General features: G+C 41.9%; 1 protein-coding gene across 2 annotated transcripts; it reads right to left on the reverse strand.

Moving 5' to 3' along the window:
* Positions 1-43,819: 43,819 nt before the first annotated feature.
* On the reverse strand, positions 43,820-230,383 carry LOC127415308 (chemokine-like protein TAFA-2). Of its 2 annotated transcripts, XM_051654016.1 has the most exons (6): positions 229,941-230,383; positions 189,329-189,404; positions 119,803-119,915; positions 63,495-63,644; positions 56,697-56,821; positions 43,820-44,656 (listed from the first exon to the last, which is right to left on the reverse strand). In XM_051654016.1, the coding sequence occupies exons 2-6, from the start codon at positions 189,373-189,375 to the stop codon at positions 44,645-44,647; spliced, it is 447 nt and encodes a 148-aa protein (XP_051509976.1). In that variant the 5' UTR covers positions 189,376-189,404; positions 229,941-230,383; the 3' UTR covers positions 43,820-44,644. The 2 variants fall into 2 exon arrangements, with proteins under 2 accessions (XP_051509976.1, XP_051509979.1); XM_051654019.1 differs by lacking the exon at positions 189,329-189,404.
* Positions 230,384-282,324: the final 51,941 nt, after the last annotated feature.

The raw sequence follows: 282,324 nt of genomic DNA on the forward strand, positions 1-282,324 counted from the left end.
GCGCGAGGCGATTGTATGGCAAAGAGAGTGGCTGTGTCCGAAATTGTTCACTCATTCACTATTTCCTATATGAATGAAATGAGTGAGTGAATTCTGACACTGACATAACTGCTGAGCATCGGCGCTCTGGGGCTGTCACAGAAACAATGTCACATATGAACTTTTAAAATACCTGGGCCTTACTTGTTATTCTTATTAAATAATGTATTAATACAATAAATCTTCATTCTATTTGTCATTTTTAATATATATGTTAATATAAAGAATAAACATATTTTATCAAATGTACATTATTGTATTTATTTGTTACTTTAGTATCTTTAAACTCCAATACAAGTTGGGTAGAGTTTTTGGGTGCATAGCGCCCGCATCCGACCAAATTATCATAACCTACATTTTATAACCAAATATTTAAATCATCCACAGAATTATCCTTTCCACTGTGTGCAGTCTCACACAGTAGTTAAAAATAATATCACCTCAGTGAATTATTTAGTAAATAAAGAATTCTTCATCTTAAATGGCAAAATTCTGTATAAATATAAATAAAGAGTACATTTTAAATGTATCTGTATGTTTTGCCTCTCTATATGTTATTATGTTCTTTTAATCAAGTAATGATTTGTCAAAAAGTAATTTAATACATTCAGCATGAAATAAAACATTGCAGGAGTGAAGGAAGCCATAAACTTCCAGCTCGCACATCTTCCCCATGGTGGATTATGGGCAATTAACTGTCGAAATTAGAGTGCACTGTGGGTAAGAATGAGTGAACAAAAGTAGGGAACAAGTGGCTTACTCAGAATTCAGACAATTCTACAAAATGGTGGACACCTGAAATAGTGCACTATATAGTGGATAGGGGACGGTTTCAGACACAGCATGTGTTCCGTGACCAGGGTTGGTGCCCTACGCAGAATACATACTCTGCGTTTAGATAGCGATGGTACTGCTGTACAGAACTAATGATCTAAATACTTTCGACACTGAAAACTGTAACTACACTGAAAAAAAGAATCCACACAGGACTTTAAAGGCTATGAAATAGCTAAAAGTAGGCATTAATAAAGCATGGACTTACTGTGGTTTATATTTCAGCATTATATATAATGTCCTTGTGGGACATTGTTACATTTTCACCGTAATAATTACTAGAAAGGTTTCCAAACCTCTTTTCTTATTGACAAATTTATCCAGATATGACAACAGCCCTTAAAGGAATAGTTCACCCAAAAATTAAAATTCTCTCATCATTTACTCACCCTCATGCCATCACAGATGTGTATGACTTTCTTTCATCTGCAGAACACAAATGAAGATTTGTAGAATAATTTCTCAGCTCTTTTGGTCCATAAAATGCAACTGAATAGGTGCCAATATTTTAGAGCTAAAAAAAACAAAAAAACAAAAAAAAACAAAGTCAGCATAAAAGTAATCCATAAGACTCCAGTGGTTAAATCAATATCTTCAGAAGCGATGTGATATGAGAATGTGTGGAAGAGAAACAGAGAAAAAGATCACTTTCACATTCTTCTTGTGTTTTTGGTGATTCACACCAAGAATGGGAGAAGAATGTCTAGCATAAAATGACAAATATTGATCTGATTCTCACCCACACCTATCATATCACTTCTGAAGATATGAATTTAACTACTGGAGTCATATGGATTACTTTTATGCTGGCTTTATATGCTTTTTGGAGCATCAAACTTTTGGCACCCATTCACTTGCATTGTACTGACCTACAGAGCTGAAATATTCTTAATTTGTGTTCTGCAGAAGAAAGGAAGTCATACACATCTGGGATGGCATGATGGTGAGTAAATGATCAGATAATTTTTATTTTTGGGTGAACTATCCCTTTAAAGTGATAGCTCAGCCATAATTTAATATTCTGTCATAATTTCCCTACACTCATTTGTTCCAAACCCATGTGACCTTCTATAATCTGTGGAACACAAAATACGTTAGACAGAATGTTAGAGACTGACAGTCTCGGTCACCATTCACTTTCAAAATATATAGAAAAACACATTCACTTAAAGTAAATAGTGACACATTCTGTCTAATATCTCCTTATTGTGTTGCATGGAAGAAAGAAAGTCATACAGGTTTGGAACAACATGATGGTGAATGATGACAAAATTTCCATTAATAATAATAATTCTGTAATACATGTTAAATGTGTATTATGTAATGGAATATATGGGAGTTAATGTCTATTATGTCATTTGTGAGAGTTACTCACTACTTGAGTACTCTTTTAATTGTATACTTTCTTACTCTTACTCAAGTAATTATTTATGTTAGTACTTTTAATTCTACTTGAGTAAATATTTTTTTTAAAGTAATTGTATTTTTACTTGAGTACAGTTTTTGGCTACTCTACCCACCTCTGCTCATGACATTTACCTACTGTAAGGAAGTCAGAAAAGCTCTGCAGACAATACCTGTTATAACTGATTTACTGGTTATTAAGACCTCATCAGAAACTATGACTCATCTCTTTGACCTAAAGGGCTCGTTATCTGTGCTTTTCTTATTATATTTTATATTAAAGTGCACGTTTAGATGTGGCAACAAGATTAGGTGATTTTAGATAGTAGAGTGGTTGCAGAGTGCATTTTTAAAAAGTCTCACCTCAGGTAATATGTGAAATATACAATACCTCTGTGCCCCAGGTCAGTAGAGCCATTTATGTCTGCACACACACACACACAGTCATTAAAACGTCATTATACTAAAACTTAATCTCACTAAGACATAAAAGTTTCCTTGTTACACACCTGAAAGCAAATACAATTTAAGCAACATTAAATTATTTGTGTGTGTTATATGAAAAAGCAACTCTTGCTTGGAAAATCCTTCTTATGTAGACTCAGTGCCGGTCAAAGCCTTTTGGAGGCCCTAAGAAAACTTTGTGTGTAGGCCAGTCAAATAAGATTTTTATATAGCACATTGAAAACAATCAAAAGTTCTGCCGAAGTTGAAAGTACAGTTGAAAAAAGAACTATATATATATATAGCTGAGTCCTCTCAAGACCTCAGAAAAAAGAATTGTGGACCTCCACAAGTCTGGTTCATCCTTGGGAGCAATTTCTAAATGACTGAAGGTACCACGTTCATCTGTACAAACTATAGTATGCAAGTATAAACACCATGGGACCAAGCAGCCATCATACCGCTAAGGAAGGAGATGCATTCTGTCTCCTAGAGATGCGAAAAGTGAAAATCAATCCCAGAACAACAGCACAGGACCTTGTGAAGATGCTGGAGGAAACAGGTAGACAAGTATCTATATCCACAGTAAAACGAGTCCTGTATCGACATAACCTGAAAGGCTGCTCAGCAAGGAAGAAGCCACTGCTCCAAAACCACCATAAAAAAGCCAGACTACAGTTTGCAAGTGCACATGGGGACAAAGATCTTACTTTTTGGAGAAATGTCCTCTGGTCTAATTAAACAAAAATTGAACTGTTTGGTCATAATGACCATTGTTATGTTTGGAAGAAAAGGGTGAGGCTTGCAAGCCGAAGAACACCATCCCAACCATGAAGCATGGGGGTGGCAGCATCATGTTGTGAGGATGCTTTGCTGCAGGAAGGACTGGTGCACTTCACAAAATAGATGGCATCATGAGGAAGGAAAATTTTGTGTATATATTGAAGCAACATTTCATGACATCAGCCAGGAAGTTAAATCTCGGTCACAAATGGGTCTTCCAAATGGACAATGACCCCAAGCATCCCTCCAAAATTGTGGCAAAATGGCTGAAGGACAACACAGTTAAGGTATTGGAGTGGCCATCACAAAGCCCTGACCTCAATCCGATAGAAAATTTGTGGGCAGAACTGAAAAAGCATGTGCGAGCAAGGAGGCCTACAAACCTGACTCAGTTAAACCAGTTGTTAACCAACTTATTGTGAGAAGCTTGTGGAAGGCTACCCAAAATGTTTGACCCAATTTAAAGGCAATGCTACCAAATACTAACAAAGTGTATGTAAACTTCTGACCCACTGGGAATGTGATAATAGAAAGAAAAGCTGAAATAAATCATTCTCTCTACTATTATTCTGACATTTCACATTTTTTTTTTTTGGATTTTCTCCCCTTTTTTCCCCAATTTGGAATGCCCAATTCCCAATGCACTCTAGGTCCTCATGGTGGCATAGTGACTCACCTCAATCCGAGTGGCGGAGGACAAATCTCAGTTGCCTCCGCGTCTGAGACAGTCAATCCACACATCTTATCACGTGGCTTGCTGAGCGCGTTACTGCGGAAACGGTAGAACAAAAACATAAAAACAGATCAAACATAATAAAACAATGAACAAGAGTAAATTAATGCAGACTGAAAGACAAATAAAAACATATTAACATGGAAGTAAGACAAATGAACAATAAAATAAATGAAATACATTTTTTATTGACATTGACGAAAATAATGCTCTATCACCATCTAGCTTTCTGAAAAAGATTTTCCAGACTCATAATTTACCGGAAAACATGACCCCCCAACTCCTCTATAGTTGACATTACACTTATAATTGCATGTTATGTAACCCTTTTTACCATTATGGTTGTGTTTGTATGAAAATAATTACTAGTAACTAAGCTACTTCTAACATCTTAGACTGCATGGGGGCCCCCTGGTGGATCGGGGGCCCTACTTCAACTTGCGTATTTCACGTACAGGGAGGAGCGGCACTGTGTAAGCTATGCTTCACTTTGAAACTTTAAGGACTCACTCTGCTCTCTGATGCCTCTGGTACTGCTCTCTTCTCCTCTGGCTGCTCTCTCACTTCTTTAACCTCCACCAACTGCTCTCTTCTGATCTCACTACTCTCTGCTCTTTTGACCACTCCTCAACTGCTCTATTCTCCTCTGTCTGCCCTCTGCTCCTTTGACTGCTCCCCAACTGCCCTTTGACCTCTCTATACTCCTCTGTCTGCCCTCTGCTCACTCCCCAACTGCACTTTGGACGCTCTGTACTCCTCTGCCTGTGCCTCAACTCCTCTGTGACTGCTCTATAGTGCTCCGCCTGCTCCTCAAATGCTCTTTGACCGCTCTACACTCCTCTGTCTGCTCCTCATCTGCTCAATACTCCTCTGCCTGCTCCTCAACTGCTCTATGTCTGCTCTATACTCCTGTCTGCCATCTGCTCTTCTGACTGCTCCTCAACAGCTCTTTGACTGCTATTTACTCCTTTCTGCTCTCTGCTCCTCGGACTGCTCCTCAACTTCTCTTTGACCGCTCTATACTCTTCTGTCTGCCCTCTACTCACTCTGCAACTGCTCTTTGACCACTCCATACTCCTCTGCCTGCTCCTCAACTGCTCATTGACCATTCAATACTCGTCTGCCTGCCCTCTGCTCACTTTCCAACTGCTCTTTGACTGCTCTATATTCCTCTGTCTGCCCTCTGCTCGCTACTCATCTGCTCTTTGACCATTATAATTCTCTGCCTGCTCCTCAACTGCTCTTTGATTGCTCTATACTCTCTGTCTGCCCTCTGCTCGCTCCCCAACTGTTCTTTGACTGCTCTGTACTCCTTTGTTTGCTCTCAACTGCTCTTTGACTGCTCTATACTCCTTTGTCTTCTCCTCAACTGCTCTTTGACCACTCTATACTCCTCTGTCTGCCCTCTGCTTGCTACTCAACTGCTCTATAACTACTATAATCCTCTTCCTGCTCCTCAACTTCTCTTTGACTGCTCTACACTCCGTTGTCTGCTCCTCAACTGCTCTTTGACCATTATAATCCTATGTCTGCTCCTCATCTGCACTTTGACTGCTCTATACTCCTCTTTCTGCCCTCTGCTCGCTCTCCAACTGCTTTTTGACCACTCTATACTCATCTATCTGCCCTCTGCTCACTCCCCAACTGCTCTTTGACCACTCCTCTGTCTGATCCTCAACTGCTATTTCACCGCTCTATACTATTCTGTCTGCTCCTCAACTGATCTTTGACCACTCAATACTCTTCTGTCTGCTCCTCAGCTGCTCTTTGACTGCTCGATACTCCTCTGTCAGCCCTCTGTTCAATCTTCAACTGCTCTATGACTGTTTTATGCTCCACTGTCTGCCCTCTGCTCACTCCCCAACTGCTTTTTGACCACTCTATACTCCTCTGTCAGCCCTCTGTTCACTCCTCAACTGGTCTTTGACTGTTCTACACTACAGTCTTGTCCTTTTTCCAGATCAATAACTTCATACAGAGCAATCATTTAATTATTTTTGTGAATTTTTAGTGAGAGTATTAGTATCTTCGTGAGTTGATTTTTCCACTTTTCTGTTACCAATTCTTTTTTGATCAATTTGTTACTGTCCCTCTATCAGTATTTCAAGAAATTTCATTTGTAGTTATTAAATCAATTTTCTGAAAGATCGTAATATATAGGGTGCAAACTATGCATCCTAAGAGACGTTCACACTGACAGTAATTTGCAGCGACAAAGCGACCTGAAGACATTTATTTTCAATGAGAATTGGAGGTTTCTGGTGACATGAGTGGCAGTGGCCATTGGCAATGGGACAAAATTAAGCTGAGCTCAACTTTATGCAAATGAACAGCAGCAATGCAACGTGACAACTACCAATAGGAGTGCAGATAGTGATCCACTGCCTGATATAGTTGGATACAGCAGTCAAGTAGGAACACCTGCTAGCTACCAGCAGCAGAGCGACATCCAGTGATTTATTTACTGTCAGTCTTAACACCCCTCAATATGCAAGATTCCAATTAGTGCATGCCAAAGCATAGTGGTGCATTAACAATAGTATGCCAAAAGTGCACAATGACATATTTTTTCCGATGGATATTCAAAGTGTGCATCCATATATTTTTTCAGTTAATATTTCCCACAACCCCTTTGCAAAGAAGAGGAGTTTGTGACACTTCTCTTTCAACATTTTCAGTTATAGGAAAATGAATCACTCCCCTCTGACCTCAAGATCCACATGGTATACAACATCATTAGAGAGTCAACCAACCTACAAAACATATAAAGACACAGGCCATTAATAGTTTATAAAGCAGATAACCCACAATGTATGTGTATGTATATATAAGTGGTAGTTGAGTGCATGGTGTTTATCGATTGGTTGTCGAGTCCTACAGTGAGGAATAATGGCTCTGAAAGAGAGGTCAAACTCTGTTGCTCATTTCTGAGTTTAATCAGCCTCAGCACTGCTCACAGTCCCATTCAAACACTGCTGCTATTGATCCACACACACACACAAAGAGAGAGAGAGAGAGAGAGAGAGAGAGAGAGAAAAGCAATATGTTGGTTTATATTTGTTTACAACTACAGTGTTATCATCTCTGTGACAGCAACAGAGGTGGGTAGAATAGCCAAAAACTGTACTCAAGTAAAAGTACAATTACTTAAAAATAAAAAAAAAAATTACTCAAGTAGAAGTAAAAGTGATAACATAAATAATTACTTGAGTAAGAGTAAGAAAGTATCCAATTAAACAAGTACTCAAGTAGTGAGTAACTTGTTACTTTCACAAATTACATAATGGATGTTAACTCCCTACATTCCATTACATAATCCACATTTAAAATATATTACAGAATTATTATTATTATTAATGGAAATTCTGTCATTCACCATAATTTTGTTCCAAACCCGTATGACTTTCTTTCTTCCATGCAACACAATAAGGAGACTTTAGACAGAATGTTTGCCTGAGTTACCATTTACTTTCAGTTAATGTTTATATATATATATATATATATATATATATATATATATTGAAAGTGAATGATGACCAAGACTGTCAGTCCCTAACATTCTAACATACAGTATATTGTGTTCCACAGAATACAGAAGGTCACATGGGTTTGGAACAACATGAGGCTAGGGAAATGATGACGGAATATTAAATTTTGGCTGAGCTATCACTTTAAAGGGGTAGTTCACCCAAAAATAAAAATTCTCATAATTTACTCACCCTTATGCCATCCCAGATATGTATGACTTCCTTTCTTCTGCAGAACACAAATTATGATTTTTAGAAGAATATTCAGCTCTGTAGTTCAGCACAATGCACGTGTATGTGTGCCAAGTAGGGACTCCAGTAGTTAAATTCATATCTTTAGAAGTGATAAGATAGGTGTGGGTGAGAAACGGATCAATATTTAAGTCATTTTTTGCTAGAAGTTCTTCTCCCAGCCCAGCAGGGGGGCGATATGCAGAGAAGAATGTGAATCACAAAAAAACACAAGAAGAAGAATGTGAAAGTGATCTGTTTCTCACCCACACCTATCGTATCGCCTCTGAAGATATTGATTTAATCACTGGAGTCTTATGGATCACTTTTATGCTGACTTATGTGATTTTCTTTTTTTATTTTAATTTTTTTATGTTGGCACCCATTCACTTGCGTTGTATGGACCAAAAGAGCTGAGAAATTATTTTCAAAATCTTCATTTCAGTTCAGTTCAGCAGATGAAATAAAGTCATACACATCTGGCACGAGGGTGAGTAAATGATGAGAGAATTTTCATTTTTGGGTGAACTATCCCTTTAAGGGCTCTTGTCAGATCTGGATGAATTTGTCAACAAGAAGAGAGGTTTGGCAACCTTTCTAGTAATTATTATGGTGAAAATGTGAACAATGTCCCACAGGGACATTATATATAATGCTGAAATATAAACCAAAGCAAGATAATGTTTTATTAATGCCTACTTTCGCTATTTCATAGCTTTTAGTTGTTCATCTTTTAGTAGTTCATTGTAGTTACAGTTTTCAGTGTTGAAAGAATTTAGATCATTAGTCCTGTACAGCACTACCACCGCTCCCTAAACGCAGAGTACGCAGCCTGCAAAGGGCACCACGTGCAGAAATGTTGTCTGTTCGCACTCCAGTTGTCAATTACATGTTCTGCAGAGCAAAAGGCTTTGACACTTAAATTGGATGTTTACATGGATTTATACAATTAATCAGCCCGAAGTTGCTGCAATAGTTTCCAGTATCCCCACGAGGGCGCGGGTCAATGCGTAAATACTGTTTATGATATGCAGGACGCGGGACAAAGGGCACTGATATATTGCTGCAGATTGAAAAATGTACAATTAAAAACTGATGTCACAAGAGACCATATTTACAGAATCACCCTGAAAATGACCATCACCATGTCACAGAAAAACTTGTGTTATCATTAGAGCCAAAACTTACCTCAGAGTGCTGCCATAAGTTGGAGCTGCAATTTTAATCTTGAAATATCTGCTTGACTTGGTTTAAAATGGTGTTGCATGATTAAACTGTTCTTTTTTCACTGTGTGGAGTGAAGAAAATGTTTCACTTTGAAGAGCATGATGCAGCAGCAGTGATGGACTCGACTTGAGTGACAGTCTGTGACTGCACACACAGCTGTGTGAACTTCCGCTGTCGTAAAAGTCCCATTCAATAATCTCTCAATAAATTACACATTAATTAAAATAAAACCCAGTAATGTAACGACAGGAACACTGCCCATTGTAACAAAGTAAATGTAATAAAATTGTATTCGAAATTTACTTGAGTAAGAGTAAAAAGTACCCACTTTTAAACCTACTCTAAAAATATTTTTCCCCCCCAAAAAGTTACTCAAGTAAATGTAACGGAGTAAATGTAGCACGTTACTACCCACCTCCGGACAGCAGTATTATAATATGGACAGAATGTTTCACTGATATGTCACACTACTATGTACTATAAAGAACAGAGAATCAACAACACACATTCAAACAGTCTTCCAAACAAACAGGTTGTTTATGTTTGTTAACAAACTGTGGGTTTTTATCAAGTTATCTGGGTATATTTGTGTGCCCTGTAGGACAGTAAAATCTGAAATCACCTACATTGTGGTGACCAGCCACACCTAACATACTAAATAATAACTTCACATTAAAATGTAAATATGCAAAAAGGTTTGTGTGGGGGTTAGGTTTAAGGAATAAACTATTTCATACAATTATTATAAAAACAATAGATGTCAATGGAAAGTCTCTATACCTTAATTGGAAGACATGCATCCAAAAATAAAAATAAAAAACAATAAACATAAAAAACATATTGGGGTAAATTAGGCATAGACTGATACACACATACACACTTGTTTCTGCTCTTTTCATTCCACAGGTAAGTAATACAAAGAAACATTGTTTTGCACAGCACCACTAATTAATGATGAATGAACTGCTGCACCATGAACAAATGATGTCTGATCTCTGAGGAGAGAGCTCACACTGACTAAAAAACACTCCATTCATATTCCCTCACTCTCTCTCTCTCTCTCTCTCTCTCTCTCTCTCTCTCTCTCTCTCTCTCTCTCTCTCTCTCTCTCTCTCTCTCTCTCTGCCTGGGGCCAACATTTGACTCTGAACTTCGCAAAACACAATTTAAAAGACAAGGCAAAACATCATAAAATAAACACTCCACTGCTTGGCCCATGCTCATCTAAATACACTGCTGAAAAGATTAGTTTAGACCATCATCAATTCCCATTCAAGTCCAGGCTGGTTTATGCTGGTTATTGCTGATTTAATGCTGGTCAACATGCTAGTGACCAGCAATGCAGTTTTAAGCCCCGTTCACACATGCAGCAACTTCAAGAGGCAAAGAGACTTGATCTCTTCTTTTTTCAATGAGAACTGGTGACTTTCGGCGACATGAGCATCAGTGTCCAGTGACTTCATAAAGTTGAGAAAAGTTGAACTTTATGCAAATGAGGAGTGATTTTCAGCAGCAAGTACCAGTATGAGAGAAGACTGTAACCAAATACTGTATATGGATATGATAAAAATGATACGTGAGAAAAGAAACTGTTGGCAGTCTGAGTGAGTTTAATTAATACATTAATAGATTGCAATGAACACTGCTGCAGGTTATATAAAACACTCTCCCCTGCAGAATGTTCATTATTAGCGACAAGAAAACTAATTCCTTGTCATACTAGAATTTTATCATTGTTTTACCGGCAATATGTCTCATCTGTGATCAGATTTTCTAAAGATATAGCTTGACATGCAGTCCACCAATAATGCCCAATAGCGACGTCACAGTACAGAGATCGATAAATTCATTGCATGTGTGACCAAAGCTTTATTCGGTAGTATATAAAGAGGGTTTCTCTCACAAATGCAGCAGCCATCTCTCTAGTACATTTGAAGCATCATTAGTCATTACTGGGCTTTTTATATCCTCTTGTACTTTGGCAGCATTACTTAATAATTTGAGTTTACAACATGTTACTGACTTAATGAGTATGGCTGGATTTTAACTGCCACTGTGGATAGAGAACATATTAAGACTCCATTAGTGTAAGATCTGTTGTGCAGATTATCAGTAGATCTCAAGCGCTTATCGGGCAATCTGCACTAAGCTCAATATTACAGTATCTGAATTTCTGATGAACATATGCCAAGCCAGGCTGCCAAGAACCATTAGTTATGAGAGTAGAATGTGTAAAGCTATAAACCTCTAACCGCTATACCTCTAGTGCTCTCATGCAGAGAAACAGAGAGAGAGAGAGGAATATCTGCTTGGGTAAATATCTGTAATAAATAAATATGGCTACGTTACTTTCACACAGTAAGGAAGCTACAATTTGTTCTGTTTACATAAAAGCTTGCATAAGCAGCTCAAATACTGTTTGTATGAATGAATAACCAAAGTAAAACCCCTTTTTTTATTCTAGCAATAGCCGTGAATAATGCCTGGAAATGCCTGGAAATAACACAGCCCTCGCAGAGAGAGCTCTCGCGGCCGAACCTACAGAGGTTAGTTCACTCTCCATCTCTGTAGCGGATATAACCCGATCCTTCTGACGGGTGAATATCCGTAAAGCCGCAGGTCCAGACAGCATTCCAGGCCACGTCCTCAGAGCATGCGCAAACCAACTGGCTGGTGATTTTACAGACATTTTCAACCTTTCCCTCTCTTTGTCTGTAGTTCCCACATGCTTTAAAATGTCCACCATTGTGCCTGTACCAAAGCAATCCATAATCACTTGCTTAAATGACTGGTGTCCTGTTGCTCTGACCCCCATCACCAGCAAATGCTTTGAGAGACTAATCAGAGATTACATCTGCTCTGTGCTGCCTCCATCACTGGACCCATTGCAGTTTGCTTACCGCAACAACCGCTCCACTGATGATGCCATTGCATCTACAATACACACTGCTCTCTCCCACCTGTAAAAAAGGAACACTTATGTGAGAATGCTGTTTGTAGACTGCAGCTCAGCATTCAACACCATAGTGCCCTCCAAGCTTAATGAGAAACTTCGGGTTCTGGGCTTAAACAGCACGCTGTGCAGCTGGATCCTGGACTGGTGGTTAGAATGGGCAGTAACATCTCCTCATCACTAACCCTCAACACTGGAGCCCTGCAGGGCTGTGTTCTTAGGCCACTCTTGTATTCCCTGTACACACATGACTGTGTGGCAACACATAGCTCCAATGCCATCATTAAGTTTGCTGATGATACGACGGTGGTAGGTCTGATCACTGACAATGATGAAACAGCCTACAGAGAGGAGGTGCACACTCTGACACACTGGTGTCAGGAGCACAACCTCTCCCTCAACGTCAGTAAGACAAAGGAGCTTGTGGTGGACTTCAGGAGAAAAGAAAGAGAACACAGCCCCATCACCATCAATGGAGCACCAGTGGAGAGAGTCAGCAGCTTCAAGTTCCTAGGTGTCCACATCACTGAGGAACTCACATGGTCCATCCACACTGAGGCCGTTGTGAAGAAGGCTCATCAGCGCCTTTTCTTCCTGAGACGGCTGAGGAAGTTTGGAATGAACCGCCACATCCTCACATGGTTCTACACCAGCACTGTAGAGAGCATCCTGACTGGCTGCATCTACGCCTGGTACGGCAATAGCACCGCCCACAAGCGCAAAGCCCTGCAAAGGGTGGTGCGAACTGCCAGACACATCATCGGAGGTGAGCTTCCCTCCCTCCAGGACATATACACTGGCTGGTGTGTGAAAAAAGCTCGGAGGATCATCAGAGACTCCAGCCACCCGAGCCATGGGCTGCTCTCACTGCTATGATCAGGCAGGCGGTATCGCAGCATCAGGACCCACACCAGCCGATTTCATGACAGCTTCTTCCCCCAAGCAATCAGACTTTTGAACTCTTGATCTCTCACGTTCAATATACATCAGCACTGCACTTTATTAATCTTATTATCTCACACTGGACTGTCATAAATTATATTCTCTTAACAACACACTGGCAACTGACTATCTACTGACAGCCTGAATGTCAATACAGTACAATACAACCTGCTGTACATTTTATATATACTATATATACTATTTTTTATTGTATAATATGTATTCTATATTGTGTGTACTGTATAATGTACATTGTATGTTATTATTGTATATTGTGTTGTGTGTAATTATGTGCATATTAGATTTTAAATTGTGTTGGGTAAATTTGATGTTTATTGTAGATTGGTATATGTCTCATCACTGTCACGACTCCTATGTTGCTCGGAACTGCACCCAAGAATTTCACACACTATTGCACTTGTGTATATGGTTGTGTGACAATAAAAGTGATTTGATTTGATTTTTTGTTTTGTAACCACTGTGACATTGACTAAAGGAAATATAAAAGATGGCGACTTCCGTAAAACCAGAAAGTCTTATCACAGTTGACAATGTTATTTAATAATGAGTCCAGCTGAGCTTCGGGTTTAACCGTCAAATCATAATAAACCGGTAGTGGCTTCTAACGCTCTGTGTGTTTGAACATATACAGACTGGTCTCACTGTGAATTTGGCGACAGTAGGTCGAAAGTTCCACTGCTGAAATCGGTCTGTGCCTACAGAAATTTGAATCACTGCCCACAGTGGTCAAAGCTGGAAGTGTTGTTGAACATCTGGGCACATATGAGCTCCAGTTTCTGGGTGAAATTTCCACAAGGAGGTGCCAATAGCTAGTTGTATTTTTAGTTGTAAATGATGTAATACAGTCAAAAGAAATGCATATTTTATTACCGTATTTTCTGAAATATACTGTAAGTCGTGTTTTTTTCCATCAACTGAGGTCTTGTGACTTACAGTCCAAAGCGACATATTTAAATAATTTATTCGTAACTGATGTCAGCCGGTTAAACATACTGCACACTAAAACACATATGCTTAAACACAAACAGATGAAAACATCAATCATAGAGACGGTAGAAGCGTTTTTATATAGCCAGTTTAAATATTCTGTTCATCACTAACATGCCCAAGATTCTCAATAATTATTGTTCTAACAAATTCTAGACCTCCTTCAAAGGCAACTCCTCACATGCCCACAAAATGACGTTTCATCACACTTGTAAAAACATTCAGTGAAGATAATCAGTGCAGACCAAAGAAGGTTGCAAGTATCAGAAATAACAACAGATAGAAAGTTGCTAACGTTAATGAATGAATAGAATACAACAGGCATATTGTTTTAATCACAGACTAAAAGCTGTTTATTTGCATTCAGCATAGAGTTGCATATATAATAAACAGATGTGGCTTATTAGTCGCGTTATTTTCATGAAACGTACACATGATTACTTAAAGCAAATGCTCGATTAGAACAAGGCCAAATACTGCTTGATACAACGCGTAGATTCTGAAGTAATCTTCACGAGTGCATTTTGACATGTTGAGCGGCTGAAGGGAAGTTGGGCGGCTGCTCCCAGGTCTTAGTGAAACCATATGAAGCCGAATTCTACCAGGTGCGACTTTATTTACGAAGAATGGGGTTGATTTCAGGGTACATTAATTTTCTGAAGCATTTACCATGTGATCATGTTGGAATATGTATTTAGCACTCTAAAACAGGACTGACAACATTTTATGCTGCTGTGTGAAGGTAGCCGAAGTGCATGTTATCTACACATTTGGTTTGAGTGTTGTTTTGGTAGAAAGTGAGAAGTCAAATTTGGCCAGTGACAGGAACACACATGATCATATCAATTTTTATGGTAAGACTACAATAGAACATCCAGAAAACAAGACACTTGGTTGAAAGATGCAAAAGTAAGAGATTGAGATACATCCCTATTGGCCAACTACAATAACACGTCAGCCATGGCTTTTCAGTCTGATCTGTATGAATTGTGCTTCCTCTCTGTATATTAGCCAGACAGGGGGCTTCTGTGCTTTCACTGTAAATTATCAGACAGCAGGAAATCAGTGGTGCACAGTGGAAAATCAGAGGTGCTCCAGTGTCGATGAGTTAACCCTCCAGTTACAGTCATCTTTTTTCCATTTCCATGGTGCTTTAATTTGCATGCACCAGCATTTGTAATAAGCCTGACCTTTGCCCAAGATTCTCAGCTGTCTCCACCCTTACAGAGCAAGCGTATCTGCCTGCAACTTCTGTGGTGAAACTCTCATTACGCATTCATGCACCATAGCAACATGAACTCCAGCTTTCATGGATCAACTTAACCAGCATGCTAATTAGCAGGTACAATAACCTGGCTGTCTCCAATGGCCAAAAGGCTAAGAAAACTTTTAAACGCATCCCAGAAAACATACCATTGAATAAAGTCAGATGGTCAGAGCTGCCCCATTCATCTTTGTCTCAGTTAGAAACAGGTGTTTCAGTGTTCTAAAATGAACATAGCCTGCCTGGGTCCAATTCTTGCTAAAATCTGCGCTTTCCTATCCTTGATTTTGATATGTTTAAATTTAATCTTCTTAGATGAAGTGAGCGCATAATGAATGTTAAGCTATTTTACAGTTGTCGTCATTTAATAATTGATGTTACACACAGTCTTGCTGAGAAATAAATAATATGTAGACATATTAAAATAACTTTCCAGAGATAAAATAAAATTTATTAAAAAAAGGGTATGACTGAAATTAAAGAGCGAGCAAGAGAGGGGCCCTTAGGGTTTAGCTTCGTATTTAAATGAGAAGATAAAGGCGAGAGAATTCTGTGAAGTTAGGAGATCATTTATACAATACTAAGGTCTACACTTCTCCTGTAGTATTTATGAAGTCTGTTAATTATTCAGCCCATTCACTTTTATTTGATTAAAACCTGTGACTCTCTGACCCTCCAGTTAAACAACCTTGAGATTAATACTCACTGATTTCATCATAATTGCCCTAATAAAATAATAGTTATGGCTATTACTGCCACCCTGGGTGTCCCAGATGAACAATAGAAAGAAAAGACAGAAATGACTCCTCTGTCACAGGGTTTAAAACTATTAAAACAGCCATATGAAATAGTGCATCATCACAGCTGTGTCCATAACTAAAGTATGGCTATGTGTTGCTGATAGAAGTTATTACAAGAAACACACCTGAATAGGGGATTGTGGTGTAAGCTGTCCCACTCATTATCTACGTTTTCCACTTGTCAAGGTTTCCATTAGGTAAAACTAATTTGCAGCACATTGTTCACATTTTCATAAACCAGTCAGGAAATGGTTTAGTATTCTGAATACATGTATTTGAATGTAAAACAATTTTCACTATTTCACTATTTGTAATAGTTAAAGTATTTTTAATAGTATTTCCTGCATAGTAAAGCATACTATCTCATCTAGTTGAGCCAATGGCACAACTTACCCCAAAGCATTTGGCACACTTTACCCCAAAGTTCCCTATCTGTCACTCACTCGACGTTGATGTCGATGTAGTGACACTAGGGGTCACTCTTGGGAGCCTGAGACACCTCTGGTCTTTGATAAAAGGCCAATGAAAATTGGCGAGTGGTATTTGCATGCCACTCCCCCGAACATACGGGTATAAAAGGAGCTGGTATGCCACCACTCATTCAGATTTTCTCTTCGGAGCCGAACGGTCATGCTCATTGAGCTGAATAGCACTGTTCATTCACCTCTGCTGGATCTGACGGCGCATTTCAGCGGCTTCTCCCTCCTCTGCACTGGTGCACTGCAGAGAACACCCCTGGGCGCTTCGGCAGAAAAACTAGAGAGTATATTTTCTGAAAGAGCATTTTTCCCCTCTAAAAGAGTATATTTCTCTAAAAGAGCGCACACACGGAACGTCTTTTTAAAGACGCGTCTTTTTAAAGATGCCTTTCCGTTCGTGTGTTATTCCTGGTTGCGGTCGTTTTCTCTCAACTTCGGATGGTCATGATCGCTGTCTCTCGTGTCTGGGCGCGACCCACACGGAGGCAGCATTTATGAATGGCTCATGTTCTCACTGCGAGAACATGACCATGGCAACGTTGCGGTCGCACCCCAGCGGCTCCCCGCCTTGGTCCTCCTACCTACGGGTTTGAGGTCAGCGCGGATGGCGCTGGGGGCGATTTGGGGACCTCAATGGGATTGCCTCCTCCGGGTATCCCCCCGCGGACCTCCCATTCCCCAGCACGCTCGTCTGCCCCAATCGGGCTGCCCTTCGGCCCGGCCCAGGCGTGGAGCCCACCGCAGGAAGCCGACGCCACCCGTCTTACAGCCGGCACCGAAGAACCCACGGAGGTCTTCGAGGCGCCCCTGAGACGGGCAACCCAGGGACGAGGGAACCCACTCACCTGGAGCTGGTAGAAAGACCACTCCATCCCCCGGTGGAGGGCCGGGTGGAAAATCTTTTGTTGCCTTTTCGTTTGATTTCACCGCACGCCCAAGTGGCTGCGGTACCCAACAGTTCAACAAAAGAGCAGCTTCCTTCCTCCCTGGGTCACATACCCGGTGTGTACGGTCGTCACCACGACTACCGTCCACGGGTTTTATCTTGCAGGATTGGCGCTCCAGCGGTGCCCTTTTCACCCCTGAGCGCCCAGCTGTGGCACAAATCCACCCCCGATGTGACAGCCTCCACGGGTCGCAAGGACAGGCCTCTTCCTCCCCCATCCCAGGCTGTTCCGGGGGTGGTCACAAGGAGCCAGGTAAGTGCTTCGATGTCCCTAGACTCAGCACGGCCACGACATGCTGTGGCACCTCGCGCTCCGCCCCGCTCCGCCGCGAGGCCCCACCTGCCGGTATGTCCGATGACGTTGTCCCCTTGGTCCCCCTCGCACGGAATTTGGACGCATGGCTTGCGCTTCCCAATCCGTTGCGGTGGTTGATCCGGACCGTCCGACTCAGCTACGCGATTCAGTTCGCCAGGCGCCCGCCCAGGTTCAGCGGTATTCAATTCACCTTCGTCAAGGGCGAAAACGCTGTTACCCTGCATGCGGAAATCGCTACCCTCCTATGGAAGGGCGCGATAGAACCTGTCCCTCCAGCCGAGGTGAAGAAAGGGTTTTACAGCCCCTACTTCATCGTACCAAAGAAAGGCGGTGGGTTGCGGCCAATCTTGGACCTGCGAGTACTGAACTGGGCTTTACACAGACTCCCGTTCAAGATGCTGACGCAAAGACGCATTTTAGCGAGTGTCCGGCATCAGGATTGGTTCGCGGCGGTAGACCTGAAGGACGCGTACTTTCACGTCTCGATCCTTCCTCGACACAGACCCTTCCTGCGGTTCGCGTTCGAGGGTCGGACGTATCAGTACAAAGTCCTCCCTTTTGGCCTGTCCCTGTCTCCTCGCGTCTTTATGAAGATCGCAGAGGCTGCCCTTGCCCCGTTAAGGGAGGTAGGCATTCGCATTCTCAACTATCTCGATGACTGGCTAATCTTAGCTCACTCTCGAGACGTGTTATGCGCACACAGGGACCTGGTGCTCTCGCACCTCAGCCGACTAGGGCTTCGGGTCAACTGGGAAAAGAGCAAGCTCCTCCCGGTTCAGAGCATCTCTTTTCTCGGTTTGGAGTTGGACTCAGTCTCCCTGACGGTGCGCCTTACGAACGAGCGCGCCCAGTCGGTGCTGGCCTGTTTGAAGGCGTTCAAACAGAAAACAGCAGTTCCACTGAAACTTTTTCAGAGGCTCCTGGGGCATATGGCATCCTCGGCGGTGGCCACCCCGCTCGGGTTGATGCATATGAGGCCGCTTCAGCACTGGCTCCAGACTCGAGTCCCGAGACGGGCATGGCGCCACGGGACACACCGCGTGGCCATTACACCGGTCTGTCACCGTCTTTTCAGCCCTTGGACCGACCTCTCGTTTCTACGAGCAGGTGTTCCTCTAGAACTGGTCTCCAGGCGCATTGTGGTCACGACAGACGCCTCCAAGACGGGCTGGGGCGCTGTTTGCAACGGGCACGCAGCCACCGGCCTCTGGACGGGTCCGCGGCTGCGTTGGCACATCAACTGACTCGAGTTACTGGCAATTCTGCTCGCCCTGTGGAGGTTCCGGCCGTTGATCCAGGGCAAGCACGTGCTAGTTCGGACAGACAGCACGGCAGCGGTAGCATATGTCAACCGCCAAGGCGGTCTGCGCTCCCGCTGTATGTCACAACTCGCCCGCCGTCTCCTCCTCCGGAGTCAGCAGCACCTCAAGTCGCTGCGAGCCACTCATATCCCGGGCAACCTCAACGCTACAGCGGACACGCTGTCACGGCAGGTTCCCCGCAGGGGAGAGTGGAGACTCCACCCCCAGGTGGTCCAGCTGATTTGGAGTCGATTCGGTCAGGCTCAGGTGGACCTGTTCACCTCCCAAGAATCCTCCCACTGCCCACTCTGGTACGCCCTCACCGAGGCTCCTCTCGGCATAGACGCACTGGCACACAGCTGGCCCCCTGGTATTCGCAAATACGCGTTTCCCCCAGTGAGCCTACTTGCACAGACACTGTGCAAAGTCAGGGAGGACGAGGAGCAGGTCGTCCTGGTAGCACCCTACTGGCCCACCCAGACATGGTTCTCGGACCTCACGCTCCTCGCGACAGCTCCCCCCTGGCAAATTCCCCTGAGGAAGGACCTTCTTTCTCAGGGACGGGGCACCCTCTGGCACCCGCGCCCAGACCTCTGGAATCTCCATGTTTGGCTCCTGGACGGGACGCGGAAGAACTAGGTGGCCTACCACCCACGGTGGTAGACACGATCACTCAGGCTAGGGCCCCCTCTACGAGGCGACTGTATGCCTTGAAGTGGTCTCTGTTCGCTAAGTGGTGTTCTTCTCAACACGAAGACCCCCAGAGATGCGCAGTCGGATCAGTGCTTTCCTTCCTGCAGGAGAGGATGGAAGGGAGGCTGTCCCCTTCCACCTTGAAGGTGTATGTTGCTGCCATAGCAGCACACCACGACGCAGTTGACGGTAAGTCCTTATGGAAGCACAACCTGATCATCAGGTTCCTAAGAGGCGCTAGGAGGCTGAATCCCTCCAGACCGCTCTTTGTTCCCTCATGGGACTTCTCCATAGTTCTTCAGGGCCTACAGAGAGCCCCCTTTGAGCCTTTGCAGTCAGTCGAGCTTAAGGCACACTCCCTGAAGACTGCCCTCTTGACTGCGCTCACTTCCATCAAGAGGGTAGGTGACCTACAAGCGTTCTCTGTCAGCGAAACGTGCCTAGAGTTCGGTCCGGACTATTCTCACGTGATCCTGAGACCCCGACCGGGCTATGTGCCCAAGGTTCCCACCACTCCTTTTAGGGACCAGGTGGTGAACCTGCAAGTGCTGCCCCAGGAGGAGGCAGACACAGCCCTGGCGTTGCTGTGTCCGGTGCGCACTTTGCGCATCTATTTGGATCGCACGCAGAGCTTTAGACTCTCTGAGCAGCTCTTTGTCTGCTTCGGTGCACAGAGGAAAGGAAGCGCTGTCTCCAAGCAGAGGATCGCCCACTGGCTCGTTGATGCCATATCTATGGCATATCTCGCCCAAGACATGCCGCCCCCGGTAGGGCTACAAGCCCATTCTATCTGTGGTGTAGCGGCTTCTTGGGCCCTGGCCAGAGGTTCCTCTCTAACAGACATTTGTAGAGCAGCGGGCTGGGCAACACCCAACACCTTTGCAAGGTTCTACAACCTCCGGGTGGAACCAGTTTCGTCCCAGGTAGTGGCACGCAACACAAGCGGATAAGCCCGGGATAGCCGGCCGGGTGTATCGCTTGCACTTAGCGCCTTCCACCTCCTTCTGAGCTGAAGATGTGCGCTGTTAATTCCCAGTAGTGTTCACAAAAGGTTGATTTCCTCCGAGCCCTGTGGCAGTCGAGTCTTCGGAGAAACTCACTGCCGGCCCAGTACACGCGCTATCTAAGAGCCCGGTGCTGGGGTAGGTGCTCCGCATATGGCATTTCCCTGTAAGGCTAACCCCATGCGATCTATATCTTCCGCTAACTCGTTTCCCTGCTGGCAAACTGCGTCTTCCTTGGGCAGAGCCCCTCTGCCCCAGTCTCCATGTTGTAGTACCTCCTCCCCCATTGGGCAGGATCTACCTTGAAGGCTCTCCACATGGTTGGAAAGACCATGTGACGTATTTTTCCACTTAAATATCCCCCCCCTCTGGGGTTGGGTGTGGTCTCCGCGGTGTCCTCCCCTTGGGAGGGACACCCCCCGACTAGACCTGGCGGCCCAGTCAGATAATCCCCCTTCTTTTTTTAGGGAGTGGAAAAAGAGAAGGGGAAAAGAGGCCACGACTGGGTTAAGCCCGTCTCTATCTTTGGGTAGTCGACTTGTCCCCAAAAAGGGCCGTTCGACACTCATAACTATGTTGGGGGAGGTTACGTGTCGACCTTGTGCGCTGGCTATGAGGCACACAGCAAGTCTGCCCACCACACACCGCCAGTTCACGTAACACAGTTCAGCCTTGTGGCGTTTTGTATAGGGACCCCTAGTGTCACTACATCGACACCAACGTCGAGTGAGTAACAGATAGGGAACGTCATGGTTACTGGTGTAACCTCCGTTCCCTGATGGAGGGAATGAGACGTTGGTCCCTCCTGCCACAACGCTGAACTACCCGCTGAAATGGCCGGACCTTATATCGGCTCCTCAGCATAAAACCTGAATGAGTGGTTGCATACCAGCTCCTTTTATACCCGTATGTTTGGGGGAGTGGCATGCAAATACCACTCGCCAATTTTCATTGGCCTTTTATCAAAGACCAGAGGTGTCTCGGGCTCCCAAGAGTGACCCCTAGTGTCACTACATCGACACCAACGTCTCGTTCCCTCCATCAGGGAACGGAGGTTACACCAGTAACCATGACGTTACCATTTTGGGGAAAATGCTTAATTTAATAATTCATGGCTCATCTTTAGCCAAAAATGTACATAGTTTTGTACATTGGCAATTCACAAACAATAATGCTTTATATTTTTAGACCTGGAAATATTTGACTTAAAAAAATTAAATAAATAAAAACATGAACATGCAAAAACTGTCAGGGTTCTGCCCTTAGTTTTGGGGTTTTCCCCCTTTGTGGCAGAGCCCTGACATGTACGTGTTCTTTGTTTGTTTTGTGTATTGTGTCTAGATTCAGCCACTTCGCTTGGTTCAGATTATTCACTCTGTGGCTGAGTCTATGCATTTGTGTTTTGTCTTGTGCTGTGTGAATGCACTTGGGTTTGTGTTTTCTCATTCCCTTGTGCATTCGTGTCTGTCTTCAGTGATAACCTCACCCTCTCATTTGTCTTGTTATCTGTCTGATTATTAGTTCATTTGTTTCACCTGCCCTCCTCATTATCTCCTTGATTTCTCCTCTATTTAATCTCCTCTCGTGTTCTGTCCTATGCCAAATTGTTTTGTAAGTTTATCAGCGTGTGATTTTTTAGTATTGAAGTCTTGTCTCCAGTCAATTCCTGAACTTTGGTCGGTCTTGTCTTTGTTTATCTTTTAGTTTGTTTTTGCCCTATTTTGTTGTTCCTCTCCCTCATGAGAGTTTTGGTTTATATTTTTTTCTTTTTAATAAAAGCCCTTATAAATGCCTTCCTGCATTTGGGTCCTATACTTCAATCCGTGACAGAACAATCTGGCCTATTTTGGACCCAGCAGAGGCAGTGGGCATTTTTATCCTGCTCCAGCCCGAAAGGAACCGGACTCTCAAAGTACCGCCCAGCTCCCTGAATGGTCGTGGTTTTGGCATCTACGCTATGAAACTGGTCAGTGAGACTCACAGGTGGTGCTTTGATGAGACCTGGTTGAAACAGCTCTTCCTTTCGGGCTTGGACAATCCGAGATGTTTTTTTTTACACTTTTGGGATCTGGTGGACCATGTCTGCCACCTTGTGGAAGTTGAAAACCTGCTGCCGAGATAGAATGCGACAACCCCTCTCAGCCCGTACCCTGTTCATCCCTGGGCACTTCTTGGGCTTCACGGTGCCATAGGAGGAGTAAGTTCGCTGCCGACTACCTGGAGGCGGCGGCCGTTCCTGTTGCCGACTGCCTGGAGGCGGCAGTCGTTCCCACTGCCAACCACTAGGAGGTGGCGGCCGTTCCCACTGCAGTGCTTACAGCCATCTGGAGAAGGAGAAGGGCCCCTGTTCCCCCTGCAGCTGCCAGCGCTCCCGGCCACGGAGACCGTTCCCCTGCCGCTGCTAGCACTCCTGGCCACGGAGGCCGCCGCCTAGTCTGACCCTCACTTGAAGCCTCTGCCACTGCCAGCGCTCCTGGCCATGGAGGCCGTTCCAGTGCCGCAGCCAGCGCTCCCGGCCATGGAGGCCGTTCCCCTGTCGGTGCTAGTGCTCCCGGCCACGGAGGCCATTCCCCTGCCGTTTCTAGCGCTCCCGGCCACAGAGGCCGTTCCCCTGCCGGTGCTAGCTCTCCCGGCCACGGAGGCCGTTCCCCTGCCGGTGCTAGCGCTCCCGGCCACGGAGGCCGTTCCCGTGCCGGTGCTAGCGCTCCCGGCCACGGAGGCCATTCCCCTGTCGGTGCTAGCACTCCCGGCCACGGAGGCTGTTCCCCTGTGGAGCCTTCCTCTCTGACTGCCTGACCCTTTCCTAAGACCTCTCTCTTGGTCTGTCCTGTCGGCTCCACCCTGGACTGTCTAAATTGTTTGATGCTATGTGTTTGTATTGTTTTGTTTTGTTTCACTTCAGGATGAATGGTATCCGTCCCCTTGAGAGGGGATACTGTCACTGCCCCCTATGCGGCAGAGCCCTGACATGTATGTGTCCAGGCACTTGTGTTTTGTCTCGTGCTGTGTGAAGAACTATTCGTAGCTTTGATGGATTATTGTGATTGGACTGCTAATAATTAACGTCAGAGAAATGCAGCCTCTTATGGTTGTTTACGTAAACCTGGAGATATTACACAATTCGACAATAGAGATCACTGTTGCCCCAAACATTGCTAATGTACAGTTCTATCCTTCTAATTGGTAATTTGAACTCATGACAGAAAAGATCTCGCGAACCAGCAGACAATGATCCACGACCCACTTTTGGGTCGTGACACAGTGGTTGAGAAACCCTGTTTTAGAGGATATACATTGTGTAACTTCAAGTGCAATTTGAAACTATGCAGATTTTGGGACATTATTTGAGTTTCTAATGAGAATGTATTACAAAGTGTTTGGTATATGTCAAAATGGTGGAGAAGGGGAACAAAGAATTGCCTTTGAAAGCTGTAACACACAATAGCGAGTGAACAAAACTAGATAGCTTACTTACACAGAGCCTGGCCTGCATACAAATCCCTTGTTCTAGTTCATGCCATTAACTGCAGTTTGGTGCTGATCAGCCTCAATTTGCAAGCAACTGTAAAATGACCTGAGCGTCTAATGCTTAAAACAGGCATGAGGGGTGGCAGCACTAATTCAGAAAAGCTCTGAAATCAGCAGGGTTATGCTGGATGAATCTTTGCACAGTTCACCGACTTCAACCACAACCATCAGCAGAACCTTGTGTGTGAATGTGTGTGAGTGCGTCATTAAGTGAGATGGATGGCTTCAACCCTGAAAGAGGACACCTGCCCTGCTCGCAAAATTCATGACAAGTTACAGCATCCTGAACAGGTTTTGGTGCTTTCTGGACACATAGAGGACAGACATCAGAAACTTGTGCCAGCATGTCTGCCAGCTTCCCTGTGACACCTGACACACATCCTCACAAACATTCCCCTCACATCCAGAGAAAGAGAGAGAAAGAGAGAGAGAGAGAGAGAGAAAGAGAGGAGAGAATAAATACCTTTTATTCAGGTTTCACTGGGGTCAAACACCTGCACAGCTATCCCCAGAGGAGCAGAGAGATGAAGAATGAAGGGAAGGAGGGATGAAAAGCAAGAAAAAACAGGGTTAAGGTGATGAATAGGCCTGACCGTGGCTGCGCGATCGAAGCGATTGATCGGCATGGTTGCTGACTGATAGTTTCACCTTCCATCAAACACACAAGGAGGGATAGAGTCTGATGGAAGGGTGGATTAATGTTGGGTGGGGTTGGGGGGGGGGGGGTACCTATAAATTAATCTAATCTTTCAAAGCATCACGGGAAACTCAGCACTTGAATTATTTTCCACAGTTGTCACACAGATGTTTTAGGCCTTTATATTTTTAAACTGTCATACAGTATACAAAATTCTAAAATGTGGCCTTAAAGGTTAGTACACCCAAAAATGAAATTCTGTCATCATTTACACACCCTCATTTTGTTCCAAAGCCAGATAAACTTCTATCTACTTTGGAACACACAAATAACTTTGGTCTGTTCCAAAACCTAGTGAGCTGCCCGGGTAGGCGATACTATAATGCACAGTGATGAACTTGTTGAAAAAATAAATTCAAGATGGCGGACGAAGCGAGACAAATCTTGTATATAAATATACTTGTAATTCATTCAATTCTGAAAAGTATGTGGTCTGGTTAAACATGCTTAACATGCATTCTTGTGTTACCGTGGAGGGTTATATTCAGGTAAGTAGCTTTAAATATATTGACTTTAACTTACTTGTTCAGCAATATTCTCTTCAAACTGTTACTCCGCCATGACAGTAGTTGAGTTTCTCAGTAGTAGAGAAAACACCGTAGAAGCAGACAGTTCACACTAATCTTGCTCTAGCGCCCCTTGCAGCAATGTTGAGAATACAACGCATAGTTGTGTTAATTTATGAACTGCGTGCATCTGCATTCATGTACTTGCATCATCGCATCATTCCTCTAGCGTCACCTGTATTGAAATCAGTTGAGAGTGGAGTCTCCCGAGCCCTGCACAATTTGAAAGACATGTGAAGCTGCCGCCTTTGTAGAGCGTTCCAAGTCACTCTCTTATGAGGCTCCATTTTAGTAGGATGCTGCCATAGAAGATAGCGAGGCAGCTCGCTATGTTTTGGAACAGACCCAAGGAGTCACCACTGACCTTCAGTGTATGCAAAAATGAGGTTCACATTCTGCCTAAAATCTCCTTGCATTCCAATGTACACTGGCGGCCAAAGGTTTGGAGTAATGTACAGATTTTGCTCTTATGGAAAGAAATTGGTACTTTTATTCACCAAAGTGGCATTCAACTGATCACAATGTATAGTCAGGACATTAATAACATGAAAAATTACAATTACAATAAAAAAAAAATTTCTGAACTTTTTTCAGTCAATAGCGAGTATTGACGCTGACTACCACCCCTGGAGTCATGGGTTCGAATCCAAGGCGTGCTGAGTGACTCCAGCCAGTTCTCCTAAGCAACCAAATTGGCTCGTTTGCTAGGGAGGGTAGAGTCACATGGGGTAACCTCCTCGTGGTAGCTATAATGTGTAGTTCTCGCTCTCGGTGGGGCGCGTGGTGAGTTGTGCGTGGATGCCATGGAGAATAGCATGGGCCTTCACATGAGCTACGTTATGCGCTACAACTTCTTAAACTACTTCAAAGAGTTCTCATAAAAAAATCCTCCACATGTAGCAATGACAGCTTTGCAGATCCTTGGCATTCTAGCTGTCAGTTTGTCCAGATACTCAGGTGACATTTCCCCCAAAAAATTTTATAGCACTTGCCATAGATATGGCAAGTCTTGTCGGGTGCTTCTCACACACCTTACAGTCTAGCTGATCCCACAAAAGCTCAATGGGGTTAAGATCCATAACACTATTTTCCAATTATCTGTTGTCCAAAGTCTGTGTTTCGTTGCCCACTCTAACCTTTTTAGTTTTCTGTTTCAAAAGTGGCTTTTTCTTTGCAATTCTTCCCATGAAACCTATACCCCTGAGTCTTCTCTTTACTGTTGTACATGAAATTGGTGTCGAGCAGGTAGAAATCAATGAAGCTGTCGGCTGAGGACATGTGAGGCATCTATTTCTCAAATTAGAGATTCTGGTGTACTTCTCATTTAATTGTACATCTGGCCTTCCACATCTCTTTTTATCCTTGTTAGAGCCAGTTGTCCTTTGTCTTTGAAGACTGTAGTGTACACCTTTGTATGAAACTTCAGTTTTTTGTCAATTTCAAGCATTGTATAGCCTTCATTCCTCAAACCTATGATTGACTGATAAGTGTCTAGAGAAAACTGTTTCTTTTTTGCCATTTTTGACCTAATATTGTCCTTAAGACATGCCAGTCTATTGCATACTATTGCATACTTTAACGAACCAAATAGCTTTCAGCTGTGTTTGAAAGCTATTTGGTACTAGAAAAAGCTATTTTAAATGAGCAATTTAGCATGATTACTCAAGGCTAAAGTGTTGGAGTGATGGCTGCTGGAAATGGGGCCTGTCTAGATTTGATCAAAAATTACTTTTTTTCAAATAGTGATGGTGATTTTTTTTTGCATCAGTAATGTCCTGACTATACTTTGTGATCAGTTGAATGCCACTTTGGTGAATTAAAGTACCAATTTCCTTCAGAAACAGCTAAATCTATACATTATTCCAAACTTTTGGCTGCCAGTGTATATAGAAAGTTAAACAGAACAACATGAGGCTAAGTAAAGTGATTACAGAATTTTCATTTTTGGGTGAAGTATTCCTTTAAATGTTCTGGTGACATAAAACAATAGAGCCTTCTAAACATCATAACTTTATTGCACCAAGAGAGTCTAGATAATATGGCACTATTTAAAGTCCTGCCCATTAAAAAACTGGAACATGCACATTATTGTAGAACTTATTGTAGAACTTAATCACTATGCCAGTTTCAATTCATTGAATCATGTTAAAAAAGATGTTTCAAAAATGAGCAATTTTTGGTTTTATTGAGAAGACTGAAGGGTAATGTTCATCACTCATGATACATTTACTGCAGCTGTTAGTGATGGTTTTGCCCCAAATCCTTCAGTGAATGCAGCTTTATTAATTTGATGGGCTATAAGCCAGAGTCTACATAATTTCATTCTGCTAAAAAAAAAATAGAAATGAAATTACTGTGCTGCAGTGTTTTCTTCTTACTGGAGTGAATTTCGTCACTCTGTGGGGTATTTCAGTTTAAAGAAGAGGATAGACGGGTCTTTTACCTACATTGCTTGAACAACGCTTTAACAGCTCTCAGTGGGTTTCCTTATTAAAATATTTTTAATAAATATGCATACTGGGAATGAGTTAATTTGAACTGAGACTCTTAGGGGTGAATTCACTAAAGAGTTACTCCAGTTTTGCACACAATATATCAGAAAAAAACGTACTATAGATTGCACCTTATTCACAAAAGTCAGCGCTATTTGCCTGGTGTAATAAACACTGCGCATCTACTGCAACTACTGCAGACAGCACATGCAAATAAACAAGACTATAAGTTGGTGCAATTCATTCTTAGTTCCCCCTAAGAACTTCTTAAGAACTGAGTTCCCCCTTTATGACAAGGTCATACTAGGCTTTTAAAGTGTAGTGTGACTACGGCTTAAGTCTTGATGTTGAATCTGTCTGTCTCACTTTCTCTGTGATAATAGGCATATTCAGTGTTGTAGTACTTTATTGTCAGGCCAGTAATGGAATAGTCCCTAGTGCCTCTGTATTTACACAAAAATCCAGAACTGGAATATAAATGGGTTTAGAGGATCCCTACAGTCAGTGAACACTGATATAATTGCTGCCATTTTATCATTCTGTTCACTACCCATTTGTCTTACTGTCTACATCCTCTGTTCTCCTGTGTGTGTGTTATTTATTAGCGGTCCAAGCACCGAAGGTGCAGGAACCCTATTGTATTTGTTCTGATTGTTAGGGGTTCAAGCAGCGAAGGTGCAGGAAACCTATTGTATTTTTTTTTTTTTTTTTTCTTATTAGGGGTCCAAGCACCGAAGGTTTATTATTATTATTATTATTATTATTAGGGGTCTCTTCAAAAAAGAAAAGAAAAAATATATTGTACACAAACACTTAAAGACAAAATTTACCAAAAAACTGTGTATTCTGTCATCATTTAGCTAATCACCCTCATGTTTTTCCAAACCTGTATGACTCTTTATTCGGTGGAGCATAAAAGGAAGTGTTAGCACAATGTTAGACAGTCACCATTCGCATTCATTGTATGAAAAAAAATATGCGATGAAACTGAATGGTGACTGAGGCAATAAGCCCTAACATTCTGTCTAACATCTCCTTTGTGTTCAACGAAAGAATGTCATGTGGGTTTGGAAGAACTTTAGAGTGAGTAAATGATGACAAAATCTTCATTTTGGAGTGAACCATCCCTTTCATGCGAAATATTTCCAAGACCCCTCTAGCCACCAGTTACTTCTCTTCCAAAGTTTGGTTAGTCTTTGTCAGACAAGTGTGGTCCATTAAATTGAATCAGAAACGAATGGCTGTGAGTGATGAGTGTTCAGGGACAAGTGCTGCTTAATGCTGTACCACACACAGCCATTTGTTAAAATCCTTCTACCCCATATGTCCTCTGTCAACATGGTCAGTGTGTGAAATGATTGCATCTCATGTGTCTCCTTGTGCATTATTTATTTGTGCATAGGCCTTAGGTCCTGTAACTGGTCAAAATTGCTTTCGAGTTTTTCACCATTTCTAATCATCTTTTGCCTGTATTGGTTCTTTTAAATGGCCCTCTACGCAGTGTGATAAATGCATTTTTTGAGTACAAATATTCAATGTAGTCTCAATAAATATGAGGTCATAAAACTGCTCTGTATAGTATTTATAGAGGAATATAATTATATATATATATTTGAATTATAGCATGTGGCAACACAAGACACTACTTAAATTGCTTAAAAATCTCATGTCAACTGCCCGTTTTGTTACACCTGCAGTGCCTGCTACCTCTCCTGAACGCCGCCAGAGGTCGCCATCTCCAGAGTTCTAACTGCTACTCACGAACTACATTTACCATAGGCCTCCGCTCAGACTGATTACTCACTCACCTATTTCATATCATCTCTGTGTATTTAAGTTCCCTATTTACATGACTTCATTGCGAAGTCTTGTTCTGCCTAGTCCGCAATTCTGAGCGTAATGACCATTCCTGTATTTCCTGTGTTTCTGACTCCTGCCTGTTGATCGTATTTCCCTGCCTGCTTGTGAGTTTTTGGACCTATTGCCTGTTTACTGGATTACCCCTCTGTCTCTTGGATTTACTTGGTTTGCATTTCTTGGACTGTCTCCTGTTTACCGAACTCTTGCCTGTTTTGAAGTTTATCCTTTTATTTGCTACTTTGTTGTACTGTTCATACTTTTATTAAAAGTTTCTAAGCCTAAAAACATGATACACATGAAACTATATCTCTCACCCTCGCTATAGTTCTCATTATTATTATTTTTTTTTCCTAATTTTTTCCCCTTTTTTAGTCATTCTATTCATCTGATGTTGCTCTGTACTCATCCTCTACAGTGCTAATAGGCTCTATGACAGAACCATCTGTTCACACACACACACACACTGGACTACAGTATGTGATGCTAAATGTCACTAGTGTTCTGGTATCAGATAAACACAACTGATTTAAATTTGGTATGTAAATGTGTTAGCATAGGGGAAATGGGATTATTCTATAACATTACATTGAATGATTAAATTATAGAGCAATGGACTGCAAGAATAAGCTGGAACAGGGGTTTTCAAATTCAAGACATGAACCAACCTCTGTTTGTTTAATATGAGTCCACCTCAACCCCAAAACAAATAGTACTTGACATTCTATTTACATAAGTAATACTATGCACGCTATATGCATAGCGATCCATACAACATATAGACCTTAGCTTACAGTGCATTCAGAAAGTATTCAGACCCCTTCATTTTTTTTCACATTTTGTTATGTTGCAGCCTTATGCTAAAATGCTTTATTTTTTTCCCCACATCAATTAACACTCCATACCACATAACGACAAAGCAAAAATCAGATTTTTGATAACTTTGCAAATTTATAAAAAAATAAAAAAAATGAAATATCACATTGACATAAGTATTCAGACCCATTGCTATGACACTTGGAATTTAGCTCAGGTGCATCCCATTTCTCTGGAACATCTCTGAGATGTTTCTACACTTTGATTGGAGTCCACATGTGGCAAATTCAATTGATTGGACATGATTTGGAAAGGAACACACCTGTCTATATCTCATGGCTGAAAATGCTTATCAAAGCAAAAACACAGCCATGAGGTTAAAGGAACTGCACGCAGAGCTCAGAGACAGGGCTGTGTTGAGGCACAGATCTGGGGAAGGTTACAAAAAACATCTGCTTCATCGAAGGTTCCCAAAAGCACAGTGGCCTCCATAATTCTTAAATGGAAGAAGTTTGGAACAACCAGGACTCTTCCTAGAGCTGGCCACCCAGCCATACTGAGCAATCGGGGGAGAAGGGCCTTGGTAAGAGAGGTGACCACGAACCCAGTGGTCACTCTGGTTGAGCTCCAGAGATCATGTGTGGAGATGGGAGAAACTTGCAGAAGACAACCATCACAGCAACACTCCACCAATCTGGGCTTTATGGCAGAGTGGCCAGGACGGACATCTCTCCTCAGTGCAAGACACATGAAAGCCTGCTTGGAATTTGCAAAAAAGCACAAAAAGGACTCTCAGACTGTGAAAAACAAGATTCTCTGGTCTGATGAAAGGAAGATTGAACTGTTTGGCCTCAGTTTTTCTTTGTCATTATGGGGTATGGAATGTAGATTGATGTGAAAAAAATAATAATTAAAGCATTTTAGTATAAGGCTGCAACATAAAATGTGAAAAAAATGAAGGGGTCTGAATACTTTCTGAATGCACTGTACCTCTCTGTGTCTGCATACTCAGGGTGACGGTCATGCCAAATTGTGGTGGTTCAATATTTGACATAGTTGTAAATCATCCTCCACTGTCAACAAACGCCAGTGGTACTTCCTTTTGATGCGAATGAGAATGGGAAAACATGGATTCGCTCTCTGGGTTGGCTCTTCATTGTTAGTTTTTGGGTTTACGGCGGAAGTCAACTGGATTTGAATGTCGGGTATTTGGTCTTGTTAGTTTCACAGGTTTTAAACTTATGTTTCTGTAAGCACTTCTGAACATACATCACAGATATGTGCTGTGTTTGTGAATGATTCAGGGTTTTGAATTAATCTTTTAAGTAAACAAATTGTTCTCGTTCACTTCTATTGTTGTGGTTATTAACAACAACTCTGTGTTTAAGAGAATCAGTTGAATCAATGATTCAATGACTTACTCATAACACATGAAAGCTTTGCTTAAATGCTCATTTGTCACAACTTAGTGGTGTAATCTGCAGAATTGGTGACTGAACTAATCTTTATGGTGAACTGATTCAAAAGACTCGACTCAATGGGATGAATCACCAGTCAACACCAGTTTTAATTAAGCAATTTGACTTCAAAATATACATATCTGTTATCTCCAGCTCCACTGAATCATGGCACTGGAGTTTGTTGGCAGCACTTGAAGGAATGTGACCAAGGGAATCATATTAGCTCAGTGGGTCCTACAGGGCCAGATCAGATCAGAACATCAGCATTTACCGCAAACTGCCATTTAAACCCTCGCACACTGAAATATTTTCTGAATGCCAGTGGCACATTTTTGGTAAACGTCAATAAGGGTAGACTGAGGTCCTTAAAAATGAGTGAAGGGTAGCTTCATCTGTGCCAACATCAGTCTGGCCTATACAATTGTAGATGTGACTCAGATATGGGCTGTTTATTTGAGCCATTTTAAGCCTCTTGCTCTGTTAATATTTTATATTTGTCACAGAATCAACAACATTCTGAGCATACAGTAGATGTTCCTCACAAAAAAAAAAAAAAAAAAAAGAAAGAGAGAGAGAGAGAGAGAGAGAGAGAGAGAGAGGCATTTTTCAAATTAAATCACTCTCTCTATCTCACACACACACACACACACACATGTTGGTGCGGCTATCCTTATGAGGACTCTCCATAGACAAAATGATTGTTATACTATATGAACTATAGATTCTATCCCCTAAACCTAACCCTCACAAAAAACTTTCTGCATTTTTACACTTTCCAAAAAACATTGTTTAGTATGTTTTTTTAAGTGATTTGAATTATGGGGAGACTAGACATTTTTTTATAAACCACATTTATAGCATAATACCCTTGCAATTACCAGTTTGTAACCTAAACAAATGTCCTTGTAAACCACATAAACCTGTCCACACACACACACACACACACACACACACATTTGTTTTTCTATAATTATAGATATATAACTACAGTTAAGGTACACAAACACACACACACACACATTATTATTTTATTTATTTTTTTTACCATATTTGACCCCAAAGTTAAAGAAAACATCATGGTTACTTGTGTAACCTCCATTCCCTGATGGAGGGAATGAGACGTTGTATCGATGTAGTGACACTAGGGGTCACTCTTGGGATCCCGAGACACCTCTGGTCTTTGATAAAAGTCCAATGAAAATTGGCGAGTGGTATTTGCATGCCACTCCCCCGGACATACAGGTATAAAAGGAGCTGGTATGCAACCACTCATTCAGGTTTTATGCTGAGGAGCCGATATAAGGTCCGGCCATTTCAGCGGGTAGTTCAGTGTTGTGGCAGGAGGGACACAACGTCTCGTTCCCTCCATCAGGGAACGGAGGTTACACAAGTAACCATGACATTCCCTATCTGTCACTCATTCGACGTTGTGTCGATGTAGTGACACTAGGGGTCCCTATACGAAACGCCACAATTGGCTGAACTGTGTTAGGTGAACTGGCAGTGTGTGGTGGGCAGACTACTGTGTACCTCATAGCCAGCACACCAGGTCGACACGTAACCTCCCCCAACATAGTTATGAGTGTCGAACGGCCCTTTTTGGGGACAAGTCGACTACCCAAGAGATAGAGACAGGCTTAACCCAGTCGTGGTCTCTTTTCCCCTTCTCATTTTTCCACTCCCTAAAAAAGAAGGGGGATTATCCGACTGGGCCGCCAGGTCTAGTCAGGGGGTGTCCCTCCCAAGGGGAAGACACAGCGGAGACCACACCTCGCCCAAAAAGAGGGGGGGATATTTAAGTGGAAGGATACGTCACATGGTCTTTCCAACCATGTGGAGTGTCTTCAAGGTAGATACTGCCCAATGGGGAGGAGTTACTACAAACATGGAGACTAGGGCAGAGGGGCTCTGCCCAAGGAAGATGCAGTTTGCCAACAGGGAAACGAATTAGCGGAAGATATATATCGCATGGGGTTAGCCTTACAGGGAACCGCCACATGCGGAGCACCTACCCCAGAACAGGACTCTTAGTTAGCACGTGTACTGGGCCGGCAACGAATCTCTCCGAAAACTCGACTTCCACAGGACTCGGAGGAAGTCAACCAGGGAACAAACTTGTGAACACTACTGGGAATTAATGGCGCACGTCTTCAGCTCAAAAGGAGGTGGAAGGCGCTATGTGCAAGTGATACACCCGGCCGGCTATCCCGGGCTTATCCGCCTGTGTTGCGTGCCACTACCTGGGATGAAACCAGTTCAACCCGGAGGTTGTTGAACCTTGCAAAGGTGTTGGGTGTTGCCCAGCCCTCTGCTCTGCAAATGTCTGTTAGAGAGGCACCCCTGGCCAGGGCCCAGGAAGCCGCTACACCCCTGGTAGAATGGGCTTGTAGCCCTACCGGGGGCAGCATGTCCTGGGCGTGATATGCCATAGTTATGGCGTCAATGAGCCAGTGGGCGATCCTCTGCTTGGAGACAGCACTTCCTTTCCGCTGTGCACAAAGCAGGCAAAGAGCTGCTCAGAGATTCTAAAGCTCTGCGTGCGATCCAAATAGATGCGTAAAGTGTGCACCGGACACAGCAATGACAGGGCTGGGTCTTCCTCCTCCTGGGGCAGCGCTTGCAGGTTCACCACCTGGTCCCTAAAAGGGGTGGTGGGAACCTTGGGCAAATAGCCCGGTCGGGGTCTCAGGATCACATGAGAGTAACCCGGACCAAACTCCAGGCACGTTTCGCTGACAGAGAACGCTTGACTGCCTTCCTACCCGCAGTCAGGAGGGCAGTCTTCAAGAAGAATGCCTTAAGCTCGGCTGACTGCAAAGGCTCAAAGGGGGCTCTCTGTAGACCCTGAAGAAGTACAGAGAGGTCCCATGAGGGAACGAGGTGCAGTCTAGAGGGATTCAGCCTCCTGGCGCCTCTTAGGAACCTGATGATCAGGTCATGCTTCCCTAAGGACTTACCATCGACTGCGTCGTGGTGTGCTGCTATGGCGGCAACGTACACCTTCAAGGTGGAAGGGGACAGCCTCCCTTCCAACCTCTCCTGCAGGAAGGAAAGCACTGATCCGACTGTGCATCTTTGGGGGTCTTCCCGTTGGGAAGAACACCACTTAGCGAACAGACGCCACTTAAAGGCATACAGGCGCCTCGTAGAGGGGGCCCTAGCCTGAGTGATTGTGTCTACCACCACTTAAGTCTTCCACGTCCCGTCCAGGGGCCAGACATGGAGATTCTAGAGGTCTGGTCGCGGGTGCCAGAGGGTGCCCCGTCCCTGAGAAAGAAGGTCCTTCCTCAGGGGAATTCGCCAGGGGGGAGCTGTCGCGAGGAGCGTGAGGTCCGAGAACCACATCTGGGTGGGCCAGTAGGGTGCTACCAGGACGACCTGCTCCTCCTCCTCCCTCCCAGGGTCTGTGCAAGTTGGCTCACTGGGGGAAACGCATATTTGCGTAGGCCAGGGGGCCAGCTATGTGCCAGCGCGTCTATGCCGAGGGGAGCCTCGGTGAGGGCGTACCAGAATGGGCAGTGAGAGGATTCTTGGGAGGCGAACAGGTCCACCTGTGCCCATCCGAATTGACTCCAAATCAGCTGGACCACCTGAGGGTGGAGTCTCCACTCTCCCCTGTGGGTAACCTGCCGTGACAGCACGTCTGCTGTAGTGTTGAGGTTGCCCGGGATGTGAGTGGCTCACAGCGACTTGAAGTGCTGCTGACTCCAGAGGAGGAGACGGTGGGCGAGTTGTGACATACAATGAGAGCACAGACCGCCTTGGCGGTTGACATATGCTGCCGTTGCCGTGTTGTCTGTCCGAACTAACACGTGCTTGCCCTGGATCAACGGCCAGAACCTCTGCAGGGCGAGCAGAATTGCCAACAACTCGAGGCAGTTGATGTGCCAATACAGTCGTGGACCCATCCAGAGGCCAGCGGCTGCGTGCCCGTTGCAAACAGCACCCCAGCCCGTTTTGGAGGCGTCTGTCGTGACCACGGCATGCCTGGAGACCAGTTCTAGAGGAACACCTGCCCGTAGAAACGAGAGGTCGGTCCAAGGGCTGAAAAGATGGTGACAGACCGGCGTGATGACCACGCGATGTGTCCCGTGGCGCCATGCCCATCTCGGGACTCGAGTCTGGGCCAGTGCTGAAGCGGCCTCATATGCATCAACCCAAGCAGGGTGGCCACTGCCGAGGATGCCATATGCCCCAGGAGCCTTTGAAAAAGTTTTAGTGGAACCGCTGTTTTCTGTTTGAACGCCTTCAAATAGGCCAGCAGAGACTGAGCACACTCATTCGTAAGGTGCGCCGTCAAGGAGACTGAGTCCAACTCCAAACTGAGAAAAGAGATACTCTGAACCGGGAGGAGCTTGCTCTTTTCCCAGTTGACCCGAAGCCTAGTCGGCTGAGGTGTGAGAGCACCAGGTCCCTGTGTGCGCACAACATGTCTCGAGAGTGAGCTAGGATTAGCCAGTCATCGAGATAGTTGAGAATGCGAATGCCCACCTCCCTTAAAGGGGCAAGGGCAGCCTCTGCGACCTTCGTGAAGACACGAGGAGACAGGGACAGGCCGAAAGGGAGGACTTTGTACTGATATGCCTGACCCTCGAATGCAAACCGCAGGAAGGGTCTGTGTCAAGGAAGGATCGAGGCGTGGAAGTACACATCCTTCAGGTCTACCGTCACGAACCAATCTTGATGCCGGACGCTCACCAGAATGCGTTTTTGCGTCAGCATCTTGAACGGGAGTCTGTGTAAGGTCCGGTTCAGTACTCGCAGGTCCAAGATTGGCCACAACCCACTGCCTTTTTTCAGTATGATGAAGTAGGGGCTGTAAAACCCCTTCTTCATCTCGGCTGGAGGGACAGGTTCTATCGCGCCCTTCCGTAGGAGGGTAGCGATCTCCTCACACAAGGTAGCAGCGTTTTTGCTCTTGACCAAGGTGAAATGAATACCGCTGAACCTGGGAGGGCGCCTGGCGAACTGAATCGCTTAGCCGAGTCGGACGGTCTGGATCAGCCATCACGACGGATTGTAAAGCGCTAGCCATGCGTCCAAGTTCCGCGCAAGGGGGACCAAGGGGACAACGTCGTCGGACGTACCGGCAGGTAGGGCCTTGCGGTGGGGCGGAGCTCGAGGTGCTGAGTCTAGGGACATCGAAGCACTTACCTGGCTCCTTGTGACCACCCCCGGAACAGCCTGGGACGGTGAGTGGGTTCCCTCGTCTCTGGGTCGCCCATCTCAGGGGCGCTTTGACGACCTCCATGGGTTCTTAGGCGCCGGCTGTGAGACGAGCGTGCTGGGGAATGGGAGGTCCACGGGGGGATACCCGGTGGAGACGATCCCATTGGGGTCCCCAAATCGCCCCCAGTGCTAGCCACGCTGGCCTCATACCCGTAGGAAGAAGGACCGAGGCGGGGAGCCGTTGGGGTGGCTTGCTTTCTTCTTGCAATGAGAACATGAACCATCCACAAACGCTGCCTCCATGTGGGTCGCACCCAGACACGAAAGACAGCGATCATGACCATCCGAAGTTGAGAGATAACAACCGCAACCAGGAATAACACACAATCAGAAAGGCATCTTTAAAATGACGCATCTTTAAAAAGACGTTCCGTGCGTGCCGCTCTTTTAGAGAAATATATACTCTTTTAGAGGAAAAAAGCTCTTTCAGAAAATATACTCTCTTGTTTTTTGCCGAAGCGCCCAGGGGCGTTCTCTGCAGTGCACCAGTGCAGAGAAGGGAGAAGCCACTAAAATGCGCTGTCAGATCTTTCAGAGGTGAATGAACAGTAGAATTCAGCTCAATGAGCATGACCGTTCGGCTCCGAAGAGAAAATTTGAATGAGTGGTTGCATACCAGCTCCTTTTATACCCGTATGCCCAGGGGAGTGGCATGCAAATTCCACTTGCCAATTTTCACTGGCCTTTTATCAAAGACCAGAGGTGTCTCGGGCTCCCAAGAGTGACCCCTAGTTGCACTACATCGACACAACGTCGAGTGAGTGACAGATAGGGAACTACATTTTCTCAGTCCAAAGCCAGTACAAGATTTAGTACTCACTATTAAATAATCACAACAAACATGTTCCTTTGATGGGAGATGTTTGTGTCTTCTGAAATCTAGAACAGTAGAATGACAGAGGGGTCAGTTAAATGTTGCCATGCTGTCAAGTGAATTATTGAGTTCTGCTTGATTTAGCTGTGAAGTGTTTCCTTCCTGAAGTATCTCAATGTCCTCTCACATTATGATGCTACAGGGATTCCACCAACGAGCAGACAGAATGATTTCTTCTCAATATTACTTTTGTTTATTTTATTTTAGTTGTCACTGGCATATACCCTATTCACCTATTGGCTTGTCCCTGTTCTGAACAACACAGTCCTCTTGGGTCTCTGGTGGGAACAATTCTTCTGTGAACAAGTTAAGAGCCAACTGCAGGTCACAAACGTTTATAGTCACTTTGCAATTTGGGGCTGAAACCTTCCATTTCTGCTACACTTGAAAAATGAATGCCCTTTCAGACATTCCTATAGGCTACTGCTGTAGGTTACATAAGTGACATTTCCACACACACACACACACACACACACACACACACACACACACACACACACACACACACACACACAACACACACACACACACACACATGTTGGTGCAGCTATCATTATGAGGACTCTCCATAGACATAATGATTTTTATACTGTACAAACTATAGATTCTATCCCCTAACCCTAACCCTACCCCTAAACCTAACCCTCACAAAAAACGTTCTGCATTTTTACATTTTCAATAAAACATCGTTTAGTATGTTTTTTAAGCGATTTAATTATGGGGACCTAGAAATGTCCTCATAAACCACATTTATAGCATAATACCCTTGTAATTACCAGTTTGTAACCTAAAAAAAAGTCCTTGTAAACCACATAAACCCGTCCACAAACACACACACACACACACACACACACACACACACTTTGCTGTACCATACACATCTCTTGTATTTACATTCAGTAAAGCTAATTGTAATGACTAAAGACTAACCCTTCCCTAAAGTAAAGTTTCTTGCATTTGTAGGAAAAATAAATCAACAACAACAACAAAAAACATTAATCATTTTTACAAATGATGAAGCCCCGAATAAAGATTTTGTCAGATTTAGCTCACTTCTGGGGATAAATTCGCCCCCAAACTATAGCTTAGTATGTACAACAATTTTCAGTGTGTGTGCTGTGTTTGTGTCCTAAAAGATAGCATTAATGCATCATAATTTAGCTAAACTGCATTAAACATGCAACCATTGTTTTGACAGAAACTTCCATTTGAAAAACTATGAAGACAACATTTCCAATCTCGATCCAATCTTTCCTCTGTTACTGCTCTTTTTACGGCTGATATCAAAATGATGTTTGAATGCAAATTTTATTTGAGTGCAGTTATGTAGGTCATCAATGCCAAATATCAGAATACTCTTAAGACCTAATTACACACAATACATCTAAATAAAGTATGATTAATATGCATTCATGTGCCTCTGTTATGAATCTGTTTTAGTGACTGTGTATTTGTGAATGCTATGGATAATGTTTTTGATAAAGTTGCTTACCACTATCTGTTCGTAATTATATGCTGATTTATTCCGTAACATATGCATTTAAAAAAATAAAAACATTTATAATTCATAAAAGTAACCATATCTAGAGTAAACATCTAGCGTGTTGTCAGAGTTCCACAGTAAAACACTATGCAAATTCATACACTGAAAATGGTTGCAGGACAACATATATCTCACTGTAATCTACAGCATTACAACATAAACATGCAATGCACATGTGTGCACCTCTTAAACTCTGAGCATTCATGTGTTATACACACACACACACACACACACACACACACACACACAATACATGCTTTGCTACTGTACCTACAGTCATGCAAAAACTCTGTTGTGATTCTTTTCTGTCTTTCTCATTTATTCATCTAGCTTAGATTTTAATTTTGTCTGCATTGTCAGAGTGTGTATGGTATATCTCTGGCCTTTTCCCTCTGCCTTCAGACTTCATTAAATCTGCATGTTGTATTTCCATAAGCAGCACAACGTCTCAACACCTACATCCCAGTGTGATATGTCATTTCCCGGTGTATGTGAGAAGCACAAAGACAGCATTTGGCAGTATATGTGTGCTTTGTTCACCTGTTTGTAGTTTACTAGATTTTTACTGATTTAAGGAAAGGCAAGATTCAAGACAATATGACAAGATATATGACACAATGCTTAGTGAAAATATACTGATGCTTATGCTTAAAACAAGAATAAACTATTTGCCTATGGGGTTAGAAAAATAATCTTAATTCAAAGGGAAAACCAATTTGTTTTTCTTACACTATTGGCAAATATTTATTTATTTATTTATTTATTTATTTATTTATTTTTTTGTGCTTTTTGAAGCTTTTTCTTTTAAGTGCATAAACCTTATTACATTTCCTTAGATTTCTCTGAAAACCAGGCATAATATCTTGCCATCTTGTTTCTCAAACAATTGTATTTCGTGCAACCTGGTCTCATAGTGAAAACGTGACTCTATATAAATTTTTGCAAAACATGTTGTAGGTGTCTCCAGCTACAATTCCCTGCAGTTTCCAGGAGAAATGAACACTAGAGGCGCTACAACAACTGTGTGTTTTATTCACTTTCACTCAAATCATGACTTAAATGGCTGATTCTGACTTTATAAATACTTATTTTTCTCTCTATTAAACACACCCTGCTATTTTTTGTGAAACTTCTATGTGCTGCTGTCTTGACCAGGACTCCCTGGAAGAAGAGATTGTATTATCTCAATGGGAACTTCCTGGTTAAATAAAGGATATATATAAATAAATAATTTTTTTTTTAGATATCCACACACTTTTACTCAAGCACATCTTTTGAAAAACAATAAAATGTAATGCTTGTATTACAGACTTGCCTACAAACATACACTTATTCCAATATAAATAATTTGTGCAGTAGCACACCTGAAAGGGTGTTGAACTTAAAGTCGGAGGACCGCGTTTCAAGTCCAGCCATGAACTCACGCTAAAACATCAGTGACATTACAGAGTCATAGAAATGGCATGAAATGAGATGGTTGCTTCAGAAAATTTGTTTTTTCATTTCACTTCTGCATTTTAAAACACTGGTTAGATTTATGCATTGATAAGGTAAGGATGTCTTTTTTTAACTTCTCATATAGCCTATATTTTAAAACATTAATGGTTAAATAGGCGTTGATTTGGTAAGGATGTTTTTTTTAAACGTCTCATTTATATTTTAAAACACAATTGGTTAGGTTCAGGAAAATGTTTAAGGTCAGGGAGGTATGTTAAAAATAAAAATAAAAATAATCTAAAAATTACATTAAAACCACGTCTGAATATGATGCCATTTTAATTGCTTTTGGCGCCTGCAGCTGGACATTTCACTAGAAACCTGCAGCCAAACATGTTATACAGCACATAAATTATGAATCGCAAAAATGTTGTCATGTTCACGTAAATTTCATGAGACCAGGCTGATTGTGTTTTAAAGCAGTTTAGATATTTTTACTGATTAGTTTTTTGTGCAGTGAAAACACAGTAACTTCACAGAAAATTGAGAAAAATGGCTTCAAAGCTTTTTGTGTTTAGTGTGGCCTATGTAGTTACTGCAATTTTCATACTCGGTTTTCTCTAAAACTGAGCATCAACCTATTTCAGTCAACTATATATATATATATATATATATATATATATACAGGAAATGTGTAGTTACTGCATTTTGCCTTTGCAGGATGGTGCATATATTACAGGATATTTCCAGAATGTTCTGTTGAATTATAAAACTCAAGGTCTCACTGGAAAAGCTGCATAAAGCGGTGCTGTTGTGTGGGAGGAATTTCTGCTGTGGTGAGCTTCAGTATACACCAATCAACACAACTTTGGTGAGAAGAATAGCATTCTGAGCATTCTGAGATGCTATTCTTCTCACCACAATTGTACGGAGCGGTTATCTGAGTTACTACGGTTATCTAGACTTTGTCAGTTCGAATCAGTCTGGCCATTCTCTGTTGACCTCTCTCATCAACAAGGCGTTTCCGTTCACAGAACTGCCCCTCACTGGATGTTTTTTTGTTTTTGTTTTTGGCACCATTCAGAGTAAATTTTAGAGTCTGTTGTGTGTGAAATGGTCAAAATCACTGAGATCACATTTTTCCCCATTCTGATGGTTGATGTGAACATTAACTGAATCTCCTGACCCATATGTGCATGATTTTATGCACTGCACTGCTTCCACACGATTGGCTGATTAGATAATGGCATGGATGATTGTTGGTGCCAGACGGGCTGGTTTGAGTATTTCTGTATCTGCTGATCTCCTGGGATTTTCACACACAACAGTCTCTAAAATTTACTCTGAATGGTGCCAAAAAACAAACAAAAAAACATCCAGTGAGTGGCAGTTCTGCAGATAGAAATGCCTTGTTGATGAGAGAGGTCAACAGAGAATGGCCAAACTGGTTTGAACTGGCAAAGTCTACGGTAACTCAGTTAACCACTCTGTACAATTGTGGTGAGAAGAATATCATCTCAGAATGCTATTCTGAGATGCAGGTTGGTGCTGTTTTGACAGCACGAGGGAGACCTACACAATATTAGGCAGGTGGTTTTAATGTTGTGGCTGATCTGTGAATGTTTGTGCACCTGTGGGTGTGTGTTTCATATCATGTATTGTGATATCATCATGCATCTCCACACACGACCTATGCATCATTTCACTTTTAAATATCTCTCTTTGTGCTTCTCTCCTTGCTGTCTCTCTCTCTCTCTCTCTCTCTTGTTGTGTTTAGTACTCATGAATTTTATTTTGGGATAATTTCTCTAATCTCTTAATGACATGCACAAACGTTTTTTAGGATATCCTGAAAGCTAAATGGCATGTGCGTTGAACAGATTTTATCATTCAATTAGACAAATACTAAAAGCATTTTGCAGACAGTGAGAGAGAGTGTGGATAACATAATGTTTAAAATTGCAAAGAGTTCTTATTTTAGCAATGTTCCTTTTGAAAAATTAGGGTATACAATTGGAGTGACAGCAGTTTTGTCTGAAGGCGAAAAGGTCAGATAACATGTGATACATATATAATTGCTGATTATGTTATTTTCCCTTATTTCCTAAAAAAAAAAAAAAACACTGAAACCAGTTTGAGATGGTTTGCTGGTCTTAGCTGGTCTCCCAGCCTGGTCATGCCAGTTTTAAAAGGGTAAGGTCACCTGTCAACTGGTAAGGCTGAGAAACCAGCTGGATGATCTTAAACCACCCTTTTTTCAGAAGTATATCTGTGGAGGAAAAATAAATGTTCCTTACTAGTGTCACAAAAAGCTGTTTTCTTTTTTGTTTTTGTTTTTTGGAACCTCTGAAATCAGAGTACAGAGAAGATTTCTTTTTGACATCTTTAATTATTGAATATAATACTGACACATGTACTCAATAGCAGTTACCAGGCTGGATAAAAACATTGATAATAAAAGTGATAACCTTTAAACTTTATTCTGCTTCTTTTGAGAATAAGATTTTGACCTTTTACACTTTTACATGTTCTAGAATATACTGGTACATCTAATCTCTGTTACTTCAGACTGTGGGGATGAAAAGCTTTAGTTTAGAAACAAACAATATACAGAAGATGAGTCAGTAAGGTCCAGATTGAGTTGTCATGTTTAAATGCAGTTTAAAGTAAAAGATTCCACAAAGCAAAGAAATTATTGGACCTTCTGTTCAGGTAGAGCAGGAATGATTATGGAATTGTGAAAAGAAGAATTGAGGAAAGAGTCAGAGACCAAAAGAAGCATTGATGTCGCTGTAGAGAAGGTGACTCCACAGTTTAAACTACATTAGGGTTGTCCTGGGTTGTATGATCCAAACTTCAGTAAAAAACAAACAAAACAAAACAACTGCATACACTGAAGACCCCCCAGCCAACACACTCCAGTGTCTATAGATCCACTCCAAGAAGACTGATGTCCAGGAGGCCAGGGGGTCCATTGAGGAGGACGCATGAACTTTAGGATGTTCCTAATGTTTATGGTGGATACAGGTCTAGAGACATCAGTCTGATCCTCAGTCGTTTTACGGTGTATAATCTCTGTATGTGTGATGCTGATTAATCCTTAGCTGAAGTTCAATGTAGTCTCTCAGTCTGCTTCTAGTTAGTCCAATTTTCTTCATTTTAAGTTCTTTTGTCCCAGTAATTTGTGTCCTATGCTGCAGCAGAAGTGAGGACAGAACTATCGGGTCACCTGAAATAGAAAAAGAGAAAGAGTTTAGGTCTGACAGTTTGGTATTTCCCATTAGGTACACACCTGTTTGCCAGCACTGGTCTGAATGCAATAACACAAAAATATCAATCATTATAAACTATATAACCCCATTACATACAGAGGAAGAAGTCATATGGTGCATGGTTTTCCTTAGTCTCTGTTAGTAAAGATTTCATTAATGGTTGACATTTATGTGTGCACACTTGTTGTCCTGGGCACTAGTGGGCATGCTCCGTTGGAGCTGTGGGTGAGGCAGTTGGCACCCAAGCAAACTCATTCATTTAGAGCCTGGCACCTTGCCTTCCAAGATGGCACAGAAGGCAGACTGAGGAGAGTGGCATGGCACAATGCCCAATACTTGATCCACCCTATCTTTCTTTCCTCTTTTCGGTGTCTCTTTCAGTTTTGGCTGAAGCTTAATGTTGGCAGAGCAAGAGTAGTTACTGTGCAGATCAATCATTAAATGTCAATAACTTGTCAAAGCAGCTGTCCTTTACTCCTCTATTATCTTTTACTAACCTCCACTGAATGTTCCTTGAAATATAGAAGGTCTCCTACCCCTTTCCCTTGATCTGTCTTTACCAGTTTATTTTATTTTATTTTTTTATAAAAAAAAGACTATCTTATTGTAGGATGGTCAAAAGTTTTTTTTAGGAGGTGGTCCAATACTGACTACAAACATTTCAGAGAGTGTTAGTCTCAGCCTCAAACGGCAAGCCCACAAACCATGCACTAAACAGTCTCATGCACAAAGCACACAAAATTGGAAAACACTTTCTCAAACCATTTAGTGGCAATCTGATTGGCTGGTTTGATGGAACTTCCACGAGAAGAAGCACACAGGACGCTTTATCAGTCTGCCTGGAAACACAATCGTGTTCACAAGGTTCCACGTTAATGCAATTAGCACTTTGAGGGCAAAATATTCACCGGATTTGTCCAAGTTTGCCAGGTTAGTGATATTAAATCTTTTAAAGATATTCAGAGTTTCGTTTGAGGCAAGTAGCAGAAAATAAAGCAGAAATCCATGAGCAGAGCTGCATATTCTGCTTTGTTTACTTAGTTATGTATGTGAAATAATCTGTGATGCGGTTTTCTGTGTTCCCTATCTGTCACTCACTCGACGTTGTGTCGATGTAGTGACACTAGGGGTCACTCTTGGGAGCCCGAGACACCTCTGGTCTTTGATAAAAGGCCAATGAAAATTGGCGAGTGGTATTTGCATACCACTCCCCCGGACATACGGGTATAAAAGGAGCTGGTATGCAACCACTCATTCAGATTTTCTCTTCGGAGCCGAACGTTCAGTGCTCACTGAGCTGAATTCCCACGGCTGTTCATTCACCTCTGCTGGATCTGACAGCGCATTTCAGCGGCTTCTCCCCCCTCTGCACTGCAGAGAACGCCCCTGGGTGCTTCGACAGAAATAAAAGAGTATATTTCTCTAAAAGAGTATATTTCTCTAAAAGAGCGGCACACACGGAACGTCTTTTTAAAGACGCCTTTCCGTTTGTGTGTTATTCCTGGTTGCGCTCGTTATCTCTCGCCCTCTGATGGCCACGATCACTGTCTTTTGTGTCTGGGCGCTGCTCACACGGAGACAGCATTCGTGGATGGGTCATGTACTCATTGCAAGAACATGTCCATGGCAACGATGCGGTCGCAGCTTACCTTCGTAAGAAAGCAAGCCACCCCAGAAGCTCCCCGCCTCGGTCCTTCTACCCACGGGTTTGAGGCCAGCGCGGCTAGCACTGGGGGCGATCTGGGGACCCCAATGGGACCACCTCCACCGGGTATCCCCCCACAGACCTCCCATTCCCCAGCACGCTCATCTGCCCTGATCGGGCTTCCGGATGAGTCCGCCGGCTCGTCTCACAGCGAGTTCGACCTCTTATTCAGAGCCTGCGAAGGTGATGAGCTCTCGAGCGCAACATCGGAGAGCGGGCTCGTCCAGTCGGACGTGGAAGCCTCAGCTTGGCTCCTCCCTTCGGGTGCGGTCGCCCAGTCACAGGCTGATGCAGAGATGACGGACATGCTTTCCCAGGCAGCCACGAGCGTCAGGCTAGAGTGGAACCCTCTGCTCTCCCCTGAACCCTCGTGGCTCGATGATTGGTTCCTGGGCTCGCGGCACCACTCACAGCCATGCCCCGCCCCCGTTCCTTTCTTCCCGGAAAAGCATGAGGAGCTGACAAGGTCATGGGAGGCACCTTTTACTGCCCGGTCCCGATCTTTCAGCTCCCCTGCCCTCACTACCCTTGATGGTGGGGTGGCCAAGGGCTATTCGGCAATCCCCCCTGTGGATAAGGCGTTCACGGTGCACCTATGACCGCAGAGCGCCGCCACCTGGCGCGGGCGCCCAAAGCTCCCGTCCAAGGCCTTTAGGTTTACGTCATCCCTGATGGCCAAAGCCTATGGTGCCGCTGGACAAGCAGCCTCCGCCCTGAACGCCATGGCTCTCCTGCAAGTCCACCAAGCCAAGGCGCTAAAGGAACTGCACGAAGGTAGTTCCACCCCGGGATTGATGCAGGAGCTGCACTCGGCGACCGACCTTGCTCTCCGGCGATGAAGGTCACGTCGCGGTCTCTCGGGCGGGTGATGTCCACCTTGGTGGTCCAGGAGCGCCACCTTTGGCTCAACCTGGTCGAGATGGTAGAGGCCGACAAGGCACGGTTCCTTGGCGCCCCCATTTCCCAGGTTGGCCAGTCCGGCGATGAAGCAGCAGACGGAGGTTATCTGGCACGTCCTGTCCCGGCGTGGCTCAAGATCCTGCACCCCGTCTGCTCGCCACCAAGGGCGTCCCCCTATCTTGGACCTACGGGTACTGAACCGGGCTTTACACAGATTCCCATTCAAGATGCTGATGCAAAGACGCATTCTAGCGAGCGTCCGGCATCAAGATTGGTTCGGGGCGGTAGACCTGAAGGACGCGTACTTCCACGTCTCGATTCTACCTCGACACAGACCCTTCCTGCGGTTTGCATTTGAGGGTTGGACGTATCAGTTCAAGGTCCTCCCTTTCAGCCTGTCCTTGTCCCCTCGCATCTTCACGAAGGTTGCAGAGGCAGCCCTTGCACCGCTAAGGGAAGTGGGCATTCGCATCCTCAACTATCTCAATGATTGTCTAATCCTAGCTCACTCCCGAGATGTGTTTTGTGCACACAGGGACCTGGTACTCTCGCATCTCAGCCGACTAGGGCTTCGGGTCAACTGGGAAAAGAGCAAGCTCCTCCCGGTTCAGAGCATCTCTTTTCTCGGCTTGGAGTTGGACTCAGTTTCATTAACAGCACATCTCACGTGCGAGCGCACATAGTCGATGCTGACCTGTTTGAAGGCGTTCAGACAGAAGACAGCGGTTCCACTGAAACTGTTTCAGAGGCTCCTGGGGCATATGGCATCCTCAGCGGTGGCCACTCCAGTCGGGTTGATGCATATGAGACCGCTTCAGCACTGGCTTCAGACTCGAGTCCCGAGATGGGCAGGGCACCGCGGGACACATCGCGTGGTCATCACGCCGATCTGTCACCGCCTCTACAGCCCTTGGACCGACCTAACATTTCTATGGGCAGGCGTTCCCCTAGAGCAGGTCTCCAGGCACATCGTGGTTACGACAGACACCTCCAAAATGGGCTGAGGTGCTGTATGCAACAGGCACACAGCCGCCAGCTCATGGAGGGGCCCGTGGCTGCGTTGGCACATCAACTGGCAAGTTGAGTTGCTGGCAATTCTCTCACCCTGCGGAGGTTTCGGCCGTTGATCCAGGGCAAGCATGTGTTAGTTCGGACAGACAACACAGCAATGGTAGCATATGTCAACCGTCAAGGCGGTCTGCGCTCATAACTCGCCCACTGTCACAACTCGCCCGCCGTCTCCTCCTCTGGAGTCAGCAGCACCTCAAGTCGCTGCGAGCTACTCACATCCCTGGTGACCTCAACACTGCAGCGGACACGCTGTCACGGCAGGTTACCCTCAGTGGAGAGTGGAGACTCCACCCTCAGGTGGTCCAGCTGATTTGGAGTTGATTCAGGCAGGCACAGGTAGACCTGTTCACCTCCCAAGAATCCTCCCACTGCCCGCTCTGGTACGCCCTGACCAAGGCACCTCTCGGTATAGACATGCTGGCACACAGCTGGCCCCCTGGATTTCGCAAATATGTGTTTCCCCCAGTGAGCCTACTTGCACAGACCCTGTGCAAGTCAGGGAGGAGGAGGAGCAGGTCGTCCTGGTAGCACCCTACTGGCCCACCCAGACGTGGTTCTCGGATCTCACGCTCTTTGCGACAACCCCCCCCCCGGCGAATTCCATGGTGGTAGACACCCATGGTGGTAGACACGATCACTCAGGCTAGGGCCCCCTCTACGAGGTACCTGTATGCCTTTAAGTGCCGTCTGTTCGCTAAGTGGTGTTCTTCCCGACGCCAAGACCCCCAGAGATGCGCAGTCAGATCGGTGCTTTCCTTCCTGCAGGAGAGGTTGGAAGGGCAGCTGTCCCCCTCCACCTTGAAGGTGTATGTAGCTGCTATAGCAGCACACCACGACACAGTGGACGGTAAGTCCTTAGGGAAGCACGACCTGATCATCAGGTTCCTGAGAGGCGCCAGGAGGTTGAATCCCTTCAGACCACACCTCGTTCCCTCATGGGAACTCTCTGTAGTCCTTCAGGGTCTATGGAGAGCCCCCTTTGAGCCCTTGCATTCAGCTGAGCTTAAGGCACTCTCCTTGAAGACTGCCCTCCTGACTGCGCTCACTTCCATCAAGAGGGTAGGAGACCTGCAAGCGTTCTCTGTCAGAGAAACTTGCCTGGAGTTCGGTCCAGTCTACTCTCATGTGATCCTGAGACCCCGACCGGCTATGTGCCCAAGGTTCCCACCACCCCTTTTAGGGACCAGGTGGTGAACCTGCAAGCACTGCCCCAGGAGGAGGCAGACCCAGCCCTGACGTTGCAATGTCCGGTGCGCGCTTTACGCATCTATTTGGATCGCACGCAGAGCTTTAGAGTCTTTGAGCAGCTCTTTGTCTGCTTTGGTGGACAGCAGAAAGGAAGCGGTGTCTCCAAGCAGAGGGTCGCCCACTGGCTCATTGACGCCATAACAATGGCATATCACGCCCAGGACGTGCTGTCCCCAGCAGGGCTACGAGCCCATTCTACCAGGGGTGTAGCGGCCTCCTGGGCCTTGACCAGTGGCACCTCTCAAACAGAAATTTGCAGAGCAGCGGGCTGGGCAACACCCAACACTTTTGCGAGGTTCTACAATCTCCAGGTGGAACCGGTTTCGTCCCGTGTAGTGGCACGCACAATCGGGTAAGTCCGGGACAGCCGGCCGGGTGTATCACTTGCGCATAGCGCCTTTCACCTCCCCTGAGCTGAAGACGTGTGCTGTTGACTCCCAGTAGTGTTCACAAACTGTGTTCCCTGGATGACTTCCTCTGAGCCCTGTGGCAGATGAGTTTGTGGGCGGGGTGTGGTCTCCGCGGTGTCTTCCCCTTGGGATGGACACCCCCTCCCCCTTCCCCCCCCGACGTAGACCTGGTGGCCCCAGTCAGTTAATTCCTTTTTTTGGGGGAGAGGAAAAAAAGAGGATAAGAGGCCACGACTGGGCTAGCCTGTCTCTATCTTTTGGGCAGTCAACTTGTCCCCGAAGGGCCGTTCGATTTAGCCTGGTGCGCTGGCTACGAGGCACACAGTGATCTGCCTGTCACACACCGCCAGTTCACGTAACACAGTTCAGCCAGTTGCGGCTTTTTGTATAGGGACCCCTAGTGTCACTACATCGACACAACATCGAGTCCTGGTTACTTGCGTAACCTCCATTCCCTGATGGAGGGAACGAGACGTTGTGTCCCTCCTGCCACAACGCTGAACTACCCGCTGAAATGGCCGGGACCTTGTCTCGGCTCCTCAGCACAAAACCTGAATGAGTGGTTGCATACCAGCGCCTTTTATACCCATATGTCCGGGGGAGTGGTATGTAAATACCACTCGCCAATTTTCATTGGCCTTTTATCAAAGACCAGAGGTTTCTCGGGCTCCCAAGAGTGACCCCAAGTGTCACTACATTGACACAATGTCTCGTTCCCTCCATCAGGGAACAGAGGTTACGCAAGTAACCAGGACGTTTTACTTTTACTCTATACCAGGGTTTCCGTTAGCTTGTAATTACCGGTTTTTGACCATTAAAATGTCCTAATGTCTGACTAATTCAAACATTGTCGGACACAATGTCCTGTGAAATTATTAACACGAAGCGTCAGCAACCCATTTAGTTGATGCCATAAGTCTACAGCATGCCACCATCCCAATGATAACAGCGCTTCACTGCCATGAAGGTTAAAACTTTCCTGAAGTTTGCAAAATCCTAATCCATGACTACAGCGTGTTTTATCCCTCACACTGGCAAAAACAGCCTGCGTTATTTCCGTCGAGTGCCCGCAGTGAGAAAATTCTCACTTCAGAATCACATTAAAACAGCCTTGTGTTGCTGTCATCTGGAAGAGATTTTGTGCTATGAATAATGAGGAAAACAGTCATAAAAATAAAAAGCCAAGGAAATTAGCCAAGGTGAAAAATTATATGACATAAGGGGTGGGCGATATGACCATAATCTTTCATCACGATATGATTAATTTGATATCATGATAACAATAGGCTATCACAATATAGTCATTATTTTAAATCAATAAAAATGTGTTAATATATTAGATAACCATATTGTAATGCCTATTTTTGGATAATTCAGACAGTGAATTAAACATACTTCCTCGTATATAATTTTCTCTTTATTTGGAACTAAATTTCACATTTCACATCTGATGCTGTTGACCAATATTATTATTATTATTATTATTATTATTATTATTATTACTATTATTATTATTATTATTATAACTTTTCTAAATCTCCCCAAAGCAATGCAACAAAGAAAATAATACATGAGTACAAAAAACAAAATAAAAATAACAAAAATGAACACTTCTTGCAGAAAATAAATATCAAATAATCATGAAAAATTTAGCAAAAAAATACATGACCGAAATAATGCAGAACACATCTTTTGGCTTTCATAATATTATTTTGCATGCCTCATTTTGAGGAGTTAAAACAGATTGAACCCACACCAGATATCGCACCTGTTTTAATAACAAGCCCCTCTCCATTTTCTTGACATGTTTGGGAGTCGTTCCGTTCTGTGGAGATGTTTTTCTCTCAGGGTTTTCCCAGGGTCAAAAGCGATTGAGCAGTGCGAGTGATCCTGCTCTGCACTTTCCTGTAAAAATTTCTTACCAAAAACTCTAATTTCCAGTGTGTTTTCTGTGCAATCGCTCGCGGAGACTCGCACCATTATATAAATTATATCTTTCCCCATGGTGGTCTTTTATATGGAATGGTAAACCAGCCCCTTAACAGCATGTGATGACTAAACCAACTGTGATTGATTGCTTTACATGACAGTTAGATGGCTTTTCCTGTCTAACTAAGTGGTTCTTGGTCAGATGAAGCTTCTATAGATACCACACCTTTGCCGTTTTAGTCAAAGGTCTGGCTATGCGAGACTAAGAGAGTGTTAGCTGAAAGTTCAGTGCTGTGGGTCTGTCTAAGCATCTGTAATGAGAATCAGTGTGCATGTGTGTGTGTGGTTTTACTAAATGATAAAACATCCCTTGAGGATGTTCATTGATGTCTTTACATGTATGTGTGTGTGTGTGTGTGTGTGTGTATATATATATATATATATATATATATATATATATATATATATATATATATATATACACTGGGGGCCAAAAGTTTGGAATAATGTACAGATTTTGCTCTTATGGAAAGAAACTGGTACTTTTATTCACCAAAGTGGCATTCAACTGATCACAAAGTATTGTCAGGATATTACTGATGTAAAAAAACAGCACCATCACTATTTGAAAAAAGTCATTTTTGATCAAATCTAGACAGGCCCCATTTCCAGCAGCCATTACTCCAACACCTTATCCTTGAGTAATCATGCTAAATTGCTCATTTGGTACTAGAAAATCACTTACCATTATATCAAACACTGCTGAAAGCTATTTGGTTCGTTAACTGAAGCTTAACCTTGTCTTTGTGTTTGTTTTTGAGTTGCCGCAGTATGCCCCCCATTACTTCAGTCTTATGAGTCAAGTCAAGTCAAATTTATTTGTATAGCGCTTTTCACAACAGCCGTTGTTTCAAGCAGCTGTACATGAAATTATGCTATAACAGAAAATGAATTAATATAATGCTAATATTAGTTATGTTTAGAACTATTAGTGGTTAAAATGAGTAAACTAAGTGTGTATGATTATATACAATGGTTATCAGTTTACTTATTTCAATAATTTTTTTAAAATGGGGAAAAAATGTAAAATATAGTTTTATTGGGTCTTATAATCTTGACAATTACGCCATGTTACGCCAGTTAAAGACATTAAATTAGTAGTCTGAGTAACCCCTCCCCCATCTCAAATGCCCACATATGACATCCCCCAGCCCACCCTAGCATAGCTGTCAGAAGCCGGGCCTGGTCATAAGCCAGTAATAACGCTGGTAAAGTTTACATACAAAGTGAAACGGGGGAAGAGGGCAAAACAAATTACGTGTGCCGATCGGTTTTTGCTTTAAGCCATTAAATAATATTGGATTATGTGCATATATCGTAAAACCAGAGGTCAGGTTACTCTCGAGTTTTTTTTTTTTTTTTTTCCACTAAACATTAAAAGGAGTTTTTCCTTGTTACAGTTACTTCAGCTTGTTCACAGAGGGGCTTTCAGACAAGGCATGATTTTTTATAAAGCTGCTTAAAAACTATGTGTATTGTGGAAAGTGCTATACAAATATAAATAGTGTAGACAAACTTATTTTCTCAAGAAAAACATTAAACATTTTAAGTTTATATTAGTTTTTCTCAACAATAAAACAAAATAAATGCAGTGCTGTTGTTTAAGTTACTTAGAGCTCTGCTTTTTGTTGCCAATGTCAGACACTTTTGTGGCATTTATTATTTAAAAGGCATTTATGTTGAATCCTTGAATAAGTTTGAGCAAATCATTTGTGGGTGCTCGTATCGTATTGTATTGTATCATATCGTGAGGCTATGCATCATATCGTATTGTGAAATTTGTGTATCGTTACATGCCTGATGTATATACAAAAAACCCTCTTAAATTAGAATAATTTTTTAATTCTACTATGCAAACTAAATTTTCACTATCATCATATCTTTGTTATAGCTCTTTGTTAAACAAGTGAAATATATATATATACACACACACACTACCGTCTAAACCTTTGAAACACTTGACTGAAATGTTTCTCATGATCTTTTAAATTTTTTGATCTGAAGGCGTATGCTTAAATGTTTGAAATTAGTTTTGTAGACAAAAATATAATTGTGCCACCATATTAATTTATTTCATTATAAAACTAAAATGTAATTAAATTTAATTATTGAAATTGATGACTTGGATCAAATAATAAAGAAAAGCAGCCAATAATTGCCCAACATAGATGGGAACTCCTTCAATACTGTTTAAAAAGCATCCCTGGGTGATACCTCAAGAAGTTGGTTGAGAAAATGTCAAGAGTACATGTCTGCAAATTCTAGGCAAAGGGTGATTATTTGTAATATTAATTTGATAATAATAATAGCCAAATAATAATAATAATAATAATAATAATAATAATAATAATATTTTAATACATTAATGGGAAAACGAGCCAAATATCTTCTTGACATGGTCAAAGGCATCAGCTATTGGCGATCACTCTGACCATCGTCGATCCCTGCGATCATCGTCTGTCGGCACAACCCTAATGTGCATTTCTCTCTATAAATTAACAAAATGTTGAGACAGTCTTCTTGCTGGTTTTTCCGACACATTCAGAATCATTACCGCTTTTGCCAGTGTCACTGCAGCTCGCTACGTGCGTGTGCTTGTAAAATGTATTATGGTTTAGTATTTCTCTGTAATGTAGAACAGTGTTAGCAATGTTGCTTATAACATTCCTTCTCAGCCCTGGAACTCAAACCATTTTCTGATGCCCCCCAAAATATATATAGTTAAGTAATTAAATTAATGTCACAAACGTGCGACAACTAGTCGACTAATGGCTTAAACTAACGACTATTAGTCGACTAGGAAAATCTTTGGTTGGGGGTAGCCCTACACAGAAGAGCAGTCAGATCATCATTATCCCCATCAATGATCAAACCAGACCCTCTTCGTCTCTCCCCTCCTTGAATCCTCACCTCCTTTCTTTCCTCTTCATTTCTTTATAGTTCGTGAAACTCCTCTGGAAGGTCTTTAAAATACAAGATCACCCTGAATCTTATTTCCACAGTAATGTATTCTAATTCTCCAGACACGTCCCTATGCATTGTTCTCTACGATGAATCAGAATATTCTGAACATTGCTATACCTATCATAGCTTTTTAATTGGAAATGTTTTCAATATTTATAATGGCTGGGCACTGGTGTGCAGGGCCCCCCTCATTATCAAATATATAATGGTTAAATTTGCCTATCTAGAATGATAGGCATCACTGTAGACTAGATTTGATGTATCCCACCAGATTTACACTTGCTAAATGATAGAAATATAGAAACATGAGCAGAAAATATTCAGCACAGAATAGGCAAAAAAAGAGAAAGTATTAAATAGAGCTAAATTGTACCAAATAACACCTCTGTATGTCTCCATTAGTATTATACTTGTACTTGTATGTTAAATATTTTGTAGAAGTTTGTGTGTGTGTGTGTGTGTGTGTGTGGGCGGGTTTGGGTGGTTTATGGTTTATGAGGACATTTCTAGTGTCCCTATAATTCAAATTGCTTAAAAAACATACTAAACAATGTTTTTTTTTGAAAATGTAAAAATGCAGAAAGTTTTTTGTGAGGGTTAGGTGTAGGGGTAGGGTTAGGGGATAGAATCTATAGTTCATACAGTATAAAAATCATTATGTCTGTGAAGAGTTCTCATATGGATAGCCGCACCAACATGTGTGTGTGTGTGTGTGTGTGTGTGTGTGTGTGTGTGTGTGTGTTTGTGATTTGATTGATGGCTCTGGATACTGCCTCTCTATTGAGTAGTGATCAGAACAAAGGTTTACAACAAGTCATCTGGTCACTTAATTTTTTTTTCCCTCCTTTTATCTGCCTTTGACTTCTTCCAGGGAAAACAGTCTCAGTCAGCTGCTTCATATCTGTTACTCATAACATAAGTGTGTGTGTTTGTGTTTTTGTGGTTGTCTGTCTCTTTTTCTGTCTCTGTCTCTCTTTGTCAAGATTCAAGAAGCTTTATTGGCATGATTAAAATGGATTGTCTCTGTTCTCTTTTGTTCTTCTTTTATTTCTAAATCAGGCTGTTTTGTGTTTGATGTCAGTTCCAAAAAACTTCAGACTCTCCTCACATGAACTCCTAACCCACCTAACAGGGAACGTTCCAACAACTTTGGTTAACATTATTTAAAGGTTTGGAACAAATGTTGTAAATAAAACATTAATAGAATTTTTTTTGAAACAAACAGGCTTTTTCCCGCCTCTCTAGAGCTGGGGAGGGGGACTAGGAGAGGGGGAAAAAAAAAGAGGAGAGGGAAAGGGCAAGCGGAGCAACAATGAGAGAGAGAGAGAAAAATAAATTGCTCGCCGGTTCCCAGACATGCTGTCGCCTGGTCCTCGACCACTCACTTTAATAAGAACTTAAACAAAAAGACACAAACATAAACACACACACGGCAGCTGTGTGTGGCTCTCTCTCTCCTGAACTGCCGCATCCGGCTGCATTTATCCCTCTCCTCGGCTGATTAGCCCGATTGGGGGCCGGGCGTGCATAGTCACGGCCCGGCCCAGCCCTCCTTCTCGTCACAACACCACTGGCTAATGCTTACTTCCTCTCATACAGTCATTTAGAAATAAGAGTTTGAATGACCCTGTAGGCTTTCAAAGCCAAGGTATCAGCTGACCAAGAGGACGGTCCTCTTGTTTTGAGGTGTGTGTGGATGTGTATACTGACCTTGGTGGTCTTCACTTTGTTGCCTGTGCTGCAACTCCAGCCTGTGAGGTCGGGCAGAACTTTACACTCTTCACCATCCAAACATGGATGCATCTGACACCACCACTTCTGAGCTACTATAGACGCTACAAAAACAATCACAGGAAACAAGGAAAAGAAGACTTAGTTAATTACATAAACACACAAAGATATTCAGAGTTTTGTTTGAGGTGCTAAGTAGCAAGTAAACTAGATATCCATGAGCAGAACTCTATGTTTCACTCTTTTTAAGTTATATCTGTGAAATAATTATTTTTGGATAGTTAGTCTATTATTATGGTAATTTTATGGCTATTTATTATGGTATCATCTATTTCAGATAAACCTGCTCCTAAATAAACTGTGTTTTTCACTTTTCATGTCAGTCAGACAGACCCATACTGTCTAAGTGGGTGGTTCATGGCCAGAATAGGCTGCAAACTGGACCAGACTTTGTGACAATAATCTGACTAAACGTGACTATATTGGACTATGATAAAACAAGTGGACTTCATGGAAAAAATAAAATGATAAAAAAAAATATAATGTAGGATATGACCCCTAAATATAGATAGGATGATGGAGTTCAGCTCAGCAGCAGGAAAATGGCAAACAGATGAGAAGATATTTGAGATGATACAGAGAGAGAATGAAGTGCAAGATGGGATGAAACATGGCTTATTTGACATTTCCTCTCACGCTGAGCGCTCTCTGTAGAGACACTTGAGCTATTTTTTTCCTGAGCTTACACTCAGGCAAAATAAGATAGATCGATTTCTCTGTCAAGTGGACAGTGTTGACACAATATTAATTGAACCAGTCAGTCAGCCAAGAAAGTCACACAATGAGGAAAAATAGAGAGAAAGAGAGAAAGAGTGAAAGATACAGGACACAATTTCTCTTGTTTCAGCAGTTCATGAGATCATATAACGTATGAGAGGAAGGCAGAAAAAGCTGCTGTTATACCCTTTAATCCACAAACCAGGTGTATTCTTTGTCAGGGGCCCGTTTTTTTATTTTATTTTTTATTACAGTTATACAGTATGATGCATGGAAACACATATGAACCCCTTTTACCTAGCATACTGCTCTCCAAGTTTAGTAGACTGATGCCTGAGATTGTATTTCTTGAGAACTACAATTTCTACCCAATTTCAAATGTATCAGAACAACAGTTTCTGCTAAATGTGTAAATGTAAAATTTACTTGAATCAATAAAAAAAAATAATCACACAGTTTTGCCATAAGTCATAAATGCAAAGTCAATGGGCATGGCCAGGAAAGTTTTGATATTTTCGTGCAAGCAAGTGGGTTTGGCGAAATTGTGCGCAAAGCGCTAATGGGCAGGGTCAAGTGCAATTTAATTCTGAGGTTCTTCTCCGGCACTGCCTGTGTCATATTATTTGGTCCAATCCCTGACAAGCACCAGCACAAACAAACATAAACCAACATAAACAAAGACAGCACATTCATAAGAAGTTGGTAGTGTTAAAGGACTGTATGCAATGAATTAGAAGAACAGAAATATGGACATATGTTCTTTTGTGAATTAATTACATCCCTCTTGAATGTCAGGCATATTGTCAGTGACACGCTCCTTTTATAAGCATGCAAAATGTGGTTCTCATCATGATTTGGATTCATGCTCCATTAAATGATAGAGAATGTAACTATTATTAATCATTTTCATCTTCTGACACACAAATCATGGCCAGTATTAACATGATTGTGCTGGAACGCACTTCACTTCTACAAGTCGATTTTGAAAAATGTATTTATTGAAACACTAAATAATTAAACCAAAAAAATTCAAAATTCAAATTACACTTTAAGCAAAAAGAAAATGTTATAAAAATAATGCAGTGGTAAAAAAACAAACAACAAATCATACCAAATTCAAACATATTACTCTCTCCAACTTTTTCCACCTGCCTATTTGCAGACTTAAAAATCACTTTACAACAACAGATGGAAAAATACCAAAACAAAGTTGTAAATTTATACATAATAATAATAATAATAATAATAATAAATAAAAAATGAAAAAACATGACCTAAAAATAGTTTTACACAATGAATATTTGTTTCATAATATGGCTACAACAGTGATCGTTATGTACTGTACATAATTTGATGTTCCACTTTATTTTCTATTTGGATGTGGACTTTATTACCACCTGCTGAACTGCAAACACAGGAACAGAGTTTGGACTTTCCACTGCAAACAGACCGTCTTTTGAAACATCTTAGCGCAATGACCAATTTCTCAGGAAAATAGCAAATTGTGCTTTGTGTCCCTTCATATACACCCACAGTTTCACACATACACCCACAGATAGCACACCCCCTCCCCCACCCATGGCCACTTGCACTTTGCGCTGGCACGAAAATTGCGCTTAAAATTAGTGCTCTCATGAAAAAAGATAAGACGTTGCGCATGTTCATAGCGCGTAGCAAAAATAGAGCCCTGGGTCTCTCTCGCACAGTTCCGTTTTTGACACTGGTTTAGATGACAGCGAGTGAGCATTTTCAGGTGAAGCAAAGAGATACGGCAGCTTGCCCGCAACTATCCCACACCTGGCTCCACACTTGCGGGTGAAGTATCCATTTTCCGTACAGTAAATTTGCTCCCGTGATAATTATGCATGGGACATGCGTCACACGTAATGAATAAGCATGCACTTCTCCACACAATCAGTTTCTGTGCTAGGATATGCGGTTGAGTCGAGCGTGTACATCCTGAAAATTTATATATGCCAATTTTAGCCACAGGAAGTGGGGGATAACATTAATCAAGTTTCAGAAAGTGAAAGAGGATACTCCATAAATTGCATAAAATGTTTTTTACTAATCGTAGAAATTAACTCATTAAATTTCCAAGCCCTAATATATACAGTACATATAATACATATACAGTATATACATATATACCCACCCATATATATACAGGTGCATCTCAATAAATTAGAATGTCGTGGAAAAGTTCATTTATTTCAGTAATTCAACTCAAATTGTGAAACTCGTGTATTAAATAAATTCAGCGCACACAGACTGAAGTAGTTTAAGTCTTTGGTTCTTTTAATTGTGATGATTTTGGCTCACATTTAACAAAAACCCACCAATTCACTATCTCAAAAAATTAGAATACATCATAAGACCAATAAAAAAAACATTTTTAGTGAATTGTTGGCCTTCTGGAAAGTATGTTCATTTACTGTATATGTACTCAATACTTGGTAGGGGCTCCTTTTGCTTTAATTACTGCCTCAATTCGGCATGGCATGGATGTGATCAGTTTGTGGCACTGCTGAGGTGGTATGGAAGCCCAGGTTTCTTTGACAGTGGCCTTCAGCTCATCTGCATTTTTTGGTCTCTTGTTTCTCATTTTCCTCTTGACAATACCCCATAGATTCTCTATGGAGTTCAGGTCTGGTGAGTTTGCTGGCCAGTCAAGCACACCAACACCATGGTCATTTAACCAACTTTTGGTGCTTTTGGCAGTGTGGGCAGGTGCCAAATCCTGCTGGAAAATGAAATCAGCATCTTTAAAAAGCTGGTCAGCAGAAGGAAGCATGAAGTGCTCCAAAATTTCTTGGTAAACGGGTGCAGTGACTTTGGTTTTCAAAAAACACAATGGACCAACACCAGCAGATGACATTGCACCCCAAATCATCACAGACTGTGGAAACTTAACACTGGACTTCAAGCAATTTGGGCTATGAGCTTCTCCACCCTTCCTCCAGACTCTAGGACCTTGGTTTCCAAATGAAATACAAAACTTGCTCTCATCTGAAAAGAGGACTTTGGAACACTGGGCAACAGTCCAGTTCTTCTTCTCCTTAGCCCAGGTAAGACGCCTCTGACGTTGTCTGTGGTTCAGGAGTGGCTTAACAAGAGGAATACGACAACTGTAGCCAAATTCCTTGACATGTCTGTGTGTGGTGGCTCTTGATGCCTTGACCCCAGCCTCAGTCCATTCCTTGTGAAGTTCACCCAAATTCTTGAATCGATTTTGCTTGACAATCATAAGGCTGCGGTTCTCTCGGTTGGTTGTGCATCTTTTTCTTCCACACTTTTTCTTTCCACTCAACTTTCTGTTAACATGCTTGGATACAGCACTCTGTGAACAGCCAGCTTCTTTGGCAATGAATGTTTGTGGCTTACCCTCCTTGTGAAGGGTGTCAATGATTGTCTTCTGGACAACTGTCAGATCAGCAGTCTTCCCCATGATTGTGTAGCCTAGTGAACCAAACTGAGAGACCATTTTGAAGGCTCAGGAAATCTTTGCAGGTGTTTTGAGTTGATTAGCTGATTGGCATGTCACCATATTCTAATTTTTTGAGATAGTGAATTGGTGGGTTTTTGTTAAATGTGAGCCAAAATCATTACAATTAAAAGAACCAAAGACTTAAACTACTTCAGTCTGTGTGCATTGAATTTATTTAATACACGAGTTTCACAATTTGAGTTTAATTACTGAAATAAATGAACTTTTCCAGGACATTCTAATTTATTGAGATGCACCTGTATATACAGTGCATTCAGAAATTTTCAGACCACTTCTGAAATTAGTTTCCCATTTTGTTATGTTGCAGCCTTTTGCTAAAATGCTTAAAATTATTATTTTTTCCACATCAATCTACACTCCATACCCCATAATGACAAAGCAAAAACCAGATTTTTTATACATTTGCTAATTTATTAAAAAGAAAAAACTGAAATATTACATTGACATTAGTATTCAGACCCTTTGCTATGACACTTGAAATTTAGCTCAGGTGCATCCCATTTCTCTGGATCATCTTTGACATGTTTCTACACTTTGATTGGAGTCCACATGTGGCAAATTCAATTGATTGGCAGGGTTGGGAGTGTTACTTTTGAAATGTATTCCACTATAGATTACAGAATACATGCTGTAAAATGTAATTTGTAACATATTCCATTAGATTACTCAAGTTCTGTAACGTATTCTAAATACTTTGGATTACTTCTTCAGCACTGGTAGATTTGTTTTCACTTGTTTTGACTATAAAAACTCTGCCAGTACAGTAAGACAGAATACACATGTTAAAAATACATTATGCAGTGTTGTTTCTAAAACAAGATCAATCAAGTTGATCTTGTTTTAAGGATTTTTAGATATTTTTACAGAAAAACAATACAAAAATTATTATCAAGAATACGATTTTTGCCCTAATATCAAAGGTCTTACTTGAAAAAAAAAAAAGAAATTATGATCTAACGTGAATTTTCTTGATAAAAAATATGATCGTGCCTGGTAACATGTGCATGTAAAATGGCTAGAAATAGCATTTTAGCTTAGCGTAAAGCTGACAATTTACACAAGGTTTGTAGTGGAATACAGTTACTTATATTTTGTATTTGAAATACATAATCCCGTTACATGTATTCTGTTACTCCCCGACCCTGTTGATTGGACATGATTTGGAAAGGAACACGCCTGTCTATATAAGGTCTCACAGCTGAAATTGCATATCAGGAACTGCCTGCAGAACTCAGAACTGTGTCGAGGCACAGATCTGGGGAAGGCTACAAAAAAATTTCGGCTGCATTGAAGTTTCCCAAGAGCACAGTGGCCTCCATAATTCTTAAATGGAAGAAGATTGGAACAACCAGGACTCTTCCTAGAGCTGGCCACCAGGCCAAACTGAACAATTGGGGGAGAAGGGACATGGTAAGAGAGGTGACCAAGAACCTGATGGTCACTCTGTTTGAGCTCCAGAGATAATGTGTGGAGATGGGAGAAACTTGCTGAAGGACAACCAGCACTGCAACACTCCACCGATCTGGGCTTTATGGCAGAGTAGCCAGATGGAAGCCTCTCCTCAGTGCAAGACACATAAAAAAGCACCTAAAGGCAGGCACTGCAAACCAGGCACCACTCATTACCTGTGCATTACCATCCCATCAGTGAAGCATGGTGGTGGTAGCATCATGCTATGGGGGTGTTTTTCAGCGGCAGGGACTGAGGGACTGGTCATGGTTGAAGGAAAGCTGAATACAGCAATATACAGAGATATCCTTAATGAAAACCTGGTCCAGAGTGCTCAGGACCACAGACTGGGCCAAAGGTTCACCTTCCAACAGGACAATGACCCTAAGCACACAGCCAAGACAAAACAACAGTGGCTTAGTGCAACTCTGTGACTCAACGCAACTCTGTGAATGTCCTTGAGTGGCCCAACCAGAGCCTGGACTTGAACCCAATCAAACATCTTTGGAGAGACCTGAAAATGGCTGTACACTGATGGTCCCCATCCAACCTGACAGAGCTTGAGAGGATCTGCAGAGAAGAATGGCAGAAAATCCCCAAATCCATGTGTGCAAAGACTGTCGCATCATACCCAAAAAGACTTGATGCTGTAATCGCTGCCCAAGGTACTTCAACTAAATTCTGAGATAAGGGTCTGAATACTTATGTCAATGTGATCTTTCAGTGTTTTCTTTTTAATAAATTTGCAAAGTTATCAAAAAATCTGGTAATTTGTCATTATGACAAAAAAATAATTTAAAGCATTTTAGCAAAAGGCTGCAACATAACAAAATGTGAAAAAATGAAGGGGTCTGAATACTTTCTGAATGCACTGTATATGCATATATATATATATATATATATATATATATATATATATATATATATATATATATATATATTACACAGAACAACATTAAAGGCCAAAACAAAATATAGATAGTGGAATTTAATTTGCGAAAGGAACAAAAGGAAATAAAATTGAACTGTAGTGAATTTTTTACCATCCACGCAGGAAGGTGCAGCCCTTGTCGTCCCAGCAACCTGTCCAGGGAAGCAGGAGCACTTCACTGTCTGTGATCTCTCCTCAATCTTATTTTTGTTACAGCAGCGATGGGCTGCAATCACTTCACATGTGCCAGCCTTCACGTGCACTTTAAGAAAAACACACATATTTTACATGAACATTTGTATCAAGAGGCAATGCAGTCGGCATTTAATTTACATATGCACACCTGTAGTAGTGTAGTCATATCAACCACAATCTGTCATCACATGCATGTATTGCCACACTTGCTATGTATAACTGTCTATGTCATATTTGTGGTTATATTTTTTATAGCAACACTTATTTAGATTGCATCCGAATTCCAGTACTTTTATACTATGCACTGCATTCAAAGAACTTTCTTCTCGATCATTCTAGTACATTCTTTTGGTATTAAGATGTGCAGTATAAATACATTCCCGACCATACATCTGCCATGCTGGCATTGTCCATTGACCCAATTTTTTCTTTGACCTATAATGTTCTTACAACAATTGCAAAAAATAAATAAAAATAAATTCAAATTCTTGGTACCTATAGCTCTAACACTTAAAAAGAGCTGCCTGGCTCACAGTTTCAGACATTTTTTATTTGTAACTTTTCAAAATAGAGGGCTCCTCATCTGCTATTACATTACACAGTACTGTGCAAAAGTACTTCTAGGCACTTGTGAAAATGTTTTCCTAGTGAGGATTTCTTCAACAATAATGACAGAAATAGTTTTCATTTATAAATTAACATCAAACAAAGACCAGTAAACAAAAACAAAAAAAAAACTAAATCAAAATTTCGTGTGACCACTTTTGCCTTCAAAACTGCACCATTTCTCCTAGGTACACCTGGACACAGTTTTTCTTGGTTGTTGGCAGATAGGATATTCCAAGCTCCTTGGAAAATTCACTGCAGTTCTTCTATCTATTTACAGGGCTGCCAGCTTTTGAGTTCAGCTCAACGTGAGAGTTGGTGGGGGGTGGCTGGAGAGAGGGAGAGATGCTGTGCTGCTGCTTTCCCCCTGATTGGTCTGAATAACTCGCTGCTGCACGGTGCTGCCTGCTCTTTCTTGTTTGCCCATGCGCTGTCAGTGCCCTCTTTGCTCCGATCAATGCATTAGAGTTGGCAGCCCTGTATTTAGGCTGTCTCAGTTGCTTCTGTCTCTTCATGTAATCCCAGACTCGATGTTCAGTGGAGGGCTCTGTGGGGGTCATGCAATCTGTTGCAGGGCTCCCTGTTCTTCTATTCTATTCTATTCTATTTGCAAAAGGAAAGTTTTGATAGTCTAAAATGTATATTTCATTTTGACTCAATAAAGCTGAAGATATTAATAACCGCCTTAAGACAAATGTTTTTGTGAAATATCTTATGTGCTTTTGCACAGTACTGTATGTCCACGGGTTGTACACTTCAGGATCTCAGCAGATGCAGTTGGTCATCTACAGTAGGTATTGTTCACCTACTGTATCATGAATACTGATTTTTCGGACATCCCGTTCATTTGACATGTTTGTTGCATGCTGTGTGTAGCAGGAAAGTACGCACATTTGGACGTGGGGTTAGTCAACCCAAAAAATTTATTTAGAGTCCATGTTTTTCTTATGCAGGAAAAACAAGAGCTTTACCCAGTATTTTTTTGAATGAGAACTTTAATTAAAGCTCAGAAGATCACAAAGAGGCAAAGGAGACATAACCAAACAAATTTATAACAGAACTACTCTGGGTGCCCGATGACATCAAAATGATTGAATTTCTAGCAGAGATCTTCACCCTATCTCACAATCTCAATATCAAATCAATGAGTGTTACTCTCTTTCTAAAGGTTTGAAATTCGCAGACATGCCTTTGAAACAGATCTATTAGAGAGAGAGAATACAATATTAACTGCAATAATGAGTAAAAAACACAAACGCAAAAAAAGTTTGAATTTATTTCTTCCAATATTTCTCTTGATCTTTCACAATTCACCCACATTGTCTAAAGCATTCAAAACAGTTTATTTTGGATCAGTACAGCTTAGCGGGTTTCACCCTACAAAGCACCATAGGCTTCAGCTGAAATTTAGCCTGAGCTATTGAACATGACCGTTAATGGTTGGAGCAAGTCTTAGAATCAGCCATCGTGTTTACAGAGGGCATCATTTCTAAATCTGAGGTGGTATAAAGTTTCTGATCCCTGTTTGTGGAGGGAGTTTTAGTACAGGGACAGTTATGTGGATTTGCACACAGATCGATACTGCAGCTTTGGGGTGCTGTTTTCATATCACCTGAAATAAAAACTCTAAATCTGAGCTGTGCCCTGTCTTCAAAATCTCACAGGCTAGTTCCAGTTTTGTTGGTCATGAGAGCTATAGTTAAGCATAAGTGCATCAGACTTGGTGTGAGTAGTTTTGGTGTAAAATGTACACAATTATTTTATAATTTTGTCATTTCATTGCATAAGACTAAGTAGAGGCCTTAACAGGCAGTAGAACATGAGAAGCAGGCAAAGAATTGGAACCATTACAGCATGTTATAAAGACGATTCTGAGGTATATTTGAATGTATCTCTCCAACCAACATGATCCAATGTTACAGCATCCCATAGAATGTTAGAATGGAATGACCTTTAGCAAGTTGGACTGGGAATGCTTAAAATGCTTAATGTTGCATTACAGAATGGACTTATCCTTCAGTGGCAGTACAGGGTGCAACAGCCAATCAATTCTTCTCTGCACAAACCTCACATCAAATTAATCTATCCTGACTAGGTCAAAATGGGGCTGACGCTGCTGGTCAACTGCCTGTGTGAAACGTGAAAATGTCAACCATCCCAAGAGATCGACTTCTCAGCCGAGAAACGATTCTTGCCACCATATTCTTTCTCATGCATCTCACTAACTGCAGTGACAGGGCATTTAATTTCTGTGTACACAACATGATGGGATTCCACAATATGGCCCTTCAAGATTTGATCAGGGTTGTTCTCAAATACAAACATACAATGACATACAGTGACTGGGGGGGGGGTTGGGTCTGTGTGTGTGTGTGAGCTGCAACATGGGTGGATGTCTGTGAGTGTGTGTTTGGCCTTGGGGAGATAGTGTATGTTTATTTTTTCTTTTCTTACCATTTCTCACTTTCTCGCTGCCCACTATCTCCTGCTCTTCCCTATGCATGTTTTCTCATCTCTGTTTCTATGCCTTATTTGACATACAGTATCTCAAATTTTTCTCTCAAACAATTTTTTTGCTAGCCTCCTATTCAAAATGTTTTTCTTCACAATGACCAAGTTTTCATGCACTTAAGAAAGCAGGTTATTCCAGGGTTTTTGCAGTAAGTGGCATTCTGAAACGTCAAGTAATCGAGAACGCCGATTTCCTTACGCCGTTTAAGGGATTAAGAGAAAGCGGTTTAACACACCTAGGTTTCTCCCAGTGAAATCTGCTTATGTGGCAATGTAAACATATACGTGGCATTCTAACAGGTTTTTGAAGAGTGCGTATGTGCGTGGAACAGACCGAATAACAAACGTCATAGGATGGAGCCTAACAACAAATCATCAAAAAATTTCTGGGAATACAATGGGAAAAGCACATACACTATAAACTATACCCATTTATAAACACAACTGTAAAATATTGACGGTCCCTCACGTTTGCGTATATGCACTTGTACATTGAGGGTATCCAGGAGTTTTATGTAAAGAGAAACCCCAATAATGAAGCACAATTCCGCTGCAGTTTGCGATAGAAAGTTAAGGAAACAAACACAGCAGCAACTCTGGAATATCTGGAAATAAAAGCGAAGCAATGGATAATTAAATAGTGAAGTCTTCCTCAGATACCATGTTATTTACACAAGCGTAGCAGGGTAATTACCTTGCTCTGGAAAAAGCTGCTTACTGACCGAGCCGCATGTATACAGGAGTAAAGAGCATGCCGCTTATAAAGTGCATGTCATTAAGAATGCTGCTTTCTCGCAATATGCCGCTTTCTGGTGTCCATGTAAACGTAGTCAATGAAATGTCAGTGAATAGAGAATATTATATTCATTTATGCAATATAAATGACTGATTAATGTCTTTAACCTGAAACCACTACCCATCTCTCGTTCCAAATCCATATGTTTTTTCTTTCATCGCACACAAAAATTATTTTCCTATTAAAATCATGGTAAGGTTTGGGTTTTGAGTAAGCGACTTTCTGGTTTATGTTTGGGTTAGGGGTTCAACTTAGGAAAAAGCATAATAACATTGCTCGTTGGTTGAAATATTTTTCTCTTTGTGAGTAAAATTTTTTAGATCTTACGATTTCGCCATCGCAGACTAATTATTTCAACTTGTCATGAAACTGGTATGTTTTTTCAGATCAGATAGCTATCCAATAGGCATGTAACGACACACAAATTGCACGATACGTTACGATACGATACAATATGATATGAGCACTCACAAATGTTTCACTCAAACTTATTCAAGAATTCAACATAAATGTCTTTATACAATAAATGCCACAAAAGGGTCTGACATTGGCAACAAAAAGCAGAGCTCTAAGTAACTTAAACAACAGCACTGCATTTATTATGTTTGATTGTTGAGAAAAACTAATATAAACTCAAAATTGTAATGTTTTTCTTGAGAAAATCCATTTGTCTACACTCTAGTCATTTATATCTGTATAGCACTTTTTACAGTACAAATAGTTTCAAAGCAGCTTTATAGAAAATCATGCATTGTTGTCTGAAATCCCTCTATGAACAAGCTGAAGTGACTTTAGCAAGGGAGAAAAATTCTTTCAACAAAAGCTGACCTCTGGTTTTACAATATACTGTATCTACATAATCCAATATTATTTAGCAGCTTGAGCAAAAACTGATCGGCACATGTAATTTTTTTGCCCCCTTTCCCCTTGTTTCACTTTGCATGTAAACTTTACCAGCGTTATTTCTGGCTTATAAAATGTGCGCAAGTGTTCTTCCAAAGCTTTTTACATTTTGAAGTTAAAAGTAGATAATTAAATGTAATCGCAGGTTTCTTGCATTGTCGGTTTTTTGAATAAGCTGATTTTTGATAGTTATGACTCATAACTTATGAACGTCTTGCTGTGCATGACATGCTCAGTGTTGACTGGGAGAGGCAGCTGTTAAACTTACTGCTGCTGTTTCTGCCTCACAAATCCACTGATTTGTGCGTGATGTCGGCGTAAATAAAACAACATGTTCGATGTACTGTAGCACCAGGACATGAAACCCTTGTTTCATCAATCTTCTTGCCTATGTACTGCAAGTATGTTGCTCTGTTTTCCTGTGAGCTCTCAGTGCCACCTCTCGCGGTAGGAGACTGTTCCACATCTCTGAATATTGTGCTGCTTGGTTTTAATTACACTATAATCTGTTTGTTTATGTATCGTACGATACATATGATATTGTACAGTGAGCGTCGTATCGTATGATACAATACAAAACAATATTTTTTTACAACCCTACTATCTAATCATAAGAGACCAATTATAAGTTGCCCTCCAAGATGCATTCGAGTCAGATAGCAATCCATTCACTCAAACCACCACATGCATACGAGACGCAACCCGGCCAAATGTAAATCTGGTTGTTCAGGCCACATATGTAAACTTCACTCATCCTAAATGGAACTACGTCAGCATACAGTGGTTTGGGAGCCCTGCAATCCACACGTAGTGAGCCATCATGGATGAGACACATTGGTAGAGCAACCACAAAATTCAAACTTATATTTCCAGATGGACCGAATAGAGCCGTCAACAGAAATTCTTATATAACTAACAGAAACAAAATGATTTGAGGAATACTCGTTGCCTGGCATTAGCATTATCACAGAAGTGAATTCTGTTATATACGCATATACAGTAGTGCTGGAATAGTAAACCAGATTTACATTCGCTTTACAGAGACACATTTATGTGGCCAAGAGTAAATGGAATGTGGATAATCAATCGGATTGCAATCTGATCAATAAGGACATACAGTATAAGGTCACTAAGTGTAAATGATGAAACTGAGAAGTTCAGTTCAGTGGCAGGCTCGGTGAGGTCTCCCCTCTGCCTGTATTTAATGGATACTTATCAAACCGTGCTGACTTAAATGTCAAGATGTAAATATTGTGAGCGTTGGATCCTCTCAGTGGGGTGAATTATATTATCCACTCATTACAGCCAGAAAACCTGCAATTTGGAAAGGAAACATTGTGTAGCTTAGAGGGAGTGCCGCCCATATCAGCTGCAAATGCAAATATTAGTGTAAGCGGAATGAAAGGGCGATGACTTTCCTGTATCGTGGGAGCACAAGACAGCGGGGAGACAGGCTTGATTTGTCAGAAATCATCAGGATGGATGAGAAAAAACTTGCATTCTACACCTTACTAGTCACAAGAGATGCTGTTAATTGCTCAGTGTTTAAATTATCTGTTCACATTTGCCTGCTTTAAAAATTCAGCTCATTTAGTCTCCAGAAACATAGCCTGCCTTGGGCTTGCACACGTAATTTCTCTGGTTAGAGATCTTCTAGTTCACATCTGGCCATATGCTGAATACTGTAGGTCAAATAAACAAAAGCAGCACAGTGTAATCTTCGAATAGCACAGAGTGACATTATCTAAAGTCCCCATAGAATCAAAATATGAGTTTTGTGGTTTGTAGTCCATGTATTTTCACTTTTAAGCCATCTTAGTGTACTGCTTCAAGTTGAAAAACACACTTTTAGCAGACATTTAAAATCTGCAGTCTCGTGAAGGTGGTTATGATGATGATGATGATGATGGTAATAAATGAAAGATTCTGATATGCAAACTCAGCACAACCTTCAATATCAAGAATCAGTTTATTCATATAATTATAGAATTCCACACTGATATATCAAAGAATTTCATCTTTAAAGAGCTCAAGAGACTGTGGGAAAACCGACAGTCATTACATCTCTGAAGGCACATCCTCTGTGGCGAATCTTTCTTTATTTAATCAGATTAAACAAAAAATAAAAAATAAATGTGTCTGCATAAGCATCTTTATATTCACAATTACAAAGATTGTCAAAATCATTTTACAAATGAGTGCACAGGTGCTTTAACCCTTGTGTTGTGTTCGTTTGCAGGGCCTGACATTAACACCTGCCCACCTGCCAAATGCGGGTACAAATCGGCAGTGGCGGGTAACTCTGTCAATCTTACAATCTTACTTTGGCGGGTAGCCGCAGCCGAAGAAAATGTAATTGTATTCATCTGTCATACAGCGTTTTATAAGCGGTAAATATGGTTCTCACATGAATTAATTGTGCTTTCTTATGAACTGACGCAGTGCACATCAGCGTGCTGCTGTGATCAGATACAGAGGCGCCAAGTATGGCTGCTGCGTTGCGAGCTCCGACACAACATGGTAGTGTTTTGTTTGTTTTGTTTACAGTTCTTATGTTTTTTGTCTAGGATGTTGTCTGCCTTATTGTCTACGACAGACAAACACTTTTGGACATTGGTTCAGCAATTACACACCGTAAACCGGACTTCAAATTCCTCAATGCCGACCCGCTGTTTACAAACACGCAAGCAGACCCCTTTGTCTGTGCTGCACGGCCGCGGAAATGCAGGAGGAAAAGGGGAAACAGAGCCAGCGTTCTCATCAGAGTAAGACGCCGCGCAAATCGACCCCCGCTACCCAGTATTCTACTGGCAAATGTTCAGTCTCTGGATAACAAGCTCTGCGATCTGAAAGCGCGGATCTCTTTCCAACGAGAGACGAGGGACTGCTGCATTATCTGCCTTACGGAAACTTGGATGTCTGCGGAGATTCCAGACTCAGCCATTGAACCCACGGGGTTCTCCGTGCACTGAGCGGACAGAGTGAAAGACCTCTCAGGTAAAAGCAGAGGTGGTGGTGTATGTTTTATGATCTACAAATCCTGGTGTGATCAGAGGAATGTACATTCTATCAAGTCTTTCTGCTCTCCTGATCTGGAATTTCTCATGCCTCTGTGTCGACCATTCTGGCTACCGAGGGAATTTACAGTGGTCATTATCACTGCTATGTACATCCCGCCACAAGCCGACACAGACCGGGCACTCAAGGAACTGTATGGGATTATAAGCAAGCAGGAAACCGTGCACCCCGAGGCCACGTTCATTGTGACCGGGGACTTTAATAAAGCCAGTTTCAAATCAGTCGCATCAAAATACCACCAGCACATTAGTTTCAACACAATGTGCTGGTGGTACATTTGTAGCAATGGACCATTGCTACTCTCCCTTCCGGGATGGCTACAAATCCCTCCCCCGTCCACCATTTGGCTTACCGGACCACTCTTCCATTCTGCTTCTGCCCGCTTACAGGCAGAAACTGAAACAGGAAGCACCCACTCTCAGAACGATCCAGTGCTGGTCGGACCAATCAGACTCTACGCTACAGGACTGTTTTGATCACACGGACTGGGAGATGTTCCGGTCCGCCTCTGATGACAACATTGAGCTTTACGCTGATAGCGTAATGTGTTTCATCAGAAAGTGCGTAGAGGACGTCGTTCCAACCAGAACAACACGGATCTATCCGAACCAGAAGCCATGGATTAACAGCGATGTTCGCGCGGCACTTAATGTGCGGACCTCCGCTTTTAATTCCGGGAATGTGGAGGAACATAAACAAGCCAGTTATGCCCTCCGAAAACTATCAGAACAGCAAAACGCCAGTACAGGAACAAGATTGAAGGACGGTTTAACACCAAAACTCTAGAAGCATGTGGCAGGGAATTAACATCATCACGGACTTTAAAGGGAATAAAAACTCATGAACACCGCTGCCTCTCTCCCGGATGAGCTAAATACTTTTTATGCTCGTTTTGAGGGAAATAACACCGCCCTCGCGGAGAGAGCTCTCGCAGCCGAAGCTACAGAGGTTAGTTCACTCTCCGTCTCTGTAGCGGATGTAACCCGATCCTTCCGACGGCTGAATATCCGCAAAGCTACAGGCCCAGACGGCATTCTGGGCCGCATCATCAGAGCATGCGCGAACCAGCTGGCTGGTGTTTTTACGGACATTTTCAACCTTTCCCTCTCTTTGTCTGTAGTCCCCACATGCTTTAAAACATCCACCATTGTGCCTGTTCCAAAGCAATCAAAAATCACTTGCTTAAATGACTGGCGCCCTGTTGCTCTGACCCCCATCATCAGCAAATGCTTTGAGAGACTAATCAGAGATTACATCTGCTCTGTGCTGCCTCTCTCTCTAGACCCATTGCAGTTTGCTTACCGCAACAACCGCTCCACGGATGATGCCATTGCATCTACAATACACACTGCTCTCTCCCACCTGGAAAAAAAGAAAACTTATGTGAGAATGTTGTTTGTAGACTACAGCTCAGCATTCAACACCATAGTGCCCTCCAAGCTTGATGAGAAACTCCAGGCTCTGGGCTTAAACAGCTCGCTGTGCAGCTGGATCCTGGACTTCCTGTCAAGCAGACGCCAGGTGGTTAGAATAGGCAGCTCTCAGCCCACATGACTGTGTGGCAACGCATAGGTCCATTGCCATCATTAAGTTTGCTGATGACACGACGGTGGTAGGTCTGATCACTGACAATGATGAAACAGCCTACAGAGAGGAGGTGCACACTCTGACACATTGGTGTCAGGAGCACAACCTCTCCCTCAACGTCAGTAAGACAAAGGAGCTTGTGGTGGACTTCAGAAGAAAAGACAGAGAACACAGTCCCATCACCATCAATGGAGCACCAGTGGAGAGAGTCAGCAGCTTCAAGTTCCTGGGTGTCCACATCACTGAGGAACTCACATGGTCCATCCACACTGAAGTCATTGTGAAGAAGGTTCATCAGCTCCTCTTCTTCCTGAGAAGAAGCTTCCAGTAGCACTAACTGGTAGGCTATATGGTATAGATGCATATTAAATTGATTAGGACGAGTCTATAAGACTTAATTTTTATTATTAATAAGTATTTTGTCATCATTCACTTACCTTTATTTTGATCCAAACCCTTAGGACTTTCTTTCTTCCACGAATGAAAAAAAATATTAATGTACTGTATTTTTCCACTTGTGGAAAAAGATGCAATGAAAGTAAATGCTGCCTGTTTATTTTACCCAATATCTCCTTTTGTAGGCCTACTCCATGGAATTATTTACTGTGAATGTAGTTAAAGGTTTCTAAACATTTTAGGCCATTCGTTTTTCATACCAAATACTAGCTTATAGTTTATTTTTTAGAAGGACTATCTACATTAGCCTAACCACAGTATTGTGGAGCCATTTGTGGTCTGACCTGTGGATATGGCCTTTATCATTACAAATGCCACTGTTAATATACAGTGTTGGGCAAGTTACTTAAAAAATGTAGCTAGCTAAGCTACCAACTACTCAACAGAAAAGTCAAGTTACAGTATATTACAGTTTAGTGTAATACAGTATACAAGTATACAGTATGGTGCAATACGTATGTGCATGTAAAAAACAACAACATGTGAATTCATATTTAGACATGCTACCTATACAAACTCATGTGTTCTATATGAAAAATCAATATTTTTACATTTTATTTTTCATATTTACACTACTACCACCTCGACAAACCCATACCCATTTAAGCATAATTTCATTTGCACATTGCTGTATAAAAACTCTGCATACATACAGTATACTATTCATCTTATCCTGTAATTCTCTGTCTTGCTGTTGTATTTCTGTATGTACTGGAAGCTTACGATCAGAGGCCAAATTACTTGTGTGTGTGTGTGTGTGTGTGTGTGTGTAAGCACATCTGGGCAATAACAATGAGATATCTGATGGTATCAGATGGTAATACCATGGTACTTTGAAATAAACCTACCATATTTATGTACCATTCTGTATTTGCATGGTGTTTCAAAGTACTTCAAAGAATACCATGTTACTACCATGGCAATTTGATATATGATTACCATATTCATATACTATTGTATTTACATGGTGCTTCAAGGTGATAAAAAAAAATACTATGGTACTTCGCTATGATTACCACATTCATATACCATTGTATTAACATGGTGCTCCCAGGTAATGGTACATGTCCAAAAAACATGGTAATGCCATGGTACTTTTTTATGTGTTTTCATATAGGCTATTAAGTGTTTTGATTCTCTTTTGTTGTAAAATGTATTTACCTGCAGAAGTCGTTTTCAAGCTGCACATGTGTTGAACTTTATAAAGACCTTCTTCATTACTGGCAAAGGATAGAATGCATTTGCAGGTTTGGTTTCCATTGATTGTAGATCCACTGCAATCAGCGTTATCTTTGTTTTCCGTGTTTTAAAATATTCCATTAGCGTGTTGGCAAGCACACAAATGATTCAGCACCGCACGCACAAGCTTTCTGAGTCATTCAGATTGAATCGTGAACCGATTCAGACAGCTTTCCTATCATGTGTGACCAATTCATTGTAAAGAACCAACTCAAATGAGCGATTTATTTGTGATCGGACATCTTTAGTTCTGATTCAAAACTGGAGATAGCAAACACCAGGTACAATGCATGATGTAGCTTTTCTCAATGCTACGCCACTACCTAATCAAAAATATAGCTTCGCTACTGAAAAGCTACTTGATTTAAAAACTAGCGAAGCTACCACCTCGCTACTCAGAATTGTAGTTAAGCTAATAGCTTCACTATTTGTAGCGAAGCTACTGCCCACCACTGTTAAAAAATGGAAGAACAATGGTAAACTTTCATGAAGGCAAGTACAATTTAGAATGGTTAAAAGGGGTTAAAATCTGTACTTCCATGGACAAATGGACACATTATTGACAAAGTGTCCCCCTTGTTCTATCCTACTACTGTTCTAACCGGCCATGTTTGCCTTCAGTTATTCTAAAGACGACCTAAATCATTAGGCTTGTGTCCTGCTGAACTCATATTATTCTTGTTCAAATAAAATGTCCAAACAAAACCATGCAGTTACAGTCTCCAGTTACCTTTATCACTTTTCGTGTGGCAGGGGATTTTGGCTAGTGAAAATGCTGAGTGGATAGTGCCTTTGGAATACCACTAGCCACAGTGGCCAGTGAGCAAAAAGTTCATGTCAAGCCCTGTTCATTTGTGCTGACATATTTTGTGTTCCTGGTAAAAAAATGACTGGCCCACTAAGACTGTTAGTAAATCTCACATATTGCATATTTCATCTGAAGATAAAATTTGATCTTTTTGTCAACTTTTTTTTTAGTAATTAAGACATTCTGTTTTTCTATTTTTTAACATATTTTAAAAGGATATCTTGTTTATTGATAGAAGGATTCATTGAACTGAGCTTATACAGGGCTAGTGGGGGGCACTCCCTGCAGCTTAGACTTTATAATGCACAGAGCTAATCCTACCAGTTCTTAAATAATGCATTTTAATTGGCTGATCAATTAGAATTGTTTTTTTTTTTTTTTTTTTTTTTTTCATAATTTGCTAATTTGATATCACAGCATTTATATTCAGAGTTGGTAAAAACATAAAAAAGATGAGATAGCCATTTATTAAATATTGTTGGAAAGTTCTCAGTTAGTAAAATATAAATTTGTTTCACTCAGAGGCCAAACTGCAGTGAGTATTAGTGTATGAAATTCCCACTGACAGACATAAAAACTGTATAATAAACAGGAGTGTTTTTGTCACGTTTTACCTTAATACTTCCTGTTAACACAGACAATGACATATTGTAACTTACAACATACTATCACAATTCAAATGAGCCCAAACACAACATAATAGATCTGATAAATAGATCTTGAAATATTCCTCAAAGTGTGTACATGGAAACACGAAGCACAAAAGGGCACTTTGTGTGTGTGTGTGTGTGTGTGTGTGTGTGTGTATGTGTGTGTGCGTGCACATGTCTGAGGACTTTGTGTGTGCAAACGCACATACACACATGTACTCATCTAAATGACTGAGATTTAGATGACTCTTAATATTTCTGTATTTTGTAGCCTAATCCATTTATTTCCAATGGCCGGTTATTTTAGACAGCGAACACCACAGGTGTAACAAAGTGAAATAAATCCAAAAAATGTTTATGAAAATTAACACAAAAAAAAAAAAACACAAAAAAAATGTGTGTTAAGATGCCCTGTGTGAACAAAGTCATGGAATTTTATTACAACTGAATGGAATAAACTACAGTTTTCTGAAATAAAAAGAACAAAAGAGTTAATCTGTCAGTTTTGACTGGAGCACAATATAAGGGTTAAGGAGATTCACACAAAACCAAACAGTGTGAAACATTCATCAGTTATTGAAAAAGACTAAAAATGGACACACTATTTTTCAGTAAATGTCAACTTTATAAATTAATTATAAAATGTGCCAGGTTCAGAATTGACACTTTTGTTGCCATTATAGTCGCCCATTAGTTTTAATGCTATTATAGATGAGTGTTTCTGCAGCTACATGCACTTTTATGTCCCAAGGATTTGTTTTTTTATGAAGGTAACAATAAAACTGTCTTGGAAACTTTTACCCATGCCGTCCAGTTTTCATCTCATAAATAAATATGGTTGTTTTTGTAATTAAATTTTGTATAAACATTTCTTCATTCTTGGCAGTCCCATCAAATAATGAAAAGAAAAAGTTAAAAATCACAGCTGATATTACCTCCAATTCATTGTTCACACAGGAAAAGAAAGGTTTAACCGCATTGCAGGTTAAAGTATGCAATCTGTAAATTTAGCAAAACTTTTTATATTTTAAATTTTTAAGATACATGTACATAAAGTATATCATTATACTTTAAATTACCCTGGCATTAATAAAAAAAAATATATATATATATATAAAAAAAAATCAATATCTGTGATGGGTTCAAATACAGCTGCTGAAGGAATGAAAGTAAATTTGCCATCTTTCTTTCGTCTGACAGCTGTATTTCACTGCTCTTTATTTTTTCCACTTTTGTAAAGTTGTGGAAAAGTAATAGTGGATCTTTCGCTGTTGGACCAAATAGGAATGCAAAAATACGATTTGCTATGGTTTCTCATTCACCACTATAGAAATTTACCCCACTATAGTATACTTCTGCATTCCAAACTCAGAAATGTGAAAATAGTCCATTCTGGACAGAGCCAAAAGGTGCTTCTAAATACCCTAATTGACGCCTCCTCGCTTTCTCGCTCCTCCGTCTTTGATCCCGTGACCCAGAAACTGATCAAAGTCTGCCATCATTCATATCAATTCTCTAAATGCAGTTATCCCATCACCGTGCGCTACCCGGATGGCTTTCGTGGTTGCACTCTGTTTTCCGTGTTTATATCTTTGTTTACCGCTGAATGCATTTAGATGCACACTACAATATGGAATAGGCTTTCTGTGGACCCCACATACAAAATTCCATTCCAAAAATAACCCTGGAGATATACATTACCTTGCTGCAGAGTTTAGTATCATCTCTAAATTAAACACACCTGAATCAATAATCAAGGTCTTTGGGGTCACGTGAATATGACAGGCAGGTGTGACAGAGCCAAGCTAGAGCTGCAAGTTCTGTAGGAATGCAGATCTCCAGGAGACTGAGCACCTCTGCATAATGCCACTATTCTAAGCTGAATTCTTGGCTCTGACTCCTAAAAGTATATAGATTTAGTTGATGGACAAATTGGATTGTTCATTGTTCAACTGCATGCTGAAGTTTCAAGAATATTTTCTAAAGTTAGAACCCATCTCAGAAAGTGTGCGGAAATGCTAAGCTGTATGTCTTTTAGAAGTACATTACCAACAGAGAGAGGGAGAGAAAAATACATAAAAATAGATATCCTACCAATAGAGAGATGTAGCAAGGAAAAGCACAAATCCATTGCTGAAGTAACAAAGTTATACTACTAGGACCTAAGCTTTCATTTTGCTATCGATCTGTTGAATGGCTTTAATATATCAAAGAATTCTCCATGTTTGCTCGTGTGTAGTAGTTGTGGTATGTGTGTGTGTGTGTGTGTGTGTGTGTGTGTGTGTGTGCATTTCAAACCCACGCGAGCGTGCACACCTGTCTTAGCTGCATTCGTAAATGCAGGGATGAGTAACATGTCTTGGAAGTTTTTGCTCTAAGCAGATTGCTGACTGGTATAGTAAAATGATGCACTGAATACAGACGCATGTTTTCATATACAATACCTTTAACATGATTGACTTCATAAGAGCAGATGCATAAAGAGATGTGTTTTATAAAGGTAGTGGGTGTTTGTGAAATGAATGTTAATGTGAATCTGACTCTGTCTGTGAGTTAGAACACATTCAAATGGAAAATGTTACTCAGAAATACTGGCTAATCTGTCACTAACTAACCAGAGTGAGAGAGAGAGAGAGAGAGAGAGAGAGAGAGAGAGAGAGAGAGAGCATGCTGAAAAGCAGAGGTGGGTAGTAACGCACTACATTTACTCCATTACATTCACTTGAGTAACTTTTTGAAAAAGTGTTTACTTTTAGAGTAGGTTTAAAAGTGGGTACTTTTTACTCCCACTCAGGTAAATTTCTAATGAAATTGTTTTACTTTTACTTCTTTACAATGGGTGGCGTTCCTGTCGTTACATTACTGGGTTTAATTTTAATTCATGTGTAATTTATTGAGAGATTACAGAATGAGACTTTTATGAGAGCGGAAGTTCACACAGCTGTGCGCGCTGAGCCGCTGTCACAGACTGTCACTCAATCACTGCTGATGCATCAACCTCTCCAAAGTGAAACACTTTCTTCGCTCCGCACAGTGAAAAAAAAAAAAAGAATAGTTTCTTCATGTAATGCCTTCATTTAACACCAAGACAAGCAGATATTTCAAGATTAAAATCACAGCTCCAAATTAAGGCAGCACGCTGAGGTAAGTTTTAACTCTAATCCTCACGCGGGCTTTTCTGTGTAATGAGATGGTCATTTTCAGGGTGATAATGTAACTGGGCTCTTATGACACCAGTTTTTAAGTTTACATTTTTAAATCAGTGCAGCAATATATCAGTGCGTTTTGTCCCACGTCCCGCATGTCATAAGCAGTATTTACGCATTTACCCCGCACCCTCCCAGGTGTACTGGAAACTATTGCAGCTACTTCAGATGGATTAATTGTATAAATCCATGTAAACATCCAAGTTAAGTGTAAATAAATGCCTTTTGCTCTGCCATTCACGTGATTGACAACTGGAGCGTGAACAGACAGCATTTCTGCATGTGCACAGCGGGGTGCGCGGGGCGCGCTTGTGAGAGATGTGCAGGTGCGAGGTTATCGCCTGGTGAAGAGAGTGGCTGTGTCTGATATCGTTCACTCAATCACTATTTCCTATATAGTGAATGGCAGTTAGTGCACTATATCTCAGCAGTAAGTGAACGAAATGAGTGAGTAAATTTGGACGCTGACGTATACACCGAGTGTTGTAGCTCTGGGGCTGTTGAAGAAACACATATGAAATTTTAAAATACTTGGGCCTTACTTGTTATTCTTTTTAAATCATTTATTAATACAATAAATCTTCATCAAATGTACACTCGAAATTAGAGTGCATTGTGGGTAATAATGAGTGAACAAAAGTAGGGAATGAGTGGCTCACTCAGAATTCAGACACTCCTACAAAATGACAGACCCCCGAAATAGTGCACTATATAGTGGATAGGGAGTGGTTTCAGACACAGCGAGTGTTGCACGGGGTTTGGTGCCCTACGCACTAGGCTGCGTATATGCATTTAGAGAGCGGCGGTACTGCTGTACAGAACTAATGATCTAAATACTTACAACACTGAAAACTGTAACTACACTGAAATAAGAATCCACACAGGACATTAAAAGCTATGAAATAGCTAAAGTAGGCATTAATAAAGCATGATCTTGCTTTGGTTTATATATCAGCATTATATATAATGTCCTTGTGGGACATTTTCAAGTTTTCACTGTAATAATTATTAGAAATGTTTCCAAACCTCTCTTATTGACAAATTCATTCAGATCTGACAAGAGCCTTTAAAGGGATAGTTCACCCAAAAATTACAATTCTCATTATGTACTCACCCTCATGCCACCCCAGATGTGTATGACTTAAGATTTTTAGAAGAATTTCTCAACTCTGTAGGTCCATACAATGCAAGTGAATGGGTGGCAACATTTTAAAGCTAAACAAAATCACATAAGTCAGCATAAAAGTAATCCACAAGACTCCAGTGGTTAAATCAGTATCTTCAGAAGCGATATGATAGGTGTGGATGAGAAATAGAGAACCAGATCACCTTCACATTCTTCTTCTTGTGTTTTTGGTGATTCGCATTCTTCTCTGCACATCACCCCCTGCTGTCTAGTAAAAAATGACAAATATTGATCTGTTTCTCACCCACACCTATCATATCACTTCTGAATATATGGATTTAACCACTGGAGTCTTATGTATTACTTTTATGCTGCCTTCATGTGCTGCCCTACCCTCACGTTGTTCCAAACCAGTGTGACGCTTTGTATTATGTGCAACACAAAATATGTTAGACAGAATGTTAGGAACTGACAGTTTCAAAATATGAAAAAAAAAAAAAAAAAACATTCACTGAAAGTAAATAGTGACTCAGGCAAACAATCTGTCTACTATCTCCTGGCAATTATTGTGTTGCATGGAAGAAAGAAAGTCATACGCTTTGGAACAACATGATGGTGAATGATGACAGAATTTCCATTAATAATAATAATAATTCTGTAGTACATGTTCAATGTGTATTATGTAATGGAATATAGGGGAGTTAACATCTATTATGTCATTTGTGGAAGTAACGAGTTACTCACTACTTCAGTACTCTTTTAATTGGATACTTTATTACTCTTACTCAATTATTTATGTTAGTACTTTTACTTCTACTTGAGTAATTATTTTTTTTACAGTTTTTGGCTACTCTACCCACCTCTGCTGGAAAGGCAATGTGTAATGACTGAGCACTTTATTAGGAACACATGTGCACCTACTTATTCATACGATTATCTAATCAGCCAATTGTGTGGCAGCAGTGCAATGCATAAAATCGTGCAGATACGAGTCAGAAGCTTCAGATAATGTTCATATCAACCATCAGAATGGGGAAAAATTGTGATCTCAGTTATTTCAACCGTGGCATGATTGCTGGTGCCAGATGGGCTGGTTTGAGTATTCCTGTAACTGCTGATCTCCTGGGATTTTCATGCACAGTCTCTAGAGTTTACTCAGAATGGTGCCAAAAACAAAAAACATCCAGTGAACAGCAGTTCTGCGGATGGCAATGCCTTGTTGATGAGAGGGGTCAATGGAGAATGGCCATGTTCTACTTGGCTAAATCACAATGTGTCTCATTCACTAATAACTGTATACAAATTGCATACTTATTTGCGGAGAAAACGTTCTCGCACCAAATTTCCGCTGGATTCATATCTGGTGTGTGCCCCATAAATCTGTTCTTTCCTCATTCTAAATTTGATAAATCCAGATTATTCTAAATAAGGGATTACATTCTCGCAGTTAGTAATTTGCATAAAACATGAGCCAATAATTTCCATTAAAAGGCTTTCAACACAACCTCTCCTTTACTGTCATTCGCCACACTCTGCAAACGTACTCGCAGCAAGATCTTCAGCAATTCGGCTTTACACATTCCATGTTTCTAAATCCACCCGGAGTCTGTAAGTTTTGCATTGCCTGCTGTACATGTGGTTTAAGTTGGATCTACATTTGATTCTAAAATTAGAATAAATTTAAGTGCAAACTTATTGATGAATCATGATTTCTGCACAAACAGGTTTTACGCACAAATATGTGCATATGCAGAGTTAGTGAATGTGACCCATTGTGCTGTGTGCACCTTCAGACAAATGTAGTGTGCTGTGCATTGACATATTTCAAAGCTGCAGCCGTGGCCATAAACTTCATTTCAGGGATGTGGAAATGTGTAGACAGGAGGGCTATGCTGAGTGTAATGAAGGACCTCAGGGCTCAACTCAAGCTCAAAGTTCTCCTTCTGGATGTAACTATGGAGAGAAAAGGGGAGTTGGGGCAGAGGAGGAATGCCTGAAGAGTTGTCAGAATGGTTGTGCATATACTGTACGTTTGGAACTGTGACTGGCAGGATAACATGAACATGCTCCTCCAACAAACTCTAAAAGGGAAATGTCAGTCTACTTGTGTTTATCCGTGCACCAAAAAAAAAAAAAAAGAAAAAAAAAACTTTTTTTTTTAATTTTATTTATTTTAAAATTTATTTATTTTATTCATGTCTCTTTGACAACTTTGGCTTTCCACTGTAAATGTATCTACTGTTCACTTTTATATATGACTGTCGTGGGCATTTAAAGGAATTATCCGGGTTCAATACAAGTTAAGCTGAATCAACAGCATTTGTGGCATAATTTTGATTACCACAAAAATAATTTTGACTCATCCCTCCTTTTCTTTTAAAAAAAAAGCAAAAATCAAGGATAAGTGAGACACTTACAATGGAAGTGAATGGGGCCAATCTTTGGAGGGTTTAAAAGCAGAAATGTGAAACTTATAATTTTATAAAATAAATTCTTCTGTTCAAACTCATGTATTATTTGAACTGTAAAGTTGTTTAAATCGTAATTTTTACAGTCGTTTTAGTGTTTTAGGAATTGTTGACATTATATCGTCATGGCAAGAAGCAGAAAATTGGCTTTAACTTTACACAGAAAAGGTTAGTAAGCGATTTTATCACACTAAAATCATGTTCACATGCTTATTTTGTCTTGTGGCTATACATTTGTAACAGTGTATATACTAACGTTTACAGATTGACCCCATTCACTTACATTGTAAGTGCCTCACTGGAACACAGATTTATGCAATGAAGGGCAAGTCAAAATATTTTTTTGTGATAATCACTATCACGCCGGGTTCACACATCCTTCGTGAGCGGGTGTGAGCAGCGCGCTTTCGTTTCGGCGCCCATATTAACAGATGACACTATTTACACGGCAAGCGTGAGTCGCGATGTTTTTTTAAGTTTGGCTTACGTCCAAATACTTTTGGACTTCTGTATGTAAGTGTACGGCTTACATCTCCGTTGCATTATATATGCTGTGTACAGAGATTACAACTAAAAACTAAAAATATCTCCACATATTACAGTCACAGCTATGTCTGTAACACTCTAACATGTAATAACAATGGCAGATAACCGCTGTGTGTATTTAGTGTGTGGTTTCTTGTGTAGTCTTATGTGTTTTGTTGTGATGTATTGCATGGTATATGTTGTGCCGTGTTGTCTGATATCTGTGCTGATTGGTTGAGTCAGACTGAATGGTGGGTCTGATGGCATCTGATCTTTCTGGAGATCCAACCATATAAACATCCCCAAAGACATATTTCACTTTTACAAGCAGATTTTTCCTCTCGCTTTGTGAGGGGGGAGTTTCATGACATGGCTATTAAAGCCTGTGTCATTTTATGGGCATTTCAATCATGCTGTATTTCAGAGGACATGGTCAGCTCCACCCCACAGATTCACAAGCGTCCTACGCAGAGCACAACACATACTGTAGATTACAGATAATTCACCATCACGTATTCAGTTTATGAGCAAAGAGAAAGAGGGCATACAGTCAAGACAGATAGAAAATCAGACATCCGTTAATCTTAACAAGAGATACTGTAATAAAAATTAACAGAAGAGAAAGTACTGCAATCATCATCATCGTCATTTACCAGAAAATTTCAATTTGCGCGAGAACTTGTTCTCTGTCTGTCACTCACTCGACGTTGTGTTGATGTAGTGACACTAGGGGTTCTTGAGAGCTCCAATCACCTTTGCTTAAAATAGAAAAGGCCAACGAAAATTGGCAAGTGGAATTTGCATCCCACTCTCCACCCCGGACATACGGGTATAAAAGGAGATGGTGTGCATCACTCATTCAGATTTTTTCTTCGGAGCCAAATGCTTGTGTGTTTGTCCTATCACCTCTTGCTACGCTGCTGGATTTTGTACACCGCATATCAGCAGTCACCCTCGCACGGTCGAGTGTGGTGCTTCCCCTGGGTGCTTTGACAGCCTGAGTCTGCGGGTGCTAAAAGAGTATATTCGAAAGAGTATATTTTCTCTAAAAGAGCTCACGCAAACGCTTGGCGTCTTTTTAAAGATGTCCTTCTGCGTTTGCGCTACTGGATGTGGCCATTATCTCTCCCCTCCGGATACCCATGAAATCTGCCTCGAGTGTCTGGGGTGCCACCATGCCGAGGCGGCTTTCGTGGAAGGGTTGTGTTCTCATTGCGAGAACATGCCCATGAGAATGTTGCGGTCACAGCTCAATTCCTTCTTCATGAAGCAAGGAGCCACCGCGGCTGCTCCACAGCCCGGTCCGTCCTGGGCTGATGCTCAGCCGGCCAGTTTGGCAAGCACCGCAGGCGATCTGAATGTGGACATGGGAGCGTTTCCGCCGGCTCAACCCCCGCGGACCTCCCATCCCCCAGCACGCTCGTTCTGTCCGAGCGAGCTGTTGAGCGATGCAGGCGGTCAGCCTCAGGGCGGGTTTAATGTGTCATTCGTGGCTTACGACGAGGATGAGCTTTCGGTCGCGGCATCGAAGGGGGGCTTCGGTTATTGGAAGTGGACGAATCTTCTGCGCTCCCGCACACGGGTGGTAGAGCGCAGGATGAGGCGGACGCTGAGATGGCAACCGTGCTTACCCGGGCGGCTGCGAACATTGGGCTGAAGTGGAACCCTCCACCCTGCCCTGAACATTCACGGCTGGATGATTGGTTTCTGGGCCCCGGTGCCTTTCTTCCCAGAAGTGCACGAGGAGCTAACGAAGTTGTGGAAGGCACCTTTTACTGCCCATACATGCTTCGCGGGCTCGTCCACTCTGACTACTCTCGACAGCGGAGCGGCTAAGGGATTTGTCGGGCTTCCCCAGGTAGAGCACGCTGTAGCGGTGCATTTATGCCCGCAGGGTGCAGCTACCTGGTGCGACCGACCAAGGCTCCCTTCCAAGGCCTGTAAATTCTCTTCCTCTTTAATGAAAAAGGCTTACAAAGCCACGGGTCAGGCCGCTTCCACCCTGCATGCCATAGCCATCCTGCAGGTCCACCAGGCCAAGGTGCTGAAAGATCTGCACGAGGGTAGGACTGACCCAGGGCTGATGCAGGAACTGTGCACTGCAACCGACCTCGCCTTACATGCGACGAAGGTCACGGCACGCGCCCTGGGCCGGAAGATGTCCACTCTTTTGGTCCAAGAGCAGGCACCTGTGGCTCAACCTTGCGGAGATGCGTGACGCCGAGAAAGTCCGCTTTCTTTATGTGCCCATCTCCCAAGGGGGGCTTTTTGGTGACACTGATTTTGCCCATCAGTTCTCGATGGTGAAGAAACAGACAGAAGCAATTAAACACATCCTGCCACCGAGGTCCCGCACCCCATCTGCTTCTCGCCAGAGCCATTCCCCTGCGGTGCCGGCCCCGGCTCCTGTACCATCGGAGGCCGCACGCCTCCCGTTCCCTCGTTCTCCGTCGAGAGACAGCCAGCAAACAGGTAAGTGTGCTGGTCTCTGGGGCCACTCGCCCACCCCAGTCACCGGCCACCGTTGCGGGTTTATGGAGCAGCACGTCCCCCCTGGGCTGTCTTCCAGGTGGGGCGCCTGCTCTGCCTTGCCGCGAACCACCCGGCCCGGGCACGGCAATTCCAGTCATCCCCCTGTTGCCGCTGTCGTGGAGGCTGGAGGCCTGGTTAGCGTTCTCCAGCCCTTCGCGGTCACTCATCAGAACGATTAGCCTCAGCTATACGATCCAGTTTGCCAGACGCCCGCCCCAGTTCAGTGGCATCCTCTCCACTACGGTGCAGGGCGAGGGTGCCTCCGTCCTCCGGGGGGGTCGCGCCCAATCTTGGACCTGCGTGCCCTGAACAAGGCCTTACACAGGCTTCTGTTCAGGATGTTAACGCAGAAGCACATCTTGGTGTCAGTACGACATCAGGATTGGTTTGTGACCATTGACCTGAAGGATGCGTACTTTCACGTATCGATCCTTCCTCGACACAGACCCTTTCTTCTGTTTGCCTTCGAGGGACGAGCATACAAGTACAAGGTCCTCCCCTTCGGTCTTTCCCTGTCTCCTCGCATCTTTACCAAGGTCGCAGAGGCTGCCCTGGCCACGCTGAGGGAAAAGGGCATACGCATTCTCAATTATCTCGATGACTGGCTAATCCTAGCTCACTCGCAAGATCAATTATGTGCACACAGGGAACTTGTGCTTCAGCACCTCGACCGACTCGGGCTTCAGGTCAACTGGGAGAAGAGCAAGCTCTTCCCTGTGCAGAGCATCTCTTTTCTCGGTATGGAGAAGACCTTAGTAGGCAGAAGGTAGTAGAACCAGTGAAACATTTTCAGAGGCTCCTGGGGCATATGGTATCCTTGGCAGCAGTTCTCCCCCTCAGGTTGATGCATATGAGACTGCTTCAGCACTGGCTACAGACTCGAGTCCCGAGGTGGGCATGGCACCACAGCACTTGGTGTGTGACCATCACGCCACAGTGCCGTCAGACTTTCAGCCCTTGGTCAGACCTTGCATTTCTACGGGCAAGTGTTCCCCTAGAGCAGGTCTTAAGGCGCGTCGTGGTCTTGATGGACACCTCGAACTCGGGCTGGGGCACCGTGTGCAATGGGCAGGCAGTGTCGGGGTCCTGGATGGGGCCCTGACTCCAATGGCACATCAACTGCTTGGAGTTTCTGGCGGTATTGCTTGCCCTGAAGAGGCTCTCGCCGTTGATTCAGCGTAAGCATGTGTTGGTCCGAACCGACAACACAGCGACCTTGGCATACATACACCGCCAAGGCAGTGTACTCTCACTTCGCATGTCGCAACTCACCCGCCGCCTCCTCCTTTGGAGTCGGCAGACCTTGAAGTCTCTGCGAGCCACTCACCTTCCAGGCATACTCAACCATGCAGCGGACGTGCTCTCACAGCAGGTAACGCTTTGCAGGGAGTGGAGTCTCCACCCCATGTAGTCCAGCTGATTTGGGAGAGATTCGGGGAGGCACAGGTAGACCTGTTCACCTCCAAAGACTCCTCTCACTGCCCCCTGTGGTACTCCCTGTCCGAGGCCCCCCTCGGCATGGATGTCTTGGCGCACAGCTGGCCTCGGGGACTACACAAGTATGCGTTTCCTCCTGTGAGCCTCATTGCACAGACTCTGTGCCAAGTCAGGGAGGACAAGCAGAAAGTCCTGTTCGATGCGCCATACTGGCCCAACCGGACTTAATTCTCGGATCTGATGCTCCTGACAGTAGCACCCCCCTGGCGCATTCCCCTGAGGCAGGACCTTCTCACTCAGGGGCAAGGCATGCTCCAGCACCCGCGGCCGGACCTCTGGAATCTCCACGTCTGGCTCCTGGATGGGACACGGAAGACCTAGCAGGACACGATCACTCAGGCCAGGGCCCCCTCTACAAGATGGATGTATGCCTTGAAGTGGCATCTTTTCGCTAACTGGTGTTCTTCCCATGGGAAAGACCCACAGAGATGCGCCGTCGGGTCTGTGCTGTCGTTCCTTCAGGAAAGGCTGGAGAGACAGCTGTCTAACTCTACCCTGAAAGTGTACGTGGCTGCCATAGCAGCTCACCGCGATACACTGGACAGGAGACCCTCACGACAGCGTGACCTGATCAACAGGTTCCTCAAAGGCGCGAGGAGGTTGAATCCTCCTAGACCGTGCCTGATCCCCTCTTGGGATCTCTCTGTGGTCCTACCTGCCCTACAGAGAGCCTGCTTTGAGCCCCTGGAGCAGACCAAGCTCAGCACTCTGTCCCTGAAGACGGCCCACCTGGTGGCGCTCACTACCATCAAGAGGGTGGGGGACCTGCAGGCGCTCTCTGTTACCAGCGAATGCCTGGAGTTCGAGCCGGCACACTCTCATGTGATCTTGAGACCCTGGCCCAGTTACGTGCCCAAGTTTCCCACCACTCCTTTTCGTGACCAGGTGGTGAACCTGCAAGCACTCCCTTCAGAGGAGGAAGACCCGGCCTTGTTGTTGCTGTGTCCAGTTCATGCCCTGCGCATCTATCTGGACCGCACGCAGAGCTTTAGATGCTCGAAGCAGCTCTTTGTCTGTTTTGGAGGACAGCAGAAGGGGAAAGCTGTCTCCAAGCAGAGATTAGCCCATCGGAGTGCAGATGCCATTTTCATCGCACACCAATCTCAGGACTTGCCATGCTCCTTGGGAGTCCAGGCACACTCCATTAGAGGTGTTGCGTCCTCCTGGGCACTGGCAAGGGGGGCCTTTCTAGCAGACATAAGCAGAGCTGCGGGTTGGGCTACACTCAATACCTTTGCGAGGTTTTATAACCTATGCATAGACCCGGTTTCGACCCGAGTGTTACGCGGTAACAGCAGGTGTGGCCGGTTGGGTGTACCGCTTGCATTGCACCTTTCCCTTTTTTTCAAAGGTGATAATGTGCGCATTTTTGTCCACAACAGTTCCCCGTACCGGTGAACTCCGGACGCCTCTTTAATTCCTTAGCACTGTTCGGTGACGAACTTGGCGGATGAGTAACGCCACCAGGCCCGGTACTTGTGGTATTCCCCTTTTCAGGTGAGCATGTGTGCTCGGGCTCAGTGCTCCATGCGTGGTGATTCCCCCTTGGTAATCCCATATGATGAGTTTCCACTGTTCGGTTTCCCCCTTAGGTGAAACCTGTGTTTCCCCTCGTTAGAGCTTTCTCTGTCTCGGCCACTGTGCTGCGTACTCTCTCTGTAGATAGGGTCCTCCTGTGGTATCATTCCATATGTGTACTTCCCCGTTGGTAAGTCCATGTGAGGTATGCTCCACATGTTAACCTCCCTCCGGTAGGATGTGGTCTCCATAGTGTTCTCCTTCCTGGAGAGGGAAGAGCACTTCCGAGCGCTATTCTAGAAAGTGCTCGGCGGGAGATTGCTTAACAGAAAATTAAGAAAGGCACCGCCAGTAGCCTACTTGGGTAAGTGCCTCCTCCCCCTTAACGGGACTAGGGAGACGCCTTACCTAACTCGCTGGAAGATCACAACGTGGTTGAGCGCTCACAGCGAGGCACGCAGCAGCTTGCCCGTGTCCACTCTTCCATGCCTCATGACACGGTTCATCGCCTGCAGCGTTTCCTATAGGAACCCTTAGTGTCACTACATTGACACAATGTAGTGTGTCCCTCCTGCCACGGTGCTGAACTGGCCGCTGACATGTCAATATATCCCTATAATCCCATTTTAATGGAGTAGTTTTGGTTCAGTTTGTGCAGCAGTGATGCGTGTATGCTAGCACAAGTTTCATTTGCCCAGCCTTGTGTGTGCATTATTGCAGTCTGTCCCGGTGGAGGCAGTGTTTAAAACAGAGGCCAGATGGGCTGGGAATATGGGTGTCCCATTAAAACCTTTTTAACCTGCTGTCTAGTGGCATCCACTACAGTACATATACAATACCTGTAACAACTAGCTCTCTCCACATAGGCCATCAAATGAGAGGAGAAAGAGAGATCCAGAGAAAGACAACGGGTTGAGGGAGTGGTTTTTCTCTCATTCTTGATGTTAGAAATTTTTCTGATGTTGGCCAGTACAGGGAGACAGTAAATGTGTAAATAAGTGCATGATAAACATGCATCCTGGCTGTCAAGACACCCACTTCTTGATGGCCCATTAACCAAGAAAGGATGATTCACTTTAAAAGCTCTTTAATTGGAGGGAGGGGCTGATCTCTGGCTGTCGTCCAATCACAGTCAGCTCTTGAGCAGTTATTATTTACATTAGCACAGATGATTATGAAGCTTTGATGAGAGAAACGCCCTGCTGCTCTCAAGCACTGCAGACACCCGGAGCTGTTACACTACACTACAGCGAGCAATAATGGAATTACACCTGCAAGTGTTCTCTCTCTCTCTCTCTCTCTCTCTCTCTCTCTCTTTCTCTTTCTCTCCCCCTCTCTTTTTCTCTCTCACTCTCTTTGGTCGTTAAGAGATTTCTTCTCTATTAAAGTATATGTCTATTGCTCTCCGATTATAAGTGTCTATTAAAGCATGTATAAACCCCGGATTATAGTTGTGTGGTTCTTGTGAATCGTGGTTTTTAATAGCTCTGTTACAAAATGTAGTGAGCTGACAGACTAGACAGTATTTTAAGCCTAGACAGTCTATTCAAGGTGCACCTGAGCAAAGCTGTTCCAAAAGGTAGCCAGTGTCATTATGCTGACTTTCTAATTATAAGGCAACACTGTATGTATTCCTCAGGTAATTCCTGAATGCATTGTGGCAAGCTCAGTGAAAAAAATCAACCAAACTTGTCGATGTTGATTATGAATATATTTCATTTATTAACGAAGTAGCTGTAAAAATTATATGTGACTGTGGTGATATTTATGCAAAATGATATTATGTGGCAGTTCTGAGGTGAAATGTCCATTGTGCGGTACAGAAAGTGAATAAAAATTTTTCCCAAACAGAGAAGGTTTTTAAATTTAATACTCTATCAAGTTTTTAAAAACAAAACCTACTTCCTTACCCTAAATCTAAAGCTTACTGATAGTAACATAAAGAGCAAATGTCAGATGAAAAACGTAATAGCTGAAGCACGTCATTTTGTGGTGCTTTTATGACACTTTCGGTTTTGTGTTGTCTCGCGTGGTCTTCACGACTGTAGGGCTTTACTGGTTGTTTAGATCAGTGTTACTATCAGAAATAATTAATAATTATTTCTGTAGTTATGAATTAATATTTAAATTAATCAGTTGAATCTAACTCATTAAAACCTCATATGGGGCTCCAGTAAATGTAGTGTGCTACGTTTAGGAGCAAGTTTGGTTATTAGCAATAATTAATTATCAAAGACAATTATTAATTATTAAAATCAATAGAACATTGATGAGAATCAATGTTAGCTTTATTTAATCCTTTAAAATCAACAATTATCAAAGATGATCGTTAATTGTTAACATCGATGAAACATTAATTAAAATTAACACTAGCTTATTGATCATTCAAATTCAACAACCATCAAAGATAATTATCAATTATCAAAAATCAATAGAGTATTAATAAGGATTAACATTGATGGGGCACCACCCTGAAATCAGGGACTAATAACCAAATAGTAAAACAGTCTCAATATTAGATTGTTTCCTAAGGAAAATCGACATCCGAAGAATATCGATTTTCCGGAAAAAAAACAATGAATGAAGGTTTGAATCCGAGCACTGACATCCCGTCAGCATGACACAGTCGTATGCAAAACAAACCAAAACACTTCTCTTTGTAATATAAACAAAGTTTATTTATGCAGTAATATCAATTAATGATTAATACAATGCAGTCAATAAACTTCCGACTTACAACTACAAACTAAAGAGTGATATGATTAGATATGGAAATAAAATAATCCTATAACACATAAGGTGTGCGTGTAACAGTGTGTGTGTGACAGTGTGTGTGTGTGTGTGTGTGTAAGGAGGGATGCGCACAAAATGGCGGACGTGACTCTCATGGAGAGTATGTCACGTGAGACTTCTGGCCAGGGAATATGACCGCGAATGGGGGCGGAGATGGCGTCTACCAGTTACCGCGTGTATCCACTTGTACGATAGCTTAGGGATAAAGCTGGGCTTTAGCATTTAAGCTATCTACGAGCCAAAAATGTGTGCCAGAACGTTTGTGAGGGGTCGTGTGCGTGTATGTGTGCGTTTGTGGTTAGTACGAGAGAGAGAAGTGAAGGCCATAAAGCTGATTTCGCGATCGTGGGAGAGAAAGCAGCTGTTAGCTCATCGCTCAGAGACGCGGTGGACGGCTCGTAAACAGTCCCACATTATTTGACTCTTTAATGGATGAACTCAGTTGCTGTCTCACCCGCGATGGCGAAATTGCACAACAGTCCAATTTGGTTGGACCACAATACAGCAAAACAAATTAGTGATAATTAATACCCTGAGTATTAATAATGAGCGGACATGGCGGTCCGTAAACTGTACAAGCAAAAACCTTGAAACACAAAAATAACACACTATAATATTCTATCTCTGCCCAGACATAAACCTCATACTTGAATCACATGAGGACAAAGGTAGAAAGTGTTTTCCTCCGTCCTTTAACTCTGACCGGATTCCTTGAGGCACGGGTGATGACGGGAGGCTGTTTCCTCGCTCTGTCGGCAGGCGGTACGGCTGTTGATTCTCGGCGGGCTGGTGGAGAACTCAGAAATGTCGACTTGATTGAAGATGGAAGAGAAATCTTTAATCTCTTCACTTCTGTAGGCAAACGGATGAAGATGCGAATTGCTCAGCGGTCTCCTTCGGATCCGTTAGAGTGTTCGGTTGAACACAGAGTAATCTCAACTCGTCCAGCGAGATGGAGATTGTATGGCTACAGTTTCAAGTCGGACGTTACTTCCTTGTGCCACGAGGTTGCACATGAGAGCAGCGTTAAACTGCGTCCACACACTGCAAGCAAAGTCGCTGGAAGCCAATCCTGGAAGCATTTCAGAGGTATTTCAACTCCTGATGATGTCATGTTTGAGGGACGTTCTGTTGTGTGCCTCATCCAATAGGAGTTGAGAGTTCGATCCTTTAGTGAGCAAGGCTTCATGGATTTGTAGTCTGTTTTGGACTCCCTTTGTTTGATTTTGGCGCGATGTTTATCAGTAAGATTTACGACTTGGAAGGTGGGGGCTTGAGTTAGGTTTTTACGACTGTATTAGGCCTGCCTTTGTCTTCTATCTGAATACATGAGGCCCAACACGACTCTTATCCTGGTTCTTTGCATCACAGTTGTGCTACCATGCAATTTGATTGCACCCAAACAAGCTTGTAAATGTAGCTGGTTATGTAATGTAAGCAGTAAAATGTATCACTTTACAAGCCATGTACTATTGTAAAAGCAGACTTATCTCATATAATTTTTATGACAATGCCACTATTGTTGCAAACCAAAATTATGTTCTTCATTACACGTTTGTCTGCAGTTTCCCAGTGAAATGTCCAGCGGGGGGTGCCAAAAGCGAGTGAAATGATGTTGTAATCAGACATGGTTTTTAAGGTGAATATTAAGTGGGTGTTTTAATGAGTAAAACGTACCTCCGTTACCTAAAACTTTAACCTAAACCTAACCAATAGTTTCTTAAAGGATACATGACAAGTGAACAAAACAGACATCCTTACCCTAAACCAACACCTAAAACTAACAGATTTGTGTTTTAAAAGCAAATTCAACATTAACTGCATATTTACTTAAGTAACCACATCATTTCGTGTCACATCTGTGGCATTTTGGCTACACTTTCACTTTCATTTCAAGCATCCTTGGCTGGGTTGAAACTCGGTCTCCAAGTCCAAAGTCCAACACTCTATCAGGTGAGCTACAGCGGAAGTTAATCACATTGGAATAAATGTGTAAATGTGGGTGGGTCTGTAATGCAAATGTTAAAATGTATCGTTTTTCAAATGATGCGTTAGAGCAAAAGTGTTTTGGTATAATAACATAGTAGGGTGTGAGTTACAGAAAATACGTGTTTATAAAGTCATGAACAGCCATAGTACCCGTGATCTGTGAACAAAGCGCACAGTTGTTGTAGCGCCTCTAGTGTTAATTTAACCAGGAAATTGCAGCAAATCCCAGAAAGCGGAACATTAAACTTGGTTTGCAAAATGTCACGGTTACTTGCGTAACCTCCGTTCCCTGATGGAGGGAACGAGACGTTGTGTCGATGTAGTGACACTAGGGGTCACTCTTGGGAGCCCGAGACACCTCTGGTCTTTGATAAAAGGCCAATGAAAATTGGCGAGTGGTATTTGCATGCCACTCCCCCGGACATACGGGTATAAAAGGAGCTGGCATGCAACCACTCATTCAGGTTTTATGCTGAGGAGCCGAGACAAGGTCCGGCCATTTCAGCGGGTAGTTCAGCATTGTGACAGGAGGACACAACGTCTCGTTCCCTCCATCAGGGAACGGAGGTTACACAAGTAACCATGACGTTCCCTATCTGTCACTCACTCGACATTGTGTCGATGTAGTGACACTAAGGGTCCCTATACGAAACGCTAAAACTGGCTGAACTGTGTTTCGTGAACTGGCAGTGTATGGTGGGCAGACCACTGTGTGCCTTGTAGCCAGCACACAAGGTCGACACGTAACCTCCCCCAACATAGCGGACAAGTTGACTACCCAAAAGATAGAGACAGGCTAACCCAGTCGTGGCCTCTTTTCCCCCTCTCTTTTTTCCACTCCCTAAAAAAGAAGGGGGATTATCCGACTAGGCCACCAGGTCTAATCGGGGGGTGTCCCACCCAAGGGGAGGACACCGTGGAGACCACACCTCACCCAAAGAGAGGGGGGGATATTTAAGTGGAAAAATACGTCACGTGGTCTTTCCGACCATGTGGAAAGTCTTCAAGGTAGATCCTACCCAACGGGGGAGGAGTTACTACAAACATGGAGACTGGGGCAGAGGGGCTCTGCCCAAGGAAGACGCAGTTTGCCAACAGGGAAACAAATTAGCGGAAGATATAGATCGCACGGGGTTAGCCTTACAGGGAACCGCCACATGCGAAGCACCTACCCCAGAACAGGACTCTTAGTTAGTACATGTACTGGGCCAGCAGTGAGCCTCTCCGAAAACTCGACTGCCACAGGGCTCGGAGAAGTCAACCAGGGAACAAAGTTTGTGAACACTACTGGGAATTAATGGCACACGTCTTCAGCTCAAAAGGAGGTGGAAGGCGCTATGTGCAAGCGATACACCCGGTCGGCTACCCCGGGCTTATCCGCTTGTATTGCATGCCACTACCTGGGACGAAACCGGTTCCACCCAGAGGTTGTAGAACCTTGCAAAGGTGTTGGGTGTTGCCCAGCCTGCTGGTCTGCAAATGTCTGTTAGAGAGGCACCCCTCATTCAGGTTTTATGCTGAGGAGCCGAGACAAGGTCCGGCCATTTCAGCGGGTAGTTCAGGAGGCCGCTACACCCCTGGTAGAATGGGCTTGTAGCCCTACCAGGGGTGACATGTCCTGGGAGTGATATGCCATAGTTATGGCATCAATGAGCCAGTGGGCGATCCTCTGCTTAGAGACATCGCTTCCTTTCCGCTGTGCACCAAAGCAGACAAAGAGCTGCTCAGAGATCCTAAAGCTCTGCGTGCGATCCAAATAGATGCGTAAAGCGCGCACCGGACACAGCATCGACAGGGCTGGGTCTGCCTCCTCCTGGGGCAGTGCTTGCAGGTTCACCACCTGGTCCCTAAAAGGGGTCGTGGGAACCTTGGGCATATAGCCCGGTTGGGGTCTCAGGATCACATGAGAGTAGCCCGGACCGAACTCCAGGCACATTTCGCTGACAGAGAACGCTTGCAGGTCTCCTACCCTCTTGATGGAAGTGAGCGCAGTCAGGAGGGCAGTCTTCAAGGAGAGTGCCTTAAGCTCAGCTGACTGCAAAGGCTCAAAGGGGGCTCTCTGTAGACCCTGAAGAACTACAGAGAGGTCCCATGAGGGAACGAGGCGCAGTCTGGAGGGATTCAGCCTCCTGGCACCTCTTAGGAATCTGATGATCAGGTCATGCTTCCCTAAGGACTTACCGTCGACTGCATCGTGGTGTGCTGCTATGGCGGCAATGTACATCTTCAAGGTGGAAGGGGACAGCCTCCCTTCCAACCTCTCCTGCAGGAAGGAAAGCACTGATCCGAGTGTGCATCTCTGGGGGTCTTCCCATCGGGAAGAACACCACTTAGTGAACAGAGGCCACTTAAAAGTCATACAGGCGCCTCGTAGAGGGGGCCCTAGCCTGAGTGATCGTGTTTACCACCGCTTAGGTCTTCCGTGTCCCATCCAGGGGCCAGACATGGAGATTCCAGAGGTCTGGTCGCGGGTGCCAGATGGTGCCCCGTTCCTGAGAAAGAAGGTCCTTCCTCAGGGGAATTCACCGTGCTGGGGAATGGGAGGTCCGCGGGGGATTCCCGGCGGAGGCGGTCCCATTGGGTCCCTAAATCGCCCCCAATGCTAGCTAGTGGGGCTCCCAAGAGTGACCCCTAGTGTCGCTACATCGACACAACGTCGAGTGAGTGACAGATAGGGAAATGTAGTTATAGTAATGTTCATTCAAGACTAGGTTGTTTAAAAGTGTTTAGATGTCATAAGATAGCATTGTATGAGGAACAGGGTAAAAGCAGTTTATGAACTGATTATTTGCTGTTTTACTTTGTGAAACAACAATGATTTGTGTGAAAGGGAAAAAAAAAGTCGTTGTTGTTGCGCCTTTAGTTATCACTTTAGTTATCACTTCACTAGAAAATACAGCGATACATACAACAAGCCAAGTAAAAATAATTTGTAGGTATATTAACGTGATTCTAGAGACCAGGTTGAATTAAAAAAAAATAAAAATGTAATTCAATATTTGTGTGTGCTTTGTATTTTTATGATTAGCATTAGCATGTCCAAACAAAATCTGTGCACGAAAACCAACACAGAAAGCTCCACAGAATTGAAACTCCTTTAAGTTGCAGATTTCAACACATCCCCCACTCATTGCATGTTTGTTTATTAAATATTTATATTAATTTGATTTGAACAGTGAAGTAAACTCAGGTCTGTTTAACAAATATTATTATTATTTTTAAAAGAATTCTGCAGAATTCCCCCCAAAATTAGTGCCAGAAATGTGAAAAATTCTGAAAATTCCATTAACAACAACAACCTGAACAACATGCAAGCATCAAACTCTGCTGGAATCAATTGTCAGTTAAGTCTCCTGTGAGCTTTACGCAAGGAGTGCTATCAATTTGGAAAGCAGAATGTGGCATTCCTATGTACAGCATTCCAAACTAGTCCAGGTTCTTTCTCTGTTAGTATGCACCTACCTATGTATCAGCTCACTAGGTTTAAGAACATAGCTAATGTGTCATTTGTGTGCTGTGGTGTGCATGAGATATCTGAAAACACAGGGGTGAATAAGAGAGTATTTTTGTGGTAAAGGCAACAATCCCATAAGACTAAAGTAAAATATGTCAGAACAGGCAATATTAGGCCATCGAAACAGCCTGAACAGTTGTTGTTGTTTACTGTTTTCCCTAAGCAGATTTCTCTCATATGTAATTATGTGTCAGTTTTGAAAATCTGTACTGTTGGGATAAAAAAAAATTACTTCTCTTGCACAGAAAGTGTTCCCAGAATGTGTCATAAATATAACTGTGACAGATGGCGAGATTGTGCTATTAATGACATCACTTCCTGTGCCGATGCACCTAAGCAACATTAAATATCAAAATAATGCAAAAAGGAGATGAACTGTGGATTCTGCTTCTCTATGGCTCTCTCGCTCTCTCTCTCGCTCTCTCTCTCACACTGCCTCTCTCTCTCTGCCCAGCAAGAGTATTATGTAATATTAAAGTCGGATTAGGGATTAGTATTTTAGTAGCATTTGTGTTTTATTTAAAGTTCTAATATTAAAGGACTATCAAAAATAAACCCCATCTTAAGCATATTACTCTCAAACATTTCAGATCACTGCCATGTTGGGGATATTTATTCTCACTTTCTGTCTGGTTTGTGTTTTGTGTCTTTCCTGTAGTGATAGACCGTTGAGCAGCTGCCACACACTGGCAGCGAGAGGCCTACGTATACAGTGCTGCAGGTGAAGCAATCTGCTCCGCCGCCCTCTAATCTGCTAATCTGTTCAAACGTGCTGTCCTCTAGCATATGCTCTCTTTGGAAGAGTGTGGTGTTAGATCAATTAAGCCCTGTAGCAGGAGACAGGAGATCATCCCTGCCTGATAACTGTGAAATGGAGAGGTAAAATGACCACTGACCAGAAAATCTACCAGCACATTGCCCTAGCCTTTTTTTCAGACTCTCTCCCTCTCCCTCTCTCTCTCTCTCTCTCTCTCTCTATCTCCCTCTCTGTCTACATCACAGCATCATCAGCACTGACATTAATTATAGACCATCGAACAGTGAGAAAAAAAAGCCCTATCCATCCATCAAAGACAGATATACTAAGGATATGAGACATATTGTGAGTGTGAGACATGCTAAGGATGTTAAATATATACACATGCTTCATCTCTTTAATCCCACACTAAAATTATTACTGACAGAGAAAGAAAGGAGACACAGAAGACAAGGTTAGAGGTAGGGTTTGATTGATACTAAAATCTTGGCTTTGGAATGATAAGAGCCTCTGGTACCTCTGTCTCGATACTAAATCAATACCTTTGTAAACAAATGAACAGCCTCACATGACTGATGCAATTAAACTAGGATTGTCAATAGATTCAATAATTCAATGTCAATGGGGGCCTGGGTAGCTCAGCGAGTAAAGACGCTGAGCTACCCACTACCACCCCTGGAGTCACGAGTTCGAATCCAGGGCATGCTGAGTGACTCAGTCAGGTATCCTAAGCAACCAAATTGGCCTGGTTGCTAGGGAGGGTAGAGTCACATGGGGTAACCTCCTCATGGTCACTGTAATGTGTGGTTCTCACTCTAGGTGGGGTGTGTTGTGAGTTGTGCGTGGATGCCGCATAGAATTGCGTGAAGCCTCCACACGTGCTATGTCTCCGTGGTAACGCACTCAACAAGCCATGTGATAAAATGCACGGATTGACGGTCTCAGATGTGGAGGCAACTGAGATTCATCCTCTGCCACCTGGATTGAGGCAAGTCACTACGTCACCACAAGGACTTAGAGCGCACTGGGAATTGGGCATACCAAATTGGTGAGAAATGGGGAGAAAAATAAATAAATATAATACAAAATAAATAAAATAATAAAAAACAATAAAAACAATAATTAATCACCTACTTTTCTTGAAGTGACACATGCAGTAGGATATACAGTATGTGCATATAGGCCAATAATGTAAAAACTGGTAACCTGCAATTGTTCCATTAAGGAGATGTTTCTGCCTAACCCTAATTTAGTTTTGTTGGTGTAACCTATTGTATTCAGGTTGATTCAATGATGTTAATTCATATTTTTGGCTTGAATCAAACAAGTTAATTTAGATGTTACCACGTGAAGCCCATTTTTAGGTTAACATTTTTTTTCAGTGAATATAAAAAATGCTGTTCTATATAAAGACACTGAACAGAGGAAGATTTCTGCAACAATGTTCACACAGACTCTATATTTCTCAAACCCTATTACAACACAGGAAATGCAAACACTGAATGCAAATCTGCAATAGTTAAATAATATAACAACTTTGCCCTCACTTACATATGCAGTAAAGATGCTTTTGACACTGTCTTGATGTTTTTGATGGTCTGCTCATTATTGTTGTAAAAAAGTAGTGTATTTTTTACTTGTTGAGCTGTGATGATAATTAAATATCAGCTTTCAAATAGTGCAAATTATATATATATATATAAATCTCATCAGATTTTTATTAAACATCCCATCTCGATTTTATTTATACAGTTGATAAATTACAGAATGAATATAATGTTAAATTCTGTAAATGCTTTAAAAAAACATAATAATTTAATCTCATGCATCAATGCATTAACTTTTAAGTGTCACTTCACCCTGCTTGAAATCCCAAACTGTGCTGAATAGCAGCACATTGTTTTCTGGTCAGGTACCGAAATGAGGATATTGTGCTGCATTACATTTTTGATACAGTGGTACTTTTTTTTTTACTAATGGTATATTATGCAACCATAAAAAAAATACAAATAAAAAAACAGGAAATTGTTGTTTTTGAGAGCATCTTTCCAGTCAACAAATTGCAGACAGGTTGTAGCTTTCGGGAATATTCTGAAATGTCAGACACACTGATAAAATGGATAAACCCAGGTTGTCTGATTTAATAAATAATATTATTTGTGATCTACACAACAAATTGTATTCTCTTCTAAACAGGTTTTTTTTTTTTTTTTTCATGTAATTCCCAAAAATGTGCACTCTACAAGATTCAACTGTATAGGGTGACTGTGAACCAATCAAGTACGTTCAACAACAGTGCAAAAAATATTTTTGCAGCTTGTTTAATTTACTTAAAATAAGATAATGCAACAAAATTCTTGAAAACATTTTCACAACTCAATTTTATTACATTCAATCTACTCACATTTTAAATGGAATTTTACTTAAAGGGATAGTTCACCCACAAATGAAACTTCAGTCATTGTTTACTCACCACTGTGTTGTTATAACCCCCTATTAATTTCTTTATTTTTTTCTTAACACAAATGAAGGCATTTTTTTAATAAATATGTTGCTCAGTGATGTCATACAGTGGTAGTTTATGGTGACCACCTCTTCAAGCTTCAACAAGGATGCAAAAGTATAATTCAGAAGTGCAACAGAATACTCAGTCCCCACTCGCGAGATACGCCATTCAAGCTGAAACCTGTTTTGCTTATCTAAAAAAGGTCCACTACAGTGATAGTAACAACTGAACACAACACAGCTGCACACAAACCAGAGAACTGAACTTACAAAACATGTCGGAAGAGTTTGCTGAAGAGGAGATGCATTTCTATGCCCAGCCTTATTTGTTTGAACTGGAGTACTCAATTGAACAGAGAGATATGGAGGAGGCTGAGGCAGCCACAGTCACATGTCCTAACCAGATGGCAATCGACATGCGATAAAAGGTATCTTTTTTATGTTAATCAGAGTTTTTGTCCTAACCAGCCACGATGAGCGATGGGACATTCTGTCGATTGCTTGGTTTCTATTTGCAGCCTCACACTGTGCAACCTCGTCCACTGTGAACTGGCACCAGTCCAAAATCTTTCTTATAACAGTATATTGAAGCTCACTAGTCAGTTAAAAACAACTTCATTTTTGTCAAGGGTGTCACACCTACCGACTGTTCTGCTGAAGTCTTGCTCTCTTCAGTCAGAGTTTTGTCACACACACACACACACACTCACACCTGTTAAGAATGGAGAAGATGTGACTGACATTCCCACTCCCTCCGCTTTTCTCTCTGGTTCTTCCAGTTCATTTTCAGTAAGTGAAACATCCAAAACCTCCACTGTGGTCAAAGAACACTGCGGTCTCCTGTAGTCTCTGTCTGTAGCTTCTGAATGTGTATGTGTGGCTGCCTCAGCCTCCTCCATCTCTCTGTTTGATTTCCGAGTACTCCGGTTCGAACAAATAATATACTGTAAAAAAACAAATCCTGTTAAATTTATGGTAAATATGGTAACCACATTACAGGGTTTACAGGGTGTAATTTTGATGCCTGTATATTTTATGGTGCATTACCATTGTTTATATTATTAAATAATAAACTTGATATATTAACCTTCTGGAACTATAAAAATCTGCTTTTCACTTTATAATGTATTGTTAATTATAAAAGGGCACATGATGACATGAAGTTCATCAGTAGAGGCCCTTCCTGGAACATTGACCAATAAACATGTAGAGACAGTGCTCAGTGTCACTCACACAAACACTAAACACCATCAGGGTAATACATGTGAAATTAAAATAATGTAATAAACATTAAATAAACTACATCAATTATAAGACAGAACACCCCAATGTACATAACTGATATTAAAAATAAGAAGAAACATAACTATTCCCATAAAATATAATTAAATGAACTGGGACATGCAGGGAATTCTGGGAACTCCCGATTATTGTTTTTTACCATAATTTTAAAAATTGATTGTATATTGTAAGGTAACTACCCGTTAACCAATTAACGTTTTTTTACTGTAGCATTTTTACGGTCTTTTACCGTTAAAATTCTGAAAAAAATTTTACAGTGTAGAAATGCATCTCCTCTTCAACTTTAAACTCTTCAGACATGTTTTGTGAGGTCTCTTCAGACATGTTTTGTGAGTTCTCTTCTCTGGTTTGTTACTTAAGTCTCTTCAGACATGTTTTGTCAGTTCTCTTCTCTGGTGTCACGTGTTGTATGGATGAGGCGAGAGAGCGGGATCAAAATGCAGCTATACTTTAATTGACAATGACAAGAAGGTGAGGATACACAGAAGACGATGACTTACATTACAAAACAAGACAGTCGTTGGGGTTAACATAAATAGGATAGGCAGGCGATCCTGTGGCCAAGGAGGAGTCTGGGAGTGATCAGGAGGCCAGGGAGGTAACCATAGGACAGGGATAGAGTCAGGAGGCCTGGGAGGCAGCCGCAGAGCAGGGACTGGGTCAGGAGGCCTGGGAGGCGGCCACAGGGCAGGGACTGGGTCAGGAGGTCTGGGAGGCGACCACAGGGCAGGGACTGGGTCAGGAGGCCTGGGAGGCAACCACAGGGCAGGGACTGGGTCAGGAGGCCTGGGAGGTGGCCACAGCACAAGGACCGGGTCAGGAGGCCTGGGAGGCGGCCACAGGGCAAGAACCGGGTCAGGAGGTGGAGTTTCTGTGGTAGATGGTGAAGTCATGGAAGACTCTGAGGGCGGAGCCGTGGAAGACTCTGAGGGCGGAGCCGTGGAAGACTCTGAGGGCGGAGCCGTGGAAGACTCTGAGGGCGGAGCCGTGGGAGGCTCGACGAAGGCAGGCGGGGCCGAGGGAGGCTCAACAAAGGCAGGTGAAGCCATGAGGGGCTCGAGGGGTGAAGCCATGGAAGGCGGAGCCATGGAAGGCTCCAGGGGTGAAGCCATGGAAGGCAGAGCCATGAGGGACTCAAGGGGTGAATCCATGGAAGGCGGAGCCATGGGATGCTCAAGGGGCGAAGTCATGGAAGGCGGAGCCATGGGAGGCTTGAGGGGCGAAGCCATGGAAGGCAGAGTCATGAGAGGCTCGAGGGACGGAGTCATGGAAGGTGGAGCCGTGGGAGGCTTGGGACTAAGAGCCATGGATGACTGGGAAATAACTCCTGTGGTCGTGAGCATGGGCAGAGACTGGGGAACGACCTCTATGGTCGTGAGCACTGAAAGAGACTGGGGAGCAACCTCCGTGGTTGTGAGCATGGGCAGAGACTGGGGAACGACCTCCGTGGTCATGAGCATGGGCAGAGACTGGGGAACGACCTCCATGGTCATGAGTACAGGCAGAGACTGGGGAAAAGGTGTCCTTTTCCTTCTCCTCCTTTTCCGGACAGCTGGGAGCATAGTTATGGGAACGGTCGAGGCTACAGGCATTGGCTCTGGGATGGTCGAGGCTACAGGCATTGGTGCTGGCTCGTTAATCGTGGCAGGCATGGGCACTAGCTCGTTAACCATGGCAGGCATGGGCACTGACTCGTTAACTGTGGCAGGCATGGGCGTTGGTTGTGGCCCGGGGTTCCCACCATAAATACCAGTGTACGGGGGAAATATCACCTCCGTGGTCGCTACCGCAGACTGCATCGGGGAATCAACCACCGGAGCTTGGAGACGGTGAGCCCCCCCCCAAAAAAAATTATTTATGTGGAATGTATGGAGAGGAGTTACCTTGGAGACAGGGGTCATGGAAGGCTTGGAGCAAGGAGCCGTGGAAGGCTTGGAGAAAGGTGCCGTGAATGGCTTGGAGCAAGGAGCCGTGAATGGCTTGGAGCAATCGGCCTCATCTTCCCTTACCACAGTGAAGGGTGAGCCACAGAGTTGCAGAGCCACCTCCACATAGTCAGCCAGTGTCCAGTGAGGATCCGCCGGAGGCATCAGTTCCTTCAGTGCACTATTCAGACCAGCTCTAAAGTAAATCACCAGAGAGCGGTCTTCATAGTGCACTAAATTCGCCAGGTGGAGAAACTCACGGACATGATCCTCAACTGGACGGTCCCCTTGCTCAAGGAGCAGGATGCTAACTGCAGGCGGTAGATCCATTTAGTTTGGGTCAGTTCTTCTGTCACGTGTTGTATGGATGAGGTGAGAGAGCGGGATCAAAGTGCAGCTATACTTTAATTGACAATGACAAGAAGGCGAGGATACACAGAAGATGATGACTTATGTTACAAAACAAGACAGTCGTTGGTGTTAACATAAACTATGCTATAACTAACAATGAACAAGAACTGACAAGGATGGAACTGAACTAGAAGGTATATAAACACATTGTGCTGATGAGGGAATGGAGAACAGGTGGCTGTGATGAGGACCAGATGGCAGTGATGAGGGCAGTGTATTCTGGGAAATGTAGTCCGGGGAAAAAAGAAGACAGAGGATGAAAACCACTTCAAAATAAGAGTCCTAGGAAACACGGTGACTGTGGCATCTGGTTTGTTACTATCACTGTGGCAGACTTTTAATAAAAACAAAATTATTTTCTGCTTGAACACCTCATCTCATGAACAGGGGCTGTGTATTCTGTTGCTCTCATGCACTCTCATTAACGTGCACAGGAATCAATTGTCGGTGAAGAGTTTCACTAAATAATACATTTGATTTTGGTTTGTTTCTCACCAAACCTTATCATATGCCTTCAGAACAAGGCATGGGTCACATTCAATTATTTATTAGACTTCTAAATTATATTTGTGTGTCATTTTTGAAGCTTGAAGAGGTGGTCACCATAAACTGCCATTGTATGACATCACTGAGCACAAAATGTTTTCAAAATGTCTCCCTTTGTTTTGAGAAAAAAGAAAGCAAGCCATATGAGGTTATAACAACACAGGAGTGAGTAAACAACAACTGAATTTTCATTTTTGGGCAAATTTGTCTCCATCTGTGTTGAGACTTCATGAATAATTTTTGTTGACATAACTGAAACTGGGCAGGGGATTTGTAGTTCCCAGCATGCTTTGCGTGGAACTTGAAAGGGAGAGTAAACATTTTGAAATTGAGTGTTATTTTTTGTGTTTTTGAGCAAGATGAGGAAATGGGGAGACTTGATAGTGTTTAATGTACAGTTATTTGGGATTTTGAAAGGTGGAGCTTTTGCTATAGGTTGAGGACGGGTTCACAAAGAACATGCTTTACTCAAGGAGCAATTATCACTTAACATTTAGCATGCTAATGTATGCTATTGCTACATAAAGTTTTGCTAACTAGCATAACCTGATTATAAAAATCAGTGGTGTGACAACAAGATTATGTTAAATGAAAGAAATTAATCATGTCAGGAACACATGTAAAATCACTGAGGCAACTTATGCAGAGTTTACACTACACGATTTTAGGCCCGATTTTCACTCGCTGACAGTTTTGTGGAGATCGCCAACAAAAGCCCAAATCATAGGCAAATCAGAGCTCGCTCCTGTGAGCGACAAACACAATGTATGAATTATCAAAGATGCGATCTGAGAGAAGCGCCGACGCGTCGCCGATGTCAGTGAGATATCTCACAGCTACGCCTGAGTCAGCTCCATCCCATGTCACAGCCACCTCTGTACTTCATCGTCTTCGTCTGCCTGTCATTGCCAGCATCGTTACATGTGTTCACCTCTGTTGCCGAATCCTCGTGTAATTTGAAAACCCTACGACTTCCATGACAAGACAGACAGTTGTGTAATATGAACGATACCACAATCCGACGTCTTTGAAAGTCGTCTAGTGTGTAGGAGGCATTAATTTAAAAATAGCTTTATTCCATTATGTTGAAATTATGTGTTCAAATTAAGTTTTCTGACAAAGAATTAATTAACTAAACCAAGAAGAAACAATTATTTTGATGTAACTTGATTCATGTGGAACCGATTTACACGATTAAATCATGTAAATTCAAAGCATCTTTGTTGTGTACTGTAAAGGTCTGTGGGAATAGAAAGGAGGTTTTCAAACTTTCTAGCTGTCAAAGTTTAGTGGAACATATCCATAGTTAATGTGATGAACTATACTGGTTATTCTGCTAGGACCCCTTTATGACTATCAAGTGGTAAGTGGCACCAAACATCCACAAATAATGAATATCATATTTCTGTAAATTTTGGTCCTGCACAACCCTAGAGCAAATGGTTGTCTTTTTGAGAGTATCTTTAGCTGTTTTAGTAGCTAACTGAATGCAGATAGGTTAAAGCTTTCTGGAATATTCTGAAATGTCAGACAGAGGCTTGTGGGAATAGACGCAAGAAGAACATGCTCAGACCTGAGTATCACGTGACCTTGCTGCTGTGGTCAGACCTCTACCAATAATCCAGGGGTCAGTGTTCCCTCCTTCTCTGCCTGACCCACATTTCCACACCTCAGTCAAAATCCCACTACAAACAGCCAACTCTCAAACAAATATTCTCCAATACACTTCAAACCCTTGAGAGAACTGTCGCAGACAAACAGTAAAGAAAAAAAAATGACATTGTGATGGCTGTTCAATCCTGCTGAAGCTGAAGATGTTATTCTTTGTCTCCAATTTGAGAGGAATGGAACCTTTCCCCTTTCCTGTCATCCTGCGCTTCAGTGTTTCTTCCTCCTCTACGCTCTCATCTCTTCCTCATTTCTGTCTTGTCATCCCAAGTCTCATCAAATGTCTATGAGTGCTGCCTCCATCTGCATCTTGAAATACATATCTGTGGTGTGACCGATCTCCCTCAGGTCCTGTGACAGGGTCAGCACTTTTATACAGAACCCTGATGAGACCACTCTGTGAGAATGTGACGGGAAATGTCTCAGTAGACGCTGCTCTCTGTCTCTCTCTCTTTCTCTTTCTCTCTCTCTCAATTGTATGTTTCACCACTCTCCTAAGTTTACCAAAGGTCTTTAGAAATATTTGGAAACTTTAGTCACACTTAAAAATGTCTTTGCATTACATAAAATATCAACCCAAGTGGAATTTATTGTGAAGAAAGAGAGCAAACGCTCAGTTTTAAAGCAAAACATTTAAAAAAGTTTCATATAAACAAACAATAAAATGAAATGAAAAATATTTCAACACTTTCTGGTTGTCAATAATTTGTGAAACATGTCCTTAGTTAATGTGATGAACAACACCTGTGGTTGTGGCTGCTATAAAACCTGTGTGAACTTGAGGGGAACTGACTTCATAAATTCACTAATAACCACCTTGGTTAAAATAATTTGGTTAAAAGTAATTGCCTAAATGGCTCAGAAAAGTTAAGTTAGTTCTGAGAAAAGGTATAGCATTATTTGATTGCAGATGCCACTTTCCTTGATATTTTCTTTTCTAATGTATTGAAGTTCATACATTTAAGTATGGCTTAAAGGGACCAGATGTGTATGATTTTCTTTCTTCTCCAGAACATAAAAAAGAAGAATATTTCAGTTCTGTAGGTCTATACAATTGAAGTGACTGGGTACCAAAATGTTTAAGCTCCAAAATCAGAATCAGCTTTATTGCCAAGTATGCTTACACATACAAGGAATTTGTCTTGGTGACAGGAGCTTCCATTGCACAACAATACAAAACAGCAACAAGACATAGATAATAATAAAAAAGAATTAAAAATTGAATAAATAATAAAATAATAATAATAATAATAATAATAAATAAAAATTGAATAGAAAATAAAGTATATATAGAATACACAATAATATATATATATATATATATATATATATATATATATATATATATATATATATACACACACACACATACATACACATATATGCATATATATATATATATATATATATATATATATATATATATATATATATATATATATATATATACACATACATACATACATACACATACACACATACACATACATAGATACATACACACATACATACAAACATACACATAAGTAGTGCAAATCTAATACAAATCTGTTATATACAGTGCAAGGGAATGTCATGGCAGAAGAGGTTGGATGTGCTGGATAAATATAAAAAGACTAAACTGTGTATTGCACATAATTATTGCTCAATGGGGCAATTTAACTGTTCATGAGATGGATAGCCTGAGGGAAAAAACTGTTCCTGTGCCTGATGGTTCTGGTGCTCAGAGCTCTAAAGCGTCGGCCAGAAGGCAACAGTTCAAAAAGGTAGTGGGCAGGGTGAGTGGGGTCCAGAGTGATTTTTACAGCCTTTTTCCTCACTCTGGAAGTTTATAGTTTTTGAAGGGAGGGCAGGGAGCAACCAATAATCCTCTCAGCAGTCCGAACTGTCCTTTGTAATCTTCTGATATCTAATTTCGTAGCTGAACCAAACCGGACAGTTACTGAAGTGCAGAGGACAGACTCAATGACTGCTGAGTAGAACTGTATCAGCAGTGCCTGTGGCAGGTTGAACTTTCTCAATTGGCGAAGGAAGTACAACCTCTGCTGGGCCTTTTTCACAATGGAGTCAATGTGTCCCACTTCAGGTCCTGTGAGATGGTAGTGCCCAGGAACCTGAATGACTCCACTGCTGCCACAGTGCTGTTTAGAATGGTGAGGGGGTCAGTGTTGGTGTGTTCCTCCTAAAGTCCACAATCATCTCCACCGTTTTGAGCATGTTCAGCTCAAGGTTGTTTTGACTGCACCAGACAGCCAGCTGTTTATCCACCCTTCTGTATGTGGACTCACTGTCATCTCGGATGAGGCCGATGACAGTGGTGTCATCTGCAAACTTCAGGAGCTTGACAGAGGGGTCCTTGGCGATGCAGTCATTGGTGTAGAGGGAGAAGAGTAGTGGGGAGAGCACACATCCTTGGGGGGCACCAGTGCTGATTGTACAGGTGCTGGAAGTGAATTTCCCGTTTCACAAGCTGCTGCCTGTCCGTCAGAAAGCTGGTAATCCACTGACAGATAATCCTCCACAAAGGGTCCAGTGATGTCCTTCAGGTGGGCCAACACCAGTCTCTCAAATGATTTCATGACCACAGACGTCAGGGCGACAGGTCTGTACTGCCATGCAAAGGCAAAAGGCCGTAACTTCGTTTTTGGTCGAAAATGAGTTATTGATATTTTTGAGACTTTCAAGACCTCCTTTATCATGGGGATAAGTATCTTGAGTCAATTCCATTGTTTTTTCGAGAAAATAATGGGTTGTCTTAACAGTAACTTCCAAAAGCCCAAGAGAAACCAAGGCAGAACTCCGTAACTCCAATTACCGCTCTTTGACTTTGTTTTGGAACGCTCAAATTGAGTTAGGGTACTCTGCCTTTGCTTAGCCGTGCGTCAAAAAAAGTTACTGTGCCGGCATGGAGTTACTGTACTCTGCCTTTGTTTTTACATTAAAGTTTACCACGTTTAAATTACGGTGTAGCCTGTGTACTGTCATACATCTGTCATTGAAGCAATCTGACACACACGATACCTGAATAAAAATGTAGTATACAAATATTGTTGGGTGTTTTTCTATAGCGTTTAAGGGAAAATGATGGTTGAGATGGCTTTGAAATGCCGACATAAAGGTCAAGGTAAGAAAGTGTGTAACACAAAAGATGCATTACACAAACTAATTAGACAGATAGATCGCAATCTACTTCATTTAGCTAGCTAGCAGCCTATAGCATAAATAGGCTACTCGGCTATCCAATAAATAGGCTACCAAACTGCTCCATATAACAAAGCACTGTAAACAAGCAAAGACTGGATAACTTGCCAGCAATAAGTAATCGTAAATATTCTCAATTTTTTATTTTTTTTTCATAATGCAGATTATTCAGTCAGTGCCAGCCTATCAGTGACTGCTGTCAACATCAGTGTCAGTGAGTCTGGGGCTGCCCACTAGTTGCACGAGTGTGGACTCGAATGCCATGACAGCGTAGCATGATCACACATAAAATCAGTAGTAACAGTTCGCAATTAAATCTGTCCTACCTTTTCTAGTAACCCGATAAAATCCATGGCAATGAACGTCATCGCAGATGTTTAATGCACAACAATCCACAAGCATTCTGATTTCTGAGCATTATTCTTACTTGCTGGCGTTCACATCAATCCACAAGTCGATCTTTTAGGCTAGACTACTTTCATTCAATTCAATGTAAAAGCACTTAGGCTAACTTATGTCTTGTATCCTTTTATGTTAGTGAACACTAAAATAAATAAATTCGTTTCAAAACGGTATCCAACCACATGTATAACTTTTTGTCTGGATGTCAGTTACGGTCAGATTCAGAAAAACAATAAATATAGTCACATACTCTATATTATAGTCTTTGAGACTGGCTAGTCCAGTCCACCAGTCAGAGAGCTGTGCACTGGAGCATGGTAGCTAAATTTAACCCTTGATTAACCAGCTGTGGCACTAACTTGTAGGCCTGTGGCTGTATTTATTATCTCTTAGTCCAATCCATGCATTTTAAATTTGTACATGATTTGTTATATCTTTGCATTCCATTATTAATTAAATTATTATGTTTACTCATTAGAAATATGCTTATCTTGTATTTATTCATATAATTAAGTGTCACCTATCTGCAGTCAACCTGTTAGTTTTGCTGCACACCAATTGAAGATATTCTTTACCGCTATGGAGGTATGTGTCATGTCTAATGTATTAAAAATGCCATCAGAATACAACCAAAGCACAGGATAGCAATAAGTACATGGCTATAAGTAATTGTAAATCATCCAAAATAAATGCCATGATCACTAGATTTTATACAGGTGTTACTATAATGATTTTGTAAATGGTGATCAGCAACAAAATATTGATAATGTGGAAGTTACTGCCTTTTACCTTGGCGTGAATTCTCACTTTTTGCAAACAATACAAAGGCAGAGTAGAGTTACTTCAAAATAGGGGTCAAAAGTAAAGTTTGAGCTCAAGATTTTTTTATGTAGATAAATTTCATTACTAAAACATCTAATTGCCAGATTTTCAGTGTCCTACCTATAATACATTTGGCTGGACAACTCAAAAACTTTAAAGTCATTTTTCTCAGTTCCACACTCTAGCGAGTTAAGGTCTTTTGCCTTTGTAGGGCAGTGTAGTCATTAAGTCCAGTGATTTTTGGTTTCTTTGGGACAGGAATAATGTTGAGCGTTTGAAGCAGCATGGGACTTTACACTGCTCCAGTGATCTATTGAAGATCTGTGTGAAGATGGGGGCCAGCTGGTTAGCACAGGATCTAAGACACATGGGTGAAATGTCATCTGGACCTGAAGCTTTCCTAGTCTTTTGTTTCCGAAAGACATGGCACACCTCTTCTTCACAGATCTTAAGTGCAGGTTGAGTATCAGGAGGGGGGAGGAGGGGAGGGGTTGCAGGAGGTGTTGGTGTGAATTGATGGTCAGAGCGGGTGTGGGGTGTGAGAAAGGGCCTTTCAAATCTACAGTAGAACACATTCAGGTTGTCAGCCAGTTGTTGGTCCACCACAGGGTTGGGGGTAGGAGTCCTGTAATTCGTAAATTGTTTCATGCCACTCCACACTGATGCAGGGTCGTTAGCTGAAAACTTGTTTTTCAGCTTCTCAGAGTATCTTCTTTTAGCCACTCTGATTTCCTTATTCAGTGTGTTCATAAAGGCACATAAAGGCAGCATAAAAGTACTCCAGTGGTTTAATCCATATCATCAGAAGAAATATGATAGGTTTGGGTAAGAAACAGATCAATATTTAAGTCCTTTTTTACTATAAATTGTAGTGCCCAGACATCTGCCCAGTAGGTGGTGATATGCATGAAGAATGTGAATCACCAAAAACATGAGAAGAAGAATGTGAAATATAGTAAAGATAGTAGAGATATATAGTAAAAAATGAATATTGATCTATTTCTCACCCAAACATATCATATTGCTTCTCAAGATATGGATTTAACCACTGGAATCATATTGATTACTTTTATGTGACCTTTATATGCTTTTTGGAGCTTTGACATTTTTGGTACCCATTCACTTGCATTTTATGGACCTACGGAGCTGAAATATTCTTCAAAAAACTTTGTTTGTGTTCAACAGAAGAGAGAAAGTCATACACATATAAGAATGGCATGAAAGTGAGTAAATGATGAGATACTTTAAATTTTTGGGTGAACTATCCCTTAAGTGTCCAAAAATTTTTTAGGGCCACTGTAAATGATCAAAATGCTTTTTTTTTCTTTTTTTTTTTTCTTCTTCTTCTTATTTTTAAAATAATATCTTTTTTAACTTTTGGCTTTTTAGCTACTTTTAAATGACTGGGAAAAGAGGGTAAAATAGGATTGGGAAATGACACAAGCCAGACTGAAATCACAGCATCATGTCATAGCATGTGTGCTAACTGCTAGGCCCCAGCACTAAAATCACAGCTTTTAAAATCCAATCCTTTCATTCTGTCTTAATCCACATTTAGTCTGTTCTCATGCCAGGATCTCCTTTACCAAAGACAGCTGGCCTAACAAGTGTAATTATATACTTATTACATTTGTATGTAGCTGTAATAGCTTTGTATATGCACTGCAACAAACACCATGTAAAAAAATAAAAAAATAAAAAAATAAAAAACTTAAGTTCTGCAGATTTAGTTCAACCATTTTCTTCATTATGCATCAGTCTCTTGTTACTGGTGATTGATGTATGTTAATTAATCTGATTGAGGACATCAAGGAGAGAATAATTACAGCAATGCGTTTCTCCATATTTCAAAAATAGAAATAGAAAGCAGCTATTCAGTACGTTGTCTCTGCAGAGAACCTAACATAAAAAAATAAAATAATCTATTAACAGCTTCGCAGGTTTGGTATGATAATGTTTAACACAGTTATATTAAAGTTCCTTTTCCCGAGCTCTCTCAAAATAGCACCTTAACACTGTGAGCACTGGAATCACATTTATCAGCATGTTTTATTACTTTATTCAAAAGGACAATGTGTCAGCACCTTTTCTCATGCTGAATTCTGCCTGAACACATGTTTGATTCTGCGGTAATCGGGACGCCTGATGGATAGGAAGCTGTTTTTGTTTATGGAGAGTGTGAGCTTTCTGCCATCTGCTTCGAGATTAAACATCACGCTCTGATGGAATAAATAAACAGCTATCAAGCTCAAAGCAACCTGCTTATGACACTCATAAATGCCCATTTTAAATCACTTACTCTAGTGAATTCATTAACACATACACTCATGAAATTCTCATTTGATCAATCCAAGGCAAGAGCGGTAAATATGTCCAGAACTGCTACAGGGTCTTGTTCTGTTCATTGACTTTGTACCAATTGGGTTATTTTCAGCAAATTATGAATTAAACTGCAAGTTGTTTTTAGCACCAAACAAATAATACTGTTGTTTTGAATAATCAAATACTACAGTCAAAAGTCCCTTGAAATCTCATGTCATTACAAGCCTATATTCTGTTATTTTTTTCTGTGAAACACAAAGGTGAAATTCTGAAGAAACTTAAAGAAGCTCTTGTCCATTCTACAACATTTAATAGTGACCATGTTTGTCAAGTTCCAAAAAGGAAAACTGTGTGCTGTATCCCAACTCGTATGTAGCCATATTATAGCATTATGTAAGGAACAGACCAAAATTTAATCTGTTATTCAATGTAAATCTTCCTCTTCATCAAATCTCTGAAATCTCATTTGCGTGCGTGATTAGATTCAAACATGGCACTTGAATCAAATAATTGATCAAAAAGCACTGGTTTTCGAGTGTGTCTTAACCGAACACGACATGCCAGTTCGAATAGGCAAGATGGTTAATGAGACTTGAGTGTTGCTGCAGAAGAGAACATTATTAATGAATAATGACTAAATTAACCACATTTTGGTCTGTTCCTCATACAAAGCTATTGTATGGCTTGAGAAGATGGAATATAGCACACAAATCAAATGGACTACTTTTATGGCGTTTTCTGGTCTCTTTTGAAGCTTTATAGCCATAGCTACTTTGAACTCGTCATTTCAAAAGAGCTGTGTAAAGATTCTTCAAACATTCTCCTTAATTAAGAGTATATGCGTCTGGAAAAAACATGGGGTTGAGGAAATAACAGAATTTTCATTTTTTGGGTGAACTATCCCTATAAGGGTCATCACAACATAAATGTTGACCTAATTGAAAATGAATGCTAATAATTAATCAAACAAGAGATATATTTAAATACTTTAAATACTGTGTATGCCTGTGTGCATTTGTGTAAAGGATATGTGAATGAACTGAGTCTTGGGAGCTCTGGGAGGGTATGATGCTGGTGTGACTTACATGTTTTATCCCACAGATGGAACAGAGCAGTGGGCATGAAAGTTTCAGATTTAAATCTGTGTCTCTCACACAGGCCATATGGGCACCTTGGATAGGCTGTGAACAGTCACAGGAGGAGCTAACACATAACAACAGAGAATCTTGCACTGAATTCACTCTAAAGTAAAGAGGAGTTAAGGGATTGTGAACAATTTTTTTTTATTATTATTATTATTTTATCTTTTGTCAGACAGTCTGAAATGGCCTGTCTCCTGAGTTATTATAAAGCACAAAGACCTCACAGACATAAAACAGAAAAAACTCATATACTGGTGCAGCTAACCACTGATGCAGAGAACTGAGATCTGATAAATCAGTGGCAATACAACAGCTACACACAACAGACACATATTACTATCTCATCTTTGTGTGAGTGTAAGTGTGTATGTGTGTGAACAACACTATAGAAATGTGTACTGAAAAATGTGATAACATCTATATTAACTGGTTTTAGTCAAGTATAAAATATCCAAAATTTAGTAACTGAAGTTAATTTGAACTGAATCAACCTGACATGTCAGGTTACACTAAATGAAAGTCATTTTTAATGATTAGATCAGGTAGAAATTGTACAAGGGAACAACTGCGCACATTAACTTTTTTACAGTGTTCTGTAGTTTTGTTTTGTTTTTGTTTTGTTGTGTATATATATATATATATATATATATATATATATATATATATATATATATATATATATATATATATATACAGTATATATATACTTATAAATACTGAGTGCAGAAGCTAATTTTCTTTGTGTTATGAAAGCTGAGTGTTAAATGACAGCCAAAACACAATAACTACTGCAGCGGGAAGACAATTAACAGCTTTTCCTAAAACTTTTTATATTGTTTTCAAATAGATTTTTGTTTTTTGTTTTGTTTTTTATATGCCATCCATACTTGCTAAAACATCCACAGTGACATCTTAAAGATCTGTGTGTGAACTTTATATAGATAGATAGATAGATAGATAGATAGATAGATAGATAGATAGATAGATTAAACAACCAAGTGGTTCAGTTTTGTGACACGACAGCAACATCAGTCAGCGAGGCGTGTGTGACAATGTGACCCTCACACACACTAAAACACAACCTATATCTCTTCATAGTTTCGATGTCACTGGTCCTACTTTGTGTCTTGTTTTAAGTGGGTAAGTTTAGGACATGTCAAAGAGACAGAGAGACTCATGTTTTACAGGGCAGAAGGGCACAGGACACCAGCAAACACAGTCTCTCTCAGAGGGCGGGAGTGCTCAGGACTGCAGTCATTTGCAAGAGCCGTATCGCTTCCTACGTTTCTTCTTTGACACCTTTCTCTGTTTCTCTTTCCACACCTCTGTCTCACTTGTTCTCTCTCTTTCTTTCTCTTCCTCTTTTTTATGTCCTTCACTGGCTCTCTGCAACCCTTCTCCCTGCTTTTTTTTTATGGAGAGGATGAGCCTCATAAAGAATGACCTACAGTAACAGTAAACTTCCTGGCTATATTCCCTGTGTAAGTATTTATGTGTGCAGGTGTGTGTGAGACAAATACTTCACTCTCATTTAGCTCATTGTCCCTGAAGCTTTTGCTGCTCATAGAGAAGAGTTTTGAGTTATTAGTTTTTCCCTCCCATTGGTTTAGTGTGTGTGTGTGTTCAGTCACCTTGCTCTGACCTGTTAAGCAGTAGTTTGTAATTAACTGATTATCTCTACACTTTTTCTTACCTCTCCTCCGCTCTGATTGGCTCACACTTTAAACTCCTGGAGTTCTTATCCAATCAATGAAATTTACAGCAATTCATTTAGCATGCACCTTTATCCAAAGTGCTTACAAATGAGAATAATACAAGCAAAAGCAATGAATCCAAGGGAGGACACAATACAAATACACTGTGAAAATGGTTTTAGTAACCTGAACAATTTATTAAGTACAAATATTAAGTAATATCAAAATTAATTGACAAATCATGCTCTATAGGATAACAAATGTGCTCTATGTGCTGCACGTTCTGAAACTGAACAGAAACTGAACTTCACACGATGAGTCATGTTGAGATTTTGATTCAAGCGGAATTCAAACATTACAAAAAAGGTTAGAGACCTAGAGCAAAATACAGTCAGGGGGCCCATAATTCCTAGCTGGGGACCTGCACAGTGGTCAGGACAGAAAAATATATACTGTAACTTGCCGGAAAAACAGCTTATCAGAATCAGTGCCATCTTCAGTGAATTAGAAACAAATGCTTAAGAAAAAAAGACTCATCTCATTTCACAAGAACTTTCTGCTAGACTTCTACATGACCCCAGAAACATCTGTGTCCTGTATTTCTTCAGCAGGGTATGAAATTAGCACCCACGACACACCAAATGTGCATACTTTTTGTGCAGTGGCGGTTGATTTTGGTCAACTGCCCACCACTGTGGGTGACGATCTTGGAGTAAAATGCCTTTAGACACAAAGACTTGTGCTTGAACAAAGATTTATTTTTACGTAGCAGTTCGTGTTTTGCATGCATTGTGAAAGCAACTCTGCTAGGGCTGCTTGCATCACCGTGACAAATGCCCCATTATCCATGTGACATAAATATATCAATTTGCGACCTTGCAAAAACTTGAAATCAATTCCTGAATTCTTTAATAAGTTTAGTAAATTTTAAGATTATTAGTAACTGTTTTGTGGATTCTTCATCCTAGGGATGTATATGTTTTCCATTTTTAAAAGACTTCTTGATATTGCGCTACACAACACATTGTTATGGCAATGGTATACACACAAGCACACACCAAAGACTCAGCGTAATGTTTTGTATTTGGTTGTGTTAATTCGCACACTACACAGGAGAGTTTATTAATGACAACATGGCAACAAACAAAATGAAAGAAAGGGCTGGCGCCTGTTTATGGGCTTTTTAAACATCAAGTTCCATTGCGCATTTGCTTATTTGCAGATTTAAGAACTAATTTTATATTATGTTGTTGATATAGCTAATTAATCTCATATATATGATTTGAAAATAGCGTTTCAAAATAGCGTTTGAAAAAGCATGTCAGTTCACCATGGATAAGCGCTTTCATTTCATGACATGCAGCTTAGGTGGGAAAAATCCTCACAATACTATATGACTGGATCATTTGAATGATCACTTGAACATCATTTGTTTTATTCAACAATGTTTTGCTTCTTCTAAAATATTGTCAGTGCATTGGTAATATCTTGCAGTGTTGTTTATTTCTCAGCATATTTTTTTTAACAATGTTTGAAATAAATTTTTTTCATTATCCTCATGGTCCCGTCTTTGTTAATGGAATCAAACAACACCTCAAACATTTATGTCAGTAATTTTGTTGACAAGATTCCACGTTTGGAAACATCATAACTCAAGTGAGATCCTCTCAAAAAAACGGACAATGTTGCTTTTTCCTGTCGAGAAAAAATCAAATGCATCTGATAATGGAAAAGCTTTAAGATCAAAATTGCGTGCAACACCTCCCTTGCCCCCCCAGTCACCATACAATACTGTTCACCGGCGGTGATTGGCCCTTAACAACAACGATGGTAAAAAAAAATTGCCATTGCAACAGCCCTAAACTCTGCAGTTCATTGTATTTTGACATTATAATTCTAGATATTTGTTACTGTATATGTTCCCGTAAAAAAGCAAAGGGCATGCAGAAACATTGGGACTTCAGGTGAATTGTCATGTGTAGTCATAATAATTCAGTTCAGCCTCAGAAATGGTGCTTGAACAAGAACCTCTTCCTACTGTTTGAACTGTGCATTGAAATGACCAATGAAAAGATGTTTAACAAGTATCTTGTAAGGTTGTTTATGAGAAACTCTCATTCTCTTGAAAAATAAGTTTTTTTTTTTTTTTAAGATCCGTGTTTTTCATCAGACAGCAACGATATGTTAATTTCTAGTATACATAGTACATACACTCACTGAGCACTTTATTATGAACACCTGTACACCTACATATTATTGCGATTATCTAATCAGCCAATCGTGTGGCGGCAGTGCAGTGCATAAAATCATGTAGACACAGGTCTGGCGCTTCAGTTAATGTTCGCATCAACCATCAGAATGGGGGGGAAATGTGATCTCAGTGATTTCAACAGTGGCATGATTTTTGGTGCCAGACGGTCTGGTTTGAGTATTTCTGGAACTGCTGATCTCCTGGGATTTTCACGCACAACAGTCTCTAGAGTTTACTCAGAATGGTGCCAAAAACAAAAAATATGCAGTGAGCGGCAGTTCTGCAGATGGAAATGCCTTGTTGATGAGAGAGGTCAATGGAAAATGGCCAGACTGGTTCCAGCTGACAGAAAGGTTATGGTAACTCAGATAACCACTCTGTACAATTGTGGTGAGCAGAATAGCATTTCAAAATGCACAACACGTCGAACCTTGAGGTGGATGGGCTACAACAGCAGAAGACCATGTCGGGTTCCAATTCTGTCAGCCAAGAACAGAAAGCTGGGGCTGCAGTGTGGACAGGCTCACCAAAACTGGACAGTTAAAGACTGGAAACATGTAGCCTTGTCTGTTTAATCTCGATTTCTGCTGAGGCACACAGATGGTAGGGGCAGATTTTGGTGCCAACAAGATGAATCCATGGACCCAACCTTTCTTGTGTCAACAGTCCAGACTGGTGGCGTAATGGTGTGGGGAATGTTTTCTTGGCACACTTTGGGCCTGTTAATATCAATCAATCATCGCTTGAATGCCACAGCCTATTTGAGTATTGTTGCTGACCATGTGCATCCCTTCATGGTCACAATTTACTCATCTTCTAATGGCTACATCCAGCATGATAATGCACCATGTCACAAAGCAAAAGTCATCTCAAACTGGTTTCACTGGCTACTGGTTACACTTTTATCTAAATGGGGACATAGCATAGACATCTAATGTTTTATATGAAGCTAATTAGACTTACTTTAGACTAATCCAAACCCCAACCCTACCCCTTTTGCATTTTTTTAAATAAAAAATGAAGATTATTTTATGTATGAATAGTTTCTCCATTTGATGACATTCCAAAAGGTCCCAAAAGGGAGGATTTGTCAGATTTACCTCACTTCTGGGTACAATTTTGACTAAACTATTTCCAAGTATGTACACACACAAACACACTCATGCACAAACACCCACATACAGTATATTCATGCCTACAAATAAACATTGTCTGTCTGTTTTTAGGTCGTTTTAAGTATCAGTTCAAATTTCTGGTACATATAAATACAAGAACCAAACAAAAATTGTTCTGATTTTGTTCAAAAATCTAATGAAAAACTGTATGGTAATATTGACCCAAATCTGACTGTATTCAATCCACATCGATGGGCTTTTAATGAGAAGGCTCATTAAAATGATCAACACTGTAGTTTAAAATGGAAATAAAGTAATAACAACAGGCTTAAGACCAAATGAACCTTGTCCTTGACTTACCGATGTGACTGCGGTGTGAGGAGGCATCAGACAGATGACCCCAGAGAGACAGAAGGGTCAAAAACACCAGCAAAAGCCACGCACACGCCCTCTGTACTGCCCGCTCCTGCATACTGAAACACAACAGACAAAGCATATCAGCATATGAGCCTTACACTGATCAGATACTGTAAGCTATTACAAGACCGCATGTTTCTAGTGGGGTTCACATTCTCTTCTCAAGCTCTATCTAAATGTGAATCTAATATCTGAATGTTTTTGAATGTGCTCTAAAATCATTAAACACAGTTCACCCAAAAATGAAAATTCTGTCATTATTTACTCAACCTCATGTTGTTCCAAACCTACTACAGTATGACTTTCTTTTTTCTTTCTTTTTCCTGCTTCTTTTTAAAGCAGAATGTTAGCCTCAGTCACCATTCACATTCATAGCATCCTTTTTTTTTTCTATAGTAAATGATGATAGAAGTTTCATCTTTGGGTGAACTATCACTTTAAACTCTACAGAGAAATGTTGCTGTTGGACCTCAGGGCAGATTCTGTCTTAACACTATATAGAGGAGAATCAGTCTAGATGAAAACTCTGTGCAAATTAAAAGCACTCTTCAGCTTTCTTCTTCTTCCTTCCTATTTCACTCCTGTTTCATCTCCTGATACTCTTTCATATCCTCGGGAATAAAGAGATGCAAACAGATTCAAGATTCAATTTCCCCCAAGAACGTGAATAACATTTATTTTTTATTTTATTTTTTTGTTTGTTTTACATTGCTTTTATAATGCGTGGAATAAAGGCTTAAAAAAAGTATTCGTCTAGTCTCTATATGAAACTGCTGAGAGAAAGTTGATATTGTGCATGCTATTTAATTTGATACTTCTGTTTCTTTAGTATTGTCAGCCATCCAATGAGAGCACATTTGTTATCTTTAATAAAAGTCTGTTATTTCTTTAACTCTGAGTTTTGTGATGAATAGACAGAGCGAGAAGTGTGTACATAAAAAGGTAATTTGGAGGTTTAGAAGGCAAATTGTTTTCCAGGCTCAGAAAAGTCTATGAGTCGCTGTGGGAATGTGTCAAATTAAGCAGATTTAGTGTACTAATTATCTATGAACCGGCAGAGCTCTCTCCTGCTTAAAGCTGAGGGGTGAGTAGGAAAGCCCTTGTGTACGAAAACAATGTCTGGAGGGAGTTTTACAGTGTGCAGGTGGACAAACAGGAACACCCATAAAGATGCTGTCATTTAGATTTACGTTCTGCACATTCTCACATCATAACCAGAAATAAAAAATTGTACCCACATTTAGAGTTTACAGCTGTAGTGCGTAATGTTTGTCCCACTAACAGCATCAAACTGAATTGCAAAAATAGTAAATTTTTCCCAAAACACGATTCTCAAACAATCCCTTTGAAAAAAACCGGTAGTCCCGCCCCCAAACTCACACCATTGGTTGAGCTAATGTTGGGCCAGTGTTAAAGATGAATAATTTCAAAATGTTCAAAATGTAATTTCAATCATTTCCTTTTTAGGAAAGAAAACAAAACAATATGTAACAATAATGTTTTATAAACATTTTCCAAACAAAGCCTTCCACAATAAAAAGATAGAGAACTAAAATATCACTTCAAGTAACATTAAACATTTCACTAAGTCTAAGTGGGAGTTTGACAAATTGAAAGAACTAGTCTCCCATAGGTTGCATATTCATTGCAATGGGCATTAAATCTCTTAAACTCTCATCGTCCACAATGTTAATCAGCTAGCAGACTGTGGCTATACGCTTTGCAGCAGCAATCATGAGCCATGTTCATTATTCGCGTTAGGGCGTCAATGCCAGCGCTGAGCATTGCTTTAAACTCTACATGAAAAATGTTTTCAAATGCCTCATTCTGCATTTTTGTGATATAAGACTTGACATGCTTCTGTGGTAATTAAATTGTGCTTTACAGAGGCTGTAAAGTATTTGATATATCTCATCTGGTCATTTCTGAATCATTTTATCACTGACACGGCTGTTGTGTGTGTGTTTCTGGTGTGCGTCTGTGTAACTGAGACACATTCCAAAGGTTCCGCCCTGCTCCGACCAGTGTTTATGCTGGTTCATGCTTTATTAATGGTAAATGCGTTAATCGTGATTTAAAAAAATAAAATAATATACACATTAAACTTAAAATTAATTGCATGCATTAACGCATTAATTTTGATAGCTCTAATTATAACACAAAAAAGTTACAAACTTCAGTTTTTAAAGCACCACAGAGCAACAGTATTTTCACTTTAACAAAGTCAACCTATGCATGCCTGCCTCATACTGTATATGCCTTACTTAAATACAAAATATATAGAAACCGAAATGTGATTTATGTGATTGTGATTTTATGATGCCGAAAACCAGTGGGACGCTCCAAAAGTGTCCATCTAACGCATATACATAGACCAAAAATGTATTTAAAAATAGCACAGATGGCATGTAAGAACACATCCTCTAAGAACTCAGTTGCAAAATGGGTTGGTGTCTAATGTAGGCTTGTGTTCAATGATATGGGGTTAAAAAATGACTTCTAAAGCCACATTTTGTATTGTCTAAACAATGTTTCACTTATCTGCCACAATATTGCAATATAATATAGTCAACAGTAATAATAATTAGCTTTATATAAAGACAGTACAAGTCTATGGTGTCCAAATTTAGATAACTAATTAAATGTGCATTTGTATGTTGAGCATGACTGTGTTTGCCCTAGCTGCTCTACTTTGAGGGCTAAACTTCAACTGTGTGTTCATTAGTTCTTTAGGAGTTGTCAGTAAACACTGCCAAACACCCACCAGCAAGCATCATCAACACGTCTCTGCATTAATACCAGTCAAGGTTAATTACTATCAAATCTCCAGCAAGACTTTAATTGCTAGTTATTTGGCCAGGACACCAGGGTACACCCCTACTCTTTACAAGAAGTGTCCTAGGATTTTTAATGCCCAGAGAGAGTCAGGACCTCAGTTTAACATCTCATCCAAAGGACAGTGCCTTTTTACAGTAAAGTGTCCCCATCACTATACTGGGGCATTAGGACCCACACAGACCACATGATGAACACCCCCTACTGGCCTCCCTAACACCTCTTCCAGCAACAACCTTAGTTTTCCCCAGGAGGTCTCCCATCCAGATACTAACCAGGCTCAACCCTGCTTAGCTTTAGTGGGCAACCAGGCAAGAGCTGCAGGGTGATATGGCTGCCTGTACTTATTTAACTTATTTACTGGTATTTACTGGTGTTTAATTTTCTTTCTATAATTTGTTTATTTTCTTCTCCATTTCAATTATTGACTTTGTTCTGTTCCCTGCTAACAATGTCCTGCAGCTCAGCTGCTACAGTTTTGGCAATACAAATGTACTGTTATTTGTCATGCCAAAAAAGTACACTGAAACTGGTATTGACTGCAAGTGAAAAATACAGATAGGAGAGAGAGAGAGATATATAGAGAGTAGTTATATAGGATGGTTAGATTTGGATTTGTAAAATTTGCATCAACTGAATAAGCAAAAACATTTCACTTACTGTACTCAATCACAAGGTTGCATTGTGAGATAGACAGGAAGTATGTCACAGGTAGATGGGTAATCTTTGAGTGTTAAAGATTGTATTGTGAGATGGACAGTATATAAAAGATAGAGGCACTCTTTGAGAGGCTGAGTATTTGTGTATGCTGTATTGTCAGATACAGAGTGGTATTTAAGAGATAGAATGGCAGTATTTGAGTTTTATACTGTTCTATTGTGGGATAGAGTTATATTTCAGAGGTAAGAGGGCACGCATTTAAAGGTACAATACCGATATTTGAAGTGTGAGAGAGGAGTGCTTCTACTGTTACTACGAAACCTATGCTCACAGCTAAGTTTTTTTTTTTTAACCCAGTTAGTGTTACACAGTACAGCAGCTGCATCTTAAACATTGAGAGAGAAAGAGAGAGAGAGAGAGAGAGAGAGAGAGAGAGAGAGAGAGAGGCAGTCATCTCTGTTCCATTCATTTAATTAGTCCCACTGGAATCTTTGCAGATGGTGACATCATAACACACAGACAAGTACTGTACATGTCCACATCAAACCTCTCTCTCCCTCCCTCTCTCTCTCTCTCTTACTTTTCATGTGTCTCTCTCTCGTTCAGTATTTTAAACCATGCCCTAATGGCTCTGTCCTTACTCAGTTGGCCAAGACTGAATCGATCATGCCATGCTAGAGAGATGGAGAGCTCACAAATGATACATTTCATGTAACATTTCAAGTTCAAAGACAGGAATTTAGCTACAAAATGACACCAAAAATAACAAAAATAAACATACACACTCACACACATCTCCATACAAGTTTTACCTTATAGACCTCATTATGACCAACAGACCAAAAAGCATCAAAGAATATTCACCCATCACCTAAAGCCCCTTTCATCTTCCCTTCCTGCTTCTATTCAGACAGGTTTTCCAGTCCTGTAACAAAAGCTTCAGGCTAGTAACTTTGTGCTCTATAAAATTAATGTGTTTGTAGTTCTACTGTTCTCTCTTTCTCCACTCCTCACTCTCCCCTCTCAAGGAACAATCTGCATATCTCCACAAAAAGCTGCATAAGAATGTCAAAAGATATTAATGCATCAGCACTCATAAGAATATTTTCAGCAGTCTTTAAAGTCAGTGAACAATGTGCAGATGTTGAGAAACTCAGGGGCCTAATATACAGTAATCAATATAAGAAATTTGTTTAGAAGTGACCTGCCTGGTTAAAAATCAGGGCTCAACAATTTTTTTTTTTTTTGCTAGGCCAGTAGTTCCGACTTTTACTTGCCTTGCCAACATTTCCACTATGACAAATATGATAAGTAGCTTCATTTTATATCTGTCAGAAAAACATAATACTTTTCATTAAACAAAGTTTGTTAAAACATTTTTTATTTCAACCCATTCAGATGCTTTTAAGAATATCACAAATCACTATCACAGTTTCGACGAAGCCTCTTTTATGTTTTCCATCTATAGACGTGTAACGAATGAGGCTGGTATCTCTTCAGCCGACCACCAGAGGGAGCCCTCTCCCGAATACTGACATTATACCGTTTCTTCTATGGTGACTTTCTGTTTGTACTAATTAAATAGCCATGCTTCTCCATTTTGACATTGCGAACTATTGCCAGTTTCACTGCCTTACAAGCGTTATTCTCATTGCCTGTTTATTGCCTTCTTGTTATGACCATTGTGCCTGCTTTACGGATTTACCGATATTGGATTACTGTTTTGCTCTGTTTGCCTGGTTGGACTGATTACCTGTTTAATGACAACTTTGCCTGCTTTAACGATTACGTCTCTGCCTTGTGTCTTGGATTTGTTTGCTGATAATAATAAAGTTCTTGCATATGGATTCTACCTTCGCCTCCATGTCGAGTCCCTTACAAGATGTTACCTTGATGACATATTTCAATCAGCAGTATTCAACAAACATTTTCAATACATCATAAAAAATCCACGTGGTTATGTTCACAAGATATGTTAGCGTAAAGCCCAAAGTATACTCCGGCTGTCCGCGTTGCTGATCGCTCCACGCACAATATGCGTGATACAAATTTCATTATTTGCACAGTTTGTGATAACTGTCAATTCACGGCCCAGATTTTGTCGACACGCCTGTGCGCACCGTCAGTGCATGTGGCAGCCGTTGACTGTACTAAAGTATCACAAAACAGTAGTTGTGCACATGCGTTGAATGCGTTTGTATTTGCTCGTGGTCAAAAGAGTATACTTTGAAAGACAATGTGGTCGACCAGCGCAATCTGATCCGGAACGCAGAAAAACTAAGTATACCTGGGCTTTAAATCGCTATTCAATTTCCTTGTATAGAAAAAGAGGCAATGACAGTAAATGGTGACTGAGACTAACATAGTGCCTAACATCTCCTTTTGTGTTCCACAGAACACAAGACATACAGGTTTCAAACAACATGAAGGCGAGGCTGACAAATTATCCAAAATATTAGTCAAATAAAAATGCACATTTGAATGCTTAAATGTGCATTTGAATTTGAATGTGTGCCAAACACTGACAATGACTTACAGGGGTTCAGGGGTGCATTTCCCATACAACTACGTAACTCACTGCTTAACCACCATAGTACGATGCATCGTTGAGAAATTAACTAAAAATATTTAACTCAATTTCACAGTTATGCGAGTAACTATGTCACACATCCAGGGTTCGAACCACGTTGGTTCAGCAATATAGAGCTGTTGTTATTGATGTTATGCAAGGGTATATCAAATTATAATAGCTCATTTACATGTACTCCAGAAAGCTGTATAATGCATGAAAATCTGCTGAAGACACGAAAGCTGTGTGCACTAAGTAAATGCAGATACATTGCTCTGCAATACTGGTTTCCCTTGCAGATCGCTATACGCATTTGTCGATTTTTAAACAAATCTAGCATCAGGATGTGCACACAAATCCACAAATTGGTGGACTCCACTCATCATCTACTCAAGCCAATCAGATAACGGCCACATTGCTCTGACAAATCGTAGCATGTTCTATCTTCAACCAATCACGATTTTTTCCCTATCTGTCACTCACTCGACGTTGTGTCGATGTAGTGACACTAGGGGTCACTATTGGGAGCCTGAGACACCTCTGGTCTTGGATAAAAGGCCAATGAAAATTGGCGAGTGGTATTTGCATGCCACTCCCCCAGACATACGGGTATAACAGGAGCTGGTATGCAACCACTCATTCAGATTTTCTCTTCGGAGCCAAACGGTCATGCTCACTGAGCTGAATTCTCACGACTGTTCATTCACCTCTGCTGGATCTGATGGCGCATTTCAGTGGCTTCTCCCTCCTCTGCACTGGTGCACTGCAGAGAATGCCCCTGGGCGCTTTGGCAGAAATAAGAGTACATTTCTCTAAAAGAGTATATTTCTCTAAAAGAGCGGCACACACGGAACGTCTTTTTAAAGAAGCATCTTTTTAAAGATGCCTTTCCTTTGTGTGTTATTCCTGGTTGCGCTCGTTATCTCTCGCCTTCTGACGGTCACAATCACTGTCTTTTGTGTCTGGGCGCTGCTCACACGGAGACAGCGTTCGTGGATGGGTCATGTACTCATTGAGAGAACCTGTCCATGACGACGATGCGGTCGCGGCTTACCTTCATAAGAAAGCAAGCCACCCCAGAGGCTCCCCACCTTGGTCCTTCTACCCACGGTATGAGGCCAGCGCGGCTAGCACAGGGGGCGATTTGGGGACCCCAATGGGACCGCCTCCGCCGGGTATCCCCCTACGGACCTCCCATTCCCCAGCACACTCGTCTGCTCCGATCGGGCTAACAGATGAGTCCGCCGGCTCATCTAACAGTGAGTTCGACCTCTTATTTGGAGCCCGCGAAAGTGATGAGCTCTCGAGCGCAGCATCGGAGAGTGGGCTCATCCAGTCGGACGCGGAAGCCTCAGCTGGGCTCCTCCCTTCGGGTGCGGTCGCCCAATCACAGGCTGACGCGGAGATGATGACATGCTTTCCCGGGCAGCCGCGAGCATCGGGCTAGAGTGGAACCCTCCGCTCTCCCCTAAACCCTCGTGGCTCGATGATTGGTTCCTGGGCTTGTGGCACCGCTCAAAGCCACTCCCCGCCCCATTCCTTTCTTCCCGGAAGTGCATAAATAGCTGACAAGGTCGTGGGAGGCAATTTTTACTGCCCAGTCCCAATCTTTCAGCTTCCCCGCCCTCACTACCCTCGATGGTGGGGCGGCCAAGGGCTATTCGGCAATCGCCCCGGTGGATATATGCGCTCGCGGTGCTCCTATGCCCACAGAGCGCTGACACCTGGCGCGGGTGCCCAAAGCTCCCTTCCAAGGCCTGTAGGTTTACGTCGTCTCTGACGGCCAAGGCTTACGCTGCCGCTGGACAACCCGCCTCCGCCCTGCATGCCATGGCTCTCCTGCAAGTCCGCCAAGGCGCTAAAGGAACTGCACAAGTGTAGTTCTGCCCCGGGATTGATGATGGAGCTGCGCTCGGCGACCAACCTCGCTCTCCGGGCAATGAAGGTCATGCCGTGGTCTCTCAGGTGGGCGATGTCCACCTTGGTGGCCCAGAAGCGCCACCTTTGGCTCAACCTGGTTGAGATGGGAGAGGCTGACAAGGCACAGTTCCTTGCTGCCCCCATTTTCTAAGTTGGCCAGTCCAGCGACACCGAGGACTTTGCCCAGCAGTTCTCAGCAGTGAAGCAGCAGACGGAAGGTATCCGGCACATCCTGCAACGGCACGGATCAAGATCTGCTTGTCACCAAGGGCGTCCCCCTGCGGTGACTGCATCGGCTATGCCGCAGCCCGCCCCTGCAGCCCGGCCCCGGCGTGGAGCCCACCGCAGGAAACAGACGCCACCCGTCTCATGGCCGCCAAGAACCCACGAAAGGCTTCGAAGCGCCACTGAGACGGGCGACCCAGGGATGACGAAACCCGCTGTTCTGGAGCTGGTAAGCAGACCACTCCATCCCCCGGTCGAGGGCCGGGAGGAGAATCTTTTGTTACCTTTGCATTTAAATGCGCTGCATGCCCAAGTGGCTGCAGTAACCAAGAGTTCAGCAAGAGCGGTTTCCTTGTTCTGCTGCTACCTTGCGCGCGGTGACCTCCTATGGAAGGGTGCGATAGAACCTGTCCCTCCGGCCGAGATGAAGAAGGGGTTTTACAGCCCCTACTTCATCATACCAAAAAAAGGCGGTGGGTTGCGGCCAATCTTGGACCTACGAGTACTGAGCCGGGCTTTACACAGACTCCCGTTCAAGATGCTGTCGTAAAAACGCATTTTGGCGAGCGTCCGGCATCAAGATTGGTTTGTGGCGGTAGACCTGAAGGACACGTACTTTCACGTCTCGATTCTACCTCGACACAGACCCTTCCTGCGGTTTGAATTCGAAGGTCAGGCGTATCAGTACAAGGTCCTCCCTTTCAGCCTGTCCTTGTCTCCTCGCGTCTTCATGAAGGTCGCAGAGGCAGCCCTTGCCCCGTTAAGGGAAGTGTGCATTCTCATTCTCAACTATCTCGACTATTGGCTAATCCTAGCTCACTCTCGGGACATGTTGTGTACGCTCAGCCAATTAGAGCTTCGGGTCAACTGGGAAAAGCGCAAGCTCCTCCCGGTTCAGAGCATCTCTTTTCTTGGTTTGGAGTTGGACTCAGTATCATTGACAGCACCCTCAAGAATGAGCACGCACAGTCGGTGCTGACCTGTTTGAAGGCGTTCAAACGGAAAACAGCGATTCCACTGAAATTCTTGCAGAGGCTCCTGGGGCATATGGCATCCTCAGTGGTGGCCACCCCGCTCGGGTTGATGCATATGAGACTGCTTCAGCACTGGCTTCAGACTCGAGTCCCGAGATGAGCATGGCACTGCGGGACACATCGTGTGGCTATCACGCCGGTCTGTCACCGACTCTTCAGCCCTTGGACCGACCTCTCATTTCTAAGGGCTGGTGTTCCCCTAGAGCAGGTCTCCAGGTGCATCGTGGTCACAACAGACGCCTCCAAAATGGGCTGGGGCGCTGTTTGCAATGGGCATGCAGCCGCTGGCTAATGGACAGGCCCACAGCTGCATTGGCACATCAACTGCCTCGAGTTGTTGGCAATTCTACTCGCCCTGCGGAGGTTCCGGCCATTGATCCAGGGCAAGCACGTGTTAGTCGGGCAGACAACACGGCAACGGTAGCATATGTCAACCGCTCTCGTTGTATGTCACAACTCGCCCACCGTCTCCTCCTCTGGAGTCAGCAGCACTTCAAGTCGCTGCGAGCCACTCACATCCCAGGCGACCTCAACACTGCAGCGGAAGCACTATCACGGCAGGTTACCCTCAGTGGAGAGTGGAGACTCCACCCTCAGGTGGTCCAGCTGATTTGGAGTTGATTCGGACAGGCACAGGTAGACCTGTTTGCCTCCCAAGAATCCTCCCACTGCCTGCTCTGGTACGCCCTGACCGAGGCACCCCTCAGCATAGATGCGCTGGCACACAGCTGGCCCCCTGGCCTGCGCAAATATGCGTTTCCCCCAGTGAGCCTAGGTCAGGTAGGACGAGGAGCAGGTCGTCCTGGTAGCACCCTACTGGCCCACCCAGACGTGGTTCTCGGACCTCACGCTCCTCGCGACAGTCCCCCCCCCCCACGAATTCCCCTGAGGAAGGACCTTCTTTCTCAGGGACGGGGCACCATCTGGCACCCGCGACCAGACCTCTGGAATCTCCATGTCTGGCCCCTGGACGGGATGCGGAAGACCTAAGCAGTCTACCACCCACAGTGGTACACACGATCACTCAGGCTAGGGCCCCCTCTACAAGGCGCCTGTATGCCTTTAAGTGGCATCTGTTTGCTAAGTGGTGTTCTTCCCGACGGGATGACCCCCAGAGATGCGCAGTCGGATCAGTGCTTTCCTTCCTGCAGGAGAGATTGGAAGGGCGGCTGTCCCCTTCCACCTTGAAGGTGTACGTTGCTGCTATAGCAGCACACCACAACACAGTGGACAGTAAGTCCTTAGGGAAGCACGACCTGATCATCAGGTTCCTGAGAGGTGCCAGGAGGCTGAACTCCTCCAGACCGCACCTCGTTCCCTCATGGGACCTCTCTGTAGTTCTTCAGGGTCTACAGAGAGCCCCCTTTGAGCCTTTGCACTCAGCTGAGCTTAAGGCAGTCTCTTTGAAGACTGCCCTCCTGACTGCGCTCACTTCCATCAAGAGGGTAGGAGACCTGCAAGCGTTCTCTGTCAGCAAAACATGCCTGGAGTTCGGTTCAGGCTACTCTCACGTGATCTTGAGACCCCGACCGGGCTATGTGCCCAAGGTTCCCACGACCCCTTTTAGGGACCAGGTGGTGAACCTGCGAGCACTGCCCCAGGAGGAGACAGACCCAGCCCTGTCGTTGCTGTGTCCAGTGCGTGCTTTATGCATCTATTTGGATTGCACGCTGAGCTTTAGGATCTCTGAGCAGCTCTTTGTTTGCTTTGGTGCACAGCGGAAAGGAAGCGCTGTCTCCAAGAAGAGGATCGCCCACTGGCTCATTGACACCATAGCTATGGCATATCACGCCAAGGACATGCCGCCCCCGGTAGGGCTACGAGCCCATTCTACCAGGGGTGTAGCGGCCTCCTGGGCCCTAGCCATGGGTGCCTCTCTAACAGACATTTGCAGAGCAGCGGGCTGGGCAACAACCAACACCTTTGCAATGTTCTACAACCTCCGGGTGGAACCAGTTTCATCCCAGGTAGTGGCACACAATACAAGCAGATAAGCCCAGGATAGCCAGCCGGGTGTATCGCTTGCACATAGCACCTTTCACCTCTCTGAGCTGAAGACGTGTGCCATTAATTCCCAGTAGTGTTCACAAACTATGTTCCCTGGTTGACTTCCTCCGAGCCCTGTGGCAGTCGAGTTTTCGGAGAGACTCGCTGCCAGCCCAGTACACGTGCTAACTAAGAGCCCTGTTCTGGGGTAGGTGCTCCGCATGTGGCGGTTCCCTGTAAAGTAACCCCAAGCGATATATATCTTCCGCTAATTCGTTTCCCTGTTGCATCTTCCTTGGGCAGAGCCCCCTCTGCCACAGTCTCCATGTTTGTAGTAACTCCTCTCCCATTGGGTAGGATCTACCATGAGACTTCTCCACATGGTCGGTAAGACCATGTGACATATTTTCCACTTAAATACCCCCCCCCCCCTTTGGGCGAGGTGTGGTCTCCGCGGTGTCTTCCCCTTGGGATGGACACCCCCTGACTAGACCTGGTGGCCCAGTCGGATAATCCCCCTTGTTTTTTAGGGAGTGGAAAAAAAGAAGGGGAAAAGAGGCCACAACTGGGTTAGACTGTCTCTATCTTTTGGGTAGTCGACTTGTCCCCAAAGGGCCGTTCGAAACTGATAACTATGTTGTGGGAGGTTACGTGTCGGCCTGGTGCGCTGGCTACGAGGCACACAGTTGTTTGCCCATCACACACCGCCAGTTCACGTAACACAGTTCAGCCAGTTGCTGCGTTTTGTATAGGGACCCATAGTGTCCCTCCTGCCACAACGCTGAACTACCCGCTGAAATGGCCGGACCTTGTCTTGGCTCCTCAACATAAAACCTGAATGAGTGGTTGCATACCAGCTCCTTTTATACCCGTATGTCTGGGGGAGTGGCATGCAAATACCACTCACCAATTTTCTTCACTACATCGACACAACGTCTCGTTCCCTCCATCAGGGAATGGAGGTTACGCAAGTAACCATAACGTTTTACTATCAGAGTGGGACCAGAGTCACAGCTCTCATGATCATGGAATCAAGCACATACAGATAAGCTCTAAGGCCACAAACTTTTAAAGAAACAGATGCCATCAGAGGAATACTGTGATTTAAGGTTTGTATAATTTTCTCTTGTTTATAAACATGTGTAGTGTCTTGTTAAATGTCAACAGCTGAAAATTGCCCATTTGTAGAGTGTCCTGATCATTAGCTTTATAGTTAACCTGGCTGACTGTATGAGTCTGCTATTTTAATTTGAAGTTTCTTGACTGAAATGTGACATCAAAACCTTTACTCTTAATGTTACATGGCAGATCCAAACAGACACACTACTAGACACTTGTTAGGTGTATTCTGTTGATTCATGTCTTTTATTTTGAAATTCTAGTTCCTGTTTCATGTCATGTGTTCCTGTTTCCCTAGTCATGTGATTTCTGTTTTCCCTCCATGTTCATGTGTCATGTTTTCATTGGTTTATTGTTCAATTATCTTGTTATCATTTCTGTTTGTTCATTGGTTTATGTTCTCCCATGTCTTGTATTTAAGCCCTCATGTTTGCATTGTCTATTGGTGGAGTATTGAATGTTATGGGATGTGTTTGTCAAGTCAAGTCAAGTCAAGTCAAGTCAAGTCAAGTCAAGTCAAGTCAAGTCAAGTCAAGTCAAGTCAAGTCAAGTCCATGTTTTGTAGTCAGGGTTATTGGTGTTCACGTTTGAAAATAAACTGCACTTGCGTTCTTCATCTTCACGTCATCGTCATCAATGTCAGCAGCCAGCATACGTTACAACACTACAAAAGATCAGTAGTTCAGATAGTGTCTTTATAAAACATGAGTCACATTAGATGATCTTAGGAGCACAAACCATATATAAATACCGTATATAACACAGTGGATAAGATCAGCTATGCCAATAATTTGGTTTCACATTATGTTAATGTATTTAATAAAAGCAGTTGTAAGGTAATATTTATTTGAATTTTGCATTTTAGCACATTTGTGTGCATGTTTTAGGGGGTACTATTATGGGGTCCCTTTCTAAAATACAGCATCATGTTCTGACAGTGATAATTGACTCATTAGTTATTGCCATCTTTTTCAGATGTTTCCCCTGTGTACTGCCCATCAACTTACTCCAAAACTCAGTGGTTCCAGCTCCAATAGAGGACACTTTTTAAAATGTGTAATATGAGATTGTTTATTTTTCGGTTATGTCACATTTCTTTTAAGTTACAATGTCATGTCTTGAAATTAAAGTGCAATTTAAATAAACCGTAACATTGCCTTTGGGTTGACTTACTTAAAAACGAAAATTCTGTCATTAAGGGTGTGTTCACACTTGTAGTTCGGTTCTCTTGGTCTGGACCAAAAAAGAAAATTATAAATTTAGTCCTGGTTCGCTTAGCATTCACACTGGCATTTTTAACACTGAACCTAACGATACAAAACAAAAGGCATCAGGAAAAAGTCACAACCTGATTGGACAGCTTTTATGACGTATATTTTGTGACGAAACTTGCCGAACATCCAAAACAATGCTGGCTGCTGGGCGAAATGCGCTCGTTAGATTTATATGTGTATATATGGTGGTATTTTTACCAGCTGAGAACAAACGAAGTGCTAATAAAATGAGTAAAGGAGTCAAAACAGCACCAGGAATTCCTCCGTTGCACACACAAATGAAGATATGCTGTAAGGACGGCTGACGGCGGTTCCGACGCCTGTACCGAACTGTAATGGGCAACATAGCTCCTATGATGAGAAGAACCAGGTATGCTTGAGGTCAGTATTAGGCAAATTACTTCCTGTTTTTGGTCCATTTAGATGTCTTTGGTCCATTCATATATCAATCGAACCTCACTAGAGTTCGTTTGGAAGCAGACCAAGACTCACTATTCAGGCGGTCTCGGTCCGCATGTTTGGTGCACACCAAGGTTTGGGTGGCAGCATTCATACTTGTTCAAATGAACCGCACTAACAGAGCAATCGCACCAGAGTTCGTTTTAATCGAACCAAACCTGCCAAGTGTGAACACACCCTTACTCACCTTCCTTTTTAAACCTGTACTATTTAGTTTCTTCTGTGGAATATGAGAATACTTTGTAAAATGTAGATGCTGCTAATGAAGCTGAAATGAAAGTGAGGCTGTCAATCCCTATCATAATTCCTGACATCTCCTTTTGAGTCCCTCCCACAGAAGAAAGTCAGTCATTTTGGTTTGGAACAACATGAATATGAATATAAATGATGACTCATCATATTTGAAAAAATATTTTTTTGTCATTTAGTTGACAAATCTTTTATTGAGTTCTATCAAGGCATTTTGAGGTAAATAGTTTTAAAGAGTGTCTGTTTTTTTGTTTTTTTTGTTTTGTTTTTTACACTTTAAAGCAAGTCTGTTGGCTATAAGGTATGATTCTTTGATTACAATTTACAAGTTGTCATGCATGTAACTACAAAAGACAATAAATTTGAGTACATGTATTTACACACACAAACACTTGAATTGAACATTACAACTTGAGTGCTTGCATTTTGCTCGAGCTTGTTGTACATGAACACCCTCATTACCACGTCATGGTGTTATATCAGTTGTCTGGGACAGATACTCCTAGTCAGGGTATGCAGGGGCGTGTTTACGATTTCTGAGGCCACAAGCAACTGACCAGTCTGGGGCCCCAATTTCGAAAAGTTTTGCTTAAAAAATTACATAAAAATTATTTTAAATAATAATTTTAAATTCATCCTATCAGCCATTGTAGCCAAGTACATTCAAAGTGTTTAATGAAATATAAATCTAGTTAATGATAATTATTACATGTTTTCCAATTTTTCCACAATACAGTGATAAAAAAGCAATACATATATTTTTACAAAACACTGTTTATTTTTTTAATGAACAGGGTGTGCAAAACCTACTACTTTACTCACTAACATTTTGGAATTCAGTTGTCATTTATTATTATAACCCAACAATTATTTATTGTTGTCCAGTTAGTAATTATAATATGATACAGTATTATTTTTATAACTTTGAGGATTTGTTGTATACCATAGTAATACATTTCTGGCTGCAGTGTATTGTTCAACATGTTGCAAAAGGCAGTATTTTATGTAAGCATCATAGGCAACATTCATAACTGTATTGTAACAGTAAACATACAAGGCACAACAGAAGGGGGGAAAAAACACCATTGCTGTTTATCAAGTGCTGAAACTTTGCTTGGTGCAGAACAATCTTGTTAAACATTGTAGCAGTCAACTTTTTGCGACCTGAACTTGTTCAGAATGTTAAATCTTTGTGACACCTGTGCTAAAAACAACCAAGATGCAGCACAACAAATGAAAGAGAACGCAGGTGTCTCGACATGCGACCTGATGTTTTTTAACTTGACACAGAGTCTAAAAATGTGCCGGTCCTGCGTGAGACACTGAAGAAATAGCGAGACGTGATGCAGCAGGTATGGATGTTTGTCCAGTGTGTGTTTACACAGGAAAACAATGGAAAAACAGAGCAGACGCACGCAAAAACACTAACACATTTGTTTGCGTGTATGTGAGTGAGAGCGTGTGGGTGAAACAAGTTCGGAAGGACTGTATAGTTTTTCATAAATTACAAACCCGAACTCAAAGTCCTACTTGAAAAACTGACTTAAAAACCCGGTGGACCTCTAATGTGAACCGCTCTAAGAGCGCTGACAACATGTGTACCCAGAACAACATGTGGCCGTTATCTGATTGGCTTGAGCAGACGATAAGTGGAGTCCACCTATTTGTAGATTTGTGTGCACGTCTTGATGCTAGATTTGTTTCAAAATTGACAAATGCGTATAGCAATCTGCAAATGCACAGGAAGCAATTCACAAATAAATGTGCACGATTCACAAATGAATGCTGGACAGAGTTGTGTTTGTGAGTTAAAAAAGATATTTGTTCATTATTATATACTGTATTTATAAATCTCATTCTTTTTATTTGTGAATTCATTAAATTTTTGTGAAACTCCTTACAGTTATTAGTGGATCTCATTCAATTTATATGTGAACCAACTTTCTATTTGTGAATCTCTTTCCATTTGTATATTAATATGCAACAATTCCATATCCATATTCGGGCCTCCCCGATGCACTTAAGCACATACGCACTCTTCAAAAACCTATAAAAACGCCACTTATGCGTTAACATGGACACATAAGCTGTGTTCTCAGACAGAAGCAGTGTGTGTGTGCTTTCCACACAGCAAACTAACAAGTAACTATGCTTCTAACCACAGGTGGAGTGCTGTAGTTCCAACCACACAACTTTGCTATGCTGTTTGTGAATGTTTGTTGGAATTACACTTTCAGGAAACACCAAATCGTTGAACTGTTGGTAACAATGGAACTTGCGAGCATAGTTGGCTACCGATGCTTTTGGGAAATGCACCCCAGACTGATTGCATTCTTGGGCTAAAACAGATGCAGTGCAACAAATAAAACAGAATGGGGGTGTCTTGAGATGCATGTAAAAGGTTGAATTTCATTTTAAATTGACACAGCATCTAATAAAATGCAGCGCTCCTGCACGAAACACTGACAAAACAGCTCAAAGGTCAAGGGCATCCGTTTAGCGTACACATTTGGAGTGAACGGTTCCTTGGGTGAAGGTCTTTGGCCATTTTGTCTTGCTCTCTTATCAGCGTCTCGCTGTATAAGCATTAGGTATGTACATACAACTTTATTTAATCTTTATAACCCTGCACTAAAACGTAGTGTCTCAGTAGTGGGATGATAAGATCAGTTAGAGTGTATCATTTTACTCAAATGGCCACAAATCATGTCCAACACACTAACTGATATCAGCTTCCAAATGAACCAGTTCAGTAGAATGAGAATGCCAGACATGGTGATAGAGGGGGTGGAGGGTGTATTTTTACACAGGGATATTTTTTTGCTCTTCTGATAGGTGTTCCTGGCCAGTGTGGTGTGGGCTGACAGGACTAGCATAGACAGTGCTGGTGAAAATAATGACCATGAGTTGGCCTCCATTCACAGTCATATGGCAGATTCTATCAGGTAGCAGGCATCTGATGAAGATCTGATCTTGAAAGGATGCCTCAGTGTCCGTGCCAGTGGACCAAACAGGTGGTCAAACCTGGCCAGCAATAAATATGACAGTTTACATCAGCCATTTAATCACGCCCACACACACCTGATCTCAATCAAACACTGGCACTAGAAATGACAACCAATTAAAAATTACAAATAATCTGCCAGGATATCAACACCAGACAAGAGGGCAGAACTGGAGAAAGAGAGCAGCTTCTAGAAAACCACCAGAATGGAAGACTTCCTAATGAAGTCACACTTCAAGAGACACTCATTAAGACTTCATAATGTGAAGCATTATTGTTAAAATAAACACTGAAGCTTTAAAAATAAGATGGAATGATTGTAAGAACATTACTGCAAAAAGTTATCCTGATGGTTGAAAAAAAGGGAGGAGCTCAGGTAGGTTTATGCTTATAAGTGCTGGTACAGTTCTTATCTAGCTAGTCGAAGAGTATAGCCATACTATTCTCCAAGAAATCTGATGCAAAACTCCAACAGCATGGTTGTTCTTCTGATTAAGCTGGTTGACTTAGGAAATTTTCAGTTCAGTTAAGTTCACCCAAAAATGAAAATCTGCTGATAATTTACTCACCCTCAGGCCATCCAAGAGTTTCTTTCTTCATCAAAACAGAATTTAAGATTTTTAGGATTTAATTTCAGGCCTCCTCCTTTAAACAATGCAAGTGAATGTACTGCATTTTTTTTGATGGTACAAAATGCATATTTAGGGCGCATCAAAATAATCCACACGAAACCCAAATGATTGATTATTTTTAGAAACAATACTTATATACTTTTTAACTACAAATGTTTGCTTCTGTACATCTCTGTGACGCGCGCTCATAAGGGAGATGACGTAAGCTCGTTGGTAAAGTCACGTGTCACGTGGAGGAGGAGGCAGGAAGCACGTCATTGTTTACAAGAGGTGCAGCACTGTACAAAAGTTTAATTGACTTTGCTGTAGATTTGTATTTGTATAAGTGTATTGTTCATAATGGTCGTTTGGTGTGTGTATCCTGGATGCTTCAACCTTCAGAAACCCTAAAGAAAATGCACGCCGGGAAAAATATTAACTTTTCATCGATTGCCTATACATGATCATGAGCGATTGAAGCTCTGGCTTATCGCGCTGAACCTGGATATCAGTACACCCCTACATTCTCTCAAATATTGGAGGGTGTGCAGTGAACATTTTACCCCTGATGATTTCAGACCATCGAAAGAAACAAAGGGTCAATATCTGAATTCATCTGCTGTGCCCATGCTGTTTTTCCAGCGAACTCAGGTATGTGTGAAAACTTTGTCATTGTCACGCCTCCCTCGGGCTCTGCACCTCCCTCAGCGCTCCGCTCCTCATCACCCGATTTCTAATTCACCGCACCTGCACTCAATTCACTCGCTCATCACTGCCTGCATAATTAAGTTTGTGATGCTTCTCTTCTGTGTGATATCGCCTGTACCATTGATCTCACTGTGTAAACCCTGTAAATCCTGTGAATCTCAGTAAACGCTCTCGCACTTGGTTTCACTAACTATAACTTGTGTGGCTTGAATTCCTGACAGTCATATAGCCTATATATTTCTGCTAAAGAAAAAGCACAAGTAAAAAATGCAACGGCATTGCTCTGAAATAAAGGATGGTTATTTACTGCAGTAATGTTTTTTCTATTATTATTTGAAATTATTTTTTATTTTATATTGTTTTGAAATTGTTTTGGATTGTTTTGGTTTGTGAATGGCGCTTGGTCTTTGGTCTGTGCAAGTTTCTCTTGTAAACATCGCACGCTTCCTGCCTCCTCCTCCACGTGACGCGTGACCTTACCAACGAGCTTACGTCATCCCTCTCATGACCGCGCGTCACAGAGATGTACGGAAGCGAACATTTGTGTTAAAAAGTATATAAGTATTGTTTTGTTTCTAAAAATAATCAATTGTTTCGGTTCAGAAGAACTTTATTTGTCGACTGGAGTCATGTGGATTATTTTAATGCACCCTAAATATGCATTTTGGACCATCAAAAAATGGAGTACATTCAATCAATCAAATCAATCAAATCACTTTATTGTCACACAGCCATACACACAAGTGCAATGGTGTGTGAAATTCTTGGGTGCAGTTCCGATCAACATAGCAGTCATGACAGTGATGAGACATATACCAATTTACAATAACATCAAATTAACACAACACAATTTAAACATCTGTTATACATAATTAAACTCACTTGCATTGTTTAAAGGAGGAGGCCTGAAATGAAATCCTAACAATCTTAAATTCTGTTTTGATGAAGAAAGAAAGAAAGATACATCTTGGATTGCCTGAGGGTGAGTAAATTATCAGCAAATTTTTATTTTTGGGTGAACTATTCCTTTAAGAGCAAAATTGGAGTCAAGATCAAACCCTCCAAGTCCAATACCCCTTTGAGACCTAGACCCAGGACAATACCAGACCCTTTCAGACCCAGACCAAGACTAGCCTCCCTAAGGCCCAAATCCAGACCAAGACCTAGCCCAGATCTGCACTAAGGTGGCTTTCATAATGGGTATGTTTTATGGCTGGGCGATATGTAAAAAATATTTTTAGCGATAATTGCCTTAAAAAATATCACGATATCTCATTACATTGTCAACCCACCTGCCGAGGGTCGGTGAATTTTTAGCTTTATTAATTTTGCTTTAAAAATGTAATTCATTTATTGAAACACAAAAATTTAAACAAAAGACATTTCTAAATTCAAATTGCACTTTAAACTAAATGAAAAAAATAGCATTAAAATAACGAAGTACTCAAAAAATCTTATTTAACCACCTCCCCAAATCCAAACATTTACTGTCTCCAAAGGTCCCATTTGCCAACACACAAGTATCCGTCAATGACACCAGATGGAAAATTACTAATAGCCTACAGATCAAGAACTAAAGACATTTATAAATGTAAAGACAATGATAATCAAAATAAATAAGCCTAATAAATTCCCCTGTTTTCCCAAAATAATGCTGCCAAAAGTGTGTTCTTATCGAATTTGTGTTTGTATTGTGTTTTGGTAATACAGTTAATGCTGCCAAAAGAAAAGAAAATAATACTCAATTTTAGGTTCAAGGTGAACGTGTCTTGTATTACTTTATGTTTTATTCACTTTCATCTTTGTTTCTTTAATACAAAGATACATATTACTGAACCTGCAGAGTTGCATTCACAATGCATGCTAACTTTGTAGAAATAAAAAAGTGAACTAAAGTCACAGCACTTCCTGAGATGATCAGAGATCATTTGCAGCATTCTCATAGATGACAGTATTCTTGCGAACAGTTTCAGATGAATGAAACAGAGAAAAAACATGTGCTTGTTCCACAAGACCTGTTCCAGCTCACGCTGCACACCTCTGAACACACAGTGAATCAGACACAAGCAGTAGCTATGTTGCCATCCAAGCTGTGAATCTAATTTATGCAAAAAATCCAAATATCGCTAAAACAATGTGCAGATAAAGCCACATTTCCATCCCTTGCATTCAAAAGTACAAAATCATCACTTCTGGGGAAATTGTAGCAACTGTGTGACTCTTTTATTAATAAAATACTTGCGATTTAGGACGCACAGACAAATCACTTTAATAACTCATTTCATGACTGGAAATGACTGCGCATATAAGTTTTCCATGCGAATTTTGGAGATTTTATTCACATCTTGGTGTTTCCATCCAGCAGATTTTATGTGATATCCTAAAATGCGCATAAAAAAGCATTGATGGAAACATTAGCTATTGACAGCTTTTCTTTTGTCTGTTCTTACAAATATAATAAAGTGTATTTCTTCAAGCACATGTCTTTGTGACTAACAGCATTTCTTGTCATGTGTCACTCCGATACGTCTTGCAACAGGTCGCCCGCCTGTTGCGGGTAGATGATCAAAATTTCCTGTGCATGAAATTCATTTGGACGAGGAGCTTGCAAACTGGATTCAACCTTGTTGCATTTGGCGGGTGGCGGGTGCTAGTTTCACACTCTGGATAATATATTTGGCGACTTCCCAGATCCATGGTTTTGCCATTTCCCGATATTGTCGATCATGTCTGTTCAGAATCGGCATCAGGATCTTTGTAAGACATCGTCAATATCCGATTACATTGTGCTATCGCCCAATCCTAGAACGTTTCCTGCAGTCTGAATTGGAGTGTGATTGTTCCCGGCACCACCCGCAGCATTGGTCTGGTTTCAGACGCATTTATGTTCTGTCGAACACCACTGCATTTCTGTATAACTTACATCTGTGCATCTGTGTGTAGGCAGTACAAAACACACATATTGTGACATTCATGACATATCCACAGCACTGCCCACTCACCCTGAACAATGAGATTCCTGTTAACTGTCATGCCACAGCCTTGAAGGGTGTAGACACAGTATGCAATTATCATAGTTCACCTAGCAGAACACAGGTGACCTCAAATGTGTGTACATACACAGTAGTTTACCAATTTCTGTTAGTTTGTAACTAACTCAAAACCCTCACTGTGCGAGGTTGTATGCACGTATGTGCAAGAAGGTGTGTTTGTGTATTAGCCAGTGAACAGCATCACTGATGCAACGCAGCTCAGCGCTGATATTCTCAGACCCAGTGTAAGGAGTTTTACACAAATGAAAACTCTGTACAGCATAAAAAAGTAACAAACCAGATAAAAGTGAAGCAGCACAGTGCATCTGCAGCCTTTACATTCATCTTTCAGAATTTACATGGGGAGAAAAGTCCCTCCAACACTTTGAACCAAAGCAGCTCGAGAAGGATTGGTTCCGGGACATGTTTGCTAATTTAAGAAATATATCTGAAATGCAAATAGCACAGCTTGGTAGTGTTTGAAAAACAATCAGTGTGAGCAGACTGAGGGGAGAGGTGGGGAGAGACCAACGATATCAGGTTTACTCAGAAACCCCCTCAGCCTGCCCCCAAACAGGCTCTAATCTACTTTAAATCCACACTCTGTCCATGGATTCAAATAGGATTGACCAAGCGCTACTTTGAACTCTGTCTGTGTCTTGGCCAAAGTCAAAAAGCCTCCTAAAGGAATTCTCTGGCAGTAATGATGAAATTACTTAAGAGTAACTCACTCTCTCTTTACATCTTCATCTTTCTCTTGCTCTTTCTTCTTATGTTCCATTTCTGAGTGTCACTCTTTACCATTAGAGCTTTCTAATGGGACATTCAGTCTCTTAATATTATTTTTGTTTGGAGCCTTAGACAATACACTCAGTGAGCACTTTATTAGGAACACTATGATCCTAATAGGCGAGAACATAGATGGCAAACGGCAAGTAGATTGTAGCGTTACAGCTTGTCCAATTTGTCCTGGTGGTACAGTACATCAAACATGTAATTTTATATACGCCAACATCACCGCGCAAATCAGAAACACAGCAGCAACAAAGTTGCAACTCTCTCAGATGACACGGAGCATGACACTGAGCTAGAAGCTTGTAAGTAACAAAAACAAGCTTATTAAAAAATCTGACAACATAAGAACCCCGTGATTACATAAGATGTATTATTCTCTGGTTTTGACGTCGAAATTTAAGCAGGTATGAATACAACAATTGCGCACATGTTATAAGCCAGTTATAATGGCGGAAAATATAACATGCAACATGAAACCGGGGGAAGAGGCCAAAAAATCACAAAAATAAGTTTGTTTTTGCTCAAGCCGATAAATAATATTGGATTATTTACATAGGCTATATCATAAAATCAGAGGTCAGGTTTCTCTTGGTTTTTTTTTTTTTTTTGTAAATTTATTTTATTTTTTACCACTAAATAACAGTGAAAGATATTTTTTCCTCGCTACAGTCACTTTAGCTTTCTCTCTGGAGGCTTTAAGACATTAAGGCATGATTTTCTATTAAGCTGCTTTGAAACTATGTGTATTGTGTATTGAAAAGTGCTATACAAATACAAATGACTTGAGTGTAGACAAACTAATTTTTCTGAAGAAAAACATGACAATTTTGAGTTCATGTGAGTTTTTCTCATTACAATCAAAATAAATGCAGTGCTGTTGTTTAAGTTACTTTATTATGAGCTCTACTGTTTTTTGCCAATGCCCAGCCTGATCTCATTAATATACAAAGCCATTTTTATGCTAGTATTTGTAACATTTAAACATACATGTTTTATATTTGCATAGACACTAAAACGTTCAATATGGACGTTTGAAAGCATCTAAAACATAATCATTTTTACATATTTACAGCTTTAGAAATGAAAAATATTGACAAATCCATGACAAATGAAAATTTGAATACACAAGTTTATTATAAATATATTTGGTCATTTTTACTGTTTTATAGATATTTTAGATCCCTTAGCCCTACCCCAGCCTCTAAACATAACCACATTTCAACAATATAAAAACATGTAACAAGTAGATTAATGTACAGTAGCAGTCTTTTTTTACACTATAAATAATTTATATATATATTCAGTACAAAAGTAGTCCAAAGGGCAATGAGCTTCATCAGATATGCTCCCTGATGACATACAACAGCTTTATGTGAGGTAGAGGGAGAAATTTAAGTTATTAATGTCTTAAAAATCTTCTCCTGATGCACTCCGTAACGGCGCTGTCAGTCTGTCATATCTCATTCAAACATATACCTCATGGAATACGGCAGTCGCAAACGGTCACGAGACATTTGAGAGCCAATGAGCATTTAACACCATTGTTATAAAACCTGTGTATGTGCTTCTTGAGGCAGCAATTTTTCAATTATGAAAACAAAAGCAACGCAGGTTGACGGCAGGGGTGCTACGGCGAATGGAGATAGAGATCGTTGAATAAAAGGCTTGAATTTGAGTCTATTCCTCAAACAATTCTACATGAAAATTTGGATTACAGTGAACAAATTAAATGAATGACTTTTATCATTGTTTTATATTGCTTTTGTGTGTGTGTGTTTTTTGGGGAGTTTTTTTGTTTGTTTTTTTGGCATATTCTGAAAACTCCTTCTGTGTCCCCTAGCCAACTAAATTAAAATTAAATGCTTAATGAATGATTAAACGAGTACAATTTAACATTTTAAGGTTTAGTCTTGGTTAAAGTGATATAATCCTTTAAAATGTTGTATAGGGCAGCAGAAATCACACAGAACTGAATTAAACTGTTAAAATGTCAACTGCATTAAATAAATGTTAACTACTCTGATTATAAATGCAATGGAATTAACTGATTAATTCCATTAATTCAATATTAATTGATTCAAACATAAACATTTGTACATTTGTAAGGGTGTCAATATGTAAAATTATAACATCTAGATGCTGACAATATGTCAGTATTGTACCTTTCGGTGTCTGTGCAAATGTAGGAGAATGTATGTTTGCTAGTACCAACTTTACGTAAAAATGCATACACATTCTCATGAGATCATGTTGCAATGTCAGACACTGTAGTCATTTTTTATTTAAAAAGTATTTATGTTGAATCCTTGAATAAGTTTGAGTGAAACATTTGTGGACGCTGTCTTTTTACATCATTAGAAAAATTTCTCAGATTACTAATTACATAAGTTACTTTCTAATTCCCCAAAAATACAAATATGACACTAAACAAGTACTTTAATATTGACTGAAAAAAAGTTACAGCAACATGACAAAGTCAGCAAATTGACTAAAGAAAGATCCAATGCATTTATAAAAATGTAACTTAACTTTCTTATCTCAAGCATGCCTTACAATGAAAACTGTAGTATTTACCTTACTAATAACTTTCAAATGTGTTTTGGTCCAGCAGAGGCACACATCTGCCTGTCACAGGTATTTTCGTGACTATGTCTCTAAAAGACTGCAACTCCACAGTTGACAATGTAGGTATATGGTATGCTGCTACAACTTCTCTGGAGTTACCTTCACTCCCGATCCAGTCTGGCTTGTTCAGGTGAGGTTGGACCGCTCACTTCTTGGGCATGGGAATCTTCCTGAGCAATGATTTTTGCCATAGAATGCTTTCTATTTGGGTGCTTCGACAAATTGCTGGTCGAGTTAAGAGCGTTAGAAAGTTCTTTGGAAATTGGGCGCAGTTCGCATTTAACAGTAAGTTTTTTTGTTTTTGGGTCAATAACATGACGCCTTGTTATTCTGTCCTTCTGTATTTTTTCTAATGCTGTCAGTCAATTAAAATTTGTAATTGTGAGAAATCACATAATGTTTCATTGTTAATTTTGAAAGTACTGAAAATTTACTCAATATATATTTATTTTCTGTCAAAATGCACTTATTTCCTTATTAGGAAAGAAAACAAAACATTATGAACAAAACAGTAATGCTTTACTAACATTTTCCAAACAAAGACTTCTACAATATAAAGATAGAAATGCACTAAAATAGCACCAATTCAAGTAATATTAAACGTTTCCTAAAGTGGGAGGTTGACTAATTGAAAAAACTAGTCCCCACATAGGTTGCATATTTATTGCAATTCACATTAAATCTCTTAAACTCTCATCCTCCACAATTTTAATCAGCTGGCAGACTGTGGCTTTTAGCTTTGTTACAGCAATTGTGAAGCTGTGCACTTGATTTGCGTCAGGGTGTCAACGCCAGCGTCAAGCGGCGCTTGTTCTGCATTTTCGTGAAAGTTAAGACTTGAAAGGCTTCTGTGGTAATAAATTACACCCTACAAAGGATCAGAGTACTTGATTTATCCCATCTGGGCTATATACTATATATTAATTTTAGTCAATTCATTCATTAATTAGTTTTCTTTTTTATATACATTTTAGTTAGTGTTCCTCTCTTTATTATTTATCTTGCCGGGAGTCTATGGCAGCCCCTAGAACTGTTTGGAGGAAAGTTAAGAAATTCTGCAGACTGATAGGAGAGGCTATGAAATGTCCCTAGATCAAGTATGGATAGTGCCACGAACAGTTCAAATTTCCACTTTTCTTTTGCCTAGAACTTTTTGACCATATGGCTTAGAAATTTATTGACATATCCTCTGATTTTACTACTAATTACCTATTCAACAGGCCCACTCAATCCAAGCCCTGTTATCTGAGAGCCCAAACCAACAGGTATCTGCTTCTCAGGTGAGGTTCTCTATTGCCTCACTCTTATTTTTATCTTTGTGACGCATCACTTCCAACACTGTTTGTCACAATAGTCAGTCAGTTTCAAAAGCCAAAATCTCAAAACAGACTCTAAACCTTATCACACTACTCAATGCACACACTAAAAATCAAATAGCCCAAAAAGCAACATTGCTAACTTTAATTTAAATATGCATTACAAGTTTGTGACTACTACTGAGGCATCACCAAATAAAATAAAATCCATAAAAACTGGTGCCACTTAACTGAAGGAACTGAAATAAATGCTGCAGATCAAGAACAAAATCTAAAATTGAGGTTTTTTTAAAGAACCACAAAGCAACAACACGGGACTCCCTGTAGTTTTAAAAGTTAATGAGAGACTTTGTGGGGCTAGGTGCACACATTCTGAATCATTTATGCAAGAGCAGCTCAGTGTCTGTTTCTGGTGAGGAAAAAAAAAATACTCTGCATGCAGTTATGAATTATTGACAACAGAAATGAGCATCCCAATGGGAGAGCATTTCAACTCTCACTGAGAAGAGAAGAGAAGAGAAGAGAAGAGAAGAGAAGAGCAAATACATATGAACATTGTTAAACATTATTAAAGCAATAGTTTTCTTCCAAATCTTGGTTCTGTTTAATAAATATACTGCAGTCTAACTCTAATTAGGCATTATTAGGTAATTTTTCAATATTGTTTTACTGATGAAGAAAGGCATAGCTAATAACAACAATAAATCTCACCTCCACTGGATTTCACATGCTGAATGTTAAAACATGAAAGTTCAAGACAGTGATGTAAAACAGGTTTTAACCATTTCTGTATCTGAGGAATTTCTCTCTCTCTCTCTCTAACCCAGAGACAATAATGCTCTCTGCAATCAACCTCAAGAGGATTTCATGCACCATTTTCCTTGACAAGCACAAGTTTAGATGTATGCGGTTCTGTTTCCTCCTAAATAAGCTCTGCATTAGCACTAAAACACTGATGGTGCCAAAAGTACAAAGTAAGACTGAAGCTGAATGAGTTTTTAATTCTGTGACACAGTAAATAGAAGCAACAAAGAAAAACCTATGTAACACCAGGGTCCCAGCACCTTTTAACCTCTGATTTTCCATGACATTTCGAGTCATTGATTACTTGATAAGGAATATTTATAGAGATTTCCGGGTGCAGATTTCCATTTTTGTGTCAGGGACAAATCTTGTGCTACTTCAATATTGGCATTTAGAGATAAATCAAAATTCTGCCATCATTTAATCACCCTCATAATATCCCAGATGTGTATTACTTCCTTTCCACAGCAGAACACAAACAAATATTTTTAGAAGAATATCTCTGCTCTGTTGGTACTTACAATGCAAGTGAATGGTGACCAAAAGCTCCAAAAATCACATAAAGGCCACATAAATGTAACCCATAAAACTCCAGTGGTTACATCTATATATTCAGAAGCAGTATTATAAGTGTGGGTGAGAAACGTCATGGTTACTTTCGTAACCTCCGTTCCCTGATGGAGGGAACGAGATGTTGTGTCGATGTAGTGACACTAGGGGTCACTCTTGGGAGCCCCAAACACCTCTGCTTTTTTTAAAAAAGGCCAATGAGAAAGTGGAATTTGCATGCCACTCCCCCAGACATACGGGTATAAAAGGAGCTGGTATGCAACCACTCATTCAGGTTTTGTGCTGAGGTGCCGAGACCAGGTCCCAGCCATTTCACCGGGTAGTTCAGCGTTGTGGAAAGAGGGACACAACGTCTCGTTCCCTCCATCAGGGAATGGAGGTTACAAAAGTAACCATGATGTTCCCTATCTGTCACGCACTTGACGTTGTGTCGATGTAGTGACACTAGGGGTCCCTATACAAAACGCCACAACTATCTGAACTGTGTTACGTGAACTGGCGGTGTGTGACGGGCAGACTACCGTTTGCCTCGTAGCCAGCGCACCAGGCCCTCACGTAACATCCCCCAACGCTCTTATGAGCGTCAAACAGTCCTTCAGGAACAAGTCTAACTATAGGGACAGGCTAGCCCAGCCGAGGCCTCTTTCCCTCGCTTTTCTCCCCAAAAAGAGTGGAATTTGTTAACTGACTGGGAGCCATAAGTGTCTGCGTTGGGGGGTGTCCTTCCCAAGGGGAAGACACCGCGGAGACCACACCCCGCCCAAAAAGAGGGGAGGTATTTTGAGTGGAATAAGTCACATGGTCTTACCGAGTCTTGTTGGAAGTATGTCATGTGGAGAGGTCCCATGGTAGGTCCTACCTGAAGGGGGAGGACTTTCTACAGGGCATGGCGACAGGAGGCAGAGGGGCCTCTGCCCAAGGAAGATGCAGTTTGCCGACAGGGAAACGATTCTGCGGAAGATATCACATGGGGTCGCCTTCGGGAAACCAGTACATGTGGAGCACCTACCTCAGTACAGGGGCTCATTAGCGCACGTACTGGGCCGGTCAGCAAGTTTCTCTGCAAACTCAACTGCCAGAGGGCTAAGGAGGAAAGTCATCGAGGGATCACAGTCTGTGAACATGACTGGGAGTCAAGAGCGCACGTCTTCACCTCAAGGGAGGGGAAAAGCGCTATGCACAAGTGGTACACCTGGCCAGCTGTCCCGGAACTTACCTGCTTGTGCCTGCCAATCCACGGGATGAGACTGGCTCAACCCGGAGATTGTAGAACCTCACAAAGGTGTTGGGTGTTGTCCAGCCCGCTGCTCTGCAGATGTCTGCCAAAGAGGCACCACTGGCCAGGGAGCCTCTACGAAGCCTCTGCGTCAGACTGGACGAGCCCGCTCTCCGATGCTGCGCTCGATAACTCATCGTCTTCCTGAGCTCCGAATGAGAAGTCGAACTCGCGCTGAGACGAGCCGGCAGTCCGATCGGGGCAAGCGAGCGTGCTGGGGAATGGGAGGTCCGTGGGGGGATACCCAGCAGAGGTGGTCCCATTGATGTCCCCAAATCACCCCCAGTGCTAACCAACGCGGCCTCAAACCCGTAGGTGGAAGGACCACTTTCTTACGAAAGCAAGCCGCGGCCACAACGTTGCCATGGTCATATTCTCGCAATGAGGACATGACTCATCCACGAACGATGTCTCCATGTGGGCAGTGCCCAGACACGTAAGACAGCGATCGTGGCCATCAGAAGCGGACAGATAACAACTGCAACCAGGAATAACACACAAATACTCTTTTAGAATATAATCTCTTATTTTCGCTCTGCCGAAGCGCCCAGGGGCGTTCTCTGCACTCCATGGGTGCAGAGTAGGAGAAGCCGTAATGCGCCGTAAATCCAGCAGTATTGAGGTGCATCTTTGGAGGGAATTGAATTCAGTGCACTGAATAGAACCGCTCGGCTCTGAAGAGAAAATCTGAATGAGTGGTTGCATACCAGCTCCTTTTATACTCATATGTCCGGGGAAGTGGCATGCAAATTCCACTCACCAATTCTCATTGGCCTTTTTTCAAAAAAGCAGAGGTGTTTGGGGCTCCCAAGAGTGACCCCTAGTATCACTACATCGACACAACGTCGAGTGAGTGACAGATAGGGAACAGATAAATATTTAATTCCTTTTTTATATAAATCTCCACGAAAGTAAAAGTGGAGCTATTCTTCTAAAAATCCTCGTTTGTGTTCAGCAGAAAAAAGAATGTCGTACACATCTGGGATGGCATATGGTTGAGTAAATGATGAAAGAAATTTCATTTTTGGGTGAACTATCCCTTTAACATACCTAAACAGTTATAAATGGAAAAGTTCATATTCTGACACAAAACCATCTCAGTCTAGGGCTGCACAATTAATCGTATTTTAATCGCGATCAAGATTTCTGCCTCTTGCGGTTAATTAAGCTAGCAAACAGAAATGATCAGCCAGGTAAAGTTGCAAGTTGTTGCTCATTTTTACTATAGGCTATGTCTACAGATGATAGACCAAATCACAAGCTCTTCTGAAGTCTATTTTTAACTCAACTGGCCCTTCATGTTCTCTTCAGAATTTCACCACTGACCAATCACTGTTTGCACGAGCACACGCTGAAACACGGAGCCGCGGATGTTAATGAGTCTCGTATGTGTTCCGCTTTGATTGATTACACAAGGCTCGCATCATAAAGCTAGAACATGCTGCCTTCGGAGACTGTATTCACCTTATTTTTCAGCGAAACTAGGGCGCCGCCATTATCATGGTATGATAAGGAATAATTGACTAGTTTATAGTTTTAACACCTTGTTCAACATGAGAGCTGCTGTTTATTGCAATTTTGTTTTATTTTATTTTAGAATTGATTTCAAAGCAGTGGCAACTGTATTTTTTTTTTGTATTTTTTTTTTTTATCGTGTAGCCTTGAAATAATTTGTTTTATAAAAATACAAATAAAAAAAACACAAAAGGGCAAAATAATCATGATTAATAACCGTGATTAATATTTGTATTGAAGCCGAAGAGCCAAGCAAACAGACGCTCGGATATTTGGATATTTGAGAAGCACTCTTCATGTGTGGAATCATCTGAACAAGTTTTAATCAAATCAAATCAAATCAAATCACTTTTATTGTCACACAGCCATATACACAAGTGCAATGGTGTGTGAAGTTCTTGGGTGCAGTTCCGATCAACATAGCAGTCGTGACAGTGATGAGACATATACCAATTTACAAAAATATCAAATTAACACAACACAATTTAAAGTCTAATATACACATAATTACACACAACAATATACAAATAATAACATACACTGTACAGTATACAATACACACAATATAGATACACATTATTCAATAAAAATTAAAAATTAAAAAAGTATATATAGTAGTATATAGAGAATGTACAGTAGGTTGTATTGTACTGTATTGACATTCAGGCTGTCGGTTGATAGTAAGTTGTTAAGAGAGAATATAATATAATAATAATATAATTTATGATAGTCCGGTGTGAGATATAAGAGTAAGAGTAATAAAGTGCAGTGCTGATGTATTTTGATCGTGGGAGATCAAGAGTTCAAAAGTCTGATTGCTTGGGGGAAGAAGCTATCATGAGTCGGCTGGTGCGGGTCCTGATGCTGCAATACCGCCTGCCTGGTGGTAGCAGTGAGAACAGCCCATGGCTCAGGTGGCTGGAGTCTCTGATGATCCTCCGAGCTTTTTTCACACACCGCCTGGTATATATTTCCTGGAGGGATGGAAGCTCACCTCCAATGATATGTCTGGCAGTTCGCACCACCCTTTGCAGTGCTTTGCGGTTGTGGGCGGTGCTATTGCCGTACCAGGCGGAGATGCAGCCAGTCAGGATGCTCTCTACAGTGCAGTTGTAGAACCGTGTGAGGATGTGGCAGTTCATTCCAAACTTCCTCAGCCGTCTCAGGAAGAAGAGGCACTGATGAGCCTTCTTCACAACGACTTCAGTGTGGATGGACCATGTGAGTTCCTCAGTGATGTGGACACCCAGGAACTTGAAGCTGCTGACTCTCTCCACTGGTGCTCCATTGATGGTGATGGGACTGTGTTCTCTTTCTCTTCTCCTGAAGTCCACCACAAGCTCCTTTTGTCTTACTGACGTTGAGGGAGAGGTTGTGCTCCTGACACCAGTGTGTCAGAGTGTGCACCTCCTCTCTGTAGGCTGTTTCATCATTGTCAGTGATCAGACCTACCACCGTCATGTCATCAGCAAACTTAATGATGGCATTGGAGCTATGTGTTGCCACACAGTCATGTGTGTACAAGGAATACAAGAGTGGGCTGAGAACACAGCCCTGTGGGGCTCCAGTGTTGAGGGTCAGTGATGAGGAGATGTTGCTGCCTATTCTAACCACCTGGCGTCTGCTTGACAGGAAGTCCAGGATCCAGCTGCACAGCGAGCTGTTTAAGCCCAGAGCCCGGAGTTTCTCATCTAGCTTGGAGGGCACTATGGTTCTGAATGCTGAGCTGTAGTCTACAAACAGCATTCTCACATAAGTGTTCTTTTTTTCCAGGTGGGAGAGAGCAGTGTGTATTGTAGATGCAATGGCATCATCAGTGGAGCAGTTGTTGCGGTAAGCAAACTGCAATGGGTCAAGAGAGAGAGGCAGCACAGAGCAGATGTAATCTCTGATTAGTCTCTCAAAGCATTTGCTGATGATGGGGGTCAGAGCAACAGGACGCCAGTCATTTAAGCAAGTGATTTTTGATTGCTTTGGAACAGGCACAATGGTGGATGTTTTAAAGCATGTGGGGACTACAGACAAAGAGAGGGAAATGTTGAAAATGTCTGTAAAAACACCAGCCAGCTGATTCGAGCACGCTCTGATGACGTGGCCCGGAATGCTGTCTGGGCCCGCGGCTTTGTGGATATTCACCCGTCGGAAGGATCGGGTTACATCTGCTACAGAGACGGAGAGTGAACTAACCTCTGTAGCTTCGGCCGCGAGAGCTCTCTCTGCGAGGGCGGTGTTATTTCCCTCAAAACGAGCATAAAAAGTATTTAGCTCATCCGGGAGAGAGGCAGTGGTGTTCCAACTTTGTAAAGTTGTAACAACTTTAATGTCGTTAAGTCAAACATACCACATCAACATTACCAGAAAGTATACATATTTTGTAATCTGTGTTTGTGCATGTGTAATTTTTATAAGGCCAAGCAGAATGAGTTTTTTTTTTAAAGTCCTGCCATCTGGTTTGGTAGCTGGAGAATGTAGGGAGAGCAGAATGATTCTAACTGGTCTGCAGAAGGGCTTGAAGTTTTTTGATTGGCTGGCTCTTTTTAGAATGCATGTAAAATGAGTTTGATTCATTTTTCACTGTTAGAAGGTTGGGAAAAATATGGCTCTGTAAATATTTGTGTTGTCTAAATATCCAGGTCACATTTTGGCTTTACTCAATCAATAAATATGTTTTTTGAATTTCTGGGCCAGTGATTATATAGTAATGAGAAAAACTCTAATGACATCTTCAGAGAAACAGCGTGCAAAAAGGTCAGAATCAACAAATGAGAATACTCACACACATACAACATGAATGCAAACATACCCAGTTCTCCTTCCCTCTCTTTCTTTCACTCATTCAAATTAAAGATGAAAATTATCTCATTATTTACTCACCCTCATGCATCCCAGATGTGTATGACTTTATTTCTTCTGCAGAACATAAACGAAGATTTTTAGAAATATATCTCAGCTCTCTACTGTAGGTCCATACAATGCAAGTGAATGGTATTCAGAACTTTGAAGGTCTAAAAAGCATATAAAGGCTGCATAAAAGTAATCCAATGGTCAAATCCACATCTTTAGATGCAATGTGATAGGTATGGGAGAGAAACAGGTCAACATTTAAATCCTTTTTTTGCAAAAAAAAACTCCACTTTTACTTTCACATTCTTTTTATTTTTTTAGAAATTCACATTCTTTGTGAATGTCGCCACCTACTGGGCAGGGAGGAGAATTTATAGTTAAAAAAGGACTTAAATATTGATCTGTTTTTCACCCACAGCTATCATATCTCTTCTGAAGATATGGATTAAACCACTGTCGTGCTGGCTTTATTTGCTTTTTGCACCTTCAAAGTTTTGGCCTCCATTCACTTGAATTGTAAGGACCTACAGAGCTGAAATGTTTGTGTTCAGCAGATGAAAGAAAGTCATACACATCTGGGATGGCATGAGGGTGAAATGATGAGAGAATTTGAATTTTTGGGTGAACTCTGACTATAGATCAAATCTGCCTGACTTTAAGTATACAGTACAATTATACATAAATCTGTCTCCAGTTATCCGTCTTATCATCAGCTTCAGAGTATATTACAGAGAGCTTCACAGCCTGCTCCAAATTCCTTTCTGCCTCATTTTACACTCCGTACCTTGGTGTTACCGAAGCAGGATGTCCATGTGTATAGATGTGAGAAAAGCCAAACCTCAGCAACCTCTCACCTCACTGAGCACAGTTCAATTAAACCTGCTCTTAAGACTGCACAGACTCAATAAATCCAACCAGCTCCACATGCACCGCATATCACTCCCTAGCTTTTAATTAGCATGCTGTGTGAACCAGGTGTGATTCCAGCCCTCTATCTTTTTATGCCTCTCTTTCTCTCTCTCTCCTCCTGTGTATTGCAATGAACCCTTGACACTGGGTTTTGCATAATTACCTGTGTTATGGCCTGCTCCGTCTGCCCTCCTGCCTGGTTCAGACTGCAGAGTGCTTATGAGATTACCCACCCTGCAGAACCAGGCCAAACTCTACTGTTTTCTAATACTGGCTGGATGTTTTGAGTGATGCTGCACTAATAATGGCTCTGCTATAATACTTAATGAAACGGTGAGAACAAGACAAAATCTCCTTTCATGCTAATTTTACAGGCGTGGCAGTTTTAAAAGATGGGTAACACACACATACACACACACTTATCCGAGATCCTCTCATAAGTCTCTTAAATAATTCCTGCCACACTTCTGATATGCATAATAAATCAGAGACAAGGCTTTTTTTTAAAGATACACACTCTGCCACACATGCAAACATCCAATCATATGGGAGTCAGTTAATAAGGGAGGGAAACTAAGATCAAGGAAGATGTGGCTCTGTGGTTCCAGACTCCAGAGTCTCATTAGACCAGAAGAGAGTCACAGCAACATCAGAAACATTCCACATTTCTCTAAAATAATTTGGGCTCTTGTAATTACTGTGACTTTTGTGCAATCAGTTCAACCCCTGCAGCTGCCAGTTTGAATAACAGGAATTGGCATTAGATTGTCTGGTGCTGAATTCATTTTGTAATGTTTTTGTCAGAGTCTTAACCAGATAATTTATTCATGCTAATCCAACCTGATCTCATAGAATCAAGCTACTAAACCTACATTTTTGCTAAATGAATTTTACCAATGGCAGCCCATCAGAGGAGGCCAGGGAGGCTGAGCCTCCTCAAAAATGTATTCAAAACGAAACAACAAAAGTGATCAAATTATCAGTTGTTTTAATCAATTTACCTACTAATGTGCATAACTCAGATGCCTTTAATGAATAAATATGTACTTTAAAAAACAATTATTCATGCAAATTTACCCAGGTGAGTTTTAATCACTGTACGAATTGGTATGAATGCCAGAATGGTATGAAGTTTGAATGGTATGAATGGTATGAAACCTCCTTTCATTAGTAAACTGACCATCAAAATGGATATTCAAATGATTTAGATGATTTATAATTACTTTTAATGAATAAAATACACACATAATACATTGTAAACTGTTAAGCATTGTAAAGCTAATATAAAGTGTAGTATTATTCACTTTAACAAGTTATCTTATATTACCATATTCATAATAATTACAGTATGTATATGGTTTTCCAACATAGAAATATAAATTGACATATCATAAAAAAAAAGAAAAAAAAAAAAGACACCACTGACAGCCGTAAAAGGCAGAAAAAATGACATGTGATATCCAGTTGAAGTCAGAAGTTTACATACACCTTAGCCAAATACATTTAAACTCAGTTTTTCACAATTCCTGACATTTAATTGTAGAAAACATTCCCTGTCTTAGGTCAGTTAGGATCACTACTTTATTTTAAGAATGTGAAATGTCAGAATAATAGTAGAGATAATGATTTATTTCAGCTTTTATTTCTTTCATCACATTCCCAGTGGGTCAGAATTATACATACACTTTGTTAGTATTTGGTAGCACTGCCTTTAAATTGTTTAACTTGGGTCAAACATTTTGGGTAGTCTTCCACAAGCTTCTCACAGTAAGTTGCTGGAGTTTTGGCCCATTTCTCCAGACAGAACTGGTGTAACTGAGTCAGGTTTGTAGGCCTCCTTGCTCGCACATGCTTTTTGAGTTCTGCCCACAAATTTTCTATCGGATTGAGGTCAGGGCTTTGTGATGGCCACTCCAATACCTTGACTTTGTTGTCTTTGTTTTGCCACAACTTTGGAGGTATGCTTGGGGTCATTGTCCATTTGGAAGACCCATTTGCGACAGAGCTTTAACTTCCTGGCTGATGTCTTGAGATGTTGCTTCAATATATCCACATAATTTTCCTTCTTCATGATGCCATTTATTTTGTGAAGTGCACCAGTCCCTCCTGCAGGAAAGCACCCCCACAACATGATGCTGCCACCCCCATGCTTCACGGCTGGGATGGTGTTCCTTGGCTTGCAAGCCTTACCCTTTTTCCTCCAAGCATAACAATGGTCATTAAGGCCAAACAGTTAAATTTTTGTTTGATTAGACCAGAGGACATTTCTCCAAAAAGTAACATCTTTGTCCCCATGTGCACATGCACACTGTAGTCTGGCTTTTTTATGGCGGTTTTGGAGCAATGGCTTCTTCCTTGCTGAGCAGCCCTTCAGGTTATGTCGATATAGGACTCTGAGGATATAGATACTTGCCTACCTGTTTCTTCCAGCATCTTCACAAGGTCCTTTGCTGTTGTTCTTGGATTGATTTGCACTTTTCGCTTCAAACTACGTTCATCTCTAGTAGATAGAATGCATCTCCTTCCTGAGTGGTATAATAGCTGTGTGGTCCCATGGTGTTTATACTTGCGTACTATTGTTTGTACAGATGAACGAGGTAACTTCAAGTGTTTGGAAATTGCTCACAAGGATGAACCAGACTTGTGGAGGTCCACAATTTGTTTTCTGAGGTCTTGGCTGATTTCTTTTGATTTTCTCATGATGTCAAGCAAAGAGGCACTGAGTTTGAAGGTAGGCCTTAAAACACATCCACAGGTACACCTCCAATTCAATACACCTCCTATCAGAAGCTAATTGGCTAATTGTCTAATGGCTTGACATCATTTTGTGGAATTTTCCAAGCTGCTTAAAGGCACAGCTAACTTAGTGTATGTAAACTTCTGACCCACTGGAATTGTGATATAGTCAATAAAAAGTGAAGCAATCTGTCTGTAAACAATTGTTGGAAAAATTACATGTGTTATGCACAATGTAGATGTCCTAAACGACTTGCTAAAACTATAGTTTCCTGTCTGTCACTCACTCGATGTTGTGTCGATGTAGTGACACTAGGGGTTCGATGTTGAGAGCCCCAATCAACTTTGCTTAAAATAGAAAAGGCCAATGAAAATTGGTGAGTGGAATTTGCATGCCACTCTCCGCCCCAGACATACGGGTATAAAAGGAGATGGCGTGCATCATTCATTCAGAATTTTTCTTCGGAGCCGAATGCATGTGTGTTCATCCTCTCACTCTTTGGTATGCTGCTGGATTCTTACAGCACATATCAGCGGTCACCCTCACATAGTTGAGTGCTGTGCTTCCCCTGGGCACTTCGGCAGCCTGAGTCTGCAGGTGCTTAAAGAGTATATTAGAAAGAGTATATTTCCTTCTATAAGAGTTAGCGCAAACGCTTGGAGTCTTTTTAAAGATGTCCTTCCGCGTTTGCGCTATTGGATGTGGCCGTTATCTCTCCCCTCCGGATACCCATGAAATCTGCCTCGAGTGTCTGGGGTGCCAGCATGCCGAGGCGGCTTTCGTGGAAGGGTTATGTTCTCATTGTGAGAACATGCCCATGAGAACGTCGGTCACGGCTCACTTCCTTCTTCATGAAGCAAGGAGCCACCGTGGCTGCTCCCCAACCTGGTCTGTCCTGGGCTGATGCTCAGCCGGCTGGGTCGGCAAGCACCGCAGGTGATCTGGATGTGGACATGGGAGCGTTTCCGCCGGCTCAACCCCCGTGGACCTCCCATCCCCCAGTACACTCGTTCTGTCCGGACGAGATGTTGAGCGATCCAGGCGGTCTGCTTCAGGGCGGGTTTAATGTGTCATTCGTGGCTCGCAACGAGGATGAGATTTCGGTCGCGGCATCGGAGGGTGGGCTTCTGCTATCGGAAGCAGACGAATCTTTTGAGCTCCCGCCCACGGGTGGTAGAGCACAGGATGAGGCGGACGCTGAGATGGCAGCCGTGCTTGGCCGCGCACCTGCGAACATCGGGCTGAAGTGGAACCCTCCACGCTGCCCTGAGCGTTCGCGGCTGGATGATTGGTTTCTGGGCTCGCAGTGCCTTTCTTCCCAGAAGTGCACGAGGAGCTAACAAAGTCATGGAAGGCACCTTTTACTGTCCGTACACGCTACGCGGGCTCGTCCACTCTGAGTACCCTCGATGCCGGAGCGGCTAAGGGATATGTCGATCTTCCCCAAGTAGAGCGCACCATAGCGGTGCATTTATGCCCGCAGGGTGCAGCCACCTGGCGCAACCGACCAAGGCTCCCTTCCAAGGCTCCCTTCCAAGGCTCCCTTCCAAGGCCTGTAAGTTCTCTTCCTCTTCAGCATGTCCCCCCTGGGCTGTCTTCCAGGTGGGGCGCCTGCTCTGCCTTGCCGCGAACCACCCTGCCCGGGCACGGTAAGTCCAGTCGTCCCCCTGGTGCCACTGTCACGGAGACTGGAGGCCAGGTTAGAGCTCTCCAGCCCCTCACCGTGGCTCATCAGGACGATTTGCCTCGGCTACACGATCCAGTTCGCCAGACGCCAGCACCGGTTCAGTGGCGTCCTCTCCACTACGGTGCAGGGCGAGGGTGCCTCCGTCCTTCGGGCGGAAGTTGCCACCCTTCTGGGGAAGGGAGCAATAGAGCCCATCCCCGTAGCCGAGTTGTGCAAGGGCTTCTACAGCCCTTATTTTATTGTGCCCAAGAGAGGGGGAAGGTCGCGCCCAATCTTGGACTTGCATGCCCTGAACGAGGCCTTACACAGGCTTCTGTTCAGGATGTTAACGCAGAAGCGCATCCTGGCATCAGAACGACATCAGAATTGGTTTGCGGCCATCGTCCTGAAGGATGCGTACTTTCACGTATTGATCCTTCCTCGACACAGACCCTTTCTTTGGTTTGCTTTCGAGGGACAATCATACCAGTACAAGGTCCTCCCCTTCAGTCTGTCCCTGTCCCTTCGCATCTTTAACAAGGTCACAGAGGCTGCCCTGACCCCGCTAAGGGAGAAGGGCATACGCATTCTCAATTATCTTGACGACTGGCTAATCCTAGCTCACTCGTGAGCTCTATTGTGTGCACACAGGGATCTTGTGCTTCAGCACCTCGACCGACTCGGGCTTCAGGTCAACTGGGAGAAGAGCAAGCTCTCCCCTGTGCAGAGCATCCCTTTTCTCGGTATGGAGTTGGACTCGGTTGCTCTCAGGGCAGGTCTTATGACCGAACATGCCCAGTCAGTGCTGACCTGCCTGAAGACCTTCAGGCAGAAGGTAGCGGTGCCAGTGAAACAATTTCAGAGGCTCCTGGGGCATATGGCATCCTCGGTTGCGGTTCTCCCCCTCGGGTTGATGCATAAGAGAGCACTTCAGCACTGGCTACAGACTCGAGTCCCGAGGTGGGCATGGTGCCATGGCACCCGGTGTGTGACCATCACGCCATAGTGCCGTCAGACTTTCAGCCCTTGGTCGGACCTGGCGTTTCTACGGGCAGGTGTTCCCCTAGAGCAGGTCTCAAGGCGTGTCGTGGTCACAACGGATGCCTCGAACTCGGGCTGGGGCACTGTGTGCATCGGGCAGGCAGTGTCGGGGCTCTGGATGGGGCCCTGACTCCATTGGCACATCAACTGCTTGGAGTTGCTGGCAGTGTCGCTGGCCCTGAGGAGGCTCCGGCCATTGATTCAGGGGAAGCATGTGTTGGTCCGAACCGACAACACAGGGACCGTAGCTTTCATAAACCGCCAAGGCGGCATACACTCGCGTCACATGGTGCAACTCGCCCGCCGCCTCCTACTTTGGAGTCAGCAGACCTTGAAGTCTCTGCGAGCCACTCACCTTCTGGGCACCCTCAACCGTGCAGCGGACGCGCTCTCACGGCAGGTAACACTCTGCAGGGAGTGGAGACTCCACCCCCACGTAGTCCAGCTGATTTGGGAGAGATTCGGGGAGGCAAATGTAGACCTGTTTGCCTCCCTCCATCAGGGAACAGAGGTTACATCAGTAACCAAGACGTTTGCTAATATTAAATCTGTGGAGTGGTTAAAAAATGAGTTTTAATGACTTCAACCTAAGTGTATGTAAACTTCTGACCTAAACTGTAAATACGGGACAAACCAGTTAACTGGTCCAGCACCTGGGAACAGCATTTACAACTAGCAGGGGTACAGTGACACAGTATTTTCACAAGTTTAATAGCATAATTTGTATTTAAATGCATAAATATTTTTACATTTAGTAGGCAAACAGCAAAGTAAATATACAGCACAAATAATGGTGACTCCAGCGCTGCTGGCATACTCAGCATTTCACTGTACAAGCTAGAAATGTCCTGCCTCTTACTGAAACGAAAAATATGATTGGTTAGCAAATATCCAATCATGTCTGAAACAAATGTTCTGATTGGTTGGTCAGCTGAGTCGAACTGTCTATCTTGCCCGTGCCTTCATTTGCGCTCCTGTTTCCTGCATATGCATAATCCATAGAAAGTTAGATGGGTATACGGCATATGCCTGCGTATGCCCTAGACTACACTACTGGTTAATGTACATGGAATGGGTCCCACCTTTCATTTATAATTGTTTGCATTAGTCATAGTCTGTAGATGGCAGTGCATTATTTGTTCCATTCGTTTACTGTATTTACAAGTGTTGGGTTGGTGATCAGAAAGATTATAACACAAGTAGTTATCAAGACTATTTTAAGATATCATGGGGAGGAGATAATTTGTACTGTATGCGGGAGCATTACCAGCAAAAAAAAAGATGATATGGTGAGATAAACTCAGGAGGTGCTACAACTTTTATTCACTTTCAAACAAATCATGAGTAAACGGCAGATTGTCAGTTCAAAAACACTTTCTTTTCACCCTGTTCCTCACAAAATGCTATCTTATGACATCTAAAAAAATGTATCATAGTGCATGACTTGTATAACCAACTACATTTACAAGCTTATTCTAGTGCAATCAAGTTATACAGTAACTCAAATGATAAGAGTATTGAACTGGCCGAAAGTGTCATAGAAGCACCACAAAATAACGTGGTTGCTTCGGCAATTTTGTTTTTAATATCACATTTTCTTTTAGGACACTATCGTTTAGGTTTAAGGTAGGAAAGTAGGTTTTGTGGATTTAAAACTCTACAGAGCATTAAAGGTGCTGTAAGCGATTTTAGCAGTTCTGGAATTTCCACAAGCTGACCTGTTGGATTAGTCCCCCCCCCCCCCCCCCCGTTGTCAAAAACAACAGCAGCAAAACAGTGCCCTCAACTGGCAACTGTTATGAACAAAATGGCATAAAAATTGCATTAAGCCTCAATAATTCGCTTCAACTACAATACTATGAGAACATGCAAAATGCTTTACAGGCAGAAAGCATCAGAGACCGTGGCCCGTGGACACAATTTTGTTGCTCATTACAGAGTCTAGTGCTGTCACAGAGACCACTGAGAAATCTCATGACACTTATTTCAGTGATATCTTTCAGGGAGTAGGAAAATTTTTTGCATACCTTTCCATGAAAACAAATTGCTTAAAGCACCTTAAACATTCAAAAGCCCCCGTTTGCTTTTTAGGACACAATCGGTTAGGTTTAGGTTTTAGTTTTAGGGTAGGGAGGTCAGCTTTGCTGATTTAAAACTCGATAGATCTGTTTAAGAGAAACTCTAACTCGCTTTTAGCCCCACACAGTGTACATTTCACCTCGGAACTGCCGCAATATTTGTAATGAATCACGTAATGTCATTTTGGAGAAATGTTGCCACAGTCACATAATTTTAATGAGATCAGGTTGTACAAATCAGTCAAACCCTGACTCATTCCAGAGACCAATAATTCTGGGCAGACAGATCATTAGATTACAATGTATTTCAAATATGTGCAGTGTAAGGAGTGTATTGGGTTCATGAAATATACAGGTGAATGAAGATGAAGGTGAAACTGGGAGAAATGTGAGTTTGCAGTAATGTGACAGCCCAGCTCTGGTGAGTCTTCACTATAGAGGTGATGCTGATTTTCACAGCCAAACCTCCGCCTGCACACCACAGCAAACTTTAGCAGAACATGCAGCTGACTCACAACGTGTGAGAGGCTAACAGCTGTGTACCCTAACTAACAAGAGTTAGAGTCCATCCAGAAATAACAGAACCAAACTATGAAGATGCCTGTCAGATCTGTGAAGAGACGGGAGGGTGGTTTGGAGAGAATAGTGTGTGTGTGTGTGTGTTTGTTTGTAGACATGAGGGACAAATGCTGTATATAGACAGAGAGAGAGAGAGAGAGAGAAGTGGATGGTTTCTGATTCTTCAAACAACACATATCTCCACCAGGGGCCACTTATATGAAACCTTGGTCTGTCTCTCTATTTCTCTCTTTCTGTTTGTCTCTCTGGCTAATGGAGCTTCCTCATCTGTCATCTGCCTGTTTTACCCTGTTATGTGCAACACCTAAAACAAGAGAATGCTTTTAGACACAGTTAAGCTCTGACATCACACTGTCTAATAGACCAAGCCATCAGATAGAGAGAGAGACAGGAGTGCTAGGGAACTGGCAGTGTTTCAGGCCATTCCAGGTGCCACGAACAATCAATATTTTCAAAGAATGTGTCAAAACTGTAATCTTATAGAAACTTGATCTATAAAAAAGTCAGTCCATTCAACCTGAGCGTACTCCATTAATGCCAAGATTCTAAATGCACACACAAATGGAAGTCAGATTATTATAAACTGTAGAGGTTTATAACTATGCCAATCACACACACACAAACACTTTAGGGCTTCAACTAATGATTATTTTGATAATCGATTAATCGAAGGATTATTAGAACGATTATTCGACTATTCAGTGATTATTGCAACGATTAATCATTAGCTCTTAACCGATTATTCAGCTTGTGCCTGACTTAAAAGGTTGTATTAAACGTGCTTACTAACAATAAAGAGGACAAAATCATCTTTTAAAAATACCTCTAAATGACATTCACTGAATTAAAGGGACAAAAATACTTTTTATTAAGTTTAATTCAATAAAGAAATTCACTGCAAAAAAAAAATCATATAGTTATCAAGTGTTTTTGTCTTGTTTTCCACTTAAAATAGTCTAAAGATACATTTACTTGAGAAGCAACATATAAGATATTTAGACTTATCTATTTAGAGAACATATCTTAAATATAAGTGTATTTTGTATATAAGTGTATTTCCCTGTCTGTCACTCACTCGACGTTGTGTCGATGTAGTGACACTTGGGGTCGCCCTTGGGAGCCCCAAACACCTCTGATCTTTGAGAAAAGGCCAATGGAAATTGGCGAGTGGAATTTTCATGCCACTCCCCCGTACATACGGGTATAAAAGAAGCTGTCTCGCAACCACTCATTCAGATTTTTTCTTTGGAGGCGAGCGGTTGTGTTCAGCGAGCTGAATCCCTCTGCCGTTCCATTCACCTCTAAGAAAGCTGTTGGATTTACGGTGCATTACAGCGGTTTCTCCCCCTCGTGCACCGGTTGAGTGCAGAGAACGCCCCTGGGCGCTTCAACAGTCTAAAAGAGTATATATTCTTGCAATAAAAGAGTATATTTTCTACTAAAAGAGTGGTACTGATGGAGAGTGTCTTTTTAAAGATGTCTTTCCGTCTGTGTTTAATTCCTGGTAACGGAAGTTACCTCTCCGCTTCCGATGGCCCCGATTGCTGTCTTATTTGCTTGCATGCTGCCCACGCAGAGGCAGTGTTCGTGGATGGGTCATGTCCTCACTGTGAGAACATGACCATGGCAACGTTGCGATCATGGCTTTCCTTCGTCAGAGGGAAAGCCACCCCAGTGGCGCCCCACCTTGGTCCTTCTACCTACGGGAATCTCACCCTCCGGGCGACGAAGGTCATGGCATGGACTTTCGTGCAGGCGATGTTCACCCTGGTGGTCCCGGAGTGCCACTAATGGCTCAACTTGGTTGATATGAGGAAGGCTGACAAGGTACGGTTCCTTGACGCCCCCGTCTCCCAGGTAGGCCTATTCAGCAACACCATTGAGGACTTTGCGCAGCAGTTCTCAGAGGTTAAGAAGGAGACGGAGGCCATCCAGCATATCCTGCTTGGATCATATCCTGCTCATATCCCGGCATAGAGCCCCCCGCTGGAAGCAGACGCCCCCCGTCTCACGGCCCGCCACCTGAGATGGGCAACCCAGGGACGTGGAGACCCGCTACAGGCTTGGAGGTGGTAAGCAGACCACTCCATCCCCCGGTGGAGGGCCAGGAGGAGAATCTTTTGTTGCCTTATCTTTTCTTCTGTGGTACCCACATTTTCAGAAAAAGAGCAGTTTCCTCATTCCCTGGGTCACACACCCAGTGGTTACGGCCATCATTATCATGATTGCCAGAAACGCACATTTACGGCAGGCACGGCGCTGCGGAGGCGGGCCCCCCGCCCCTGCACGCCCAGCTGCGGCACAAACACACCCACTCCCGGGAGGTTGTGACGGATTACAAGGATGGTTCCCCTCCTCCCCCATCACTGACCAGAACTATGGTGGGTATTCGGAGCCAGGTAAGTGCTTCAATGTTCCCAGACTCAGCACGGCCACGAGCTCGGGGTTCAAGACCCCTCAACGTGGTGCCTCCGGCTCCGCCCCACCGTGAGGCCTCACCCGCTGGTACGTCTGACGCGATTGTCCCCTTGGTCCCCCTCACCCGGAGCTTGGAGGTGTGGCTTGCACTCCCCAACCCGTTGCGATGGCTGACCAGGACCGTCCGACTCGGCTATGCAATTCAGTCGCCCAGGCGCCCGCCCGGGTTCAGCGGCATCTGTTTTACCTCAGTGAAGGGCGAGAATGGTGCTGCCCTGCATGCAGAGTTCGCGACCCTTCTGCGGAAGGACGCGATAGAGCCTGTCCCTCCAGCCCCTACTTCATCGTGCCCAAGAAAGGCGGTGGGTTGCGGCCAATCTTGGACCTGCGAGTACTGAAACAGGCCTTGCACAGACTCCCGTTCAAGATGCTGATGCAGAAAGCATTTTAGCCAGCATTCGGCATCAAGATTGGTTTGCGGCGGTAGATATGAAGGACGCGTACTTCCACATCTTGGTTTTACCTCAGCACAGGCCCTTTCTGCGGTTCACCTTTGAGGGCCAGGTGTACTGTCCCTGTCACCTCGCGTCTTCACAAAAGTCACTGAGGCAGCCCTTACCCCGCTAAAGGAAGTGGGCATCCGCATCCTCAACTATCTCGATGACTGGCTGATTCTAGCTCACAGGGACCTGGTGCTCAGGCACCTCAGCCGGTTGGGGCTTCGGATCAACTGGGAAAAGAGCAAGCTCTCCCCGGTACAGAGCATCTCTTTTCTCGGTTGGAGTTAGACTGAGTCTCTATGATGGTGCGCCTCACAAGCGAGTGTGCACAGTCGGTGCTAAACTGCCTGAAGTCGTTCAGGCAGAGAACGGCGGTCCCATTGAAGCAATTTCAGAGGCTCCTGGGGCATATGGTGTCCTCAGCGGCGGTCACGCCGCTCGGGTTGATGCATATGAGACTGCTTCAGCACTGGCTTCAGATTTTAGTCCCGAGATGGGCATGGCACCTCGGCACACATCACGTGGTCATCATACCGATCTGCCGCCGCTTGTTCAGCCCTTGGATGGACCTTGCATTTCTGCAGGCAGGGGTCCCCTTAGTGTTCTCCTCAGTCAGGCATGAGCTGCAAACAAAATGTTGTTTGAGATCAAACGTTTCAGCCCTAACTTACTTATAAAGTAACTTGCATACACACCTAGTGTCCTAAACAGGCATGACGTGACAAACGATAAGCGATAAAAGCTCATCTATGTACATAAATCTCATGAGTTTTTGTCCTAACTAGCCACGACCTTGTCAAGCAACAAGTGACAGGACATTTTGTTGGTTGCTTGGCTTCCATAAAGCGTAACAGTGCCTGCCCACTGATTCAGCCGTCTTGGTTCCAAATGTATTTTTCCCATTCATTTTTTTTCCATAGGGATTTTATAAAGTACTTCATAAAAGAGTTCTAAGCAATGAACCAAAGCAAATAGCTTTGAGGTGAACTGACAACATTAAAAACTTTGATGTGAAGCAAACAAGTATTGAAAATCAGACAAAAAGTCAAAGGTACAAGACTATGTACTAAACGTCTTTAATGTACGAATAAACAGCAATCCCATGGAGCATAGTGAATAATGTCATAGTTGAATTAAAAACGATAAAAAATATAAAACTAATTTAAATTAGTTGATTATAAGTATAGAATCAATATATTCAAAGGTGCACTCAGTAATTTTTTTCTCATTAAAACGTTTAACTCCTAAAGACATGAACTGTAATTTTGCAATAGATGTAGGAAATCATGACTACTCATATTAAAATGAAGACTCCAGTTATAGCAGTAACCTTATAAAAGCTGTTTTATTCTACATGGAAAGGGTCCGCACATGGGGGCTGCCATGTTACAATCACATGACCATCCCTTTATTTGACACTTTAACTCACTGATTAAAGTAATCATGGCTGACTGTGAATACTACATTTCTACAATGGCATCTGAAACTGAAAACTATTGATTTTAAATTATGCTGCATCCAAGCCGCTAGTGTCAGTGTAAGTCCAAGATGACACAAAGACAAAAGTTACTGAGTGCACCTTTAAAGTATATTGCAAAATATTTACATATATAAAAATCCAGTAGTAGCTTGAGAGTGTAGGAATTCCGACTTGATTGCATCATTCGCAGTGTGTCATGGGAGGGAGCTGTCTACTATTGTCTACTATACTATTGTTAGAAGTCATAAAGGAAATATGAGAATGCAAACAATTCAGTTACTAAACTCAAAGAAGAATCTTATATTACGTCTTGGTGTTAATATTTTTTGCTGATGTAACAGGTTTAAATAAAATACAGAGTACAGCATATACAATAAATGTGTGTAAATGTGTGTGTCACTGTCTCTACCTGCCAATTGACTGCCATAATGGCTTTTAGGATTTTGAGTATTGCTTTTTTGAATGAATCTGTACAGCTGTTCTGCTTGCAGAACCCGGCTCCAGGTTGATGGCTCTACAGCTTAAACTGTAATCATGGATTTGAGAGCACAGAAACATTTATCCACGAACAGAGCAGCGAAGTGGCTCGACATGTCTTCTGCACTTCTTATTATCCTTTCAAAAACACAAGTTGTTCTGGATCATGGCCAATCCGTTCATAGCACTGGCTTATTTGCATGTATTTACATAAGTGGAAGCTTATGTCCAGAACTGCTCTAATCCTCTTTATTCATAGAGCGAGACAGATAGAGAACGAGAGCTTTGACCACTGTTTTGTGTTCCAAGGTCACTGATGCAGATTTGTGACAGAACTCACAGTAAGTGACACATGGTGATGACCAGATGGGCCTGACAAACACACGTATTCTGACATGTCGTATAGGATAAGTCAGAAGATTGGATTTAAGGATATTTTAAAGCACTAGTGACTGCAGAAAAAGAGAATCTAAAAGTAAATCTATCTCTGAACATATTTGGACCTAATCAAACTCTGGTTTGTATTTGTGGTGATGTGGGTGTGGCCAAGCGATGTCTGTGGATGTAACGGTGGCTGGCAACAGGTAGACGAAGATGACAATGAAGTGTAGAACCCAAGTGCAAATTTATTCCAACAGTGTATCCAAAACCCTAACTACAATCATAAATAAACATAAACATGAACTTGACATAACATAAACTTGGCTTGGCATAACTAGACTTGACATAAACTTGAATACACAACCAAAGTTACAAACAATCAATACCTCACAATGGACCATGGAAAACATGAGGGTTAAATACATGACATGGGAGAACACATGACAAAGATAACCAATAAACACAAAGAACTCTAAACAAGATAACAAGACAATCAACCAATGAAAACAAGACACATGAACATGGAGGGAAAGATGAAATCACATGACAAGGGAACAACATGACATGAAACAGGAACTAGAAATGTCAAAATAAGACATGAAAAACATGAACCAACAAAATACACGACATATCCCCCCCACTAAGGGGCGGCTCCCGATGCCCCAACACATGAAAAAACACATAAAACATGGCATAAACTCAAAGTTCTATAGGGAGCTGGGGGGGGTCTTGAAGTGTGGCTTGGCAAGACAAGGCGTGGAGCATGGGATCAGGGCAACGTCTGTGGAAGGTGGAGCCATAAGAGACTTGAGGGGCGGGGCCTTGAGAGACATGAGGGGCAGAGCCATGGAAGGCGGAGCTGTGAGTGACTTGAAGGGCGACACCATGGAACTTGGTGCCCGGAGAGTAGCCGACAACTCGAAGGACCATGGTGGATCGGGAGGTTTGGAGAACCGAGGTAGTGCCCAAGGCTCGGAGGACCAAGGTGGAGCTGGGGGATTGGAGGACAGAGGTTGAGCCGGTGGGAATGAGGACCAAGGCGGAGCCGTAGGGAAGGAGGTCCCTGGTGGAGCCGCAGGCTCGGATTGGCAAAGCGTAGCTGTGGGATTGGAGAGCTCAGGTGGAGCCAGGTGTCTGACTGACCAAGGCAGAGCTAGAGGGACGAGGGACCCCGGTGAAGCCGATTGGCCAAAGGACCACAATGGGGCCGAAGGGACATAGAGCCAAGATGAGACTGAGGGCTCGGAGAACCAGGGCGGAGTCCAGGGCTCGGAGGGTCTAGGCAAATTCGGAGGGTCGGAAGTTCCCCTTGTCTGATCCTGAGGAAACATCCATAGGGTGGGTACAAGGGCGGGAACCATCTCCAGGTCCAATAGCTCAGATGTGGCTATGACATGGCGTGGAACAGACTCAGGCGTGTCTGTGACGTGGCATGGAGCAGGCTCAGGCGTGGCTGTGACGTGACATGGAGCAGGCTGAGGTGTTGCTGTGACATGGCATGGAGCAGGCTGGGGTGTTGCTGTGACATGGCATGGAGCAGGCTGAGGCGTTGCTGTGACATGGTATGGAGCAGGCTGAAGTGTTGCTGTAACATGGCATGAAGCAGGCTGAGGATCCGGGGCAAAAGATGGGGCTCAGCGACCATGACGTGGAACTCTGGCTTGGCGGGCATGATGTGAAACTCTGGCTTGGAGGCCATGACGTGAAACTCTGGCTCGGCGGCCATGACGTGAAACTCTGGCTCAGCGGCCATGATGTGAAACTCTGGCTCGCGGCCAGGACGTGAAAATCTGGCTCGGCGGCCGCGTCATGGAACTCTGGCTTGGCGGCCACGTCATGGAACTCTGGCTTGGCGGCCATGACATGGAACTCTGGCTCGGCATCCGCCTCCCCCACAGTGAACATGGAACCAATAATCTGCAGGGCGAGGTCGATATATTGAGCCAGGCTGTGGGTACTCTGACCGCCTGGCATCAGAGAAGAGATGGGCTCATTCAGTCCAAATCGGAAACAGTCTTTGAGGGCCACCTCATTAAAATCCACCCTGCAAGCCAGAGCGCAGAATTCCTCCACATAATTTTCCAGGGATCGTCTCCCCTGGTGAAGTCGAAGAAGCTGGATTGCTGGGTTCATATTGTGGTCAGGTATTCTGTAATGTTGTTGCTGGCACTGGCAATGACGAAGACGACAATGAAGTGTAGAACCCAAGTGCAAATTTATTCCAACAGTGTATCCAAATCCCTAACTACAATCATAAATAAACATAAACATGAACTTGACATAACATAAACTTGGCTTGGCATAACTTGACTTGACATAAACTTGAATACACAACCAAAATTACAAACAATCAATACCTCACAATGGACCATGGAAAACATGAGGGCTAAATACATGACATGGGAGAACACATGACAAAGATAACCAGTAAACACAAAGAACTCTTAAGTAAAATAAGAATATTGCAAATAGGGCTCGATATAAAACTATATAGATATTTATCGGAAAAAAATAAAGTTTCGATATCGATGATAAAGTTTTGTGTAATTTTCGATATATAGCCTTTGTTCTACATCTAGACGATCGGATCAGGTACATCTCGCTAAAAATGCAAGCAGTTTGGCAAAGTTATACAAACAAATAACTAACTAAATCACAGTCATGAAATCAGCCTGTTAGGAAGTATTAGCAGGCTAGCAGCTACATAAGCCCTGCTGTCATGGAAACCGGTAATGTGGCTCGGTAGTTAGTTATCCGGATAATATGATATCGTTGTGTACTGAACAAGACAGCACTGACAATGCAATACAGCTAGCAACTCCGACAGCAACACCATTTCTGTTTATTTATGTACTATTTAGCTAAATGATTTTTTATGATCCATAGCGCTGTCACAGGCAAGAAAGTGCTTCTTATGATGTTTATTGGCAGTTGGCAATCCACTTATGGTGCGTTGCCACCACCTTCTGTGCTGGAGTGTGAAGCGTCACAAGAAAGTCTTTCAGTGGAGTCAAACACAGTAATCGTACGTTTCCATTGGCGCGTTGTGAGCGAAGATGAGCAAGCATTTTCAATGCATTCCTATGGAAGCCGAGTGCAGTAAAATGAGCAGCAGGAAGTATCTGTCCATGGCATCCAGAAGTATCTGCCAAAAATAACCGTACGTGGGAGGTGCTTGTCTTTGGCTGCAGCCAATCACTCGCATTTCCTCCTTCATAATAAAAGCGCTAATGTTAAATGTTGCTGAAAGCACTTGCCAAAAGTTAAAACAGAACCATTCTTCTGGAGTGTTGCCTTAGGTTTACTTTAGTTGTTTCCCTTTATAAAATCACTGGGGATTGACATATGACAAACGTAACGGCTTTAATTGAGGGCTAGTTTAAAGCTAGCAATTCAAAATGCAGCTTACTTATGGAAAATGTTGGCAATATTTCTAAATATATTTTGCATTATTGCCCATCATATTGTTGACAGTTCTTAGATACTTGCAATTAAACATGTAATGTCAAACATCAGCTGAAGATGATGAAATTGACAGAATTTCAGCGAAAAGAGGTCAAAGAAATGGTCACACACACCTTATGTAGGATTACATCCAAAACTGAGTATACTTTAAAGGTAGCTTACCCTCTGGGGTTTACTTGTAAACAAACAAGTTATGTTTACATTCATTCTTGAGGTCTAACAAACAGGTGGAATGCATTTCTTCCCCAATTATTGGTATGAAATATACGTATATTGTGATAGAAATCGATTTCGAACGATATTAAAAAAATAAATTATAATATTTTTGGCCATATCATCCAGCCCTAACTGCAAACGTGGTAATATTAACAAATAAATTAAAAATAAAATAAAATGATAGCACAGAGTTGACTTAAAATAAACAATCAGCAAACATAACAAAAAGGAATACATTACTTAGGTCATATTAATTAATTACTACTAAATTAATTACAACTAAATTCACTAATTAAATATTAATTAAACAAGAATAATTCAGAGGAATAAAGATAAAAAAAAATATAGCAATAATTGTAATAATTAACATAGGCACAAAGATACTAGTAATATTACTGATTTATTTTTCTCTGTCTGAAGACATGCTTTACAGCAGCTAAAGGGAGTCTGGTCTCATGTTGTAAACCCCTAGTGCAATAAACTACTGTATATTATATTAGTATTCTTCGACTGAAGCCCCTCTGTAGAGCCATGACAGCAGGTCAGATCTAGAAAGGCAGAGGTCAGAGGCTCTACTAGCGCAATCTGCGAAGGGCTCTACCATGTACTGTTATCATAGGGCTTATTGGCAACCATAAGATAAAAAGGCGACAAAACAAAAGAACATAAAAAAATATAATAATTACTAAAAAAATCTACTAGGTTTCAAAGAAAATACTTCTTTTAGTCTACAGTCTACAGTCTAAGCTGATTATTATTAGCAGTTTGTGTTGCACCTCCATTGGCACTGTAGAATCTAACAAGTTATATATAGAGTATCATTTGTAACACTACTAAGGCTGAGCAACTTATCACTGACTTGTTATGAATAATCTTTTATTTTGGTGTGTGTCCAACAAGTTCCAAATAAAAAGAGATAAAAAAAAGTAAATGTATTTCATCTCATTTGATTATTTAACTCATTAGATTTTCCAAACGAGGTTATGTTGCATGGTTATTTAATATAAAAACAATTCAAATTTGCAGAATTTCCAGCAAAAATTATTATTGCGTAATACCGTTTGTGATATAACCATACTGTCACATATTCCCTGTTGTTTGTTTTGACTTTTATGTTGAAATTCTGGTTTAGTTCCCTTTTCCTGTTTCCTGTTAGTTTTGTAGTCCTTTTTCCTTTCTTTTCATGACTGTTTTTCGCCTGATTGTTTCCCCAGGTGTTCCTCATTCCCTTGTTTTCCCTTGTGTATTTAAGCCCTTGTTTTCCCCTGGTTTCTTGTCAGTCTTCATCTGTATTATGCTGTGCTTTGTTCAATGTGGTTTTTTTTGTTTGTTTTTTTTTTCATTATGTTCTGAGTTACCTGATTTACTTTTGTTTTATTAAAAAAGGCTGCATTTAGATCCTCATTCTCGTCACAGAAAGACTGACCAAGAAATGGATCTAGCAGCCGTCAAGATTCTACTACTTCAGCAAAGGGACCGTCCAGTTGAGGATCAAGCCCGTGAGTTTTTAGAGCTGGCAAATGTAGTGCACTATCTAGACTGCTCTCTGGTGGTTTTCTTCCAGGCCGGTCTGAATAGTGCACTGAGGGACTCACTGGATGCTCGGCGATTATGTGGAGAAGGCTCTGGAACTTAGCGGTTCCCCTTATACAATGGATTATGATGGGAACCACGGGCCAAAACCTGCGTCCACGGCCCCTGTCTCGAGGCCTTCCACGGCCCCTGTCTCCAAGTTGTATGATCTACCACTGATGTTGGTGCATAGGTCTATGAAGACCCTACCTCAAAAATTGTCTGCACCCACGCCTGCCACAGTCAACGAGCCAGCGCCCACGCCTGCCACGGTCAACGAGCCAGCGCCCACGCCTGCCACGGCCAACGACTTGCCAGCCTCGTCCGTCCCAGAGCCAGCATTGCCAGCCTCGTCCGTCCCAGAGCCAGCGTTGCCAGCCTCGTCCGTCCCAGAGCCAGCGTTGCCAGCCTCGTCCGTCCCAGAGCCAGCGTTTCCAGCCTCGTCCGTCCCAGAGCCAGCGTTTCCAGCCTCGTCCGTCCCAGAGCCAGCGTTGCCAGCCTCGTCCGTCCCAGAGCCAGCGTTGCCAGCCTCGTCCGTCCCAGAGCCAGCGTTGCCAACCTCGTCCGTCCCAGAGCCAGCGTTGCCAGCCTTGCCTTTCCCAGAGCCAGCATTGCCAACTCCTCTTACAGCAGCTCTGCCACCTGACCCTGTCTCGGCCCCGTGGCAGCCTCCCAGGCCTCCTGACCCTCTCTCGGCCCCGCGGCCGCCTCCCAGGCCTCCTGACCCTGTCTCGGCCCTGCGGCCCAAAGGGAAGGAAGTCCAACAGGGGGTATCTGAACAGCCTAAAGTGCAGTCTGTGGACGCACTTTGTGGACGCTGCGTGACGCCCCCTGGATGATTTTTCCCGAAGCGCCAGACAGCCCTGGGGCTTTTAGGGCAGCCGCCCGACCTGGCTTGAGGCGCCCCCTGGTGTCTGGGGCCTTTCTAAAGCCTGTTTCCTCGCAGTTCCTCTGCTTTCCATGGGGTGGTGTCTTCCTACCCGGACAGCCTATCCTTCCCCCCTGCCACTTATTTGATGCCCCCAATGTTGGGGGGCAGCCCCCCAGTGTCCACAGACCCCCTTTGATGCCCCTTGACTGCCTATTTTTGGGATTGGCCGCCCCTCCAAGGACTTTAATTGGCTGACCATGGGGGTGGGTCCGGGAGGGGGCAGTCTATTCTGCCCCCTTACCACCTAAGTGACATCAGTGCCCCCCGAGGTCAGAAGACCACCCCCGACATTTTTGAATGTGATAGGTTGTACATGGGATGTCCAAATTTCAGTTTCTGGATGACATTGGAAGCTGAAACTCACAAACAAAAGATTGGAATACTTGAAAATTTAGCTAAAAAAACTCAAAGGATTACCCCTCTCTGTTGTAGAGTCATGTAAATATGTTATTTTATACATACCTTGATCATTGACTGTAGTAAACTGATGTCCATAAACTACCTAATTTAGACGCATTAAATCGGTTGGAATTGGGATGATCCCACCTGTAACTCATTTCATAAGCTCTGAATAGGTGGTGTCTGGACAATTATTTTTAATTAGAGTGTTATACAAATGGTTTTATTTAAAAATATGCATTAAATAATAAATATGTCTTGAAAATGGATTGTCCAGAGACCACCTATCTGAAGCCCATCAAATAAGTTGTACTTGGGAGACCATAGCTAAAAAACTCTGTCCAAACAGCATCCCACCTGCAAATAATTTGACAGGCTCAAAATAGGCTGTCTGTTGACAGACATTTTTATGCAAGTTGTAGGTGTTTGGGATAATAAATATGTCTTGAAAATGGGCATCAGATAGGTGGTCTCTGGACAATCCATTTTCAAGACATATTTATTATTTAGGTGCATATTTTTAAATAAAACCATTTGTATAACACTCTGTACACACCATAGAACATTTTGCAATAACTTTAATGTCAAAAAGACCTACAACTTGCATAAACACATCTGTCAACAGACAGCCTATGTGGAGCCTGTCAAATAAGTTGCAGTTGGGATGCTGTTTAGATAGATTTTTTTTTAGCTATGGTCTCCCAAGTACAACTTATTTAATGGACTGTCCAGAGACCACCTATCTGAAGCCCATGAAATAAGTTGTACTTGGGAGACCATAGCTAAAAAACTCTGTCCAAACAGCATCACAACTGAAACTTATTTGACAGGCTCCACATAGGCTGTCTGTTGACAGACATTTTTATGCAAGTTGTAGGTGTTTTTGACATTAAAGTTATTGCAAAATGTTCTTTGGTGTGTCCAGAGTGTTATACAAATGGTTTTATTTAAAAATATGCACCCAAATAATAAATATGTCTTGAAAATTGGCATCAGATAGGTGGTCTCTGGACAGTCCATCAAATAAGTTGTACTTGGTAGACCATAGCTAAAAAAATCTGTCCAAACAGCATCCCAACTGCAACGTATTTGACAGGCTCCACATAGGCTGTCTGTTGACAGATGTTTTTATGCAAGTTGTAGGTATTTTTGACATTAAAGTTATTGCAAAATGTTCTTTGGTGTGTCCAGAGTGTTATACAAATGGTTTTATTTAAAAATATGCACCCAAATAATAAATATGTCTTGAAAATTGGCATCAGATAGGTGGTCTCTGGACAGTCCATCAAATAAGTTGTACTTGGGAGACCATAGCTAAAAAAATCTGTCCAAACAGCATCCCAACTGCAACTTATTTGACAGGCTCCACATAGGCTGTCTGTTGACAGACATGTTTATGCAAGTTGTAGGTGTTTTTGACATTAAAAGTTATTGCAAAATGTTCTATGGTGTGTCCAGAGTGTTATACAAATGGTTTTATTTAAAAATATGCACCTAAATAATAAATATGTCTTGAAAATGGATTGTCCAGAGACCACCTATCTGAGGCCCATCAAATAAGTTGTACTTGGGAGACCATAGCTAAAAAACTCTGTCCAAAATAGCATCCCACCTGCAACTTATTTGACAGGCTCCATGTAGGCTGTCCATGGACAGATGTTTTTTAAGCTCCATAATTATTTAATCTAATAAAAAACTATTTAGGTGGCTCTGCACTTCATCCTGCTGCATGTTCATCCATCAAAACTTCAAAATTCCTCTGTCCATGAACAGCCTAAGTTTTTGAAAGTGATAGGTTATACATGGGATGTCCAGGTCTCAGATTCTGGATGACATTGGAAGCTGAAACTCACAGTCCTCTGCTTGTCTTGGTGTCCCCATTCCATGGTCTGAATTTCAAAAAGATTGGAGAAACGTGAAAATTCAGCTCAAAAAAACTCAAACCCCTTTGAGTTTTTTTGTTAGAAATGTTTTACTTTCTCTAATCTTCTTCATGTTTGCCCCATGAATGGTGGACACAGAGACAAGCATAGAAATACAAGTTCCAGCCTCCTATGTTATTCAGAAGCTGAGATTTGGACATCCCATGTATAACCTATCACTTTCAAAAACTTAGGCTGTTCATGGACAGAGGAATTTTGAAGTTTTGATGGATGAACATGCAGCAGGATGAAGTGCAGAGCCACCTAAATAGTTTTTTATTAGATTAAATAATTATGGAGCTTAAAAAACATCTGTCCACGGACAGCCTACATGGAGCCTGTCAAATAAGTTGCAGGTGGGATGCTATTTTGGACAGAGTTTTTTAGCTATGGTCTCCCAAGTACAACTTATTTGATGGGCCTCAGATAGGTGGTCTCTGGACAATCCATTTTCAAGACATATTTATTATTTAGGTGCATATTTTTAAATAAAACCATTTGTATAACACTCTAGACACACTATGTAACATATGTATGCAATTTAAAACTCATAAAAATGCATATTTTTGCATAAAAACATCTGTCAACTGACAGCCTACATGGAGCCTGTCAAATAAGTTGCAGGTGGGCACTTCCTAAGAGGACTAAGGCCTAGGATGCAAAAAAGTATTTTTCATTATTTTCAATAGATCTCTCTGCCTGTCATAGAAGCCTATAAGACAGTCTTCCTGAGAGGCCTAAATGCACCAGTACATTCATTAGATAATTTATAGTTATTAGGATGAGTTTTGGGATTACACCACATGCAAGGCACACAGGGCTTCCCATTGAACACGTTTACATAACCCACAAGTCTTGAAAATGTTGATTTTGCATGAAAAATGACTGTCCACGGACCACCTATTTGGCGGCCTTGAAATAGATTGCACGTGGGCACTTCCTGTGTGACCTGGTGAAAATAACCTTAAATTTGATGCTAAGACCTAGGGGCTTCGAATACTTTATCTTTGGGCCCTCATAAACAAATTATTAAAAAGCAGTGTCCCTCAGAGATTGGGAAGTACTTTAAAAAAATCTGGAAAAATATTCTGGAAAAATAACTGTCACTTTAGGTGCACAAGTCAGCCAATTAAGCACTTAACAAACTCATTCAGACTTCAAACTTTGCACACTGTCTAAGGGGCCCCTGAGAAGCTATAGATTTCAAATTGGAGTCATTTGGAGCTTTCTGAGGGGTGTCCACGAATTACCTATAGAAATGAATGGAATAAGTTGTTCATGGGATGCGCCCTGGCAGAGTGTCCAGAGGTCCCACGGACCCCAAATTTCGCATGTTGACACATCGAGTGCCCCTTATCGACATACTAAGAGGACTAAGGCCTAGGATGCAAAACATTATTTTTCATTATTTTCAATAGATTTCTCTGCCTGTCATAGAAGCCTATAAAACAGACTTCCTGAGAGGCCTAAATGCACCAGTACATTCATTAGATAATTTATTGTTATTAGGATGAGTTTTGGGATTAAACCACATGCAAGGCACTCAGCGCTTCCCATTGAACACTTTATGCAATTTACAATTACATAAACATTTATATTTTGTATAAAAACATCTGTCCATGGACAGCCTACGTGGAGCTTGTCAATTAAGTTGCAGGTGGGCACTTATGGCAAAAACACAGGAAGTGCCCTCTTCTGAGCTAACTAGCTGACTTTTCTCAACTAAACCACTTGTTTTACACCCAGAACAGTCAAATAGTGGTATTTATCAAACTTGCAGTTCAATAAAGTGCATAATTTGCAAACAAAACCACTCTGTCCACAGAAAGCCTATTTGAATTAAAAATAGATTGCACATGGGATGTACCCTGGGATCACATACGGGGGGTCATACAGACCCCAGATTTGACACGGTGACACCTCAAGAGCCCCTCAACAACATACTAAGGGGGGTGGCTTTTTCGGTGCTGTTTTGGTCGAAAGTCAATGAAATGGGTTTAAAGGGCACTGGGCAGGCACAGCAGTGTGTGTTCTGGGGCAAAATCGAGTGAAAACCAGTCAAAAAATATTAAGTGTCATAAATGACCAAAAATGCACTTATAACAGCTCTGGGGGATGCCCAGGCACCACCCATCACGAACTGTGGTGACGATGGGCATCGGTGGGCATCCCAGAGGCTCTGGCATGCAAAAGTGTTATTTAGTAGGTAAGGGGACAAATAGGCATTCTGTGGAAATGAGGAAGACTATGGTGAAGTTTAGGTGGTAAGGGGGCACCATAGACACTTCATGGATGTAATGAAGACCACTGGGAAGACTAGTAGGTAAGGGGACAAAATGACACTCTGTGGACACTTATAATGGAGCTTATGGGGAGTGGACACTAGGAGACTGGTGGACAACCCCCCGTATGCCTGTTCTAACCCCAGAGCACCTCTAGTGGTGTCCATACAGTGCCTTTGACCTCTTGGCCCTGCCTTCCAAGAGTAAGGGGGAAGATGCCAACTCATAACTTATATAGCATGTATGGGGGATCAGAATTCAACCTACAATCCATTGCACATACTATTTGACCAGTGGCAGCTTAAACGAATGGGAAAATTTCCATGAACCACCTAGGTTCCCTTACTGCTGCCTCCCAGGCCTCCTGACCCTGTCTCGGCCCTGCGGCCGCTTCCCAGGACTCCTGACCCAGTCCCCACCTTGAGGTCTTCTCCTTGGTCTCCTGGCCGTCTGCCTGATCTGCTCTGGTCTCCTGGTCTCCTGGCCATCCGCCTGATCTGCTCTGGTCTCCCTGTTCTCCTGGCCATCTGCCTGATCTGCTCTGGTCTCCCTGGTCTCCTGGCCGCCCGCCTGATCTGCTCTGGTCTCCTGGCCATCCGCCTGATCTGCTTTGGTCTCCCTGGTCTCCTGGCCATCCGCCTGATCTGCTCTGGTCTCCTTGGTCTCCCGGCCGTCCGCCTGATCTGCTCTGGTCTCCCTGGTCTCCTGGCCGCCCGCCTGATCTGCTCTGGTCTACTTGGTCCTCCAAGCCTGCAGCGTCGCCCTGGCTCTCCATCCCTCCGGCTCCGCCTTGGTTTCAAGCCTCCCTGACTTTGCCTTGTTCCTCTGCTCCCCTTGCCCCTTGTGCCCCCCCCCCCCCCAGAACTACCTGTTTTTTCCCCTACACCCCAAGGACAATTTGTTTTTGTTTTGTTTTTTGGAGCATCTGGAATCCGCTCCTTTAAAGGGGGGCTCTGTCACATATTCCCTGTTGTTTGTTTTGACTTTTATGTTGAAATTCTGGTTTAGTTCCCTGTTCCTGTTTCCTGTTAGTTTTTGTAGTCATTTTTCCTTTCTTTTCATGATTGGTTTTCCCCTGATTGTTTCCCCAGGTGTTCCTCATTCCCTTGATTTCCCTTGTGTATTTAAGCCCTTGTTTTCCCCTGTTTTTTTGTCAGTCTTCATCTGTATTATGCTGTGCTTTGTTCCTGTGTTTTGTTTCATTATGTTCTGAGTTACCTGGTTTACTTTTGTTTTATTAAAAAATGCTGCATTTAGATCCTTATTCCTCTCCTGTCTCGTTACACATACCATGATATAACTGGTATGATTGGTCATACCACCTGCACCTACTACTTGCTAAAAAATAACAAAAAAAAATCAACATTAATATTTATGTATGTGCTCTTTTTTAACCATTATTTCAATTCAAACATAGTTTCCAAGTAGATTGAAAATTTTTCATCTGAGAACTACAACACAGACAAAAACAAATAATAAGTTATAAATTATTAATGCATATTTTTCACACTTTGTTCTAGGAAAACAAGCTAGAATTATATTTAATCATTTTCTTTTCAATGCACCAATGCAATATTACATAGTAATAAACAGCCATATTTTCCTACGTATATTTGAACAGAAACACTGAAATATAAAAAATGCCAAGTGAGGGACCTCCATTAACATTTCCAGTGATGATGCAAATTAAACATTAACAATAAAATTAATGGTCAAATAAAAAGTGAATTAAAATCATTAGCAGAAACAAGATTGCAAATATATCGTAAATAATCAATATATCACCCCGTCCTAAACACTACAATTGTACATGTTTGTATTTATGAGGAAAACCAGCATTAGGGCTGAACAACAAAGTGAAAAGGTCTGCTGAGCAATAGCATGTTGTCATTTGTGCAATTAACATGTTTTGTCTAAAATGTGTTTGCTTTATGCCTTGTTGATCCCTCTCGCAGTGCCAAAACATTAGCACCTGTTGTGCTATTATTATTTAGTTTTCAACACTTGTTTATTGATTGCTGTTTTACACAGTTAAGCAGCAGGATGTCAAGTGTTTAATTTCAACAGTGTTTCTCCTCCACTTGATCTTTCTATTTACCTCTCTTTCTGTCTGTCCACTCTTTTGTCACCTACCTCCATTACTTTTATACAGATCTGTCAGGCTGAGGTGACTCACAAAACACAATCATATCATTCTATAAATTCCAACACAACCTGCAAAGTTTTGTTTTCCACTGCATCATTGATGAAAAGCATCGAGCAAGTTACAAATGTTGCAGTATTGCTTGATCGTATTATTTATTCATAAGGGTTTGATTATGTATCTTTAAACAAATGTTGATTAGTACTGCAATTGTTATCTAGAAGAATAATCCATATAACTCAAGTGGTTTAATCCATGTAAATGATGAGATAATATTTTTTGGGTAAACTTTTCCTTTAACCTTTTAAGCTTTGAAGGTGTTTTTAAAGATTGTTACATTTTTAAAAGATGCTGTTACAGTAGCATACCCAAAAAAAAAAAGGCTTATAACTTGAAAAAAAAAGTGTTTGATATTATTTTAAAGAAAATTTTTCCATTTTTATTATGAAATCAAAAGCAATCAAAAGTTATAGCATTATAAAAAGAATTTATCCTAGTGTCCAAAAATGTCTCCAAGTGTCCAAAAGCCTCTCCAAACACATAAAACATAATAATTATACATAAGAACTAATTACGCATGCAAATACAACAATGACTAAAGGTATGCTCTCTCTCCAAAGCATGCAGGCATGAGTAATGAGATCTCATTCAGTTCCATTCAGTGTCATCTGAGCCATCAAGTCGGTGTCATGTACTTGGCACTATCTCCTGGTGACCATATGTAATTTGAGTGAACGATCCTCTCTGCCTACATTTGGATGACTTCCACCTCTGACTGCAGAAATCTGAATCCTAATACGACTGGTTTAGCGTTCCATGTCGCTGGACCTTGTACTACATCAATTCCGATGACGTCATCTGATCCAGGAAAGCTAATGTGTTTTTAGCCAGACAGTACTGTATGCACACTGTGCTTCATGTGGATTATCTATGCACTTGAATCTGTAATTATCTATAGATTGATCTATGCATCCGGATACATTTTGTGTGGGATCGTTTTAAAGATAATCACCTCCTCTAAGTAATGGTATGTGATATTTTATGTTCTGTTTACTTTTCGTGAAGTTTTAAGTGAAAATGTGGCATATAAGCAAGACCTGCTTACATGTAACACATATGTCAAAGACATATACTTAGCTATTACTCGCTATGTATTTGTCTGTGAGTAGAACAAAAAGGCTGGTTGTATTCTACTCTTTGAGGGCTTTCCAATGACATATGACACATGGCTGTTTGCTCAGTTTGATGTTTTACCGATTACAATAATATGTGCAGTGCAATCGAACACTTCTGATTTGTCTGCAAATTTCAAATCACTTGTTCAGTTTTGGTCATAATGCCTACATGCATTTAAAAAAAAAGCTTCTAAGCTTCTACAGTCGGTCAAGACTGTAGTTACAGTATTCATATTTTAATAATGATTTTATATTTCTCAGTGGGCCCACCAGCGTGGTTAAGGAAATATTTGTACTTGATCTAACCTTTAAAATAAGCTTTGTTGGTGTAACATAATATACAGGTTGATTCAGTGATGTTAAAAAATATATCTGACTTGAATAAAACCAGTTAATTTAGATGTTATCACATGAAGCACGTTTTAGGTTAACATTTTTTATAATTAAATGTATAGAATATTGGATTTTTCATTAGTCTTATTTTTTATTTTTACTTTTCAAACTGTATATTTTGTTTATGCATATTTTAGCAGGAAACAGATTTTATTTATCCATAGTTTACTATATGAAACACAAGTGTAAGGTACAATTTTAGATGTAAGAAAAAAGACAATAGGCTAAAAATAATGCACTGAATGAATGAAAGAATGAATGAATGAATGAATGTGAATTAATTACATAATAACATAAATACATAAACAAGAGATAGAAACAGAAGGTATATAATAGGTAGGGGAAAAAAGAGATAAGGAAACGGAGAAAAAAAGGAAAGGAGAGCAAGGACAGGTTGCCTTTTTTCAGTTTTCTTTGTTCTTTTAACATTTGATGAAAAACTTGAGACTGGACCAATGAAACATTTAAACCAACCAATCAGCAGATTGCAGTTGACAACACCACAGTACTGGTGTCACAGTGGGTAAAACCCCAATCTGCAAGCTCACATTGATCTCTATCAACAGATCTCTATGTCTCATTTGGTGGGAATTAAGGGGTTGCATACTTAGCATTTAATTTGTCCCTAAACACATACACATTTACACACTGCCAAACAACAGCAATACTAAAATGAATCAGACAAACCATCTACAAACTTCAAAGGTGCAGCAAGCAGCTCCAAAGCTTCTTTTCACACTTGTGCCAATATTCTCATCTTTTTCCATTTCCTGTGTTTGTGCAGGAGAATCAAGAGCTTTACGCAGTAAGCATACAAGAGAGAGGAAGCTGAAATAAACACACAGTCGTGCGGAGACACTTGGGGTACGATTCCACGCCAGCCTCTGTTTTCATTTCTGAGCTGCTTATCCATTTCTGAGTTTCTGATCCTGTGATCTGAAAGCTTCTCTGCAGCCTCTCAGCTTTTCTACAGTTGGGATGTTTGGCTGATGCTTCAGTATAATCTAATCTCAAACATCGTACAGAAACACAAAAACAACAGCAGCAGCCAGAACAGCAATTCAAGACAATCTCACAAGAGCCTGAGTGGAAGATACAGACCCTCCCTTAACATTCAAAGAGAAGCTCACCTCATACACATACAATGGGAAACAGAGAATTAAAAGCAATATGTCCTTTGTTTTCTTTTTTCGAAGATAGAGTACACATTTACAAAATAAAATAAAATAAACTACGGCATTTGACATTAGACTATAGGACAGGATGACAAATGAAATGAGAAAATGTGAGTGTCAAAGTATTGAAATATTGAATATTGTCGAAGTGCATCGATAGTTGACAGTTGACAGGTGAGTGCGCACAGCCGGCCCCCAATCGGGCTAATCAGCCAAGGAGAGGGATAAAGCCAAGCCGGATGCGGCAGTTCAGGAGAGAGAGAGCCACACGCAGCTGCCGTATGTGTATTTGTTTGTGTCTTTTTAAGTTTTCATTAAACATTATTTTGATAGTTCGTCCGGTTCCCGCCTCCTCCTTGTCCATCCTTTATATTGTTACAGGATAGTTTACACAAAAAATGAAAATTCTGTCATCATTTACTCACCCTCATGTTGTTTCAAACCCATATGACTTTCTCTCTTCCATAAAATGCAATAGGAGATGTTAGGCAGAATGTTAGCCTCAGGTCACCATTCACTTTCATTGTGTCTTTTTTTCTATACAATGAAAGTAAATTGTGACTGAGGCAAATGTTCTGCCCAACATCTCGCTTTCTGTAGGGCCCTATGCAATCCGTTTTATTTTTGTCCAAATTCCGTTATATTTTTTCTTAAATTCCGTATTTTCCATTTTATTATTTCTGAATTCCATGTTTTTAAGTTTAATTAAATTTGATCATTAAAAAAATGTCTAATCAAATGAATTTTTAGAACTTGACTCAAATGAAAACAAAGAAATTGCTTTTTTAAAACATAACATTGCATTATTTTTATCAAATGAAGTTCTTCGATACAGGAGGGGGCGGGGGGTAGTCAAATACAGTGCTGCACAAGAGAGCATCACAGTATTAATGAAAGCATTGATAATAGCTTTTATTCAGTACAAAAGCACTCTTACTTGTGAGATATTGCTTAAATCTAACATAAATATTATTTATATATTATTATTACTATTATTGAATATTACATTTTACTATATAGTAATGATATATTTCTGTTGCAATTTATTACATTTCACGTGTCTAGTTAAACTGAGCTTTTATTTTGGAGGAAGCTTATATTTTGGACTGAAGCCCTTTCAGTTTCTGTTTGTTTTTGATGGTAGCGTCTCACCTCCGGTTAAGCAGTTTGCTATGTTTAAGGTGCTTATGAAATTAAAAGGCTGTGATTTAAAGGGGTCATGACATGAGGAATCAAATTTTCCTTGATCTTTTGACATATAAGAGGTCATTGTACTATAAAAACATACTGTTATTTTCAGAACCGAAAACTTCCTCTTTAATAGAAAAATAATTATTTAAGCCAAGCTGAAAAAAACGGCTCGTTTGGAATTCGTGGAACTTCGTCACAAGGACCAAATACATCTGCATATGCAATGCCTATTTTTCCATCAGTGCTCAGAGTCAGTCACACAGGTGAAGAGGAGAAAGATGGGCCTGTCATGGGAAATTCGTCCAAAGTGGACTTAAACAGGATATCTTCATGTGCCTGTATGGATTTAAATGTTTTAAACGTGCACGGCTTTGAAAGATACATCTGACGCCGCTTTTAAAAGATGTGATGTCAAGAAACAACACTAAAATGGAGACCTCCATTGTGTTTCATTCAGCTGCACTGTCTTGCTGTTGTGCTGTTTTGAAGGCGTCCTGGACCGTTTTTGCACCTAACAGTGCTATTTTTAATTGTTGTTATTTTGTAAACATGCACTCATTGGACTTTTTTGATTGTTTTGATGCGTTGATGTGCGCCACGTTTTAAGAGCGGTACAAACACAGCTTTTAAAAACGCGTGTCATTCTGCTGCTGCCACTGACTGGGAGAAACACGCAGTCCTGTGTGTAAACAAACATGGAAGATGTGAGATGTGAAGACCAGCGTCTCTGATTTGGCCTGTTGAAGCCGGTTGAAGTAGCCCAACACCACCACTATGGACTGTTTACGTTCGTGTATTCAGAAGATTTCAGTGAGGATTGTATGTTTTCGGCTCATATTATGGGCGTGATTGCTTGTGAACCAGTCACAGAAACTGTTATTGAAGGATGGGGCAGTTAAAACACTATTGGACTGAAAATCCATAAGTACACAATTTAATTCATGAATATTTCATACGTCATGACTGTTTGATAGTTTATGGTGCTGCTTGAGTGAACAGTTTAATATATTCAGATGAAATGTGTTGGATTTGGGTTATGTTAATCCTGAAATTTAGTTTTATAAATGTTGCGGTCTTGTGGAGTTTATTCATTTTCTTCAGATTGTATTTCAAATATGGCTCTACTGGAAGGGCTGCATGATGTTAGCCAATCACAACAGTGAGCGTTTACATTGAAGTCTTAAAGGGCTAGACATCCTAAAACCGAGGGCCTGAGACAGGGTTAAAAATTATTATATGACTAAATTATAATGCAAAAAAATACAAATAATAAATGTTTGTCAGTGGACCTCAGGGAAGATAATACAATTATAAAACAAGAGTATGTCATGACCACTTTAATGATATAAATATATAGTCTGCATGTGGTGCGTGCTTCAAGGTTAATCAGTTCTCTGCTCTCTATCTGCTACACAGAGCATGTGTGATGCTCATAATCTGAGTTTATTTAGCCTTGAAAGGGACCAATGCAGTGTTATCAGTGTATGAGTCGGCTTCACATATTCATTTTGAAGCATGCAGCACATGCAGACTGTATTTTTAATGAAATCTCAACCTTTTGTGGTTTAATCATCAAACTAGGACATAGCATGATTTTAATTTTATTATTTTTGTATTCATACATTCATTTTATCCCAAAAACATAAAATTTTCTACTATAAATCTCTATTTTGGAAGTGAAAGTGGAGATTTAAAATAAAAAGGACTTATATATTCATATCTTTCTCACCCACATCTATAATATCGCTTTTGAATATATAGATTTAACCACTGGAGTCTTATGCATTACTTTTATGTGATTTTTGGAGCTTGAAAGGTTTGGTCACCATTCAGTTGCATTGTATGGGCCTACAGAGCTGAGATATTCTTCTAAAACCTTCTTTTGTGTTCAGCAGAAGAAAGAATGTCATACACATCTGTGGTGGTATGAAAGTGAGTAAATGATAAGAGAATTTTAATTTTTGGGTGACCTATTCCTTTAACCTGTTATTCTTTGTTTACATACAGTAGATCCTTAGTTTTAACAATATTGCATTGCTTACAGCCATGCCAATAAATTCATTTTTAATCAAACTGAATTCAATTAAACTGAATTGAGAGTATCAATACGTATGGGAATGCTGACAACCCATTTCAATTCTGTATGTATATGAATGTGTACATTATGTGTCTGTCTGTTGAAGAGAAAAGCAAGTAGCCAGTTAATGTTCATAAACTTCCAATCATTTTCCACAAGAGAGAGAGAAATAGAAGGACAGAGAAAGGGAGAGGGAATGCTATTAGACAGTTGTGTTCCTTTTTGTTTTCAGTTCTCAACACATCTTTAGCTGATTAATATGTAATGACCTCTAATTAAACAAAGCATATCATTTTAGAGTTCTATGCAGCGAGATATCACCCCAGAACATCAAGAACGACATCCTTGCAGAAACAGCTCTAAAGCAAACATCAGCTGGCAGTGAAGACACAAGATCAGCCTCTAACAGCCACATGGGACCAAAGAAGAAAGAGTTTTTGATTGTCTTTCAAGGACATTGTTCAACCTACATCTGACAGATTTCACACAGCGGAGGGCAGAAAGCTATCTCCATTTCATCAGCCAGCCTGCCTTTACTGATCATATGTTTAACATACATGTGAGCCTCAATCTTCCAGAATGAAACCAGATTGCTCTCAAAACAGTGCATCTTTCATGGAATTCTCATATTCACAAAAACACCTTGGTTCATTCGCCAACTAAAAGTGGTGAATTATGGAAAAAAATCACACAGCAACTCACATTATTTCTGCTCTTAATAGTGTTATTAGATGCTTCAGTGGCCTCCTCACATTCAACCAAACAGAGAGTTCATCGTTTTCAGAGCTCTGAACCCAAAGGGAAAGATTAAGACAGTGGAGTGGAGTACCAAACACAAACTAAATTCCTTTAGTGGTTTCTTAAAGGCATGGGTTTCACTTTGTTTTAAAACTTGCTACGGACACATTTAATTTTATCTACAATAAATTTGATAACTTAGAGATTTTGTAAGTCAGTGATGAATGCATGGATCAGCAATTGAATAGTATATAATTATTTGTTGGTATATTGGTATCGTTTTTGTTTTGCATATGAGGGGTTCTGAGTTCTAACCCAACTTAAAATAATTTTTATATATTTTTTTTCTTTCTTTCCATAATATAAGAGAGCAGTTTTCCAATCTCCAACCATTTGCTTTGTTTGCACATTTTGGTGACTCTTTGCATTCTAAGAATTAAGGGAATGCAAGGTCATTTGCCTGTTAGCCACAGGTCTGTGTGTGTTTGCGTGTTGAATGTGTCCTAAAGCAGGAAAAAGGTAGAGGATGGCAGGAAAGTTGTCCTGAAGCTAGTTGAGGGTGCTTTAGCATTCAGCAGATGTTCTTCATGGTGTGTGGTGACAGGATTATAGATGTGCTGCCCTCACTACCCTGGCTATAACAAACACATCAAACCAATAACCAAACATGACACTGTTATCAACGAACACCAAACAAACTCAACACTGTCACACTCCAACACCAAGTTCACACTAATACAATTTTCTGAATATGTTGAGTTTTCAATTACGGTGAGATCATAAACACAATTTACACATGGCAACAGTTCTTTCTAAAAAAAAAAAAAAAAAGGGCATGTTCTGGAATTTGATGTTGAAACACTGGTTTGTTTTGTTGTGGTCAGCTGTTCTAGGTTTTTAACATGTATATCTTCCAGATAATGTTCTGTACCTTTGTTATGCTTCATCATCCTATTGTTGTTTGATGAAAGAAAAAAAGGAACTTTATTAAACTTTCTTCTGTGTTTATTTTTTCTTTTACAAAAGCTCTATGGCACAATATCGCCAAATCCTGGCCTGGCGTGGTTATGCAAGAGTTTAAGACACACTGGAGCAGGGGTTGGGAACCTTTTTTCACTAAGGAGCCAATTTTTTAATTTTTGGTTGATGTATTTTTTCGAAAGAGCCATAGCACAAACTAATAATTTACTATTTTCAAAAAACAAAGTTTTTCAATAAAATAAAATGTTTATTATGCCCATAGCCTACTCAAAAACATAAAACAAACAAATATGCAACAATTAATAGGTAATATGCTGCAATATGGAATTGAGTACACGTCTTTGTGCGGGTCTCCATAAAATTACTTCATTTTACAATTGTTCATGAAAAAGTTCACTTCCCTTTTGGGCTGGGCGATAAGTAAAAAATATTTAACGATAATTGCCTTAAAAAATTTCTTGATATCCGATTATATCGTAAACCCCCCTGCCGAGGGTCAGTGAATATTTTTGCATTATTGATTTTGCTTTAAACATGAAATTAATTTATTGAAACATGAAAAACATAAAAGACATTTCTAAATTCAAATTGCACTTTAAACGAAAAAAAAAAGCTATTAAAATAACGAAGTGATCAAAAAATCTTATATATAACCACCTCCCCAAATCCAAACATTTACTGTCTCCAATTGCCCCATTTGCATCACGCAAGCATCCGTCAACGACAACATTTGAAAAATTACTAATAGCCTACAAATTAAGAACTAAAGACAATTATAAATATAAAGCTAATAATAATAATAATACTCATAATAAATAAGCCTAATAAATTCCCATGTGTTCCCAAAAAAATGCTGCCAAATGTGTGTTCTTATCGAATGTGTTTGTATTGAGTTTTGGTAATAAAGTTAATGCTGCCTAAAGAAAATATAATAGAATGCAATGACGGCTTTTCTTTTGTCTGTTCTTATATGATAAAATATAATAACATTTATTCAAGCACATGCCTTTGTGACTAACAGCATTTCTTGTTGTGTCACTCCGAGATGTCTCACAGGTCACCCACCTGTTGCGGGTAGATGAGCGAAATTACTCGCGAATGAAATAGGCCTACCTGCATTTGGACGAGGAGCTCGCGAACTGGATTGATCCTCGTCGCATTTTGCAGGTGGCAGGTGCTATTTCACACCCTGGGCGCACATAAAAAAAAAGAAGAAACATTTGTAAAATCGCTCGTAGAAAATGCTCTTAACCAATAAGATCAATAATTATTGGCAAATGAGGCCCAGAACTCTATGAATGTGCGTGTCTTGGAGAAGCACTTTCATTGCACTCGTGAATAGCAGAGCTCACTGCGCACACACATCAAATCAAAGGAGCATCAGCTGCTTTTCTTTCATCTGTTCTTCAAAATATAACCACACGTTTCGTCAAACATGCGTCTTTGTGTTTAACTTCACGTCATATATCACTCTGAGAAGTCTTACAGTTCGCCCTCCACAGTGGCTGGTACATCAGCAAAATTACCCGCCATTGTGCTTGAAAAATCCACATTTGGCGGGTGTTCATTTCAAACCTTGTTTACCAGGAGTAGGCTGTCTGACAAATTCGGGAAAAATGAAATCAAAACAGTGTCTATGACTTCAAGCTTTGCAACTGCACCCACACATTCTGTAGGAAAATTATCTCTAGAAAGTTTTAAACGATCATGTGTTGGTAAATGGTGAGACACCAGGCGAGCCACTTGATTTTTAAAAAAGAGCAACTTGTGGCTCGCAGCCATATGTTCCCGACCCCTGCTCTAGAGTGTCACTAAAGTGTTAAGTTCAGACCACAAATAAACATTATTACGTCTGAACAAAACACAAAGAGCTTCACAAGTGAACATTTTAAACAGTGTGGACACAAAAACATCACAGCAATTAATCAAAATTTTATTTTTGTGGCTTTTAGTCTATGTTTTTTAGCTTTACTGTCACCAATATGCTAGTGTGTATATTCTTACTTTTAGCAGATTTACACATTTCAAGTTTACTGTCTTTCTCTTCTAGGAAAACAGAACAAAAATATTAATGACTCATCTTGCACTCACTTATTTTTTCCAATAAAATGCTCTTTAGAATCAATATGTGAAGCTCAGGGGGCGGAGCCGCAGGAGGCGGAGGCGCAGAGGCTCCAGGGGCAGAGCTGCAGGGGGCGGAGCCACAGGAGGATCAGGAGATGGAGCTACAGGAGGCAAGGGCTCAGAGGTTATGGCATCTGGGCACTAGGGGAGTTAAGGGGCAGAACCACTGGACAGGGGTCAGCAGACTGGGTGGTGGCCATTGGACAGGTGCTATACTGGAAGTGGGCGGCCACTTGGCACTGAACAGACTGGTGGCTTGTGTCTGACAGGTGCTGGCCACTGGACTGAGCAACAGACTGATCGACGGCCTCAGGGGACTGGACAGGCTTGTCGAAGGCCTCAGGGGATTGGACAGACTTGTCAAAGGCCTCAGGGGACTGGACAGGCTCGTTGAAGGCTTGTCCGTGGCCTCAGTGGCCATGAGCACTGGCAGCGACTGGGGATCAGCTTCCGTGGCCATGAGCACTGGCAGCGACTGGGAAACAGCCTCCGTGGCCGGTAGCACCAACAGCGACTGGGAAACGGCCTCCATAGCTGAGGACACTGGCACTGGGACGGGCGAGGCTTCAGGCGCTGGGTTTGGGATGGACAAGGCTTCAGTTACTGGCTCTGGGACAGGCGAGGCTTCAGGCACTGGCTCTGGGATGGACGAGGCTTCAGGTGCTGATTCGTTGACTGTGGCAGGCGTGGGTGCTGGCTCGTTGACCGTGGCAGGCGTGGGCACTGGCTCTGGGATGGACGAGGCTTCAGGCGCTGGCTCGTTGGCTGTGGCAGGCAAGGGCACTGGCTTGTTGACTAGTGGTCCCCAGGGTAATCCTTACAGTTACATAATCACCTGTGCAAATTGAGCACTGATGTTTCATGGGGAGCAAAGACATCTTTTGGGTGAGTGTCAAAATGGTATTATTGTATAGTGCTCAAAGCCTGGGCTCTATCTTCTTAGGCTGAAAGATTTGGACAAATGATTGCAATTATTTTGAAAAATATTATGATTTGTATTGCGATATGATACACATAAAAAAACAACAACGGGTGAGTACTTTTATTCAAAATTATACGTCTTGGTTACTGTTGTAACCTCCATTCCATGAAGGAGGGAACGGCATGTTGTGTCAATGTAGTGACACTAGGGGTCACGCTTGGGAGCCCCAAACACCTCTAATATTTGAGAAAATGCCAATGAGAATTGGCGAGTGGAATTTGCATGCCACTCCCCTGGACATATGGGTATAAAAGGAGCCGGCTTGCAACCACTCATTCAGGTTTGTGCTGAGGAGCCAAGACAGAGTCCCGGCCATTTCAGCGGGTAGTTCAGTGTTGTGGCAGGAGGGACACAATGTCTCATTCCCTCCATCAGGGAATGGAGATTACAACAGTAACCAAGACATTCCCTATCTGTCACTCACTCAACATTGTGTCGATGTAGTGACACTAGGGGTCCCTATACAAAACGCCACAACCAGCTGAACTGTGTTACGTGGATCGGTGGTACAGGTGCAGGCAGGCCATCGCGTGCCTAGTAACAAGCTCACCCAGCCCCATCGTAACCTTCCCAATGCCCCACATAAGTCGCACAGTCCCTCGGGGGGACAAGACATACTTACAATGGGAACAGGCCGCACCAGCTGCTTCGGCCTTTTTTCTTCTTCTTCTCCCAAAAAATGAAAATTCACTTAGCTGGGGCCAGATGTATTTGCGTCGGGGAAGGTGTTATTTTTCCCATGGGGAAAAGACACCGCGGAGACTACATCCTGCCTGAAGGGGAGGTTAACATGTGGAGAATACGTCACATGGACTTACCATCCGGGAAGTACCACATATGGAAAGAAGCCCCTGCAGTAGGTCCTACCCGGAAGGGAGGAACCCTACGAGCGCAGTGACTGGTGGCAGAGCAGGGCTCTGCCCAAGGGAAGACATGGGTTTACCGTCAGGAAAACCGTACCATGGAAAAATACATCATGAGGTTACCGACTGGGAACCATCACATATGGAGCACCTATCCCAGTACAGGGGCTGACCTGACAGGGCATAATAACACGAGTACTGGGCCTGGCATCGAATTCCTCTGGCGAATTCGCCTGCCACAGGGTGCTGAGGGAGGAAAGACATCCAGGGTTCACTGGTCCCGGGAACCCACGTGGATGAAAAAAGCATACGTTATCCCCACAGGGAGGGGAAAGGCGCTGTGTGCAAACAGTACACCCAGCCAGCTGCCCACATACTTCCCTGTTTGTACCTGGTAACACACGGGATGAAACTGGCTCAACCTGGAGATTATAAAATCTCACAAAGGTATTGGGTGTCACCCAGCCCGCTGCTCTACAGATGTCTGTTAGAGAGGCGCCATTCGCCAGGGCCCAGGAGGATGCCACACTCATAGTGGAGTGTGCTCGTACTCCCTGGTATGCCAAAGCGATGGCATCCACGATCCAGTGAGCAATCCTCTGTCTGGAGACAGCCTTCCCCTTCTGCTGTCCCCCAAAACAGACAAAGAGCTGCTCAGAGCGTCTAAAGCTCTCAGTACAGTCCAAGTAAACACGCAAAGCGTGTACTGGACGCAGCAACAACAAGGCTGGGTCTGCCTCCTCCTGGGGCAGTGCTTGCAGGTTCACCACCTGATCCCTAAAAGGGGTGGGGGAACCTTGGGCACATAACCCGGCCGGGGTCTCAGGATCACATGAGAGTATGCCAGACTGAACTCTAGGCACGTATCGCTGACAGAGAATGCCTGCAGGTCCCCAACCCTCTTGATGGAAATGAGCGCAATCAGGAGGGCCGTCTTCAATGAGAGGGCCTTTAGCTCAACTGACTCAAGGGGCTCAAACAGGGCTCTCTGTAGGCCCAGCAGGACCACAGAGAGATCCCACAAGGGAATGAGGCACGGCTTAGCAGGATTCAACCTCCTGGCACCTCTAAGGAACTGGCGATCAGGTTGTGCTTCCCCAAGGACTTACCATCCACCACATCGTGGTGTGCCGCTATAGCAGCCACATACACCTTCAAGTTGGAGGGTGACAGCCACCCCTCCAACCTCTCCTGCAGGAAGGAAAGCACCAACCTGAATGCGCATCTCTGTGGGTCTTCACCTCGGGAAGCGCACCAATCCATGAACAGACGCCACTTCAAGGCATACATCTGCCTCATAGAGTGAGCCCTGGTCTGAGTGATAGTGTCTACCACTGCCGGTGGTAGCCCACTTAGGTCTTTCACGTCCCGTCCAGGGCCAGACGTGGAGGTTCCAGAGGTCTGGACATGTGTGCCAAATCATGCCCCGTCCCTGAGAAAGGAGGTCCTTCCTCAGGGGAATTCGCCAGGGAGGGGCTGTCGCGAGGAGTGTGAGCACCAAGAACCAAGTCTGGGTGGGCCAGTATGGTGCTACCAACATGACCTGTTCTTTGTCCTCCCTGACCTTGCACAAAGTCTGTGAAAGCAGGCTCACTGGGGGAAGCACATACTTGCGCAGACCCCGGGGCCAGCTGTGTGCCAGTGCATCCGTGCCGAGGGGGGTCTCGGCCAGGGAGTACCACCGCGGGCAATGGGAGGTCTACCTGCGCTTCGCCGAATCGACTCCAAATCAGCTGAACCACCTGGGGGTGGACTCTCCACTCTCCCCTGAGTGTCACTTGCCGCGACAGCGCATCCACTGTGTGGTTGAGTTCACCCAGGATGTGAGTGGTCCGCAACAACTTCAGTCACTGCTGACTCCAAAGGAGGAGATGGCGGGCGAGTTGCGACATGCAGGGGGGACCTTGCACTGATATGCCCTGCCCTCGAAGACAAAAAGAAGGAACGGTCTGTGTCAAGGCAAAATCGAGACATGAAAGTACACGTCCTTCAGGTCTGAAGGGACGGAGGGCGTCAACTTCCTGCCGGAGGCTCTACGCTGAGGCCGAGCCGTCAGCTCGGGCTGTGGCGGAGCCGGTGCCATTGTAGGCGGACACCCTCGGTGACAAGCAGATGGGGTACTGGATCTCGACTGCCTGTAGGCAGCAGAGGAATCACGCCGGGGCAGGATGTGCCCCTGTCTGCTTCTTGACTGCTGAGAACTGCTGTGGCAAAGTCCTTGGCAGTGTCACCGAACAGGCCGCCTTGAGAGATGGGGGCGTCAAAAAGGCGGTGTATCCCATCTCCACAGGTGGCACTGTGTGCGGTGTTCTGAGCCCAGGGACCAATTGTCCAGTCGCGAATGCTCCGGGCGGGGTGGAAGGTTCCACTCCAGCCCGATGCTCGCCGGAGGTCACTCCCCTCGCCCGCACCGACCGCCCACAGCACGCCAAGGGTACGTGTGACCTCGCTCAGTGAGGACGAACCGGGGTTCGCCTCAGGTGGGGGACGTGAGACAGCGAATGTGGCTGTCAGAGGGAGAGAGATAACAACCGCACCCAGGAACTGCACATAAACGGAAAGTCATCTTTAAAAAGACACTCTCCATCAGAGCTCACTCTTTTAGAGAAAATATACTCTTTTATTTCTCTTCAAGTGTGGCTGCTGAAGCGCCCAGGGGCGTTCTCTGCACTTATCTGTGCGAGAAAGGGAGAACCCACTGTAATGTGCCATATATCCAACAGCCGATTTTACACTTTCACTTTCAGAGGTGAATGGAACGCTGGTGGATTTCTTCAACACCGTTCGGCTCCAAAGAACAAATCTGTGACAAGTGGTTGCAAGCCGGTTCCTTTTATACCCCGTATGTCCAGGGGAGTGGCATGAAAATTCCACTCGCCAATTCTCATTGGCCTTTTCTCAAATATCAGTGGTGTTTGGGGCTCCCAAGCGCGAGCCCTTGTGTCACTACACTGACACAACTTCAAGTGAGTCACAGATAGGGAACCATGTTTTGCCCATGCTTTTTCTTTTATTTCTTAACTTGATTGTGGCATTGCTATGCAGTCTGGTTAAACCCTCAAGCTTTTAGTTTGGCAGAAAAACGAAAACTGAAGTTTCTATTGTTTGTAGTTGAGTTGAGAACAGCGCTTTAATGCAGTGAAATGCTCTCATCTCTTTTTCTGTTCACAAAAACCCGGTGTCATGGGGTTATTTTAGATTTGCATAGTAAATTGTAGCAGCCAAACGTGTGTGAAATAACGCAAATGTGCAATTAAAGGGAATCTGAAGCGTTTACATATACTGCTCTCAGCACACCGAACCAAACTCAGAGCACATCTGTCACTCATGGCACCAGATAGATATAATTAATGTGTATCGAGGACAGAACCACTCTGAAACCACAGAAAACACGTTTAATATACTGACCCCATTCACATGCATTTACGAAAGCACTACACACTACAGACAAAACAACTGTGCACATAACGCAGCACAGCATGCAGCACGTTCAGACTATTTATTTATTTAATTAATTAAATCACAGCCCCCGCGGTTTGATAATTTCACTGGGTCATATTGCGATTTCGATTTTATTTGGATTAATCGTTCAGCCCTACATTTTCTAAAATCTTAGGAGGTCCAAAACACACTAGTATATCACCAGATTCACATCTGTGTCTTACTGATCCTGTATAAGAGTCTGAATGTCACCTGTGTGAATGACACCAAATCTCTCATTTTATTTAAATCAGACAGTGAAAAATGAAACATTTGCCCTCCTGAAGCACAAAGTGTCATTTTGTACAATTACCTCTGGCTGATATGATGATGCAACATTCAGAAATGTAGGAAAACAGAGGCTTTGTCTGTTTCAACGACTGCAAAAAAAGTCCCCACATTGCCAACCAAAAACACCAGTTTAAAACTCAATGTACAGTGTGCTTATGAAACACCGGCAGAACAAATCTGAGTATAAATTCTTCATAAATCCATTCTCACAAATTTGTTTGCATTTAATTGAATGCAAGAATATACACAAGAATGGTTTTGTGATTTACACGCAAATATTTTCTGCTCTAGTTTCATTAATAAGCCCAGTGATCGTGTTATATTTCATATTTGTCTAGTCAAAAGAGCAATAGGAAAATAAATACTTCTGAAAGTCTAGTGTCTTCGAGACATTACATTAGAAGTAATACACAGTCACTCTCCTGCAAAAAAGCTATTGAGTTTCAACGAGATTTCAACGAGAGTGTGTCAGTGTAAGCCTGTTCTATCCGTCCATGTGCTCATGTGTTGTCGTCTGTAGATCCAGACAGACCCAAAGGGAGCAAAATCCACTCAGAGAAAGAGATTTGGGTCTCACCAACAGCCATATTTAATCTCACCACCTGCCCAATCTGGCAACCCAAACAGCACAGCAGACTCTTAATCTGGCAACCCAAACAGCAGAGCACAGCTGGCCTCTGGTCTGGTCCAGGCTTACAGAGCAGTTCTTTTGCTGTTTTGATCCGCTCCTGAGCACACAAGATCTCCTTCACAAATTCCTCACCAAAACAACAGTTTCTGCTTTTAACTGCATTAGATCAACACACTTTTCTCTGGCAGTACGGCTCAGCTCTGTACAAGAGGGTTATTTAAGGTATATGATGAAATTCAGTAATACAACATGAAAATTGCTCCTGCTACTGTATGAGTGTTCAAATGGGTTTAGTGATCAGCGACATAGACTCACTCATTAATTAAAACTCAGCATGTCAGACTAGGTCTGTCGATTTAAGATGTTAATTTAGTGAGATTAATTATATGAAAAATTATGTGTTAAAAAAAAATTACGTGGTTCATCTTGCCTCATATGTAAATTCCGTAATAATAAATGTTCCTACCATCGGACCAATTCAAGATTGATGTACCACCTTGATGTTTTTGTGAATTTGTGGCAATAGGAGGGATTCAGCGTGCCAGCTGTACAGGCAACACACCCATAAAACCAATGAGCAGGCAGCGCAGCCTTCCATAGATGACACACTCTTGCACTCACTGACAGATCGGCAAAGCACAACAGAATGCAAGGATCTCAAGATTTATATTTATAATTATTTTAATTATTTTAATTATTAAGTAAATTATATTTATTTGAGGGCCTTTCTCAGTACATATTGAAATGTGATATATTGTGATTAATGTGATTAGTTATCATGTAATAAATTAGATAAAACATTTTAATCGATTGAAAACCCTACTTATAATTTGTAAACCTGTAAATAATCCCATAATAACATTAACATAAAAGGAAAATTCCGGGTTAGATACAACATAAAGGGTTAGAATGAAAATTCTCTCATCATTTACTTACCCTCATGCCATCCCAGATGTATATGACTTCCTTTCTTCAGCAGCACACATTTGAAGAAAAATAGAAAAATATCTCAGCTCAGTAGGTCCTTATAATGGATGTGGATGGTAACATGATTTTTGATGCTCCAAACAGCACAGACAATCAGAATTAACATCATCCATACAACTCCAGTGGTTAAATGGATGTTTTATAAAGCGATACGATCACTTTTGGTGCGAAAAAGATCAATATTTAAGTACTTTTTAATTATAAATATTTGCTTCCATTAAGCAGCGGTATTCGCTTTCACGAGAGGGCTGAGGTCACGCGGTCTCTCATGTGACGTATTGGCATTGGCATGTTCAGCAAGAGCAGCGCTGTTTACAGCTGAGTAGGCTTAACGCTGTACAGACCAAATGCTGTAAACAAATTGAAGCAAATTTAAACAAAGATATCAGAAGATTTTAATTTAAGAGAAGTGGAGATACAAGTTTTTGCACAGCCATATTTATTTGAACCTGAGTACTCTGACCAGGAGAACAGGGAGATGGAGGTGGCTGGACCAACAGCAGCACAACAACAAAGCCTCAGAGAGACAGATAGCTCAGGAGATGTGGTGGTGCACATGTAGGCAATGCCAGGCAATGCCAACAGAGAAAGAGAGAGAGTCTGCTGCAACGAATTGAACATTGCCATGCCAATGCTGGAAAGACCTCGTGACCTCAGCAGCTGCTTACTTGACACGATGATCTATAGTTAAAAAGTACTTAAATATTTATATTTTTTGCAACAAAAGCGATCTTATCACTTTATAAGACATGAATTTAACCTCTGGAGTCGTATGGATGACGTTAATGCTATTTGTCTGTGCTTTTTGGAGCATCAAAAATCGTGTTACCATCCAAATCCATTATAAGGACCTACTGAGCTGAGATATTTTTCTATTTTTCTTCAAATGTGTGCTGCTGAAGAAAGGAAGTCATATACATCTGGGACGGCATGAGGGTGAGTAAATGATGAGAGAATTTTCATTTTTGGGTGAACTATCCCTTCAAGTTCTATCGACAGAATTTGTGGCCAAATAATAAAGTTCAATATTTTAACAGAGGACTGTTTGCCAGTTATAGCAACTTGCCACATTTATATGGAATGTGCAGCATCAGGTGTGCTTTTATAGTCATTTTACAATGGTTTCAAACAAGGCTCATCCAATCCGATTTTACAGTCGGAACTATCCATTTTAAAATACTGTGTGACCAAACCCTAAAACACTCATTTGTGACTGTCTTTATATTTGAAATATAATGTATGGGCAGCCAGTACCACTGGGTATATACACATTTATTCATTTATTTAATGAAGTGTGTAATTCGTAGTATTACTTACTGTCAGAAATGCAGTTTATTTAAAGATGCAATTATCAGTGAAGAGTAACATGATGAGATCTTCATAATACTTCCAAATGTGTAAGTAAATTGGACACTTTGAGTTAAAATTGTAATTTAATGCCTTCCTCATTTCATGTGCTGTATCTTTACAGATAAATGAGGACTCCTCCTGATCCACACTGATTAATTGGTCTGCGCTGTTTTAATGAATCCAATCGTGATTAAGTATTTGTTGGTGAAATGCTTTGATCACAGATGATCCTCTAATGGTATCTTTTTGATGTGCTCAGTACTCATCTCTCTCTCACTCTCTCTCTCTCTCTCTCTCTCTCTCTCTCTCTTTTCTTCAGAGATGGCCCCTGGAGCAGTTTTGTATGGTAAGCAGAAAAAGCAGCACTTGACGCCTCCTTCTGAAAAATGTGGCCAAATCAATGTTTTATGACCCTTTTCGGCTTAGAGCATATTATGGATTTGGGAGGCCTTTTCTTCACAGCCTTTTTGAAAACTGTTAGGTCCCATGGAAGTTAGCTGCAAAAACACAAGTGGAGCTGCCGAGAAAGATAGAAACAGGGAGTTTAAGAGGTAGACAGAGAGAAGGGATTTGTTGAAGAGAGAGAAATGAAAGAGCAACAGAATGAAGGGAACAAAAACATTTTGTTCATTAAGGGTGTGTTCACACTTGGCAGGTTTGGTTCGATTAAAACGAACTCTGGTGCGATTGCTCTGTTAGTGCAGTTCATTTGAACAAGTGTGAACGCTGTCACCCGAACCTTGGTGCGCACCAAACAAGCAGACCGAGACCGCCTGAATAGTGGGTCTCGGTCCACTTCCAAACGAACTCTAGTGCGTTTCGATTGATATATGAACACAACATGGACCAAAGACATCTAAACGGACCAAAAACAGGAAGTAATTTGCCTAATACTGACCTCAAGCATACCTGGTTCTTCTCATCATAGGAGCTATGTTGCCCATTATAGTTCGGTACAGGCGTCGGAACCGCTGTCAGCCGTCCTTGCAGCATATCTTCATTTGTGTGTGCAACGGAGGAATTCCTGGCGCTGTTTTGACTCCTTTACACATTTTATTAGCTCTTCATTTGTTCTCAGCTGGTAAAAATACCACCATATATACATAAATATAACGAGCGCATTTCACCCAGCAGCCAGCATTGTTTTGGATGTTCGGCAAGTTCCGTCAAAAAATATACATCATAAAAGCTGTCCAATCAGGTTGTGACTTTTTCTTGATGCGTTTTGTTTTGTATCTTTAAGTTCGGTGTTAAAAATGCCAGTGTGAACGCTAAGCAAACCAGGACTAAATGTATCATTTTCTTTTTTAGTCCGGACCAAGAGAACCGAACTACAAGTGTGAACACACCCTAAAAGCATATACACCTCATTAATCAACAGATCTGGGTCCATTGATCAATGTGATATGCTGTGACAGTATCTGCATCTTAGTCTAGATCAGAATATTTTGCACCTATGGCACAATCATCAAAGAGATTACATTCTCTTGAAAATGAGATGAGAAGAATATAACAATGTAAAAAACTGAAGTCACTGAAACTACAATTTTCAGTGACTGGTTGCATCTAAAATTTCTAGTTAGCTTAAAAGTTCTGTAAATTAATGAATTTGAGTTTGCTTTAATGTTTTATGTTTATGTGGGCACAAATAGAAATACATATTTTTATTTCTGCATCTTTTTAAATTTGGAAAAACAGTGTAATATTTACACTTTACATATTTACATTGCATTTTATGCATTACGCTTTTATCCAAAGGGAATTTCATTCCAGGTATATATTTTAACAGTATGTGTGTTTCCCTTGAATCAAACCAGTGACCTTGACAGTGCTAGCACCATGTTCTACCAGTTCAGCTACAGGAACACTGTAGCACCACCAAAGTCCATTTGCACATGCTCACTAAATTCAACATGTCCTCTGTTGTTTGGCAAATATAGATTTTTGTGCTAAATTTAAGAGGTTGACTCATCACAGTAATAATAGGGAACTGATTGTAACCTTATTAGGTAAGATGCAAAAAAAAAAAAAAAACTATGCTATTTTCATACATTATATTGTGCCAATATTTCTCTTTTATTTTGCAGATTTTTTTGTTTTTTGTTTGTTTTACAGTGAAACAAGACGACAGGAGGGGAATTTTTTTTTATTACTACCCACTGTGTCTGAGAGAGAGAGAGAGAGAGAGAGAGAGAGAGAGTTTATCTTGATCACTGCAAGATAGCTAAAGCTGATACCACAAGAGAGAAATACTTTGAAAAACTTTTCAGCTTTGCATCGCATTTTAAAAATTACCTTAAAGTGAACTATTGCAATTGCCTCCAGGGAAATGCTTTACGCAACCACTGCAGTACATTCATATTAGAATAATTTTCACCCTCTTGAACAGAGGCATACTAATTTAACTTGGTTGATAGTTCTGATAATGTATGTGTGATTTCATATTACAATCTCTATCAGCTTCAATTGAATTGAATCTCTATCAGCTTCAACAAACTTCCACTGTTCATTATTGTCCACCAATAGGGTTTAGAATCGAGGTTCCATTTTTTAAAAAATACCAGAACCGTATGATTTTCATGACTTTCGGTTCTGTTAACAACTTTTGAACAGAACACATTCCTAAAATACTCTGACAGCATTTCTTGCTGCACTATTCAGCGACAGCACTGCCCTCTGCTGAATCTACAGCACGAAACACAAAGCGGAAACAGTGTAGTGCGATTCCCGAACAACCAAATCTTATGAGCCGGTTCTTTTGCATCTACAGCGCAAAACAAAGCATGAACAGTGTAGTCTGATTCCCAGACGAATTACTCTTTATAAGCCAGTTCTTTTGAATTTACAGTGTGACCAGTGTGGTGCAGTTAATGATTGGTTGTTCATATGACAATGTGTAGTTAACGATAGGCCTACATTACAAGTATTGTTGTAATCAGAGGAATTTTATTAAAAAACAAAATGAATGAATGAAATATGTTAGCACATTATTGTTTATTTAGTATTTTATTTAACATATAACTACAGTTGGACCAAGAATGCATTTATGCCTCTAAAAAGTATCTGAAAAGTCATTAAAAAGTCTGTATAAACACGTCTTTTGTAAATATTGTATTAAATTTATCTTTGATTTGTAACATCTGCTCTGTTGAAATCTGAAATGATCTCATAATTTGGCAACAGACTGCTGAGGGCTGTAAATGCAATAAAAATTGCATTTCTTATTTCCAAATATTTATTACTCAAAAGTAAGAATCATTAATGGAACCGTTAAGGAATCAGAATCGTTAAGAGGAATCAGAACCAGAATCTTTAAATTCCTTAAGATTCCCATTCCTATCCACCAATGTTTTTTATTTTCCTTCCTATCAACAATGATCTTAATTCCTATATTGACTGTCTGGCTATATTGTCTGGAAATCAGCCGTGGCAATAAAGCACATTGAACTGAAAACTTCAGTGAGAGAGAGAGAGAGAGAGAGAGAGAGAGAGAGAGAGACTGACTAACTCACTGAAGAGATGCTAAAAATTGTCCTCTCCTTTTCACTTGCACTCCTGAAGTAAACCACTAAAAGCTTAAAACTTGTCGCTTAGCCCTCCCTTTCCTTTTCACAAATCTCTCCTTCTTGAGTGCAGCGGAAACCTATTTTCCATCTTTCCCTCAGCTACCTCCCAGATGAACACACCCAAAGAAAAATGTTAAGAAAAAGAGAGTGCTGGAGAAAAAGGAAGGAGGTGATAGCAGCAGGTCTCCAGCAGGGATTCATGCATCAATTAATGAGTTGAGCTTGGTCGCAAGTCCAACCAGATCTTCTGTTCATCGCACTGTGAGTGTGTGAGTCAGAGCAAAGGAGTGTGTTAGACTGGCTACAGTAGTCAGTGGCGGCCTTAAGCATCTGGGGGCCCGTTTCAAGTGCCAATGTGGGGCCCTACCCCCCATAAAAAAACATAAAAGAGAGAAAAAAAGCAAAGATTCAAGTTGGTTTTCATCAATATGGTATATTTTCAGACTTCACCTTAAATGCATTATGTGCACTTTAAGCATCAACAGCTCAGCATAGAAATAATCCAAACAATTACCTTAATTAAAAACTGAAACAATGCCATTATTTTTGCTTTGGAATAAGAAGAAGCCTCGCCCTTCGGCAACTACTTTTCGCCACTGAATAGCACTGTTATGTATCGGCTGACATAAAAAGAGCTTAAACAATTCCCTCATATTAACAACAACAGCAATAACATATTTTGCTTGGGAATTAAAAGTGTCTGAATCTACTGGCAGTTTACAATGAATTGCGCTTCGTGCTCTTTCAGCACCATGGACAGCTCACTACAGGCCTGGAGTGCGAAAGAAATGGGAGAGACAGACGGGGAGCAAGCCAAGCGGGAAAGAGAAATTATGACTGTGGGAATCCAGTCAACATGGCCACAATATAGCTATATATATATATATATATATATATATATATATATATATATATATATATATATATATATTACAGTATATAATTTTTTTAAGTAGGTGAATTATTCAATTCTGGCATGTCAGTTGGGGGCCCTTTGGAGGGAGGGGCCCATTTCAATTGAAACAGGTGAAACATAGCTAAGGCCGCCAATGACAGTGGTATATTAATAATTCAAGTTAAAAAAGGGGTAGGGGATGTTCTGTGTGTGTTTGAGTGGGGAAGGTTCTATAAGTACCCACCCCCACCCCCCAGTGTTGTTTACAATATAGCAGGAAGTTGCTATTGTAGACAGGAAATTAAAAATGTATCTGCATTAGTCTCTAAACACTAGCTCAAGGTAATATGACAATGAGTTAGCATCTATCCTCATAAGATGACTACTCTACATGAGAACCTCTTTATACAGAGAGGTTTGAAATATAAAATGACTTTTAAAAGACGCACACACTTTTGAATTAGTTGATCTGTGGGTCAGCTTAATTTATCATCACGCCCACACACAGGCAAACACTAAGCCACACTTAAAAAAGTATGAATTTTATTGCATAGATGACAAAATATCAAACCAGTTGTAATCTGAAAACAAATGATGTTCAACCTTTACCCAGAACTAACATTATTTTTCGTAATATTATTTTTGCTATTCCGTTTAATCAAATGGTCCCAAGGTCATTTTTGTGGATGTGGATGTTAGTCAGTTAAATTCAGTACACACAAGCAGTGTGACCAGATATGTAGTTCATAACATAATGAAAATGTTCCACCAAGTTTGACAACCAGAAAGTGTCCAAAAACCGGTTGTCTTAATGGTGAACAGTAGCCTATATGTGTTGTTTTATAATAATAATAATAGTGATGAATATTTTGCATGAAAATTGCTTGTGCTGTATTTTTATTTATTTTTTTATTTTTTTTATAAATGCTGCTTTATTTGATATTACATTACCAAATGCAATAACATTCAAAGTCCTAATACTTGAATCTGGTTTGTGACATTCATTAACAAAAAATGATGAGGTCACTCCAAATAAAAACAGCATTTTTCCAATAAATTATCTTTCATTATCCAGATAATGACCACTTGTCCAATCACAGGCCAGAATTTTACAGCTGATATAATATTTCACATTGGCATATCATGTCACTGTAGTTGTAGGCCACGCAACAAACTTTCTTAGTGACACACCAGACAAATGGAAGACGTCTCCCTATTTCCTCTGGTGATCTTTCGGTTGAGTGCTGTAGTCAGTGTGAAGTCAAAGTGAGTCTCGCTGTATGACATGTCAGGGAAAAAGAAAAGACTGGAAAAATGCAAGGAAGTTTTATCAAACCAATGCAGATGTGCTGTGAATCCTAAGAGCAGTGGATGATGGAATATCGCCTCACTCTGCCCAGGGATCTGAGCAACGTCAGAACACTGCATAGTGAGATCGTCCAAATTCATTTCAGAGTGCTTAAACTACCCACACACAACATGCATCTCTGTACAGCAGAAAATATGGTGTGTCAAATGAGAAAGAGAAATTTTCTATGGAGATTTGTGGGGATCTTGCAACAGCTTGTCAACACTGTCACTTGATCATCTAACACAAATTTAAACAGCAGAGTTCAGGTACACTAGAGTGGAAGATATTTAGTTACTGAATGTTCACATACACACTGCAAAGTTTTGGGAGGGACAACAGCATTTAAATACATGTGTGGACTGAATACAGGAGTCATGCGTACACTGTAAAAAAAAAAATCCTGTTGTTTTATAAAAAAAATTAAAATAAAATACAGTAAAAATGTAAACAAATTTACAGAGCAACCTGTAAATTTTAGTTTAAAACTGCCGTAATTTACATTACCACAATGGCACTGTAAAAAATAAAAAATAAGAAGAAGCTATATATGATATATTTCACACATGTGAAATTTAAATAATGCAGTAAACATTAACATTAGGTGCACTGCAGAGAACGCCCCTGGGCACTTCGGCAGAAAAACAAGAGAGTATATTTTCTGAAAGAGCTTTTCCTCCTCTAAAAGAGTATATATTTCTCTAAAAGAGTTGCACACACGGAACGTCTTTTTAAAGACGCAACTTTTTAAAGATGCCTTTCCGATTGTGTGTTATTCCTGGTTGCGATCGTTATCTCTCAACTTCGGATGGTCATGATCGCTGTCTTTCGTGTCTCAGCACGACCCACACGGAGGCAGATTTTGTGGATGGTTCATGTTCTCACTGCGACAACATGACCATGGCAACGTTGTGGTCGTGGCTTGCTTTCGTAAGAAAGCAAGAAGACATAAGACCTTAGACCTGTGGTGGTAGACATGATCACTCAGGCTAGGGCCCCCTCTACGAGGCGCCTGTATGCCTTTAAGTGGTGTCTGTTCACTAAGTGGTGTTCTTCCCGACGCGAAGACCCCCAGAGATGTGCAGTCGGATCAGTGCTTTCCTTCCTGCAGGAGAGGTTGGAAGGGAGGCTGTCCCCTTCCACCTTGAAGGTGTATGTTGCCGCCATAGCAGCACACCACGACACAGTGGATGGTAAGTTCTTAGGGAAGCACAATCTGATCATCAGGTTCCTAAGAGGCGCCAGGAGGCTGAATCCCTCCAGACCGCGCCTTGTTCCCTCATCGGACCTCTCTGTAGTTCTTCAGGGTCTACAGAGAGCCCCCTTTGAGCCTTTGCAGTCAGTCAAGCTTAAAGCACTCTCCTTGAAGACTGCCCTCCTGACTGTGCTCACTTCCATCAAGAGGGTAGGTGACCTGCAAGCATTCTCTGTCAGCGAAACGTGCCTAGAGTTCGGTCCAGGTTACTCTCACGTGATCCTGAGATTCCGACCGGGCTATGTGACCAAGGTTCCCACCACCCCTTTTAGGGACCAGGTGGTGAACCTGCAAGTGCTGCCCCAGGAGGAGGCAGACCCAGCCCTGTCATCGCTGTGTCCGGTGCACGCTTTACGCATCTATTTGGATCACACGCAGAGCTTTAGAACCTCTGAGCAGCTCTTTGTCTGCTTTGGTGCACAGCGGAAAGGAAGTGCTGTCTCCAAGCAGAGGATCGCCCACTGGCTCATTGACGCCATAACTATGGCATATGTCGCCCAGGACATGCCGCCCCCGGTAGGGCTACGAGCCCATTCTACCAGGGGTGTAGCGGCTTCCTGGGCCCTGGCCAGGGGTGCCTCTCTAACAGACATTTGCAGAGCAGCGGGCTGGGCAACACCCAACACCTTTGCAAGGTTCTACAACCTCCGGGTGGAACCGGTTTCGTCCCAGGTAGTGGCACGCAATACAAGCGGATAAGCCCGGGATAGCCGGCTGGGTGTATCGCTTGCACATTGCGCCTTCCACCTCCTTTTGAGCTGAAGATGTGCACCATTAATTCCCAGTAGTGTTCACAAGTTTGTTCCCTGGTTGACTTCCTCCGAGCCCTGTGGCAGTCGAGTTTTCGGAGAGATTCGCTGCCGGCCCAGTACATGTGCTAAGAGTCCTGTTCTGGGGTAGGTTCTCCGCATGTGGTGGTTCCCTGTAAGGCTAATCCCATGCGATATATATCTTCTGCTTATTCGTTTCCCTGTTGGCAAACTGCATCTTCCTTGGGCAGAGCCCCTCTGCCCCAGTCTCCATGTTTGTAATAACTCCTCCCCCATTGGGCAGGATCTACCTTGAAGACTCTCCACATGGTTGGAAAGACCATGTGACGGATCCTTCCACTTAAATATCCCCCCCTCTCTTTGGGCGAGGTGTGGTCTCCGCTGTGTCTTCCCCTTGGGAGGGACACCCCCCGACTAGACCTGGTGGCCCAGTCAGATAATCCCCCTTCTTTTTTAGGGAGTGGAAAAAGAGAAGGGGAAAAGAGGCCATGACTGGGTTAAGCCTGTCTCTATCTTTTGGGTAGTCGACTTGTCCCCAAAGGGCTGTTTGACACTCATAACTATGTTGGGGGAGGTTACGTGTCGACCTGGTGTGCTGGCTATGAGGCACACAGTAGTCTGCCCACAACACACCGCCAGTTCACGTAACACAGTTCAGCCAATTGTGGCGTTTCGTATAGGGACCCCTAGTGTCACTACATCGACACAACGTTGAGTGAATGACAGATAGGGAACGTCATGGTTACTTGTGTAACCTCCGTTCCCTGATGGAGGGAACGAGACGTTGTGTCCCTCCTGCCACAACGCTGAACTACCCGCTGAAATGGCCGGACCTTATATCGGCTCCTCAGCATAACCTGAATGAGACATACCCGTATGTCCGGGGGAGTGGCATGCAAATACCAGTCGCCAATTTTCATTGGCCTTTTATCAAAGACCAGAGGTGTCTCGGGCTCCCAAGAGTGACCCCTAGTGTCACTACATCGACACAACGTCTCGTTCCCTCCATCAGGGAACGGAGGTTACACAAGTAACCATGACGTTAATTATTGTAAATATGCTCTCTATGGAGAAAAGTTTTTTTATTATTATTTTTATTACAATCTATATGAAAGAAATTATACAAAAAGCAGAGAAAAAGAAAAAAGAACATGGGTATACCAACAATTTTACCTAGGAAATGCTCTAGATTTTAATTTACTTATATTAACTAAATCATCATGCGTTTTGTTGGGTTAAAAATGGCTGGAATGTGGTAGTTCATAATTCTTTCAGAGCAATCTATTGGGAGAGAGTTTTTTTTTATTATTTTATTTTATTCTCAGCATCTTCCACAGATCTGGAGAACTGTGTGATCTGTTAGGTCTGCAGTGATGAGACGGGTGAACGAACGCTGTTAATAGCGGACTCTCATCAGTGTAATTATGGCTTGGTAATCATGAGAGCTTTCTGAGAAATGACCTGGAGCTTGAGTCATTCAACCACCATATCACGCAACACTAGACTGTCATAACTGTCTATATATACAAGCATTCAGAGACCTCTCAGTGAGGATAAAACAAAATAAATGATTGGAGTCATTGAGTGCTAATACTGAAAAAAAATAAATAAATTGTCACGTATAATTTAAATCATCGTGTGTATGTTTCATTACTACACAACCAAATTAAAAGATGGATGAGTTAAGCAACTGGATATTGTGATGAAAACCTAATGATTAAGGACAAGTGATGCTGACATAAAGGTTGCAGGTTCAAGCCCCAGGCACAAGAGGCTTGTTTCTGTTTCTGAGATCACAATCTGTGATCACAAGACCCTTAACCCCATGTTCCTTCAGGGGATCTAAAGGCATGAGATAAGTATCTGAAAAATAATAAATCAAGTAATGTGTTAATTAAGGCCAGATGAAGAGATAAAAACATTCTGTGTTCATAATTAATGAACTGAACTGTCAAAACTCACTTGACTAAAATGATTCAACCATACAGTTATAGGCCTGTTACTACTCAGCCTCAGACTATTTTAGTATGTCCACAGTCAGTTCTCAGATGCATATTGAATACAAACGTTGAAAGCACTTTCTCTATCTGGCGAGACCTAGGGCTCTATTTTCGTGAGTGCGTAAAGCGCAGCGCAATGCGCTACGACCATGCGCAACGTCTTATCCAATTTTCATGAGCGTGCTAATTCTATGTGCAATTTTCGTGCCAGCATAAAGTGGAAATGGGCTTGGGTGGGAGTATTTGCGCTACTGTGGAAGCAGGCACGCAAACCGTGGGTGTATTGTATGTGAATGAAGTGGCACAAAGCACAGTTTGCTATTTTCCTAAGAATTTGGTCATTGCGCTAAGAGGTTTTAATATCACCTCTTAACTCAGCACAAAGTCTAAATTCAGTTCCTGCATTTGCAGTTTGGAGATTTCAGCAGAGGGTGGTAATAAAGTTAATGTCCAAATTCTGAAAGTACAGAACATCAAATAATGTCCTTGAGGATCGCTGATGAAGCTGTTTGTTAAAACAAAAAGTTACATTTTCTTGAGGTCATGGATTATTTTTTCAGTTAATATTATTATTTTTATTGTTATGTTTAAGTCACTGCAAAAGGGGCCGGTGGAAGAAGGAGAGAGTAAAATGTTTGGATTTGGTATGATTTTTTTAACCACTTTGTTATTTTGATTATATTTTCATTTAGTTTGAAGTGTAATTTGAATTTAGAAATATTTTTGGTTTCATTTTTTCGTGTTTCAATAAATGAATAACATTTTTCAAAATCATTGGTGACCGGTAGAAGTGAAGTGCATGCTGATACAATCACTGTTAATACTTGACATGAATTGTTTGTCAGTAGATGAAAATAATTAATAATACTTACATTCTCTATATTTTAACAGAGCATACATCCATATCCTGAACCACATTTTCCATGCGTATAAAAGGAACATGTCCCATTTAACAAGGACGCCCAAAATAATGTAAATCCATATTTCTATTCTTCCAATTCATTGCATACAGTCAATTTACACTACCAACATCTTATGAATGTACTGTCTATCGTTGTAGCTTGACAGGGAATGGACTGTATAATAGGATGGAGACAGTGCTGGAGATGAACCTCCATTGACCCGATTAGCGCATTGCGTGGACTATTTCGCCAAACCCACTTGCGCCTAGACTTAGCGCACACTTACAAATAAATACCAACACTTCATGGCCATGCCCATTGACTTTGTACTTACGAGTTAAGGCATTGGGCTGCGCTTAGCGCTTGCATGCTTAAAATAGGGCCCCTAATCTGATTGGCTGGTTTTATACAAAGCCAAAGTGTAAGTGCACAGGATTTTTTTTTTTTTTTTTTTCAGTCCACCTGGAAACAATGTCATGTTTACAAGGCACTGGGTTGTATAATGGGAGCTTTTGAGGAAGGACTAATCACTGGATTTGCTAAATTTTAACAGGTTAGCGGCATCAAATATTAGATAATCAAAGGCAATTAGTACCAAGATAACTAGATAAACTAAATATGTCCAATAAATCTGCCCCTAAACAGCAAGTAAAAATTAAACTAACTGTGGCTGGTCACTAAATAGATGGTTCTTTGTCAGAATATATGCTGCAATGTGGACTAGACCATATGCCATTTAGCAAAAGGTCTGACTACAAGAGACTGTAATTAATATAACTAGAAATATCTGATAATTAATTTGGAATTTTGCACACATAAAAATAAATTTAAAAAAAACATACACTTAAGGTAAAGAAAGAAAGTGAGAGCAAAAAAAACCCTGATGATATTCATTGTTTTTTCAACCCCGAAGCAAAAAGGCCTCTTCCAGCATGAATTCCCATAACACTCTCACAACAGAGAGATAGACAGAAAGAGAGAGAATGAAAATTCACAGGACACAGTAAGATAAAAAAAAAAAAGAGAGAAAGAGAAAACCTAGTGGTTCACAGAAAACAAATTGTTCTGAGTGAATGCTGCCTCACACCAAGATACATGAGAAGAGAACAGGAATGGGAGAAAGATAAGAGAATGGGGGAGAAAACAGAGGGAAGATACAGACCATGTACAAACTGCTGCTAAATATTCACTCCTCTTCTGAGTGCTTAATCTTGTTCTGTACATAGGGCTCTATTCAATCAGTTTAATTTTTTTCCAAATTTCGTTTTATGTCTTTCCTAAATTCCGTGTTTTCCGTTTTATTATTTCTGAATTCCGTGGTTTAATAAAAACTGTCTAATCAAATGAATGTTCAGATCTTTAATCAAATGAAAACAGAACAATTACTTTTCAACAAACCATTGCATTATTTTTATAAAATGAAGTGCTTCTATCCACACAGCAGAATCCAAAACATAACATAGGAGTTATTTTGTCAAATACAGTGCTGCACAGCAGAGCATCACAGTATTAGTCGTTGATAAAATCTTTTATTCAGTACAAAATCACTCATGCTATTATTATTACTATTATATATTATATTACTAAAACATTGAATATAAAATTTTACAATATAGTAGTCGCAATTTCTTTAATTTCACCCATCTAGTTAAACTGAGCTTTTATTTTGGTGAAGGCTTTAATTCTGGAGTGAAGCACTTTCAGTTTCTGTTTGTTTTGATGGTAGCATCTCACATCTGGATAAGAAGTTTGCTATATGGTTCAATGTGCTTATTCAACCGCAAAAGGCTGCAATTTAATTATATAACTCTATAGCCTGCATGTGATGTGGGCTTCAAGGTTAATGAGTGCTCTACTTTCTGTCATCTGCTACACACAGAGCATGATGCTAATGATCGCAGACAACTTAGCCTTGAAAGGGACCAATGCAGTGTTGTCTGTATGAGCGGTCAACTTCACACATTCATTTTAAAGCACGCAGCACATGCAGACTGTATGTTTATTTTATTTAATCACAGACTTTTGTGGTTTAATCATCACACTAGGCAATATCACAATTTTAATTTTAATATTTTTGCATTCATACTTTAATTTTAGCCCCAAAATTTAAAATTGCGTGAAATTCCGCATTTTATTGTTAATGTTTTTATGACTTTATGATTTGATTAAATGATTCCATCCAGAATCATAGGGTCCTGTGTACACACAGAGTTTGATCTCTACAACAAAATTCTCAAAAAAAAATAAATAAATAAAAATAAAAAAATATATATATATATATATATATATATATATATATATATATATATATATATATATATTATACTAAATTGCTAATTTGGTTCTAGAAAATCACTTGCCATTATATCAAACACAGTTGGACGCTATTTGGTTCATTAAATGAAGCTTAACATTGTCTTTTCTTTGTGTTTATTTTTGATTTGCCACAGTATGCAATAGACTGGCATGTCTTATGGTCAATATTAGGTCAAAAATGGCAAAAAAGAAACAGATTTCTCTAGAAACTCGTCAGTCAATCATTGTTTTGAGGAATAAAGGCTATACAATGCTTGAAATTGCCAAAAAACTGAAGATTTATAACAAAGGTGTACACTACACTCCCCTGGACATATGGTTATAAAAGGAGCCAGCTTGCAACCACTCATTCAGGTTTGTGCTGAGGAGCCGAGACAGAGTCCTGGCCATTTCAGCGGGTAGTTCAGTGTTGTGGCAGGAGGGACACAACATCTCATTCCCTCCATCAGGGACACAGAGGTTACAACAGTAACCAAGACGTTCCCTATCTGTCACTCACTCGAAGTTGTTTCGATGTAGTGACACTAGGGGTCCCTATACAAAATGCCACAACCAGCTGAACTGTGTTACATGGGCTAGTGGTGCAGGTGCAGGCAGACCACTGCGTGCCTAGCAGCAAGCGTACTCGGCCACCACGTAACCTTCCCAACACCCACGAAGGTCGCAAGGTCCCTCGTACACAGAAAGGGGGGGGTGGACAGGACGTATTTACAATGAGAACAGGCTGCACCAGCTGCTTCGGCCTTTTCTTTTCTTTTTCTCCCACTTTCTTTTTTTTTCAAAAAATGAAAAATCATTCAGCTGGGGCCAGATGTATTCATGTCGGGAATGTGTTCTTTTTTCCCAAGAGGAAAAGACACCACGGAGACCACATCCTGCCCGAAGGGGAGGTTAACATATGGAGAATACGTCACATGGACTTACCAACCGGTAGTACACATGTGGAACGAAGCCCCTGCGGTAGGTCCTACCCAGAGGGGAGGAGCACCTTAAACGTGGCGGCTGGGGGCAGAGGAGGCTCTGCCCGAGGGAAGACGCGGGTTTGCCATCAGGGAAACCGTACCATAGAAAATACATCACATGGGGTTACAACAGGCAACCTCACACGTGGAGCACCTACCCAAGTACAGGGTATACCAGCACAAGTACTGGGCCCGGCATCGAATTTCTCCGCCGAACTCGCCTGCCGCAGGGCTGAGGAAGAAAGACATCCAGGGTTCACCGGTCTCGGAAACTCACATGGGGGAAAGCGCACAGCTTCCCCTCGGGTAGGGGAAAGGTGCTGTGTGCAAGCAGTACACCCGGCCAGCTGCCCGCCACTTACCTGTTCATACCTGCCAACACACGGGACGAAACTAGCTCAACCCGGAGATTATAAAACTTTGCAAAGGTATTGGGTGTCACCCAGCCCGCTGCTCTACAGATGTCTGCTAGAGAGGGGCCGTTCGCCAAGGCCCAGGAGGATGCTACACTCCTAGTGGAGTGTGCTCGTACTCCCAGGGGGATGTCATGCCCTGGGCCTGATATGCCAAGGTGATGGCATCCACGATCCAGTGGGCCATCCTCTGTTTGGAGACAGCTTTTCCCTTCTGCTGACCTACAAAACATAAAAAGAGCTGATCGGAGCATCTAAAGCTCTCCGTGTGGTCCAAGTAGATACACAAAGCACGTACCGGACACAGCAACAACAAGGCTGGGTCTACTTCCTCCTGGGGCAGCGCTTCCAGGATCACCACCTGGTCCCTAAAGGGAATAGTGGGAACCTTGGGCAGATAGCCCGGTCAGGGTCTCAAGACCACGTGAGAGTATGCCAGACCAAACTCCAGGTACATATCGCTGACAGAGAAGCAAGTCCCCAACCCTCTTGATGGAAGTGAGCGCAGTCAGGAGGGCCGTCTTCAGGCAGAGGGCCTTCAGTTCAGCTGACTCCAAGGGCTCAAATGGGCTCTCTGTATGCCCAGCAGGACCATGGAGAGATCCCACGAGGGCACGAGGCATGGTCTAGGAGTATTCAACCTTCTAGTGCCTCTAAGGAACCTGATGATCAGGTCGTGTTTCACTAAGAACTTACCATCCACCGCGTCGTGTTGTGCCGCTATAGTGGCCACGTACACCTTCAAGGTGGAGGGGGACAGCTGCCCCTCCAACCTCTCCTGCAGGAAGGAAAGCACTGACCCGAATGCGCATCTCTGGGTGTCTTCACCTCAGGAAGAACACCAATTGGTGAACCGCCGGTGGTAGTCCACTTAGGTCTTCTGTGTCCCGTTCAGGGGCCAGGTGTGGAGATTCCAGAGGTCTGGGTGTGGGTGCCAGATGGCTGTCTGGCACCCGTCCCTGAGAAAGGAGGTCCTTCCTCAGAGGAACTCGCCAGGGAGGTGCTGTCGCGAGAAGCATGAGCTCCGAGAACCAAGTCTGGGTGGGCCAGTATGGTGCCACCAACACGATCTGTTCTTCATCCTCCCTGACCTTGCACAAGGTCTGTGCAAGCAGGCTCACTGGGGGAAAGCATATTTGCGCAGGCCCCGGGGCCAGCTGTGTGCCAGTGCATCTGTGCTGAGAGGGGCTTCGGTCAGAGAGTACCAGAGTGGGCAGTGGGAGGATTCCCAGGAAGCGAACGGGTCTATGTGTGCTTCACCGAATCTACTCCAAATCAGCTGAATCACCTGGGGGTGGTGTCTCCACTCTCCCCTGAGCATCACTTGAGATCGCCCGGGATGTGAGTGGCCCGCAACAACTTCAGCCGCTGCTGACTCCAAAGGAGGAGATGGCGGGCGAGTTGCGACATGCGACATGAGCGTAAACCGCCATGTTTTTGTATGCTACTGTCGCCGTGTTGTCCGTCCGGACCAACACATGCTTGCCCTGGATCAAGGGCCGAAGCCACCACAGGGCCAGAAATACCACCAGCAACTCGAGGAAGTTGATATGCCAATGCAGTCGAGGTCCTGTCCAGGAACATGAGGCTGCATGCCCATTGCAAATGGCACCCCAGCCTAACTTGGAGGCATCTGTCGTGACGACGACATGCCTAGACATTTGCTGAAAGGGGACCCCTGCCCACAGAAATGCAAGGTCCGTCCAAGGGCTGAACACGCGGCGACAGATCGTTGTGATAGCCACGCGATGCACCATGCCCATCTCGGGACTTGAGTCTGAAGCCAGTGCTGAAGCAGTTTCATATGCATCAACCAGAGCAGCGTAACCGCCGCTGAGGACGCCATATGCCCCAGGAGCCTCTGAAATTGCTTCAGTGGGACTGCTGTTCTTCCCCTGAATGACTTCAGGCAGTTCAGCACCGATTGGGCACACTCATTTGTGAGGCGCGCTACCATAGCGACCAAGTCCAACTCCATCCCAAGCAAAGAGATGCTCTGTGCCAGAGAGAGCTTGCTCTTTTCCCAGTTAACCTGAAGCCCCAGTCGGCTGAGGTGTCTGAGTACCAGGTCCCTGTGCGTACTCAATAGATCTCGAGAGTGTGCTAAAATCAGCCAGTCGTCGAGATAGTTGAGGATGCAGACACCCACTTCCCTTAGCGGGGCAAGGGCTGCCTCTGCCATTTTCGTGAAGACACAAGGCGACAGGGACAGACCAAAGGGGAGGACCTTGTACTGATATGCCCAGCCCTCGAAAGCAAACCGAAGAAACGGTCTGTGCCGAGGCAAAATCAAGACATGGAAGTACGCGTCCTTCAGGTCTACCGCCGCGAACCAATCTTGATGTTGGACGCATGACAGGATGCGCTTCTGCATCAGCATCCTGAACGGGAGTTTGTGCAGGGCCCAATTCAGCGCTCGCAGGTCCAAGATTGGCCGCAACCCACCGCCTTTCTTTGGTACGATGAAGTAGGGTTTGTAGAACCCCTTCTTCATCTCAGCTGAAAGGACAGGCTCTATCGCGTCCTTCTGTAGAAGGACTGCGATCTCTGCATGCAGGACAGAGGCGTCCTCGCCTCTTACCGAGGTGAAACGGATGCCATTGAACCTGGGTGGGCACCTGGTGTACTGAATCACGTAGCCGAGTTGGATCGTCCTGGCCAGCCAACGTGACAGGTTGGAGAGCGCTAGCCACACCTCCAACCTCCAAGCCAGGTGTACCAAGAGGACATTCGCGTTTGACGTACCTGTGGACGGCACCTCATGGCGGGGCGGAGCAGGAACTGCCACGTTGAGGAGCCTGGCGTCCCAAGCCTGTGGCTGTGCTGAAAGAACCGCTAAAGCACTTACCTTGCTCCACGTGCCCACCATAGGGCCGGTCAGCGACGGAGGAGGAGGCTGCGCGTCCTTGTGATTCATCACAACCACCTGAGCGTGGGTGTGTATGTGCCGCAGCTGGGTGCGTGAAGGCGGGGAAACCACGGGGAAACCAAAACCGAGTGTGTGACCCAGGGAGTGAGGAAACCACTCTTTTTTGAAAGTGTGGGTACCACAGCCCCTCAGGCATGCGGTAAAATGAACACAAAAGGAAACAAAAGATTCTCTTCCCGGCCCTCCACCAGGGGATGGAGTGGTCTGTGCATCACCTCCAAACTTAGAGCGGGTCTCCTCGCAGGAAGTCGACAATCCTGTCCCACAATCCGGCGAAAAGAACCCCAGGAAGGCTTCGAAGCGTCACTGGGTTGCCTGTCTATGCGGCGGAGCCGGTGTTGCTGCCGCAGGAGGATACCCTCGGCAACGAGCAGATGGGGTGCAGGACCTTGAACCACGTCGGGGCAGAATATGCTGGATAGCCTCCGTCTGCATCTCGACCGTCAAGAACTGCTGAGCAAAGTCCTCGATGGTGTCACCGAACAGGCCAGCCTGGGAGATGGGGGCATCAAGGAAATTAACCTTGTCGGCGTCCTTCATCTCAACCAGGTTAAGCGATAGGTGGTGCTCCTGGACCACCATGGTGGACATCGCCTGCCTGAGAGCCCGTGCAATGACCTTCATCGCCCATAGGGCGAAGTCGGTCGCCGAGCAGAGCTCCTGCATCACTCTCGGGTCAGGACTACCCTTGTCTAGCTCTCTCAATGCCTTGGCCTGGTGGACTTGCAGGAGGGCCATGGAATGCAGGGCAGAGGCGGCCTGTCCAGTGGCACCGTAAGCCTTAGCCGTCAGGGACGACGTAGACTTACAGGCCGTGGACGGGAGTCTCAGGCGATTCTGCCAGGTGGCGGCGTTTTGCGGGCACAAGTGCACCGCAACCGCCTTATCCACCTGAGGAATCTCCCTGTACTCCCTGGCCGTCCCACTGTCGAAGGTAGTGAGAGCGGAGAAGCTCTGAAGCCGGATCCGGGCAGTATAAGGTGCCTGCCATGACTTCGTGAGCTCCTTATGCATTTCTGGGAAGAATGGTGGGGCACGGCTGTGAGCGGCGCTCTGAGCCCAGGAACCAGTCATCAAGCTGCGAGGGCTCAGGGCAGGGTGGACATATATTACCAATTCTCCAAGGGTATGCAAACTTTTGAGCACAACTGTATATATACAGTACATTACGGTCCAGAAGACTGTGCTGTTTAAAGAGTTAGTTCACCCAAAAATGAACATTCTCTGATCATTTACTCACCCTCATGCCATCCCAGATGTTTCTTACTGCTGCTGAACTCAAAGATTTTAGAAGAATATTTCAGCTCTGTAGGTCCATACAAGTGAATGGTGATCAGGCCTTTGAAGCTCCAAAAAGGAGATAAAGTCAGCATAAAAGTAATCCACATAACTCCAGTGGTTTAATCCATGACTTCTGAAGTGATCCAGTTGGTACTGGGTGAGAACTGACCAAAATATAACTTCTTTTTCACTGTACATCTTGACAGCAGTCTCTAGGCATGATCATGATTTCAACCTCGATTACACTTAGTGCTTGAAGCATGCACAGAGGCTAGATGGCACTACAGAAAGGGTAATCGAGCTTGAAATCATGATCGTGCCTAGAGACTGCAATGGCAAGGTGTACAGTGAAAAATAAGTTATATTTTGGACTGTTCTCACCCAAAACCAACTGACTCCAGTGGTTAAATCCATATCTTCAGAAGTGATATGATAGGTGTGAGTGAGAAACAGATCAATATTTAAGTCCATTTTTACTCGAAATTCTCCTTCCTGCCCAGCAGGTGGTGTATGCATGAAGAATGTGAATCACCAAAAACACAAGAAGACTAATGTTAAAGTTAAATAATAAGTAATAAGGCTCAAAGGTGCTTGTTTTGCCTGAATTCTGACAACCGAGATCTGCCTTCATGACACCAGGAACCCACAGAGCGAAACTCAGCCAGAAGCACCACATCCACAAACCCGCTCAGGCATCTCACACACAAACACACTGGTATACAGATGCGTCCAGTGATAACGCACTTGACAGCTTTAGGAGTGGAGCAATCTTATGCAAGGTGTGCTGTCTCACCGTGATCAAGACATGACTCACACAGCAGGCTCAAAGCTCCACAGCAGTGGAAGGCTAATAGTAACAGTGAGTGTTCATGATTTTTACAGAGGATTTCTGAAGTGCACACAATCACTCATGCCGTTTTGTACTTGCAAGACAATAAAATCACTAATTGAGATCTCTTCAATGTTTCAATGTATTTCTTCTCCACATTAATGAGATTAAATGGAGATTAAATGGAGATTTTACTAAAGTCTCCTGCTTCATCGATTTTTTCTTCGATTGTTTATACCATTATGTACCTGTTAACACTTATTTCTCTATATCACACTAAAGATGCTATCAAATACATACTTAAACATACATACTCACATTCATGCTTCCAAACACACATGCTTACAACCTCTTCATCCAGTTCATCCCGAGCAAGTTCTCCATTTAAACGCTTCACCTCAGGAAACACTGAGGGTCACTCACTCTCTATTAATTTCTTTCTCACTATCTCGTTATTGTCCTGCAGAGGCTGTCATAATGGTGATGTTAATTTTGTTCTGTGAGAAAGAAATGATGACTGAATGAAAGAAAGGAGGGTGAAATGATGGGGACTGCAGTAATAAAGTGTTCTTTCTCTTGTTTTTCAGCAGAGGTCTTTGCTGGTGAACACTGGGATGTGGTGAGATTTAAAAATGAGTAGAGCAATGGTCATTGTTTTTCAGGAGGTCTCCTTACTGTGCTTATTTCTTCCCTGGGAGATCACATCTGCTTGATTCCACAAGTTGGAATCAGAATGTAGAAAGGGATTGGGACAAAAAAAAATTTTTTTTGTGAAGGTGCAGATTTCACCCGTCTAGTGTTTTATCATTCTCTCATTAATCAACACTTTGGCAAACAGCTCAGCTGCACTCAGTGTAATTTAATGAAAATCACCAATATGAGACACATGAAGCGTTCTTCCTGAAAATATTCAGAAGTTTAAAACTGTTCTTTCTTTCTTCCCAGTTATGGAACTTTCCAAACACAGAACTGTGCATTTAGATTTTGACACAGGTTATATCTGGTGCAATTTGCATACATTTTAATATTGTATTCTTTTGACATAGTTTTTGAAGGTACATCAGGGGATACAAACTTACAAACTCAACATTTACAGGTTGATTAACCCTTAATTGCATGGGAATTTCACCAAACACTATTACATACACTACTGTGCACAAGTCTTAGGCACATAAGATGTTTCACAAAAACATTTGTCTTAAGGTGGTTATTTATATCTGCTACTTTAGTGTGTCAATAGGAAATATACATTTTATACTCCCAAACATTCCTTTTGCAAATAGAATAGAAGAACAGGGAGCCCTGCAACAGATGGCATGGCCCTCACAGAGCCCCCCACTGAACATCGAGTCAGTCTGGGATTACATGAAGAGATAGAAGTAATTGAGACAGCCTAAATAAATAAAAGAACTGTGGCGAATTCTCCAAGACGCTTGGAACATCCTGTCTGCCATCAACCAAGAAAAACTGTGTCCAGGTGAAAGTAGGAGAATTGGTGCTGTTTTGAAGGCAAAAGTGTTCACACCAAATATTGATTTAGCTATTTTTTTGTTTACTGGACTTTGTATGATGTTAATTGATTAATGAAAACTATTTATGTCACTATTTTTTTAAGAAATCCTCACTTTTCACAAGTGCCTAAATCTTTTGCAAAGTACTGTACAGTACAGTACTGCACAGTCTTTTGAAACCCGGCATGTATATCTATCACAAATGGATCTAAAAAATGCCCAGCTAGTGTAAAAAGTATTCTCAAGACAAATAGAAAATAATAGAATAAAATATACAGTATAAATTACTTTCACACTGAAATTTCTTAGGACACAACTGGCTGTCAAACACATATTAAACTGCACATAACACAAAAGTAACACATAAGCTACACATAAAATACACATAATCCACACAGTAGTAAAAGTATTTTCTCAGGCACTTACTGAGTCTAAATAGATGTACAACTTACATAATTTCAGTAGTAAACCCAAATGACAATATTTATATCATGCTGTTCATGTGTTGTACTTGCTACAGTTTTATTCCATGTTGTTTCTTCATCAAATAGCAATGTCAAACATAAAAAATGTCAATCAATGAAACAACAGCACCACCTTGAGTAACAAATAGCATGTATAATGTTTGTGAACATGCGTACGTGATACTGATAATTCACCATTGTTACACAGAACATTGTCATTTGTTTGATTATAGTTCTCTTGTAATAAACAAAGAAATAGATATCCTGTGATAGTAAACTTATATAGATATAAAATAATAAAAATATATAATTTATGGAAGTGCCAAAAAACAAAAACAAAAAGACACTATTACGTACCTAGGGTCTCTAATGACACTATATCCTTTTTGTACTTAAGCCATTATTTATTATTTTATATTATTTATTTATCTGTGTACGCAATTTGTTTTGTTTTTTGTTTGTGTGTGTGTGTGTGTGTGTGTGTACATGTTTATACTACACTGTGGGGACCAAATGTCCCCACAAGGATAGTAAAACATGAGATCACCTATATTGTGGGGACCAGCCAGCAGTCCCCACAAGGGAAATGGCTTATTAAACATACTAAATGATGTTTTTTTGAAACAGTATTTGAAAATGTAAAAATGCAAAAAGTTTTCTGTGAGGGTTAAGTTTAGGGGTAGGGGATAGAAATTATCGTTAGATCAGTATAAAATCCATAAAATGCATGGAAGTCTATGGAGAGTTCCCACAATGATATAAAAACAAGTTTGTGTGTGTGTGTGTGTGTGTGTGTGTGTGTGTGTGTGTGTGTGTGTGTGTGTAACACTATTTATAAGAGAAAGATTGAGGAACACTAAAGAGGTGTGGGCAAAACTCCAAAAATTGGATGAGGTACAGGGGGTGGGAAGTCCCGGGTCACTAAAGACCCGAGCTAATGCATGAAAAATTTTGCCTCACCTCACCTTAGACCACACCAATCAAAATAAACCACTATCAACTAAACCACACCACACCTGCAAACTAAATCAAACATGTCATCTATTCTACAGATACTAGGGCTGCAGGATTATGACAATTGGTAATGAATTCCCTTGATATTGTAACTGCGATTATTTCAATTAATAGATGTACATTAAGATATTTATTTTGTGTGTAGCAACTGCATGCCATATTCTTTATGTAGGCTTCATGTCCAGCTGAGAACTGTGTTCCTGAATTATTTTATTTGCACAAATGTTATTAAAATTTAAATAAATACATTATAAAAACATGAATTATACATCAATTACAATAATTTTAATTAATGATACACAGAAAGCGAGCAACGCAACAATACTAGAATACTAAGCTTTCATTACTGATATACCGATAACATTTTATAACATTTTGGTGCAAAAGGAGTAGAACTAAGTTGAGAGCTGTTATTGACTCTTTTCACAATTAGTACCCCTGATCGAGCAGGAGCATACCAGATACCTGAGAGAATTAAGGGGGGTACATACCAAGCCATGGTGGATTCAGGTTGTAATCAAACCTCCATTCACCAAAGCTTGGTTCAATCTGAGGATTTGGATACGAGCCAGCGGGTGAATGTAAGGTGTGTGCACGGATATATTCAAAATTACCATGTAGTGAAAGTCATTATTACATTTCGGGGACAAAAGCATAGTGTGGATGCTGCGTTTAGTCCCCGCCTCTTCCATCCACTAATCTTCTATACAAATTGGCTGGCATTTACAACTTTATTAAGCGGAATGTTTGTGGATGGGTCCTGCAACAAAACGTTTCGGTGTGTGGTGTGTGATTCGCTGGCTGGGGAAGCGGTGCCAGGGCTGTCTACATCAGCTCCACGTCAGGAGGACGTAAGGGAGGGGGAAGTCTCAGCTTCCCCAGCCCTTAGAGGATTCCCGGCAGGGGATTTCCCTCTTGAGCAGATGCGAGACGAGACCCTTCGCACGCCTTTGTTCAAATGAATGTGATTGATGGTCAGCGCCTCCAGCCAGACATTGTACTCGCATATCCGTATTTGTATATGGACCTCGTCAGGCCATTAGAGCAGACGGCATGCGGCCATCACTTTGTGTTGGTTCCGGTGGACTATGCAACGCGATATCTGGAAGCAGTGCCTCTGTGCAACATTTCAGTGTGAAGTGTTGCAGAGGCACTCTTCAGGATTATCTCCCGAGTGGTGATTCCGAAAGAAATCCACACTGATCAGGGCACTTCGTTTATGTCACGTACACTATGCGAACTGTACAAATTATTGGGGATTAAATCGATTCGGACCAGCGTTTACCACCCCCAAACAGACGGCTTGGTTGAACGATTTAATCAGACCCTAAAGAATATGATTCGTTGCCTAACACCTCTGGAGTTCGCTAGTTCACTAGTTCGAATCCCAGGGCGTGCTGAGTCACTCCAGCCAGGTCTCCTAAGCAACCAAATTGGCCCGGTTGCTAGGGAGGGTAGAGTCACATGGGGTAACCTCCTCGTGGTTGCTATAATGTGGTTCGTTCTCGGTGGGGCACGTGGTGAGTTGAGCGCGGATGCCGCGGTGGATGGCGAAGCCTCCACACGCGCTATGTCTCCATGGCAATGCGCTCAACAAGCCACGTGATAAGATGCACGGGTTGATGGTCTCAGACACGGAGGCAAAAGGGATTCATCCTCCGCCACCCGGATTGAGGCGAATCACTACGCGATCACAAGGACTTAAAAGCGCACTGGGAATTGGGCATTCCAAATTGGGTGAAAAAGGGAAAAATAAAAAAAATAATAATTACAAAAATCAAAAAAAAGGATATGATTCGTATGTTTGTGCACAAAGATGCTCGAAATTGGGACAAGTGGCTCGAGCCCTTATTATTTGCAGTATGAGAGGTCCCGCAAGCCTCCACAGGGTTCTCCCCATTTGAATTATTGTACCAGCATCGACCGCACGGCGTGCTTGACATCCTTCAGGAAAATTGGGAGGAGGGACCTTCAAACAGCAAAAACTAAATTCAATATGTTCTTGAGCAAACCTCCACACACTGGGGCAATTAACACAGGAGATTTTGCTCCAGGCTCATGAACGTCAAAGCCGGCTGTATAATAGGGGTACTCGGCTATGGGAATTTAGCACTGGGAAATAAAGTCTTTGTATTACTCCCCACATTGAGCTCTAAATTACTCGCCAAGTAGCAAGGACCCTTTGAGGTCACATGGCGATTTGGGGTAATCGATTATGAGGTGAAAGGAACAGATAGAGGTGGAGTACGTCATATTTACCACCTCAACCTCCTAAAACCATGGAGAGAGGCAGTCCCTGTAAATTTGGCGATGGTGGTTCTGAAGAGGGAGGAGCTTGGACCGGAGGTAAACTTAAAAGACACCGATCGAGTCACCTCCAGTCACTTGTGGAGACCACCTCTCACCATCCCAAATCATGGAGGTTGCCAAGTTGCAAGGAGAATTCTCTGACGTGTTCTCACCTCTTCCTGGTCATACAAATCTCATTGAGCACCATATCGAGACGACCCCAGGGGTAGTGGTATGTAGTTGTCCCTACTGATTACCCGAGCAAAAAAAAAAGTGGTTCGGGAAGAATTAAAGGCCATGCTGGATATGGGGGTAATAGAAGAATCCCACAGTTACTGGGCCAGCCCTGTGGTTTTGGTTCTGAAGGGCGACGATGCAGTCCCGTTCTGTGTGGATTATAGAAGTTAATGTGGTGTCTAAATTTGATGCGTACCTGATGCCTCAGATTGATAAGCTTCTCGACTGGTTAGGTGTGGCTTGCTTTTATTTGACACTGGGTTTAATGAAGGGATACTGGCAGATCCCCTTAACTCCCATGTCCCGTGAAAAGACAGCATTTTCCACACCGTTCAGATTACACCAATTCATGACGCTTCCGTTCGGTTTGTTCAGGGCCCCGGCTACATTTCAGCAGCTCATGGACCAAATCTTCAGACCGCACGCTGCTTATCTCAACGACATCATTATTTAGGTCGTTGAGACGGGCGGGACTCACAGAAAACCCAAAGAAGTGCGCAATTGGGTGGGTGGAAGTACAGTATCTGGGCTTCCACTTCGGTCATGGGCAGGTGCAGCCCCAAATTGATAAGACCGCAGCGATTGCAGCCTGCCCAAGACATAAGACCAAAAAGGATGCGAGACAGTTCCTGGGGCTGGCTGGCTATTATTGCAGGTTTGTGACTAATCATTTTACCATCACCAGCCTGCTTACTAAAAAGGGGCACCAGATCTGGTCCAGTGGACAGAGCCGTGTCAGCAGGTGTTCACACAGGTAAAAGCTGCACTTTGCGGCGGGCCGTTATTGCACTATCCTGACTTCTCTCTCCCTTTTATATTGCAGATGGACGCATCGAACAGGGGGTTGGGAGTGGTCTGTCACAGGGACCAACACCTCAAAGCTCCAAACAGGACATAAAGGACACATAAAGGTAATCCATATGACTCAAATTTTTTATCCATGTCTTCTGAAGCGGTACAAGTTTTTTGGTGAGAACTAGGGATGCTATGATTATACAGTTTTACTATTAACAACGATTAAAAATGTCACGGTTAATTTTACCGTAAGAATTTAGAATCCATGTTTCAATATTATATATGATTTATAAATATATAATATAAAAGAGTTTTTCGGTTTAAAAAATCTATTTTGCTTGCACCTGGGTGGTTAGGGCAGCTGTTGCTATGGTTATGGACGGTGGCCACGTGGTGCTTTAATGGCCAGGTGTCGCAAACTGAACATTAACTTTCAATTCATGTGAAACTGAAGCTTAAACACATGACTTCCAAAATATAACAGAGGAATTCGATATCCCAGACTCATATCCATCAAAAAAGCGACTTTAATTGGCTGTTTGGCAGCATTTAAATGACTGGCTGAAGATGACGGATGTGAAACAAGCAGACAGAAGTCATAGAAAGATACACATCCAACAAATGGGACAGGATGCTCCACTAGTCATCCAACAACAAACTAGTAAGTTTAATATATTCAGCTGTGGTGATTTTAAAGTGATGAATTAAAGATGCCACTTTTTGTAATGTTTAAGCGAGTAAACTTGAAAAGTCTAAATCATTCTCATTATTTAAAGCATTGCTTCTGTACAAATTCACCACATTCAACAATAAGTGTCAATTTTAGTCATGATCAGACTTAAATCACCTGAAGAAAGCAATGTTCCCGTTATTATGCATAGTCCAAAGGTTTATTTGTAAGGTGCTGTGGACAGTATTTTTATAGTCTGTAGCCGATTCTTTATGTTGACAATGGATTGCTTTAATAAATTGATGCAGAAGAAAAAACTGTTGGATGCCATACGCACTCATATTAATCTTACATTTAGCCTACGCACTTTTGAAGCACTCCGGTTACACTGAAGCTCATCACTGAGCTCGGGATGCGCATAAGCAGTGTCGTGCACTAGACTGGAGCATCTCTTATTACCTCCTATTTATTTTTATGTGTATTTATCAGTTTTCTTATTGTAGGGCTGCCCTTAGCATCCACATATCCCACAGAAATACATCCACTTAGACATTCATTTGTTATATGATATGCATTTTTGCATCAGTGCTGTTGATAATAAGAATATGTGCAAATAATCGTAAAAACGGTCACACCGCAGCATCCCCAGTGAGAACAGACCAAAATGCGCTCAAATTACTTCAGAAGACATGGATTAGACCACTTGAGTTTTATGGATTACATTTATGCTATCTTCATGTCCTTTTTGGAGCTTGGAAGTGTTGGCCCCTATTGACTTTCATTGCATGGATATACTCAATTCATGTCTCCATCAAAATATCTTCGTTTGTGTCCTGCAGAAGAAAGTCATACGAGTTTAAGACAACATAAGGGTCAGTAAATGATGAGTGAGTTATCGTTTTTGGATGAACTATTCCTTTAATGAAGACTATAATAGTAATACGTTATAGAAGTGAATAGAAATAGAGATGTAGTTGGGGTCGGATGTAAACTTTTGTTTAGAACTCCATAAATGCAGCATACTTCCTGCCATACTTTGATGGCACCATATTGTCTTTTTAAATCATGGAATTAGCTGATATCTGATAGATCGAAACTAATCTACTTGAAAATTCAGTTATTCATATGATAGAGCTTCCTTTTAAGACCTTAATGCCATATTCAGAAGTCAAGAAACCATTTTTTTTGGTCTCATTTTTCATGACCCTCCAAAAACATTAAATAAAAGTAATCAATCATCACCTCACTGAGTGAATCATGACTCAATTTGTTGGAAAATATACAACATTTCTGTTTAAATAAAAACCAATCAACAAGACAATAGCCAGTCATAAACACAAACCAATCGTCAGTGTTGGGTAAGCTACTCTAAAAAAGTAATTGATTACTAACTACTAATTACATCTTCTACAGTGTAATTAGATTACTGTACTAATTACTCTGTCTGAAAAGTAATTGCATTACTTATTACTATTTACTACAGCCTCGACCAGATGAACAATACAAGGATAGACCTGAAACTTAATTTAATTCTTTCAAATAAATCATATAAAATCAAATAAATTATTCATGAACTGGCCAAAAAATTTAAGGGGGCAGCGTTAAATTAAAAAACATAAACTTTAACATCAGAAGTTAAATTTGTATTTTAAATTCACTATACTTTTATACAGAATTGTTCTATAGTCTATACAGTATGTAATGAAATTACATCAAAAGTAACAGTAATTAAATTACAAAAAATGACGAGTAATACCTTATTTTACTTTTTTCATGGAAAAAGTCATTTAATTACAGTAATTAATTACTTAGTAATGCATTACACCCAACACTGCCAATCTTTAAGCTTGTTTGACTAGAGAAACGGCAGCAGCATGAGCTATGGGAATTACTCCCATATTGTACAAACAATGACAAACATAATTACACAGTGGTCCTTTGCGAATGCTTTGATGAATTATTCACTGCACACTACATAAATTAGAGATACTGAATGAACAGGGTCTGGTCAGCTGACTACACTCAAATCATTTTAAGTGAAACCCAAACCAGCTGCGGAAACCCGAGATTCAAGGTCTGACCCAGACATCAGCCATCCCAACAAGCAGCACAGTTATTTGTCACAGTTAGTAGGCTGTGAAAACACACACAGTCATGCAGCCAAACATCATTATAAACATGCATACACATGGAGTTTTCGTGTAGGATGTTGGTAATGAGCTTAAAAATTTGTTTAAGCTGCTAGTTGATAAGCATCGACCAGCAGCTTAAACAAAGCCATTAGCATCACAAACAAATCCTTGTTTAAGCATTAACTTTTTCATGAGTAGGGTCTAAATTCCTCTGCAGTACCCCCTGGAGTGAGTTATTTTTGCACGTGACACTGCACAGCCGGTAGAGTGGGTCAGAGTGTAGACGTATTATTTTTTATTTTATTTTAATTTTGGATTTCTTGTCATAAAATAAAATACTGTATATAATATTAGTAAACGTGAATATATGGATTGTCTACTGTACTATATTTGTTTTATTTATTTAGTTTTTATAGCTGTAAAATCAAATGAACAAATAATTTCAGCAGTCTGGTTTGCATATATGCACTGTTTGACATTCTCAGACATTTTGTGTGTGTGTGTGTGTGTGTGTCCAGTATTCCCGACATTGTGGGGACAAAATGTCCCACAAGGGTTGTAAAACCTGAAATTTTTGACATTTTGGGGACAATCACTTGGTCCCCATGAGGAAAACAGCTTATAAATCATACTAAATGATGTTTTTTGAAAATGTAAAAATGCAGAAAGTTTTCTGTGAGGGTTAGTTTAGGGTTAGGGTTAGGCAATAGAATATAAAGTTTGTACAATATAAAAACCATTATGTCTGTGGAGAGTCCTCATAAAACATGAAAACCCAACATGTGTGTGTGTATGTGTATGTGTGTGTGTGTGTGTGTGTGTGTGTGGTGTGAGACAATTGCTAAGGTAACAGACGTGACTGCGTGCATCGGATAATCACACTCGATCAGCATGTTTTCACTGTGAGTGTACAAGTTTTTAACTGTTACCGTGGTGCTTTTGTGATAGTTTGGCTTTCCTTTTCAGAAACCAAACATATAGGCCTGTAAAGACTGTTTGAGTTTCTGTTTGTGTGAATGAAAACCGCATCTGCACATCTAACCTAATAATAAGCACACGTGGCTGCGTGCATGGGAAGATCGCGTTTAGATATTATGGATGTGCATTTACAAGCTGTGAACTGTTATCGTGGTACTTTGGTGATAATTAGGCTGTTTGTTACATAAAATAAACATATTATGTGCTTGAAAAGACTGTATGAGTATCTGTTTGTTTGTCGAATGACAACCGCTACTAATGCAAACAATGGCACCACGCATCGGAGGAAGGTCGCGTTTGATGTATTGATGTACATATAATAGCTGTAAACTTTTCATTGTGGTACTTTAGTGATGACTTGGATGTATGCATATAAAATAAACATATCTTATGCTTCAAAAGATTGAATGAGTAACTGTTTTATTGATATTGCCGCTGTTCAACCATTTACATTTTCAACAGCAACAGCTTTTAGAAGCACCCAGTGACTGAAATGAGAGTATCAGTAAAGTGAGGCCTGTCCTACGTGCACTGCTGTGGTTCAACCACTTGCTCAGATTCATGACCAGTCCACAACAGAGCCAAATCAAATAAACTACTACATTCAGCTGTGATTCAGAAAGGATTATTTCAGCAGCCAGTCTCAGTAGGGCATCAGTTTGTTCCTCAACCTTGTGCTCCTGACAACATCCTCACTCATAGCGAACACATAACCAGCTCTGTTAGGAGAATAAACGCATGCTGTGGCCTGAAGTGAGTGATATCACTAAACCACATCAGCCAAGGCAATGCAATTACTGAGGAAATTACAGTTCCATATACAAAACCATATGGCCATATTCTGCAGTATTACATTTTTCCTGCCTTTCATCTCTCTCCTTAAGTGATGCAGAGGATTTATAAAAACACCTTATCTCATTTTCGTGCAATTTACAACTAGAACATTAAAAAGACAGCGAAAATTATAAAGTTACTAGTATTTGTGAAGCACGCGCAATATACTTGAGCACATGGGATTTGTGATGGTGGCTATGTGGGCGAGTGATGGCGCATATTGGATGCATCATGCGCGTGCCAGGCACCATGCAACGTGAACCGGGACCGGAGACCTTCCGCCCAGGCTAAGATGATTTACCAAAGGGAGCCTGACTTTTACATCATATACCGTGAATTCGGAAAATAAATATTTAAGTTAAATTTAATACTTTATATTATTTTTCATTGTATAATGTATATTCAGAATACATATGACTCACTGATAAATATCTTTCATTTTATTCCCGCTGCTATACTCATTAATTTTCTAATCTAAAGGTTTTTTCTTAGACATGTTGGCACATTATGAACCTAAAAAACATCTTATCCTTATTTGAGGGATTTCTATGATGTTAAAAATTTGTATTTAAGAAAACGTGCATACACAGTTAGTGTGGACTCTTACAAACGGTAAAAGCGGCATACCTGTTGGTGCGGTGGTCCAGATTATTGCCGAGCAGAGAGGGGTCTCATTGCCCTTCCATTACATTAGTTATTCCTTCCAAGAACCGAAGAGGCTTCAACAATCCGCACCAAAGGACCCCCACTATTTTCTACCCCTGCAGAGAGAGTTAGTAAACCACAAATGCAGAAAAGACAAGTCCAGTCCTCTAAAAGCTCTCGATGTCCCCGGAGGGCGTCCGGGTGCAAGGCGACGCAAAGTTCCTTCTCTTGCAGCGTCTCTCAGATCTTCATCTCAACTCAACGGAGAGCGGCGTGAAACTTCATTTCAGCGCTTGCGCTTCTGGTTTAAAATCATACAGAGGTTTGTAACTGAGCCACCACCCCACATCTTATCCTGTTCGGCTTTTTTCACGCGGTTTGTCCTTTGAGACCGGTGGAAGTGAGGACACCGAAACGGCGCGTGCTCTGCGCAGGTACTGCTGGTGCTGAAGGCAAATGTTTGGAGCGCTCTGCTGCGCTGACTCGATCCGAGCGTGCTCTCCAGGGATGCCAGAGTAACCCAAAGCACAGTGAATCAGCGCCACTCAGTGGCCTCTATGACAGCTAACGTGCCGCTTTTAAAGAGGTGCATCACTGCTTTATTGATTCCATCAGCAGCTGTAGCACCAAGGTGCACGGGCTTCTGTGTCGGTATTCAAATGTACTCTCTGAACTGTAACTCACTTTTTAATTTCTGAAGTGATTGATGTTGAATCGAGTAATATGTCAGCAAAATGAACCTCTGTCAGCAGATGAAGACAGAACACGTCAAGTCTCCTTTGGTCTGAGTATAGTTCATAGCTGATATGCAGTATAGAAGTCATAAATAATTATATATACAGTACATGTTATATTTCTTAAGTGATTTATAATGCTTGGGAGTGAATGTTTAGAAAGATAAGAAGAGAGGTAGGCAAAGTGAATGAGTGAGTGATAAAAAGGGAGAGAGGGGAAAAGAGAGAGAGGGAGAGAGAGGAAGGAGAGAAGCAGAATACTTGAGATGATATAGAGAGAAACACTAAGAGAGAGAGAGAGGGCAGAAATAAGGAGAGGGAAAGAGATGGACAGAGAGAGAAAGACGTTTGGCAGACATTGTTAAAAGCCTTTCAGAAGGCATTTGCTGTTGTCGATACATTTGGCTCAAGTTTATTACACCTGAAAGTATCTAATGCTCTCCATTACACTTCAAAGTATAGCTTTTCAGGAGACATCTTACCAAGTCTTCCTCTCCTTCTCTTTTTCATTTCCTTAGGCCTTGGTAGAGAGTGAATCTTTGGTCTGATCTAAGATCATGTATGTAGTTGGCAGAAGGGCAGCTGGTCCCAGATCTGCATTGAAAAGAAATTGTCTGGATCAGAATGGGGTTTTAGTGTCTGGTTTGTATAGCTACCGAGTTTGTCAGAAACTGGGTGGTGCCCAGAGGAATATCCTGAGAGAAAGCATTAAGTGTCAGCCAATGAAAATTCTCTCATCATTTACTCACTCTCATGCAAGGCTGTAACAATGTATTGAACACTGGTCATTTAAAATAGTAAAAGCACTGAATGCAATACTTTTCTGAATAATGGCTTAAAATGTGATAAAACCCCAAAATGTTATGGGGAATAGCCATTTTCTATACTTTTGAAGGATAAGTAATTTGGAAATAACACTTACTACCCAGGAACCAAAAAACAAAATTGGTACACAGTGTAATTTTGAGTCATAAATTTAACAGAATTGCCCTTCAAAAGTGTCAGAGATGTAGGCTAAAAAAAGACATGCATAAGTTACAATTCAATTTAAGATTTTCTAAATAATTTATTTGTTTTTAATTAATTCTGAATTTTGTACAGACACAGTGTGGAGACTACATTTGGGGGCTGATTCGTGAAAGCGATTTACAGTATAATCGTAAATCTCGAAAAACTACTCACTTCTAAATCTTTTGTAGTAATTTTTTTATTACTTTAGTGTAAATACATGTTCATTTGGATTCATATGTTGTTTTTTCTGACTATATGTGAACGAAAAGACACAGATTCGCCCGTTTTCTCATTGGAAATAGGTAAATTTCAAAATATCACTTTCCTGGTCACAAAAGCAAAGTTTGTGGGGAATAATAGCCATTTTCTAGACTTTTGAGGCATAAGCAATTAGGAAATAACACTTACTACCCAGGAACAAAAATTGTGTTACATAGTGTTATTATTCTCCATGTTTTTGTGGTTAAAGAAGAGCTCAATGAAATTTTCTTTGGTTGGTATTTAAAGATTTCAGACTGATTGCAGGCCAACGCGGCTACCGTTCAAGCAAATATCAATTATTATTATTGTTTATCTTCTTCCGCAGCTGCTGCGAGATGCACACGGAAACATCAGGGATTTAGGTACACGAGCATCATGCAGAACTGCCCTGCATTGTGTGGTTTCCCGAAAATTAACAAGAAAACCATGTCCGTTATGACATGGCCCTAATATTATCAGTGGGCTTTTCCAGTGTTTTTGGATGTAGCATTTGCAGTCAAATTGTGAGGCGTAACTTCTCAGCGAGTGCTAATTACTACTGTGTTGACTCATTTGTATGTACTGTATTTTCCCAAAAAGATTCAGAAAAAAATCTCAGTATTGACTATTATTTCTTTAGATATGGATCATTTTATATAAAACTAAATTAAACTGAATTGACAAATTGAAAATGAAACAGAAATAAAAACAAAATTAAAATTCAAAACATAATAACCTTGGTTGTAATGACTAATGCAGCTTTCACTTTCTTTAGTCTGTTTGAGGGGAGGGGAAAAAGCAACAAATAATTGAAATGTCAACAGAACACAATAAGAAGTGTGTTGAAGGACAGTTTTCTCTTCATTCACCTAAAGCATATGCTTTCATTCTGAAACCACTTTGAAGTCTGTTCAGCAGGATGCTAATCATAAAATGTATATAGGAAATGCAACAGAGGTGTTTTTGTTACAATTATATTGACAAACTCTTTTTCTTAATTGGGAAGTTTAAAATATGCTTAAAATATTTATGTTTAGTTTACGGTTACAATTTTAATTCAGATTCATGAACAGATTCATTTGGACTCGACTCGGACTCTGCCTGTTATGAACTCTGTCTTGAGTTCGACTCAGCCACTTTTGGACTCGGACTCAATTCGGACTCGATTGTTTAAAGACTCAGACTTGACTCAGACTCGACTAAGGTGGACTCGAACCCAACACTAGTGTCATGATCAATCAGACCCTGATCATAGAATTCGATGATGTATTTCTGCGTAAACCTCGAAATGTGGTAAGAGTCCTGTTAAACATGATGGCACCCACCGTGCCATTTGTGCTCACATTTGGTTGTGCCCTCAAAAGCAGAAACTTCAGCAAGAACACATTCTCAAAGGTTAGTCACATTAATTAACACACAAAGCTAGCTAATATTATACTGTCTCAAACACTGGGTGTAGCTACATAGCTCATTAGGATCGCTGACCAGAGGTTGTGTCAATTTAAATGTTGAATGTTAAATGATATGGCTGGGCGATAAAATGATATCGATATTTATCCTAAAAAAAAGTTTTGATATGGATGATAAACTTTTTAGTAACTTTCTATATTTAGCCTATGTTCTACATCTAGAGTAGCCGATCGAAACAGGTATGTGTCGCTAAAAACGCAAGCAGTTCGGCAAAGTTATACACACAAATAGCAAACTGAATCACAGACATGAAATCAGCCTGTTATGAACTATTAGCAGGCAGCCCTGCTGTCATGGAAACCAATCAGGTAGCCGCTAGCCATTAGCTAGTTATCCAGCTAATTTAATATCATTGTGTACCAAACAAGACCACTGACAATGCAATACAACAGCTGTCGACTGAACACAACAACAACTCCGACATTACCATTGCAGTTTATTTATGTACTATTAGCTCAACGTTTTTTCATGATCCATAGTGCTGTCACAGGCAAGAATGATTTCTTCTGGTGATGTTTATTGCCGGTTGGCAATTCAGTTTATAGAGCATTACCGCCAAGCACTGAGCTGGACAGTGAAACGTCACAAGAAAGTCTTTCAGTGGAGTCAAACATCAGCTGAAGATAAGGAAATTAGCTAAATTTCATCGAAAAGAGGTCAGACACCTTATGTAGGATTAAATCCTGAACTGAGTGTACTTTAAAGATAGCTTACCCTATGGGGTTTACTTGTAAACAAATAAGTTATGTTTAATTCATTATTGAGGTCTAACAAACATCATTAATGATATGATCTGGAATGTATAGTACATATAGTGATAAATGTCAATATTGAACGATATGAAAAAACTATTGTGATAGTTTTTTGGTTTGTTTTTTGGGCCAAATTGGCAAGCCCTACCTAATGATATTGCATTACATTGCATTGCATATGTCATATTCAAATTGCATTGCTTGTGTGCCCATTCTGACCCTTGTTGAACTGACCGTGAGTAAAACTGCGGCACCTTTATTACAAAAAAAAAAAAAAAAAAAAAAAAAACGTACAGGTTAAGTTAACTAAGTTTATGTGAAATCATAAAATAAAATAAAATAAATAAAATACATTTTTTACAAGTTCAGGTAGAATCCTATTAGTATCCCAGATTTTTCAAAGATCATACATTTATAATTTTTAAGTAGAGTATTATATATATAGATAGATAGATAGATAGATATACAGTACTATGCAAAAGTTTTATGCACTTGTGAAACATTTTGCATAGTGAGTCCTCAAAAATAATGCCATAAATAGTTTTCATTTATCAATTAATGTCATACAAAGTCCAGTTAACATAAAAAAGCTAAATCAATATTAAGTGTGACTACATTTGCCTTCAAAACAGCACCAATTCTCCTAGGTACACCTGGACACAGTTTTTCTTTGTTGTTTGCAGATAGGATGTTCAAAGCTTCTTGGAGAAATCACCACAGTCCTTCTATCTATTTTGGCTGTTTTAATTGCTTCTGTCTCTTCATGTAATCCCAGACTGACTCGATGTTCAATGGGGGGGTCTGTGGGGGCCATGCCATCTGTTGCAGGGCTCCCTGTTCTTCTATTCTATTGTGTTTGCAAAAGGAATGTTTGGGAGTCTAAAATGTATATTTCCTATTGACACTAAAGCTGAAGATATAAAAAAACATCTTAAGACAAATGTTTGTGTTAAACATCTTATGTGCCTAAGACGTTTGCACAGTACTGTAGATATATATATAAATATATAGCGGCCAAAAGTTTGCAATAATGTACAGATTATGCTCTTATGGAAAGAAATTGGTACTTTTCACCAAAGTGGCATTCAACTGATCACAATGTATAGTCAGGACTTTAATAACTTTAAATATTATAATTTGATTTTTTTTGTTTTGTTTTGTTTTTTTGTTTTTTTTTCAGAACTTCTTAAACTACTTCAAAGAGTTCTCATCAAAAAAATCCTCCACGTGCAGCAATGACAGCTTTGTAGATCCTTGGCATTCTAGCTGTCAGTTTGTCCAGGTACTCAAGTGACATTTCACCCCACGCTTCCAATAGCACTTCACTTGCCATAGATGTCTTGTCAGGCACTTCTCACGCACCTTACAGTCTAGCTTATCCCACAAAAGCTCAATGGGGTTAAGATCCATAACACTCTTTTTCCAATTATCTGTTGTCCAATGTCTGTGTTTCTTTGCCCACTCTTTTTGTTTTTCTGTTTCAAAAGTGGCTTTTTCTTTGCAATTCTTCCCATAAGGCCTGCACCCCTGATTCTTCTCTTTACTGTTGTACATGAAACTGGTGTTTAACGGGTATAATTCAATGAAGCTGTCAGCTGAGGAAATGTGAGACTCTGATGTACATATCCTCTTGTTTAGTTGTACATCCGGCCTTCCACATCTCTTTATGTCCTTGTTAGAGCCAGTTGTCCTTTGTCTTTGAAGACTGTAGTGTACACCTTTGTATGAAATCTTCAGTATTTTGGCAATTTCAAGCATTGTATAGCCTTCATTCCTCAAAACAATGATTGACTGATGAGATTCTAGAGAAAGCTGTTTCTTTTTTGCAATTTTTGACCTAATATTGACCTATTGAGTCTATTGCATACTGTGGCAACTCAAAAACAAACACAAAGACAATGTTAAGCCTAATTTAACAATGCAAATAGCTTTCAGCAGTGTTTGATATAATGGCAAGTGATTTTCTAATGCCAAATAAGAATGGGGCCTGTCTAGATTTGATCAAAAATTACTTTTTTCAAATAGTGATGGTGCTGTTTTTTACATCAGTAATGCCCTTTTATATATATGTATATAAAAGATTAAACATTTAGTGACTTGAGACTCGACTCGACTCATGACGAAAGACTCAAGACTTGACACAGACTCCAGCTTAAAGGCTTCAGACTTGACTCGGACTTCAGATGAATATCTCTGGTAGATACCTTATGCGATTAGCATATTTTATAAAACAGACTGTGTGTGTGTCTGTGTGTGTGTGTGTGTGTCAGAGTGAATATAATGTTGACATGTTTGTTTGCTCTGCATTAGACCCTTTCACAGCAGGAGCGCTCCTAGACAGACGCAACTGGAGTAAAGGCTAACAGGGGGTGGCACACTGGGTTAACAGCTGTGTCTGGGGTGAGAGAGAGAGAGAGAGAGAGAGAGAGAGAGAGAGCGCATACAAACAAAGATGTTTAAAAACAGCAAAAGGAGAGAGACTGAGAAACAGAAGCATTCAAACATAAAAACAAAGAAAGAGAACACAGTTATGGATGGAGGATGATGTTATTGTTGGTGGTGCGTGTGTGCGTGCGTGCGTGCATATGTCTCATCTGTCATCACTCATCAAGTTCAACAACCCCTTCCACAATACAGATTCCTCAACATCTCTGTGAGTCAAACACATTGTCTTTGAGAATTTAAATCTTTTCATTTCTGAAGTGACACTGCAGTATACACACAATTATTTAACCATACACACAGTTCTGCCTAAGCCAACCTTCTAACCTCAACATCTGATGTTTATATTTAAATAAAATAACTGAGAACTCCATTCATGGAATAGTTAACCCAAAAATGACAATTGTCCCATCATTTACTCACACTTATGCCATTTCAAACTCTTATGACTTTCGTTCCTCTGTGGAACACAAACAAAAGATATTTTGGTAGATGTATGATGTTTTTATGACCATACATTGTAATTCAATGGGGCTCAAAACATTTAAGCTCCAAAAAGGACATAAAGGCAGCATAAAAGTAATCCATACAACTCAAATGGTTTAATCTATGACTTCTGAAGTGATACAATCAGTTTTGGGTGAGAAACAAGTAACTATTCACTATAAATCTTGACATCAGCAGTCTCACTTCCTTGTGCTTATATGTTTGATCATAAAAATTTTGGACCCCATTCACTTACAGTGTATGGACATAAACCCATCATACATCCTTCAAAATATTTTTGCTTGTGTTCCGCAAAAGAAAGAAAGTCAAACGAGTTGTCTAACAAGGGAAGAAGGAAAGGAGAAAGACAATAGAGAAAGAAAGATGGAGAGAGACGTTCTGGTTTTGGATCTGCTTCTCGTATTAATAACTCAAACAATGTTGTTGTAAAACTTTCCTCAGTGCCACACTTCTATGTCTTATTATTACATTTTATTCTGCAGAACAGTTGCATGTATGTATGTATAGTATGTGCAAAGTGTGAGATTAACAGAATCTTGTGCTAAACTTGTCAGCTTAACACTGTCTTAAATTCATGCTTTACTGTTGCATTGTTTGGCTTCAGTATGCCAAGATGTGATAGGGAGAGCAGCGGTAATGCTGAAATTTCACAGATGGAAGTGCAATTCACAGATCAGACAGGTGTGTATGTGAGGTTTCGTGTGGTGTCTAGAGATGCTGTGAAGAGCTTCCTCTCCTATAGCAAGCCGTTTTAGCTTTTATTCATTCGCAAGATATGAATTATTGATATCAATATATATATATATATATATATATATATATATATATATATATATATATATATATATATTACATTTTGTTTTTGTTTTTTTTAATTATTTTTTTAAACAAAAACAATAGTAGATTCGCATATTTGGGCAGCACTGCATTGCCCCTTTCATCTGATTGGCCAACCAGCGCCGTCTTCTGTACTGCCTTAATCATTTTAGCCAGAATAACAGTTGGTATTGCTCTGCATATTTGGCTCAATTTTAATAAAAATATTGTCCCGAACTCCACTCACTGTAAACCACATGCCATATGCAGAAAAATCTTGTTGCTGGCACTAAGCTGGTGCTGTTGCAAGGTGTTGTCTCTAATGCACCACGCGTAAGAGATCGCCACATCATATGCTAACTGGGAGTTTAGTCTCATATCTATAATATATTATTTTTATATCGAATAAACTGGATGATTTTGTAATAGCCTACATTTGTTTTCATGGCGTATTAATAAATGTAATGCCGAATGGGATTAAGGGATATAGAAGGAGCAGGTGTACATTTTATTTATTCCAACTAACAGTTTATAAACTAAAACCTTCATGAATGCTGCAATATACTGCCCATTGTTCATAAAAGAGGGTCCTTGTGCTGTCCGCGTGCCGACGTTGTTACAGTCGGGATGCCTTTTGTCCGAATAATTAGTCTTAGCTATAGTTTGGTTGTTTTAAATGAGCGTTTAAAATTGACATTGCTCTTTCATGCTTTTTCTGACATGAAACCAGAAAACGAAAGAATCGCTCCCTGCGCTAAACGCCTCTGATGCTGTCTGCCCAAAGAAAAAGTCTTCTTACCTGCTAGAAGCTAAAATCGAGGAGGAATGGGTGTTACAATAGCGCATAATAACATAAATGAATGTAGTAGAATGCTAATATTGTAAGTCTGTGTGTTACTGTATGGTAATAAAGTGCAAGAAGACAGCGCGGGAATTTTTTTTTATAATAATAGGCGCACCTTTCAACCAAGATTAGACATGCATTTAATTCAAGCACAAACATTATGGAAATTATCAGTTCTTTTTATGGAATGTATTAACTAAGCTTCTGATGGGGGTTCTTCTTATATGCTAAATGTTGCCATCAGGTACACAGAAAAAGTCAAAATTTCATCAAATTATAGTTAGCAATCTTTAACAATATTAGCTAAAGGTCACTCAATTATTGTGTTATGAAATTTAATGTAATGTGTTATGTAAATTGACCGTGTTTCCATTCTATTTTGATGCGCATTTTGAAAACGTGCATAAGAAATCCTGATTGGAAACGCTTGATATGCGAATAAACTCTCGTAATTCACATTAAATTTAATGCGCTAGAAGGAGGTGGATTTTCTAGAGTTTCACATTAGTTAAAATGCGCATTAGTGTGACGGAAACAGCTTATTCGAATATTGATTATGTGTTTTGACCATTTGTGCATACAAAGCGCGATGGCATTATGCTCATTGGTTTGTATGGGTGTGCGATAGCTCGATGTGACTGGCCCAACGAAAAGTCCGACCTTGGCACACAATTCTTCCAGCATAGCCCTTGACATTCGGAAGTTTAAACTCCCATAGTCGTTTGAGCGCGGGCGCTTGTAGGTAGCCTATATATGGAGGTGCTGGCGTATAGGCATAGCAGCCATTTCAGCCCACATTATATGAGATATTACGCTCATTCTTCGGCAGCATTTGATAAAACGATGTCCAACACAACAAATAACTCTCTCCGAAGCAACAGGCTCCATTATGACAAGCCGGGCTCTCTCAAGATAATGCGCATAACGTAGTGGATGGAAACACGCAATGATTCGCATTGTCTTTAGTCGAATATTCAGAAATGCGCATAAAAAATATGCAGATTGACGTTGTTTCCTAAGTTCACAATATGGAGCAACTAGACAGATAAACCCAACAGCACCATGTTATTACTGAAAAGAACATTCTTGGCTGTTAAATTAGTCCATTCCATTTTAAATTAGAGTGCATTAAATTAGTTAAATTAGAGAGCAATTCTTTTACAGCATTTGTTAATCTTGATTAATGTTAATTTAAACATTTAATAATATATTTTAAAATTAGAAGTTGTAAATGTTAACAAAATATGAATTAAAAAAGAACAATGTTTTATCCATTAACAGATTAATAAATGCTATTAAAAATGTTCTTTGTTAATTCATGAAAACTACTGCATTAACTAATTAACACATGGAACCTTATTGAAAAGTGTTGAAAAGGCTACTATTAAATGTTTTAGATAGTAATCAAAAATTAGCACATTTTAAATCTAAAAAAGCAAACAAACGTAAGAAATTATGCTCCAAACAGTAGATGGCGCTAATCAACTAACACCGCATCGGTCCTCAAACTTGTGGCTCTGCGGCTCAGCAGATGGACATATCTCGAAACACATTACAAAATCATACAAAGTTATTCAATATAAAAATAATATACACCTTGTGGTGTTGATATGAAAAATAAAGTGTGGTTTATAAATGACAGAGGTGTTCGTGGGGATTTTTGATATCAGCATTTACATTGTTGCTTGTAAAAATATAAATTCCTGATATCATGAAATACATTTTCACTAGTTAAAATTCTAATTCTTGATATCTGTAAATGTATTTCAACATGTTATATTTGGGATTTCTGATATCTGGAAATGGATTTCAGATATCAATAATTTGGAGCGCAATTAATGATATCTAAAAAGTATTTCTTACTAGTAACAATTTCATTACAGATATCAGAAATTAAAATTGTAACTAGTGAAAACTGAATATCTGATATCAAAAATGAGCATTTTTACTATTTGGAACTCAATTGTTGATATAAAAAAATGGACATTTCCACTAGTAGAAATTACATTCTTGATTTCAAAAATTATATTTTTTAACTAGTAAGAAAATAATTGTTGATATGTGAAATTGGACTTTTAACTAGTAAGAAACTAATAATTCAGTAATTGCATTTTAATTAGGAGTGAATGACATATCTGTGTGAAACATTTAGAAATGAGGGTTTCCACTAGTAGAAATTCCATTTTGATATCAAGAATGTAATTTCTGCGAGTGGTGATGTCATTTTTATATCAAGAATACATTTTTACTAGTGGAAATGTAATAAATATAATAAATGATACCAATAATTTGCATTTCCAGTAGTGAAAATTACATTCTTGATATCAAGAATTAGAATTCTAACTAGTGAAAATTGAATTGTTGATATCAATAATTCATATCCTGCAAATGAATAAAAGTGAATTCGACTTGCCATATGAAAACCGAATTACTGATATAAAAAATTAGCATTTTTATTAGTTGAAATTCAATTGTTGATGTAAAAATGGGCATTCTCACTTATAGAAATTACATTCTTGATATCAAAAATTATATTTTTACTAGTAAGAAAATAATTAATATGTGAAATTTGAATTTCAACTAGTAAGAAACAAATTTTGATATCAATAATTGCGTTTTGAATAGGAGTGAATGGCAATCTTTACTAGTAAAAATTTAATTATAGATATTAAAAATTAGGGGTTTTACTAGTTGAAATCCCATTTTTGATATCAAGAATGTGATTTCTGCGAATGAGGATGTCATTTTTTATATCAAGAATTCAAATTTTTACTAGTGGAAATGTAATTACTTATATCAACAATTGCCATTTCCACTGGTAAAAATTATATTCTTGATATCAAGAATTAGCATTCTAACTAGTGAAAATTGAATTGTTGATATCAACAGTTCATATCCTGCGAATGAATAAAAGTAAATTCGGCTTGCAACAGTATCAGAGATCATTGTGAAATTCAACTAGTGAAAATTCAATTACAGATATCTAGAATTATGGTTCCCTGTCTGTCACTCACTCGACGTTGTGTCGATGTAGTGACACTACGGGTTCGATCTTGAGAGCCTCAATCACCTTTGCTTAAAATAGAAAAGGCCAGTGAAAATTGGCGAGTGGAATTTGAATGCCACTCTCCACCCCGGACATATGGGTATAAAAGGAGATGGTGTGCATCACTCATTCAGATTTTTTCTTTGGAGCCGAATGCATGTGTGTGTGTATTCGTCCTCTCACCTCTTGCTGTGCTACTGGATTTTTACGCCGCATATCAGTGGTCACCCTCGCACGGTTGAGTGCTGTGCTTCCCTTGGGTGCTTCAGCAGCCTGAGTCTGCAGGTGCCAAAAGAGTATATTCAAGAAAGAGTATATTTTCCTTCTATAAGAGCTCATGCAAATGCTTGGCATCTTTTAAAAATGTCCTTCCGCGTTTGCGCTACTGGATGTGACCTTTATCTCTCCCCTCCTGATACCCATTAAATCTGCCTCGAGTGTCTGTGGTGACAGTACGCCGAGGTGGCTTTCGTGGAAGGGTTGTGTTCTCATTGCGAGAACATGCCCATGAGAACATTGCGGTCATGGCTCACTTCCTTCTTCGTGAAGCAAGGAGCCACCGCGGCTGCTCCCCAACCTGGTCCGTCCTGGGCTGACACACCGCGGGCGATCTGGATGTGGACATGGGAGTGTTTCTGCCAGCTCAGCCCTTGCGGACCTCCCATCCCCAGCACTCTCGTTCTGTCCAGACGAGCTGTCGAGCGATGCAGGCGGTCTGCCTCAGGGCACCTCGACCAATTCGGGCTTCAGGTCAACTGGGAGAAGAGCAAGCTCTCCCCTGTGCAGAGCATCTCTTTTCTTGGTATGGAGTTGTACTTGGTCACTCTCAGGCCTGTCTTACGACCGATTCAGGGCAAGCATGTGTTGGTCCGAACCGACAAAACAGTGACCGTAGCATACATAAATTGGCAAGGTGGCGTACGCTCACATCACATGTCGCAACTCGCCCGCCGCCTCCTCCTTTGGAGTCAGCAGACCTTGAAGTCTCTGTGGGCCACTCACCTTCTGGGTGTCCTCAACCATGCAGTGGACACGCTCTCACGACAGGTAACACTCTGCAGGAAGTTGAGACTCCACCCCACGTAGTCCAGCTGATTTGGGAGAGATTCGGGGAGGCGCAGGTTGACCTGTTCACCTCCCAAGACTCCTCTCACTGCCCCCTGTGGTACTCCCTGTCCGAGGCCCCCCTCGGCACGGATGCCTTGGCGCACCGCTGGCCTCGGGGGCTACGCAAGTATGCATTTCCTCCTGTGAGCCTCATTGCACAGACTCTGTGCAAAGTCAGGGAGGATGAGTAGCAAGTCCTGTTCGTTGTGCCATACTGGCCCAACCGGACTTGGTTCTCGGATCTGATGCTTCTGACAGTAGCACCTCCCTGGCACATTCCCCTGAGGCAGGACCTTCTCACTCAGGGGCAGGGCACACTCCAGCACCCATGGCCAGACCTCTGGAATCTCCACGTCTGGCTCCTGGACGGGACGCGGAAGACCTAGCAGGTCTTCCGCCAGCGGTGGTAGACACGATCACTCAGGCCAGGGTCCCCTCTACGAGGCGGCTGTATACCTTGAAGTGGCGTCTTTTAACTAACTGGTGTTCTTGCCGTGGGGAAGACCCACAGTGATGTGCTGTCGGGTCTGTGCTGTCTTTCCTTCAGGAAGGGCCGGAGAGATGGCTGTCAACCTCTACCCTGAAAGTGTATGTAGCTGCTATAGCAGCTCACCACGATACACCGGATGGGAGACCCTCATGACAGCGCAACCTGATCAACAGGTTCCTCAGAGGCGTGAGGAGATTGAATCCTCCTAGACTGCGCCTGATCCCCTCTTGGGATCTCTCTGTGGTGCTACTTGTCCTACAGAGAGCCCCCTTTGAGCCCCTGGAGCAGGCCAAGCTCAGCACTCTGTCCCTGAAGACGGCCCTCCTGGTGGCACTCATCAAGAGGGTGGGGGATCTGCAGGCACTCTCTGTTACCAGCGAATGCCTGGAGTTCGGGCCAGCACACTCTCACGTGACCTTGAGACCCCGGCCCGGTTACGTGCCCAAAGTTCCCACCACTCCTTTTCAGGATCAGGTGGTGAACCTGCAAGCACTCCCTTCAGAGGAGGAAGACCCGGCCTTGTCGTTGCTGTGTCCAGTTCACGCTCTGCATCTATCTGGACCGCATACAGAGTTTTAGACACTCAGAGCAGCTCTTTGTCTGTTTTGGAGGACAGCAGAAGGGGAAAGCTGTCTCCAAGCAGAGATTAGCCCATTGGATTGTGGATGCCATTTTCCTCGCATACCAGTCTCAGGACTTGCCGTGCCTCTAGGGAGTCTGGGCGCACTCCACTAGAGGTGTTGCATCCTCCCGGGCACTGGCAAGGGGGGCCTCTCTTGCAGACATATGCAGAGCTGCGGGTTGGGCTACACCCAATACCTCTGCGAGGTTTTATAACCTATGCATAGACCTGGTATCGACCCGAGTGTTACGTGGTAACAGCAGGTAGACCGGGTGGGCTGGTTGGGTGTACCGCTTGCATTGCGCCTTTCCTCTTTTTCAAAGGTAACAATGTGCGCTTTTTGTCCACAACAGTTCCCCATTCCAGCGAACTCAGGAACCTCTTTAATTCTTTAGCACTGTTCAGGTGATGAACTCGGCAGAGGAGTGATGCCACCAGGCCCAGTACTCGTGGTATTCCCCATTTCAGGTGAGCCTGTGTGCTCGGGCTCAGTGCTCCATGCGTGGTGATTCCCCCTTGGTAATCCCGTATGATGAGTTTCCACTGTTCGGTTTCCCTTAGGTGAAACCTGTCTTTCCCCGTGTCAGAGCTTTCTCTGCCTCGGCCACTGTGCTGCGTATGCTCTCTATAGATAGGGTCCTCCTGTGGTATCATTCCATATGTAAACTTTCCCATTGGTAAGTCCATGTGAGGTATTCTCCACATGCTAACTCTCTTCAGCAGGATGTGGTCTCCGTAGTGCTCTCCTTCCTGGAGAGGGAAGAGCACTTCCCAGCGCTATTCTAGAAAAGTGCTCGGTGGGACATTGCTTAACAGCAATCAGTTAAGACACCGCCTGTAGCCTCCTTGGGTAAGTGCCTCTACCCCCCTTAACGGGACTAGGGAGATGCCTTACCTTACTCGCTGGAAGGTCACGACGTGGTTGAGCGCTTGCTGCGTGGCACACAGCAGCTTGCCCGTGTCCACTCTTCCGTACCTCATGACATGGTACAGCACCTGCGGCGTTTCCTATAGGAACCCCTAGTGTCACTACATCGACACAACGTCGAGTGAGTGACAGACAGGGAACGTCTTGGTTACTGATGTAACCTCTGTTCCCTTATGGAGGGAATGAGACATTGTGTCCCTCCTGCCGTGGCGCTGAACCGGCCGCTGACATGGCCGGGACTCTCTATCGGCTCCTCAGCATAAATCTGAATGTGTGATGCATGCCGTCTCCTTTTATACCTGTATGTCTGGGGCGGAGAGTGGCATGCAAATTCCACTCATCAGTTTTCATGGGCCTTTTCTATTTTAAGCAAAGGTGATTGGGGCTCTCAAGATCGAACCCCTAGTGTCACTACATCGACACAACGTCTCGTTCCCTCCATCAGGGAACAGAGGTTACATCAGTAACCAAGATGTTTTTAATAGTTTAAATTCTATTTTTAATATCTAGAATGTGATTTAAGATGATGTCATTTTTTATATCAAGAATTCACATATTTACTAGTGGAAATGTAATTACTGATATCAACAATTGGCATTTCGACTAGTGAAAATTACATTCTTGATATCAAGAATTAGAATTTTAACTGGTGAAAATGGGTTTGTTGATATCAACAATTCATATCCTGCGAATGAATAAAAGCTAAAACGGCTTGCCATACCACTCCACTATTTTCAGTTCTGAATCTAAGCAGCTCCTGAGAGTGAAAGGCAGATATTAATACAAGTTAAGCACAATCAGCATTTTTTATGCATTCTAGATGTATTAGCAGAGCCTGCATTTTATTGGTAATCAATTAAAATTAGTGTTTGTCAGCACTCTGGAACAGAAATCTAATTTCATAGGAATATCTCATATTTTATAGAAATATTGTTACTTGTTTTTTGTTTACCCAATAGAAAACACCTGTACTGAGTCCCGATTTCCCTTATTTTCTTGTAAAAAAAAATCATATTCTGTTTTGAAAACTTAATACATCTTTCTTGAGGTGTTTATTTACAATGGGGGGAAAAAACAAAACAATCAAATATTAATAATAAATATAAAATGTGGGCCTGGGTAGCTCAGCAAGTGAAGACACTGACTACCACCCCTAAAGTTTCTGAGTTAGAATCCAGGGCATGCTTAGTGACCAGCCAGGTCTCCTAAGCAACCAAATTCGCCCGGTTGCTAGGGAGGGTAGAGTCACATGGGTAACCTCCTTATGGTCACTAATGTGGTTCGCTCTCTGTGGGGCACGTGGTGAGTTGTGCATGGATTCTGCGGTGGATGGCGTGAAGCCTCCACACTATATGTCTCCACGGTAAGGTGCTCAACAAGCCACGTGATAAGATGTGTGGGTTGAAGGTCTCAGACACAGAGGCAACTGAGATTCGTCCTCCGCCACCCGGATTGAGGAGAGTCACTACGCCACCAAGAGGATTTAGAGAGCATTGGGAATTGGGCATTCCAAATTGGAGAGAAAAAGGAGAGAAATAATAATAATAATAATAATAATAATAATAATAATAATAAATATAAAATGATACAGCTAATGTTTATCTTTCCATAAAATTTGCTAAATTGTGATGTCAGACATTTTGTAGTCCAAGAAGAGAAAGTTGTCATGGCCAAACCCCAAAACATTTGGCATCTCTGAAAAACTCAGGGTGTCCACTTTAAGATACTCTCAGATTTACAACTGTGGCATGTATGGTCTTAGAGAAATATAAAAACCAAAATCTCCTCTAGGGATGTGCGAGACTAGTCGACTAAACAGTTCTGATGCTGCTAATCAACACTGGAATTACTAGTTGGTTAATATTTTTACACATTTACATTTGGCTTTATATTTTTATAGAGGCTGCATATACATTTAAAATATAATTAATAATACAAATATTATTGAAAAAAGAGGATATCTATAGCAGATACAAAGTTGCATTTTACCTCAGGCTGTGCATGCTTCTTACCTCCCTCACTCACTCTCAGTGCGTGCAGGAAAATGTCCTCTTGTTAGACTTCAGTGGTGGTGCAGGAAGCGAATGGCTTGAAAGTCAGATGTTCTATTTCGTTCTTACTGACCACCAGAGGCAGTGCTTCACACTGGATATTATCTCTCTTCGCTCATGCACAGGTCGAATCTAACAAAGTCACCTCATGACCCAAGATGACACAGGGTCCTCCCCTATTTAACCCCGTGACTTCCAGCAAACTCTCTATAATCTTCTCACATATGTGCAAAGATTGAAAAAAAAAAAAAAAAAACTTTCATTCAAAAACTTTGGATTCCATTTTTCAAAGCCTTGTAACAAACATTTTGTTGGAGTCATGCGGTAAATACGTCCTTGTAAGGGGGTTCGGTGGAAAGGAGGAGGCGAGAACCGGCTTGACAACTTAAATAATAATTTAATAAACAACTTAAACAAAACACACAACTATAAACACACAGTACAGCTGTCTGTCATTCTCTCTCTCTCGAACCGCCTTTATCCCTCGCATGCCCCATCAGGCTGATTGGGGACCGGGTGTGTCTCATTCCAGCCCGGCCCCGCCCTCCTCGGCTCTACAGTCCTCCAGTGGCTGCAGCGTATTGCAAGCTGATTTAATTGGAAACAACTCGCCTATGATTATTAATTTGTTACAGCTAGGAAACCAAGTGAGTAACCACGCTACGTTCATCTGTGTGTATTCCAGAGATGTTATATGGGAGACAAAGGCTTGGCTGGTGTGTGTGGTTTATATATATTTGCAGTTAGTTCTCATTCTTCTGGAATAGTATTGTAGTGGCTAGTGAGAGTGTTTTCGCTCTGTGGAACAGCCGTACAGTGTTTGCTAATAGCCTGTTTGCTAGCATACCAGATCATTCAGCTGTACAATACTGATGTAGAGTGCTTGTGCTCTGTGTAGCGGTCTATGTTTGTTAAGCTCGTGTGACTTAACTCAATGAACAGTTAAGTAGCATATTAGTTAGCATTGCAAAGAAGAAACTTTCACTCATTTCATTCATACATACTATTATTACATTAGCTATATAAATTATATATATTTGCATAGGACAGCCTGGTTTTGGGCTCGTTCAAGGAGTCACAGTGTTGGGCCTCATGTATTCAGATAGAAGACAAAGGCAGGCCTAACACAGTCATAAAACCTGACTGAGGCCCACACACAAAGTCATAAATCTTACTGATAAAAACCGCGCCAAAATCAAACAAAGAGAGTCCAAAACAGACTACAAATCCCATGAAGCCTTGCTCACTAAAGGCTCGAACTCTCAACTCCTATTGGATGAGGCACACAACAGAACGCCCCTCAACCATGACATCATCGGGAGTAGAAATACCTCTGAGATCCTTCCGGGCATTGCTTCCAGCAACTTTGCTCGCCGTGTGTAGACGCAACTCATCGCTGCTCTCAGGTGTAGCCTCGTGGCACAAGGAAGTAACATCTGACGTGAAACTGTGGTCATACAATCTCCATCTCGCTGGATGAGTTGAGATTACTCTGTGTACCACTGAACACTCTAACTGATCCGAAGGAGACCGCCAAGCAATCCCATCTTCATCCGTTTGCCTGCAGAAGTGAAAAGAAAAAGATTTCTCTTCCCTCTTCAATCAAGTCGACATCGCTGATTTCTCCGCCAGCCCGTCGAGAATCAGCAGCCATACCACCGGCCGACAGAGCGAGGAAACGGCTTCCCGTCATCACCTGAGCCTCGAGGAACCGAGTCAGAGTTAAAGGACGGATGAACACACATTCTACCCATGTCCTTACGTGATCCAAGTAAGAGGTTTATGTCTGGGCAGAGATAGAATATTATAGTGTGTTATTCTTATGTATCAAGGTTATTGCTTGTACAATTTACAGACCGCAGAGTCCGCTCATTGCTACTAATAATACTTAAGGTATTACTGTAACATACTGTTATCACGAAGGAGATCTGCTGTGTTGTAGTCCAACCACATTGGACTGTTGTGTATTTCCGCCATCGCGGGTGAGACAGGCACACTGAGTTTATTCATTAAAGAACCAAAGACAGCGGGACGGTTTACAAGCCGTTCACCGCGTCTCTGAGTGATATACTAACAGCTGCTTTCTCTCCCATGATCGCGAAACCGGCTTTGGTGCCGCCATTTTATTCTCTCTCTCTCTCTCTCTCTCTCTCGTACTAACCACACACACATGCGACCCCTCACAAACATTCTCGCACACACTTTTGGCTAGTAGATAACTTCGTGATAAAGCTCAGCTTTGTCCCTAAGTTATCATAAAAGCAGAGACGCGGTAAACGGGCAGATGCCATTAACCAGCTTCTATCCGCCCACATTCGCGGCCATATTCTCTGGCTGGAAATCTCACGTGACGTACTCTCCACGAGAGTCACATCCGCCATTTTGTGCATGTCACACCTTACACACACACACATTCACACACACATACACACACACACACACACACACACCTACCTTTCTCTCATGTGTTATAGGCTTATTTTGGTTACCATATCTAATCATGTCACTGTTTAGTTTGTAGTTGTAAGTCAGAAGTTTATTGACTGCATTGTATTGATCATTAATTGACATTACTGCATAAATAAACTTTGTTATATTTCAAAGAGAAGTGTATTGGTTTGTTTTGCATACACCTGTGTCAAATGCTGGCAGGGGATGTCAGTGCTCGGATTCAAGCCTTCATTGTTTCCTTTTGAATGTCGATTTTCTTAAGAGAACAATCTAATATTGAGACTGTTATACGGTCTAGTTATTAGTCCCTGATTCCAGGGTGGTGCCCTGGCGATATTAATCCTTATTAATATTCTATTGATTTTGATAATTGATAATTATCTTTGATGATTGTTGAATTTGAAGGATCAATAAGCTAGTGTTAATTCTAATCAATGTTCCATTGATTTAAATAATTAATGATTATCTTTGATAATAATTAATGTTCTATTGAATTTGATGGTTATCTTTGATTGTTGATGTGAAGGATTAAAAGAGCTAACATTGATTCAAATCAATGTTCTATTGATTTTAATAGCTGATAATTATCTTTGATAATTATTAATTATTGCTAATAACCAAACCCGCTCCTATGGGAGTAAATAATGTGGAATTACAGATGATCTTCTCATCCAGGCATACAATACGGCAGCATGAATGGGTCGTATTGGGAATTCGCTCTCCCATATTATGTTAGTGCTATCTCACTCTCTCCAGTCCCTGGGGGGGTGATATTTCAGCCCAAAACCTAAGTGATGCTTCACTGCAAGCATTCGCATTCATGTCAAGAGAGCTTGGTAGACTTATGTCAACACTTACACAGACCTGCCATCAAGTCTGGCTTGCACAATCACCACTGTCTGAAACTTGAAGGAGGACACTTTGCAACCTCCTGGTAGTTCCAAGCCAACTGTTTGGTCTAGCAGCACAACAAACACTAGAAAGCAGCGTTCAGATGAACCAGACCAGGCAGCAGTTGGCTGACTTAAGAGGAGTTCCATCATCTCAATTTCAATATTGACAGCCCCCTGGAGGGCAGCATCTGACTCGCTCTTAGCCTTTAACACACTCAGGTGCTGTTCACAGGAGCCAGACACAGCACTTAGACCGATACATTCAACGTCCTTGGGCATTGGGACAACAATTATTTCAGACATCAAAGGGAGAGCGCCTAGCCAGCGACCCCCAGGGATGTTAAAGGCCAGGGCTGCACATCAGCAGCTCAGTTACTGAAAAAAACCCCACTTCAGACCCTTGGGTCATAGCAGCGCTATTTCAAGGGCACACACTGCAATTCCGACACAGCCCCCTGCTTTCAATGGGATGAAGATGACCACAGTCAGAGACCCCAACAGTTCAATGGTCCTAGCACAACAAATAGTCATGATCCTAGAAAAAGACGCTATAGAACCAGTAAAATGGTCAGCACGGCTAAATGGGTTTTATTCAGTACACTACATAATTCTAAAAAAAGAAGGGGTGTATGGCCCTGTCTCCAATCCAAGCCAAGGGGGTGCAGGTGCTTCCGTACCTTGACGACTGGCTCCTCTGCTCTCCATCTTAAGAGCTGGCAGCAGAAGAAACCAACCTGCTGATTTCCCATGTTACCCATTTGGGCCTAACAGTAAATTTCAGCAAAAGTCTGCTAACTCTGAGTCAGTTGGTGAAGTTCATAGGCATCATTCTGGACTTGCGGTCAATGAAGGCATCACCATCACCACAGCGGGTTGACAGTATCTTGCTCCTCCTTCAACGATTTCAGAAACAGGTCAGGCTTCCATTCAGTTGCTTCCTCAGACTAATGGGTATGCTAACAGCAGCAGTTGGGCCTTCTTGCGTTGCGCCCTTTCCAGATATGGATAAACAGTCTCCACCTGAACCCCACGTGGCACAGGAACAGGCTGATCAAAGTTCTTACCTTGAAACCATGGAGGAGGAGATCATTTCTGACCAAGGGTGTGGTCCTGGGCGTGATTCCCACTCGCTGGGAAATAATTCAAACTAATGCTTCAATTACTGAACATCGCACATTTCACATCTCGTCGCTTTTGTGCAGGACCCATCCGTGCATATTACCTTTAATACATTTCTGAATTCAGGCCAATTAGTCCCCAAAATCAGCAGATGGGTGAGGCGGGAACTAACTGTGGCCTCCACTCTATGTTTTGTTCCCCAAAATTTGATCACAAGGGTCACCACAGGGTAATTTTGAATATCCCCATGTACACATTTCACCCTCACACTTTTAGTTGTGCCCAAAGCCTCGTGTTGAACCAAGCATTGGTGGATAGTGGTCTGGTTACAACCCGTGTCCACCAAGGCTTGGTGTGTACTCCCCTTGATTCTTACCGGTATCCTGTACCCTCCAGCCCGATCAGGGACAGCCTATGGTGCGTCGGGGATCCGGACTACAGTTCCCAGCTCCATCACAGGACACTGATCCCAGAAGTGTTCTGGATCCCCACAACGCCAGCAGGCAGGCCCAGGTGCTACACTCACACTTGTGGGGGCAGGTACATCCGCCTGAGGGGGAGAGCGGGTAGACCCTGAAGTCGCTGGGAAAGGGATAAACCGGTGCAAGCGAGGAGCCGGCTTCAGCGGTGGGTTTCCACGCCTCTGGGGTGCAGGAACAGGGCCTGGAGAGAGGACAGAGGGAGAGGGGAGTGGAAAGAGATGGGAGAAAACACAGGGGGAGCGGAGAGAGAGTGAGAGGGCTCCTCCGTGCTTGGGCACACAGCCATATGGTCCTCCGCCAGCTGGACCACTTCCTCCAGCGACACCGGGCGATGGCAATGGATCCACACCGCCATCCCTTCTGGAAGCTGGCAGATCAGCTGTTCCAGCACCACTTGGTGGACCACTTGGTCAACCACTCCCTCGACGTCGCGGTCCCCCACCCGCAGCCATTTCCAGCAGGCATCACGGAGCCGCTGAGAAAAGGCAAACAGCCAACTTCATCGAGCGGAACAGTTGACAGTATTGTTCTGGGCTCCGGCCAACCCGCTTCAGGATGGTCTTCTTCAGATCGCTGTAGAACAGGAGATTAGCCACCGGCAGTTGTTGTGCTGCAAGCTGGGCTTCCCCGGACAGCAGAGGGATGAGCCGGGCCACACACTGAGCATGCGGCCAGCCCCAGATTTCAGCGGTACTCTCAAATAGGTTAAGGAAGGCTTCAGGGTTGTCTTCCGCCCCCATCTTCAACAGTGTGGGTGGGGGCCAGAGAGCTGCTGTTGTCCGGGGTCACTGCCAGGGCTTTCTCCTGGGTGAGGAGGCTCCGAATGACCTGCCAGTCCTCTGCCTAAATTCTAAGGATCTCATGGAAGTGGCGTTCCTGATCTTGGCGGAGTTCAAGCAGAGCCTGTTGGTGGGTGTGATGTAGGTCGGCGAGGGACTTGATGATGTCAGTCAGCGGGAAGGACTCCATGGGGCGTTCAGTCTTCAAATCAGATCCCGGGTTTCGGCACCAGTGTAACAAGGAAGGACACCGGGAACTGGATTCTTCAAACACAGGTAGGAAACTTTTAATTGACCAATTCTCTGGTTTACAGCTTCACAATAACTCATCAGCTTCACAATAACTCATCAGCTTCACAGTAAAGTTCTCGATCCAGTCTTACTTTCTCGATCTGGTGCTGGCATGGTGCTTTTATGCCACTCACCCCAGTCTCACTACAATTAGAGACAGGTGTTAGTCATAATTTGGCTCAGGTGTATGCACCCTTACCGCTCTCTCTCTCTCTCGACGGACGCTCGACCACGCCCCCGCTGCCACAGCTAGGAATGCCATTTTTTAATTTGCTGATAAAGAAGGCTATTTTCAACATGGTGCTGACTGCTTAACGGGTTAAACTATATTTTATTCTGTGTGCACATCATGTTTAGAATACATAAGGTTTATTGTAGGCTACATCATATGCCTATTTTTTCTATCCTATAGCGTTTGTTTTTTGTTTTTTATTTGTTTTTACATTGTAACTGTTATTGGTTAACATTCTTTACAAAACAGCTGTCACATTAGATCAATGGCTAATGTACAACTGCACGTCGTGAAACACGAGCAACTTTTCGGCGCATTTTTTTCTCTCTTGTAGATTTGGTTTAGCCTACCTGTTAATTATTTTCAACAATGTCATTACTGTTTTAATATGTTAAGTAACCTTTACTTGGTGAATTCCATTTAGAATAGACTATTTGGGTTGCGCTATTGGTCCTGCACTATTCATTCAGTTGTTTTCAATAAATAAACCTGTATTCACTAAAGGTGAATGTGTGTCATGTTTTATATTTAATGTACAATGATAATGCAGGTGAGCACGTCGCAGATAAATGTCCCTTTTCAGCGGAATTTAGCATGGGATTTGGAATAGATTAAACATTTGAAATGGGTCGCATAAACTAAATTTTTTTATACTGTTTTCTGAAGGTTGGTTTCATTTTAGTCAGTGAAATTAGTCAATCCACACATCCCTAATCTCCTCTAAAGAGAACAAAAATAGATGGCTGGGTCTAAAGGGGATATATGTAGCCCAGGGGTTCTCAACGGGGGCGGTAAACCAGTAAAAAGCAAGGCACGAGATGTGGAAACCATTTGAATTCGGCACAGAATTCTATATGACCACCCTTGAATATTCTAACTGTACTTTAGGCAGAAATAGACTGATAATAAATATTATCATATCACTACTTCAGCTCTATTACCTTTGTCATTGGCTACATTAGGGGAGAGAGGGAATATAATAAATTTTTGTTACAACTTTAAATGTTTATATTTTATATTTATTGTTTTTACATGTGTTTAGAGTAGGTCTGCTGTTTGTAATTACAAAAATACCATAATTTGTTTTATAGAAATCATGTTACATCTAACCACGGTAGTGAAGATCCATGCTTCCATATGCTTACTATGGTCTTGTTACAAATACCACTGTGAAAACTATAAAAAAATAAATTAAAATAAAAATTTTCATAAGGGCAAATGCACAATACACTATTTTTTTAGATGAAATAGAAATGCGTTAATCCTAAAAGAAATAGGCTAAAATATTTTTGTTTGAGTGTAAGGAAATATAACTGGTTTTGTTTGCCTTCAGAAATTCCAAGAGATGACTCATTTGAATCAATAAGCACCTGATGAAAGGAGTTCCAACTCAGTCACACTCAGGGGTGGACTGGGAAGAGAAATTGGCCCGGGATTTTACATAGAAACTGGCCCAAAAGTTGTTGGGGGGGGGGGGGGGTGGGTGGGCGGGTTTATGTCGCTGTCCTTTTCTGCATATCGCTGTCTCCTTCGGCATATCACGGCACCGTTTTGTGGCTCGTTCTGCATAACGCGCCGGCTCATTTCAGCTTATCGTGGCCCATTCGACCCATTTCTCCCGATGGCCAGTAGGCCCCTGATTGGTCACAAAGTGCGTCGGCCCACCGGGAAAATGCCTGGTGTGCCAGATTACCAATCCAGCCCTGGATAATTTAGTCACATAAATTAGGTGTTAACATTTTACTTTTTATAGATTGTAACGGGGTTCATTTGTGGAGACAAGGAGGAAACAGGAAACATGACTTCAACTCAAACAGGTAAACTTTTATTTCCTTAACTCAAAAACATTAATTTAAATGGAACACAGTCAGGGCATGTGTGTGCTAGCTCTCTCTCTCACCCTAAGTGACCCGCCATCGGACTATGATGAGCCAGCCTCTGGAATAATATTTCCTGATGGCTCTCAGGTATCAACAACTGGGTTGTATCTTCTTTTGTCTGAGCATCCTGCGTCACTCGATACAACCGATCATTCATAATAGAAAAATATGGGTATGAGAGTTCAATGTCTGGCTGAAGGCATTGACCATCAATTATTTTCACTAGGTCGAAGGCCTGTCTCGGGGTTTCATCTCACATCTGCTCCAGAGGGAAATCCCCTGCAGGGAATCCTCTAAGGGCTAGGGAAGTCGGGACTTTCCCCTCCCTTGCATCATCTTGATGTGGAGCTGATGTAGACGGCCCTGGCTCCGCCTCCCCAGCCAGCGCATTGCACATCTCACATCTAACAACTTTCTCGCAGGACCCATCCACACATATTCCTTTTAATAGGGTTTAAACTTTTGGCCAATTAGTCAACAGAATTAGTGGATGGGTGATGCGGGAACTAACCGCAGCCTCCACTCTGTGCTTTTGCCCCCGAAATGTAATAATGAGTGTCACTATAGGGTAATTGTGAATATCCCCATGTACACACCGCACCTTCACCCTTTTATTTGTGCCCAAAGCCTCGTCTTGAACCAGACATTGTTGGATAGCGGTCTGATTAAAGCTGGTATCCAGCAAGGCTTGATATGTACTTCCCTTGATCCTCACAGGTATTCTGTACTCAACTGGGGGCAGCCCGCGGAGTGTCGGGGATCCGGACCAATGTTCCCACCTTCATCACGGAGCATTGGTCCCAGAAATGCCAGGTTCCCCGTGACTCCAACCAGCCGGCCCAGGCGTTACACCTGCACTTGCGACAGCAGCTTCAACCACCTGAGGGGGAGAGCGAAGAGACATTGGGGTCACTGGCAGCAGGCAAACCCCCCGGGAACAGGGAGCCGGCTTAGGCGGTACCTTTCCTTGCCTCCAGGGTACTGGGAGAGGCTGCATGACAGGGACAGAGTGAGAGAGAAGAGCAGGGGAAAAACAAGAGGGAGGGGAGAGAGAGTGGGAGGCCTCTGCCCTCAGATACGTTGACAGATGGTCCTCAGCCAGTTGGACAACTTCCTCCCACGATGCCGGGCGGTGGCACTGGACCCACTCCGCCGTTCTTTCCAGCAGATGACGGACCAGCTGTTCCAGCACCACGAGATCGATGACTCCCTCGGCATCGCGGTCCTCAGCCAGCAGCCACTATCAGTAGGCGTCATGGAGCTGATGCAAAAGGCAAATGGGCGGCCATGCTGATTGAAAGGAAGTGCTGTCGCTGCTTTTCAGGGCTTCAACTGACCCGCTGCAAGATGGACTTCTTCGGGTCGTCATATACCAGGATACTCACCATCAGTAGTTGTTGCACCATGAGCTGGGCTTTCCCAGACAATGATGGGATGAGACGGAGTGCCCATTGAGCATGCGGCCAGCTCGAGATCTTGGCCGTCCTCTCAAATCTGTCTAGAAATGCCTCCGGATTATCTTCTGCCCCCATTTTCATGAGGGTTTCCGGAGGCTGCTGTGTCCGGGGTCATGGCTGGGGCTTTCTCCTAGTGCAGTAAGCTCCGGATCACCTGCTGGTCCTCTACTTGAGCCCGGAGCACCTCCTGGAATCAGCGATCCTGGTCTTGGCACAGCTCAAGCAGAGCTTGATGTTGAGCATGGTGCATACTGGCGAGGGACTTGATGACTTCCGCCAACGGTGAGGACTCCGTTAACAGAGAACATAATAACAGACATCGACCATGAACACACACACACACACAGCTCCGTGTGTGTCTCTCTCTCTCTCTCTCTCCAGCACTCCTGACGACTCCTCTTATCTCTCTTCCGCTGACTGGGCTGCTCAGCACCAGGTGTGCACACTCACAGCCCGGCCACACCCTCCTCCTCGTCACATAGATATTATAGATAACCTTACTGTTGTTGATACCAGTAAATTTACATCTACATCCAACTCAAAATCAATGCTGTAATGTAGAATGAGCATTTAAGTGGGACAAAATATGCCATATTATTGGTCTTTTCACTTATTTTTGAAATATAATAACAATGGCACTTTTATTATTAGTTTCTGTCTTCGCATTTTCATTTTATAGGCCCCAGATATAGCCCTTCATCTGCTTAAATTTAAGAAACACAAGGTTTGGTCTCACATTCTTGACACGTAAGCCTGCTGAATTTATTAACAAAACTTTAAAATTAAGCAATGCATCAAAGTTGCATCGAGCAAAGTAAGAAAATAATACAAATATTGAGTTTTATTTTATTAAATTTTTTGGGCAACACAAAGTTGAGATCCACTGATGTAGCCAGACAATTTGTCTTGATATTAAATATGTCCCCAAAAATAAATAAAAATTTCAAATATATATCTGAACATCTAAAATCAGTTAAAAGGCTCAGTCTTTCTCTCTTTCCCGCATGCATGCATGCATATACTGCATGGGTGCGTTTGGACTAAACATCACCTTACATGGACCAAATTATTTATGTTTTTTAAACCTTGCAAAGACGATATTCTTCTGGAGCTAATAATGTCCTGAATTGACATTATACTGATTTAATAACCAACTTTGGGGTAAATTAGGGTTCACGATCAAAGCACATGCTTATGTTCTACCAAAAAGAGCAACTAGAAGTGGTGTAATTTCAAAACTTTACAGTGATTAAACTCTTTGGTCATATATATATATATATATATATATATATATATATATATATATATATATATATATATATATATGTATAAACAAATTTATCGGGTTATAAAATTAGCTCATTTTCATTTTTTGTTCCTTGAACCATTTTTAGTCCCTGATTCTAACTATGCATGATTAAACAGTCAGTTGCAAATTTATTATTCACATTTAGCATTTTTCACTGCTGTTTCCCAATCAGAACAAACCTCCAAACCAATTTTTGAGTCATTACTCATCAGTTGAGGACTACTGATCTCAAAAACACATGATGGCCATGGGCTCTAGGGCCACTCCTAGCTGTTTTATGAACATTTAAATAAAAACAGCAATTTGGGAATAAAACTGATATACTTCCCCTATTGTTTTGTTTCTGTAAAAATTCTCCCTCCTCTGCACTGGTGCACTGCAGAGAATGCCCCTGGGCGCTTCGGCAGAAATAAGAGTATATTTCTCTAAAAGAGTATATTTCTCTAAAAGAGCGGCACACACGGAACGTCTTTTTAAAGACGCGTCTTTTTAAAGATGCCTCGATGATTTGTTCCTGGGCTCGCGGCGTCACTCAAAGCCACGCCCCGCCCCTGTTCCTTTCTTCCTGGAAGTGCATGAAGAACTGACAAGGTCATGGGAGGCACTTTTTACTGCCCGATCCCGATCTTTTCAGCTTCCCCGCCCTCACTACCCTCGATGGTGGGGCGGCCAAGGGCTATTTGGCAATCCCCCGGTGGATAAAGTCGCTCGTGGTGCACCTATGCCCACAGAGCGCCCCCACCTGGCGCGAGTGCCAAAGCCCCCATCTAAGGCCTGTAGGTTTACGTTGTCTCTGACAGCCAAGACCTACAGTGCCACTGGACAAGCCGCCTCTGCTCTGCACACCATGGCTCTCCTGCAAGTCCACCAAGGTGCTAAAGGAACTGCACGAGGGTAGTTCCACCCTGGGATTGATGCAGATTGATGCTCTCCGAGTGACGGAGGTCACGGCACGGTCTCTCGGGTGGACGATGTCCACATTAGTGGTCCAGGAGCCCCACCTTTGGCTCAACCTGGTCGAGATGGTTGAGGCCGACAGGACAAGGTTCCTTGCTGCCCCCATCTCCCAGGCTGGCCCATTCGGCGACACCGTCAAGGACTTTTTCCAGCAGTTCTCGGTGGTGGAGCAGCAGACGGAGGCTATCCGGCATATCCAGCCCCGGCACGGCTCAAGATCCCACATCCCGTCTGCTCGTCACCAAGGGCATCCCCCTGAGGTGACTGCACCGGCTCTGCCGCAGCCCGGCCCTTCGGCCCGGCCCCGGCGTGGAGCCCACCACAGGAAGCGGACGCCACCTGTCTCGTGGCCGTCAAGAACCCGTGAAAAGCTTCAAAGCGCCCCTGAGACAGGCAACCCAGGGACGACGAAACCCACTGCTCTGGAGCTGGTAAGCAGACCTCTCCATCTCCCGGTCAGGGCCGGGAGGAGAATGTTTTTGTTACTTTGCATTTAATTGCGTTGCATGCCCAAGTGGCTGCAGTACCCAAGAGTTCAGCAAGAGTGGTTTCCTTGTTCCCTGGTTCACGTATCCGGTGTGCACGGCCGTCATCACGACCACCGTCCACCACTCTATTTGGCAGGTTTGACGCTCCAGCGGCGGTCTTCCGCCCCTGAGCGCCCAGCTGTGGCACAAATCCATCCCCGATGTGACAGTCTACACGGGTCACGAGGACAGGCCTCTTCCCCCCCTCGCAGAGGCAGCCCTTGCCCCGTTAAGGGAAGTCGGCATTCGCATTCTCAACTATCTCGACGATTGGCTAATTCTAGCTCACTCTCGGGACATGTTGTGTGCACACAGGGACTTGATGCTCTCACACTTCAGCCGACTAGGGCTTCGAGTCAACTTGGAAAAGAGCAAGCTCCTCCAGGTACAGAGAAACTATTTCCTCAGTTTGGAGTTGGACTCAGTCTCTTTGACAGCGCGCCTCATGAACGAGCACGCCCAGTCGGTGCTGGCCTGTTTGAAGGCGTTCAAACAGAGAACAGCGGTTCCACTGAAATTCTTTCAGAGGCTCCTGGGGAATATGGCATCCTCAGCGGTAGCCAACCCACTCGGGTTGATGCATATGAGACCGCTTCAGCACTGGCTTCAGACTCGAGTCCTGAGATGGGCATGGTGCCATGGGACACATCACGTGGTCATCACGCCGGTCTGTCACCATCTTTTCAGCCCTTGGACTGACCTCTCATTTCTACGGGCAGGTGTTCCCCTAGAGCAGGTCTCCAGGCGCGTCGTGGTCATAACAGACGCCTCCAAAACGGGCTGGGGTGCTGTTTGCAACGGGCAAGCAGCCGCCGACTTGTGGACGGGCCTGAGACTGCATCAACTGCCTCGAGTTGTTGACAATTCTGCTCGCCCTGCAGAGGTTTTGGCCATTGATCCAGGGCAAGCATGTGTTAGTTCGGACAGACAACACGGCAACGGTAGCATATGTCAACTGCCAAGTCGGTCTGCTCTCTCGTTGTATGTCACAACTCGCCCGCCATCTCCTCCTCTGGAGTCAGCAGCACTTCAAGTCGCTGCAAGCCACTCACATCCCCGGCGACCTCAACACTACAGCAGATATGCTGTCATGGTAGGTTACCCTCAGGGGAGAGTGGAGACTCCACCCTCAGGTCCAGCTGATTTGGAGTCGATTCGGACAGGCGGACCTGTTCGCCTCCCAAGAATCCTCCCACTGGCCGCTCTGGTACGCCCTGACCGAGGCACCCCTCGGCATAGACATGCTGGCACACAGCTGGCCCCCTGGCCTGTGCAAATATGCGTTTCCCCCAGTGAGCCTACTTGCACAGACTCTGTGCAAGGTCAGCGAGGACGAAGAGCAGGTCGTCCTCGTAGCACCCTACTGGCCCACCCAGACGTTGTTCTCAGACCACACACTCCTCGCGACAGTCCCCCCCTGGCGAATTCCCCTGAGGAAGGACCTTCTTTCTCAGGGACAGGGTACCATCTGGCACCCTCGACCAGACCTCTGGAATCTCCATGTCTGGCCCCTGGACGGGACGCGGAAGACCTAAGCGGTCTACCACCTGCGGTGGTAGACACGATCACTCAGGCTAGGGCCCCCTCTACGAGGCACCTGTATGCCTTTAAGTGGCGTCTGTTCACTAAGTGGTGTTCTTCCCAACGGAAAGACCCCCAGAGATACGCAGACGGATCAGTGCTTTCCTTCTTTCAGAAGAGGTTGGAAGGGCGGCTGTCCCCTTCCACCTTGAAGGTGTACATTGCTGCTATGGCAGCACACCATGACACAGTGGACGGTAAGTCCTTAGGGAAGCACGACCTGATCATCAGGTTCCTGAGAGGTGCCAGGAGGCTGAATCCCTCCAGACCGCCCCATGTTCCCTCATGGGACCACTCTGTAGTTCTTCAGGGTCTGCAGAGAGCCCCCTTTGAGCCTTTGCAGTCAGCTGAGTTTAAGGCACTCTCTTTGAAGACTGCCCTCCTGACTGCGCTCACTTCCATCAAGAGGGTAGGAGACCTGCAAGCATTCTCTGTCAGCAAAACGTGCTCTCTCTCTCACGTGATCCTGAGACCCCAACCGGGCTATGTGCCCAAGGTTCCCACAACCCCTTTTAGGGACCAGGTGGTGAACCTGCGAGTGCTGCCTCAGGAGGAGGCAGACCCAGCCCTGTCATTGCTGTGTCCGGTGCACGCTTTACGCATCTATTTGGATCGTACGCAGAGCTTTAGGATCTCTGAGCAGCTCTTTGTCTGCTTTGGTGCACAGCGGAAAGGAAGCACTGTCTCCAAGCAGAGGATCGCCCACTGGCTCATTGACGCCATAGCTATGGCATATCACATCCAGGACGTGCCGCCCCCGGTAGGGCTATGAGCCCATTCTACCAGGGGTATAGCGGCCTCCTGGGCCCTGGCCAGGGGTGCCTCTCTAACAGACATTTGCAGAGCAGCGGGCTGGGCAACACCCAACACCTTTGCAAGATTCTACAACCTCCGGGTGGAACCGGTTTTGTCTCAGGTAGTGGCATGCAATACAAGCAGATAAGCCCGGGATAGCCGGCCAGGTGTATCACTTGCACATTGTGCCTTTCACCTCCTCTGAGCTGAAGACGTGCGCCATTAATTCCCAGTAGTGTTCACAAACTATATTCCCTGGTTGACTTCCTCCGAGCCCTGTGGCAGTCACGTTTTCGGGGAGACTCGCTGCCGGCCCAGTACATGTGCTAACTAAGAGCCTTGTTCTGGGGTAGGTGCTCCGCATGTGGCGGTTCCCTGTAAGGTAACCCCATGCGATGTATATCTTCCGCTAATTAGTTTCCCTGTTGGCAAACTGCGTCTTCCTTCGGCAGAGCCCCCTCTGCCACAGTCTCCATGTTTGTAATAACTCCTCCCCTGTTGGGTAGGATCTACCATGAGACTCTCATATTTTCCACTTAACCCCCCCCCCCCCCCCCCCACCTTTGGGCAAGGTGTGGTCTCCGCAGTGTCCTCCCCCCGACTAGACCTGGCGGCCCAGTCGGATAATCCCCTTTCTTTTTTAGGGAGTGGAAAAAATGAAGGGGAAAAGAGGCCACGACTGGGTTAGCCTGTCTCTATCTTTTGGGTAGTCGACTTGTCCCCAAAGGGCCGTTCGACACTCATAACTATATTGGGGGAGGTTACATGTCAGCCTGGTGTGCTGGCTACGAGGCACACAGTGGTCTGCCCGTCACACACCACCAGTTCACGTAACACAGTTCAGCCAGTTCTGGCGTTTCGTATAGGGACCCCTAGTGTCACTACATCGACACAACGTCGAGTGAGTGACAGATAGGGAACGTCCTGGTTACTTGCATAACCTTCATTCCCTGATGGAGGGAACGAGATGTTGTGTCCCTCCTTCCACAATGCTGAACTACCCGCTGAAATGACCAGACCTTGTCTCGGCTCCTCAGCATAAAACCTAAATAAGTGGTTGCATACCAGCTCCTTTTATACCCGTATGTCCGGGGGAGTGGCATGCAAATACCACTCGCCAATTTTCACTGGCCTGTTATCAAAGACCAGAGGTGTCTCGGGCTCCCAAGAGTGACCCCTAGTGTCACTACATCGATGCAACGTCTCATGCCCTCCATCAGGGAACGGAGGTTACGCAAGTAACCAGGACGTTCTCTCTGATCAGAGCTGTGTGTGGTAGTGGCAAGTATAGATGAGTGCTTTTAGAAAGGCATGATGTGATGTTGTGATGCTCAGACGGATCTACTTCACCATATGCTTGTCAAGATAAACAGTGGATCTGACACACACACACACACACAAACAAGCACTGTGATTCTCTGCTGACACAGTGGAGATTCATCTGTTTCATTAATGTCACAGATGTCATCTGGTGTCTGTGAGTGTGTGTGCGGGGGGGCTACACTTATTTCTCTTTTTCTCAACCTCATCTCATTAGCAATATTCAAATGTTCCTGCTGACAATCACCATGTGCATGTCAAGATAAACCCCACTAAATATTCTGCACACACACTCATGCAGCCGTTACCCCCAGTAAAGTTTTATTGACCTCAGAAAGTGAAAGCATTTACAGAGCAGCATATGTCAAGGAGAAAGTGAAGATATTAGTATATAGAATATAGTCGTTTCTGTATTGTGGTGCTTTGAGCATCTGAGGCGGTTACACCGCAGTACATCACCCCGATATCCTTTCTCATCTTGTCTCTTATTCTCACATTTAAATGCTATGATTTGACAAGGTTTGACAATTTGGAAGACATCTGAATTCTGAAAGTCTATCATTGTGACTGTATATGATGGCTCCTTGCCTTTCTGCTCTAACAAACAGAAAATGATCTTTCTTTCCATTTATATGACTCATGTTGTTTGATATTCAACAAACCACCTCTGAAAACTAACATAATGACATTCTTTCACACACATAGAGAGAGAGAGAGACAGACAGACAGAGTGAGAGAGCTAGAGAGGGAGACTGGCACTGCTAAAATATCAGCATTAACATATGAAAGCTGCAGCTGTGTGTCTTTTTGTGTCTGTGGTGTGTACGATGGTTTGTTGGTACGAGGCAGAGCACATTGTGTAGTGATATTCCACTATGGGCTGAACATGGCTGCTTATGAGTCACATTGAGCTAAAGGTGATGTCCCCCTGGACTCCTCAAAAGCCGGATGCTCACACACACATATCAACATCCCCATGCCAACATCTGCCTCACAAAAGGGCATTTGTGGAGGATAGACATTCATCAGCAAGCCAGGCATATGTCCAATTATTTTGGCATCAGGATCATGTAATTCAAGCATTCCAGAGTCAGAAAGAGACTGGGGCCAGATAGGGACTGGAGCTGTCCACTGTACCATGCTGCTGAAGTTCACTAGAAAGTGTTGGCATGGTGGGTTCTTTTATTTATTTATTTATTTATTTTTTTGAAATTGCTGAATAGAGGAGAGAACAGTTTTAGGTTAGCATTAGGGTGGCATTTTTTTAATGAACTTTCCTTTCAATCAAAGGTGATGTGTGTCATTTTTTCGCTGTTAAAATCCTTTCCGAGCTTAATATGCAGAGTCAACTATAAATAAGGCACTTGTAGGTTGATTTCATCCAAAAGTGTCACACTGTGGCTATTGGTTATTTTGGTTAATTGGTTCAAATGAAACTTATGTCATAAAATATGAGGTATATGCATAAACTCTGAGTTGTGATTGGTAAAAGAGTACACTAATATGTCATTTGAGTCTCAGCATTCCTCCACATTATTCATGATAGAGTGCGCTTCCATCCAATCACTGCGCTGCCTCATGCATGAGCTTGCATTACAGTGGAGAATTTAAAGTCACACGTGAGGTTTTGGAGACAGCTTTCTATGTATGTGATAGTGGTTCCTGACCGGCACAATTTAAACAGCACTCGCGGAACAGATATAAGAGGGGCCTCGTGGAGCGATCTCAATACAGCAGAGAATTCAAAGTCACACACGGATGTGACAGCGGTTCCTGGCCCAGATATGAGAGTGACCTTTTACACAGAACTCCCGGCTGAGATCGGAAACACTCTCCAGAATGGACTGCAGTCGATAACCAGACTGAAGCAAACATGTTTGTTGGCCGAAGTACTGCTACTCTCACTTAAAATAAGCATAAAGCCCAATTTATACTCTGGACGAAGCCAAACTTTTTTTCCCTGGACAAACTAGAGCACCTTATGCAGATGAATCTGCCATTTATACTATGCGGTGTCATTTTAAAATCAGTTCGTTGAGCGTGATGTCACGGAGGGCTTTTAACTCTTTGGCAGACGACACATCAGGTAAGCTGTCTATGTTGTATTTTTTACAATAGGGAGTTTCCAAGTTTTTTGGGCTTCAGAGTTATTCATTTTTAACGATAGTAACCTAGGTGACTTCTCCTCGGCTGGCACACATTTTTGTAAATAAAAAACTTTAAGTCCAAACCACACCCACGGTTAGTTTTAACCAATCATCAATGCTCTTCGACTAGACGAGTTCTCCTAGGTTAAGAATTTTAGAGATGTGTGCGAACATAAGAAACATCACTGCATTTCCTCATTATTTAAGGCAAACTAAAAGAAGCATGTTTGCCCAGTAAGTATAAATTAGCCTTTAGAGATGCACATATTTCATCGTGTCTACTCCATGCATCTGATCATAATAAGGATAACAAAACAGCTTGTTCAAAAACAGAAGACAATGATGAAAATCAAAATCTCATGTCATGTCTTTTTGGTTTCTTTATATAGTGGAGGTTTACTACAGGGTTTACCGTTGCTCTATCGTCAAGAAAACAGAATTGAAATACTGGATAACTTTACACAGACAAGGGTAATAAGCGATTTTATCAAACTATCATGTTAACACGTATTATGTTAAAGTATTGCACCTGTACTTTTGAAACAGTGTGTAGTTAATATTTTGTGTATTGGATCCATTTACTTTAATTTTGTGCCTTACTGAATGCAATTTTTTCAGTTTTTTCAGATGAGTCAAAATTATTTTCTGTGGTAATCAACATTACACCACAAACACTGTCAACAGAGTTTAACTTGTATTAAACCAGAAACATTCCTTGTAAAAATAATTATATATTAATTTATATTAGGTCTCTAAGCAATCCTGGGTTTGGTGGCAATGCATGCTTTCACTTCATTGTCAAAAGTTTTATCAAAAATATTTAAATCTTTGATTTGCAAACTATTCTATCACCTCACTCTTCACATGTCATACTTTTTTCCCATAATTGATATACAGCAAAATGTCCCAAAACTCTTTTGTTTGGTGTTCAGCCATCTCTATCATGATCTCATCCACTACGCGCCCACCTTTTTGCATACTTTCACACCCCTTTCATGACCCTTTGTTTTAAGTCTGTGGTGTGAACAGCTGGTGCTGAACTAAAGGGGCTTCATGACACTTTAAAAGGTTGTGAAAAACTAAAACACATTTTTCTAGATGTTAACAGATTTGTACTTGTTGCAGATGATGTAATATCTATATGATGCAATGATAGCAATTGAAAAGTAGTTAATTTAGGCATTTTTGGGCTATTTTCTTCTTCCTGGTTTGAAATCAGCTTTGAGAAAATGTAATTTAAGAGTAAGCAAAAACTACCCAAATGACATAATATTACTGGCAAGATTCTATAGTGCGGATCAACTGGGCACTTTAAAATCCCATAATGCCACGGGAGCTGAGGAGATGTCACGTTTAGAATGCTGGATTGAAAAAAAGCCGGCAGAGAACCACGAGTCGGATGGCTCTTTTCAACTGTAGGTGTAATATATACAAAGAAAATTGTTTGTTGTGTTTAAATTATGCTTGTTCAACAAAACCAGAGTAAATTATTTTCGTGGTTGTTGTTATAAAACTTCATATATTCAGGTCAAGAAAAAAAGTATGTCTGGAATCTATTCATACTACTCACATGCATACCTGAAGAATGTACTGTTTTACCGGCCGAAAAGCATGTCCTTCATCAAAAGCAGTACATACTCTGACAGTACATGACTTTGAATGCTTAAATTTCAGCATATACACGTTATTAGATTCTCTCGATAAAAGGGACTTTCAGCAACTTTAAGGCATGTCCAGCTTTTTTCACTAAACGGCTCGTTAGCAGCATGCATATATTTGAAGTGAACACTGATGTGGCAGTGGAAGTGGTAGCCCTTGTGGAAAGCCCTCCTCGCGTGCAGACCTACTTGTGTAAAGACCAGCGAGTCTACCTGTGCGATTCCAACCGAGCAAGGACACTGACAAGGTGCCACTCACCATAGCAGTTAAGTATCTTTTAATTGTATTTTTTCTCCTATATTTTCCTTCTACATATTAACATGTCTACTTCACGAACAGCATATGCCCTCAAGCACATCCCTGTTATCTGTTACAGACAGTACTCCAGGACAGCTGGCAAACTTTCTTGAGGAGTTGGATGTCCTGCTGTCCTACTTCCCGGAAGATGGTAGGTCACTTGTGGTCCTTGGAGATTTCAACATACACCAAGACAAGCCCCAGGCCACTGAACTTCATGCTCTTCTGGCCTCATTTGACTTGGAAAGACTAAGCACTACAGCAACTCACAGATCGGGCAACCAGCTGGACCTCATTTTTACACGTAACTGTACCAACTCAAATATTCTTGTTACTCCTTTACATGTCTCTGATCACTACTTCGTTCAATTCAACATGACTCTCCCATCTATATTAAAACAGACTCTGCCTTTGGTTTCCTTTCGCCATAACCTCCGTTCTCTTTCACCCTTGTGCTTTTCCACTGCCTTCTCTACCTCTCTTCCCACACAAAACTTATTTTCCACCCTGGATGTAAACACTGCCACAGACACACTAAGCTATACTTTAACAACCTGTCTAGACAGCGTCTGTCCTCTCTCCTCTAGGCCAGCACGTATGACACCACCCAGTCCCTGGCTCTCTGGCATCCTTCGTGAACATCAGACTGACCTCAGGGCAGCTGAGAGGAGATGGCGGAAATCTAAAGATCCAGCAGATCTGGGTAAGTATCAGTCTCTGCTTGCATCTTTTTCATATAACGTTAAATCTGCAAAAACTTCCTATCACCAGAACAAGATCAACACCACCACAGGCACTTGCAACTTGTTTAGAACATTCAACACACTTCTCTGTCCTCCCCTTCCACCACCTGACACATCACTGACAGCAGATATCTTCACCACATTTTTTTACTAATAAGGTTACAACCATCAGCAATACATTCTCAGCACCACACCCTGTCAAACACCCGCCTCCTATATGCAGCTTTTCTGTCTCTATGTTCTATCCTCTGACTGACACTGAGATCTCTAAACTCCTCCTCTCCAACCACCCCACCACCTGTTCCCTTGATCCCATTCCTTCCCACCTTCTCCAGGTCATCTCTCCGTCCATCCTACCTGCACTCACATACATAATTAACACATCCTTACTTACAGGCATTTTCCCCACTACATTTAAGCAGGCTCGAGTAACCCTACTGCTGAAAAAGCTGCACTTAAGCCCACACAAGTAGAACACTACAGACCAGTCTCTCTCATCCCATTCGAAAACACTTGAAAGTGCAGTTTTCAATCAGATCTCTGCCTATCTCTCACAGAACAAGCTGCTGGATGACAATCAGTCAGGCTTCAAAAGTGGACACTCCACCGAGACTGCCCTGCTGTCTGTCACTGAGTTACTGAGACAGGTGACAGCTGGATCCAGATCATCCGTCCTGATTCTACTGTACCTTTCTGCATACTTTGACACAGTCAACAATCAGATACTACTCTCCACCCTCTCTACTCTGTGCATCACAGGAACTGTGTTTGACTGGTTTAATTTCTAACTATCAGGTAGGTTCTTCAAGGTAACCTGGAGAGGTGAGGTGTCCAAGTCTCATCAGCTACTTACACATCAGCCACTTCTCTTCTCTATATACACAACATCACTGGGACCCATCAGTCAGGTACATGGTTTCTTTTACCACTGCTATGCCAATGACACACAGCTCTACTTGTCTTTCCAGCCCAACAACACCACAGTGACTGCTCGAATCTCTGCCTGTTTGGCAGACATCTTGGCCTGGATGAAGGAACACCACCTGCAACTTAACTCAGCCAAGACTGAACTGCTTGTCTTTCCAGCCAACCCTGCTTTTGAACACAACATCACCATGCAGCTGGGTTCAACTACAGTAATGCCTTCCAAAATGGTCAGAAATCTAGGGGTAACCATCGATAACCAAATAAATTTCACAGACCACATCACAAAGATGGCATGATCATGTAGATTTACACTCTACAATATTAGGAAGATAAGATCCTTCCTCTCTGAACATACCACACAACTTCTTGTTCAGTCACTTGTCATATCTAGACTGGACTACTGTAACACTCTCATTGCAGGCCTCCCTTCATGCACAATTAAACCCCTGCAAATGATCCAGAATGCAGCAGCATGTCTGGTCTTTAATGAACCAAAGAAAGCGCATGTTACACCACTCCTTGTCTCTCTTCACTGGCTGCCGGTTGATGTACATATCAGATTCAGTGCTCTGATGCTGGCATACAGAACAGTCACTGGGTCTGCTCCAGCATACTTCAAATCATTTCTGCAGAGCTATGTTCCCACCAGAAGCCTACGGTCGGCTAAGGAATGGTGCCTTGTTGTACCAACACAAAGAGGCACCATAACACTTTCCCGGACTTTCGGTTTCATTGTACCACATTGGTGGAATGATCTTCCCAAATCCATACGTGAAGCTGACTCACTTTCTGTCTTAAAAAAATGGCTAAAAACACATCTTTTCCATGAGCACATGAGCTGAATTTGGATGTGTTTGAATGAGAGTGAATGGAACGCAAAGTGTAGTGTGACCTCTTTAGTGCAATTACCTATTTCTCAGGAAAATAGCAAATTGCGCTTTATGCCACTTCGTTTACTTACAATACACCCCCAGTTTGCATGCATACACCCATAGATAGCGCAAACACTCCCACTTGCACTGGCATGAAAATTGTGCTTAGAATTAGCGCTCTCGTGAAAATTGGATAAGACGTTGTGCAAGCTCATTGCACCTATAGTGCTGCGCTTAGCGCAGTCCTGGAAATAGAGCTCTCAATCTGCAATGTGCATATAATCCCCCCCCCCCCCCCCCCCCCACCCCGTCAACTACCTGTCAAACACAGTCTTAGCTCTTTTTTTTTTTTTTTTGTCATCCAAGTACACTCTTTCTCTCTCTCTCTCTCTCTCTCTCACACACACACACACACACAGTTATATGCTGAATGTGCGAGTAGGTGGTGCTGCAAAGGAGAGGAGCTGAGGGTCTTTACTGCGGTGGTCTGCAGCGGACCAAAAAAAGAGATAATCAGGAAACAGACAGACATGCTGAAAGAGAGGAAGGCTCAGATAGACTTTTAACAGTTCAGAATCAAGACCTTTTAAAGACCTTTTTTTAAAGACCTTTTAAAACGGTTTCTTTCTCCTACAAGCACTAATCAGACAGGAACTGAGAGATGAAGAGCATGAGAGAAAAAGCACAATAAACAATTAGGCCTTTAAAAAAAAAAGTAAAAAAAAAAAAAAAAAGACATTCTCTGTCCTGAACACATGCACAGCAGCTTATTAAAGAAGGAGAAGTAAGGTTTTCCCCTCTGGCTTTACAGTCTGAGTGAGCACCCAATTTACAGACAGACTAGAAAAGTGAAAGGTCACCCCAGCACAGAGAGACAGCCCAATTACGTAATAAATTGAAACTACTGATCTAAGTCTGTTAAACGTCCTCATGATGCAGACCGTTCACTGTGTTTGTTCATTCATAAAATTGCTTAATCTCAAGGTTCTACAGCACAGATCTCATAAACCAGCTGCAACAAAATGTTGGTTTGCTCATCTGCAGGTGTAGTATGCTTGTGGAACAAGAAAACCTCTTCCAATTATAATCCTTTTAACAGTCTGCAGTTCACTAGTTTTTTGCTGCAAAATGTATTTTCATACACGCTAATCTCGTAATATCACTTTCCTTTCATGCGCCCATTCTTCTGTTGTCTCATCTTTCCATCCTTGCTTCTTTTCCTTATCCCCTCATTCTATGTGTTTTCCCTAATCCTTCTCTTGTTCTGCTGCTTGTGGCACGCTGTGACTGTTCTTGCATTCTGGTTTCTCCATAATCCAGAGCATTTGAGAAACAACAAATCAAATCTGGGATTAAGTTTCTATGGCCTTATGGTGGAAGACAAATCTCTCTCTCTTTATCGCACTGCTTTCTTTACAAAAGCTGCTTTTGTACTTATCAGGATAAAATCAAGCAAAGGCATTTGCAAGTCCAGATCTGAGTGGTGATACACAAAAAAGTTCTCCTTTGGGAACTCACACAAGAAGCTTTTAGTAAAAGACAATGCTAGTGGATTTATTTTCCTTTAAGAATTGGAAACACAGAGCCCATCCATCCACAAATGGATTAACGGTTTTATCAGAGACAAACAGGCATTTTATTGGATTAACAGGTTAAAATGTGGGGCTTTTAAGATAACTGCCGGAAAGTTGGGATCTGAAAGTCAGGATGAACTTGGCAGGGAAAACAAATTTCAATTTGATAAAGCAAGAGTAAAAAATGATTACTTGTCAACTATTTACAAGTAGTATAAAATAAGCAGTTATAGTCCTTTGTTAAAAAAGATAGGATTTTACAAAGTCTACTATGTCATTGAGGTCATTAAAGGCATTGAAAATGCCTTTCCACAAAACACATTGTAAGAGCACTTGAGCGCCTTCCACATCAAATCCTCAGCCATGCTAAAATGTCCAAAAATATCTGTATTCAGCTGATGAAATTCAACTATAGTCTCTCTGCAGAGCTTTTACAATAAACCCACCTGTGTGGCATTCATCAGCATCAACACAATGCAACAGCAACACTTTTTTATCACAGGGAAAAAAGCAGACATCTGTTCCCAGCCCTCTCTGTCTGCATTTCGTTTATAGATCTCTAATTTAATGTGTCCCTTCTGTTCTGCAGAATAATATCACCCATGGCACTGCTTACACCTGGATCATCATCACTTAACAATGGTCAATTATCTCAGCTCTAACCAGCTGCATTATACTAGCTGGATAACTATGTGATGAGATTTTGGACTTGTAATCAATAAATATTAGCTACTCTTTCTAAACATCTGCTTTTAAAGATACAAAATTCATAGCTGGATAGAGAGAGAGAGAGAGAGAGAGAGAGAGAGAGAGAGAGAGAGAGAGAGAGAGAGAGCAAATTTGTGACTGAAAAAACTAAATTCATATAGCTTTATGTATACCAGATGATTTTGTGTCACACTACAGGTTAATAATAACTGATGGAAATAATTTGTCATGCAAATGGTATCCAAAATTTACATAAGCTTGCAACTTGTAATAAATAGAAAGAGTAGCAATAATTAAACCTCTATACATTACATATTTTATATTAACCAGCTAAAAGAAAATCTAGGCCTATGAAATATGTGTATTGCATAGAGAAGCAGAAAAAATCTTCATGTTGAGTCGACAGCAATACTTTAACAATATTATTATTTCCAATTACATGTTTTGTTCTGTTTACTTTCTCCTTACCCTGAGGATGCCATCAATCCTTGTAGTTTTATGTTCACCCTGCGTAGAAAGTGGTGTCACACACATGGTACCTGTTACTTTTCTCAGCACTTGCCAGGATGGGCCATTCACAGTCGTTTATTATTACTGGATGAGAATTTAAAAAATTGCTTTTATAGAAAATGCCGAGGCGGATTTTCATTCACAGCTATGAATCCTTGCAATTATCAGTTTTTATTAAAAATAACTATCCAGTGTAAAATGTCTGATAAGGGATATAAAACGTTCTTGAATGCGGATGCATGAAGGATTTGATTTTCAGAGTGTCAAGCGCCCCTTGCAGGAATAAAACTTTGTGTCAGTGGCTGACAACATGTGCAATTTCGGTCTGTAGGTCTGTTACCCACACAAAACTTTTGTATGAGTTTAGAAAACATTCAATATATCACAAAAGCAGACAGACATTTCAGATGAGCAGGTAAGAATTGTAATTTTCTTAAAGGGTTAATGTTTTTAATGTTTGAAATATTAAAGGTGCACTCAGTAATTTGAAGTATGTCGAAGTATGGCTTACACTGACACCTAGTGGCCTGGATGTTGCATCATTCAAACAAGGTAGTTTTCAGTTACCCATGCCAATGCCATTGTAGAAATTCACTATGCGCAGTAAGCCATGATTAATTTAATCCATGAATAAAAGTGTCAAATAACAGGGCAGTTACTATTCTAATTTTGAGCACATACGTGTCATGGACGCATTCTTTCGCCCATCTCACTATTTTTAATTGTTGGTTTGTAAACATAGGACGTCTTTGACTGTTTCGGTGTGTTTCCAGCGATATGCACCTCAGTGCACCTACAGTGTGTGTGTGCGTCATTTCAACGTTCTTTGGACTATGATGTATTCGGTTTTTTTCAGCTCATGTCACCATGGATTGCTTGTGAACAGTCATAATACAATTCAGCTTTGCAAAGGAACTATTATTGAAAGTTGGGGCAGTTAAAGGGATAGTTCACCCAAAAATAAAAAATAAGTCATTGTTTACTCACCCCTGTGTTGTTATAACCCAATATGACTTTCTTTCTTTTTCTTAACACAAAGGGAGAAATTATGAAAAATATTTGTGCTCAGTGATGTCAGGCAATGGCAGATTATGGTGGCCACCTCTACTAGCTTCAAAAGAATGCAAAAGTATAATATAGAAGTCTAATAAATTATTCCATGAGACTTATGATTGATATGAAAGCATACAGTACAATAAGGTGTGGAACAAAACAAAACAAAATCTAATGTACTATTTAGTGAAAATGTTCACTGACCATTGGTCTCCTGTACATGAGTCTGCATGCGAGCTTTAGAACTCTTTGCATGAGAGCAACAGTAGGTATGCAGCATGCGTGAGATGGGGCGTTCAACGAAAACCTGTTTTGTTTCGCTTCAACAGGACCACCAGCGATATTAACAACAGAAAACACAACATAGCTGCACACATCCCAGAGAACAGAACTTAAAAACATGTCTTAAGTGTTTGTAGTGGAATAATAGATGCATTTCCATGTCCAGCCTTATTTGTTTAAAACAGAGTCCTCCATCAAACAGAGAAATGGGGCTGAAGGTAGCTACAGTCACAATGCGTCCTTCTCTGATGCCAAACGACACACAATAAAAGTGATCTTTTCTAAGCAGCTGCGACGAGCAACAGGACATTGGCTTCTATATTTGGCATCGTGCCCAGAAACCCCATTCGCTATGAACTGGCACCAGGCCAAAATGCGATGTGTGGTGCGAGCGCGAGGCATGTTCCGTGACTGCTTTCGGTTCCTAGAATAAGGTATAACGTGTGAGTAAGTGCAGCTGGTGAGCAATTTTTGAGCATGGTCTCAAAAAGCTGTGTTGTGTTTTCTGTTGTTAATATCGCTGGTGGTCCTGTTGAAGCAAAACAAAATGAGTTTTCGCTTGAACGCCCCATCTCGCGCATGCTGCGTAACTACTGTTGCTCTCGTGCAAAGAGCTCTAAAGCACACATGCAGACCCATGAACAGGCACAGGAGACCAACGGTCAGTGAACATTTTCACTAAATAATACATTAGATTTTGGTTTGTTTCCCAACAAACCTTATCGAATGCTTTAATAAAAATCATGAGTCTTATGGAATAATTTATTAGACTCCTGAATTATACTTTTGTGTCCTTTTGAAGCTTGAAGAGGTGGTCATCATAAACTGCCATTGTATGACATCACTGAGAACAACATTTTTTCACAATTTCTCCCTTTGTGTTGAAAAAGAAAAAAAATAATAATATAGGGTTATAACAACAATGACTGAATTTTCATTTTTGGGTGAACTATCCCTTTAAAACACTTCAAAAACATAAGTAAACTGTTTCATTCATATATATTCAAATGTTATGACTGTTTCATAGTTTATGGTGTTGAGTGATAACAGTTGTACTTGAGAGAATTTAATATAATCAGATGCAATGCGTTGGATGTGCGTTATGTGTAAACACTGCAGTTCTGTTTTATGTTGTTGAGGTTCATTCTCTTCTGATTGAGTTTGCTGAATTTGAGGGGCTGTATGATGTTAGCCAATCAAAACATTACATTTTTTTATATTTTATGCATTTGGCAGATGCTTTTATCCAAAGTGACTTACAGTGCACTTATTACAGGGACAATCCCCCCAGAGCAACCTGGAGTTAAGTGTCTTGCTCAAGGACACAATTGTGGTGGCAGTGGGGATTGAACCAGCAACATTTTGATTACCAGTTATGTGCTTTAACCCACTATGCCAGCACCACAGCATGCACGAAAACAGTTAGGTGTTTACATTAAAGGAGGTGCTTAGGCCAGAAGTCAAGTCATTTTAATTTGTATAGCGCTTTTCACAACACACATCGTTTCAAAGCAGCTTTACAGGAAATTATGCATACATTATTTTATTTTATTTTGTTTATTAAAAAAAAAAGAAACTGTAATATCTATAATGTCTTACAGTGATCATTGTGTGGTTTGATTAAATATGTGAGCAAGCTGAAGGCGACTGTGGCAAGGAAAACAAAACTCCATAAGATGTTGGTTAATGGAGAAAAATAACCTTGGGAGAAACCAGGCTCACTGTGGGGGCCAGTTCCCTCTGGCTAAACAACATGAATATAATGCCAATATTAGTTATTAGTGTGCAGTGCAAGTCATGGTTTTAAATTTGTAAATTAAGTAAGCGTTAAGGTCCAGTGTTTTAAAAAGAAAAATATATATATTTTGTTTTTTATGAACTTTAAGATTAATGACTAATGTCTTTGAAGTCCATCCTGGATTAACTGCAGAAGTTTACATAGATGTATTGTCCTTTGTTATTTGGCTGATGAAGGCTTTTGTTGGCAATTAAATGATAGTCTATGTATTCCATTTCAAGAGTGCAGTCCATCAATAGACAAAGGTGATGCAGGCAGAGATGAATGATGAGGTGCATCGCAGTTCAACCTGCAGGTCATTTCGGTGAGGTTCGGTGGGGTCCATCCTAAATCCAAGGTTCAGGCAGTGGCATATGAAGTATTCAATGTCTTACAGTTGGAGTTCGCATCAGTTCAAACTCTGAAGTCAAAAAACTGAAGTGATGTCTGGCTAGCACCAGCTGTAGTTTGTCGTCATCTCTCAGTGACAAGTAGCAGTGGAGTCCGACACCAAGCAGGAACGGAGCTGGATCTGGCAGGCTCTGGTAACCTTGGGATATGAATCCCGAGGTTGAGACATGGAAATAAATCGAACAATATTAGCGTAGATGCCATTCAATTTTATGCAGAGTTATAGATCTTGATGGATGTTTCTGGTTCCGGCAGACCTAACTAAAGCAGCCTAATTGTGAGTTGAAGGATAAATTAGGTGTATGCCTGGCTAAATAGATGAGTCTTTAGTCTAGACTTAAACTGAGTGAGAGTGTCTGCATCCCAAACAATGTTAGGGAGATTATTCCATAGTTTAGGAGCAAATATGAAAAGGATCTGCCTCCTTTTGTGGATTTTGATATTCTTGGAATTATTAACAAGCCAGAATTTTGTGATTGTAATGAACGTGGTGGAATATAGTGTGTCAGAAGGTCACTTAAGTACTGTGGAGCTAGGCCATTCAAAGCTTTGTATGTAGTTAACAGAATTTTAAAATTAATATGAAATTTAACATGCAGCCAATGTAACGATGATAAAAATGGGCTAATATGATCATATTTCTTGTTTCTAGTCAGCACTCTGGCAGCTGAATTTTGAACCAATTTAAGTTTATTTATTGATCTTGCTGGACATCCTCCCAGTAATGCATTACAATCATATAGTCTTGAGGTCATGAACGCATTAATTAGTTTTTCGGCATCAGCAACAGAGAGCATGTGTCTTAACTTAAACTTAAAGTATTTCTGAGGTGAAAGAATGCTCTTCTACAAACATTGGAAATTTGATTTTTAAAGGACAGATTGGTATCAAATATAACACCTACGTTCTTTGAGGAGGAAGACGACATAACAGTACATCCATCAAGAGTCAAATGATATTTTAGCAGCTTATTTTTAGTACCTCTGTTTTGTTGGAATTGAGTAGAAGGACATTTCTGACCATCCAATCTTTGATTTCATTGACACACTCTGCTAATTTGGAGAATTGTGAATTTTCATTGGGTTTAGAAGAAATATAAAGTTGGGTATCATCGGCATAACAGTGGAAACTTATTCCATGATTCCTGATAATATCTCCAAGGTGAAGCATATATAAGGAGAAAAGCAGTGGTCCTAAAACTTTTGTTTGATTTGACAATTCCTCATTTACACATACAAAGTGGTAGCAGTCTGATATATAGGACCTAAACCATGCTAATGCAAGTCCACTAATGCCAACATAATTTTCCAGCCTATTCAAGAGAATATTGTGATCTATTGTGTCGAAGGCAGCACTAAGATCTAAAAGCACTAGAAGAGAAATGCAGCCGTGATCAGATGATAAGAGCAAGTCATTTCTAACTCTGATAAGTGCAGTCTCTGTACTGTGATGGGGCCTAAATCCAGACTGAAATTTTTCATATATTCCATTTCTCTGTAGAAATGAACATAGTTGGGAGGACACTACCTTTTCTAGTGTTTTCGACATAAATGGTAGATTTGAAATCAGTCTGTAATTAGCCAATTCTCTAGGATCAAGCTGTGGCTTCTTAATAAGCGGTTTGATAACTGCCATTTTAAAGTTTCTTGGGACATTTCCTAGGGATAGCGAGGAGATAATAATATTAAGAAGAGGTTCTTAGATTATTGGGAATACCTCTTTTAAGAGCTTAGTTGGTACTTGTAACATTTCTCAGTGAAAGGAGGCAGCGAGAAGCAGATTTCCTGGTTCAGGTAAGCGTTTTATTCTCCTCACTGCAGCAAATACACTCTTTCAGGGCTTTCACGGTGTTCAATAATTCACTCTAATAATAAACAAACTATTTCACAAAAATAAACTCTCAGCTTCACAATAATAAACTCTTGCCTTCACAATAGGTTCTCTGGTGCCCAGGCTCTCTCTCATCTACTTGCGGTCTGGCTCTATTTATGCCGCTCTCCCCGTGCTCACTGAAATTAGAGACAGGTGTTAGACATAATTTAGCTCAGGTGTAAGCGCCCTTACCGCTTTCTCTCTCTCCGGAGAGATGCTTGACCACGCTCCCGCTGCCACAGTACTATATCTAACATACATGTTGTGGCTTTTGATTTTTTTTTTTTTTTTTTAAGTTTTGTTAGCTCTTCATGACCTATGACAGCAAAGGATTGAAGTTGCTCGTGAGCAAAATTATGAGACACTGTTTTCTGAGGTGCTGTGACAGTTGATTGCATAGTTCCAATTTTATTTCTGATTATTTCAATTTTATCAGTAAAGAAATTCATGAAGTCATTACTATTGTGCTGCGACGGAATATCTGGTTAAGTCGATGCTTTATTCCTAACCAGTTTAGCCACAGTACAGAATAAACACCTAGGATTGTTGTGGTTATTTTCTATGAGTTTGCTAAAAGATGCTGACCTGACAGCTTTTAGTGCCTGTCTGTAGCTACAGACACTATCCTTCCATGCACCGCGAAATACCTCTAATTTCTTGCACTTCATTTTCCGAGCTGCTCTCTTGAGAGCATGAGTGTGATCATTGTACCACGGTGCGAGGCTTTTTTCTTTAATTTTCTTTAACCAAAGGGGAGCGACACTGTCAAGAGTGCTAGAGAAGACTGTATTTATATTTTCTGTTATTTCATCAAGTCCTTCTAGACTTTTTGTCTTACTGAGTATGTAAGACAATTCCAGAAGATTATTAGTGAAGCTATCTTTAGTGATTGAAAGAATAGGTCTACCTGAACAATAGCGTGGTGTAGATTGAGTGACATTAGCTGATCGCAACAAACAAAAGACAAGGTAATGATCTGAGATGTCATCGCTCTGCAGTAGAATTTTTATATTATCAACATCAACTCCATATGACAGAATTAAATCTAGTGTATGATTATGGCGATGAGTTGGTGACTTACTAACCCTTTCTGTGTAAAGTTATAGCCAGTTTTACAACTTCGTTACCATGATGATGTAATGTCAACAAACCCTAAAACCCTAAAATTACTGAAAAAAAATATGATTTTAAACAACTTTACTGCTCAAATAATGCACAAGTTTTAAAAGAAGAATTAATGTAAGTGCTTTTATCAAATTATGAGCTTCAAATTTCTGTGTTTAATCCCTCCAAAAATTGGCCCTATTCACTTCCATTGTAAGTGCCTCACTGTAACCTCCATTTTTGCTTCTTTTTTTTTTTAAAGAACAGGAAGGACGAGTAAACAATTGCTGTTGATTAAGCTTAACTTATATTGAACCCAGAATATTCCTTTAAAAAAGAAAAACCTCCACAAATAAAGCACAATAAGAAACTTTAAGTAACCTACTATCATACATCATCAGCTTGTAATGCATCATTATGTCCTCTAGATGTCACTAGATTCATATATCCAAGGCTGCTGAGCACGAGGTTGGTGACATACAGTAGGGTCCACTCATACTCTCTCTCTCACACACACACATACAGAGGAACATGAAAAAGGTGAGGAATGTGACCAACAATTCTCCATCTTCACTCACCTGTTGTTTTTTTGTTTTTTGTTGTTCTTGTTGTTGTTGTTGTTGTTGTTGTTGTTGTTTTTGTTTGTTTTACAAATTCCTGCTCAACAGAATTTAGTCATTCTCTTGTTCAGATTCAGAGTTTAGCACTGCCTATATGCTCCTTTAAAATGTAATCCCAGAGAAAGTGTTGGATTAGAGGCACAATAAACAAACGTTATCACTCAGAGATACTGTATCTATTGACCAGCCTTATAATAACAGCAGGTGAGACTTTAGTTTACACCGGTGGTCATAGCAACACAAGTCACATACTAAGCAAATAAATAACAGGCCACTAATCCTGTAAAAAAGTTTACCCAAAAATGAAACTTCTTTCATCATTTACTCACCCTCATGCCATCCCAGACGTGTATGACTTTCTTTCTTCTGTAGAACACAAATTAAGATTTTTAGAAGAATATCTTAGGAATGGTGGCCAGACCTTTGAAGCTCCAAAAATCACATAAATGCCACATAAAAGTAATCCACACAAATCCAGTGATTAAATCCATAACTTCAAAAGTGATATTATAGGTGTGGGTGAGAAACAGATCAATATTTAAGTCCTTTTTTACCATAAATCTCCACTTTCACTTTCACTGTAAATCAACACTTTCACATTTTGAAAGTGAAAATAGATATTTTTGGTATAAAAAAAAAGAAAATTAAAAAAAAAAGGACTTTCTCACCCACACTTTTCATATTGAGTCATATGGATTACTTTTATGCTGCCTTTATGTGAATTTTGGACCTTCAAAGTTATGGCCACATTTCACTTGCATTTTAAGGACCAACACAGCTGAGATATTCTTCTAAAAACCTTTTTTTGACTTCATCAGAAGAAAGTAAGTCATACACATCTGGGATGGCATGAGGGTGAGTAAATGCCCTGCTTTTTTTTACTAGCAAAACCTAGCTGGTGAAGTTGGTTCACCAGCACAGGCTTTTAGGTGAAGCTGCTTTGAAACAATGTGTATTGTGAAAAGCGCTGTACAAATTAAAATGACTTGACTATTAATTACATTATTTGTTGGCCAAACCAATGTTTTGATATTTTTGTACAATACCTTTTCCACTTTTGTTATTTAATGTATCATGTTGTCCTTCATTATTGTTGTACATTTTAAATTTAGCTGAAAAGTCTTTAATAGTTTAATTCAGGTGTAGGCTTTGTTTTGGTGGTTGTGGTTGTTCACATGAATCCTATACTCCACTGGTTAAGTAGCAAGTTCCACTGTGACAACTTGCCTTATATAGTGTGACAATATGCCCCACTGTTGAGGCATGTTGTCACAAAAGGTCAACATGTGTTCAATTAACTGTATCTTTCCTCCTGAGCAAGAAGAGTGGAAATGTTCATAGCTTTGTCGTTGCCAGGACTTCAAGGTGGCTATGCAGAAATTTACTTTCATAAACAAACCTACTCTGAGAAACATTCAGTGGAGTAAAATGTGTAACAACTAGCCAAGTTTTCCCCTACACAGTGCAAAAGAATGATTGTCACCATCTCATCCAAGGGCTGTTTATAAACATTTTCAGAGCCCAGGACAAATTTTGTATAGGTGGGCACCTTCTCCCCTGGGCCAAATGAGTAGGCTATACCACTGAGGACATCATATGGCCCATGATGGTCCTCTCCTGACAACGTCTCTGGTTAAGGTAATAACGATATATTCAACACATCATAGGACAGTAAAAACATACTGTCATTATTATGGAAACAGTAGAGCACTGTCAAATTTCTGACAGAACAGCATAAAACCAAGTTAATTTCACCACATTCAAACTAAATATTGCCACCCCTCATTTCTCTTGCTTTACACAGGACAGATTTGTAACACAAAAGCTCTGGAGCTTCACAGAGAACAAACTAATAACACACAAATTTCAGACACTGTCTCTTATGTGTAAAGATGAAAACATTCTAATACTTCCCTTAAAATAATATTATGCATACAATTCAAGTTAAGCTTAATCGAAAGCATTTGTGGCATAATGTTAATTACCACAAAACAACAACAACAACAAAATCCACTCGTCCCTCCTTTTCTTTACAAACTACAAAAATCAAGGTTACAGCGAGGCACTTACCAAATTTTTGAAGGGTTTAAAGGCAGAAATGTAAAGCTTATAATTTTTTTAAAGCACATATTAATTATTCTGTTAATACTTCTAAATATTATGTGAAGTTGTTTACATATGTGAAGTTGTTTAAATTGCCATTTTTAACCACACTGTGTGTGGTTATAAAGCTTTATCAGACAAAAAATCTTTTTTTTTTTTTTTTTTTTACAATGTGTATCTAAGTGTATACTAAACCCTAGACTTATAGCTAGAGTATTTTATTTATTTATTTATTTATTTATTTATTTCAACTTCTAGATAATATAACTCATAATAATTTCAGGAGGAGGCCTATTGTGGTTGATGCCATGTCATTCATCTTAAATTGTCCTAAATGAGTGTGACCCATTGTTATTTTAGATTTGGATGAATTGCTTTATTACATAGTTTCTAAATCCTTTATAGCCATCTCCATAAAAAGTATAGGCTTTAAAGTTCTAAAGTAAGTAATTGTGGGTTCCTTGGGAACCTCTGGCACAATTCACACAAATGTCCTAATTGCTCAAGTTGCTATCAATAAACTATATATATATATACCTATTTTATAAAAAAAAAAAAAAAATCATAAAATTGG

The sequence above is a fragment of the Myxocyprinus asiaticus genome, chromosome 24 (assembly GCF_019703515.2).
Source record: "Myxocyprinus asiaticus isolate MX2 ecotype Aquarium Trade chromosome 24, UBuf_Myxa_2, whole genome shotgun sequence".
Lineage (NCBI taxonomy): Eukaryota > Metazoa > Chordata > Actinopteri > Cypriniformes > Catostomidae > Myxocyprinus > Myxocyprinus asiaticus.

Coding starts and splice junctions, on each gene's coding strand:
- LOC127415308 (XM_051654016.1), bottom strand. CDS start 189,375: ATGCGACGAGGATCAATCCAGTTCGCGAGCTCCTCGTCCAAATGCAG. Junction 119,916..189,328: donor AGCTCCTCGTCCAAATGCAG/GTAGGCCTATTT, acceptor GTTGTGTTTCAG/TATGCAGGAGCGGGCAGTAC. Junction 63,645..119,802: donor CTCACACCGCAGTCACATCG/GTAAGTCAAGGA, acceptor TTTTTCTTAAAG/TGCACGTGAAGGCTGGCACA.